We start from the raw sequence: 288,358 nt of genomic DNA, 5'->3' as shown, positions 1-288,358 counted from the left end.
TATGGGTAAGCTGACTTTATAGGACTCCTCGTATATATGCCTTACAGACATCCCAGATTATTCCTATAGGGGCTGAGTGTTCTTTTTCTCAAGAGGATAGACACATCTAAGTTTAACACAATGGATCTTTTCAAAGTCCATCTCACATTATGGCTTGCTCTCACCCCGATTAATGTTACACAGACCGGACTGTGATCCGAAATGTGGTCAGGCAATATATTGACCTCTTTTAATCTCCTAGCCCAAATGCTATCCTCTAATAAGTAATCAAGCCTGGAGAAATGATTATATTTTTTGCTATGAAAGGTATATCCCCGTGTTTGCCCTCTTATATATCTCCATGTATCAATCAAGCCCATCTCATATAGCATATGTTTCAAAACCTGCCTTGTCCTTGGTGCTTGAACCTGGCCTCCCCTCCTACTGGTAGATCTATCTAAGGTAGGATCTACTAAAGTATTGAAATCACCCCCAATAACTATGGGGGTAGTTACTCCAGCAAGTGTCAGTTGTGAATCTACAATTCTATACCTGAACATCCAAGAGTTGCTAAGACCCACCTCCCAGAACTGTCTGTTTTAGAGGTGAATAACTCAACTCCCGAACCCCTCCTGATTAATACCGCCACCCCTTTACAATATTCTACTTGGTCAGAGGCAGCGTAACTCTCTATCCACCTTACGTTTGTATAGAGATCTCTGATTTCGCCTGCAGCAAGTGGGTTTCTTGCAGGATGGCTACCTGTGCTTTAGATTCATCTAAGTATTTCATCATCATCAACCTCTGCCTAGTTTTTGATCTAAGAACATTTGCATTCCAGGTCAACACCGAGAATACGTTATGAGTTCCTCCCAACTATCCAGGATTTATTTTCCATACTGGCCCAAGGCAGAGTTAGTAAAACTGATCCTGAGGACTTATTTCTTTTATTTTTTCCCATTGCTCCTCACCCTGTGCCCTACCCCTAACTCAGTCCACCCTCTCCTACTCTTGGGAACCCTCCCTTGATTTCCAGGCACATATATGCCTATTTGGATCACCAGAGAGGAGGAGTTGTATCTATTAATAAATAAAAGTACTTCACCCCCATACTTATTCAAACATCTCTGTGTTTGTGTATTTTCTTAGCTTATGATATATATTTATTCTTAAATCAGAGGATTATACCCTTCAGGATATTCCCCTTTTCTTTATAGTATCAATTACATTGCCTCTTCCACTGCCCGAAGGTTCCGCATCTGGTTGTCCCACATGACATGAAGTATCGCCAGGAATTTCAGTTGGGCTTTGGCTCCAAGTTTGTTTAGCTCATATAGCTCAACCGACCCCTGTCCCCACCACATCTTCAACAAAGCAGACTCCATCGTCGCACCCCACCTCCGTGATGTCATCAACTGCTCGTTCAACTCTGCCACCTTCCCAGACAGCTGGAAACACGCCAAACTCAGCGCCCTCTTGAAGAAACCCACAGCAGACCCCTCCGAACTTAAAAACTACCGACCCATATCCCTCCTCCCCTTCCCCGCCAAAGTCATCAGTCCGGATTTCGAGCCAAACACAGCACCGTAACCGCCCTCATTGCAGCAACAGATGACATTCGAACACTTCTGGATAACGGAGAAAGAGTGGCCCTCATTCTTCTCGACCTCTCGGCCGCTTTCGACACAGTCTGCCACAGCACCCTTATACAACGCCTCAGCAACGTCGGCATACACCTTGGACTGGATCATCTCATTCCTCGCCGGGAGAACTCAAAGAGTCTGACTTCCCCCATTCATCTCAGAGGCCACTGAAGTCATCTGTGGAGTACCACAAGGATCATCACTCAGTCCCACCCTCTTCAACGTTTACATGAGTCCACTCGCCTCCATAGCGCGTCAACACAACCTCAACATCATCTCTTACGCCGACGACACCCAATTAATCCTTTCCCTCACCGAAGACCCTAACACCGTCAAAACCAATCTTCACGAAGGCATGAAAGAAGTAGCCGAATGGATGAAACATAGCCGCCTAAAACTCAACTCAGACAAAACTGAAGTGCTCATCCTAGGATCCTCCCCCTCTGCCGGGAAGACTCTTGGTGGCCTTCCGCTCTGGGCACAGCACCCACATCCACAGACCACGCACGCAACCTGGGCTTCATCCTAGATTCCTCTCTCTCGATGTCCGGACAAGTCAACGCAGTCTCATCCTCCTGCTTCAACGTACTTCGTATTCTCAAAAAGATCTTCCGCTGGATCCCTCTCGAAACAAGAAAGACTGTCACCCACGCACTGGTCACGAGTCGACTGGATTATGGTAACACACTATACGCAGGAATCACTGCAAAACTACAGAAAAAACTCCAACGCATCCGAAACGCATCAGCGAGACTCATATTGGACATCCCTCGCCAAGATCACATCACCGGACACCTAAAAGACCTCCACTGGCTTCCCGTCAACAAGAGAATTACATTCCGTCTTCTCACCCACGCACACAAGACCCTCTACAAACTAGGACCCGAATGCCTCAACACTCGACTGTCCCTCTACACACCCACCCGCCAACTTATATCGTCCAACCAAGCCCTCGCAGCAGTCCTGCGCATTCGAAAATCCACCATGGGTGGCAGATCCTTCTCCTTCCTGGCGGCCAAGACCTGGAACTCACTCCCTACTCACCTCCGCCTTACTCAAAACCACATCTCCTTCAGAAAAGAACTCAAAACCTGGCTATGCGACAAAAACTGATCCCCCCTTCCCCAACCGCCTTGAGACCCTCTGGGTGAGTAGTGCGCTATACAAATCCCTGAACTTGAACTTGAACTATCATTTTACCTAACTCCCATTGTTTCTGTCTGTAGCTCTGCACATATCGGATCTGATAGAGAAAGTATAATTCTGGAATGTATATGGTCTATTTCTCAAGGCAGCTGTTAAGATTGTTTTCTTTTACTGTATATGAAAGAAAGTTTACAAGAATTTTCCTTGACTTCTGTCTCCGCATATTCCATCTGAAAGGGTCTCATGGAACACGTTGTATCTCACTATCCATATTGATATCTGGCCTATCTTTCAACAAAGTCTCTCTTAACAACTTAATTACAAAGGTCTTAATGTTGGTCCCTTTCTCAGCCTCTGGGATGTTCAGGACTCTCAAATTATTTCTCCTAGAGTGGTTCTCAAATCTTTCCAGATCTTCACTGAGTCCGATATTCTCCTTGTCCAATGCTCCCAGCCCATCAGTATTTTTTGTGATGTTTTTCCTCATCAGCCTTTCCTCCTCCTCCTATGTGTTTGTCCATGCTGCCACACCCTCTAGTTTCTGTGCCAAAGCAGTGCCGGAGGCTTGTATATCTGCTTGGTTGGCTTCTAATGTTTTAAACCTACTTCTGATCTCCTCTTTTAAGCCAAGGAGTATGGAGGCCAAAGGGGTTTTAAAATGTAGATGTGAACCCTCTGTCTCTGTCACAGGGTAGTCCACCTGTGCCGGCCCTCCCTCGCCATTGACCTCATCTCTTACTTCCAAGGCACTGAACCTGTTTAGTGTTGAGAAGTCTCCCAAGTTGATACTCCACAACCACTAGTCACCTCAATGCCACCCGCAGCTACCCAGGCTATGTTAGCCTCTGCTGGGACCTCTCCCTTCTCTGGCTCCTTTTGGGACATAGTTGCTGGTTTCTCACTATCAGCCCCTAATGCTGTTGTATGGGACACAACCTTATAAAAGGTTTTAAGGGAGAGGGGGGCCCTAACCTGGGGGGCCAAGATTATTATTATTATTATTATTATTATTATTATTTAGTATTTTGTAGAGCTCGCAGCTACCTCCGACGGAGGTGTCCCGGCGCTGAATACATTATCTCAGGAGGGTCAGGGGAGTGTGAAGGGAGGAGAAGGAGTTAGATCTGAAAAAAAACCAGGTCTTTCGTTTTTCCCGGAACAGGGGTTCTGACGTCAGAAATCTTAACTCTGTGGGCAGCTGATTCCAGAGTTTCGAAGTAGCAACTGCAAGGGCCCTACCTCCCATGCGTATGAGACGAAAACGGGGGCAAATCATGAGGCGGAGATGCTTAGATCGGAGGTTTCGTGGTGCTAAAGAGAACCTCATTCTGCGACGTAGGTATATGGGGCCTCGGTCATTGAGAGCTCTAAAAGCCAGAGTTAAGGCTTTAAATTGGATGCGCAGTCTTATTGGGAGCCAGTGAAGTTTGATCAAGTGGGGTGAAATGGGGTGACGGTATGGGATATTGCAAATCAACCTGGCCGCCGCGTTCTGGACTCTCTGTAGTTGGTTAATGAGGTAGGTAGGAGCACCTGCATACAAGCTGTTAGCGTAGTTCAGGTGGGAGGTGATGAGGGCGTGGACTACTGTTTTTCAAGAGATTAGCGGTAGATAGGGATGATTTTTTTTAGCATTCGTAGCTTCCCGAAACAGGCTGAGGTGACTTTGTTGATTTGGGTTTTACAAGAAAGGGAGGTGTCAAATTGAAAGCCTAGGTTTCGGGTGGCTTGGACTGGTTCCGGAGGAGGGCTGAGTTCAGCAGGCCACCAAAGATTGGAAGGTAAGGGTGATTTCTGGTTAAAAAATAAGACTTAAGTCTTATCTGTATTGAGCTTTAGGTTGTTCGTAGACATCCAGGAGGCGATGTTCAGCATGCAATGGCGAAAGTTGTCGAATGATTTTTCAGAGTGGTCTTTGAAGGAGAACACCAGTTGGGTGTCGTCGGCGTAAAAGGTTACTTTAACGCCACAGGATTCGGCCACTTTTGCCAGTGGTTTGAGGTACACATTGAAAAGGAGCTGGCTGAGGGAGGAACCCTGTGGGACTCCCCAGATCAGTGATTTTTTGGAGGAAAGAAAGGATCCCAGCATCACTTGTTGGGTTCTGTTCGTGAGAAAAGATTTTACCCATGAGAGGGGAGGTCCGCTGATACCTATCTCTTGCAGGCGAGCCAGTAGTTTGTCATGAGAGATGGTGTCAAATGCCGCGGATAGGTCGAGGAGGACCAACATGGCCTCTTCTCCCCTATCCGTGCATTCTCGGATTGACTCGGATACCTCGAGTACCGCTGACTCAGTACTATAGTCCAGTCTGAAGCCTGATTGAGTGTCGTGGAACAGAGAGTTAGATTCTAGGTAGCACGATAGTTGTTTCTGAACAGCTTTCTCAAGAACTTTTGCGGGTTTGGGCAAAAGTGAGATCGGTCGATAGTTGCTTAGACAGTAGGGATCAATGCCTGCTTTTTTTTGAATTGGGATTAGCAATGCGTGTTTCCAGGCAGAGGGGACGACACCAGTGTTTAAGGAGGAATTCCAGATTTCAAGTAGGGGATTAATGATTAGGGGGCAATTTCGTTCATGATTAAGGCCGGTGCTGGATCCAGGGGAGAGCCTGATTTACATTCCAAAAATAATTTCATGGCATTTTCCTTAGTAAGTGGTTGGAATGCTGTGAAGGTGTGTTTGCAGTTAGTGGCAAGGTCGTCGGTAGTATTAGTACCGCTCTGGAGGATAGTGGCCGCAATGTTGGCTATTTTTTCTTCAAAGAAGTTTGATAGGTTTTCACTCAGTGCTTGGGACATAGGTACTGGGCTGGACAATGCACTGGGGTGGGTGAAGTCTTTCACTATATTAAAAAGGGCCTTGGTCAAGTTTTTTGCTTTGGAAATAGAATCTGAAAAATAGATGCTCATGGAGTGGCGTTTGAGTTGGCGAAACTCTTTAAGGCCTTGTCGGTAAAGTGCCTTATTGGCTAAGTGATTATTTTCCCCTTCCCTGTGGACTCTTTCCTGATTGCCTTACTAACTTCCCTGCCCTTTATTAATTTTGTATGGCCAGCCGTGTCAATAGCGAACTTGCTTGGGGCCTCTGAAACTGAAGGCAATTGTAAATCAGAACTTACCCCTGATTTTCCAACAGCGCGGTTACGCAGGGTGTACCTAGATATCTTGTCTGGCAGGGTACCTGATTTTGCCAATGACAATGTACTTTTCTCCATATGATCACTCCACTGTACTTGGGAATCTCCTTGTCCTCTATTTCACCCCATACAATTTTTGTTTGTAGGCTGAGAGGCTACTGCACTACTTGTGTCCAGAACTACTTTTGTGCTACACTCTCCATCCTTTGCACCTCTTCCTTCCAGACAGCCTGTGCTGCCTCTGCTGCTACGCTAAAGGGCTTGCTCCGCCCATGAGCGCCGCAGCTCTCCCCCACGTCAGGGCTACGCTCCTGGCTCGAAGCGGCCACAACGATCCTTGCTGCTCCCGGATCAGCACAGAATAGATCCCGCAAAATACCGGCACAACTTAACAAAAGCGAGGCGGTTGATTTTGCCGTTTCCGGGGAGGAAGCAGTATGCGTACACACCCATCCTCCTCATCTCGTCTCTCCGGCGGTCCGCAGCCATTTACCTTGCGGCAGCCATGTTCCCTTTCAGTAAATCTTCTTTCATAGAAGAGGCAATGACATCTTCCTACACATAAACAATCCTTCTCAGCGCTCAGACACCCTTGCTCAATGGTGCAAGGTTGCCTGCGCTGGCGCCAGGTTGCTAAACTTAGTGATATCGCGGGGGGAAATGCAAGGCTGCATCACATTCTTGTAAATATGGTGCAGCCTTGCATTTCAGAGTGGTGGAGAGAGGTGTTAAGCCAGGAAGCCTAACACCTCTCTTCACCACTTCCTTGTAAATATCCCCCCCCCCCCTGGTGTGCAAGGTCGGAAACCGCAGGGGGAGCCTCAGTCGTAGCAAATTGTCCATGGTATACAATATTGAAATTTTCAAACCGTGTGATGTCCTTTGTAGTGACCTCCCTTATTTACTAACTATTAGACCTTGTAATGTTCTGCAGACATCTTTCACATTACCTGGTAGGAATGAAATGAGCATGTGCTCCACAATAGCATCATGATACATGACAGTCCCTCATCCCATTAGACTGGGTATTGTGGGCCACACTGACCTAGCGGGTGTCTACATGGGGGTAGGGAAGCACCCACTATGTAGGCTTAAGCAAGGCTTAAGCAAGGTTGCTTGGGTGAGATTATTTGTTTTACAGCCCTTCGTAACTAAATCTGTGGCTGGATTGTCATTCGAAGTCAGAAGGAGACACTTATAACAGTGGAAGAATCCAGGCTATAAAGAGACTTAACAGTGACAACAGGAAGAGACTTTAATACAATAGAAAATAAAAATTAAGTGAGGTGCAAAGGCAGTACAATAGCAGGATGGAAGAAAAGTTGAAAGCAAATGAATACAGAAGGAAAGCTAAAAGGAAGCAGGATGGAACAAGAGTAAAAACAAAGAAAGAGTATGAAAAGGGAAGGGAGAGGGAAGTAAAGAATGAAGCTTGGAAGGAAGGATAGGAAAAAGAAAGATTGAAAAATGAAGATGGAAGAAGAAAAAGCATAAAAAGTAAAATGAAAGTATAACTGAATGATGGATTGTAGGGCAAAAAAGGAAATAGAAAAAGAGAATTAACAAATTGAAGGAATACAAAAGATAACTACAGATGGAAAGAAGGGGCAACGGAAGGACTTGGAGGTTGTTTAAAAGAAAGGACAGAACAGGAAGAGAAGAATGGTAGGATGGAAACCAGCAAAGAAAATTAAACTAGGAATTTTGGAGGCCATAAAGCTAGCAAATGCGTTGACATGAAATGAGAAAAGAATGGACAGAAGGAACGGAAGATGAAATGAATTAATGAGCACAATGGAAATGGAGGAAATAAATAGGAGGTAGGAAAGAAGGATAGTGAGTAAAAAGGTAAGGATGAACGTAATAATAAGGTATTTCTGGTAAATGTGCTATTTTGGCAAATTCTTATTAGATAATGCTGGAAAATGCATCATTTTAAAACATTGTACTAAGGGGAACACATTAAACATTCACTTTAATAGTAAGTGTTGCGATCAATGCCTTTGGAAGGAAATTTTGATCTTTGAGGGTCAAAGAGAATGATAAATCTTTGACTGGCTACTCCTTTGGTGCAACTTATTAAGTATATGTTGTGCTTTTGCATTATATATTTGGAGTTAAACGTTGTATCAAGAAGACCCCTCTTCTTAGAGAGAAGTGGTACAAGGGGGACAGGGAGCTTGATTAAGGGGTCTAAAAAGCCTGGGCTCCTATAATGAATCAAATCGTCCTGAGGTAAAGGGAGGAAGGGTCTCTCAAGTGGTGGAGAGTGCCTGGACCAAAGGTATGGATGGGGACAGTCCGCTGGACTGTTTAGGTAATGTAATGTAATGATGTCTTGTAAAGCGCCTGAATCACCCCACATGGGGTATCTACGCGCTGTAGACCATGGGGAACCCGTCCTGGCTTTCTCTGTGAGATGGTCCCTACTGGGTATCTCCAAGGTGAAACCAGGCATCCCCAGCGTATGTGGGGGGCCGTTGTGGAGATGAGGCAAGCTAATGCCCAGAGTTGCCGAGTGTGATCCCTGGTTAGAGTAGGCACCGAGGCGAGAATTATCGAGTCCGCTGACCCTGGTCCACGATCCTGCCGCGTCGGGATTTGAACCCTGGTCCCGGGCCGTCCTCTGCTTCCGGGTCTGCCGCCTCTAACCAGTGAGCCACACCACTCCACTTATATTGCCCTCAAACATCCCCTAGAGGATGTCATGCTTCATCATAGTGCAGTGCTCCTTGTTGGACAATGGAACCCCTCCTGAGCATGTAATGAGTTATAATCTCCTCTCGCCTGATATAAATGGCAGATCCGCTCCCTTCTCAGCCACTGCCTCTGTGGTTTTGATGTTGGTGATCTTAGATGCAATAGAAGAAGCTCCATCGCTTAGTTGAACTTGCGGAGGATGATTTGGGTGTGTTCTACTTTTATACAAGTGTGTTAGCATAATTTTTAAGACCAGGTAATTCCTAGGTGAAATAACAGCCACTCATGGGACTTAGCAGCAGTTTTTCTTATTTAGTGACGTACAAGGAAATCCTTGTATATCTTCTGATGTGTATTTTGAGAGAGTTTTTTTTACCACAGGAACGTCTATCTTGCATCAAATTTTTGCTAAGTCATGCTAACCGAACTGCCACTGTGGAAATTTGTCGTTAACTGTGTAAAAATATTGCTAAATGGGCTTTCCAACACTTTGTAAATATGTAAATGATGCTATGGTGGCATCAACTCCTTGTAAATATGCCCTTTTGAGTGCTATGAAGACTCATACAATGCTGTAAAATACACCATTGTGTCTTTCCAGTCTAACTTCAAATGTTTTATTTATTTATTTGTTTTATTTGAAAAGTTGTTTATAGCGCTGGTTAGACCCGGTGGTACTAGAGCACTTTACTTGAGTACGAGCATTGTTTCAGAGCATAATTACAAGTAAAATAGTTACAAGTTACACAGTTTCAGAGCATAGTTACAAGTTGCTGGAGCATAGTTACATGTGTTAAAACATATACATAAGGGAAAAAGCAGGTAAGTGGAGAGATTCAGGGGAAAGTGGATAGGAGCAGGGGAGGTAGACAAAGAATGAAAGAGGGAAAGAGGTGGGGGATGGTGAAGGAAACACAACCATGAGACGGGGAAAAACTGTCTCCAACGTCCGGTGTGCTATGATCCCAGTGGAAATGGTGTACTTCCCTACCTCCGCTGTGTGCGGCTTCCTTTACTCTGTAGATTCTCTCAGAGGGGTCTCTGAGACTCCAGGGCATACATACTGGATCCCTTCCCAATACGGGGAGAGGGAGTGATTTGGCAAGGGGTGCCATTCCCACACCTCTACTGTGTGTGGCTCCCTTGATGCTGTAGACTCTCTCAGAGGGGTCTCTGGGATTCCAGGGTATACATTCTGGATCCCTTCCCAACAAGGGAGAAGGAGTGCTTCGGTAACAGGCACATGGTTACAGTAGTTAGAGTTGCAAAAGTTAAATGCAGAAGAAACAAGTCCCCAGGAGAGGAAAGAGGGAAGGGGGGGCCGGGTGGCCGGGGGCTGGGAAGAACCAGTTGCATTACATAAGGACTTTGGATTACTTGAGTTACATACATGATACAAGCAGAACAAAATCACTGTGAAGTAGTGTGCCTCACTGGTTAGAGGCGGCAGACCCGAGAGCAGAGGCCGGCCCGGGACCAGGGTTCGATTCCCGGCGCGGCAGGTTTCTGGACCAAGGTCAGCGGACTCGATAATTCTCTCGCCTCGGTGCCCACTCTGATCAGCGATCACACTCGGCAACTCTAGGCATTAGCTTGCCTCATCTTCACTAACGGCCCCACCAGACTGCCAGGGATGCCTGGTCTCACCCTGGATATACCCATTAAGGGACCATCTCTCAGGGAAGCCAGGAAGGGTTTCGCAGCGGTCGAAGCGCCTTGGGACCCCACGGGTAAGTAGTGCGCTATATAAATGCCTATACATTTACATTTACATTTATATTTACATTTACAAATGTACAAGTTGTAAAGTCACTTAAGGAGGAGATATAAACAAAAAAAATTGCAAATGTACAAGTTGTAGAGTCACTCAAGAAAGAGCTACAAACGGAAAACTCTAAAATCACATAGGAATGGTAGTAAGTACAAAGGTCTACTACATATACTAGTGGTTAGAGTTCTATATCTACAAATAGTAAGTTAGCTCAGGATTACATTTTAACAGCGATTAGGCTTGGACAATGTTGAGAGAAGAGATTGAACAGGAAGAAACAAATTCAACTGAGATAGCAAGGTGATGTCCTCATAGCAGCCAAAGTTCACTACTTGCAAGTCAAGATCCTCTTGGAGAACTAATAATTCAAAATGAAGCTGCTATAGCTATGAATGAGATGGAGAATACAATGCAGAAAGCAAGACAGGAAATTATGGATTTAGAACAAATAATACAACAACTGAATACAGATAAAAAATAATTCTTTTATGAAGTAAAACATAAAGTAGAACATGGATTCCTTAAGGAAAACAAAGTGTGTTAAGGTAGTACATATAAACCAGCTCTATTATATATAACTGGTCAAGCTGGAACTGGGAAGAGCTTCTTGATTAAAGCAGACACATCTTACCTACAGAAAACCATGGATTCTAATTTGTCATGTTTAGTTACTGCACCAACAGTATTATCTGCACATAATGTTAAAGGAGTTACCCTTCATCCATTATTAATGCTACCTATTGAAAATGACAACAAATTGGAATACAACAAATTGTCTGGGGATGCTTGTCATGAGGAAGCAAGAGTTTTAAAGAAATCCAAGCTTTTAATTATTTATGAAGTCAGCATGGTTTCAAACTGAATGCTTGCTTTTATACATTTGAGAATGCAGCAGATATTAAAAACTGAGTATGACATACTATTTGGTGGAAAACACTTAGGGGCTAATTATGATGTTGGGTGGAGTTAAGTCCGCCCAACACCGTCTTGGTCCTGGGACCGACCGACTTCTGGTCGGCAGTTCCAACCACCTAATTAGGATCTGAACAAACACTGTTTGGTCGCATTCCTACATTTCCATATGGGAGCATGCATTATTGCCATAAACGAGCCATAATACATGCTCCCATAGGGAAATGGGCGGTGCAGCTCATCCCTGCACCTTGTGGTAGTCACCTCAATGTATCTGTCACAGGGTACATGGATCAACAGGGGGGTACCATAGGTGCCCCTAACTGTAGGCTGCACACTCAAGGGGGCTCTGCTGGGGGCCCCCAAACACACATTCACGCCATCATCCACAGGAACACCATCCGCATCACGACCAACACCGACGACACCCTCGCACCCGCCGAACACCTGCACTTCCAGATCCACATCAACCCCAAGACCACCCTCAGAGGCACCCTCATCTACAGACCCCCGGGACCACGCACACAATTCAGCGAAGATATTGCCGACTTCATCAGCCCGCACGCCCTCCTCTCCGCTGACTACATCCTCCTCGGGGACCTCAACCTCCACCTGGAGACTAACAACGACTGCAACACCACCATCCTGCTGGACAACCTCGCCAACCTCGGTCTCAAGCAGCTGGTGACCACCCCCACCCACTACGCCGGACACACACTCAACCCCGTGTTCTCATCCAGCAAGGACATCACCTTCAGCCACGCCACCGGACTCCACTGGACGGACCACAGCTGTGTCCACTTCAGCTTCAGAAGGACCACGATCCACCACCACCAGCAACAGGTTGCACCAAGATGCTGGAACAAGATCACAGCCGACCAGCTGGCGACTTCCCTGAACATGAACCCTCCCACCAGCGCAACGAACCCAAGCCAGGTGGCCACCAACCTCACGAAGTGGATCAGCAACTGCGCAGACGACCTCGCCCCTCTGAAGACCCCGCCTAGCAGACCCGGCAGCAAGAAAGCCCCATGGTTCACCGACGAACTCAAGAGCTCCAAGAAGAACTGCCGAGCACTCGAGAAAGCCTGGCGCAGAGACCCAACACCGAACAACATGACTGCCCTCAAGCTCGCCACCCAAAAACACCACCAACTGATCCACGCCACCAAGAAAACTGCATTCAAGGAACGACTGGACAACAACGCACACAACAGCAAGGAACTCTTCAACATCGTTAAAGAGCTCTCCAACCCCAACGCCGGAAACAACAACATCACCCCTTCGCAAGACCTCTGCAACTCCCTCGCCTCCTACTTCCACAACAAGATCGCGGACATTTACAACAGCTTCAGCACTCAACCGACGCACGCCACGACTGAATCACCGCCCCCCACCACCACCCTCCGCACCTGGACCCCGATCAGCACCGAAGACACCATCCGCACGATGAACTCCATCCACTCCGGATCTCCGACCAACCCCTGCCCTCACCACGTCTTCAACAAGGCCGACGCTGTCATCGCACCCCACCTGCGGGACATCATCAACACCTCCTTCGACACCGCTACCTTCCCGGAGAGCTAGAAGCATGCCGAACTCAGCGCTCTACTAAAGAAGCCATCAGCCGACCCACCGACCTCAAGAACTACCGCCCCATCTCGCTGCTCCCGTTTCCTGCAAAAGTCATCGAGAAGACCGTCAACAAGCAGCTGGCCGCCTTCCTCGAGATGAACGGATCCCTCGACCTCTCGCAGTCTGGGCCAACCACAGCACCGAGACCGGCCTGATCGCAGCCAACGATGACATCCGAGCCCTGCTCGACAACGGAGAAACAGCGGCCCTCATCCTCCTAGACCTCTCCGCGGCCTTCAACACTGTCTGCCACCGTACCCTAGTGCAGCGCCTCAGAAACATCGGAATCCAGGAGAAGGCACTGGAATGGATCACCTCATTCCTCGCCGGAAGGACACAGAGAGTCCGCCTCCCCCGTTCAGATCAGAAGCCACCGAAGTCATCTGCGGCGTTCCTCAAGGCTCCTCGCTCAGCCCAACCCTCTTCAACGTCTACATGAGCCCCCTCGCAGCTATCGCATGCCAACACAACCTCAACATCATCTCCTATGCCGACGACACCCAGCTGATCCTCTCCCTCACCAACGACCCCGCCACCGCCAGAACCAACCTACACAAAGGGATTACAGACGTAACCAAGTGGATGATGAACAGCCCCCTGAAACTGAACTCGGACAAGACAGAAGTCCTCATCCTGGGATCTTCACCCTCCGCCTGGGACGACTCCTGGTCGCCCCCCGCCCTGGGCAGCGCACCCAAACCAACAGACCACGCACGCAACCTGGGCTTCATCCTGGACTCCTCCCTCTCCATGACCAGACAAGTCAACGCCGTCTCCTCGTTGTGCTTCAACATCCTGCGCATGCTACGTAAGATCTTCCGGTGGATCCCCACCGAGACCAGGAAGACGGTCACCCAGGCCCTCTTCACCACCGTCTGGACTACGGCAACTCCCTCTACGCTGGAACCACCGCCAAACTCCAGAAGAGACTCCAGCGGATTCAGAACGCCTCAGCACGACTCATCCTGGACATCCCCCGTCGCAGCCACATCTCCGGACACTTGAGAGATCTGCACTGGCTCCCGGTCAACAAAAGAATCACCTTCCGTCTCCTCACCCACGCACACAAAGCCCTACACAACCAAGGCCCAGGATACCTCAACAGCCGCCTCAACTTCTACGCTCCCACACGCCAGCTTCGATCGACCGGCCACGCCCTCGCCGCCGTCCCCCGCATCCGAAGCGCCACCACAGGAGGAAGGTCCTTCTCCTACCTGGCCGCCAAGACTTTGAACTCCCTCCCGACCCACCTCCGCCTGACCCAGGACCACCTTGCCTTCAGGAAGCAGCTCAAGACCTGGCTGTTCGAGCAGTAGCGGACCCCCCTCCCCTAGCGCCTTGAGACCCTCCGGGTGAGTAGTGCGCTATATAAATGCTTTGATTGATTGATTGATTAACATTCCAACATGGTTTCCATATGGGACAGGCCGGCATGGAAACCATGCCAGAAACCATGGATCGTAATCCTAAAGGAGGGAAGGCCCATCCAAGGGGCCAATTACTATGTGGCCCTAAAGGCTCAAACTGTCAGTCAGAGCCTTTATGGGCTGCATTGTAATTTGCCCCTCCAATGTTGTTTGGAGCATAGTTCCCGCTAACAAGCGCGGGTGCATGCATGTGCACCAGGCTTACCTCTAGCATGCACAGACACTTGACAAGCGTGCACAAAACCAAAAGTCTGTTCCTCAACAACATATGTAAACTGACATGGGAAAAATGCGATGAGCAGTGACAGTGCATTTGCGAGGTCAGAAGGAAGAACAGCTATTCTGCCATGGACACGCTGCAGATTAGAAAGCTCACAGCTTCTGCACTTCCTGCTTGCTCTGTTAAAGTTAGGAGCCAATAGAGGCTTGCAGAGGCAGTGTGGTGCAATGGGGATCACTGACATAATATCGAGGGACAGAATATCGACTATCAAAAATATCGTTGAAAAAATATCGACAGTCAGAATATCGAGTTTGTATCTACAAACAGGTAAGTACAAAAATATTGAGTAAAATATATCGTTTACTAAAATATAGTTTATAAAAATATCGACTTTATTAAAAACAATGTTAAATTAAATTATTATTAAAAATTCATTACTAAAATATACTTAAAAATACTTAAATTAACTTATAATATTTAAATAATTAAAGAAAGTTATAAAAAAAATGTTTACATCATATTTGTTAAAACATATATATATAGTAACATAATATAATTAAATAATATCCAATATTATTAACGTACAATAGCGGAAGTGTATAAATTACTATTCCCACTCCAAAGAGTGCAATCGTAGGGAAAGCGTTGGATAGCGTAGGGATTAACATTACTATTCCCACTCCAGTGGGTGCAACAGTAGGGAAAGCGTTGGATAGCGTAGGGGTAAAAATTACTATTTCCACTCCAGTGGGTGCAACAGTAGGGAAAGCGTTGGATAGCGTAGGGGTAAAAATTACTATTCCAACTCCAAGGAGTGCAACAGTAGGGAAAGCGTTGGATGGCGTAGGGGTAATAATTACTATTCCCACTCCAGTGGGTGCAACAGTAGGGAAAGCGTTGGATAGCGTAGGGGTAATAATTACTATTCCCACTCCAGTGAGTGCAACAGTAGGGAAAGCGTTGGATAGCGTAGGGGTAAAAATTACTATTCCCACTCCAGTGGGTGCAACAGTAGGGAAAGCGTTAGATAGCGTAAGGGTAAAAATTACTATTCCCACGCCAAGGAGTGCAACAGTAGGGAAAGCGTTGGATAGCGTAGGGGTTAAAAATACTATTCCCATTCCAGTGGGTGCAACAGTAGGGAAAGCGTTGGATAGCGTAGAGGTAAAATTTACTATTCCCACTCCAGTGGGTGCAACAGTAGGGAAAGCGTTGGATAGCGTAGAGGTAAAATTTACTATTCCCCCTCCAGTGGGTGCAACAGTAGGAAAAGCGTTGGATAGTGTAGGGGTCAAAATTACTATTCCCACTCCAAAGAGTGCAACAGTAGGGAAAGCATTGGATAGCGTAAGGGTTAAAATTACTATTCCCACTCCAGAGAATGCAACATTAAGTAAAGTAAATACATCATATATTATTTAATAAATTATAAATTAATATCTATAAAAAATTATTTAAAAGTAATTACCAATTTAATATAATATAATAATGAATCTATTAAAATTACTAATTAACATTCATTATTACAATTAGTTACCTATTAATACAAATTAATTACAAATTAACAATTCATTATTTAATAATTAAAAATTAATTAACAATTAATTCGAATTAAATACAATTAAAAAACATTTAATTATTTCATAATTATACATAAATTACTTCCCTCCCTATTCCCCTATAAACCCACAACCCGCTACAGAAAATAAATTAGTAAAATTAACATAATTAGCAAATAATCAATTAAATTAAATTAATTAGCAATTAAAATTTTATTAATTGCCCATAAAAACCTAATTAACAATTAATTCTAAATAAATACCAATAAATGATTTTACATATTTAATTAATTATAATTAAATTACTTCCCACCCAATTCCCCTATAAACCCACAACCCGCTGCAGAAAATAAATTTGTAAAATTAACATAATTAGCAATTAATCAATTAATTAAAATTAATTACCAATTAAAATGTAATTAATTAACAATTAATTAAAAATTAATACCAATAAATACATTTACATATTTAATTTATTATGATTAAATAACTTCCCACCCTATTCCCCTATAAACCCACAACCCACTACAGAATTAAATTACGCAAAAATTATGAATACAAAATTCATTAATTAAAATTAATTATAACATAAATACACACTTTTCACACATATAATAACATAAAAAACCCTATAATAAATTTGATATTATTAAAAAATCGATAATTTTAATACCTTATCTTATATACTTCGATATTTTAACTTTCTATATTTTTAACATTTGATATTACATTACTTACCTTAAAAACGATATTTTTGATGTCTATATTCTGTCCTTTCGATATTTTGCCCATTCTATATTTAAAACTCGATATTATGTCCATTCGATATTTTGGACTCGATATTTTGACTGTTCACCACCCAATGGTAACGCTGCTGACTTGGAAGCGCAGGCAATGGCTTTGAATCCAGGAACAGTAAATCATTTTTTTTGTTCGGCCCTGTGAAAAGCTTCTGAAATGGCATCATAATGTACACTGAGTTCCATCCAGGAAGTCTGTCTTTAACCTAATGGCGCTGGCTGAGAGACTGCAATCACAATCTAATTTATGGGCATTCCAAAAAGTTTACCCAGGGGCAGCTCTATTGAAAGACTTGAATTATAATATACCTAACCCAAACTGAGCTCAGAATGGTACAACTTTCCCTGCTCTCTCATTGAGACTTAGGGAGGAGAGACGTAGTGTTAACTCCCAAGGGAAAATGTCTCCAAGCTCTGCATTTTCAACATACTGCAAGGCCATAACTGCTGACCCCCCACCCCTGGGATACCTAGGAGAGATAAGTGGTCGCAAATCCCAATTGGAGTTGTCCCCCTGCGCACCGCATGTTGGTTACATAGTGGTATAATAAAGTTTGTTGACACAAGGTTAAGTTCATTAAAGTTTTTACCTCATGGCGGTTTTCTTTTTATCAAATTGTATTTTCCATTCGTACAAAAGAGATGAATTCCAAAATAAATCAATGAATATATCCAAAATGCTTCATCATCATTCCCTATGCATTTCGGGCCATATTAGCCCTTTGTCAGGGGACATCTCTCTAAACAAAATAAATAATCGGAATGATTATCAGGGACATCTCTGAATATCCTAAATCATGATAATTCAAAACAGACAATACTAGATCTACTGGTTGAATTCACTGGTCATACAAAAAATATTACAGTGTACGTGATCAAAAACTGTAACCATTCAGACACGACGTTCATGTGTTCCCATCAATTTCTACATCGTGTAATGTGCTGAGATCTGTAACAATACGGGGTGTTCCAAAAGTTGGTGTTCAGGTTATCGAGTAAAACATTATGTGTCAGTGCATTCATGTGACTGAGTGTGTAACCAAATTTGGTGATGGCGTTCAGGAAAAAAGTGCGCGGGTGTGCATCGGTAATTAAAGCAACGGGTTTAGTGCAGTATAACCCAACACATAATAAAACGCCAGTGCACACGCTGTTGTGTCAGGTTGAAAAAACGGAGTCAATACTTACTCAAAGCTTGCTCAAGATGGACTTGTTAACTGTTTGCACGGCGTATGTGCCGAAGGGAAGTTTAAATAGAACGCGATATGCGCGCTTCCCTATTGTTTGATAATGATAAAAGGCGGACTATCGTACTGGTGTTTACGGTGGCCATCTTGTAACAGTGTCAAAGTAAATGCATATCAAATGCGAGTGTTAACTATGAAAAGATTAATAAGGTTTCACGGGGTGTTGAGACAAAAAATAAAAGAAGGACAATCGTGTAAGTGTATTATTATCAAACAATAGGGAAGCGCGCATATCCCGTCCTATCCGTCGGGCTGAGGGAGGATCATTGGGGTACGCCGCAGATGTTCGGCTTTGGATCAGAATGGGGGGAGGCGGACGCTCTGGGTTCTGCCAGAGAGGAAGGAGGTGGTCCAATCCAGGGCCTTGTCTCGGATCCCTGCGGTGTGGAGGTGTGTGCATGGTGTGCGGTCGCAGACGGTGTCGAAGGTGGCAGAGAGGTCTAGGAGGATGAGTGCTGCGGTCTCGCCATTGTCCAGCAGGGTCTTGATGTCGTCGGTGGCGGCGATGAGGGCAGTCTCGGTGCTGTGGTTGCTGTGGAAGCCTAACTGGAAAGGGTCCAGGATTCTGTTTTCTTCAAGGTATCAGGTTAGCTGTCTGTTGACGGTTTTCTCGATGACCTTGGCCGGGAAGGGGAGCATAGAGATGTTCCGGAAGATCTTGAGGTCTCTTGGGTCTGCCTTAGGTTTTTGAGTAGGGTGTTAATCTCAGTGTGTTTCCAGATCTCTGTGAAGGTCGCGGTCTTGAGGAAGAGATTAATGATGTTGCGCAGGTGGGCTGCGATGGAGCTGCTTGCTCTGTTGAAGACATGGTGCGGGAATGGGTCTGACGGAGAGCCAAAGTGGATTGTGCGCATGGTCTTGATGGTGTCATCGATGCTTACGCTGGCCCAGGCTAGCAGGGAGTTGTGGTCAATGGTGTGCGGAGGGTCTGTTGTGTTGCTATCTGTTGGGGCTGTCTGGGTGTTGAAGTTGTCGTGGATGTCTGCTATCTTGGGGTGGAAGAAGGTGGCGAGGGAGTCGCACCGGGCTTGCGATGGTGGGATGTCGTTGGTGTTGGAGCTGGGGTTGGAGAGTTCCTTCATGATGTTGAAGAGCTCCTTGCTATTGTGTGCATTGTTGTTGAGGCAGTCTTTGAACGAGGTCCTCTTGGCCGCCCTGATGAGTTGGTGGTGGTTGCGGATGGCGTCCTTGTGTGCTGCATGTGTGTTCACTGTGCCATTTCTTCTCTAGTTTCCGGCAGGCCTGCTTGGAGGCTAGGAGTTCTGGGGTGAACCAGCGGGCCCTCTTGCTGGTGTCTCTGTGGGGGCTTTTTTCAGCAGGGCGAGGGTTTTGGCGCAGTCCTTGATCCAGCGTCTGAGGCTGTGGGCAGTGTCGTCTGTGTTGGAGGGTTCGGCGGGTGGGCTGAGAGCGAGGTTTGCGTGTAGTTGGTCTTCGGTGATTTTGCTCCAGCAGCGGCGGGGGATCTGTTGGGTGCGGTGGTGTGTGGTGGGTTTCTGGAAGGTGAAGTGGATGCAGTGGCGGTCTGTTCAGAGGAGTTCGGTGGTGTGGCTGTCGGAGACGTGCAAGCTTGAGGAGAAGATGGGGTCGAGCGGGTGGCCGGCAAAGTGGGTGGGCATTGTGACCAGTTGTTTCAGTCCGAGGTTGGCAAGGTTATCGATCAGGGTTGTGAAGTTGTTGTAGTTGTTGTTCTCAAGGTGAAAGTTCAGGTCTCCGAGGAGGATGTAGTCGGTGGGGGTCAGGGCGTGCATACTGATCAAGCCGGCGATGGACTTGGTGTACTAGGGATGGGGTCCGGGGGGGTCGGTAGACGAGGGTGCCTCTGAAGGTGGAATGAACTTCCTTATGACACAGAGAGCAGTCAGAATTTTTCTAGGAATGGTGGAATACTGTTGTCAGTGAATTCCCAACTTTTTCATAGTGTCAAAACCTCTACATAGACATACACACAAGGCTGTGTCTGAACTGCTACTCTAATACAACAAATGCATGCATAAACACATTTCCAGAGCTTAGAGAAAGTATCTCTTCCTCCCAGGCTCTAGGAATGCCTTATTACAAAAATTACTTTATGCTCTAGTGTTAGGAACATGAAGAGTCTGCGTTGTTTGTGTTGATACAGATCCATGGTAAAGCCAAACAACTATTTGCCTACTTTTCTACAATGCTTGATCCAGTAGGAGCAGCTTTACCTTGATGCTTTAAGGCAGGGGCTTCATTTGGTGTCAGAATTCAGCAGTGTAATGGTATAGTGATGAGAAAATCACTTATTCTGAATTAAAGTCGATTTTTGATTTACAACAATTACCAATTGAAGATAACAATCTTAATCCGATTATACTTAGTAATAATAAGAGGACGGTTAAGTGGTCGAATTTACAACGAGGTCCTCTAGTCATGTATGAATTTTAAAAATATGTAGATGTGGGACATCAAATAATTAGATCATTAAAACATTTATGCAGGAAAATCAAAAAAATAATTTTTAAGGAGATTAAAGGTAAGGCAGTTAGTACCATTAAAACTGAATGGTATGATGACAATTGTAAGGCTTGTAGAGCAGAACTAATGTCCTCTGTTAAAATTAGAAAGAGTCACCTTGTAACAGAACAAAGGATAAAACATCCCAAATAAGGGCTAAAAGAAAGTGGGAGGAAGTTATGGCAAGAATTCCTTTATGCAGCAACAGTAACTGATTGTAAACAGGTTTGCCATATGGTAGCCAAGGGTTCCAAGATTAGTATTGTGGAGGAAATCATTTACATTCAACCGCACCTCTGAGTTAATCATTTTAGCGCTCTATATTTAAATTTGTCATACACCCCTTTAGTTAAAGATGATAAAGAATGTCTAGAGAGCTTTGGGGAATCATGCCCTGTTGATTTAGATCTTTTTAGCATATATGAGACACAGATTGCCCTTTCCACCCAACAGAGGGATAAGACTTGTATAAAATCCTGGGTGACCTTATTATAGGGGGCATAGGAACCCGACTCTTGGTTAGGTGCTGATGCGGTGCTGTTTTTTAAAAAAGATGATGGGGCGGGGGCAATCAAAGTACAGGCCAAAAAGCCTCATTGATATATCACAGAAGCTGTTTTCCAGGCATTTGTTTGAAAGATTGAAAGTCAGGATTTTAGAAGGGAATACATTGTCACCTCTGCAAGTGGGATTCAGAGCAAATACAAGGACCAGAGATCGAATTTTTACATTTTTTAAAAATTCTTTGGAAGTATGTGACAATTGAGAAACAACATATTCATGTAGTTTTTGTTGACTTACATGCAGCTTTTGACCTCATCCCTTGAGAAAAATTGTGTAGTACTTTAAAATGTATTGAGTTTTAGACCAGTAGCACTGGAACAAGGCACACACATTACATCATTGCAACTGATAAATAGACTGTAGAGGGCAAGACATCCAGAAATTGAAAGACAAAACATGCCTGCACAACCCACCAGCACAGGGGTACAGCCAATTAAGCAAGTTTTCCAAGCCATTTCCCCCACACCTGTGCATGTTTCTGGGTGCAGCCACCGACTTCAAAGACCCAATCAACATATCTTCTTCACTTGGATAGAGCGGATGTTCTGGAGGCCATTCATTGTGAGGCAATAATGTAGTTGGTTTGAATGATACGCAGCTTAGCAGTGGCGGTGAGTTCCCCGGCCACCATCAGTGCATCTTGCTTGTCCTCCACATAGCCTATCCAACCCTCCTGCTGGGTACTAAGGTGGTCTAGCGATCCGGGTCAATTGATAATAAGTCTGCGGTGAATCTGAGAAATTCCACCCCGGCCCATGTGCCCCATCAACAGCTAAACCTCCAAGAGATGGAAATCTGGGAGAGTATCCATTGGGTAGGAGTGGGCTTGAAAGAAGTGGACTCCTTTTACCTGAACCAGGGCAGTGGGATTGGTATAAAGAACCTGGACCATGCCCTGAAATTTGGGCCCGAGTCCTGCCCGAGCCAGCACCGACTGTAGATAGCCCCAGTTGAAGGCCTTCTTGAAATCGATAAGGAGTAGAGCTGAGCCCAGGGGTAGTCAGTGACAGTGAGCCAGGGCCAAATGCCGCCTTTGTATACAGTGTCTTCTGCTCTGGTATGGCATGAAGCCACATTGGTGTGGGTGCACCAGCTGAGATTTGCCGAACCGGGTTCTTCAACATCACCTCAAAATGTTTACTTCACAGTTAAGGAGCGATATCGGATGATAATCCACACATGAAGTTGAGGGGGACTGCGATCCTAGGTATCACCCCTCAGCCGGAGAGGACACAACTTGAACAGCCTTTGGTAGAGCTACAAAAGATAGGGAGTGAGAGCTTCCCAGAATGTATTATAGTACCCCATGGGGACGCCATCGAGCTCAAGGTTTTGCCTGGTGCCATGCCAGACAGTGCCTCTCCAATTTCTTCTGATCATCCATGGAACGGGCCTCAGAGGGGGATAAGCAGGTAAGAGTGGGTGAGTCGAAGAAAGCCATAGATACCATCACGTTCCCAGCTACAGGTGTAGTGTATAATTTTTGTTAGTAATGTGTGACGATCTGAGCTATCTCTGGGAGGGAGTGCCCAGATTGTCCCTACGCATTGTGGACCTCAGGAATGATCCTGTTGCCCTGTTGATGTAAGATCAACCAGTAAAGTAGTTTCCTGTCTATGTCCCCTCAGCTTAAATCCTGGTCATTGTGACCCTCCAAATGTGCTTTTACGCCTGTAGGGAGTGTAACCAAAATTCTCCCAGATGAGGCTCAACTGGCGAGCGATGCCCCTCAGATAATTGACAGGGCCTGCGATTCCAGCCGAGCAATGAGAGTTGAACGGTCCCATTCCCAGTCCCTAACATAGCTCTTAGCGAGACCTCGCATTGTAGCTTTACTCACAGACCCTAATGTTCCCACCCTGGCCACGGAGCTTGCATTGGTCTCAAAGTAGGACTGGAGCTCAGACCTAAGTGGGCGAATTAACTCTTTGTCCTGGAAGTATCAGGGTTTTATGCACCACATTGGTCGCTGGCCCATCAAAGGGTGGCCCAGGTGCAGGAGTAAAGGATAGTGGTCCAAAAAAGCACGGGCCAGAATCTGAATCTGGGTCCACATTTAGCAATCAGGAGTTATTAAATAGGCCAAGTCTATATGGGAGTGGGTGTGGTGAACCACCAAGGTCCATGAATTGCCAACACTGGGGGTGGCAGAATCTCCAATCGTTTCAAAGCGCCAAGGCCGCAGCCAAGTTGGTGAGACGACTGGCACCAATCTCATGGGAAGCAGTGGGGGTGACAGAGCTATCCATGTCAGGGTCAGGCACTGCATTAAAATCACCTCCTAGCACTCCGAGCCCTTGAGGAATGCGGGTCAGGAGACGGGAGAGGTCCTGAAGTCCAAGGGACAGAGATGCAGGTGGTACATAGATGCACACCAGTAAAATTTCCTGGCCCTCTAAGGTGCCCTCCAAGGTGATATAGCCCCCTTCCCTTCCAAGCGGAAAGAAACAGTGCAGCAGGATGGTAACCCCCCTTGCCCCCTGGGAGTAGCTTGCATAGGAGACTCTGTTGTAGCACTTCCGGGTTATGAATGGACATAGGTGCCCCTTGCAGCCGTAGGACTTCAGGGTGATGTCAGTGAGCAAAAGCAAATACCGCCACACATTTCACTCAGTTCAACAGGCCATTGACATTCCATGACATAACTCAGAAGGTCATATGGGTGTGAGTTTACGTTTATTATGAAGGGGCCTGTGAAAGCCTAAAAAGTGTGCTAGTCGTGTGTGGTAAAGGGCTGTTACCCCTGGACTGTGTAGAAGTACTACATGTGAGTGTGCATAGTCCTAAGAAGGAAAAAGGTAGGTTAATCGAAAGAACAAATAACATTTAGTAAAAATAGCCCCAACACCCACCCCTCCCCATACTTCTACCCCAGAATAATCTGTTGCCCTGTAAAAAAGGTAAAAAAAGAAACTAATGTGCATGACAGCATTCTGTATGCCTTGACGGGGGGAGAGAACCCCCATCCTAACATAGAAAGTTTGACAAAAGTTGCTGTCAAACAGACAGGTGGAAGCGGCTTAGCCATCTGGCAGACCTAAGGGGCCCAGAGGCGTTAGCTTAGCCACATTATGAGTAGGCCGGTGAGGCAGCATAAAGATTAGGAGCAGGCATTGTCATTAGGTTCAGGTTCTTGCTATGCCTGGGTGGTGAACTCTACTCAGGGAGTATGCAGATTTTTCCTCACTACATGTTATGTGGAGCTTGCTGAGTTTTTTTCCTCACTCACATTCTTCAACGTAAAGTTGGTGAGCAAGTAAACTCCATCTCCTGGCAAGATTTTTCAATGGGTTTTTTCGCATTGGGAAACCATCCAATCGTGCTGAGAAAGCTGCTGCTCGAGTAAAAATTCTACTGGAGCACCAGAAAGGAAGCAGCGCCCACTTGCACTGTGCATGATGCTGTTTGCAATGATTGCACAGTGCGGATAAACACCCAGCGCTAAAAATCAAAGCGAGCAGCATTTATCTAACTCACTCCGCGGCTTGTGAAACTCCGTGTAGTGCAGCAGAGATTTTTTTGCACTTCATTGTGCTCCTCGTAGCTCAACTCAGCAAACTCCACCCAGGCCTAGTTTTTGCCCATGGCTAGTATGCAAGGGCACCTGGAGCAGCAGCCGGGTCAAGCGACGTATGATGAGGAAGGAGGCTGTCCCTTACCCGGGTACCATGGTGTCTGTGCCCGCTGTCTATACTCTTCTCCAAACAAGTTGGGCACTCATGGGGGGATATACACAGTTCCTATACATCCTCTGAATTGCTGTGCCAGTACAAAAAGGGGAAAGCAGGGTCTCCTTTAGATCAGGGAGTAGCTAGTCAGCTGGCTATCAAATGATATGGCTGCAGGACAGGTCGGGGTCAGAGTGGGAACAGCCAAGTCCCGAAGTGAGGCTAACTATTCTTTGGCTGCTACTATCTTTTCTCTCCTCCAGAGGTAGGAATCAAGGTTAGCTGAGAAGATGTTGGGGGGCCTCCCAGGGGATCCCACAGGTGATAAGGATCACTCCTTCCTGCTCCCTTTCAGTGACGGTTGTCTATGTGGTCTGCATTCCCAAGGCGCCCAGTCCCTCCCAGTGTTGGGAGGGGGAGGCAGCAGGGCCATGCAGTAGACGCCCCTACTTGAGCCACTGCCAGGCTGCTTCAGGTGTATCAAAGAAGTGTGATTTGTTCAGGTGGAGAACCCAGAGGAGCGCCGGGAAGAGCAGGTGATATTGGTGCCCAATCGCTCTCAGCTTCTGCTTAACCTCTGTGTAGGAACGCTGGCATTGCTGGACCTCCTGGACCTGTTGTAGGGTTTGTCAAAGAATGTCATCCCTGTCCTGAAAGCTGAGGATTTGGGCAATGATGGGGTGAGGTGTAGGCCCCCGGTGGAGGCCTGAGGGGTCTAGCCTCGATGTTCCCTCTCAATGGCAAATCATAAAGAGAGGTGATCAGGTAGCATCCAAGATTCTATCCAACTCTCCACACGGTCCACCACCATTTCGGGACTCCAATCAAGTGGATATTATTGCATCTAGAGTGATTTTCGGCATTCTCCCTTCTTGTGCGTAGAGTGGAAACTTGTTTTTTTGAGCGTGGAGATGTCATCTTCAGTGGAGTAGATCTGGTATTCGGCCTCCATGAGCCATGCTGCAGCATTGCAGAGATGCTGGTGCAGTGGGGCTGCGTCCATTCAAACCTCCCCTATCTTGTTCTCCACCACTGATTGTGAGGTCTGATTCACCTGTAGTATCATGGTAAGGTCTGGAGTTGAGGGGCAATGCCTGTCACCATCTGGCTGACCCTAGGACCCAGTGGAATTGCTGGCTGTGAACTGATGAATTTTTGTCGGTGTCTGTGTAGGTGCTGAATAGGCAGGCCTGTAGTTGGCCATCTTTCTGAGGTGGAACTTGACAAGGCCGCTAGCTCAGCGATGGGGTGGATCACGTCTGGGCCACTAACAAATATGCTGGAGAGGAGCAAGAGGGAGGAGGATGTCCAGGCCCAGGTGCACAATCCACCAGCCCAGTCTCAAGGAGTGGAGCCAAAGGCACTGAAGCAAGCCCCTCCCAGGTCCGGTGATGTGTCCCAAGGGCCTGGTCAGGTACAGCGGCACTCGAACCATGGAGGGGGGGCTAAAGGGGGCAGTTCTACAGGAAGCTGATGGGCGCAGGCATTGTTAGGCCTGGGACCCCCTATGCAAGGCTACAGGAAGCAAGAGGGGGTTTAGAGCCATGGGCCCCATCAATGAATACAAGCAGGGGCCATGTCAGTTCACATGCCCACCCAGGAGTCGATGGTATGGGCTCAGGTGCAAGGCAGTAGTCTGGGCTGGAAAATTGGAGCCCTTTACCAATCCCAGGGCCTCAGAATCCCCAGGGACAGGCTTCAGGCCAGTACACGCTATTTATCATATGCATGGCAGATGAGAAGTAAAAATAGTTTATCTGTTTTCGGGCCATAAGTGGGTATTGGGATACATATTTAAAAACATTGATTGTCCATTTGTAGATAATAAAATATAATTTTTAGAGCCTGTTCCAGATATAGGGTTGTAACATTTATGCACTTCCACTTTACAGGAAAAGATCCCCATTGCAGCAGGGTAACTGGTTGATAAGTCCCAGAAGTATATATATATTTGTATTGCATGAAAAGTTATGAATACCATACAAGTGCTGGTAAGGAGGCCCTTGAGTTGGTGTTCCAGATCCGTTTTCAAAGTCAAAAGGGAAGGCGAGCCGTACATGGCCCACACTACTTTAAACATCTCTTGGACTCGAGGGAGTTCATGAGGCCCGAATAAATGATTAATTGGCCTTCATTGCTGGATTTTATCCTTAAACATGTAGTTCCTGATTATGCATAGTTCAACCAAGATCCATGCAGAGGACGTAACTCACTCAAGTGAATAAGGAAGGTTTTACTCCTCAACGGTGGCCTTTTTTGATGACGCTGTACTCCCTTCTAAAATCTATAGAGATATACTAGTCTTGCCCAGATAAAGCCCTGTTTAGAGTGAAACGCGTTAGCTGCACATGTGTTTAATTTAAAATATTAAAGAAGAATACATACACAATATTGAAGACTCAAGAACCTCATTCTTATCTATGTTCAATTACTATTGTTGCCTCCCTGTTTTTGTTATGAAGTGCTGATGCAAAAAGATTTGTGAACTGGTATTACCTTTTATTTTAGAGTTTTTATCTCCTCTTGTTGATGTTATTGATCTGTATGATTTTATTTTAATGTACCTTTATGGTGTATAAACAAAACTGAAAAAAGATTATTAAAAATTATATTATATTATACTCACTCACTGTGGTTCCTCACTCATTCACGTTTTTTTAAAACTCATATTCTACCACAACACATGACAAATAGCAGACTCACCAGATACAAGTGCGGGGAATGAGATTTTTATACCCTTTTTGATCGCTTAGATATTAATCTCACTCATCAATTTGGATCGGTTGTTTTCTGTCATTGAGTAAAAGACAAACCCCGCATAGGTTACATAAACCCCATAAACTGACGCAACTCTGAAGAACCACTTACGACTGATGAAGTTTTAAGAGTTTTATATAAAAATCAGAATTAAGTGCATATACAATCCTCTCAGGATAAGTTTCAATTCGTATACAAAAGAATACAATCAAAAATCAATTCTAGATCTCCAGATTAAAGCATAGATACAATGTGGTCCTGTTGCGTCATCTACAAAAAGAATAGACGAGTTAGTTCTGTCCCTACTCTGTACTAAGTGACATCCCTATTTCGCAAGTTCCTTACCTAAAAAGGTGTCAGCAGTTTGACTTCCAAAGAAGTTCAAACTCTCTTAACCCCTAATGGTAATTTCTATCGAGAAGCAGTACCCTCTCTGCCTACCCATCCGTTCTCTAAGGGTCCTCGGCCTACTGCTCCCTTGCGCTCTGCTCTTTCTCTCTGACTTCTGAGGACATCTGCTCAAGTCATCTGCGCTATCTTCATCCCGGGGTACTGTCCCTAAAATACACAATCACAGTATGGGTGGAATGCCCCTTCGACGCCCACCACGTACTTTCTTAATGATGTCATTCTTCGCTCATTACATGGCTTCATCTCTTCGCGTCGTCCGTTAAGTTGACCTTTCTTCGTAGACGCCATCTTCGTTTTCTTGCTGGTGACTTCATTTGACATTACATTTGACACTTTCGGAGCAAAGTCTATCACCTCAACAGACCTTTAGTTCTTTACGGCTGTATTCGTAACCTTAGTTGGTCCTGTGAACGGTTGTTTCTAAACAAAGCTCAAATTCCAAGCGTCTCTTATCACGTTTAGGCAATAAACTCCGTCCGGCATTGTCACCTTAAATCTAAGAAGAACTAGACTTCTTGGCTCGCACGTTCACATCAAGGCTATTCACGACTCCTGTGAGCCCACTAAATTACATACAGCGGACTACACTCCTGCGAACCCTTGGTCAGTTAGGTTAAAATTACATATGACCTAAACCTTTTCTAACATTCCTACAAGAAGCCTTTTACACAGTATAACCATTAACACATATTTATATATAATCGCATTTAGCAAATCGTTTGCTTATAAGTGAACACATTCTACATAGAATATAAATTACATAGAATATAACTTTATACTTTCATTCGTTACACCGTTAAGTATGCTCTCTACACATTTCTCCATGTTACATTTCTCGCCGTTTCTCCATTTAAAATTACACACGTACATGAATTCTACCTTGCACGTTCTTCAGTTCATAAGCATTTCTACACATTTCTACATTAGCCCACTACGTATACGGGCCTTCTAAATCTAATGCATGTTCAAGAGTAAATACAGTTACATTTCCTATATTACTTTGATTACATCGGTTAATTATATGCTATAGGTGTTAACTTCAGGTTACAGTATACATTTCATTCCTACGTTATACGATATGCTTGTAAATATGGCTCGGATACACGTTTTATTCAAATTGCGCTCTCTCAGTTCCCCCCTTTGATGACTTCTAGGAGTCATCACTAAATGCAATTTGAATAGCACCCTTACACAGAACTAGTTACAACATTCCCTCTTTTTATAGTTTCGAGAGCTCTTAAGCTTTTGTACTGTTGATCCTGTAAAGCAGCTAATCTCCTTTCTTGCTCTCTCCTGGACCTTTGTAACTGGTTCGACCTATACCATTTATACAATTTAACTAACCCTAATAATGTGATTATGCAAATCAATATTATTAAAACAGGTTTCAATATATACCACACAATGCTTTTACCAAGGTTGGCAAACCAACTTCCAACCTTTCCTACTCTATGTCCTACTTTTTCCCAAACATTTGTTTTTGATAAATCTTCGATTTCTTTATGTATCTGTGTAATATTTTGTATGACTTTCTCAAGTGGTTTTGAATTGTCAGGAATGTAAGTACAACATTCTTGGACCTTCAAAGCCTTGCAAACTCCGCCCTCTTTTGCTAGCAGTACATCTAAAGCAAGTCGGTTCTGAAGAAACATTGCTCTAATCGACTGCATCTCTCCTTCTACTAACATTAATGACCTTGCAGTACTTGCAGATAATCTATCTACAACTGTAGCTAGTCTCCTGATCTTGACATCGTTAAGGATCAAACCTAACATAGGAAACATCGCTCCAAATATGTCTCCAACTACTTCTGCATCTCCTACTTCCCTTTTCGTTCTTGTCAAAGCCTTTCCTTCTATTATCGCTAAATCCTTTGCATGATATATTTTGGGGAAGACAATTGCAAGTAACACGAACCATACCAATTGTCAGGCAGTTTTACATAGGCATTTCTTCCACATACAAAATATACATTAGGAATCGCTTGCATCCCCTTCATAAAATCTTTCGTATAGTACTCCAATCTAAAAGCATGTTCGCAATTTACTTCACCTACAAATACACTCTCATAATACGTCTTGCTTCGAGTTAAACATAACTTTCCTTTCTGCGTTCTATCCAGAGCTATTGGACCATTGCTACCCTTCTTCTTGTGTGCTTTCTCTTCTTCGGTCCAATCTGTTTTCCACTGTCCTGACATTTTCAGAATCTTCTGCCTTCTGTATCTGTCGTCTACTTGTCCTATGAACTTTTTCTCTACCTCTGACACTTTGCAAGTCAGATTATTTCTGCGTGCGTATGACGTATCTAGTGTATCCCAAGGAAGAAAGAACTTGGCTAATCGATCTTCCTTTTTATAATAGTCCCATTTATTCATTTGTTTATAATTCGGGACTTCAGGCAGTACCGAATCATAATTTGAAAAGTAGTACTCGAACCCTTCTCTACCATAAAATATACTGAGCAGTAAACTACATGTTATCCCATAAGTCAGTGGGAGATGATGATATCGGATGCCTTTGTCTACGGAAGCCGGCAATTGCATACAAACGTAGCATTCTTTGGCCTCCATGGCATCAATATACTCATACAATAGCTTGGCATATGCATTTGACCTAAAATTTCCCTGTGACTCGTCTACGTGTAACCTACGAGCTTCCTCTGCCAGTAACGCCTTTTCACGAATGGCCTTGCTCTCCTCCTCCTTTCCAACAAGAGCAGGTTTCAAAGTCGTTACAGGCTTTACATCTGCTGTTTCTTTATCAGTTTCATGTCCTACCATGTACGATGTGGTAACTACTATAATTATGAGAAAAATTACTACCGCTATAAGTGTACCTATTATGCATTTAGCTTTTCGGTTTGGGTTGCCGTTCTCCATGTTATCAAAACAGCATAGCTCCTTCTTTTACGAAGAAAAGTTTCTTTGCAAGTCTTTGGTTTGCTTTATTTGCTTTCTCAATCTGTAAAGTGCTCTTTATAAACAAAAGTCTCTTTTCGCAACAATGTCTTTTTATCTTCGGCAATAGGCAACCCTAACCCTTCTCCGTCCTCTAAATGTAATCCCTAATTTTATTCTTCTTTCCACTTGGCGCCAGGTTATCTTCTTCTTTATAGCTTATATACAAAAGTCTTTATGCATCAACAATTATTCTCGTACCTGCAGCTTTAATAACAAGTTCCAATAGTTCAAAACGAACAACTTTTTCTTCTTCTTCTGGAATTTGATGACCAAAAGTCTGAAACTGTAATCGATTTAGCACTAGATCTTTGATCCGACTTAGGTATGGGGGTATGGGAAGTGTGAAAGTCAGTAACCCCTCAGTCTCGAGTCCAGGCGTCAACATCCATATCTCCACTGCCACAAATGGATCGAGATCGATTACCTTCACTTCTTTCACTCTCCCAGATTTCTGTCCCCAAGACATCTGCTAGATAAGTCCACTTTGGGGTGGCGTACCTTCTGCAGGGCACACAAACCCTTCTTGATCTTCTCGGACTCTCAGATCCTGAATCTGTAGTGTCTTCTTCTTGATCCGACTCTTCAGAAATCGGGACAAGGGTTCTTCCTTGATCTGCTTTTAAGCTTGGCCTTCTCCTTCTCTCCGGCCAACTAGCTTCGTCACTCCTTGTCCTCCTGCTCCTTGTTCTTGGACTTGTCTCTTGATCGCTCACAGCTTGTTCGTTATCTGATTCGAACTCCCATGTACTCTCTTCTTCTGAGACAATTTCGGTCCCACTGGTGTCCTGACCATCGTCGGCCTGTTCCGATACCGTCTCAGCCTCTTCGGTCACCTCTACAGCTTGGCTTTCCCCCTCTGTGGCTTCTCCGCTTTCCACTGGATTCTCATCTGAGAGAGGAGCTGTTTCTTCCAGAGGTGTTGGCACTCTTCGGGTGTGTGAGGCGTGTATCCAGTTGGGCAAACCTCCACACTTTACTGCAGTGTTCGTAACTAGTATGACTTGAAACGGTCCTCTCCAGCGCACGTCTAGACAGTTCTTCCTGACATGCTTCTTCACCAGGACCCAGTCTCCCGGACACAGGTCATGGCACAAGTCTTGTGCTGATGGAACCTCTGCAGCCTGGACCTGGAGGGACACAGAATTAATGGCATCAGATAGTCCCTTACAGTAGTCCAAGATCAGATCGTCTGTGATGTTCAACAACGCTGCAGTCGGAACCGATGGCAATCTCATAGCTCTTCCCATTAGCACCTCGTGTGGAGACAGACCTGTTTTCCTATCTGGTGTGCTACGTATGCTCATAAGAACCAATGGAAGTGCATCCGGCCAATTCAGAGATGTCGATGAACAGACTTTGGCAAGTCTGGACTTGATTGTACTGTTGATTTGTTCTACGATCCCTGAAGCTTCTGGTCGATAGCTGCAGTGTAACTTCTGATCAATACTCAAAGCTGAACATAGCATCTTCACTACTTCGCTATTGAAATGAGTTCCTCTGTCCGATTCCAAAGAGGATGGCACCCCAAACCTCGGTATCAACTCTCTAAGCAACAATTTCGCTACTGTAAGTGTATCGCACCTACGTGTAGGGTAAGCTTCAACCCATCTAGAAAATATACAGACAATCACCAAAACGTATCTGAGTCTATTGCATTGAGGCATTTCAATAAAATCCAACTGCATTCTATTGAAAGGCCCCCCAGACCTCCCTATGTGACTCAGTGTGACTGGTGTTCTCTTTCCTACGTTTAGTTGCTGACAGATCGCACAACGCTGACATACTGCTTTTGCCGCTACTCTAAATTTCGGATTAAACCATGTTTGTCTGAATACTCTCACCATTGCATCTCTACCTATGTGTGCTGATCCATGCAATTTCCTTGCCATTGGACTAACAAGTTCATTTGGTAAAACTGCTCTCCCATCTGCAGAGATCCAAAAATTCATTTCACTTTTTGTACATCCAGCTGTCTCCCAGCCCTTTTTCTCATCATCTGGTGCATTCTCCTGAACACATTTTAGCTCATCCCATGTATCTACAGTATCTAACAACATTGTCAATTCAGTTCTTTCCTGTATTCCCCCCACTTCTACATTGGTGTGAGAATAACCTTGTTCTGCGCAATAACGCGCTACCTCATCAGCATAACGGTTGCCTTGCGACACAAAGTCTACGTTCTTCGTGTGCGCGGCACATTTGACGACCGCTATGGCTGACGGACCTTGCAATGCTTCTAACAATAATCTCACGAATTCTCCATTCCTAATTGGAGAACCCGAGGAGGTCATGTAACCTCTTTGAGACCATAACTGCCCATAGTCGTGAACTACCCCGAAACCATACTGGCTATCGGTGTATATGGTGACTCGAATTTTGTTACCTGCTAAACAGGCACGCGTCAAAGCAATAATTTCAGCTACCTGAGCGGAATGTACTCCTTCCAGGCAACCGGCTTCCACAACTCTGGTAATCGTACAAACTGCATATGCTGCTCTCAGCTGACCGATATCGTCTCTTACGCATGAACAATCAACGAAGAATATTTCATCGGGGTCAGTCAATGGCTCATCTACGATATCTGGTCTCGGTTTGGTGCATAGTTCAGTCACATCAAGGCAGTCATGATCTGTACAAATTTCATCATCAATCTCATTTGGAAGTGGCATCAAAGTTGCAGGATTCAAGACGGAGCATCTTTTTAGGGTCACATTCTCGGCAGCCAATATGACTTGCTCGTAGCGTGTGAGCCTGCTATTCGTCAGATGCTGAGTCTTAGTCCTGGTCATTAACAATTCCACAGAATGCGGTACGTACACCACTAACTGATGTCCCATTACCACACTTTCACAACGCTCAATGCTGACACCCGTTGCAGCTACGGATTTGAGACATCCGGGCAACGCTGCGGCTACTGGATCTAATGTAGCCGAAAAATACGCAACTGGCCTACGCGCATCTCCGTGTATCTGGGCCAAAACTGCTAACGCGCATCCCTCTCTTTCGCAGCAGTAAAGCAAAAATGGTTTTGTGTAATCAGGCATTCCTAAAGCCGGGGCACGACATAAGTCCTCCCTCAGCTGCAAAAACGCCATCAAACAATCTTTGTCCCATGGTACCGGATCACTTACTCCTTTGTGCGTCAGTTGTAATAATGGTTTTGCCTTTAGTGAAAAATTGGCTATCCACTGCCGACAATAACCGACCATGCCTAGAAACATCCTGACTTCTCTTTGTGTTGTAGGCGCGTTCATTTTCATGATCGTCTCTATTCTGTCTGGAGACACCTTCCGTTTTCCCTTTTCAATCCTGTGGCCCAAGTATTGCACTTCGGTCAGACAATACTGCAATTTACTTGGAGACACCTTGTGTCCGTTCTCGGCCAAGTGATTTAACAAGGTGATGGTGTCTATTTTGCAAGCTTCCTCAGTTTCTGACGCAACTAGGAGGTCGTCTATGTACTGGACTAGAACCGAGTTCTTGGGCAGTACTAGACTTTCAAGAATTTTCTTCAGCAGCTGGTTAAAAATCGATGGGCTTTCTGTATACCCCTGAGGGATACGACACCATGTTAAAACGCGATTTTCCAGCTTAAAAGCGAAAAGGTACTGGCTCTCTTCATCTAAAGGAATCGAAAAGAAAGCCTGGCATAAGTCTATCACGGTAAACCATTCAGCTTGGAACGGTATCTGAAATAATATCACTGATGGATTCGGTACCACTGGACAACATGAAACAACGATATTATTAATCTTTCGTAGGTCCTGCACAATTCTGTATTTTCCACTAGGCTTCTGTAAACCCATAATCGGGGAGTTACATGGACTTCCCACGATCTCCTTCAGTATTCCTTGTTTAATCATGGATTCGATTACAGGCTTTATTCCTGCAATCGTCTCCGGTGTCAACTTATATTGTGGTATTCTCGGATACTCGGCATTTGGTCTTACCATGATCTTTACTGGCTCAACCCCTTTAATCAATCCTATTTCTTCTCCAGTAAAATCCCACACCTCAGCTGACACTTTCTCCCTCAAATCCTGTGGAAGCTCCTCCACTGTCAAGGTAGGATATAGTTCCACGCATTCCTGCGAATTTACAACTTTAAAATCGGCATCCTCATCGTTCGTCTGCACTTCTACTTCAGGTGTGCAATGTATCGTGCAATTTAGTTTACACAACAGATCTCTTCCTAACAGACACACAGGGCTAGAATCACAGATTACAAACTGATGTTCGTCACTGTAATTCCCTATCTTCACTGACACTGGTTCTGTTAGAGGATTTGTCATTCTCCTGTTTGCGACTCCTACCACCTGAATCGTCTCTCCCGACATTGGCAAACCTGGGACTACCGCTGATCTCAACGTGGATCGAGTGGCACCTGTGTCTACCAAAAAGGTCGTAGGACATCCAGCTACTTCAGCTTCTACGTATGGTCCTCTCTGGTCTACCTCCAGGGCTGCTCCTAGAGTACAGTCTTCTTCTCTATTCACTCGTTGCCCTGTAAGAGGATCAACGTAGTAGCATTCTTCTCCTCCTACGAACAATGGCATTTGTCTATAGGTTTTCCCTCCATTTGTAATGCGAGGCGGTTGAGGGAACGGCGCTCGAGGAGTCTGATTCCCCCCTTTGATAAACTTTCCCTTCGGGACTGCTGTTCCCTTTACCATGCTGGGTTGAACCTCATCCTCCTCCTGTTCTAACTCCCCCGTCTCGACATTATAGGGACACTCGCGTCTCCAATGTCCCACCTCGTTACACTGATGGCATCTCGTTGTCTTTTTCAGTGTCGCGATATCCATTCTCGGTCTCGGTCTTTCTTCCTCATCTCTGCTCTGATTATTCTGTTTCTTTACTGGTGTTCCTGTTCCCTGTTGCCTCTGTCCACCCTTTCCAGCTGACTGCATCTGCACCAACATCAGCTTTTCTTTAAGTTTCTTTGCCTTTGAGTCTATTTCGTCGCTACAGTACCTTGCATACCTCAGAATCTCATCTAATGGTTTGTTCTGCCAACAAATCAAATGCTGTTGAATCATTAGGCTTATGTCTGGTCTCAATCCTAGAACAAACTTCGACACAAACTGTCCTATGTCCTTAGGATCCATGACATCCAACCCGCTATACTGTTTGAATGCTTTCAGCAATCTCTCGTAGAACTCGTGAACGGTCTCTTTAGGCTCCTGAGTTGTTCGATCTATCTTAACCCAGTCTATGTCTTGCACTGGTACTTTCTCTTTTAACCATGCAATTACTCTCTCGTACTTTTCCATTACTCTCTCTGATGGACCGTTTGTCTGAGTATCTCTCGGAGGCTCACAAGCGGGCCATTCAATACTAAGCTTGCATGCTGTCCACAAATCTCCGGGTACTACGATATCGAACAAGGTGTTCAAATCGATCCACAGTACCTTAGAGATCTTCACAAACCTCTCTACCTGCTTGTACCACTCCACGGGGTTCTCTCTAAGCCTGGGGAAAGAATTAGTAAATGCCGCTAAATCCCCCCTACTCCAGGGCACATGAACGTAGTTTCCGTTCGCGATTTCTCGCAAAGGGAAAGCTTCCATTCGCATTAGGTCTTCATCCTGGGACTTCACAAGTGCACTCCTTCTGACAGATCCCCTCTTGGACCATTTTTCCTCCCATCTATCCAGATCTCTCCATATCCTGATACACATGATCAATTCCCTTATGTGTACTCTTAGCCCAATCGTTCTACGCTCATCTAGATCTCGATCTGTGCAATTCAGCCTATGGTTGGCCTGTAAGGCTTTAGTTCGTGACATGTCTATCATATACTTGTCTGCCAATTCAGATAATTTTTCATGAGCTGCCCTTGCTTTCCGAGTAACATCTTTAGATAAAAACAGTATTTCATCCGGTTCGTACAGCTCTAACCTTTCTATTGCCACTGTGCCGTCAATTATCTCATCCAAGTTTGATTTTAAACTCATTACATCAATCCGTCTTGCTTTAATTTCAGCTCTCAGTACGTCAGTCCTAGGTTGTTCTCTTACATCCCTCTCACCTCCACTGTGCGCCCCACGCCTAAGCACAGGTGAGTTATGAGGAGTTTTTCTTCCATCTCTTTGTTCCCACCTCTCTAAATCCCAAGCTTTACCATCTTCCCTTGGGGTATGGTGGAACATTGCTCCATTCCCCATCACTGCATTCCGTCTTTTCGGCTCGGTTTCCTCCGATACGATATAGGATCCTCCGTGCTGTTCTAAACCATTATAACTCGCTTGCTGTCTGGTGTCGCTCAGCAACTGATAAGGTCCTTCATGGCCCTCCATGCTCCCGCGATCTCGTTCGTGATCCCCGGATGCATGGCGAGACGTTTCACGACTCCCTATATTCTCATGACTTCGTTCGTGATCGCCGGATGCATGGCGAGACCCTTCGCGGCTCTCCATGTTTCCGTGATTTCGTTTATGATCACCGGAGGCATGTCGAGACGTTTCACGACTCTCCATGTTCCCGTGATTCCAATGTCGCGCATTTTCATCTGGGGCATGGTGAGTGCATCTGAAACTATTTCGGTACTCCTGCGTCCTTCGTTCTCCCTCACTAAAGGTGACGTGAGGCACCTCCCCACACCCTGCACTTCTGTCGTTGCACATTTGCCTATTGCCGCTGGTAATATGGCAAGTATCTCCTCTACTTCCTTGACTCCCTCCCTCCCACTCAGGGCTGCTTTCGCCAGCACCGCAATGGGAGAGGATCCTGTTATCCTGGTCTCTCCATTCTGCTCCTGTTTCTAATTTCTTATTCTCCGTTTCTTCGGCAGCATCCCATTCTCTCAGATATTCCCTTAATTCCTTATAGGATTTCGGTTTCGGTCCCCTCAGATCCATCTGTCCTCTTTGACCCCCTTGTTCTATCCAGTGAATCTAATGGGGTACTCCGACTCATTGGTCCTAGCAACTGCCTTTGGGAATTGGTCGTGTTATTCCTTCCCTCTATCTCTGCCCTTTCTCTGTCCCATCGTGCCTGTTCCTCCTGCTGGACCCCTTCTGGGTTGTAGATTGACACTATAGGCCCTATGGTAACAGGTACTTGTAGAGCATCTGGCATTTGATACGACCTTGCATACTGCGTTTCTGGCACCTTCTGGACCACGAATCTTCCTACTACTCTCTGTTCGGAACTAGATTGAGGTACTTCCTCACCTTTCTTGACATCCCACTCTGTTACTGGGAGCGATTTATATTCCCCCCATCTAGCTCCGTCCCCTTGCTGTAATACAGGACTTTCGGCTTCTGTGTTGTACGGAGGTGGTCTATCTGTTAATAGTCTCTCTATCAGATCCTCATCTGGCTCGCTATCCTCATCTTCTTCTAGAGGTTTCTTTTCTCCCGTAGCTTCTAGCATTGTGAACAGTTTGTCTGCTTCTATCTTTTGCACCCTCCACTTTTTAGCTTCATTGTCCCATTTAGCATCCTGCACCGCTTTTACCGATCGTCTCACTCTTTCTTGGCGCCTCTTTAAGCTCTTTTCGTGTGCTGCTCTAAACCATGCACTAAGGGCTTCGAACTGTGTTGGCCTCGGTAGAGGTCTTGTTGCAAGCATTACCGCTTTCAGTTGGTTCAATACTTCCAACTTAAACGTTCCGTATCTCGGAAACGTCAGTTCCTTATTCCCTTCTGTTAACTTATTCCACTCAGAGATCCATAGTATCGAGTGTAAGCCTACATTCACTGCCATATGATAAGCTGGTGTGCCTTCTGGTGGAGCTTCTTCTCCGGCATACAAGTTTCTTCTATCTCTCCTAAAGATTGCCCTTAAATTCTTAAAACACTTCATTTTCGATAATCTACTATTTTCCTCTTTCTCTTCCTTGTTTACGTCCCGATGACAAACCAACCAATCCCTACGCGGCTCTCGCTAATCGGCCTATCCCAGCGCGACTCTACGCTGACCGACCAATCTCAGCGCGGCTCTACACTGACGTATGACAAACTAACCAATCTCAGCGCGGCTCTATGCTGACGTCACTCGTTCCCTCTGCAGCAGTTCTCCTTCTTTCCCGAGTCGTCTCACGATCTTACATGCGTTTTCATTCATACGCTGAAAAATGACTACTTCCGTCCAAGCGATCACTTTTCTCTGACTGTACGGCCACAGTCTAACTGTAATTGTCACCTCAACTGACGAAACGTCTTTCCTCACACGGTCAGACGATCGCCTTAACTGATAGGTTACTTACACACAGTAAATGTACGACCAGCGCCCGTTACTCATACACTCACTCTTACGCTCCCCCTATCATCGGTCTATCGGGCGATCAATGGTACCTCATGACCCCCTTTCAATGGTGAACAAATTACTCTGGGTGTTCGATACACCCGAACCACTTAAGCTCTCCTTGAACTTAAGATTTTATCCGGTTGCGCGCGCTCACAACCTTCCCTCAATCACACTACAGGCATTCAACTCCGCTTGACATTACAACACAAGTACAACATAAAATACCGCAATCTTACAACGCATGACCCTTATACTCACTCTCGACCGACTCTGCTGCTTTTCTCTCGACACACCGTCAGCACCGTCTTCGGCAGGGATTCTTCTTCTGGTCGTCGATGACTAGGGACCTTGGGGTAATCTAGACCTGACCTAGGTTGTCTTCCTCAAGAAGAAAACCATCTTTCTCTGCTACCAACTGCGGGGAATGAGATTTTTATACCCTTTTTGATCGCTTAGATATTAATCTCACTCATCAATTTGGATCGGTTGTTTTCTGTCATTGAGTAAAAGACAAACCCCGCATAGGTTAGATAAACCCCATAAACTGACGCAACTCTGAAGAACCACTTACGACTGATGACGTTTTAAGAGTTTTATATAAAAATCAGAATTAAGTGCATATACAATCCTCTCAGGATAAGTTTCAATTCGTATACAAAAGAATACAATCAAAAATCAATTCTAGATCTCCAGATTAAAGCATAGATACACTGTGGTCCTGTTGCGTCATCTACAAAAAGAATAGACAAGTTAGTTCTGTCCCTACTCTGTACTAAGTGACATCCCTATTTCGCAAGTTCCTTACCTAAAAAGGTGTCAGCAGTTTGACTTCCAAAGAAGTTCAAACTCTCTTAACCCCTAATGGTAATTTCTATCGAGAAGCAGTACCCTCTCTGCCTACCCATCCGCTCTCTAAGGGTCCTCGGCCTACTGCTCCCTTGCGCTCTGCTCTTTCTCTCTGACTTCTGAGGACATCTGCTCAAGTCATCTGCGCTATCTTCTTCCCGGGGTACTGTCCCTAAAATACACAATCACAGTATGGGTGGAATGCCCCTTCGACGCCCACCACGTACTTTCTTAATGATGTCATTCTTCGCTCATTACATGGCTTCATCTCTTCGCGTCGTCCGTTAAGTTGACCTTTCTTCGTAGACGCCATCTTCGTCTTCTTGCTGGTGACTTCATTTGACATTACATTTGACACTTTCCGAGCAAAGTCTATCACCTCAACAGACCTTTAGTTCTTTACGGCTGTATTCGTAACCTTAGTTGGTCCTGTGAACGGTTGTTTCTAAACAAAGCTCAAATTCCAAGCGTCTCTTATCACGTTTAGGCAATAAACTCCGTCCGGCATTGTCACCTTAAATCTAAGAAGAACTAGACTTCTTGGCTTGCACGTTCACATCAAGGCTATTCACGACTCCTGTGAGCCCACTAAATTACATACAGCGGACTACACTCCTGCGAACCCTTGGTCAGTTAGGTTAAAATCACATATGACCTAAACCTTTTCTAACATTCCTACAAGAAGCCTTTTACACAGTATAACCTTTAACACATATTTATATATAATCGCATTTAGCAAATCGTTTGCTTATAAGTGAATACATTCTACATAGAATATAAATTACATAGAATATAACTTTATACTTTCATTCGTTACACCGTTAAGTATGCTCTCTACACATTTCTCCATGTTACATTTCTCGCCGTTTCTCCATTTAAAATTACACACGTACATGAATTCTACCTTGCACGTTCTTCAGTTCATAAGCATTTCTACACATTTCTACATTAGCCCACTACGTATACGGGCCTTCTAAATCTAATGCATGTTCAAGAGTAAATACAGTTACATTTCCTATATTACTTTGATTACATCGGTTAATTATATGCTATAGGTGTTAACTTCAGGTTACAGTATACATTTCATTCCTACGTTATACGATATGCTTGTAAATATGGCTCGGATATACGTTTTATTCAAATTGCGCTCTCTCACAAGTAAAGGATTCTAGCGACTGAAAATGTCACTCTAAAGTGATGCCACACCTTGGTATACTTTTGTGTTTTCCTATACCTGATGAAGATGATGATGGGGTTGACCATGACTGTCTGATTGTGATGGAATAGTGTACCATGCCAAGACGTCATTCAATTTGAGCTTGTTTGTGGATACCTCTGGTTTAAAAACTGGGCAAGAATTTCTGAGACTAGCCCTGGCTGAACATTTCACTCTTACTAGAGCATGATGTGCCTGTTATAATTTTTAAGTTGCCATCCATATTGGCAGTAAGTACATGTTTGGTGTGGTGTATGTTTTCGGACAATTGTGGTCCCAGAGAGGTGTCATGACTTTGTCTGGCTCCTCAAATAGTAAGGGAAATTATGTTATGTCCTTGTTGTATTCATTGCTGTTGATCAAGGAGATAGCTGTCATGAAATGTGCAGAACATGAAAGTGGAAATGATTTTATCACTGCATACTTAATATGGATTATTCTGTTATAAACATGCTTTTGAATGTTGCTGCAAGAAATTAAGAGTATTCAGGAACGAGCCCCAGAGCAAAAACAGGAGATCTGCATCAGGTCTTGGTGTGTGAAGAATCAGGCAGAGATCTGAGTTTAAAAAATGGGAGACCAGTCCTATAGATGCCACATTGTATCCCAAGGCAAGGCATTTTCAAGACCGTGCTCACATAGGGAGGAATGCTATGGTTCCTCTCTTCAAGTCTTTTGGATTCAATCCCATTTCCGTGTCATTTTTCAGAATATGTGTCACAGATATGTTATTTACCAGTAGTTAGGTGCCGGCAGAATGACAATCATGAATATGAGTTACATAGGAAGATCAGGTGGTGCCTTTAATAGAATTGACTTTGTGGAAATGTACATTTGCAATGGATACCACTATATCTTGCATGTAGTCTGTCTCTTTTCTTATTAAGTGGAAGTTTACCTGACATGGAAGTCCCACAGTGACCAAACTATTATTTTAGGAGTTGATTCCTCTGTTTGGCCTACCAGTTTCTTACGGTTGGGACTCCTGGACCCAGTTCAAGAATGATTTTTATGAGGATGCTGTGTGTGGCACTTCAAGTAATGCAAAGATTCCATTGTAGTTACAGGACAGAGGTGTCTGAGATTGTTCAGCAAATAAAAGGGACACTGAAGTCTCGATTTGTCAGAGTATGCTTGTCTATTTCCCTAAAATGGACTGAAACCCCTCACCTGGTTCTGACAGGTCTCTGAAGCAGCTCTGGTCGGAGGAATGGCCTCTCCCCCCACAAGCTTCTGATGGAGAGGACCATGAGACTTCCTGTGGTGCCTGCAGCTGTGCCTGTGAATACAACAGATTAAGGGCTACATGCATCAAAATTGTTAATTGCGAAAACCTAATTGTGAATTCCTGAGAATCTCAATTAGGTCATCGCAATTTACAATGTATGAAGCACAAAGAGTTTCAGATAGCAGTTCCTAGGGGTTTACAAATTGCTCTACCTTATTAATATTAATGAGGTTTATCGTAATATGCGACCCCCTAGGAATCACAAAAATCACAGGGATGGTGGCCTGCTGAGGTCAGCAGACCACCATGTCTGTGATTGCTTTTACATAAAGCAATCTTTTTTTTTTGTAAAGCAGCCCGTTTTTCTTCAAGGAAAATTAGATGCTTTACAAAAAGTGAAATGAAAGTTTTCTTTTCATTTTTAAAGAGTAGGCAGTGGTCTTTGAAATGGAGTTATGAATAATAATGCATCTATGTCTACTCCTATGGATAAAAGTAATTTAGAAGAAGCAATCCTAGTGCAAGAGCACATTTAGTGAGCGTGAGAGCCAGCTTTTGCTGCTGTTTATGTTCTGTTGCATTTAGTGCTTTTTTTTAGCTCAAAATACATTCACATTCACACGTCCACTTTGGATACAACGGTACATTTTTCACTATGAAACTAACGCTAAAAGCCAGAAGTAAGCTGTAGGAAAATCCTACGCGAAGTGCACTTTCAGCAGGCGTGAGCCGCTGTTTAGTTGCACTTAGGGTTATTTATCCATTTTGGATGACAGGGGACAATATTGCACTAAGAAAATAGAGCTAAATGCAGAATTACTCTTCTTGCATAATTCCACTGAATCCTGTGGAATTTGTCGACAATTCTGCGTGGTTATACTTCACAGAATTACACGAGTTACGTCCATCTACTGTAGTAACAATATTGGCAATCGTTTCAGTCTCTTGGTGATTGGTCTATTAGTGAGTCTGAATTCTTCTGTTGAGCATGCTTCCGTCGATTAAGCCTATTTAATAGATTAAAATAGATGAAGATATTACATAGAGATAGTTCCAAGGGAAATATTGCTGAGAATATGTTTTCTCGGTTATTGCATGTAAATCTGAATGTTATAAATGCAAAGGGGTGCTATATTTGCAGTTTTTGATCCGCCTCAACAGCAGTTGGTGAAGCCATCATTTGTCATTAATCTACGCCTTGAAGTATTTATGAATTTTTTCTTTCATCCTGCATATTTCGAGAATTATTTCTCAAACTTTAACTTATTTCTTTAGATAATTTACATATAATTAGGCTTATGAAATTTCAGAAAGGAGCTACCCTGTTCTTTGAATATTGCCTTTAATAGGACCACTCACATAAATACAGCCTAATAACTCATCCAATTCTAATGCCTCATGTAAATTGTGCAGGGATGAGAAACATTTTATAGAAGAATTAAAAGAGAGGAGATAGAAGTTTGAAGAAGAAGAAAGGAGTGGCTAAACAAAAAGTTTGTGAAAGGGAACAACCAATGAAGGATTTAGAGGGTACATCCAAAACTGAGATTAGACTGAGGATGAAGAAGAGAACCTTTTATAGTGAAGGGAGAACGATGAAGTTCAAGATCCTGAATTTTTGGCATCGAGTGAATGTGAATGGGCATATAAGCCTATGAGAGTTGTTGAAGGAAAAAGAACCTGTTATTAGCGAAGTGTATTACGTATGCAGACGAAATGCCTATTTCCAACTTCCAGTATATTGGATTGGTAATTGTTTCTTAGCTATAGTGTTCCCTACAGTGTACCACGTAGGTGAAATAGGTGATAAGGGAGTAGTAACTCAAGCAAGTGCCAAGTGTAGTACTTTATAGGAGACCAACATGTAGTACATCTTTAGCACAATGATTCTTTCTGTAGGGGTAGTTTTAAATGATTTATTGATTCGTAAATTGTCTACTTTGGTAGACCACCTCACTTCTAACACTGCTGGTTTTTAAACAGCTATTAATTCTGAGTTTGTGGCAAGAATGGCAATGGTTTTACAAACAGGCTTTACTTTAGATATCTTGCTCGCAAAAGGGTGCGGAGCCTGCTGCATATTACTCATTCAACAAGGCTGAAAGTATGTGTGTTCCACCAGTGAAACAAAAATTAATAAGTTTGTTACTAACATTTCTGACTCTCTAGAGATGTGAAAAAGTGAAGGGGAGTGAAATGCCCGGGAAGCAATTAGAGGGAAGGATTTTCTGCAGATTGTAGATGGCGTAGTAGTATTTAAAGTGCCTTTCTGGGAAACATGCTAAGTTCTATATGAATATTTACATTTGTGTCATTTAATCAGTCATTCAGGATTTATGAATCACAGCTAATTACCGGATAAGGTGTCATGTATCATTTTAGGACCCTATTGTAAGTTTCCCGATTCTTGTCCTTATATAGGTATAAATCACCATATCCTTATATGGGCATAGAAATCATACCCATATTAGGCATAGCTCATGCAGTCCAAATACGGCAGGGCTACTTCCACTAGTTCCGAAAATCCACAACAATTTCTTGGAAAAACCGCCTACAGCAGTCAGGGACTTCCCCTTGCTTGAGTATTGATTTATCCAAGAACTCATGGAGTTTTCAAAGAACTGAGACTCTTTGATGACGTTATTATGTCCAAGTGCACGTCAAAGTCGGCACCTTCAAGGTATAAATATTCCCATACTCGCCCAAGTAAACAAACAATGGTTTGGAGCAGTTCGACTATCTATTTGCCTGACGCACCCTGCTACAGCACGTGCCGAAGGAAGCCGACCCTCCAGCAGATGCACCGAGAGAGACGCTGTCTTTTCTTCTGCTGAGAAATCCAGCTCCAATGTTTCCAAGCTACCCTTGCGGGTTGTTGGGAAATCGAGTCCCAAGACCAGCCTTCTCCATTCTAAACTAAGGTACGGAGCTGATTAGACCCTTAGAGAATACTAACTTTATGTTACACTTCACTTACTTCCACCCTCGTACTAAGCTTAGGTTAGGTACACCCTGGTAGGCGTACTTTAGAAGCACCAGTTGAGTACTTTTTAGCCTCTGTTATTTATGTATGAATTTATATATGGTTTAGGAACCATACAATGCTCTTACAGTATTATTTTATTCTACTGTTTATACTGTATGCATTATATTTTACAAACAGTGTTATGATTGTAGCAGTTCATTTCTTATGCTTCAGAAAGAAGACTGTTCAATAAATCCTTTTATTGAAAACGGCCTTCTATCTATTTCTCTGCACCTCTGGTAAAACGAAGCATGCACGATTGACTGAGTAAAATATCTATCTATTGTTTCTATGACTCTGAAGATACGTTTTATCTTGGGGAAACAAAGTTGTCATGATTATGCGGTTGTCAGAGACTAAACCCTTGTGAATTCGAGAAAGTTTCTAGTGATCTCTGAGCTACCTGGTACACACAATTAAGTCTAGTATATTCAATAGAGACCTAGGCGACCTCAGTCCTACGTCTAATCTATAGGATATACTATTCTAATGCGCAGATCCTATTGGGAATAAAGGAACTACACTACAAAGGTATCCATGTGCTTTCAGACCTTGGAGGTTTTGTTCGAACACCCAGGTCTTGTAGGCCATTTGGCATTTTTGTGAAATGTCTATTTCTTTTTTTAAGTGGGATAAAGTTGATCACCACAAAGGGTGGGCACAAATCTAATGGTAGTAAACAACTGATGAAATTGAATGAGAGATAAGGAAATCATGCCGAGGTGGAACTTAAAGAGTTGCAGAGCCATATATCCAATGAATTACATGATTTTGGGATGTCCTGGCACAATCTTCAAATTTGACGATTGCTAAGTGATGTGAGTTGTTGAAGGGAATTATGTATGAAATGTGTGGCGACTTCTAGAGTCATCAGACAGAGGGATTGGGAGAGGTTTTTTCATATTTTAATACAAATACACAAATTAACAAGCAATCTGCAAATGTTTTTTCTCTGCATTTTCCACATGTAACCACCTGTATTTAATATAGGCAACATATTTAAATGGCCAAAGTTAGGCTACCATATTTGCTCTTGTAGTGTTTATTCTTTTTTCTGATTTCTGGAGAAAAGATGGGTTAGCAACTTTGAACGATTTATCATTTATTTTATTCCTCCACGTGAAAGTTTATTTTATGACATTATTGTGGTATGCGAGTTAAATGTAAATGTAAATTGATACTTGTATAGAGCACTACTCACCCGCAAGGGTCTCAAGGCGCTTGTACGAATACCGCTGTGGAACTCATCCTGGCTTTCCCTGTGAGGCGTCCACTCCTGGGCACCCCCAAGGTGGAGGCCAGGCATCCTTAGCGTGGTGGGGCCGTTGTGGAGATTAAGCAAGCTATTGCCCAGAGTTGCAGAGTGGGACTCTATGATTGGAATAGGCACTGAGGCGAGAATTATCAGGTCCGTGAAATTTTGAGCCCAAGACCAGCCGAAGCGGGGAATTGAATCCTGGTCCCGGGCAAGACCTCTGCATCAGGGTCTGCCGCTCCAATCATTGAGCCACACTTCTCCAGTTGGAGCTGGACATCTCTGTACAGTCATCCCAAATGTTTTGTCTTCACTCTTCCTGCTTTGCTGAATTTATTATAGTCGACTTTAAAACTCTATGCGCTTTACCAGTGCTAAAATGCTTGTGCTGTCAGCCTAAAACATGGGAAAGTGGGCCTACATCTAATTGACACATTTAATAATGTATAAATCACTAGTATATGGTACTGCATATACCCAAGGCCTTAAATTTAAATGGTACTAGTGGACAGCAGCACCCATTGAGCCAACCACTAAAGTTGCACTTTAAAACGTGTCTTGGGATTACCACTGCAACCTGAAGTGCAATTGTAAACTGACACATTGCCCTGTCAAAATAAATATTTTGCCAGACCTATACTTTCCATTTTACTTTCTATAATTTACCCCTAAGGTAGACCATAACCTCTTATAATGCAGGGTGCACAGTATTGAAAAATGGGGCATGTGTTTAAGTTTTATATGTCCTGGTAGTGAAAAACCCATTAAGTAATTTTTCACTTCTTTATGGCGTATCTCTCCCATAGGCTAATACTGATTTATCATGTTCGAAATAATAAGTATTGACTATGGAGTGGAAGCAGGTGGATATATGATGTTTACATTCGTCGTAATGTAAAAACATCTTTGATGGTAAAGGGGGATTTTAGATTAGATTTGAAAATGCCACTTTTAGAAAGTTGGCATTTTTCTGTCCACATGTTTCTGAGGCATTGCAGGAGTTTCCATAAGCCTGGGCCTGTTAATAGGCCCCCCATTAGTAATCCATATTGGGCCAGAACAGTGAACAATATGACCTTGATATAGCTGGGAGACAGGATGATTGGGACAGAGCTGTACCCTGACCAATTACATTTTAAAGACCCTATTCTCCAGCATACACAAAGAAACCTGGCATCAGTCCTGCCCTGCCTCTTTTCACCCCTGACATCTTGGAGCCTTGACAAGTTGAAAAACTTTCTAGTTCCAGTCCTCCCACAAAATAATCGGTAACATGTATAAAAATGCGACAATTAAGACCCTTCTTCAATACACTCTTGGGCCTGTGGAAGATTCAAAAGAAGGATTGCCTTCTCCCGTCTGCCAGAAGAACGACTCTGATCTAGACAGACAGCCATGATGCTTTCTGAGGAAGAAGGACTGGACCTGCTCCTATGAGCCTAGTACCAACAGAGTGACCCCAAGGGGTTGTTGACTAGCCTGCTGTGTGAGCTACAGGGACACTTTAATCTTCTAGAGGCCTCGCTGCACCTGACCAGATGACCAGTATCAAGTAGACATGCTTTGAAAACTCCTGTTGGCCTCTGCTGGAATTAGTGCTAACCCTCCAAGTGATGCCCACTAGTGTTGGACACTTTGAAGTGGTGTAAATGGTAGCTGACAGCAGTGGAGGTGCCTGGGTGACGCTGTGACTTACAAGTGACTTATCATGGTCATCAATTGGAATTAAGAATTATTGAACTCACCTCCACGAAGCATGGCTTTAATTTAATTAAGTCTTTCCTTTCTTATTCTGAACTGTTGACTTGGACATCAATTCATACATTCCAAGATTCCACACCAGTAATCCGTACCTCAAAGATTGTGTTCTCAGAATATATCTCCTTAAGCCTTAAAAAAGTCTCCAAAGAGACGAAACACGTGTCGGCAGGACAAGCTGGAAATTACTTTTAAATGATTATGAAATAAAAAGATTTGAAGTCTAACACCTGGCTTTGGATCCGTGTTTTCGAAGTCTTTCTGCTACTAATGAACTTTTTTCGATTAACTAATGATTATTACTTGAATTGTTACATATTCTGTGAGGGTGCTTGATCAATGCCTGTTTTCTTTCTGATACTTAAGTGGTTGGACACTTTGAAGTGGTGTAAGGCGTACTCCTCTTTCATAAACCTAAATGCTGAACCTTAGAAACCTTTGCACCTAAATATACCTGGAGAAATAACAGAAGATTGTGATCTATCTGCCAATGTGCATCGCTAGTCAGCTACCATCACATGTTTCTCCGCAGAGTTGAATTCTTTTTCTTGGGAATTTTTGGTGAAGGTATCGGGCCTCCCTGAGCCCTCTTTGGCTACAGCATGCAGTTTTACCATGTTGAAGCAAATATACTTTGGAAAAATCTTAAGGTAGAAATCTTCAACAGAACCTTATACAGCAGCTGCCTGATGATGCCAGCTTCCACTTGGATATTGCCTGCTGGCTTGTCTGCTTCAAGTCTCTACTTCCTCAAGAAATCGTCAAGAAAATGTATAAGTCTGAAGGTAACTCTGGTACCTGTAGCTGACCAGCCCTCCATGGTTGGCGGCCTAATTTATGACTTTGACACAGTCTCACACAACCAGATTTTCGTGGTTGGCAGTTTGTTCTTTTTAGCACTATTTTTCGCTAAAACATTTCCAAATTTATAACTCTAGTTCTACTTTTCTAAATTGGCTTGACATTTTTATTGTGTTGTTCTTTCACTTTATTATTGTTTGTGCACTGCCTAAATACTTTGTACATTGCCTCTAAGTTATAACTGATTGTTTTTGTGCCAAGTTACCAGAGTGTTAAGCACAAGTTACTTTAGTGACTATTGTGGTACACCCTGACCAGGACTCTGTTTGTTGTCTGAGTGAGATCTCCACTCATCTCAACCTAGAACCCCAATTCTTACATTGTGTTAATAAGCATCTATAAAGTACACTTTGCACCCGATGTATTTCGTTATTGCAGTAGAAAACCGGAGCCTGAAGGACATTTAGAAAGCTGGAATTCTGCTTCTTCTTGTGAAATTGATGACAATATGTTATCCCTCTGTTACTTTAAACTGATTAGTTCCTCTTCTGAGTATCATATGTAAGTGTAGTCAAATGTTAGAGATGAATAATTCACAACGAATGCAATGTATAGATAGATGCCCTTTCCTTCTTGTTAAAAGAAGCTTTATCTTACTCTTGGAGAGAATACCCTTTCCATGTGCATCTGAGCAGATGCTCTCCACTGCCTTTCAGTGGTTTCCTTGCTGACAGTACCCCTTCAGACCACTTCCCAATTTCTCCTGACCCTTTCCTAGGTTAACTGTGTAGAATCCTCTCTTCATGGGTAACATAATTTGTTTTGCTTTATTTGAGACAACTTTAGAACTGCTTGCTGTTGTATTAGGAATTTGGAAATGCTTTGAAATAGATATACTAATTTATAAATGAAATGGAATGGAATGAGGATTTGTAGAGCGCGTTGGCTACCCAGGGGCGTCCCAGCGCTGTAGGGAACTTGAGCTAATCCGGAGGGGTAGGAAGAGGGAGGCTAGGTTTTGGTTTTAAACAGAGGTTTTGCTGAATAACCAGGTTTTGAGAGTTTTTCGGAAGGTGAGGAGGTTGGGTTCGGATCTGAGATTGAGAGGGAGGGAGTTCCAGATCTTGGCCAGGTTGTAGGAGAGCGAACGACCATCACATCTGGCCTTCCTGATGCGTGGTACTGAGGCGAGGTAGGAGGTCGCAGATCTGAGAGAACGAGTGGGCTGGTAGGTTTTCACAAGGGGAGAGTTAATGGGGGGGCCTGTTCCCCAGTAAGAGCGGTGTGCAATGCACATGCTCTTAAACTCGATTCTAGATCTCACCGGGAGCCAGTGAAGATCTCTCAGTCTGGCTCTTACTGACGTTCGGCAGGGATAGCCAGAAGAATTCTTGCTGCGCAATTTTGAATAACATGGAGTCTGTTGATTGTGGATTGGGGTGCTCCAAGATATAAGGCATTTCCACAGTCGAGGCGGGAGAGGATCAGTCCTTGAACCACGATTCGTCTCGAGTGGAATGGAAGCAAAGGGAGAATTTTGCGGAGCAGTCTCATCAGGCCAAAATAGGTCGCAGCTAGCTTAGTGGCCTGATGGTTGAAGGACAGAGTACTGGCAATTTAATTTCAACTAATTTGATGATCTGAATTCGTAACTTTGCTAATTGTTTATTAAACCTTCATGGTTTGTACATCTAATATGCTCTGTTAACTTTGTGAGGCATTGATGGTAATGTCAGCCTCAGACAGAAGTAAAGATTCGTCAAAAGACGCTGAGTTTAAACCCAAGTTTCCACCAAAATTAGCATGGTGAAAGCGCTGCATCACATCTACATAACAAGATATCTCCCAACGCATAATTTAAAGTTCCACTTACACGCAAATAAACACACGGAAGACACAAATGCATTTTCAAATCTATAATTATGAATCCATTTGCAGACCTTGGGGCGTGATCAAAAGGACTTCACAGCATTACTTAGACTCTAATATGAATTTAATGATGCATATAAAGCAGAACAGTTTTTCAAAAAAACATGCATCATCGACAGATCATTCGGCAAACAAGAAGGTAATTCCAGAGAAGAGCCACTGAGAATTAAAACAATTCCTTTTCCGAAAAGATAACTTCTGGAATAAGCACAGGCATTATTTTCATCAAATGTTTTCTTCCTATTCCTTTTTGGGGCACTCACTGATGGGCACACAAGTGCGATCATTAAAAGAGCGGTACACAAAACCATCATTGCAGACACACCAAGGGGAGCAGTGTCTCCCCTCAATAGGTTTTACATCCGGATTTTCACAGGTTGCAGGATCGGATTTGGAGCAAGGTTCATAATGCATGTTCTCAGGGCAATTTACTTGACAGGCTGAATACTCTACACACTCCTGCGATGTACCAGACTTGAATATGAAACCATCTTTACATTCACACCCCCAAAAGCATGGCATGATACACATAGGAGGCCTGATCTCATTTAGCTTGTCGCAGTTTTCTCGACAGGTTCTCTTGCATCCATATTGGGCATTGGGTTGGCACACTTCGGCGTCACCTAATGGGAAACACAAATGTGTTAGTCATTTTTTGTGTTTGTTTTAATTTCAGCTTTATTTTTAAAAACATTACACACTGCAACCAGTTTACACTTACAGAAGCAAATTAAAATACAATTATTAAAGAATTCAGAAATCAAAAACAGTCAAGCTAAATCATTTCTTTAAATGATACGTAAATGCATTGTGTAAGAAGAACAGCAGTTCTTCTTCAATTGAAGTGTTCTAACCACATTGCATGGATAAGCCCAATTAGCTCTTATTTAAGTGCCTTCTTGAAATCCTGTGGCTGGGATACATCATCAGGATTGCATTTATGCCCGTGCAGAGTGTCTGCTAATATCTTTGCAGTTGTGCACCCTGAGATCTTGCACTGTTAAGTCTGCAAGTGTAGCAAACACGTCTCCAGGCTATCCTGATACTTTCACAGTCAGCTAATGTGTTACTCTTTATGGCCATCTGCTTATTTCTGTAAGAAAACTCCTCCCTTTGGCAGAATCATCTGCGTATTTTTCTGGACTGATGCTGCTGTTTTTTTTCACTCTACTTGGATTCTACAAAACATGTGCAATGCACATGCTCTGACCCGTAAAACATATACAACATGGATTCACTTTTAACTTACTTCTAAGTCTCTAATATATGGTACACAAGTGTACTAGGGCCTGCACGCTAAATGCCACTACTAGACTGCCGCACATATTTCGCACCCACTAAAGTTACAGTGCAAAAACCGTCTCCCAGCCTGCCACTGCAGCCAGAGTGAGCAGTTTCAAAACAACAATTTTGGCCTGGCAAGGAAAACCTTGTACAAGGTCTAAACCTTCCTTTTTAATGCTTATACGTCACCCCTAAGGTAGAGCCTAAATGCCCCTAGGACAATGTGCATGGTATTCAAAAAGTAGGACTTACATATTTTCTGTTTTACATGTCCTCACAGTGAAAACCTCCAAAGTCATTTTTCACTGTCGGAAGCATGGCTCTTCCATGGGAATGCTCTGGGCTAAAAAATAACACTGTATAATGCTTAACTTTTGTTGTGAGTAGCTTTAAAACTGATGCAGAGACTCGTTTTATTAGTAATTTAGAATCCACTTTAGTTGTCAAATCAGACTTTATGTTACTGTTTTGAAAATAACAATTTTAGAAAGTTGTCATTCATTTTCCTGCCTAAACCAAATGTGCCTTTATGACAGTTTTCAGTGTTACTTTTCACGGCGACCCGGTGGTAACATATGAATTGCTGTTAGACAGTGGACAAAGGGTGTATGAAGATGTTTTTCCTACCTAAGCAGGATGTCCTCTGGGATGTGCCAAGCCCTTTCCTGAGCTTAAAAATATGCCCACTCGCTCATTGGTGGATGTAGCTCACACCTTGGCATGCCTCCCTTTTGTGGTCATAGCCAGTTCGCCTCCAAATCCCATGAAAGAGCAAACTACATCAGAACAGGTTTGAAGTGACCACAAAGGACGGTTTGTCCATTACCATAGTCTCACAACTGGATGGGAACTGGAAGCTCTGCACAGGGGAAGATAGGTTCTGCCATGTTGGTTTTAAGTGGAGAGGTGCACTGTGGGATAATTTACAGTATAGGAAGTGCTGGGGACTTTTAGCCCATTGGTTAGGGAATGGCTATATGAATATGAATATTCATATGTAAATCTCAAATGAATATTCACTACAATAGGATGCCATCACGGAGATTGTGGCCATTTCAGTGTTTGCCTTTCATTCAGTGTTTGCCTTTCAATAATAATGGTAGTGCATTTTGAAAGAAAGTTTTTTATCTTTTGTGTGTTTAAGAGTTTGCAGTGATCCTGTGGACTGAATCTTTTTTTTTTATTTCTTACTTGCACAATGGGTAAGGGGTACCTAGGGCATCCCTTTTATCTTAGCAAATGCATTACCATCTTGTTTGACTTGTCAGTAAGAGAAGACATTTTGAACTGTAAAGCATAATTTTGCAAAGTTTTGGGGGTATTTTGCATAATTCCCACAAAGGAAATAGCAACATATTTACCTAGGCACACTCAATTTCTATTCAGATATCTTTGCTCTGGATAGGAACATAAAGCAATAAGAAGCACTTAGGTGAAATGGAGTGTACTAAGCATAAACATCAAACACCTTCACCATCACATAGGCTGGCTAACAAACTTTTAGCTGCAACCCCTGATACCTGTTTCACCATAATTACACCTCTTAATAGAGGTTTAGCTTTATCTATATACAAGGGCTCACCCAGTAAAATTTAAAAAAGTCCCCTTTCAGGCTTGGAGTGCCAGATACGTTTTGCAAAAATGGAGCAGAGAACTCTGGGTAGTTCCCAAGTGTAGGTGGAAAGCAGTTCCAATATACAGTATTCTACAATACCAGCATCACTCTGCATCGTTTCACCTAAAATGTCGGTTTTTCTAGCAAAGTTATTAAGCATAGGACAGCAATGCCGAGCAAGAAAGAGCACAGGGACATATTATCAAGACAGGCGATAACATTATCGCCGCTTTAGCGGCAGAGAACTGCGCTAAAACGGCAATAATGGGCTTGATAATATGCTCTATGGAATTCCAATTGAAGCCCATGTAAGATGTCCTTCACATTTTTGAGTTTTGAGAAGGAAGAGAGAATGCAAAAGTCGAGTCGTATATGACCTTCGTAATATGCTGTAGGGCTGCCATGCTTCAGAAAAGAATAATATGATGAGCAGCAGTGGAAGCTGATAGGCTTTCTCACAAAATGGCAGGGGCAAACAATGACAGCGTAGTGACTTGTAACATGAAAATGCGCCGCAGGAAATGTGTTCTATGATTGTGTTCATAATTACTTCCTGAGAAGAATCTGTTGCAATGCTGAAAGTTTAAGACAAAAGGATATTGATAAAATAGTCATGATGAGAGTGGTGTGACAGAACACCCCCATCCTTAGCCAATGAGAGATGGAGTTTGCTCTCATATTGAAACAAATGTGGGTTGGACATTTAGGTTATAATTGAAAGTCCCTGGGGGGTGTGGTTAGGGTCAGCTGGTGTTTAGCTAACAGGAGATCATCGCTTTGCTGTTTCCAGATAGAGGCCTACCTATTTCTTGATTCCTGACTCAGTCTTCACAGTTCGACTATTTTCAAAGGGCCTTCCTGACCTTTTGGCCAAAGGGTAGTTTCCCCTGAACCTAATTTGGGTTATTATAAAATATTCTGAATTTGCATAATCATTTGCAAATGTATTTTGTCTCTAAAACCTTTTCTCTCTTGCCTATCCACTCCTTCAATGCATTGTTTATTTGATATGAGTTTGTTTCTATTCATTGCTTATACATGTTCTCTGTGAAGGTCTATGTTTTGCATTGTATGACAGTACTAAATGAGCATTTGTTTCACATTATTTTTTGAGAAACATTACAAAAACACATATACTGAGTCTGTTATTATTTAAATGTTATTTATAAGTGCATATTATTGCTATAAACTTCTAAAAAGGTCAGTCGACCCTAAATAAGCATATTGTAAGGAGAAATTCAGGTTATATTGTGTATTTGGTAAGTTAGGAATAAACTTGCAGCTCACTGAACCCCAGCGTGAAAATGGGCCTTTGTGAAAATATATCGATCCCTGTTTGCTGGATCATTTGTTATACACTCAAGTAGTCCATCTATATAAAAGCTTGTTTCTCTTTGTTGCCCATGCCTTTCTGGCAGCTCCACCAGTGGCTGCCCCTCCTGTGCAGACTCCACAAGTTGGGGGGCTTGTTATTAGCCCTGTTATTATCAACTCTGTTATTGGCACACGTTCTCTTAACCGTGAATGCGTTTTTTTAATTTTGAACTGCTCAAAAAATGTACCAGCTTGATGCTGTTTATCCCCTAGCAGGTTCTCTGGTAAATCATATAATCCATTCTTTAATATTTGCCTAGTGGTGTGGTCACCCTCCTTGGCCGACAGTAACACCAGGGGATGGTGTTTGCTACAGTATATACACGTTGTTATGGAACCTTCTCAATAAGCGTCAATCTGAACGTTCTCAAGCATGTACAGAACGCACATGAGGCAGGTCCTGCCAAAGATTGAGGAAGAACCTACTAGGTAATTTTCTGGTAGTCTCAGAAATTATTCTTTCTAATGGTAAAGGGGAGGCAGCTTCCTTGATTATACGCCAGCTCGTATCCAAAGTGGCTATTGTTGACCTCGTACATGAGTTGGCAGTTAACATCTCTGATGTTTATAACTCCTTGGTTCTTCATAGTTGGGGGAGCAGATCATTAGTGCAATCCCTGGGCAAACCTCCTCCTGGGAAGAATAGTTGTCTGTTTTTTCCTAAGAAATCTTGAGATAAATCTAAGCAACCACAACAGAAGCCCAGATCTCGGAGTGGGTCATCGCCGGGAGACACTTCTGAATGATGCTATCATTTGTCTGATTGCACTAAAGTCAAGACTTTGGAGCATTCCCAGTTGCTGATCCTCTTCTCCTCGTTTCTTTCAGAAATTGTCCAATCAACAGAGGTGGGTGTCAAGATCACAGACAAGGTGGGTCTGTGCAGACAAAGAGAAACACACAACGCTCTTTTGACGCAAAAGTCAAGACTGAGGAACTTCCCCTGCATAGAGCCCCCTTCCAAAAGAAGAAGGTTGCTACTTTAACTCCTAAACATGTCCCAGATGGTGAAAGCCCTTCTCCTGGACAGAAGTTGGGCAGTGACTCTCCTCAACAGCGCGGCAGAAGTCACCGTAGTGTGCCAGACACTCTGTCAGTTTCTGGATGAGAGAGCAACTGACACCTTTGTTACAGTTGAGACTGCGGACACCTACGTTGCACCCTCTGATCACCTTTATCATTTAGACTTGCAGATTAAGGGGGATATTAAAAGCACCATTAATGCTATTTTCTTGAATAATTTGACTTCTTCAATAACATTTTATGGGCTGAGGTCGATTTCCTCCCTCGCATTTGTTCTTGCTTGTCCTCATGGTGAAAACGTAATACTCCCTTCTTTTTCGCATCTCATCCCTGATATGACGAATCATGATTATGCATCTGATTGGGCCCTGGCTTTGCCCCCTGCCTTATAGTGCCACCAAGTTGATTAGGATAAGGATTCTCCAATAAATGTTATTCCAGTGCATTCCACCCCTCAGAATCAGCCTCAATATCTAATTAAACGTGATGCTAAAGCGACTGTTAAGGAAATCCTTACACATCTGAAGTATCAGGGTGTAATTGAACCCTGTGTCTCTCTGTTGAATAATCCTCTTTTTCTGGATTTGAGACCTGACAGTTCTTATCACATCATCTTAGATTACAGACATATAAATAGTCAGACACACACTTTTGTGGTGCTGAACAGGCACAGTATTGCTCTGATTAATAAATCATCCAAAACAAATGTAAAACTACACTTGATATTTCTAATGTTTCTTTCTGTCACAATCAGGTTCCTGAGAGCGGTGATTGGTCAGGCTGTACTGCCCTCGGTTCCGAGAGTAAATACGCCTTTTTACCCATGTGGTGTAAGAATAGTCCCAGGGTTTTTACAGCATGCAGTAAGTCCCTTTTACATGACATTGATACTGATTCTTTGTTGTTTGTCAATGACAAATACCTTACCAACGATGAACTAAATTGTATTCGACCTGTGCTTGATCGTAGTTGGCCTCAAGCCCTCAAACCTTGTCTTGTGCTGGTCTAGCATGATGAGTTACCTTGGTTGGAGCTTTGTGTGTTCTGGAGCAAAATTGTATTCAAACTTTAAAAATGTATATCTCGGAGGAGCTACGTTGGCAAACAAGATGGCTGCTTAGGCTCCCTGCTCCGCCGACCTCCGTATCCCGCCACAAGATCCTGTACATTATCCTGATTTTACGCCTAGCCTCTGTGTGAATGAACTGTTCCGCCTTCCGATGGTGAAATCTGGAAACTTTTATCGGCTGGTTTGACGAGGTTGCATAGAGTTGAAGATTGTGGCCTACTCCAGCGGGGAAGCCGGGGCCTCATAAATAAAATAAATCGTAAATCATACGTTCTTATATAGCGCCCCTTCACCGTAAGGTCTCAAGGCGCTTGCTTTAGGAACCCGTCCTGGCTTTTCCCTGCGAGATAACCCCTACTGGGCATACCCAAGGTGAAAGCCAGGCATCCCATCGCGGTGGGGCCGTAGTGGAGATTAAGCAAGCTATTGCCCAGAGTTGCAGAGTGTGAACCCATGATTCGAGTTGGCACCGAGGCGAGAATTATCGAGTCCGTGGACATTTTGAGCTCAAGACCCTGCCGCGTCGGGGATTGAACCCTGGTCCTGGGTCTGACCCCTGCGTCTGGGTCTGCCTCCTCTAACCGGTGAGCCACACTTCTCCACTCGAGTACTTGCACACCCGGGCTGCAGTGCAACAACATCGGCCGGGAGACCCAGGCAGGGTCCGGTCAATCGGAGTGGAGGCTTCTTTTATGCCCGAATTTGGCGGCGATCGTTTCTATTGCTCAGCATTGATGGAGGAATGACTTTGCTTGCTGTCGACTGTGGGTGGGGGTCTCAGTCCCGCGGACCCGGTGTTGGGCCCCGCTGGGGTTCAGTGGGTCAGGGTCTCTGGCCTGTGGCGTTAACCGGGTTGACCGTGGCTGCAGATAAAGACTGGCCACCCTCCGCATCTGCCCATTTGTGATCCCTTTTGTCCCCCCCGAGGATGCCAGATTCACCGGGGGAGGTGATTGTGATTGGTGTTGGGCGTGAGTCTATGGATCGAACGGTGCTTGAGCCATCTCTGAGGTCAATATTGGCAGAGATTTGGGCGTTTCATTCACATGTGGATGTCTTATTGAACAAATTGGATACTCGCCTATCTTAGATGCTCCTTGTGGAAGCGGACCCTGCCTCGCTGTTGGAACAGCAATCTGCAGCCATTCAAGCAGCGGCCATTTTGACTCCGTGCGAGGACCCCGTGAGGAAGCAAATACTGAAACCATCGGTTGGTGCCCTGGAGGACGATGTTCCCGAGGTCATCAGTGTACCGCTGAACCTTCCATCACTATCAACTTTGGAGATATCGAAAGGCGTTCCCCTCCTGGAGACTTTTGTTGTTGACTTTTCTTTCACTTTGCGGTCGTCTTCTCCTTTCTTGGTGACTTTACGACTCCGGGGTAAGATGCATTGGGACTGTACATCTAGGAGAGAGATTTTTTCTGCGTCTGAAGTTCTTGTGAACTCACTGTCTACGAGTTGCCACGGATTGATTCTTGATGACTTCCTTCTCCTCTATGACTCATTTGTGTGCCTTTGGGTCTCGATGGGGGTGGGGGGTTCGTGTGCTGGTTTGGAAGGGTCAAGGTTAAGATCAATTAAATCGGGACGGTTTGGAGTGGCTTTTACGGGTGTTCGACCTGCAACTGCTTGATCTACGAGGCTGGGCGGTGTATCATGGTGCCCCCTAATTTCTCCTTTAAGGGTTGTCATATGTTGGTCTTTTTGCGATAGGGGGTGTCTGTTTCTGGCGGGGGGGCTAAAGAGGCTGGGAGCCCATAAGGATAAGCCCTCCTCCATTCTTTTTTCCTACTTTTAAGTTTTTAGTTATTTGGGGCGACAGACACGCTGCTAGTGGGGTTAGGCTGTAGCCATTTGCAGGGGTGCAGGGTGGGGGGTAAGAGGTATTTTTTTATTTTGCCTTTTTTTATTTCTATGGCCTTTTTCTTCCTTCCCTTTTTCTTCCTTACAGGATCAGTATAGCTTGCGAATCATTCGGATTTTTATTGTGTACTTGTATTTAGTGCTCATGCTTTTTACGTTACCCTGATTCCTGGGTGGGCAGGCCCTGAGTACTGGCGCTCAACATAGAATGTATATTGTATTGTCATTTACACCGATTCATATGTTTTGGCGCCAATGTTCCATTATAGGTGTTATTACGTGCATATCCTGTCTCTCGACCTGTCCCCCGTATTCCTCTGTTTGATTGTATGGCACCTGATCCTTTCTTTAGATAATATAAAATGAAACCTCTGTCTCATCCTGTGACTTAGTTGTGCGTTCTAATACAAGTTCTATCCTGAATCGTTGCCGGACCTCAGGGTTGTCGGCTAATGAGCTGTGTCGTATCGTGATATAGTGGGTATTAATTTTGTTTAGCGGCCGGCCCCTGCGGTTGTAGGCCCATGCTTGTATTTTTTATTGAATGCTACAATAAAGGTTTTTAAAAAAAAAATAAAAAAAAAAAAATGTATATCTCATGTTCACCTTATTGTATGTTTGTCTTTCTGGCCTCTTTTTGTTAATTAAATTATTCATTTTATTTTATAAATTTGAGCATGGGATTTTAATAGTGGTGTGTTTTTATAACTTTTTTCAAACTCATCCTGTCTGTGTTATAGCTAACCGGATGGATCTCAGTTTCAAATTGCTGAAACTTGTACTGGACCTAAAAGAGTATAGTAACATTATTACATGTGATGAACTACCATCCACCTTAATAATTGACTTTCTCATAACTTATTTTAAACCTTAGAGCCAGATGTCTGGATTTGCTAATTGTCACATAGCCCTTTAAAGATCTTTAGCCTTTTTCAGACACATAGAAGCACCCAGTAAAAGTCAAAACAATGCCATTTTAGTCTTAGAGTGCTGCGCAATGTATTAAAAAAGGAAGCAGAGAACTCTGGATAGTTTCCAAGTTTCGGGGGAGAGCAACCCCTATATATAGTCCCTATAACACCAGCGACAATCTGAATCTGCTTTCCTCAAATATCTGTACATATTGCACACCTAGATTGTTATAGTTAGGATGGCTGTTCCATATGAAAAGTGTTTTTTGTGTTTCTAATACTTTCAGCTCAGTTCAACAGATCTCCGTTCCGGTGCAGGAACGCATCCTAAAAGTGGATGAGTTAAATCTACAAGATTACACTCAGTCACTTTTACGGCTATGCTGCGTCAAAACCCTGTGCCTGCTTGAAGCAGGCATAAGGATTGACACAGCATGTTAGGCATAGGGGGACCCTGAGCCTTGCTGGAGCAGCGTTGCGCTTGCAATGAAACCCCAGCAATGCGTCACCTTTACGGCAGCAGATGCGTCACGCATCTGTCTATTCTTGCCCCATGGTGCGCAGCATTGTAAATGCGGCCCATCCATGGTGGCACAAGAGGTGTCTGCCGTGATGCAAAATAGCTGGCGGATCTCTGCTGATATGCAGGGATGCACCAGTTATTGTAAATCTGCCCCTTAGACTCTATATGGCTGAGATACCCGCCACCCCCTCTCGACACAATCCCCAAGGATGGGAAACCGGAAACAGTTCTGAACTTTTGGAAGGCGGGAGGGAGTGACCCTCCCGGCCGTATTTATTAAAATATGAAACAAAATCAAAACATTAAAATAACAGTTTCATATTATGTACAATTTCATTTCCACATTACGATGTTTGGCTAACCTTAACATATTTCTAATACAAAGGTTCTCCTAGTTGAAACTAACATCCTACAAAACATTTGAACTTGAAATTGTACATCCTAACGTTAAGGGCCAACGGCAAGGTCGTAACCGGTGTCAGATCCCTAAACCAGAATTACCCCCCCCACTTGCGAGGGGCGACCGCACAGAGGCTGTACCTCAGGTGCATCTACCAATTTCCCTTGACTTGACGGGGGCCCCAATGAACTCAACGCCATTTAATGGTCGTCCGAGGACTCGTGTGAGGTGTCTAGAAGGTAGCGTAAACCCCCCTCCCCACCCCACACAACTTACCACACCTGCCGTCGCAGGTGTCCTGGCCCCGGGAAATTCCCAGGAGGGGCCCGTAGCCCCTCCTATCCAGGAAGGGGCCTTGACCGCCTTCCCTTTCCTTTCGGCGGCCCATCCTTAGAAGGGACCGCCTCCCCGTTGAGGGGCCAATGGCCACCTCCCCCGGGCGCTCCCATCCGTAATGGGTGACGCCCCCCCCATAGGGATCTTCCAATTACTGCTCACCGATCATGACCTTACCGCCCGACCAAAATAAATACGACAATTAACTAAAATCACTAAATTAAAACAACCATAACTGCTTCGCGTATGATTACTGATCAACACTTGTGCAAAATACTTTATTCGAAAAAACATACTGTAAAGAATCGTTCACTTTATTGCATACTCAAATAACACTTTAATCATAACAACCTGTAAGAAATAGAGTTACCACATCAAAACTTTATTTCAAAACCACTTGCTGTCCTCAGGGGCTGGTGGGTGGGTCAAAATTGGCTCTTCGTTCCGTCTCGAGCTCACGTGCAGCGGGGAGGTGCAGCTTCAGAGCACAGGAACAAGAGGATGCTTCCTTGGCTTGTTGCTCCTTTTATCCGTCTTCGGGCGGGCGTAAACCCGCCTCCGCCCGCCTCCGGGGGCGTGGCTGGCGGCTTCAGTGTCTAGGACAACCCACTCCAGGGCGGGAAAAAGCGCGCCCCGGCTACGCCGCTTCGGGCATACCAGCTGAGACTCGCCTCCCGCCCAAGATGGCCTCCCGGGGGGATCGGGGTACTCCACCATACGTTCGGGGGGACCGAGTGGTCGCCCCTTTCCATATGGCTGAGATACCCGCCACCCCCTCTCGACACAATCCCCAAGGATGGGAAACCGGAAACAGTTCTGAACTTTTGGAAGGCGGGAGGGAGTGACCCTCCCGACCGTATTTATTAAAATATGAAACAAAATCAAAACATTAAAATAACAGTTTCATATTATGTACAATTTCATTTCCACATTACGATGTTTGGCTAACCTTAACATATTTCTAATACAAAGGTTCTCCTAGTTGAAACTAACATCCTACAAAACATTTGAACTTGAAATTGTACATCCTAACATTAAGGGCCAACGGCAAGGTCGTAACCGGTGTCAGATCCCTAAACCAGAATTACCCCCCCCACTTGCGAGGGGCGACCGCACAGAGGCTGTACCTCAGATGCATCTACCAATTTCCCTTGACTTGACGGGGGCCCCAATGAACTCGACGCCATTTAATGGTCGTCCGAGGACTCGTGTGAGGTGTCTAGAAGGTAGCGTAAACCCCCCTCCCCACCCCACACAACTTACCACACCTGCCGTCGCAGGTGTCCTGGCCCCGGGAAATTCCCAGGAGGGGCCCGTAGCCCCTCCTATCCAGGAAGGGGCCTTGACCGCCTTCCCTTTCCTTTCGGCGGCCCATCCTTAGAAGGGACCGCCTCCCCGTTGAGGGGCCAATGGCCACCTCCCCCGGGCGCTCCCATCCGTAATGGGTGACGCCCCCCCCATAGGGATCTTCCAATTACTGCTCACCGATCATGACCTTACCGCCACAGGCCGGATAGTTGACCGGCTATCCGGACCCCCCACAAAAACTCCTGCCTAAAGGTCATGTTTTAAACTCCTTAGCCAGGCTACGAGGTCTCCTATGAGTAACTCATTCCCTACCCGGGACAAATGGACCCCATCCCCCAAATACATACAGTCCCCCTTGATACAACCATGAGGAATAGAATGCAGTGCACTTGAACGAAACAATCTACCCAATTTGTTAATTACTTTCTTCACCGAATGATTTATAGCAGAAACCGAATTCGCCCCCCGCCACACCTTACGTGGAATCATATGGGACCATGCAATTGTGCACCCTGGAACCCTTCTCGCCAACCAACTTACTGTAGAAAGTATCGCCTCGAGAAGAAGTCGTCTACCAGTGGTCACCAAATCGTTGCCCCCAAGATGGACTATGATTATAGATGGCGGTGACCTTGTCCGCCCTAACAAACCCTCGAAAAAGGATTGAAACTGGTCAATACAGAGCCCGCCCCTTCCGTAGAAGGTCACCCTGTACCCGTATTCCCCAGCCATGTGAAACATGTCACCTGCTTTGAATACGTCCGCGGCGCGCCTCACGTATGAGTGGCCCACGACCCACACCTCTTTTTCCGCAGCCGGTGATGTGTGACCGCTGGTTCCCAGGTGTCGGGTCGACTGCACAGTCCGCCCCGCCTCGTAAGCTTGCGAAACTGTAAACCAAACAAAAACAAGAAGCGTGAGTACATGATTACAGCTTCACAACATGTGCAACCGCACATACCTTTTGTAACAATTCGAGGACCAACGCCCCAAACGTTTCACTTTTTCTACACTCAGACCCCTGGCTGTAGCCTCAGTAGCAGCCCCTATCCGAAAGGAATGGGTCCCAAACTCGCCGGGGTTCAAGCCCGCGGCCGAAATTGCCATTGTAAACACCCGCTGGAACTGAAACCTCGTCAGTGGGGTGGCATCAGCGTGCCTCAGCAAGGTCCCCCCCCATGATGCCGCCCTCTGCGCTAAATATTCCTCTACGCAAACCACAGGGCACATGGGAGATCCGGGAATCCGATGTATGACTACGCAATCCCCAATCGCACCCTGATCGGCCTTGGACCTGACAAACGAGACAGTCATCGTCTCCCCCTTAACCTGGATGTGCTCTCGGCACAGTCCCCCCACCGTATCCCACTTGTTCTTGGCCACCAGTTCGCTTACTCGCATCGCCCCATGGAATGCTAACGCAAAAGCGGCCCGGAACAACATTGTTTCATACTGGGATGAACATGTCGCAGGGAGTACGGATAATAACAGGGCCAACCTATCCAGACCTATCGGGTGCCTTTCATCTACTCTGCGACCCTCAAGGCGTTGCCACCCACGTAGCGCTTTCTGCACCACGAAAGACGCTGTCGGGTCCTGGATCCCATGAGCCCTTGCCATAAAGGAAATGGCGGCCCGATGCCTCTGGGCCGTAGCTACTGATTTGCCTGCCTGATGTAACGACAGCAAAAATTTTACGACAAGCTCTTCCTGTCCCCAAAGCTCCCCCCTAGCAGAACCCAAAAAGGACCAATAGGAACGGAACGCCCCTTCATATGCCTTCCTTGTCCTGAGTGCTAAACTCTCTCCCACGAGGTTTTGTAGTTCGGGGCACCGAGAGACCAGAGAGCTTCGGGAAAGGGTGCCACCACCGGGTCCGCTGTGGGCAGAAAACCCCAGAAGGCCTGCATACGGAAACGAGAAAGCGCATCAGCCGCTTGGTTCAGTACCCCCGGGACATGTCTTGCCCTAAAGAGCACATTCAACTGCATACACAATAACACAATTTCTTTGAGCAGTCTCAAAATCCATTTGCAACGTGCTGCCTGACTATTGATCCACTCAACCACGGTCATGTTATCAGACCAGAACACCACAGAGTGATCCCGAAACCCCTCAGGCCATGTTTTCAGGGCCACCAAAATAGGGAAGAGTTCGAGAAAAGCAATGTTACTCGTCAGCCCGCACTCGTGCCACCATGACGGCCATTTTTGAGTCGACCATTGCGTACCGAATATGGCGCCAAAACCTATACTCCCCGCCGAGTCTGTCCACAACCCCAGCTCCTCGGAGGACACCGCCGGCTTGTTCCAGACAATTCGACCATTGAAATCCGCCAGGAATGCCAACCAAATGCGCATGTCCTGGCGAATCTCTGCCGAGAGCCTCGTGCGGTGATGTCCCTCCTTCAGGCCGACCATGGCTTGTGCAATCGAGCGGGAAAAGGGGCGGGCCATTGGGATTACTCTAAGGGCAAAATTCAACTGGCCCACCGTTTGTTGCAATTGATGCAGGTTTACCTTAGTCTCTCGAATACATGTTTCAAGGGATGCCCTGAATTTCAACACCTTCTCTTTGGGCAACCGAAAACAACCATCCTCCGAGTCGAGCTCGATCCCCAGAAACTCGAGTGAAGTCGAGGGACCCACAGTCTTACCTGGTGCCAATGGCACGCCAAAGTGATTCATTACGACACAAAACTCTTTTAAAGCCTGTCCACATTCTGGATCCCCGGCTGCCCCCAGGAACAGAAAGTCATCGAGATAATGCATCACATGCTGAAAACCCGTCTTTCTTGTGAATACCCATTGCAAAAAACAACGGAACTTTTCAAAATAAGCACAAGATATGGAGCAACCCATTGGCATACATTTATCCATGTAATAGCGACCCTGAAACATGAAACCAAGGAGACGCTGATCGTCTGGGTGTACCGGGAGCAACCGGAACGCTGACTCGATGTCTGATTTGGCCATCAGCGCTCCGGGCCCCAGGCGATTCAACATGGCGACGGCCTCATCGAAAGATGCGTACCGCACCGAACACACTTCCGGGTCTATCGCATCATTCACTGAAAGACCTCGTGGGGCTGACAAATTATGTATTAGCCTAAACTCACCCGGGTCCTTCTTGGGGACCACCCCTAAGGGGGAACAAACAAAGTTAGCAACCGGTGGAAAATCGAAAGGACCGGCAACCCGCCCTCGAGTCACCTCTTTCCCAATCTTTACCTGTACCACCGCCGTATGCTGCAGGACCGACAGTTGGTTCTTACAACTTGTTTTACACTGAAAATCCCCCACTGGAATGCGGAAACCATACGAAAACCCGTCTCGCAACACCCCAGCGGAGACATGATCCGGGTATTCATTGAGCCAAGGAATCATTGCCATGGTATCAACCGGGGTAGGTAAAGGCGCCCCTCGGACTATTTCAGACCTGTTTGGCGCTTCCCCTACCACCGTTATCACCCGTTTTGGCTCTGCACATGGTCTTGGGATGAGAGGACTGTCCGCACCCCCCACATTCGTGTCTAAACTTGCATGACCCCTGAGGCCTTGTACATTTTCCCCTGTTAAAATTCCAACAAATCCCCTTTTTACCTGCGTTGCCACTCGACTTCGAGTGATGCTCGTTACCTGCACCCGTCCGAAAGGGTGTCCCAGAGGTTTGGCGGGAAGACTCACCCTCGATACCCCCCGACAATGGTACCTTTAACATGCCTGAATTCTCCATTTTTTGCCAAGAAATGGAGTCATAACAATCCCAAGTTAAAGCTGGGTCGCGCTCCTTAGCCTTCCTAAAAATATTGTCATAACAAAACCACTGATTGCCCTCGTATGCTAGAGAATACTCCATGATACGTGTCTGATAAATAGGCAATTCCGTCAACAACTCAGGCCTTCGCTCACCCATAATGGAGGTGAAAATGCCAAACGCTCTGCCCCAAGTACCTATGTTCTCGTCGACCTTAAAGGCGGCCATTTTTGCGCGCCAAACACTCGGATGCATAAGCTCTTTTTGGCCCTTCACATGCTCGATCTCATAATGGTCAGTAAGCAAAGAAAACATGTTCACATACTTATCAGCCCAAATCTTTTCCTTAATTTCGAGTGGAACATGCTGGGCCACTTTCTCCCTTCGTGAGGGTACAGACCCCTCCCCCGCAATCGGCAGTAGCCGCTTACCTGAACTAGGTGCTGTACTTGCTGCCGAACTCGCGCCTGCTACGGTCTCAGCCACCGGAACCTGTGGGGGAACAGAAGATGGTGCCTTCGCAGCCTCTCTAGATTATCGCAATTGCCTCATTACTGTCCTGGCGTCGTCCGCCGTGGTGCCCTCACTATCTTTTCCCAACCACGCTGCCAGTTGTGCAGCCAACTCGGGAGGCATATCTTCCCCGTTCACGGGGGTGACTACCACGGGGATCGGATGCCCCTCCTTCGGAACCGGGATTGGCTCCTCTATCGGTGTATCGGGAACCGGGGCCTCCCCCCGGGAGTTGCCCCCTCTTGGACCTCTTGCCTCTCCCGCTAGGGACTACTCCCGGCAATGCTGGTCCGACGATTCGCTTCGGGCCTCCCGCCCTGTTCATTACCGCCATCTGTTTTTTCAACTCGGCTATGTCCTTTACGAGCATGCGGAGCATCTGATCGGTACCGACCCGCTTTCCGACCTTCTTGCCCGGCATTCTCCAACGAAGATATCTGCAAAAACAAGAACAAAATTACAACGCACAAAATTGGCTCTTCGTTCCGTCTCGAGCTCACGTGCAGCGGGGAGGTGCAGCTTCAGAGCACAGGAACAAGAGGATGCTTCCTTGGCTTGTTGCTCCTTTTATCCGTCTTCGGGCGGGCGTAAACCTGCCTCCGCCCGCCTCCGGGGGCGTGGCTGGCGGCTTCAGTGTCTAGGACAACCCACTCCAGGGCGGGAAAAAGCGCGCCCCGGCTACGCCGCTTCGGGCATACCAGCCGAGACTCACCTCCCGCCCAAGATGGCCTCCCGGGGGGATCGGGGTACTCCACCATACGTTCGGGGGGACCGAGTGGTCGCCCCTTTCCATTAGTAAGGTTCTATGGTCCCAAATGTAGTACTGTGTCCTCACAGAATCCCTGCAAAATAACGCTGCCAATGTTTGGTCTGGTACTTATGTGCAGGACCCCTGAGTGGCACTATGTTTGTCTTTCTGGCCTCTTTTTGTTAATTAAATTATTCATTTTATTTTATAAATTTGAGCATGGGATTTTAATAGTGGTGTGTTTTTATAACTTTTTTCAAACTCATCCTGTCTGTGTTATAGCTAACCGGATGGATCTCAGTTTCAAATTGCTGAAACTTGTACTGGACCTAAAAGAGTATAGTAACATTATTACATGTGATGAACTACCATCCACCTTAATAATTGACTTTCTCATAACTTATTTTAAACCTTAGAGCCAGATGTCTGGATTTGCTAATTGTCACATAGCCCTTTAAAGATCTTTAGCCTTTTTCAGACACATAGAAGCACCCAGTAAAAGTCAAAACAATGCCATTTTAGTCTTAGAGTGCTGCGCAATGTATTAAAAAAGGAAGCAGAGACCTCTGGATAGTTTCCAAGTTTCGGGGGAGAGCAACCCCTATATATAGTCCCTATAACACCAGCGACAATCTGAATCTGCTTTCCTCAAATATCTGTACATATTGCACACCTAGATTGTTATAGTTAGGATGGCTGTTCCATATGAAAAGTGTTTTTTGTGCTTCTAATACTTTCAGCTGAGTTCAACAGATCTCCGTTCCGGTGCAGGAACGCATCCTAAAAGTGGATGAGTTAAATCTACAAGATTACACTCAGTCACTTTTACGGCTATGCTGCGTCAAAACCCTGTGCCTGCTTGAAGCAGGCATAAGGATTGACACAGCATGTTAGGCATAGGGGGACCCTGAGCCTTGCTGGAGCAGCGTTGCGCTTGCGATGAAACCCCAGCAATGCGTCACCTTTACGGCAGCAGATGCGTCACGCATCTGTCTATTCTTGCCCCATGGTGCGCAGCATTGTAAATGCGGCCCATCCATGGTGGCACAAGAGGTGTCTGCCGTGATGCAAAATAGCTGGCGGATCTCTGCTGATATGCAGGGATGCACCAGTTATTGTAAATCTGCCCCTTAGACTCTATTAGTAAGGTTCTATGGTCCCAAATGTAGTACTGTGTCCTCACAGAATCCCTGCAAAATAACGCTGCCAATGTTTGGTCCGGTACTTATTTGCAGGACCCCTGAGTGGCACTTGTGCTTGTCCTCAATACCGTGGGGTTTCGGGAGACAAGGGTACCCTGATATGTGAACCTAGGGTTGGAAGGAATATTTTAAGTACAATCGTTCTAGTGTGGCCAAGGGGTCCAAAAGCAAAAGGGGTGACCCAGAGAGAGGTACTTTTTTTTTATAAATTAAATTAATTTAAAAGGAAGCAAAAGACAGAGTCTGTCAAGGGTCATGTAGGTCAAGAGATGACAGAGGTTTTTATTTGAGAAAAACAAATTAAAGTGCTCACATAATAAGTAAAAGAAAGCTTGGTGTGCAATAGTGATAGTGGATTTTTTTAAAAGACATTGCGTTGACAACAATACAATAAAACTCCATAGATGATTTATACATATTATGTGGAGTTGACAGTGTGGGGTGGTCGATGGCGTTTCAAACCCAATTATTGGGGTTCATCTTCAGGACAATAGTGAGCTAGTGAGTTATTTGTGAAACAATCACATGTAATGCTGGGTAGATGGGCAGTGCTTAGATCCACCTGGGCAGTTACAATTTCTTAGAGGAGGCTGGTAAATGCATCAACCAGCCAGCTCCAGCAGCAGCAGGACGCCTCTGACTGCTCGGCTTCAGGCACCCATTTCATGCCCTGTCAACTCCTCTAAGAAATAGCAACTTCCCAAGCGGATCTAAGCACTGCCCAGCTGCCTAGCGCAACATATGATTGTTTCACAAATAACTCACTAGCTCATTATTGACCTGAAGTCCAACTCCAATAATTTGGTTCAAAATGCCATTGACCGCCCCACAATGTGAACTCCATATAATATGTATAAATTATCTATGGAGTTCTATTGTATTGTTGTCAATGCAATGTCTATTAAAAAAAATCCACTATCACTATCACTACCACCAAAGAACTTTTTGGTATCTACAGAGAACTCACGACCCCATCCAGGCTTGAGGCTCAAGACGTTTACTCTAATGAATTATGCGATCTTGTAGCCGATTATTTTGTGGACAAAGTAGACAAAATTCATGATACCTTCACAGCAAGTAACAATCTGCCAACCAGTTTTGGGACTAATGTAGATATCCCCACACAAAAACCGCGGCTATCATGCTTTACAACGCCAGAAAGAAACGAACTTCTAGGTATTGTTAAAAGCATACAATCCGGATCTCCATCTGACTCATGCCCTGTGGCGCGGTGTAAAGGTGTTATGGAAAGCATGCTAATCGATCATATTAGCCACATGATCACTCCATCTTTTCAAGAGTGTCATGTACTGGAAGCATGGAAGACGGCCCAGGTCATCCCCCTTAAGAAAAAACCTAACATCCCCATTTCACAACTGCAAAACCTTCGCCCCATCTCCCTTCTTCCCTTCTGTGCAAAGATTGTGGAGAAAATTGCTAATAGACAGCTCATGAAACATCTAGAAGAAGAAACCCATCTCCACTCATCTCAATCTGGTTTTAGAACCGGCTACTCGACGGAGTCAGCCGTCCTATACTCCACTGAGCGCATTAGGCAGATAGTGGATGAAGGCGAGACAGCAGCATTAGTTTTATTAGATCTGAGTGCAGCGTTTGATACCGTGCTGCACTCCACGCTGCTGTCTCGCCTGATGGAGATGGGGGTGACGGGGTCAGCGCTAGAATGGCTGAAGTCATATCTAGCTGATAGAAGCTTTCAGCTACATTGTCCTCCCTTCAGATCATCCCCGCGCAAGGTAAGCCATGGGGTTCCTCAGGGCTCAAGTTTGAGCCCCACCTTGTTTAACATCTACATGGAACCCCTGGCTCGCGTGGTGGAGGCGTTTGGGGTGGACATTGTTAGCTACGCCGATGACACCCAGTTGGTGTTTAAACTCACACCCGACTGTAGTCAAGATGCCATCAACTTCTCGAACTGTATGTCAGCAGTGGCAGTATGGATGAACGACAACTGCCTGCGCCTTAATGGAGAAAAGACAGAGCTGCTGGTGGTCGGGAGAGCAACATCTTCATGGTCAAGGCTTTGGTGGCCCAGTGAACTTGGGGACCCCCCCATTCCGAGGGAGTCGGTACGTAACCTTGGTGTTATGTTAGACACCGACCTCTCGTATAAGACCCATGTTAATAAAGTTACAGGGAGATGTTTTGGTTTACTCAAGGTTCTGCGTAAGGTCTTAGACCTCCTACCTGCAGTAGCCAGAAAAACCATTGTTCACGCCTTAGTGACTCCTCACCTTGATTACGGCAACGCCATGCTGTTAGGGCTAAGCCAAAAAGCACTTCATCAACTTCAATGCGTGCAAAATGCCGCTGCACGCTTAGTGCTTGGTCTCCCGCGCAGAGCATCAGGAAAGTCTGCATTGGCCAAACTCCACTGGCTCCCCATCAGGGAGCGTATTAAATTTAAAGCCCTTTGCTATGCATACCGCATAGCCCAGAACAAAGGTCCGGACTATCTCAATAACCTCCTGACCATACATCGCCCCACTCGTAATTTAAGATCCTCTGGTGCGATGTTGTTTAAAACTCCTCGTATTCGTAGGGCCAGAATGGGCGGACGCTCATTTAGAAGCTTGGCCCCCAAATACTGGAATGCTCTACCACTGAATTTGAGGATGGAGCCATCTGAAACAGGATTCCGGAGGAAATTAAAAACATTCCTCTTCCCCACTTCATAATCCCGTTCTCTCAGGTCCTTTGTTGAATTTTATCAGTGATTAGCGCGGGGACACACTGTTCTATGTGTAGCCAGGCGCTCTATAAATGTTTTTATTATTATTATTATTATTATTGCACACCACACTTTTTTTACTTATCATGTGAGCACCTCAATTTGTTTTTCTTAAATAAAACTCTGTCATCTCTTGACCTACATGACCCTTGACAGACTCTATCTCTTGCTCCCTTTTGAATTAATTTCATTTATAAAAAAACAATGCCCCTCTCTGGGTCACCCCTTTTGCTTTAGGACCCTTTAGGCCACACTAAAACCATTGTTCTTTAAATATGTCCTCATTACCATTGTACCATTTCCAGGAGACAACTGTGGCGAGGGGGCTTTGCCTTTTCAGTTCGTAGGAACTTTATATTGCGGTAGGTTTTTCAAGCTTCACTTTAAAAATGTATTGATCCTCTTTTGTGCTATCAATTCAATTCCTTCCTTTTCCATATGGCTCAACCAGTTGCAATTCCGGCACGTTGCCATGCAGCATTTACTCAACGCTTGTTATAGCATGGGCATAAATTGTGTCCCTTTTATATAACATTGATCCTTATTCTTTGTCATTTGTCGATGACATATACCTTACCAATGGTGCACTAAATCCTCATTTGACGAGAGTGAGTTGCATTTTTACTCAATTTGCTGAACTTGGTTACAAGTTCAATTTTGCAAAGTCCCACATTACGTTTCTTGCTAAGCATTTTCTTAATTAACCAATAAGGGTAAAGGTTTGGCTCTTCATTTTTTAGAGAAATGTTCACAATTACAACCCACTTCTGCCCTCAAGAAATTGCAGTCTCTGCTTGTTTTTTAAAATGTTGGTAGGACTTACATTCCTGATTTGGCTCAACGAATGAAACCTGTTTTTGCTTTAATTCACCCGAAAGTTTACGCTTCTTCTTGGCTTCAGGACGTTACTGTGGGTTTACATGATTTACAGTTTGATCTACTTGCGACGCAGTTCTTACAGACCAGGCTTAATACCATCAATTTGGACATCCGGATAGTACAGGGTGCAATTGGTTTTACTTATTTCACGCTAAATGAGATAGACACTGTTCCCATTGCTTATAAATTGCATCTGTACACTCCTGCTGGAATGCATTTTTCTTCTACTGAATTCTTTTTAACTCTTGTGCAGATGGCCATACTGAAAGAATGGCATGTCACTCAAAGTAAACACATCTTTGTCATTTCACCTGTGCCTTCCGTAGAGGCAGTCACAAAGGCCAGTGTTCATAATTCTAAAGCCCTTCACCCACATTGGATTCAATGGGCTACATCTTTAATGTCTGTGGATGTTTGACCCGTCCTTGCAAATGCAAGAATTTCTTCAATATGAACATGTTCATCTTTTTTCGTCTTCAATCCTTCCTCTTTATCAGGATACATATATCATTTACACTGATGGTTCAGCCTAAGTGGCTATTGCTTCTAAGCAGACTTACTATGCAGCGTGCACTATTGTTGTAGGCGCTATGATTGATGGAGTTTTCCAATCCAGTTTAATTCATACTCAGTTTCTTTGCAACTTTACGGCACAGTTGGCCGAGTTGAAAGCTTTGCTTTTGGCTCTTGAGCATTCTGATCCTGAGTTACCCACCCGTGTGGTGTGTGATTCTTTTTATTGTATACAGTCTTTTAATGACAATTTTCATTTTTGGAAACAAAATTACTTTTAGGATTCAACAGGTAGCACAATAAAGCATAAAACACTTTGTGTTTGGGCCTACCACTTACACATGTTGTACATACATTGGGCCATCAACGAGCAGGTCTGCATGCTCTTGGAAACGCAGTGGCTGATGAAGCAGCCAAAGATGCAGCAGTAGAAACTAAAGTAGCCGCAGTTAATCGTTCAATCATGAAAATTGATGATGACATCCTTTCTGCCATCGCTCCATCTCAGGATGGTACTGCTTTCCCTTAAGGATTTGCTTCTAAGTTTTCTTCACAGTTGATTTCTGACGAAGTTCCCTTTGTGACCATTTCAGGTGTGGGTGATCTTCTGATACACAACCCCGACCGCAGACATTCTTCAATAGTGCCTGCTCATCAAGGTATAGCTTATGCACATGTAGTATTTGCTGCCACCATTTCCCTCTTACAGCAATGTTATTGGTGACGAGGCTTATACCAGCAAGCTTGTTGATATGTCCTATGTTGTGATGTTTGTAAACTAATTAAGTGTTCTACTGTGCTTCGTTCACTACAAAAACATCTATATATTTCCAATCAGCCTATGGCTATATTTACCTTCATCATTGAGGTCCTGTTATTTCTGATGATGCCATCAAATTTATTTTCGTTGCAGTGGATTCTTGTTCTAGGTTCCTCTGGGTCTGACCACAGCGCTTGGATGCAATTTGAATCGTTATTAAGGATTTGCAGGTCTTTCTCAGAACTTATGCTGGTGGCGCTTTCCATTCAGACCGGGGTCCAGCTTTTGCCTATAAGGCATACCAAGATTCAATGACATCCATGGGAGTGCAGGTGCAACACTTGTCTCCATATAGAACAAATGGCAATTCTGTTGTGGAGCGGATGAACCGTGCCTCAAAATGGTATCAACTGCAAGGGTATTAGGTCCAGGAAGTGGCTGGTTAACTCATTGTTATGGGGTTCAATGAACCCTTAAAAGCCTGCATGAAATATCTGTGGGTGGGCAGACCCCGTTTGAAATGCTCTTTGGTTGCAAGGTGTATGTTCCAGACCTTGATGGTCTAGACGTTGTGGCAGCAGCCGAAACCGTTGATGTAGATAACCACTGTGCTGTGTTGCAGGATCTACAAAAAATGTCATGATGTTATGGTTAATAGTCATTTGTCTCAACTCTCCAATTGATTTCAAAGATTTGGATTTCTGTTTCTGTCTCGCTTACTAAGGTTGGTGATCTGGTTCTCAAAAGGTGGCTATCAAGGAAGAATTCAGACTCTCCTACTGTTCTCGTGTTGCAGTGCTTAGTCTTCAAGGTACCTGCACTGTGATTTTGCCTCCAGTTCCAGGATACAAAGAAAACTGTTATGTTTCCATTGAACATGCCAAGTTATACCATAGTGCCAATCCTAAATAGTATTCCTAGAGGTATTCCAATGCAGAATGTTGCTTTACAGCCAGGGAAGACAATCCTTGATGATTGTCCCTGGCTGCATGAGGGGCATACCGAGTCTTGAGTTGACCTAGATCCTGTTACAGCTTCTTCACACTTCATAATGGACATTGTTTACTCTGACCCGCCAGTTGAGGCCACTTCTGCAGTGCATACCTCAAGTGTCCATCCATAATTACAGCCTACTTTATTCCAGCTGAGTCCCTCAGACAGTACTTCATTGTCTTTTATTTTGCCTCCACCACCAGCCCAGATTTGTGTTTTAATCTCCTGGTTAAAACACACTTATCTGGTTCCACCATAGATATAAATCTGGATTGCGTTTTAAATGGTATTTTTGTTCATGAGGATTGGATTTGTCACAGTTTTTTTCTTTTGATCAATAGCCATTACCTGTGAGAATGTTCTTCTGCAGAACTGGTTGATGGAGTGCTGGCCCCACATCTTCCTCACATAAAATAAAAAGAAACCAGTTAACATTTCAGTAGTCCTAGTCACAGATGGAATTGTGTGTGGTAATATTGCCATTCAATGTATTCTGTCCTGTGGAGACCATGCAGATACCATTTGCGTTCCGAGTTTCCATGGCTGATGTTATAGTGCCTGGTTTGCACTAGGATGATTTAGATGTTGACAATGTGAATTCCATGTTTTCTGCGTTGCAATATTACACTGTCTCTGAGGAATTTCTGCAAACTATGCAAAATTGTTCTTTTACCAACATTAAGGACATCAATTCTTTGCATAGAACCAGGTACAGCATCCTCAATATAATTATACTCAATGGGAGCATTGCCCAGTTCCACCTCAGGGTAGCTCAATAACACAAAAGATGACGTTTACAGATTTCAGCAGTTATAATGCTTCAGACTTGAAATCATACTATTTTAAAATGGTTCCCACTATCTTCAAAGAAAATATTAGCTTACTCAAATCAAGCTAATCTATACAGCATGCTTTATTGAGGACCTAGCCTTGATAGGCCAGGATTATTGGAAAGACAACAGAGACTTGAAATTGATTTGGGGCACTAAGTCTTGGCAAGTCCCAGGTACAGAACCTCTATTTTGTGCATGTATCATACCTACACAAATTATTTTTCTAAATTACACATTTCAACAGACTACTTGTGTTGGATTGGCAGAAATTAGTATGATACAAAATGGTATCTTTAATTCTTTAGTTATTGCTACAGGTGGGTAGTTGGTATGGCAAGTAGACACTAATGTTTGTCATGCGCATATTTTAAACTCCACATCTGGGATCAAATCAAATAGACCTGATCCCCAATATTTACAATCCACGCACCATAACACTGTTACTACTTACTCCGTGGGTAAACTATGCCAACAATGGTAAGAACATTCCACATCTGCAGTGAAACAACATCTTTCACTCCTGTCAGAAACCACAAATCTGTCAGACTTTCTACTGCATCCAAAATCCCCCTTTCTAAACAATTTATTTATGCTTCTTACAATGAAATTTGGAACGTATCTCATATAGAAGCTGCAGTATGTTTACATTAAATTGATTAAGATCATTTTGATGAAGTGGTTGCTGTAGTAGACAACAATATTAATACTTCGTCTTCTCATATGTATAGATTAGATAATATTGTATCATCTGTCATTTGATATTGGGCAAAATTATGTATCTATGTAGTATCATGGTCAGACTCAACTCATCAATTATGCACTTTGGCTGGTCACTACAAACACTTAAGAATAGGTGTGTTGTTTGGCATTATATCTATACTACTGCTTTGTTATTACCCTTTAATTTAACAAATAAACAACAATCAATGGCAATGAAATATGTTAATTACACCATGTTACACATAGAGAAACTTGAACAACTTCCTTTCACTATAGCGGAAACACTTGCAGCAGTCTGGTTAATACACTGGGTTATGTTGTTGCCTCCCTAGACCTTTCAGTTCACTGCCTTTATGAAACATCGCCCAATAGGTAGATATGAACCCCTTGTGACCAGTTCTATACATGAGTTGTGGTCCCTGTCATTTACATATTATTGTCAATCGGCTGAAAGAGAAGTTGTTCTTATAGGGGAGGAATGTGAATCCACTGCCGGTCATTACCTTGTTTGCCAACAGGTAATCTAATTTGTCTGCCCCTAATTTGCCTTGTTATTTAAAGGGAACTCATGTTCCCACTATTAATCTCACTCTCACATTACTTTCGAATTGAGGCTATCTTGTCCTTAATAATCAGGACTGCTGCAGTCTGCAGGCAGGAATCCCAAATGTGTTGTCCACCACTTGCTACAGCAATGTCCTGTTTCGCCCTTTGCACAGGAGAGTAGATAGTTCATTAGGGCCTTTCATTCCAACTTTTAAAACTGATTTCAAAAAGCTAAGCAGACTCAAAGCATTGTTGTTTCCACAGGAAGTGGCTCTCACTTCAGCTCGCAAAACCTTCAAAGTGCAGGTGGCGAGAACTTCCTGTGAAGTACAGTCATAGTCAAACCCAAATTTCCCTCACAATTTCAGTGAATGGATACATCAAATGTTTTATGCTTCTGACACCACTGATCTGGCACACTTTCTAAACTTGTGGGCTGCGGCCTCGTGATGTCTTTTGGAGCAATGCCAGCTTTTATACATTCCATTTCATCCAGCGTGTTCCGCGGGTTTCCGATGCTGCTTGTCTTCATTTTGGGCATTATCCTGCTGTTCCTTCTCTTCTGCAATTGATGCTCCCTCTGTGGTCCTTCCAGGCTAGGCATTGCTGCAGCTGTACTGTGAACACATGCTATGATTTATTTAACCTTCCACTATGCTTACTTCACCTGTGTGCAACCTGTGTTTCATTGCATCCGAAGCCCATTTTAATGGGCTCTGGATGTCCGTCTGTTTACGCCATTACAAGCTGCCCTTGAGTTCGAACTGTTGATGAGTCCCTTAGTGACTGCTCTTTGGGCTTGCGTCTTGTTCATAACCCAGTGTTATGGCCATTGCCCCGGAAATGGTCCCAGCTTGACGGCATAGCGTCTTCTGGATCTCAGTTTCATCAAAACACTTGTTGCTCCATGATGGTCTTATCAACAACCGCCACTGAAGAACATGTATGTTCCTTTGACCTGCTCAATTAGATGGCTGATATAGTTACCTTGAAAGGTTCAGATTTGTTATTGGAATCATTGGCTTTTTACTTGACATTCCACATTTTGCCTCTCAGCGGCACGCTTTATTTTTTTACAATGACACAAACATATTTCTTTCCCTATTCTACATTTTTATTGCTATTCCCTTTGTCTATGATACAATAACTGAACTGATCTTCAAAAGATTTGCTTTTGCTTATCTCTTGATTACTGGCATCACTTTGGTGCTTCCATTGTGACCAAGGGGATGGTGTCATATGTCCAGTGCAGGCTCATTTTCATTTTCCCTATGTTAGCATGAGCATGTTTCAGGCAGCTCTCTACTTTGCCAGTTACCATGCAAACTTATTTTGCTTCTTGCCATGCTGTACATTTATGCAGAACCTGCTTTTGTGTTTGAGTTCTGTTCTTTCCTGGGATTTAGTCTGAACACCGTAGACAAGGTCAAACAGCAATGCCCCTTGTTATTCTGTTTTGGTCAGGCTCTAGCACCTAGACTAAACACAAAAATGCAGCTGGTGTTTGGGAACACGTACTCTTTATCACATAGGTATGCACAGACATACAAATACACACTTTGAGAGAGATTCTACACAGAAGAGATCGGAACTACACCTGAGATGTAGAACTTTCATCTGTGCATGCTAAAGTACTGGGTCCACTGCAAATACCCAGAGATCTTCTGATGTATAATCACTTTGTTTCTGTAGAAGGGGAGGGGGTTAGTTTACCCTGTCTAATACCATGACAGCTCCTTTATGATTTATGGATTAATTACTGGATTTGTGTTGGGCATCTTCTTACTTATTGTGACACGTATATTGCATACTTTTTTGTGTCCAGTTTGGGGGCTAAATTTTTGGCTGTCTGCCCACCTGGGGGGCAGATCTCGCCATTTTTTTTAAATAGGGTCCACTAGACCACCAGGGATATATTTGAGGATAGTGACCCCTTGGGAAAGGTTTGCTCCTCTTTGGGGGCAATGCTTGTGGCTGTGCCTGCACCCTGGGGGGCAGATCTTGCCATTTTTTTAAAGAATCGGGCCGACCAGACCACCGGGGATTTATTTGTGGGGTGTGGCCCCTAAGGCAAGTGTCACTCCCCTTTGGATCAATGTTTTTGGCTGTGTCTGCCACCAAGGGGGGTGAATCTTGCCATTTATGTTAAAACCGGCCCACTAGACCACCAGGGATTTATTTGAGGGGAGTGGCTCCCCTTTGGGGCAAATGTTTTTGGCTGTGTCTGCCCCCCTGGGGGGCAGATCTTGCCATTTAAAAAAATAATCGGATCCACTAGACAACTAGGGATTTGTTTGTGGAAAGTTGCCCCTTGGGCAAGGGTCGCTCCCCTTTGGGGAGCAATACTTTGTTTTTTCTGCCCCCCTGAGGGCAGATTGGCTGTTTTTTGTTTTGTAGGGCCACTAGGCTACCACAGATTTTTTCTTATGTTGGGAAGTGGCCACTTGGACAAGGGTTTCTCCCCTTTATGGGAGGATGATTGTTGCAATTTCTACCCTCTTTGGGTGGCAGATAAGCAGTATGTTTAAGGCCCATCTGTCTCCAAGGGGGGCAGGAGCCACCAGACACCAGGGTTTCTTACATTTTGGCATTAGGGAGTGACCTCTTGGGCAAGGGTTGCTCCCCTATTATGGGGGTGAATACTTTATTTATACTCTTAGGTCCACCTGCCCCTTAGCTTGGCTGGTGGATTGTGTGTGGACTGATGCATTATTTGCATATCAATAAATCAATCATATAATTTGTAAAGCGCACTACTTACCCATGAGGATCTAAAGGCGCTGGGGGTAGGGGAAGGCTGGTACTGCTCGAAAAGTCAGGTCTTAAGGAGTCTTCTGGAGGTCAGCAGGTCTTGGGTCTGCCATAGGTGGGTGGTGAGGGTGTTTCAGGTCTTGGCCGCGAGGTGGGAGAACGATCTGCTACCAGAGGTCTCTCTTTAGATGCGGGGGACTGTGGTGAGGGCGAGGCCGGAAGACCGGAGCTGGAAGGTGGGGGTGTAGATGCTGAGTCGTGTGTTGAGGTACGCTGGTCGGGTGTTGTGGAGTGCCTTGTGTGCGTGCGTGAGGACTTTGAAGTTTATTCTCTTGTTGACGGGGAGCCAGAGCAGGTCTCCCAGGTGGGGTGTGGTGTGGCTGCGGTGAGGGATGTCCAGGATCAGGCGTGCAGAGGTGTTATGGATGAGTTGCAGCCATCTCAGGAGTTTGGCCGAGGCTCCTGTGTAGAGGGCTTTTCCGTAGTCCAACTTGCTGCTGACGAGGGCCTGGGTGACCATTCTTCTCATTTCAGTGGAGATCTACTTGTAGATCCTAAGGAGCATGTGGAGGGTGTTGAAGCAGGAGGAAGTGATGGCGTTGACCTGCTTCGTCATGGAGAGAGTGGAGTTGAGGAGGACCCCTAGGTTGCGTGCGTGGTCGGTGGGTGTTGGGGCTGTCCCCAGTGTTGTCGGCCACCAGGAGTCATCCCAGGCTGAAGGGGTTGATCCGAGGATAAGGACCTTCATCTTGTCCGAGTTCAGCTTCAGTTGGCTGTTCCTCATCCATTTGGCGATGGGCTTCATTCCTTCGTGGAGGTTAGTTTTGGTGGTGTGGGGGTCTTTGGTGAGGGAGCGGATCAGCTGGATGTCGTCAGCATAGGAGATGATGTTGAGGTCGTGAAGTCGGGCAACGTGGGTGAGTGGTGCCATGTAGATATAAAACAGCGTTGGGCTGAGGGATAAGCCTTGGCGTTCGCCGCAGATGATCTCGGTGGCTTTGAAACGGAAGGGGGGAAGGTGGATGGATGCTCTGTGTTCTGCTGGAGAGGAAGGAGGTGGTCCAGTCCAGGACCTTCTCTTGGATCCCGGCGTCGTGGAGGCGTGTTCTTAGTGTGCAGTGGCAGACCGTGGTAAAGGCGGAGGACAGGTCCAGGAGGATGAGGGCCCCTGGTACTCCGTTGTCTAGCAGGGTCCTGATGTCATCGGTGGAGGAGATGAGGGCAGCTTCGGTGCTGTGGTTGCTGCGGAACCCGGACTGGGAGGGTCCAGGATGCTGTTCTTCTTGAGGTACATTGATGATATATTGGTCATCTGGACAGGTACCAAAAACCAACTCGAAGAGTGTATCAACACATTGAATGGAGTAAATCCCAGAATAAAATTCACACATGAAATAGATTAGGAGAAAATCCATTTTTTGGACATTGAGATAAAGAGACCAGCAATGGTCTTGAAACATCAGTATACAGAAAACCTACAGATGTTAACAATGCCCTTTTTTTCACGAGTGCTCATCCGTACAGCCTGAAAAAACACCTCCCCATATCACAGATGATGCGCATCAAGAGGATTACATCAGATGTGGAACAATGTACAAAAGATATCCAGAGACAAACACAAGAATATAAGGAGCGTGGTTATCCGGATGTGATACTTGATGAAGCAGTCCAAACCTTATCACAAAAAACATGTGATGAACTTTTAACACCCAGGACCAAGATCAATATGAAACGGGAAGTATTTGTAATAAAAAATTCAGTGCAAACTTCTCAAATTAAATCCATAATCAGGAATCGCTGGGAACTCATCGAAAATGAACCAGACTTTTCTACAGTATTTCAAGGCTCTCCACTTTTTGCGCACACCAGGACCAAGAACCTGAGGGAATTATTGAAACCTTCGAACAGAAGTGGTAGACTAAAAACAAAAGGCATGATGAAATGCTACAACTGCGACCAATGTGGTAACGTCATCACGGGTGATCACTTTATGCACCCACATACTGGACAAGGTATCAAACTGAGATACAATGCAGACTGTTCCACGGAAGGAGTGATATACGCAATTAAATGCCCCTGCGGGTTGTTTTATGTAGGACGAACTATCAGAAAAATCAAAACCAGAATAGTGGAACACAAAAGTCGTATCAGAAACCAAAACACTACTTCTCCACTAGCTAAACATTGGGTCGAAGCAAAACACACAATTCCCCAATTGAGATTCACAGTCTTAGAGAAAGTTGAACATATTCAAGGTTTAGAATTCAATACTCTCCTGGCTAGGAGAGAAACCTATTGGATAAAACTGTTGGGAACTGTTTATCCTGCAGGTCTTAATGATCATTATGAATTGTTATGTTTTCTTTAAATACCAAACTGTTTTCGCATAGATTGTAAGGGAGCACACTGGGACTCCTCCCACACAGTTTCACTCACATAAATTCGTTTTGCATGCCTTTGCATGTTTCCACTCGCGTTTATCTTTGCTCCTATCTATGCTGTCATTCTGTCACCCTTTCCATTAGCCGCTTAGTCTATAGCAGTGTTTTATTTTTATTTATTTATTTTTCTATCTACATTTTCCATTTCTCCTTTAGACACTTTCACACATTTTAAAACGTTGTGCCTTTCTACACAAAATCACTTCATTTTTTCTTTACATACCTCCTTGAGGCAGTATTGTTATTCCTATGCTGTGCGAGCATAAATTAGACTAATAGACTTTTCAAGTCTTCTCCCCTTTATCACACGCAAACAAATACGTTCAGCTTTCTAGTTCCGCTGTTACCATGGTACCATCCGGCATTTGCCTCACTACGGCCGGTCCACTTTCTATTTCCTTGTTTGCTCCAGCATAATACCAGCGACTTCCGCACCACGTTACCAGATGGGCGGACTCGCGTTCTCTGATCACCCGGGGTGTTCGGCGTCAAAAACTGCAGGTCAGTGTACGAACATTATGTCCGACTGGAAAAGCTTCCTTATAACTCTTAATTAGGCGTCACGAGTTTTCCGTAACACTCGCGTTATATTATTGCAGGAGGCTGCAGCAGATACGGATAGATTTGGTTTGAGCTCAGGGATTACTAAGGCGGTAAGCAAGCTTAACCACTTGGTGCACACCGTGACTTCCCCAGCAAACTGTCTGCTCCTGATATTAATTTAGATATGTTTCATCTTTAGGCACCCCTTCCTGAGTGGAGTCTTTGTTTAGCAGGCATATCCTGGACGTAACACCTAGAGTCATGTACGCTCGCATACTTTTAGAGTATCTTTTCTTCGTTAAAATGGTGACACCTATAACTCAGCAAGACCTACACAGGTTTCATGGCAGTACCTGTTGCCTTTCACTGAAACACTTTTTACTTGAGCACATTATCCTTCCTATCACACTGGGTTTCACTTCATTCTTATTTACAAACCGTCTCATCTATTTCTCTATCTAAATAAGGGAACTTTGGTCATCTGTCCCTGGCACTTTTGTTCTTATTCCTTTTGGGATTTCCTCCCAGCGGCACTCCCTAGCCTTGTAAATGATGATACTGCATCATTGTTGTAAAAATTGGAAACAGTTGCTTTCTTTGTTGTTGTTTTGTAGATCTCGACTAACTTGAACCAAAGGACGCAGACACTTGCATAAGTTCTGTATCTCCATTTACATCTTATTAATCTCCTGAGGAAGGGTTGGACACCGCAACCCGAAATGCATTGGGACTTTGACAATTAATTTTATGTTTTCATGTATATGAGAGTTACACAGTTTACAGTGTTAAGAATTTGTGACTTGGAAATTTGAGCAGTGAATATTTTCAGATAATGTCATGTGTGTAACATACGGTTGTGACATAACACATATATATATTTTTTGCTTCATGGTATTGAATTGAATACTTAAGCATACATATTACAAATAAATGTGACTGACAAACATAACAGGATTACAGATTTATTATATATGATAAAGATTTTCAAGGCTTCCGGCCCAGTAGCTGTGCCTTTAGCAGTCCAGGGTTTTCCTTGGGCTCAAAATTGTTCTTCTTGAGGTAGCAGGTCAGTTGTTTGTTGACCGTCTTCTCTATGACCTTCACTGGGAACGGGAGCAGGGAGAAGGGCCGGAAGATCTTGAGGTCCTTGGGGTCTGCCTTCGGTTTCTTGAGTAAGGCGTTGATCTCGGCGTGCTTCCAGCTCTCTGGGAAGGTCGCTGTCTTGAAGGAGATGTTGATGACTTTTCGGAGATGGGGTGCGATGGCTGTGCTGGCTTTGTTGAAGATGTGGTGTGGGCATGGGTCTGATGTAGATCCGGAGTGGATAGTGTTCATGATCTTGATGGTGTCGCCGAGGTTGATGTTGGTCGTGAAGAGCAGGTGGTTGGTGCGGATGGTGGTCGTGGAGGCGGAGGTCTTACTGGTTGTCAGGGCAGTCGTGGCATTGAAGCTGTCGTGGATGTCTGCGATCTTGTGGCTGAAGAAGGTGGCGAGCGAGTCACACAGGTCTTGCGAAGGTGGGATGGCGTTGGTGTTGGAGAGTTCCTTCACGATGTTGAAGAGCTCTTTGCTGTTGTGTGTTTTGTTGTCTAGGCGGTCTTTGTAGGAGACCCTTTTGGCAGATCTGATGAGGTGATAGTGAGTGTCTGCGGGTGGTGTTCTTGTGGGCTGCGTAGCTGTCCGGTGTTCGTTCACTGAGCCAGTTCTTCAGTTTTCGGCAGGTTTGCCTTTAGGCCTGGAGGTCTTCAGTGAACCAGCAGGGTTACTTGAGTGGGGCTAGGGTGTTGGAGCAGTAATCAATCCACTGTCTGAGGTAATGTCAGCGCCGGACGGGTCGGCGGTGGGCTCTGGGCGAGGCTGGTGGTTAGCTGGTCTTCGGTGACTTTGCTCCAGCAGCGGCGAGGCATCTGTTGGGTGGGTGGTGCGTGTTGGGGGCCTTGAAGGTGAAGTGGATGGAGCGAGGGTTGGTCCAGTGGAGTTTGGTGGTGTGGTTGAAGGAGACATGGGGGCTTGCGGAGAAGATGGGGTCAAACATGTGGCCAGCAGTTTGGCTAGGTTGTCGATTAGGGTGGTAGAGTTGATGTTGTTGTTGTTCTCGAGGTGGAAGTTCAGGTCCCCGAGAAGGATGTAGCCCATGGAGGCGAGGGCATGTGCACTGATGAAGTCGACGATGGAGTCGCTGAACTGTGGTCGAGGTCTGGGGGGTCTGTAGACGAGGGTTCCTCTGAAGGTGGTGTTGGGGTTGGTGGGGATCTGAAAGTGCAGTTGTTCTGCAGTGTTGAACGTGTTGTTGGTGTTGGTAGAGACTCTGAGAGTGATCCTGTGGATGATGGTGATTCCTCCTCCCACTCTGTTGGTGCAGTCCCTGCGGGTGATCTTGTAGCCTTCCTGGACAGCTATGGTGATGTCGGGTGCCGCGAAGGGGTTCAGCCACGTCTCCGTCAGGAAGGCGACGTCTGGGGAGGTTGAGTCGAGTAGGTCCCAGAGTTCAACGGGCGGGCGGCGCGGGTGCTGAGGAGGAGACATCTGAGGTCGTTGGTTTCCTTCCTGGTCGGCGGCTTGGCGGGGCAGATGCTGGTGAAGCTGCATTTACGGCAGTTGAAAGGTCCGTGGCTGTGCTTTGGGGCGGCCAAGAAGCAGGTGTGTGAGCGACTTTCATATGGATTGTGTTTTATTTATCATGGCCAGCAACACACATCTGTGAATTCCATCTAAGAATCATGTCATGCCTTTTGAATGTACATACATAGGACAAACAGAATTTCTGTAATAGGTTTCTGTCTCAGATGTTGTTTATTTGTGAATATGTTTCAACAGTATGAGAGTTAGTATGCTTGAGAGGACTGCACGGTGAGATAGGTTGAATGAGAGAATGTGTCTGATTTCACTTGTGTTTCTTTTTCTGAGGGGGTTATTGAAATAATATTCTTTCAATGAAGAAGTAACAAAATATGATGTCTCTTTCTTGTCTTCAAATGTCACTGTAAAGATTTACTTGTCATGTATTTTTTGATAAACAAAATTATTTTATACTGAGGAAATATAAATTTTTGGTCATGTTATGTTCCCTAGCGCGTACCCCACCGACTCCATGTACCAGCTTAAAGTGTATGTAACTTCCCTCCTGTACCAGCTATGAAGACGCAAATACATTTGCGTCCAACGTTAACTTGTCCTCTTTCAGATCCATCCTGAATGGATTATATAGTCCGTTCTTAAATATGCTATGCCACCGTCTTTTTGTAGTGTACTTTACATGTTTTCCCTGCTCTAACAGAGTAGGCCCTGAATTTCTGCCATCGAACCTCTTTTTGGCTCCTGACTCTGACAGCCTTTGCCCAGGCTACCTCTGTACCCGTGAACTCTGACTTACTTTCAGCGCGGCCCCTCGCGCTCGGCTCAGCCTGCTTTCTGCCAAGACTGACTATAACCTTCGAGTTATCTGTTCCGCTCCTCGAGAATGCATTCCTGCCTACGAGCTCCAGTAAACATCCTCTCCAGCTGCAGAGCCAAAGGGCCGACCTGTCTCAGTGCAAGTAATTCATAGCCTCTGTTACCATGCTTCCATGGAAGGCCTCGTGCCCCCACGCTTCTCATACAGACACTTAGGCGCTTATACACGCATCCACAGTTAGCATAGAATAGCTTCTGCCCTAGAGACCTTTCCGCCCAGATAGTATGGTTCCTAAACATCAGATATCAGATACGATAAAAGTACAAGTTGATCTGACATGCCAGACTTCTGTCTCTTTCCGTCAGTATGAATGTCAAGTCCCCTGCACCCCGTCAATCACACGTCATGCAGCTGCGCACGCATCCAAGCTTCCGATTTCTGCTGACATTGCAACAATTCTGTTAGCACCACCCCTTGGTGCCACCCACTTGCGTCACCTATCAGTGACGTTTCTAGCACACACCTCCAGTTCACGCCTAGTTCACGCCTCTTGATTACGTACTAGTAACACGTGCATACTGTTATCTTGTCTTCTCTCAGCTGTTACGCCTCTTACACTACTTCCTATGGTATAAATCAAGTATATAAGCTATGTAATGTCAATAAAGTTTGCTCTATCCCTTCTGACACCCCTGTGGTGGTCAGAACATGATATCCTGGTCTTGACCATTCCTTTATGTGGAATAAAACCCTTAGAAACTCTAACACCACGGACTCTGTCTTTTTTCATCCGATCTGAGTTATTATTGATTAAGTACTTACCTGCATAGAAATTAAGAGAGTAAATTAATTATTTACGTCATTTTGGCGCCCGGACAGGGACCCCTCCCCCACCTCACGCGCCGGTTGGCGCATTGCAAGCTCTGTCCCCTGCCGTCAGTTAGACGGAACCTACGCGTACCGGCAGGATTTCCTGCATCTCCCTCTGACCCAAGGAGGTGACGAAGACTGCGATCAGTGCCCAGACGAGGCGGTGAGGAGTGCGGAGGATCCCGACCAGAGCCTAGCCGAAAGAAGCAAGGTCCGAGGTGTCAAGAGGCCCACCAGGTTTCCGAAGTTTTCCGAAGTACCGAGTCGAGTCCAGTCGAGTTTTCCGAGGCCTTCTGTTTCCGTGCTTCCCGGTGAGTACCATTGCTGGGTCGTATCTAGACGGGTTTGGGTACGCAAGTCCGGTCTGCACTGTTTTTAGGCAGTGTATCTGTACTGTTTAGCAGTATATCTAGTATTCCGAATTTCTGCACTGTTACACCAGTGTATCTGTACTGTTGAGCAGTACATCCAGTAGAGGGGGGTAGTCATCTATGTCTCAAATGTTTTCATGTGATTAATGGCGTGGTATGAATGTGACCGTTTAATGTGCATTATTGTGTTTCTTGTATCAACTAAGCTGTAACCAGTATTAAGTAGTAAGGATCGAGCATTCAGAAATAAGTAAGCAAAATGCCGTTTTTCAACAAGTTAAAACAGATAGGAACTAGGAAAGGGATACTGGAGGAAGAAATTCCTATTCCCCCTAGGGACACTCCAGGTAACTTTATGTACCACAAGCATGGCTTAGATGCCATATTGTATCTAGATTTATGGGCCGATTACACCAAGCACCTAGACGAAAGACACAGATGGCCTGTTACCGGAACATGGGATGCCGAGTGCATCATGAAGGTAGAAGAAGCATTATGGAAAAAGAAAGCTAGACAATCACAGAAAGACGCCATAGAATTTTGGCGTAAGGAATCACATAAGCGTGCTGAGAAAGCACTCCGTAGAGAAGACAGACTTAAAGAATCAGACAAGGCTCAAGAAAACGAATTAGTTACTGAAGGAATTCGAGTAAAATCAGAACAAATAGACCGTGCCCGAAACAATCTTGTAAACGGAATGTATCTTGCGGCCGAAGGTACACCTGAGGCCCTATCAGAAATACCGAAAAATCTGCCGCCACCATTAGTTCCAACTAAAGTAATGCATAAGACTACTAAAGACATATTCCTAAATTCTTATCTAGAGGATGTAGCACCAGCTTACGCCAACCTGCCTGTTCGTGCCCTGCCTACTGACAGGGACAGGGGTGGCACTACGCCCCCAGATCATGTTCCGCCAGTGCCGCGACAGACCTCCCCTGTTCCGCCAGCTCCGCCACTTCCCCTACCCAAGATTGACCTACCGAAACAAGTCCTACCTGATCCTACTAAAGGACAAATTCATGTTCAGATCCAGACTCCGCAGGGAGATAATGCCCAAGCATCCGCCTCAGGAGGTGCGACTGCGGGTCTTCGGACCCCGCCATTAACACGCAGATTCAATTTCAGGGACACGCAGAGTCCTCTCGCGTTCCAGTCACCCCGACTTGACGCATTAAAGGAAAACATGTCAGTTTGCAGATATGATCCAGTACCCGGAAGAAACGATCTAATGATATTGGCATCACTACGGTTAAGATCTGCCACTGATAGCTTGCTATGTTATGTAGGAATGAAGGAACGGCTAGATAGAATATATGAGTTTGTTCAAACAGGGAAAGACCCTGACAGTATCAAGGATGCCATGGATAAACAGAAAGTTGACATTCAAGCACAGATATTACGATTTTTCATAAATTGTCTAATAAGAGAACGAGACAGGCCTGAGACAGATCAAAGTGAATTAGATGCACTAACAAAGTGGGGTCAAAATATAGCCGAAGGAAAACATGACAGGGGGGCTTGCATAGCCAGTATGTACCAGAAAATCAGAAAAGCAGTGATAACCGCACACCAGAAGGAAAAAGCTTCCTCCGAGGAGGCAGAAGAACTTGCAGAACCAGGAAGGTCTACAGATACTATAGCGTATGTAGGTAAGGGAAACTACCCTAGGAAAGGCATCTGTCTAGAACACAAGAGAGTTTTTCTCTCTGCTTTAACAAATCCGAATTCTTCTGAACATCAGTTCCAGGAAACTGATAAAAGGCTTCGAGACCGAATGGGGTACCATGTACTCAATTCTATGGATGAACAGGAACTAGCCCGGTCAGCCGTGTTATGGGCCGAAAATCCAGACATATATAATGATGATACGTTAGCGCAGACATTCTTGAACCTTTCCCCAGACGAGCAGAAATTAGCAGGTGTATACATGATTCAGCACCTCCTCATCAAGTATAGAAACAAACATTCTGATCCAGGTCCCTTACACGAAACGTTAGAAGCACTACTTATGGATAGATGGAGAGGTTTTAGTACCAAGTTAATACAGATAATTCTAGAACAACGACATAAATACAACACCTTCATAAGTTCTGAATATGTTCCCGCTCCGCCCCCAGAAAGGAAAACGTATCACATGCAATGCGGTAGTGGCATTGAAAGTCAGAACCCCTTACGAGAAGTACACCCAGTTATGGGTGCGGATCACATCTTGAAACGTGTGTATGTTCACACACCATTGACTAAGTTAGAACTGTTAGAAATGAAGAAACTAGTTCCATGCCATGATAAAGACCCTGCAGGTTTTCACAGAGAGCTTAAAGACATGTTGTTAATGGGGGATTACACGTATGATGATATTATGAAAATGTTAAAAGTACTGTTGCCCACGGGCATTTACGAGAAATTAAAGGAAAAGGATTGGGAGGTGGGAGAGACAAAGATAGCATGGGCAGAAATAGAAGACGAAGAAAGCAAACGAATCCCAGGGTTAGGCCTTGGGGACAAGACTAAAGCATTGCCCGGATTAATAGTACAGGTTTTGCCAAGATTATTGACAACTAGAAAGGAAGATTGGGACGCCATCTCGTCCTGTAAACAGAAACATGATGAAGATACTAGTGACTTCTACTCAAGATTCGAGAAATGTTTCATTATAAATAGTGGCCTACAACCAAGTAGCGAGTCATATCCACACCTTTTTGTATCAAAACTAGTCGAGAACTCCCTACCATTAGTTAAAAATAGAGTGTACAAGGTTGAAAGTACTTGGCAGGCAAATACGCCATCCCAGATGTTACAAATGTTACAATATCATCAGAACAGAATTAGGGAAGAACAAGATCAGGAACAAAAGCGTATGAAAGATACGAAAATGAAAATGTTAGTAGCTCAGACGGTTCCAGCCGACGGTCAGAGAAAAGGTGGGACCCAGACAAGTCACACTACAGTTTCCGTTAAAGGGACATGTAATTACTGTAAACAGCCAGGTCACTATGTACATGAATGCCCAGTCCTGAAACATAACATTTTAACAGGTAAAACTAAAGAAAGACCGCATCCGTCTAGACAAGATCAGGTCCAGCAACAGACTTCACAAAATGTACAGCCAATACAGAATACGCAGTCTATGCATGCTCCATCCCATACAGCACAGACAGTAGCAGTACCACAGCCACAGCCGATTGCCGCGACTCAGCAAGTTTCGCAACAGATGTACCAATATGCCCAATCTGCATATCCAGATTACCCCCGATATACATGAAACAGCCTAGAGAGGGAAGGTGGTTTGCCTCTTATTGAAATTCCTGTAGATCAAGAAGGTCCTTATGTACATAGTCACGTATTGGGAAAAGACAGAAAGTTTTTAATTGACACAGGGGCAAGCCGCACCACTATCAGTCATAATGAAGTTCCAGGGGCACCCCTCTCAGGCTCACAGAATGTTTCCCTTGGTTTTTCAGGACAGCCTATTGTAAATGAAGTATCGGAACCAGTACCGTTGGCTGTGGGTCCATTATCACGAGTTACAGATTTATTACTTACGAACTCATGCCCAGAAAATCTGTTAGGAATTAAAACACTGAAGGCTCTAGGAGCTATAATTTGCTGTTCCCCGGAGGGAGTTAGACTCTTTCTACGGGATTTCAAGGGTCATTATGTTTTACGAGATTTTGATGGCAGATTGAAAAATGTACCAGATCACCTATGGGCAAAAGGCCCAGCTGATGTAGGTTGTATGCATATCACTCCATATCGTGTTACACTCAAGACAGGAGTTGTTCTACCCAGAATCAGACAATACAAGTTACCACCCGATGCTGTAGTGGCTTTACTGAAAATCATTGAAGAGCTTATTGCCCAGGGAGTGGTCGTAGAGACCGACTCTAATATCTGTAATTCACCCATCATTCCAATTCTTAAACGTACAGACCGCAATGCACCGCCAGTATATCGGCTGGTGATTGATCTTCGAGAATTAAATAAATGCATTCTACCACAGTACCCTGTGGTCCCCGATATCTCTTCCCTATTGACTGCTATTGATTCAGAAGCAACGTTCTTTACTGTAATTGATCTCAAGAACGCTTTCTTTAGTGTACCTATTGATCCGGAGAGCCAATATCTCTTCGGATTCAGTTTAAATGGACGAAGTTTCAAATTTTCCCGCGCACCTCAAGGATTCACAGAAAGCCCCAGCATCTATAGTCAAGCACTGAAAAAACAACTAGATTGTATTCAAATGCCAGTTAACACCGCTTTACTGCAATACGTCGATGATCTACTGATCACCGCACGAAGTGAGTCCGAATGTGAACAAGCATCACTGACAGTTTTACATTTTCTGGCCGACAAGGGACACAAGGTGTCTCCTTCGAAGCTACAATTCTGTGTTCAGCAAGTTGTATACTTGGGTCACTTGCTGTCCAAAGTGGGGAGACAGCTCACTCCCAAAAGGAAGTGCGGGCCTTTATAGGCCTCACCTCGTACTGCAGACAATGGATTCCTCAATATGCATTTCTAGCTAAACCACTCATCCAGTTAACGACGCAGGAGGCAGCAACTTCGCCTGCCCTCCTTTGGACTCAGGAACATACACAAGCCTTTGAGGAATTAAAGAAAGCATTATGCCAAGCACCAGTTTTAGCGACACCATGTTACAATAAACCGTTTACTCTTTTTGTTACAGAACGTGATGGTACAGCATTGTCTGTCCTCACTCAAGACCAAGCAGGTTCACATAAGCCTTGCGCTTATTTTTCAAGTACATTGGACTCAGTAGCCCAGGCGCTACCTGCGTGCTTAAAGTCAGTGGCAGCAACAGCGTTAGCAATAAGACAAAGCGATTCAATTGTTCTAGGTCATCAGTTAACAGTACAAGTTCCACATTCTGTAGAGGTTCTTTTAAACAGAACCCAAACTCAACACTTGACTATAGCACGACTGACAGGTTACGAATTGACACTATTCCAGCCACACATAGAAATCAGACGCTGCAGTATCCTGAACCCAGCAACACTGTTACCTACAGCTATGACAGATCCAACCCCGCATGATTGTATAGAGATCATTAATACAGTAACAAAGCCCCGACGAGACTTAACAGATGTTCCATTGACAAATCCTGACCTGACACTTTATGTGGATGGTTCATGTATGAGAACAAGTACAGGAGAATTAGTGGCCGCGTATGCCGTGACCACTGAAACTGAAGTTAAAGAAACACATCGTATTGATACACTGTCTGCTCAAGCGGCAGAGCTCATCGCTCTGACCCGAGCCTGTATTCTAGCCAAGAATAGAAATGTCAACATATACACTGATTCCCGTTATGCGTTCGGAGTCGTGCACGACTTCGGCATGTTATGGCAAGAACGAGGTTTCTTGACCTTTCATGGTGCCAAGATTCAACATGGTCCCCTCATTCAAGCATTGTTAGAAGCAATACATCTGCCTTCAGGAATATCCGTTATGAAGTGTAAAGCACATACTAAAGTCACAGATTCTGTTTCCCAGGGTAACGACCTGGCAGACCAGACAGCAAAACATACAGCACTGACTCACACTCCGACAACTGACATGACAAAGACAATAGGACCGACAAATTGCATGACAGTCAGGGATCCTGCACTAGATGTTATCGATATTCAGACACATGCTACTCCAGAAGAAATAAAGAAATGGATTGAACTAGGAGGGATCCAGACAGATCAAGGTTGGATGACGAAGGGAAAATCTACATGGTTTCTCCCTGATTCTATGGTTCAAGTCATGATAAATACAGCACATAGTCCTGCACATCTAGGAGAGAAAGCGATGTTAGACAGTTTACAAAATCTTTGGAACAATAAGCACTTACGAGCAGCCGCAAAACAGAAAGTGCGTACTTGCATGATCTGTTGTCAGTTCAATCCAGGAAAAAGCGTCCCTGTAGAGCAAGGTGGATTTCATCCTCCCGATCACCCTTTTGAAGTCCTCCAGATGGATTATATCCAGATGGACCGTTGTCGAGGATTTAAATATGTTCTCGTAGTTGTCTGTGCTCTGTCCCGCTGGACCGAAGCATACCCAGTTCCAGATTACACTGCTCCGACCACTGCCAAGCAGCTGGTTCGTGAATTCTTCCCACGATACGGTTTGCCTCGTGTCGTGTACTCAGATAACGGTCAGCCATTCTCGTCTGCATTAATGAAAGAAGTTTCTTTATTACTGGGATACCAGTGGAAGTTCCATTGTGTCCGACATCCCGAAGCAGCAGGCCTTGTAGAAAGGCATAACCAGACACTAAAGATCCGCCTTGCCAAAATATGTCAGGAGAAAGGGGTCGACTGGATAGTCGCCCTGCCAGTGGCACTATTCTATATGAGAATGGTTGCCCATTCGAGATCAGGGCTATCCCCGTACGAGGTGGTCTTTGGCAGACCACCGAATATGTGGGGGACGCCCATTCCGAAAAAGATTACTGATGTTGATTGTAATATGTTGACAGATTACCTTGCCTCCTTGATGTCTGCACTCCAATCATGTCGTTCACAGGTTGCCGCAGCCTTTCCTGACAACACTGATGTAAAGCCACACGACGTCCGTCCTGGCGACGTTGTACTAATTCGCAACTTCGACAGAAAGAGTCCGCTGGAGCCCCGCTGGAAGTCCCCGAAGACCGTTCTTCTCACCACAAGGACGGCCGTGAAAATCGAAGGAAGAAAGGGGTGGGTTCACACGAGTCATGTGAAGAGATTTGCTGGACTGAAACCTGATCGAGACTCGTCCACCCCCACCAAAGACTGTGTCGAGTTAAAAGACTTTACCGAATCTGAACGAGAAAAAACTCCTCAAGAAAATTATCGCATGAAACTCCGATCTAGCAAGTCAGACAGTTTAATTGTTTAAGTCCTCCCCTAGGTGAATCGGTTAAATAGTTTCTGACATGTATCCCCTAGATCGAGATAGAGAGAGAGAGAGAGAAGCCAAGAAACGTACATATTGTAAATCACTTCGTAGTCACTGTATAGTGACACTATTAATCATGTTTATTCTCAGTATTCTAATCATTGTTGCTAGCATCCTGTTACCTATCTATTACCCTATTTTCAAGCGTGAACAATCTGTTTATAATGTATCTGCTGAACACACTTTCAGTAAGTTACCTCCACACGAACTTTCCTACAGACTTGCGCTGCGCAACAATACATTCATTAGTATGCTACATCATTCTCATCAAACTAACAATGCTACAGACTGCTGGATATGTGGCCGACTCCCTCCCTTCCAGAATTTCAAGGGAGCTCTGCCCCTCTTTCCGTACCCATTCACTCACAATGGCTCCTGCGGAGCATGGTTTAAAATAATTAATTCCTTAGATCCTGATATTGCTGTTTTCGATGGGGGCTGGGTTTGGGGAAACCTGAACTTGGTCCTGCTCGACGTCTGTTACCCAGATAAGGAGGGACTCCCCACTAGAATAGGAACTGATCTAGAAAATGAAGTGTATGGATTAGGTAATTATACAATTAGCCTTATGATTCTTACTGTTGAATCCGAAGACACACCTGTTATACCCACTATGTCAGTATTGCCAGTCACTGGTGAATTATGTATCAAGAAGAAAGGTTCAGTACGCTTAGGTCATAGTAAATGCACTACTGTGGTCGAATTCAGTGATCATGGAAAATCGTCCTTTAAAGCTATTAGTCATTCTTACTTTGTTTGTGGTCACACCGCATACATACGTCTACCTCCAGATTGGGATGGTACCTGTTACATTGCGTTCCTTCTGCCACCTGTTTTCCTAGCTCCCCCTGATTACCATAGAAATACCAATCTAGTAAAGAATAGACCCAGAAGAGATATCCCACTTGTCGACTACACAGAAACGGCATGGGAACAGTACACCGATTTTAATAAAGGATTCTTTTTCTTTTTAGGACCTGTTCAGAATAGTAAATTAATACGCAGATTAACTAGAACACTTGAAGCAGTAGTGAATGAAACTGCCTCCGCCTTAGGTAACTTAACAGAAGAGCAGTCCGCCATGCGGGTTGTTGTCCTTCAGAATCGTCTTGTTATTGACGTCATCTTGGCAGATAGAGGTGGAGCCTGTAAGGTCATCGGGTCAAGTTGCTGTGTTTTCATACCACAAAACGCACCATCTGTATATCAAGCTATTACACGTCTCCATAAAATTGCTAATCAGATACATCAGAATCCAGGCACCTGGACTTGGTCCGGTTGGTTCTGGACAACGTTAACTGCTTGGGGATGGAAGATCCTATCCTTCCTAGGCATTGGCCTAGTCCTAGTATTCAGTTGCTGCCTGTGCCTGCAGTGTGGGCCAGCGATTTGTGGACTGTGTGCCACGTCATGTATTGAACATTCCAGTTTTCTCTCAAAACGTAAAAGAAAGAAAGAAGAACAAATGATGTTACAAGAACAAACTGATCGATTCATGAGGATCGATATATCATGAAGGGTCCGTAGGGAACAAGGAGGGAATGAGGAAATATAAATTTTTGGTCATGTTATGTTCCCTAGCGCGTACCCCACCGACTCCATGTACCAGCTTAAAGTGTATGTAACTTCCCTCCTGTACCAGCTATGAAGACGCAAATACATTTGCGTCCAACGTTAACTTGTCCTCTTTCAGATCCATCCTGAATGGATTATATAGTCCGTTCTTAAATATGCTATGCCACCGTCTTTTTGTAGTGTACTTTACATGTTTTCCCTGCTCTAACAGAGTAGGCCCTGAATTTCTGCCATCGAACCTCTTTTTGGCTCCTGACTCTGACAGCCTTTGCCCAGGCTACCTCTGTACCCGTGAACTCTGACTTACTTTCAGCGCGGCCCCTCGCGCTCGGCTCAGCCTGCTTTCTGCCAAGACTGACTATAACCTTCGAGTTATCTGTTCCGCTCCTCGAGAATGCATTCCTGCCTACGAGCTCCAGTAAACATCCTCTCCAGCTGCAGAGCCAAAGGGCCGACCTGTCTCAGTGCAAGTAATTCATAGCCTCTGTTACCATGCTTCCATGGAAGGCCTCGTGCCCCCACGCTTCTCATACAGACACTTAGGCGCTTATACACGCATCCACAGTTAGCATAGAATAGCTTCTGCCCTAGAGACCTTTCCGCCCAGATAGTATGGTTCCTAAACATCAGATATCAGATACGATAAAAGTACAAGTTGATCTGACATGCCAGACTTCTGTCTCTTTCCGTCAGTATGAATGTCAAGTCCCCTGCACCCTGTCAATCACACGTCATGCAGCTGCGCACGCATCCAAGCTTCCGATTTCTGCTGACATTGCAACAATTCTGTTAGCACCACCCCTTGGTGCCACCCACTTGCGTCACCTATCAGTGACGTTTCTAGCACACACCTCCAGTTCACGCCTAGTTCACGCCTCTTGATTACGTACTAGTAACACGTGCATACTGTTATCTTGTCTTCTCTCAGCTGTTACGCCTCTTACACTACTTCCTATGGTATAAATCAAGTATATAAGCTATGTAATGTCAATAAAGTTTGCTCTATCCCTTCTGACACCCCTGTGGTGGTCAGAACATGATATCCTGGTCTTGACCATTCCTTTATGAGGAATAAAACCCTTAGAAACTCTAACACCACGGACTCTGTCTTTTTTCATCCGATCTGAGTTATTATTGATTAAGTACTTACCTGCATAGAAATTAAGAGAGTAAATTAATTATTTACGTCAATACAAGAAAGCAAAAAATATATATATGTATACAAAAAAAAAAAGAGAAATAATGTTTATTGATTAAAAAAACACAATCCAAATGAAAGTCAATTTTCTTCCTTTCTCTGTGGTGTTGTATCTGTGCTGTATATCAGATATTGTCAGCAGAGCTATAGCCAATTTTCAAATTAGATAGGTCTGACAAAAGGTTTTCTATTTTTTTATCTACTCATTCCCCCTCCTCTAGGGTCTCTACGAAATAGGGCGTACCTTAGCTTTATAGCAGGTGCATGATCGTCCGATGTTGAGTGCATGGAGGGTGCTGGCATCGTAGCGGTGTCGAGTGTTGTGGCATCCGCGGGGGCCAGGGGGTCTGGTGCTGGGCGCGGTCCAGGGGGGGACGGGCGCAGACGGGCTTGCCTTAGGCACTCCTTTGGCGCGGCCGCTGTGCGGCCTCCATATGAGGGTATGGATGAGCAGATGGGAGGCGGGAGCGAGGCGGAAGGGGAGGGGTCCGGGGATAGTGGCGAAAAACAGAGGGAAAACGGAGGAGGTGGAGAAACAAAAGCGAGGGGGAGCAGAAGAAAAAGAACACAATAAACGAAGTCAGGCACAAATAAAAGACAGTACAATGAAGGAAACAGTATCAGGCAAAATCAGGAAACAGGGTGGCTCGAACCCTGCAACGGGGGCAGGATGGACCAGAGGCGGCACTGAGCACCGCTGAGCTGTGTTCGGAGTGATGTCCTATAACCAAGGTCTGAGGACATATGTGATTGCAATTTTTTTTTCTCCTTTATATTCTAGTGCAAAGCTTTTGATTCTTGTTTGCGGATCTGGCAGTGGTACTTCTGCAGTTTTGCGTAGCTGCATTTATTTGCTAAGTGTTAGATTTAACATCTTTTGGTGTGTTTCCCCTGAGTTTTTGCTTTCTGGCCTCCCGGTTTTGACTCAGTTTTTGCTGGCTTAGTGTTTCTGCGCACTTTTCTCACTGCTGTTCAGTGGTAAAGTGCAAGTGCTCCTATGGTAAAATGTATTAAGGATTAGTATTTCTATGATTGGCCTATTTGATTTATGTGTCAGTCTCTAGTAAAATGCACTGAGTATTCCAGGGCCTGTAAATCAAATGCTGTTAGTGGGCTGCAGCATTGGATTATTCCACCCACACAAACAGCCTGTAAATTTAACTCTGGCATGCCATTGCAGAGCCTGTGTGCAGTCTGGGACTGCCATGTCGACTTGGCAAGTGTACCCACTTGCCAGGCCCTAACCTTCCTTTTCTTACATGCCAGTCACCCCTAACGTAGGTCCAAGGTACCCCTCTGGGTAGGGTGCAGTGTATGTGAAAGGTAGGCCATGCCCAGGTGTGTGTGGCATGTCCTGATAGTGAATTACTGCCAATTTCATTTTTCACTGCTGCAAGGCTACCTGTTCCTCATAGGACAGAATGGGGAGTTTGTTTATAACATTTATAAACATAACTGGCCCTGGGAACTGGATAGGAAAATAAAGTTTAGTAAGCCTCAACTCAGAATTTAAAGGTGCATCTTTTAGTGAAGGTCAGTTTTACATTCTGTGTTTGAAAATATCACTTTTAGAAAGTTGTCATTTTTTGCTCAGCCATCCAGCAGGCCTCTGCTGGGTTTGTGGATTGATTGTCCGGGTTTGGATAATAGAGGCTGGGGAGCAGCAGAGGCTCCAGATAGTCTAGGTGGGTCCGGAAAGGGCTGAGAAGATCTGGGCTGCTTTTAGAGTAGGGGGTGGAGATTTCCTTGCACCTAAATGGGCCTGGTTTTGCCTCTTGCAATGCCGTCTCCACCTCCTGCCAGGAAGCCACACCAGGGAGGGCAGAACTGGTTCTGGCTGGGCACAGACACTCTCTGCCTGGGAGGGCAAAGGATTGTGTGCTATAAATATTAGGGCCCAAACCCCTGAAGTTTAGAACTCTTTTTGACCAAGAAGGCTAGAGAAGCTCTGAGGAGGAACTACCATGTTGCTGTGTGCTTTGCTGTGTTGGACTGCAGTGGCTGCTTCTGTCCTGGGCAGTGAAAGGACTGGACTGAACTTTCTGCAATCTACTTTTGTGAGTTTCTCCAAGGGTTTGAGGTAGAGCTTCCCCTCTGTTCAAGAAGTCCCAAAAACAGAAAAGACTTCAAGCTCTTCTGCCCTCAGCACTGGGAACTGTGTGTTTTTTCCTGCAACAGAAGAAAAGCAACCCAACACCATCTACGACACCGCTGCTGACTCGTGTCCTGAAGGTACCTCAGAGGGCACTGCCGCAAGGTTGCAACGGGACCCGGGTCTCACCCGATAACGCCTGCTGAGGCTGCCAACGAGCCGCTGTTAGCACCGCGACCTGTGGGCTCCACACTCTGCAACTCCTCGCTTCATTACGGCACCTTGGTATCCCCGATGACCCGCTCCGTGACAAATTCGATGCTGCTGCTTGCACAGTGGTTTGAGGGCACCACTCGTAGAGTTACACGAGGCACTGCCCTCATCCTGCACCGTAGCCTTGCCTACGATGCCAGAGCCATCAATTCCAGTTAGCCAGCTGACGACAGCACTTCAGCAATGACGATATAGATCCTTGCATCGTGACTTGCCAGCACTGGGACATGCACCACATTCACTTCACACCTTGACCTGAGGGCACCACACGCCGCACAGCTGCACTTTGCACCACAGCACCCGACGCCAGCGCAACTGAATACAATTGCGAGGAGTTCGATCAGCAATGGTTCTGACTTCAAGGGCCCAATGACTCCTGCACTGACCTTGAGAACCAACGCCTGCGGACGCTGTGCTTTTGGAACCTCAACACGAGGGCGCCGATGCCCTGCATTTTTAGAGGTACTGTTTTGCGGGTCTTCCCAACACCGTAGCTGGCCTGCCATGCCATGGTCAACCAGAACTGTTTGCATTTGTTTGTTCACGATGCAATGATACCCCCAGAGGGAGCTATTGACTTCATGGAACTGTTTTTCAAGTGCTATATTGTGTAATTTTATCATATTGGATATTTTTCTGAACTGCTAAAGTGTCCTTTTGTAGTTCTTACACTGTAATAGTGTTGGTTATGAGCAAATGCTTCACATGCGTCTTCAAAGATAAACCTGACTGCTCGTGCCAAGCTACCAAGCGGGTGAGCAGGGGTTATTTTAGGCATGTAACTCTCTTATCCTGACTAGGAAGTAGGGTTCCTACTTGGACAAAGGTACCTACCTCTGCCAACTAGAACCCCCCATTTCTAACAGTAAGAAAAACATTGTTGTTTTGTTTACTCCAAATCAGTATTATTGTCATGCATGAATAATTTTTTTTGTGAATGGTGTCATAATGGCAGCATATTTAGTTCGTGTTTTGAGCATGACATTCTTTGCAATGTGTTTTGCATTGTCTTATGTGTAATTTTCTTTTCTTTTTTCTTTTTCTTTTTTAGTGAGATGTTATTGATTCTTACTGTGTCTGTGCAGTAGGTGGTGGCGTGTCTAGCTGCTTCTGGCAAGTGAGTGGTAACATTTTGGAGTATATAGGTCTTCATGATAAAGACACTTTTTGTTTATTACTTATTTTACAAAGTGTTTGTTGTCGTTGACTTGTTTGACAAGTTACCTTTATTAGTAAGGATTATGGCTAGCTGTTGAATTACGGCTCAGAAGGTGGTTGGTATGCTTCCTCTGAGCAGTGCGTCTAATGGAAAAGAGGGAGTGCAAGATTCTGGCAGTGAGTTTTCTGCCCACGAGGTATCATCTGATGATGAAGCTACTCTCATTGAAGATGAATTAAATAACGAATGGGGTAAACCCAGTATCCCTATGAACCTGGGCAGTTAAACAATGTTATCAACAAATGGTTCATTGGGGAGCACAACATTTCTTTTACTTTCTCATAAATTATGTAGAATTTCGAACAAAAATCAGAATCCAGAAACCATCTAAGTATTTATGTACTATTTTATAAATTATAGTCATTCATAAATACTGGTATCATATATGAATTGCAAAATAGGCTGTACAAAAGGTGACTAGTGCAGATAGTGACTTATAGTGCTCAGTGCTTGCGGCGCAAAGGTGACCAAACAACTGTACAATTATTATATACAAGGGGGGATACAAAAATTATTTAGTGTGGCCTATGCATATTATAAATTATCAGACTGTACACTGCATTTGTCAGTACTTTGCGCTGTAAGCACTGAGCACTATAAGTCACTATCTGCACTATTCACCTTTTGTACAGCCTATTTTGCAATTCATATATGATACCAGTATTTATGAATGACTATAATTTATAAAATAGTACATAAATACTTAGATGGTTTCTGGATTCTGATTTTTGTTTGAAATTCTACATAATTTATGAGAAAGTAAAAGAAATGTTGTGCTCCCCAAAGAACCAATTGTTGATAACCTCATTGAAGATGAAGCAGCTATCAGTGCGGATGGAGTGCCTGTTTTAGAGAAGAAAACTGATGTGTCGTTGGTGCAGCAGGAGACAATGGGATTGCAGCCTGAGGCTGCAAGGTTTCCTACGGGAAGTGCTGCACTCTGGGTTGGTCCAAGCATGGTACAGCTGGTGCTGCCTGCCTTTAGTGGTAATGCAGGGTGTAAAGTGGATTGTGAAATATTTTGGCCCATACAGTTTCTTCAGTTGTTTATGGATTATGGATTTTTCACGGAGATTGTTGAGCAGACTGATTTGTATGCTGGACAATTTTTGAGGGAGAACAGTTCCAGACTTAGGCCCCGCTCTAGAGTTACCCAATAGACTCCCACAAATCTGGATGAGATTTAGACGTTTTTGGGTCTGTTTTTTGGATGGGATCGATAAGGAAGCCATCCCTGGCTTCATATTGGTCAACCAGTCCCTTGAGGGCCACGGCCATATTTCCTGCAATTATGAGTTGTGATTGGTATTTACATTTGCTTCGGATACTGCATTTTGTTGATAATGCTTTGATCACCCTGACTGTGACCATCGTTTTAAGATTCGGCCTGTTCTTGATCATTTTGTAGATATATTTTCAGAGATCTATACTCCAGGGAAAGAAATAGCTGTTGTTGAGTCTTTGGTCTTGTTGAAGGGCCGTTTGGTTATTAGGCAGTACATTCCTAGCAGGAGGGCACGTTACAGAATTAAGAGGATTATGTTGCCTGAGAGTATATGTCTAACATGTCCGGGTGTCCACTGGTAGGGATTCCACAATTGACCCCCCTAGTTGTCCATCCACTTTTAGAATTTCAGAGAAAATTGTGTGGGATCTTGATAGAGGACTGTTTAACAGAGGTCGCCATTTGTACCTTGATAACTTCTACACTGCTGTGAAATTATTTAACAAATTGTTCAAAGTGGACACTTTTGCTTGTGGCACTATCCGCTCTTACCGTAATGGTTAACCAAAAGAACTTGTTTGGAAAAAGCTTCAGAGGGGACAGCGCAGTGCCTTGCGTAGTGAGAACCTGTTAGCTGTGAAATTTGTAGAGAGGAGGGATGTGTACATGCTAACTACCATCCATGATGAGAGTACTTCACCTGTAACTGTTTGGGGTCAGGTTGCTGAACTGTCCAAACCTGTGTGCATTGTAGACTACAATAAGCACATGGGTGAAGTTGATAAAGTAGATCAGAGGTTGGAACCTTACACTGCTATTCGGAAGGCTTACATTTGGTAAGTTGGCCATCCATATCGTCAATTTAGCAACTTTTAATGTTTTTTTGTGTTCAACGAGTATTCTCTTGCATCAAAGATGACTTTTGTTCAGTTTCAAGAGTCTGTGACAGGCAGCCTTGTTGTAGTGGAACAGGCAAGTGTTCCTATAGTTGGAGGGGTGAAGGATGTGGATAGATTTAAAGATTGCCACTTTCCTGATTTAATTCCTCCAACGCCCAACAAAAACAATCCCTGTAAGAGATGTAGAGTCTGCTTGCGAGGAGGTATGCGGAAGGAGAATCGTATGCACTGTGCTGATTGCCCTTCTAATCCTGGGCTGTGTGTGCCCACATGTGTCAGATTGTATCACACTCAAAAGAGTTTTTGGCAGCAACCTTGAGTATAATAGTGTACTGCCTGGTCTGTATGGTTTTATATAGTTGTTGTTGCGTTTCACGTTTGGATTAGAAGGATGTCTTTAGTTACTGCTGTTGTTTTTGTAGTTATAGTTTTGTATCTAGTTGCAATTGGTTTGTGTTTTCTTTGTTGTTAAAAAGTATTTAATGGCGGTGCGTGGACTGGTGCTTGGCTGGCGGTGTTCGTGGACTTGCGCTTAGCTGGCAGTGTGTTAGTAGTGACTTGCTGCTGGACATTACACACTCTGCTAGTCAAACGCCACTGCAGACAATATGTCAATCACCAGCCGGTGTGATTGCTGTGTCAGTCATGTGGGTGTATGAAAGTGATGGACCCTTGAATGGCGCTGTCTGTTGATGTGAATGTTGTAATGTGCTGGGCCCGCGGCTGGCGGTGGGAATGGTCTTGTATGTCAAGTATGAAAGGTGTTTGAAGGGCCTGTAAAGAGGTTGGTGCCACGCCGTGGCTTTACAGGTCACAAGCTGTGAGTCATTGGTTCAGGTTTTTAACCTTTTAAATAGTAACAGTGAATTTCCTTTTTGTGAAATCTCTTGTTAATAGAATGTTATGCTGTGAATCTTCACTCACCCTCATGCCAAATCCAACCAGTATGTGTGAGTACTTAAGGAATTGTTCATTTTGAAGTAATATTTGTCTTTTCTGTCTGTAGGGTGTACATTGTCTCCACATTGTCTGTGGATGTGAGCGTTGTAATGTACTGGGGCCGCAGCTGGTGGTGTGAAAGTGTATATTAACTATAAAAGGTGTGTGAATGGCCTGTAAAGAGGTTGGTGCCATCTTCAAACAGTATATGTGTGTACTTGAGGAACAGATTAATAGGCAGTCATATTTGTCTCACCTGTCTTTCTGTGCCAGTCAGAATCTATGGAAAATTTACCAACTTTAGATATTTCTATTCAGTAAAAAAAGAAGAGGGGAGTGCTAGGTTGTGTGCCTCTCATTGATCCCAACAAGTTTTTTTTACTCACAATGCCATCCAAACCTCAAAATATGACCATAGTCACACATTTTCCTTGCATTACTGTGTCATAATATTCTGGAGTCAGAAAAACCTACATTTTTCTACCACCCAGAATTCCCCGCAGGTCTCCCGATAAAAATGCTACCTCACTTGTGTGGGTGGGTCAAGTACTCAAGACAGGCAAGGGCCGAAAACGTATTGAGGCATCATCAAAACTGCCTATCACAAAACAACCTGGCTTTGCAAGGGGGTCCCATGAATATTTGGCCCCGGGCTCGACGGCCATTTCGGGAAACATGCCCAACCCATACATTTCTAAAAACTAGACACCTGGGGAGTCCAGCGAGGGATGGCTTGCATGAGCCCCCTATCTTTTGCTTACCCAGAATCCCCTGCAAACCCCAATTTAAGCTGAAAAAAATCAAATTTTTCTCAAAATTCTGTGGGGGAAAGTTCTGGATCTGCATTTATCCACAAATTCTCCTGGTCTCCTGATAAATTGGTTACTCACTCTTGTGGGTTGGTCAAGTACCTGCGACAGGCAAGGGCCAAAAACCTATTGAGACGCCATCAAAATTACCTATCACAAAACAACCTGGTTTTGCAAGGGGGGTCACTCCTCTCTCCTGCCTCGAGTGGTCGCTCCCCTGCCTCAGCGCTGCAAAGCGGTAACGTGGTTTCGCATTTGAAAAGTGATCTGGGACAAAGTTTTGCTTTTATAGCGCCAGGATTACAATTGCGCTTACATTGCTTGGCTTGCTCTGTTTTAGACCTGCGCATTGTTGTTGTGTTCTCCCCCAGCGTCCTGCTCTGCCCTCCCCTCCATTTTGACTCTGTTGTTGTTGTGCTCCGTTCCCTTTAACCCGCCCCGCCTCCCAGCTGAGACGCCCTCCCACTACCATTATAGAGCGCCCCCTGACCTCGCAGCGACGTGATCCACTCCTCGCTCCTGCCTCGAGTGGTCGCTCCCCTGCCTCAGCGCTGCAAAGCGGTAACGTGGTTTCGCATTTGAAAAGTGATCTGGGACAAAGTTTTGCTTTTATAGCGCCAGGATTACAATTGCGCTTACATTGCTTGGCTTGCTCTGTTTTAGACCTGCGCATTGTTGTTGTGTTCTCCCCCAGCGTCCTGCTCTGCCCTCCCCTCCATTTTGACTCTGTTGTTGTTGTGCTCCGTTCCCTTTAACCCGCCCCGCCTCCCAGCTGAGACGCCCTCCCACTACCATTATAGAGCGCCCCCTGACCTCGCAGCGACGTGATCCACTCCTCGCTCCTGCCTCGAGTGGTCACTCCCCTGCCTCAGCGCTGCAAAGCGGTAACGTGGTTTCACATTTGAAAAGTGATCTGGGACAAAGTTTTGCTTTTATAGCGCCAGGATTACAATTGCGCTTACATTGCTTGGCTTGCTCTGTTTTAGACCTGCGCATTGTTGTTGTGTTCTCCCCCAGCGTCCTGCTCTGCCCTCCCCTCCATTTTGACTCTGTTGTTGTTGTGCTCCGTTCCCTTTAACCCGCCCCGCCTCCCAGCTGAGACGCCCTCCCACTACCATTATAGAGCGCCCCCTGACCTCGCAGCGACGTGATCCACTCCTCGCTCCTGCCTCGAGTGGTCGCTCCCCTGCCTCAGCGCTGCAAAGCGGTAACGTGGTTTCGCATTTGAAAAGTGATCTGGGACAAAGTTTTGCTTTTATAGCGCCAGGATTACAATTGCGCTTACATTGCTTGGCTTGCTCTGTTTTAGACCTGCGCATTGTTGTTGTGTTCTCCCCCAGCGTCCTGCTCTGCCCTCCCCTCCATTTTGACTCTGTTGTTGTTGTGCTCCGTTCCCTTTAACCCGCCCCGCCTCCCAGCTGAGATGCCCTCGCCCCTCCCCCTCCACTATCCATATATGACAGCTCCTCCCGCGCGCAGCGTTCACGCGCAGCGACCGTGCCCAACCCGCGCCGAAGGTGCGCCAAAGGTAAGCCCGTCTACGCCCGTCCGCGCCTGGACCGCGCCCAGCGCCAGACCCCCTGCCCCTCGCGCTGCCCAGCCCTCCAGCATTACCTACGATGCCGCCACCCTCCTAGCCCTCAACCCCGGCCGTTCCCCCAACTGCGTCCAAGCCGCTCCTGGACATACCCATGGACTTTTCTCATGCTACTTCTGCAAATTCATCAGCACCGTCAACAACTCCGCTACGATCACACCTCAGATTCCCGACACCAACCATCTACAATGCATCCTTCTCAACACCCGATCGGTCCACAGGCACGCCATTGACCTATGGAATCTACTAGACACCATCTCTCCGGACGTCGCCTTCCTAACAGAAACATGGATGAACGCCTCTTCCGCCCCAGACATCACCATTGCCATCCCTGAAGATTATAAGATCACACGCAAGGACCGTACCGGCCACACAGGAGGAGGAATCGCTATCGTCCATAAAAAATCAATCCACATCTCAACCAGCTCTGACGTCAACCTCGCCAACTCTGAACACCTTCACTTCCATATCCACATCGACCCCAAGACCACACTCAGAGGCACCCTCCTCTACAGACCACCTGGACCCCGTGCAAAATTCAGTGAAGACATCACGGACTTCATCACTCCACACGCACTCCCCTCCAAAGATTACATCCTTCTGGGAGACCTCAACTTTCACCTTGAAAAGAACAAAGACCGCAACACCACCTCCCTCTAGGACAACCGAGCCAACCTCGGACTTAAACAACTGGTCACTTCCCCCACCCACATCGCAGGTCACACTCTCGACCCTATCTTCACCTCCAGCAATCATGTCTCCTTCAGCCACACTACGGATCTCCTCTGGACTGACCACAGCTGCGTTCACTTCACCTACAACAAGCCGAAACCCATCAACCACCCCCAACCAACTCTGCAAAGAAACTGGAACAAAATCACCATCGACCAGATCTCCTCATCGCTCCTTCTAAACACCCCAGCCCACTCTTCTAACCCAGACCAAGCCGCCGCCAACTTCACCCTATGGTTATCCAACACCGCCAACATCCTAGCACCACTGAAAAAACGTCAAAGCAAACCTGGCAGCAAGAAGGCCTCCTGGTTCAACGATGATCTTAAGAAGTCCAAGAAACTCTGCCGCTCCCTTGAGAAGGCCTGGAAAAAAGATCCAACCACCAGCACCAAGGACGCCTTCAAAAACACCACCCGCACACACCACCAACTAATCCGAAAGGCCAAGAAAACAGCATTCAAGGATCGACTAGACAACAACGCCCACAACAGCAAGGAACTTTTCAACATCGTCAAGGAATTTACCAACCCCTCAGCCAACTCCAACGACATCACCCCCTCTCAAACCCTCTGCACCTCCCTGGCTTTATTCTTCCACAACAAAATTGCTGACATCCACAACAGCTTCGACAACCAACCCGGAGACCAACCCACCCAACCATATGCTGAACATCCTCCCCCCTTGAACACCCTTAACGACTGGAACTCAATCTCCACTGAGGACACCATTCGCCTGATGAACTCCATCCACTCAGGATCCCCCACAGACCCATGTCCTCACCACATCTTCAACAAAGCAGACTCCGTCATAGCACCGCACCTCCGAGACGTCATCAACTGCTCCTTCAACTCCGCCACCTTCCCGGAAAGCTGGAAACACGCTGAACTCACCGCCCTTCTGAAAAAACCCACAGCGGACCCCACCGAACTCAAAAATTACCGCCCCATATCGCTCCTTCCTTTCCCGGCCAAAGTCATTGAGAAAGCTGTCAACAACCAACTCGCCGCTTTCCTCGAAGCCAACAAATCCCTCGACTCCTCACAATCTGGCTTCCGAGCAAAACACAGCACTGAGACCGCCCTCATCGCAGCAACAGACGACATCCGATCTCTACTGGACAATGGAGACACAGTCGCCCTCATCCTCCTCGATCTCTCTGCAGCCTTCGACACAGTCTGCCACAGCACCCTTTTACAACGCCTCAAAAACATCGGAATACAAGGAAAAGCACTTGAATGGATCACCTCGTTCCTCACCGGAAGAACCCAGAGAGTCCGCCTTCCACCATTCAAGTCTGAGGCCACTGAAGTCATCTGTGGCGTACCCCAAGGATCCTCACTCAGTCCCACCCTCTTCAACGTATACATGAGCCCCCTTGCGGCCATCGCTCGCCAACACAATCTCAACATCATCTCCTACGCGGATGACACTCAACTGATCCTTTCTCTCACCAATGACCCCAACACCGCCAAAACCAACCTACACGAAGGAATGAAAGAAGTTGCCGAATGGATGAAACACAGCCGTCTGAAACTGAACTCAGATAAAACAGAAGTCCTCATCTTAGGTACATCCCCCTCTGCATGGGACGACTCTTGGTGGCCGGAAGCCCTTGGAAAAGCACCCATCCCGACAGACCACGCACGGAACCTAGGCGTTATCCTGGACTCTTCACTCTCAATGAACAGACAAGTCAGCGCCGTATCCTCATCCTGCTTCAACATTCTTCGCATGCTCAAAAAAACATTTCGCTGGATCCCCACCGAAACCAGAAAAACAGTCACCCATGCTCTGGTCACGAGCCGACTGGACTACGGAAACACCCTCTACGCAGGTACTATCGCTAAAATCCAGAAGAAACTCCAACGAATCCAAAACGCCTCAGCCAGGATCATTTTAGACATCCCGCGTAACGAACACATCTCTGGCCACCTGAAAGACCTCCACTGGCTACCCGTCAATAAGAGGATCACTTTCCGACTGCTAACCCACGCACACAAATCACTCTACGACATCGGACCAGAATGCCTCAACTCACGACTGTCCTTCTACACCCCCTCCCGCCAACTACGTTCTTCCAGACAAGCCATCGCCATTGTACCCCGCATCAACAAGACCACCATGGGAGGCAGATCCTTCTCATATCTGGCAGCTAAAACATGGAACTCACTCCCCACTTACCTTCGCCTTACCCAGAACCACCTAGCTTTCAGAAAGCAACTTAAAACGTGGATATTTGACAAGTAATCCTCCTCCCCCCTCTAAGCGCCTTGAAACCCTCTGGGTATGTAGTGCGCTATATACATTCTTTGACTTGACTTGACTTGACCTGGTTTTTGGCCCCAGGCTGGGTGGCCATTTTAGAAAACTACCAAACTCACACATTTCTGAAATCTAGACACCCGGGGGAGTCAAGAGAGGTATTGTTTACATGGACTTCCCAATGTTTTTCTACCCAGAATCCCGAGCAAACCTCAAATCTAGCTGAAAAAAAATCACTTTTTTCTCAAATTTCTGTGTGGGAAAGTTCTGGAATCTGCAAAGATCCACAAATTTCCTACCACGCAGCGTTCTCCTAGGTATTCTGATAAAAATGAACCTCATTCGCGTGGGTTGGTCAAGTACCTGCGACAGGCAAGAGCCCAAAATGAATTGAGGAGCCATACCTCGTTGGACTCCCCCGGGTGTCTATTACTTCAAAATGTATAGGTTTGCTAGCTTTATGTAGGTACCAGCAGAGCTAGGGTACAGAATCCACAGCTAGGCACTTTGCAAAAAAAAATGGGTCAGTTTTCAGTGTGTCCACGTTGCAAATTGGACCGTTTCCCGTCATGGGCACTAGGCCTACCCACTCAAGTGAGGTACCATTTTTCTTGGAAAACGTTGGGGAATGGGTGGGTGGAAATATGTGGATCCATGCAGATTCCAGAACTTTCCACCACAGATATGTGAGGAAAATGTGTTTTTTTTTTACAAAGTTTGAAGTTTGCAATGGATTCTGGGTAACGGAACCTGGTGAGAGCCTGTCAAGTCACCCCATCCTGGATGTCCCTAGCTGTCTATTTGTTTTTAAAATGTATAGGTTTGCTAGGTTTCCCTAGGTGCCGGCAGAGCTAGGGTACATAATCTACAGTTAGTCAGTTAGCAAAAAAAGGGTCAGTTTCATTGTGAAAATGTGGTATGTTCACGTTGCGTTTTCAGCTGTTTCCTCTCGCAGCCTCTACGCCTACCCACACAAGTGAGGTACCATTTTTCTCTGAAGACTTTGGGGAAAGTGGGGTGGGTGGAATTTTGTGGATCCAAGCGAATTCCAGAACTTTCCACCACAGAAATGTGATGAAAATATTTTTTATTTTTTTACAAGGTTTGAGGTTTTCAACGGATTCTGGTGAGAGCCAGTCAAGTCACTCCATCCCGGATTTCCCTAGTGTCTAGTTTTTCAAAAATGTATAGGTTTGCTAGGTTTCCCTTGGTGCCGGCAGAGCTAGGGTTCAAACTCTACAGCTAGGCACTTTGCAAAACAAGGGTCAGTTTTCTCTGTAAAAATAAAGTGTGTCCATGTTGGGTTTAGGGCCGTTTCCTGTCACAGGAACTAGGCCACCCACATAACTGAGGCACCATTTTTATTGGGAGACTTAGGGTTACACAGAACTGTAGAGCAACTGTTATTACCTGTTGCCTTTCGATGCATTTCTGGCTTCCAAATGAAAGACAGACTGGCACATGCATCAACCTTTTCTGTGAGCCGTTTGCTCCCACAAAAAGGGCCTCTGCGATGCATGAAACTGAAAGGCTCTCGCAATTTAAGAAATTGCAATTTCCTAAATTGCGATTGCATTTAAGGAATCGCAATTTGCCATTCCTTAAATGCAATGCATGATGAAATCACAAATAGCGATTTTGCTGATAGGGGCCAAAAAGCTTTGAAAAATGCACTAAAATGCATTTTTCAAAGTTGTACTTTACACACACATGCCCTTGGGGCATGTGTGTGCACAACATGTGTGCACAGTTCAATTTCAGGGGTGTAACAGCGTGTCCTTTTGACACCCTTGCACCCTTGAAATTGCATGCGTAATTTGCGAGTACCTATAGAAATGAATGGGAAGGCATTCCTTAATTGTGATTTGCAATTTGCGAGTCGCAATTAAGGAATGTTTGGGAATCGCCAATTTTATAGTGATTTCTACATGCAAAAGCTTTTGCAATTCCTTAATTGCAATTCCTTAATAATCGCAATTAAGGAATCGCAAAAGCCTACATTGATTCATGTGCCCCAATGTGTAAAAAAGAAGTCACTTTGAAAAATGTCCTATAATTCTCATGCTAGTATGGGATCTCACAATTTCGAAAATTGAAAATAGCTACTGTTTCTAAACTCTATCTTTTGTTCCAATTTCAGAAATTTCTAAGTGTCCTTCATCCCGATTTTTCACTGTATATGTTCCCAAATGAATTGCTATATAACCGGTAGATAATAAAAAAACGCTGCTCAGTTATTGACTCTGGGTTCGTCGGGTTCTTGGTGAACCTACAAGTCCTGTATATCCCCAAAATCAGAAAGGCCCAGCAGATGTAAGGGTATATTGCTGTCAAACACCTGTCATAATTAGAAGAATTTGAAGGTGAAAATGTTCGCACAAATGGCTGTTTACATTTTTACTATTTTCAACTGTAAGTTTCTTTAAAGTAACCTTGAAGAATCGGCACGCATAACCCCCAGCTGAATTCAGAATTGTGTCTACTTTCCTAAAATGTATAGCATTCCAGAATCCTTTATTGCTTTAATAAACATTTCTACTATTAACTGGAAGAAGGTTGAAAGCACAGAAAAATAGAAAAAATAGGTTATGTTCCAGTAAAATGCCAAAACTGTGTAAAAATGTTGGTTTTCTGACATAAGTCTATCAGTATCTGAAATCTGGGAAAATGATGATTTCAGCCCCCACAAACCCTTTGTTGATACCATTTGCAAGGAAAAAAAACTGACGGTTTTCCCATTTTTACCCCCAAAAACACATTTTAGCTGTATTGTGGCTAAGTTCTGGGTCCCCTCCCAAGGGAATACACAAACCCTTGGTAACTTGAGAATTCCTATGATGTTGGAAGAAAAGGACGCAAATGTAGCATGGATACCTTACGTGGTTGAAAAGTTACAGGGGCCTAAGCGCAAACTACTCCAAATAGCCAAAAAAAGGCTTAGTGGAGGGGTGAGGGGGCGGGGGGGGGAGGGGGATGGCCTAGCAGCAAAGGAGCTGGTAAGTCAGCTCTTTGTAAGCCTTGTAGTTCAGAAGGTATGGTGTGTGGTATTTAACCCAGTGACACTTCGAACTATATGTTAGCATATTTCCATAGTGAAAAGGCCCCCAAAAAAATATATGCACTGACAAAAAATAACAGAGTGCCCTGCCTTCTGGACCGATTAACAGCCTTAGGTTTTCAAGGATCGGCATACCGTGGCTATAATCTTTCCTAACAGGGCGATCACAGAGAATTCTGTTGGGAGAACGGGTAACGAACAGGGGCACCCTCACCTGCGGCACCCCCCAGGGCTCTGCACTATCCCGCTCCTCTTTAACATCTACCTACAGCCTCTGGTATCAGCCCTGGCCCATATGGACTGCCGCGACTTCAAATATGTAGATGACACCCAGCTCATTTTCCGGATTGATAACTCCACCCATGCACACAATATTTTCAGATTTACTGTAAATTAGATGACCTCAAACTCATTAAAAATTAACCCTGAGAAAACTGAAGTTCTTGTGACCCCTGCAAAGGGTAACCCTTGGAGCGATCGTTTTTGGCCCCAGGAGCTGGGCGCTACTCCCACTCCAGTGTTCGCTGTGAAAAAGCCTAGGCATTAAACTGGACCAAGAGCTCTCAATGGCTAACCAAATCACTGCTGTGGTAGGCACTTGCATAGGGCTGTTAAGACAGCTATGGAAACTTATCCTCCTTCTTTGAACTACTTCCCTGCAAATAATTGTGCAAGCCACAATTGTTTCCAGACTGGACTACGGAAAATCGTTTGATATAGGCCTTCCTCAAACGCTCATCAATAAACTTGAAGTAGTACTTAACGATGCAGCTAGGTTAATTTTTAGGCTGCCCAGAAGGGCCCAAGCCTCCCCTTTGCTGTGCACTCTCCACTGGCTTCCCATCAAGCAGAGAGTGAAGTTTAAAGGCCTCTGTATTGCTCATAAAGCAATCTATGGCAAGTCACTGGTCTATATTAAGGAACGCCTGAAGAACAATGTTCAGGGTCGCACACTGCGGTCCTCTTAAGCCTGCCACCCCTAGATGCAACACCACATATAAAGGGGGTAGAGCCTTTCCCGTTTTGCTCCCACAACTGTGGAATCAGCTGCCCGACCACCTGGATAAAAAACCAGCTCCCATTCAGGAAACAACTCAAAACGCACCTGTTTAGGGAAGCACTGGTCACTGTCTAACCTTACAACACTGATGGGCTTTTTGATCTGCCCATGACCCCTGGCTACTCCTCCGAAAGTGCTTAGAGACCTGCCGGTGATTAGCGCTATATAAAATACAATTATAATTACAATGCACTGTGGCAGACCTGGCTGTACTGTGTAAAGTACAGCTTACATGCTAATACTGCCACCTCTGAAATGGAACAAACCAGAAAAATAATTAAGCAAGTATTTTCTAACAGTTATTAAAAGTCCAATCCAATAGTGAAGTCTGATTTTTAATAAATATAAGGAAAAGTAACTTTCTTTAAAGTTACCTTTTACGTGTCTGACGTGTCAGATGGCTAATTAGCATAAGCCACTGCTAGCTCCCAGTCTATGCTCAAGCAAGAGAATAAATGTGAAAGAGGTGTGAAATTGCTCTCAGGAGCAAGCAATAGGCTAACATGAAAGGGCAGAGATGACCTCCACAGAATATTCTGAGTAGGGGCTGTGGGCATCCTTTAGATAGCACTCAAATCCTGTTTGACAGGTCTGTTACACCACATGCAACACCTGGGGCACATTTAAAAGGGGAACAACAGGATACCAAGAACATTCTTGCTTATTGCCTGTTAAGCAGCTTTTGTCCTACTAACCTTCTGTCTCTGGGTTTGTTATTGATAGAGTGTCTGCTTTATATTTGATTTTAGTTTGAGGACACTGGTGATTTTCCTATGATACTCTCAAACCCACCCCTCAGAGTGCAGGTTCTGTGTGTTTGAAGGCATTTGCCATAGTAAAAATGCCTTAGCACATGCTATTTTTGGCATGTTTGGAGTAAAGCAAACTAGTAATACTAAAAATATGGGTATGGTACCCTCCTGAGAACTTTTACGCCTTTGGATAGGAATTGATCAGAATTCAATCCCACCCACGCTGGTGTCAAGCAAAAATGTGACACCCACAGATTGTGTTCTGCCTCACATCACACATATGTCTCAGTCTTACAGGAACATTAACCCTGATTCGGGCTTTGCACTTGTCACTATTTACTCTTAAATCTTTAAAAATATCTCCTATTTGGCGTACTGTATTTTTGTTGTTTTTGGTGTAGTTTTGTTGATGATATTTTACTCTCTGGTTATAGATTGGATTTGGATATTTACTGCGTTGTATTTTTTAACTATTTTGGTATTCGTAAATGATTTCAACATTTTTATTAAGTCAAGCCTTCCATATTTGGGCCATAGCTACCATGCCGTTTTTCCTTCTCTTACCCACAGAATTGACAGGCCCCTCCACCCGTGCAGACCATGGGGCATAACATTGCTTTATAAAAAGTATGTTGATTCAACAAAAGTTTTGTTGCATGTCATATGAAAGTTCTGTTGCATGTCATGTGTGTGTTTTTAAATGTGTCCAGCATTTACAAGTGTTTTTAACAGTATACCTATGCATTATAGTTTACCGCACAGGTTCATCCACAACAGCCACAGGACAATGATGAATGGTGGTTAAAGGGTGTAATTCTACTTATGTTTGTATCCTAGGAGCACGGACTGCACGCACTACTGTTTCATTTTAGGCACGGATAATCACAATTACACCGCATACTGCCAGGACCTACCCATCAGGCCAGGCCAGTGTATTAACATAATTTGTGGCTTTTCTCCATCAATACAGAAAACTACAGGTACATCATTTAACCGTATGTATATGTGTATATATATTGAAAAACACACACATTAGGTGTGTTCATTTGTAAACTTACCTGAATACAGGTTTAACCACAGGAGTGGTACACATGAGGCTGGTCCTCATTTGTCCTGAAGAAAAGGACACCTTGAAACATGTTGACTTGATGGAAGGGATCTTGACTACATAACAGTTACTTTTCCTATATCTACTCCCTTTTTAGTTTACCAACTAGGAGAGTAATAAAGTTGTTTAGGCCACTAGTTACTTACTTTTAAGTTTTCACATAGCACCACTCCACTACACTTTGCACAACACATAGTTCCACAAAACCAGTGCTCCTATGTCTCTCGCAAGTCGCAGCACGCCCCAAGCAGTAGATGCTTGGGATGGCCCCTATGATGAAGCATGTCACCTAGGGGCAACCCTGGGTGAGTGAGGGGACTAAATAAAAGCAATTTTCTTTTCTTTTTCAACACAGGCGCACCCAAAATTTTAGATAAGCCTATTTACCTTTCACTTTGGCTAGGTTCCCATGATCTGTCATATACAGATTTCTGTACGGTAAATTTAATTAAGGAGGCTGAACCTAGCTACCTCCTCCTTCTCCCTCATTTCTGATAACATGTTCACAGCATGTCATGCATGTATGGTACCACCCTTTTCGGTGGAGAGAACTAATATGACAACTCTCACGTAGTACTAGGCATCATATTTTAAATTGATAATCTCACTTATAATATGTTATGCTATGCTAGGTTTTATTATGCTATGGTATGCTATGTGAATATATAAAGTCACTTAGCAAAATGGTAGGCCTCTTTGAGGATATTTGGAAAGCCAGGTCTTTAGCTTCTTGTGGAATTCAAGAAGCGAGGAGGACACTCTGATGTGCTGTGGGAGGTTGTCCCATGCTTTGAGGGATATGTAAGAAACGGTACAGCTGCCTGCTTTCCTACTGTGAATGAAAGTAAATGTGCAAGTAAGAGAATGTCCTAGTGGAGGCGTCTGGAGTGCTGGTGGAGATGTGTTCAGCTGTTGAGGTATGTGGGGTCCATGTTGTGAAGTGCTTTGCAAGTTTGTGTGAGAAGTTAAAAATGGGTACATTTGTGTAAGGGACACCAGTGAAGTTCTCTGAGGTGATGAGATCTGAGGTTTGTGTAGTAAGTTGAGGACAAGTCTTGCTTCTGCGTTCTGGATTGTTTACTGTTTGTTCAGGTGCTATTTCGTCATTACAGCATAAAGTTTGTTTTCGTAGTCAAGTCTTCTGATTGTGAGTGCATGTGTGACTGTTTTCCTGTTTTTTAATGGTAGACACTTGAAGATTTTTCACAGCATCCTCAGGATATGGAAGCAGGTGTAGGTTAATGAGTTGACCTAGGCAGTCATGTAGATTTGTTGGTATTAGTTGTGTGACATCTGAGCAGGAGAGAATATTAAAGTCAGGTGATTAGGATGTTGGTTAGTGGAGTCATGTATATGTTGAGTAGTCGGGCTGAGAGATGATCTTTGGGGAACTCCAGAGATAAAGTTTCTGTCTTTGAGAGGGTAGGTTGGCATGATGTTCTTCCTGTGTGGAAGGAGCAGATCCATTTGAGGGTGGGCTCTTAGATGCCTGTCTTTTGAAGTCTTCTAATCAGGATAGAGAGGGTGACTGTGTCAAAGATCTAGCGAGATGATTGTTCCTGTTTCTCCACAAATGAGGATCATCCTGATGTTGTCTGTTGCTGTGATTTTGGTTTAAAACATTACTGAGTGGTATCCAGGAATTTGTGTAGGTCCATGTGGTCTTAAGTCGATTTCAATAGCTTTTTCCATGACCATTTCTGGGTATGGTATTTGGAAGATCAGGCAGTAGTTTGTTGGGTAGGACCTGCCAATGTTTTCCTTAGTAGTGCATTGACTTCTGCATGCTTCCAAGCTTCTGGGATGGTGACAGTTAAGATGGAGGTGTTTAGGATGCAAGTTAGTCCTTCATAGATCGGGGAAGTTGTGGAGTTGTGGAAGTGGTAGGGACAATGATGCTCTGGAGTAGATGCTTCTCATGCCAATTCTGCCACACCTTCCACCTTGGAAGAGGATGTCTGCTGATAATACCTGCCGTCTAGGCAATCAAGTATTTTGAGCCAGAGTACAATTAGTTACCCTGCTAGTCCCAATTCTTATTTGTGACACATTATTTTCTACTCTTATAACTTGTCTGCGTTTCAAGTGACGTTAAAAACAGGACAGTCAAGTCACAACAAACTAATACTTATGAAGTTATCAAATATACACAATGTACACATTTTTTACACACAAATTTACATCACACTCATATATATGATACATTACATATCTACAATATGTACAACATATACAACATAATACATTAACAGGTATCAGAAACCAATAGATCAATAATTAGTTCTTCTACTGAGAATAAAACAAACAATGTGCACTCCTAATTCAGAGCAATACACTATACGGTAGTCCCTATAGCACCTGAGGAGTAACACCTCAAAAACCATTAAAGTGGCTCTTTACTTCATTGTCACAACTCTAAATGGTGGGACTCCTTTGTAAATGTCCACGCTGGCGCGGTCGCGTTTCAGACAGAGATTCCTTTTGGCTTCATCAGGACAGGGGATTCAATATTTCTACAATAATGATTATAAATAATATATTCTGTATTTCGGCAGATTTTACCAATTATAAAAACTCAAATTCCCCTTCAGTGACTGTGCAGTGCCAGAAAGGGTTATAAGCAGTGCTCTGTGATGCACTAGAATAAACAATACATGAAAATGCCCCAGACTCTTGACAAAAGGAAGCCAGAAGAGAGCATCAACAAATAGGTCACCTAATCAGGTATGCTCACAAGATGTCAATAAAAGAAAAAGAAAAAGAAAAAGAAAAAAGACAAGCCATCGCCACAAGTTATAAGAGTAGAAATTAAGTTGTCACAAATAAGAATTGGGACTAGCAGGGTAACTAATTGTACTCTGGCTAAAAATACTTGATTTCCTAGACGGCAGGTATTATCACCAGGCAGGTGAGGAAGAGGAGGTCCGGAAGATTGATGTGCTATTTTCAACTGAGACTAAGCTACCTGAGTCTACCGGACTTGACTTTGCACTCAATATTCTGGATAGTTTTATCATTCTCGGAAGAGACACAGTCTCACTTATAGGTGGAGTGTTTGCAGTTATTTAAAAAAAAGAAGTTCTTTCCATGTTTTTATTATCAATACATTAAAAAATGCTGAGGTACTTGGATTTAAAATGATGCTATCATTCTCCTGCACCCACAGTAGAATTCAAGTCTATAGTGCTCTGGAAGAAATACCAATTTTACTTTGTAATTGATTGCATTTTTTAAGGTTGTATTATGACATTTTGAGCATTTGAACATTTGTGGACATACTCTAGAACATTCTGTTTAACAGAAGCTAACAGATGTTTGTTCTCCCTTTGGACTGACTCAATTTGTTTATGGCCCAGTGCAGGGTAAGGTTCTAAGAGTACATTTTATCTTTACTTCTCTATCTAATATTCCAGAGTTGGGTGCCTGTTCTCTTCCTTAGTCTGATTATTATTTGATTAACTTTAATTGACTACTAAATTAGAATTCTAAAACTAGATCTCCGAATGAGACCATATTTATCTCCCCCATTCCTCATGCTAAACAAATCTAGGTTTTTAATTCAATTTTGTAGGCAAGGCTAACTAAATTTCTTTACAGCATTGCACACATAAAAACAATCCACCCTAGATATTTTCATCCTTCGGCAACCTGTTTTTTTGCAATACTCACACCCACTAAATGTGAATGCAAAACATTCTAGGACCAACATATTGATATAAAAGCAGGTATTTAGTGGCCTTCAAAGCTGTAATGTAATATTAGAACTATCATAGTTGCTTACAATCAATTTTCTTTATCCTCTAATTCTACTAAGAAGAGCTTTAAGGTAGTTGTCTTTTTTCTCCATTCTTCATGTGGCCGTCACACTGACCTGACCAAACAGTTTGGCTATCTATATTTTTTGTCTTATTCTGCTACTTTAGGAGACACTTGCTTGATTATCGTTCCTTGTCAAAAGCAGGTTGACCTTAGCACTATTTAACAACACTTGGTGCTTGACATAAGCAATAGAGCACCTGTGATTCACCTATATCTCTCTGTCTCCTTTGAAGCTATAGGATTTTACTGTTGCAGCTCTATGCTAATGGGATTAGCAGTTTTGCGATTGACTGGATTACCTCTTTCCTTTAAGGTTGCATCCAACTTATTTGGTGGAGTGGAGTGGTGAGGCTCACTGGTTAGAGGCGGCAGACTCAGAAGCAGAGAATGGCCCGGGACCAGGGTTCAATTCCCGACGCGGCAGGGTCGTGGACCATGGTCAGCGGACTCGATAATTCTCGCCTCGGTGCCTACTCTAACCAGGGATCACACTCGGCAACCCTGGGCATTAGCTTGCCTCATCTCTACGACGGCCCCCCACATTTGCCGGGGATGCCTGGTTTCACCTTGGAGATACCCAGTAGGGACCATCTCACAGGGATACCCAGGACGGGTTCCCCAGCGGTCTACAGCACCACGACGCCTCAGGGCAGCAGTGCGCTTTACAAGACCACATACATTACATTACATTTAGGTTTCTTCTTAATTTGCTACAACTAAATTAGTGTCCCGTAGAGTTCCACAGGACCCTCCTTTATCCTGACTTTGTTCAATAGGTTTGTCATCCCTCTAGCCCAACTCATTGGTTCATTTGGCTTTACGTTTATGACCTTCGTAGATCACACACAATTGGCCATTTGCTTAAGCCCCGGAACTTTTGAAGTTCTTTCTGAAAAAATCTACCCCAAGGTTGAGCTTCGAAATGGATACACTTTACTGTCATCAGTTATCGCAGTCCAAGCTGGCCTTAGCTAGTGTGGAGTATGAAGAGCGCCCAAAATATTTCAGACGTTGCATTGTGATGTTAAGGCTGAAAATACTACTGTTAGAAGATGTCACAAAAAATTGGGGCAGCAACTTTAATAAAACAGGCCAATGTGATTTATGTAGTAGAGGAATCCAAGACTTGGCACATGTTTTATTTGTCTGTCCAAATAGAAGTCTAGTTGGGGCTCGTCACCATTTTTAAAACCTATCTGTATAAAACATAAAATTCTTAAAAATACGGTTCTGATTGAGATCATAAGATCCCCTCCTGATGAATATGTATGCTATTAAGTTTTACATTTTTTTAAAGTGTTATTTCCGCTATTTTAGAGATATACCAGCTAAGAAAAATAATCAATTTTTCTTATAAAGATTTTTATGATATATTGTAATACAATGGGACTGCTAATTTGTATATGGTATTTTACTATATTGTGGATCTCATATGAGGTCTAAATCAATAAAAAATTCTAATCAAAAAAAGGATGAATAGACGGCTTGACCAATTCATAGTTCATTGCAGTTTTATAATGTGAAATTACTTGAAAAATATAAATATCCAGGCCAAAATATGAAATGTGGGATGAAAACAATTATTATATGTAACAATCTTATTTTACCCGGAAGTTGAAATGATAGAAAATGGTTTCTATTGAGGTATGCCTCCTTAAGAGAAAACATTAGACTTTAATGACAGTTTTGATGTATTCTGTTTTTTATGAGGCTAGGCACATGACAACTAAATTCACTTAGGAAGTTGTGGATATTTGGTATGGCCATCTGGTCTGAATGAGTGTTCATATTAAAATAGTAAGTTAAGTGAGGGGAGAGGAGTTGTTCTAACGGCTAGGGTGGTCAACCTCGAATCTAGGGAACTGGGTTTGAGTCTCGGAAAATGACGCTGAACATACTGTGAATGGGGCACTCGGAAGGGCCATGGGCAGTATTTAGGCTTGTGGGGGTTCAACTGTGCGGTCTGTACTAGACTATGTGTAGCATCTTACAATACCGTCCATGCCTGTTTATCTTTATTCATCTTATGCCCTGCCTCTAGAATCTTACAGTTTGATGATGTGATATAGAATGTTGATTGTCTCTACTGAAAAGGGACAGTTATGATGGGGCTGAGAAGCATGCTGGCTGCTCCTGGAGGGGCTCTTCTACTGGACATATGACTCCTTCAATAAATACTTCTAAAATACCTCTACCAGCCTGGAGTCATTTACTACACTATGATAGCCCGCTACTCCATTTCTCATCATCAGATACCCACTGCTGCTGAAAGAAATTCAGGCATTTGGCAGGCAGCGGACACGGTACCTCCTCATACCCTGAACATTCATTCAATCGCTAACTTTAATGTTTCCCCAGGTTTTGATTTTTCTGGTTGCAGGATTCTGTGTGTTTCACTGCCAGAGTTACAGGGCATGTGCTATTTCTCCAAAATATTAAGTGTAAATTATCTATACTAATATAATAAAGAGAGAGCCCAAACATTTGAGGCGGTAATCTCAGGAACCACAACACCAATCACAACTCCCGATACAGCGTCGGAAAGGGCAGTTGCAGCAGAAGGACATAGGCTATGCAGACGCCCACCAAATACATTTAAAAGGTAAAAGAACCGTGCCAGCAAAGTAGTCCCTTGTGGGCAGTCTGAGTTGTGCTGTGGGCATGTGCTGGGGGGGTGACAGACGCTGGGGGCGTGTGGTACATTCTGCCCTTCTTGCCATGTCTCATATCGTGTGCTGTGGGCATGTGATGGGGGTGTGGGCGTGTGCGGGGCATGGGATTACGAAAAAAAAGCGAGCGTTGTGCCCAATATTTCATTGTTTTTTCTTCCCAGGTTCTGTACATTCTAGCTCCGGGTGTGCTTGCCCTGCGCTCCCAGTGACGTGCACCTGCTTTAATGTATGGAGGTCAGGCATGGTGCTATTCCCAAGGGCCGGAAGGAGCGGAAACAGGGGCCATATTGCTGGAAATGTAATCTCGCCTTAACGTCCGGGGACGCCTCAAGCGCACACTGGAGATTTTCCACAGGCCTCATGCCACGCACTTCGTGACACAAGGTCCGTCTCCACGGTAATAGCAAGAAAGGGACTATCCCTCCCCCAAGAATATGTGATGATATTCCGCAAACCAACATCCCGCATACCATCAATCCGCAATTTTTATAACACCGGACTATTACTCCGCAAAGACATCATTTCTAAAACTTTTACAACGCATATGACTTTATCACGGATGTCATTATATTTCAAATGCATGTGTGGTAAAGGCATATACATTGTAAAAGTACATTATTAAAACATCAAATATATGTTTGCATATATGTGTATATATATATATATATTTTTTTTTTTTACACTGACGAAGCCTGCAAAGGCGAAACGCGTCTGTAAGGGGTGAAGGGGGTTTGGTGTAATAAAATTTGTGAACCGGATACCAGTGTGCCAGCCAATCTTTTTCTGATACCATCATTGGGCTACAGAAACGTGCAGCTATATATATATATATATATATATATATATATATATATATATATATATATATATATATACATCAAGTTTTACGTGCGACCTCCTGCAACGCAAAAACCCGCCATACCAACATGTTTCACGCGTCTTTATTTCCAGGCAAGGCAGTATTTCAACAAGCAGGATGGCATAACGCGTTTCGAGGTTAGTTACCTCTTAATCATATGCACAGTTGCTGAGGTGGGATCGTTAGGCATTTAAAACGTAACTGTGACATTAAAAAAGGACTACAGTCCATCCATTTAAAGAGGCAGTCTTTTTTTACACTTTTATCTGAGGTTTCTTTTAAAGTTAAGGAAAAAGTACCGATTTTCATTCTTTTATCATGTCCATACAAATAGTCACTGTAAATGTCTTTTTGGTTTACCTTAACTTCATTATTTTCAAATTGCGTTCTTTTATCGGACTGCAAGGTACACAATGCCTCTTGTGGTCAACTCAACTTTATGGTAGTTTCCAATGTCGATTTTGGCAAACCTTTGACTCTGTCACTTGTAGCCATGTGCAGCACGCTTTAAATCGGTCGAATTTCTTCTTTTCTTTATCCGATGACCCAAGCGACAGAGGAAGATTCCACAACCACCCCGAGACACAACTTTTCCTTGCTTGCCATCACGGAATAAAATGTGTGTACATCTTGTGATTAGGGAAAATCCTTTCATCAGACTCTAGCTGTCTCCAAAGTTCACGTCTGTGGTGAGGCGGGCCTCTCAACGTGGCCCTTCCATTCAGCCCCTTCAATGAGCAGTCTTTTCAGCCGGCGAGCACTTCTTCCTATGTTTCTCACAACAGTCCCAAAAGTCTGACAAATGAAGCGCCTCTGCCTTGTGAGTCGGAGCCGGTTCCGGAATGTGTCAGACATTCCAAAACATCCAACAAGTTTTACGTGCGACCTCCTGCAACGCAAAAACCGGCCACACCAACATGTTTCACGCGTCTTTATTTCCAGGCAAGGCAGTATTTCAACAAGCAGGATGGCATAACGCATTTCGAGGTTAGTTACCTCTTAATCATATGCACAGTTGCTGAGGTGGGATCGTTGGGCATTTCAAACGTAACTGTGACATTGAAAAAGGACTACATATACATTTTTTAATTGAATTACAACATTTATTCTTTTAAATTGCATTATTTATATAATTTTTATTTATTATTTTATTTTATTACCAATAACACCCTAAAAACGAATCCCACCCTGCTCCGTTTAAATACCCCTGCACCCCATATTCATAACCCAACCTTACTCCTTAAAATACCCCAACACCCTTAAACACTAACCCATCTTAACCCTATAAATATACCCTGTACCCCAAAACCCAAACCTATGCCTAAACCCTAAAAATACCCCCTTTACCCCAAAACCCAAACCTAGCCCTGAACCCTAAAAATACCCCGGTACCCCAAAACCCAAACCTACCCCATAACCCTAAAAGACCCCTGTACCCCAAAACCCCAACCTAGCCCTGAACCCTAAATATACCCCTGTACCCCAAAACCCAAACCTACCGCTGAACCCTAAAAATACCCCTGTACCCCAAAACCCATACCTATCCCTAAATCCTAAAACTACCCCTGTACCCCATAACCCAAAACTATATCTGAACCCTAAAAATACCCAAACACCCCAAAACATATACCTCAGTACCCCAAAACATATACCCCTATACCCATACTTACCTTATCCAAACATTAAAAAAACATGCTTTTACCATTCATGCATTTACAACGAATTTCGTTGTAAATGTATGCATGGTAAAAGCATATAAAATGTAATGCCATGCGTTATAACGGCATTGCGGAGTCATGGTACTTTCGTAAGGAAAGTATGCTGAGTGATGGTATGCTAAAAGAAAGTTGCGGAATAATGGGTGTTTACCCTCCCCCGGTAAGTACATTGGTGGCACGGCGGCCCACATCTCCAGTAACATACTCATATTTTTTCACCACCCATTTGAAAAATGCACAGGCCTCTCTCATTGATGGCCAGCACCGACATACACTTTTAGACACACCTCCCGCCACAAGTTCTAGAATTGCGAACTTTAGAGCTGGGGAGCCTCGTTCAGCTCAACATCCTGTGATTCCAGGCAAATGGCTTTGTCTCCGCGTGCCTACCACAAAAGAATGTGTTCTTCTGTAATGTAAATTGTGCTCATGCCATGTTGTCGAGTTTGCGCTATATAATATTGCAAGGAAAAATAAAGTAGGGAAACTCGAGTTCACACACTACTGAACGCGCACTCTTAAGTGCATCAGCAGTGCACTGTGAATCGGAGCCTTTCACAGGCCTGTCACAGATAAGAAATGATATCAAAACGAAATCCTACAAAACAATATACTACTGGCCGGCAGCAAATCATACCCGGACAATGTCGGGACGGGCTGCTAGTTTTCACATAATTGGCTTATTTAAATCTCCAGAAAATCGATGATAAGGTGGCACAAGAATTGCAACAGTGATGTAGAAATGAAATCTCGTTATAGCCCTGCAGTTTGACCTACCTCTGACCAGAGAGCACTTTCTTGCTCTAGATAGACTATAGCCTTATAGCCAGGTAGTGGACTCTACCGGCCATTAAAGGGCCGCTCACGAAAAACCTGCATAGACTTGAGAAAACACCATCCCTAGCTCAAATTTTTTATTTTTTTATTTTTTTTATTAGCAGCACGAAAAAGGAAAAAACAGAACAAACCAAGATGGACCAAATAAAACAAGGAGGAAAGATACAATTTGACAACAACAGTGGAACAGAATGAAAGAATTAACAGTTACTGCATAAACACAATATTTAACATTTTACATTTAATGTAAGCTTTAGATAGTTTTAGATGAGATTACCCGAGATTTCTTCGAATTTACAAAGAGACTCTGAGCCTAGCCAAGGCCGCCTCCATGCCTTGAATTTCATTAACAAGAGACCACCATTCATAATATGTGGCGGCTGTGGGGAAATCCAGGCACGAGCAATGGTTAATTTAGCGCAAGATAATAAAATGGTAATTAAAGCCTGTTGAGGAAGTGTAACATCATGTATATCTAGAAGTATAGTTGAAGCCAAAAAAGAAGGTAGCCTCACCAATTTTATTTTCATAACCTTATCCAAGGCAGACCAAAACGTCTTTAACATCGAGCAAGAAAATAACATATGCTCTAGGTTAGCACCAACAAGATCACATTTAGGGCATTTGGTACGATCACTGAATGAAGCATTTGCTGACCACTTAAGAATCACTTCAGGAGTATGGTATACAATACACATGGATTTAAATTGTTGCAAGCTTAAGCTCAATGATTGCACCAGATTATTAATATTTGAAAGAGAATGAGCAATCTGGTCCGAGCTAATCGTCACTCCTAACTTGGAGCTCCATTTCTCGGCTAATTTAGAACAATCACTTGTCTTATAAGAGATAAGACATCTATACCCTTTGCTAATTAAAGATTTTGTCTTAGGTGAATAAAAACAGTTCCAAATATCAGATTCTGAGATTTTCAAAAAATGTCATTTTACAAATCAAAAAGTTGTGAATTTGAATATACTTAAACCTCATTTACTCGGTCAAATTCTATACATTTTTAAGTGCAACAAAATCTAAAAAACCATTAGAACCATAAAGGTCCCTATTGTAACAATTCCATGGGTAGACCATATATTTGCCCATCTGTCATTAAAAATCCCGGGAAGACCTGGGTTTCCCCAGAGCCTTAATTTAGAATGGAAAAAAGACGTTTTGCAAAAAGACAAAATATTAAACCAAATCTTGGCTGTATCTCTGGCGATCTTGAATTTAACCCTTTTGTAATAGTTTGGGTCATTCAGTCTTAACAAAAACATTCTAGAGTCTGAGTTTAGCATAATGGTATGAAAAAAAGTTGTGTATCTGAGTTAAGCAGGGAACGGAGATGACCAATAAAAGTAGCCCAAAAGTATAATTTAAAATCTGGAAAATTGAGTCCCCCCTTTTCTAAAGAGGCCTTAAGTAATGACAGAGATCTACGCACCTTCATATATCCCCAAATAAAACTACTAAAGATTCCATCAAGTTTTTAAAAAAAAGAAATACTAAGTGCCAATGGAATAGAATGAAATAGATAGAGGAATTTCGGTAGTATCTTAGTTTTAATGAGATTAATTCTGCTAATGATGTTTAAAGGGAGTTTATGCCATTTTTTTAATAACAAAGATGCTTATTTTAATAATGCATCAAAGTTCATTATGGTAATATCACAGATTTTAGATGAGATTTTAACCCCTAAGTAATTGTAATTCCAGAAACAAAAACCCATGGTTTATTATTAACCACTATTTGTGTTTTATTTATGTTTAGCTTGTAACCAGAGACGGTTCCAAATCTATTAGCCTCAGCCATTATACCCTCTAATGCCTCTACAATATTGATGGAATATATCGAAATGTCGTTGGCATATGCGGTAATTTTCAGACAATATGAACCGGACCGGGATAGAGCTATTCGAGGCTGCGACTGAAGAGCAGAAAGAAATGGTTCCATTGACAGGGCAAACAGCAGGGGCGACAACGGGCACCCCTACCGCGTGCCCCGAGAGATAGCAAAAATGGATGACGACAAACCGGCATAACTGATACCAGCTGAGAAATTGGCCCCTAAATCCTATTAAGGACATCACAGACCAGAGATAGTACCACCCCACTCGGTCGAAGGCTTTCTCAGCGTCTAATAAAATCATACCGAGTGGGGTGGACTCTGTCTCGGCCATGTCAAAAGCAGTAATAGCTGTGTTAATGTGGGTCGTTGTGTCCCTGCCGAATACAAATCCATGTTGTTGCGCATTTACGATTTTAGGAATAAACGGAGCCAATTGGTTTGCTAAAATTTTAGCAAAAACCTTAGCGTCAGTATTGATCAATGAGATGGGTCTATATGATCCACACTCATCTGCCGGTTTGCCTTTTTTCAAGAAAAAAATAATTTTCGCAATGTTCCAGGAATTTGGGGCTTTCCCAGTTTCCCCTATAGAGTGGATTACCAAAGAAAAGAGCGGGATTAATTCCTCAATACAAATTTTGTAGAGTTCAACCGGGATAGTATCTACCCCTGCTGCTTTCCCGCTGGTCGCGATAAATTGTTTGTCTGATCTCTAACAAAGTGATCTCCGATAATTGCTCTAACCCTGATGTGTTATATTTATCCTTAATATTATTATCCAAATAATCTGAAATATCTGATGCACAAGGTTGGTTTTCCGGAATATATAAAATGCTATAAAACTCAGCAAATTAGGCCAATATCTCTGCTGGTTGATTAAATGTAACATTATCAGGGCCTCTAATACTTTTTATAAGATTCTGTGCTCTATAGTCCGTGTTTTTGAAGGCCAATATATTATCAATTTTATCTCCCGCTTCACAGTGAGAGATTTTTAATTTGTGTAACTTGGCACTACTCTTTTCAAAAAAGATTTTCTTTAAATTGAGATCCGAATGTTAATCCCAATTCTACCACATTGGGGGAACCAATTTGTAAAGCATCGGCAAGGAGTACTTCTTGAGCCAAAATGCTAGACATCATCTTTGTATTGATATTCCGACTCTCTGAGTTCTGCTTAAAAACGTATTGTTGTTTAAACCCCCCAATACTGGCCTTACAAGTATCACAAATAATGATATGAGATGCGGAGTGAAGATTAATTTTGATAAATTCACAAAGGTGTAATTTTAGCTGAGAGATATAAACTGCATCGGAGAGTAAATAACGAGGATAGGAAAACATTCTTGGGTCCAATTGAGGATGTGAATTATTAAATGTTAGCAAAATTGGATTATGGTTCGAAGAGATCCATGGACAAATCTCCATGGAACTGGTTTGTAATATTTTATCAGTTGCCTAAGCCATGTCGATGCGGGAACATAATTTATGAGGAGCCGAGTAGAACATATAACCAGGTGTATTAGGGTGGAGGGAGCGCCATATATCTTTAACATTATGTATCCGACTAATATCTAAAATTGCAGCACGGACTTTACGCATGCGCTGAAATGCGCCCTGTCTAGTAGTATCCTGCTGATAGTCCATGATACAAAGATCCCCCATAATAATAAGTTCCCCTTCCCATCCCAAAAGCTCCATATTCAATTGCTCAAAAACAAAACCGTCATCAGTGTTTGATCCATATATCACACATAGTACATATTTACAGTTACCTAAGGATATTTGCGCTATGACCCACCGACCGTTTTTTTCTGACGCAGTTCTAATCGTTTCTGTTCTACATCGTTTGTCTTTAAGAATGGCAACTTCTCTAAGTGATACCTGTTGTCTAGAACAGATTATAACATCATAGCCCAGCTGACTAAATAACTTCCTATCTTTGTAGGCAATATGTGTCTCGGATAAAAAAAACTAGCTGTGGTTCATAAAGTCTGAGCTCTTCAGAGACAAGTCGTCTTTTATTCCTGCTATTAAGACCGGAAACATTCCATGCGAAACACTTTAATTTATGCATTTCGAAACATTCATTACACCAATTCTGCCATTCTGTTCACTGAAACACCCCAAAAAAAGGAAGTTCCTTCCCATCGTGTTGAAAAATTTTCCACATCGTGCTGATATTTTTTATATTTTTGCCCCCTCACCCTCGGAGAACCTGGGCCCACCGCCCACCCCCCTATCCCTCACCCCAGGACAAGAGGGAGACCCGTCAATAGCCCTAGCTCAAATTCCAAGGCTGAGTTTTCTGAACAAAGACTAGTGACAGAAACATCAATCAATAAATTTTCAAATGCAGCATGCGACTTGGTTTGTTCGGAAATTGTCCCAATTAGTTATTGGTGTTATGGGATGCCCCCGCAGGCAAAAAGCAAGGCTTACCATCTTTAAAATATGGCTGTAAAATTGCACGTTGAAAAACAACAAAGACCTTACCCGCGTCCCTAGGGAGTCATTGTCACTGACACAAAAATGGTATAAAATATATGCTAATAAGGTTCCAAAGAACTATCACAAGGCTCGTAACCTTCCCAAACTGTTCGATTTTGTAAAATACCTTTGTGAAAACTAGAATTGTCAATATATTTTAGCAACAAATTCCATTGGCCATTAACCATAATGAGTTTAGGAGGATATTTATGATGTCTGGTAAAGCTTTTGGACAAAAAGGTTTAAGACAAGATCGCAGAACTCTGGCTGTAGTTTCCATGGAGATGGAAGTTCAAGTTGGTCTGCAATTGGATTGACATTCCTCTTAACAATGAATGGTCTATAGAACCTTAACCAAAGTGTAAAAATGTGTCCAGATGAAGAATTAAAGATGAGAGCCAAGCCTGATGACTCCATTTATGGAAATGAGCATTTCTTCTGTGTCTTTTGTCCTGTGTGCCTATTAATTTGTTTCTTCTCTCTAGAAAACGATAATGTAGAATGTTACGGGATTATGTGTAGAGTCAAATAGGTTTTTAACTGCTAGGACAGTTAAAGTGAAAGTGAAAATGATAATATTCTAGGACGTGATCCTGATGTTCCAAACTTCAGACTACATCTGGAAGCAGGTAAGCAAAGTTTTCCAATTGAATTGAGATGTATTGCATAACACAACACAAAGAACTAAAATGTTGTTGGATATTTTGATTCAGTCTTTCCTTTTGGACAAAGACTTCTGAATTTCTTGGTCCTTGGAATTGGTGTGTTTTAAAATGATTGTCTGGTAGGCAGATCATGTTCAAGAGCAGCTAATAGCTGTATGGTACAAGTTCAAAATTAAACAACAAACAAAACATCCCTTCATTGGTCAATGGTGGAACTTCTGTGAAGAAATAAAGGCCGATATTGGTAGTGTGGAACTTTGGGGCATATTATCAAGAATGGCACTAAAAATTATCGCCGCTTTAGCGCCAGAAACCTGCAGCTAAAGCGGCAATAATGGGCTTGATAACATTCCCTAGTGAATTCCAATAGCAGTCCATGTTCTGGTGGAAACATGGGCTGTATGTTATTCGGGCAATTTGGACTGTTGTTGTTTTTCTGGAGCCTCAAGTTTACTATATCATCTATCTGATTTGATGATACATGTGCCGCATTAGTCTACCTCATTAGCCTTGAAAAAGTCCTCGTACTAATTCGTAATACAGACGAAACACGTGTCGGCTGTCGTTTTATCCATTGGGAAATCACTTTTAAGAATCAATAAAGAAAAAGATGACACAAAATATGAACTTTATTCATCTATTTGTCCTGTACCATATGAGAAGTTGCTGACTCTATTTGGATTCTTTGCTGTTTTGACTATATACTGCATTAGTCTTGTACATATTCACATTTTAGGATTGCGCTCTCCTGACCAATTTTGCCTATATGTATATTTGTCAATCGTTTGGCTTGACGAGTTTTGTTCCCTCCTGGTAGTGGGGGATATTGGTCCATGTAGCACTACGTCTTTGATATTTAGAAAGATCCTATTGACTGTCCAGTACTGTTTATCATTTCACTAATATTAGTGTATGTGCGGTTTTTTCCAATTCTTTGGAAACACCACTATCGAACCTTGTATGCAGCATGCGAGAAGTGGCACTAAGGCACGGTTAGACCTGGCATCCTTGGCATGGTTTCCACAGTCTTTTTGCCTCTGCATCTTGTATTTTTGCTGTGTGCTGGATTTCGTTTTTGTTGGTCTAAAAACTTTGAGAACTTTGCCACTGCTGATCAGTTCCAAATTACAAGTGCTCCCTGTATAAATTATGATGATTGACTGGTTATCTATGATTGCCATATTTTATTTAGTGTAAAATCCCTAGTACAGTGCACTGTGAGTGCCCAGGAAATGTAAATCAAAAGCTACTAGTGGATCTGCAGCACTGGCTGTGTCATTTACATACAAAGCCCTGTAATTGTATCTCAGACCTGCCACTGCAGTGTTTGTGCACAGTTTTAAACTGCCATGTCGACCTGGCAAGTGCACCCACTTGCCAGGCCGTAATCGTCTTTTTTCTGATATGTAAGGTACCTCTCAGGTAGACCCAAGGTAACTCTTCTTTGCAAGGTGCTGTATATGTGAAAGGCAGAACATACACTGGTGTGTGTGATATGTCCAGGTAGTGATATACGGTGTATTCCATTTTTTACTATTGAAAACCCATCTGTCCCATCTTACAAGTATAACTTTCCATTAGGACAAAATAAAGTAATGGAGTTTAAGCTCTCTGAACTCAGAATTCAATAACACATCTTTTAGTAGAGATGGTTTTTAAATTGTGTGTTTGAAAATGTCACTTTTTGAAAGTTTTGTGTAAAGGGGGTAGGCACAAACACCATTAGCTAGAGAGAGCATAAATAAGTAACACAACAGGGACCCTCTCTACCAATTTATGTGCTGTACATTAACAGACAAAGGGCCTATATGTGATTTCATGGTTCTGTTTATTTATTCAACCATTACTTCATCATATCATTTTTTCCTTTTTTCGTTTCATAAATGTCTGAAACATGGAATACACAATTTGTTTTAAACAAGTTTAAAACATTAAATTAAGACATGAAAGGCAATAGTAATACACCAGTCGGTTATTTCAGTGTTTCAAAGATTTCAGTTTTCAAACAAATAGTAATCCAATGTGTGTAGTTTATACAATCCTTAAAGGGATGCTATCCAATGGGAACAAATGTAGGAACATCTAGGGTTAAATCAGTGCTACATATCCCTCAACACTCTTCGTATTCATGAGTTTTCGATTCCTCAATGGAAGTAGAAATGCCTGATGCGTTTTGAGACCCACTGGCACTCGTAGGACTCTCTTCAGGGCTTTGACTTGGTGTAATTTAAAAAATAATAATGGACATAGTGGCTATTATATATATATATGCTCTTTCCCTTACTTCATGTCTACTTAGTAAGGATCCAATGCTTGTCTGCCTGGCAATGACATGGAGAGTTCAATTTGGGAGAAAGTGGAATGCAGGTCTCATCTTAGTTTGTCTGAGTGGATGTGTGTGTGGTCACTCAATCAATGGCAACCGGAAAAGGTGATCAAGAGAACCTGAAGCCTGAAAGAGTGGCATGGGAAACTGGCCCAAATTCCCACAGTCCAGGAGGAGGAAGGCCTTGTGGGGGATGTCCTGGAACCTTCATAGGAGCATGTGGCCAAATTGGAGGACCTGCCTAAGTTGACGCATTGGCAGCAGGAAGGGGCTCCCACCAAGGGGGAATTCTGCAACGAGCAGCAGGAATGCACTTCTCTTGTTGGTTTGCAGTGGCAGGCTGCAAACCAAGCAACTGGTGATCAGTCTTGATTACATTGAATTTACTGGAAGATGGTCTTATTTATAGTGGGCCCAAGGTTGCGGAACCTAGGCTCATGATGTGCCTTTGGCAGGACATTTGGGGTAGGATAAGACCTTTGAAAATCTTGTCACCTTCTTCTTTTGGCCAAATGTACAAGCACTCTGATACTCACTGTAGGTCTTAGCAGACTTGCCAGGCAAGTGGAAAGAGTAGGAGGAAGTGTAAGGCGCCTCTGCAACCTTTTTCTGTATTCAGCACCCCCTTTAAGAGGGCCAGTATTGACATTGTGGGCCACTGGACCCCAAGATGACCATGGGCAACTGGTTCATCCTGGTCTTGGTGGACCTTGCCACCCATATCTGAGGCTATGACTTTCATCCCCACGATTTCCCCTGTGGTGAGCTGGGAGTTGATGGGGATCTTTTCTCGTGTAGGGGTCCCCAGAGAGGTGGTATCTAATCAGGCTACAAACTTCATATCTAAGTATATGATGTCCTTGTGGCAGGAGTGAGGTGTTACCTACAAGTTCACCATTCTTTACCAGCCCCAATGTAATTGCTTGGTTGAGAGATACAACCAGACCTCTAGGGCATGGTTAAGGGTCTTGCGGAAATCATGAGGAATAAGTAGGACATCCTCTTACCATGCCTACTGTTTGCTTACATATAAGTACCACAGAAGTCCTTAGGGTTCAGTCCCTTTGAACTCCTGTATGGGCATCCTATAGGAGGACCTCTGAGTTTGGTCAAAGAAAGCTAGGAGAATGCACCAAGTAAGCCAAGTAGTACCCTCATCTCCAGACCACCCAGTCTGTGTCCCTCGTTCACCAACACCTTTGCCAACCTCATCACACCCCAGGCCCTCGCATCCACCCACTGCATCGTACTCGAAGGCCTCAACTTCCATCTGGACAACCAAAATGATCCCATCACCTCCTCCCTCTTTGAGAACATTGCCAACATAGGACTTAAACAGCTAGTCATCTCTCCCAAGAACACAGCAGGACACACACTCGGCCCTGTCTTCGCCGCAGGAAACAGCATCTCCTACAGCAACACCACAGAACTCCTTTGAACCAACCACCACTGCATCCACTTCTCTTTCAACAAACCTACCACATACCAGCATGCCTAGTGTTTACCCCACAGAAGCTGGAACAGAGTCACAGAAGATCAGTTCACTACCTTCCTCAATGGCACATCACCATCAACATCCTCAGATGTCAACACCAGAGCATGCAACCTTGACCACTGGATCTCAAACTGTGCCAACACACTTGTCCCCTCAAGGAAATCACTATCAAACAACACGACAAGAAATCAAGCTAGTTCACACCTGTGCTTCAAGAGTCCAGACCCACCTGTAGATGGCTCGAGAAGACATAGAGGAATAACAAAACCCCAAAAGCCCAAACCACAAAGCAGCCACCACCACACACCACCAGCTCACCAGAACCACATGGAAGAAGGCCCTCCAAGACATAATCACCAACAATGAACACAATATCAAGGAACTTTTCAGCATCATCAAAGAGTTAGCCAAACCCAACAGGGAGTCTACAGATGTCCCTACCTCCCAAGACCTCCCAAGATCCCTGCAAAAGACACAGCACATTCTTCTACCACAAGATGACGACTATCAATTTGACACTCAGACCCACCCACCCATGCAAACAACTACGACAACCAACCTCCTCAACCAACTCTGGACAGCTAGCCCCCACTCAGACAGATGACATCATAAAGATCATTAAGAGCATCCTGTTCAGGGCACCTGACCACACCGCATCTTCCATAGATCTGCCTCCACCATTGCACTGGGCTATGCCAAACCATCAACTGCTCCCTCGAGACGCCACCTTTCCCGATGACTGGAAACACGCAGAGATCAACCCCCTCCTGAAGAAACCCTCCATGGACCTAACAGACCCAAGCCCTTCAGGACCATCTCCCTACTCCCATTTCCAGGCAAAGTCATCAAAAAAGGTATCAACACCCAGCTCGCCAACTTTATCAAAACTAACCACATCATGGACATCCTCCAAATCTGGATTCCGAAGCTATCATATCACAAGACCACCCTACTCACCGCCACCTACAACATCCGCTCCCTCCTCGACCAGTGTTAAACATTGGCCCTCATCGTACTCAATCTCTCAGTAGCTTTGACACTGTCTCCCACTGCAGCCTAGCCACAAGACGCCACAATGCTGGTATTCAAGCCAAGGCCCTCACCTGGATCCTCTAATAATGGACCACCAGATAAACTTTGTCTCCTTGGCCTGCTTCAGGACACTCCGCCTGTTTTGAAAGATCTTCATATGGATCCCCACAGGCACCTGTGCCCTCATCAGTAGCAGACTCGACCAAGGCAACACAATCTATGCTGGCATCACCTGGAAACTCCTCAAAGACTCCAGAAGGTCAATAACACAGCAGCAAGACTAATCCTCCATTTCCTCCATCACAGCCACATCACTCAACACCTCCAGGACCTCCACTGGCTCCCAGTTGACAGGAGAATAACCTTCAAACTCCTCACCCCCGCATACAAGGCCCTTCACAATGCTGGATCTGCATACCTGAATTGCCGCCTCAAACATTCCACGTACCCAACAGATACCTCCCCTCTACCCAGCTTTCCCTGGCTACCATCTCACAAATTGGCAAGACGACAGCCGGAGGAATGTTCTTCTCCTACCTCGCCTCCAAGACATGGAACACCCTTCCCATTCACCTCAGGAAAAGGAAATCACCCTTGCTGACACAATTCAGGAAGGACCTCATAACCTTGCTGCTTGGATCATCTCTGCACTTGGTCTGATCAGCTGCCCCAACATATCCTCCCCATCATGGAGCCTTGAGACCCTTATGGGTGAGTAGCCAAGCTTTACAAACCCTTATTGATTGATTGATTGAGTAAACAACCTCCTAGGGATGTATTTAGTTACATAATGGCCTTCAGGAAGCAGACAAAGCGCTTCAGACAACTCACACAGTTGAATCTAGAAGCCAGCCAGGAGTAGATGAAACACTGGTACAATCCAAATATACTCTGAGTTTCACCTGGCCAGAAAGTGTGGGTCATGGCCCCAGTAGAGACTTGTGCTCTCCAGGACAAGTGAGCAGTCTCTTTCGAGGTGGTGGAGCACAGGAGTGACATCACATATCTGGTGGACTTGCCGTCACCAAGGAACCCTTTGCGGGTCCTACACGTAAACCATCTCAAGCCTCACTTTGAGAGGTCTGAAGTGACCATGCTTGTAGCAACAAATGATGCAATGGAAGAGGAGGCTGAGCTTCTCCCGTCCTCCTGTCTGCTAAGGAACATGATGTGCCAGTGGAAAGTGTGAACCTCTTACCCGCCCTGACTCCTAAACAGCAGAGTGACTGTAGCCAACTGTTGGGGCAGTTTGCCACTCTGTTAATCTGACTCCAAGTGCTGGAGCTGCTTGTATCGGGGAAAAGAGGTGGAAAGGGGAGGAACGATGTACGATAGAAACAAAATTCAAAACAAATAAAATGCTGCCCACCAGCATCACGTTGTGCTGTCTGTTCTGCTCCTCTTCACTGCAGGCAGGCACAGGCAGCCAGCATGCCAAGCAGACAATCCTGATGCTGCTGTTATGCGAGAGCAGCTTCAGGATTGTTCTGATTTGATCTGTGCTCCAGGACAGAGTGGGAGCCTATGCCTACTCTCTTTCCAATCCAGCAATGCATCTCAGTAGGAAAGAGCTTCATTGCACATGTGAGTTTAGGCGGCCTGAGATGGCCGGCCAAACCTACATGTACAGTGTAGGCAGTGCAAAATACTCCGCCTCCAGCCTGCTCCACCCCACCCCTAGGCCTCGGCACAAGCTAAATAAATTGATTATAAAAGAAATTTTCAACCTGTTTTGTTAACATATTATTTTCCACATTTCTAAAAGTACTAGGCAGGGAGGGGGTGACGCTCCTCCACAATAGCAGAGGAGTTGTCGCTGTCCAGGTGTCATCCAGTGGTGTTTCCATGATGTGGACCCTGGGGACAGTCCTCCTGTTAAACACAAATTGTACAGGTTGACATCCAGGTTAAGAGCCAGCAACAAGGAAGTAGTTTCCAAGATGTTGGCACTAGAGGTGATTGAGCCCAGTGGTCTTAGTCCTAAAGGTTGCCTTACCGGGTGCTTCCCCTAGACTCTGGTTCTGTGTGGACTTATGAGGGTTCAATTTAGTCACCAGGACTGATGCCCACCCCATGATAGAGCTGATGAGCTCATAGATCGGTTGGGAGCTGCCAAGTTCCTCAGCACGTTTGACTTAACATCTGGGTACTGGCAGATTGCCTTGACTAATGGGGAAAAGGAGAGATCTGAATTTTCAACAACAGAGGGCACTACAGGTTCTGGGTGAAGCCCTTTGTGTTGAAGAATGCCCCTGTCACCTTTCAGAGGTTGGTTAACAAGGTGTTGACTGAAATGGAGTATTTTAGCGCCACCTACCTGGATGAAATTGCAGTGTTCAGTTCCACTCGGGAAGAACATCAGCAACACTTCTGTGAAGTGTTAAAAGCACTGCAGAGGGTATGGCTCACGATCAAGCCATTAAGTGCTACTATTCAACACACTGAGCAATCTTTCCAGCATTTCCACATGTAATGAAACTGCCCGTCTGATGCCTGTCAACACTATTTTCCAGTTAGCTTTGACTGTGGAATTTTTTTGATAACCTTATTATTTTCTAGTATTCTGTCAGAAATCACATAGGTGCGGTTACTTTAAAAGGATGTATGTCGTTACAACGCATACTTTTACAAAGCATACCTTTACAACGCATTTTTACACCGCAACATCCATTACAATGCATTCCATTACAACGCATGCCATTACAACAAATTCTTTGAAACTACCTTTACAACGCATTCCACTACAACGCATACTACATTTACAATGCATACCATTACAACGCATACCATTACATTGCCTGTATGGTAAGTATTGGATAGTGTGGGGGTAAAAATTACTATTCTAACTCCAGGGGGTGCAGCAGTAGGGTAAGTGTTGGATAGTGTAGGGGTAAAAATTACTATTCTAACTCCAGGGGGTGCAACAGTAGGGTAAGTATTGGATAGTGTAGGGGTAAAAATTACTATTCTAACTCCAGGGGTGCAACAGTAGGGTAAGTGTTGGATGGTGTAGGTATGCGTTGTAATGGTATGGCTTGTAAAGACTGCGTTGTAATGACATGCGTTGTAGTGGTATGCGCTGTAGTGACATGCGTTGTAATGGTTGCATTGTAATGGTATGCATTGTAATGGATGTTGCGTTGTAAAAGTTTCGTTGTAAAGGTAGTGTGTTGTAAAAGTTGCGTTGTAAGTGTTGTTTCCCCTTTAAAAGCATGATATAAACAAATAACGCTTTATTTGAACAAGCTTCAGGTGTACACCATTTCTGTCATGAAACATAATGATGAAAACATTTTGAAAGCACCAGTGTTAGCAAACAGTGTTACAGTGTTGATATACTTCGAGGATACAGTTTCATTAAATGTGGAAATGCTGGCAAAACAGAACTATGCTAAACAACATGGAGTTCCTCACTTAACATCCCCCTATAACCAGCTGAGAAAAACATTCTTATTCATCTCTCTGAAAAAGAAGACTTTACATTTTTTTAGCAGCAGTATTTTATTCCATTAACAAGTATTATGTATATCGTTTATCAGAAACTGATTTGAAGGCCATTCACTTATACCCTCAAAAAGACAGCTCTCACCCTTTAAATTACCACAAAAAGTAAACTAACTAACTCATTGCATCACTTGCTGCAGTTGAAAACCTCTGTTGGGTCCACCAAGACTTGCAGTGAGTTGAAGCACTGGGCAGCTGAGCCTGAACTCAGTGCCCGATTCACAGAACTAACTTAAGACAAAATACTAAACTTACTACCATTTTGGTATCCACAGAAGGCACTTACTCATTTTGGTATTCACAGAAGGCACTTACTCATTTCGGTATTCACAGAAGTTGGGAGTCCTAACTTTAGGACTCCTAAATGCCTTCTGTGAATACCAAAAGTCTTACAGTTAGGATTTTTCTCAGTTTAGGAGTAGTAAAGTTAGGAGTCCTAACTTTAGGACTCCTAAATGCCTTCTGTGAATACTGAAAGTCTTAAAGTTAGGATTTTTCTCAGTTTAGGAGTCCTAAAGTTAGGAGTCCTAAGTTTACTAATCCTAAACTGAGAAAAATCCTGTGTCATATTCCAATTGCAAAATTGTCTTGTATCCGTAAGCAGCTCCGGCTCTTCTCTGCAGTTCAGGGAGGCACTGCTCCACTCGGTGTGTAAAGTGCATTTACAGGGCACACACTTGATTATAATACTGGGCTTGGGGCTTATACTACATATGCTAGACAGGTGCAGCTAAAGCCCTGGAGAATGGAGAAACTGTCATACATTTGAAATGTTACAGCAGACGGCTATTGGTGAAAATAGACTGCTGCTACAATGCGTGCATTAAATACCTTGTGAATGAGGAAGCCTGAAACAGGCCTGCATGCCATGCCAAGTATTTACTGGATCTGAAAGTGGGCAGCCAGTCCTGTTGTTAAGCAACAGGAAGCCTGTCATTTTTGGAGGGCCATACTGAAATAAAGAGGGGCCAGGCACTCGTCGGCCCTCCCGTTGCTAGAGCCCTGACATGCACTGGTGTGTGTGACATGTCCTGGTGGTGAAATACTAAGTATTTTGTTTTTCACAATTAAAAGGCTCTCTGTCCCCTAGACTAACATGGAAGTTTAATTGGAACAACTTACAATTATAACTTTCCACTGGGACAAGATAAAGGGAATGGAGTTTAGGCTCTCTGAACTCAGAATTTAACTGCACACCATTTAGTAAAGATGGTTTTTAAATTGTGTGTTTGAAATTGCCACTTTTAGAAAGTTGGTATTTTCTTGCTTAGTCTTTCTTATGTGCCTCTGTGTAGTAACTTGATCCAGACAGATTGTAGTGTTTCGGGAGTGTTTATTGTGGTAATTACAAATCCGGTAGTTCAGCCCCACCAGGAGCAGCTCTGGCAGAGCATGAACACATTAAAACCAGGATACAACACTCTGCAGGGTTGCATATTGACTGTCTGGTTTTGAAGGAATTGGGGCTAGAGATGTACATTCACTGTGGACATCCACTCGGGGTTGAGGCGTGTTCTGCCTTTCCTGGGTGACTTAGAGCTGAGCTGAATTGACCAGGGCTGAATTTAGAGTAGATAGAGTAGTTTTACTTGCACCTGAACAGGCTCTGCTTCCTTAACACAATGCGGTCTCCAACTCCTGCCAAGAAGCTGGACCAGAGAGGACAGAATTGGTTTGGACTGAGATGTGAGAATTTTTTCCCCAGGCGAACTAAGGAAAATGTGGTATACAAATTGTAACCTAGACACCAGGACTTTTGAAATCTTCAGGACTCAATAAGAAACTCTGGCAAGGAGAATAGCTAGAGAAACTGTAGGAGCAGTACTGCCTGATTGGGGTGTGGATTATTTCCTGTGTTGGCCTGCAGTGACTGCTTCAGCCAAGGGGAGGACAAAGACTGAACTGTGCTGTGTATCCTGATTGAAGATCTCCAAGGGCATGGTGTTGAGTTTGCCTCCTGGGACTCAAAGGCTTCACTTCCTCTGTCCTCCTGCACCCGGAGCTGCAGTTTCAGCTTCCACATGGGGAAAAAGCAACACTGACACCGGCAAGCAATGCCACGGCCTGCAGCAAATCTGTGGTCACTGCTCGTGAAGTACCACACCGACTTGCACCACATCACCGTCACTGCACAGTATCGACTCTGATGCTGTCACTGAGGCCGCTGCCTGCACTGAAACCGAAGGCACCGCTTGTGACTCACATGATGCACCATCCCGATTCTCACTGCAGCCCCGACCTCACTGGCACTGGTACCTCATAATCGCAGAGCCAATACCTGACTTGAGTAACCTCCCACATCCATCCGCCATCCACTGTCATAAGGAACCGAAGCATCGCCACTAAAGATGCGACTCCTTCCGACCCTGTCTTTGTTTTCATGGTTTTCCAAGGTACTGTTTTTGTTGGTCTGTGCAACTCAGTGCCCAGCCTGGGCACTTCATAGTCAATGCTATACTTTGGGATTTTTATATGTCACAATGTCCTAATAGCCCCAGGTGGAACTTTGTTGCTAAAAGCTTTATTTTTGTGAATAACCTATTTTGGCTAATATCTTAACATATGGATGATTTTAATTTGGTCTTTTTTTGGTTTAGATAAAGATTTCATATTTTTCTAAACTTGTGTGGTGTCCATTTGTCGTGTTTTTACTGTGTTACTGTATGTGTGCACAAATGCTTCATACATTGCTCAGAGATAAGCTGAATGCTCTCCCCAAGCCATAAAGAGAATGAGCAGGGGTTGTCTAAGGGCGTAACTCCCTTACCCTGTCTAGGCGCAAGGGTGCCTACTTGGGCAAAGGTGAAAACCATTGTCAAAAAGAGACCCTAATTTCTAGCAGTTGTATTTCAGTCTCTAATGTCACAAATAGGTGAGCTCATCCTCAGAACCATGAATACTAATGAATAGTTATGATGACCCAAAATATAAAGATGTAGCCAGTGCTCATTAGTCTCTACTTATTGTTCATAGAGAGCAGCACGTAAATCAGCTAAGGGCCAATTAATAATAAATCAGGCTTGAAATTGGGAAGTAACTAGAGTTGGCACTGCTAGACTATTTAGCAGTAGCATTCTGCTGTTGCCTCACGCATCACACAGAAAGCATGACTTTATAGTAATTTGCCTTTACCTGATTTACACAAGGATACTACTAGGCCATACAAGGAGTTATTCTAGTCTTTAATGAAAGACCTGTGCATGACTTTTATAAGTGGAGATTTACATTTTCTTCAAAAACCCAAGGTTGGAATTCTCATCAGGTTGTAAAAGGCAGCAGAAGCCCAAGATAGTGAAAACCATGCAAAACTATTGAAAGGTAATTTCTTTGGTTGATCCTTGAGGGAAGAATTTCCCAGAAAGGAGATAATTCATATGCTTTTCAGGCAGATTTAGAAATGCCTTTCCCATTGTTTTCTTTCTGGCCCCAGGGGCCTGATTCACAGAATTAACTTAAGACAAAACCCTAAACTTACTACTTTTGGTATTCACAGAAGTTAGGATTTTGTCTTAAGTTTGTCTTAAGACAGACTTAAGACAGACTTAAGACAAAACCCTAACTTAAGTCTGTATTTAGTCTGTCTTAAGTCTGTCTTAAGTCTGTCTTAAGACAAACGTAAGACAAAATCCTAACTTCTGTGAATACCAAAAGTAGTAAGTTTAGGATTTTGTCTTAAGTTAGTTCTGTGAATCGGGCCGAAGGAACTTATATTTTAAATATCTTCAGACACTTCCCAATTTAGTTTCGGATCACTCAATTCTTGAGATGGATATTTGTGGTGGGAGGGAAAAGTCCCAAAGTAAGAAGTGGGTTTCAGTAAATAATATCTCCAAAAGGGGGGTTGATTTAAAGTGTGTAAGGATGAAATTCAAGAATTTTTGGCAAGTAACCAGGAGTCAGCAATGCGATTGACGGATTGTTGGAGCTCCCGTCCTGCTCAGTGACTGAAGCGGAGGCAAGCTCGGCAGCTGGTGGAAGTTAGTACACAGCTGCAGCTGGTGGTCTCTGCTGTGAAGGACGGATGCAGAGTTTATGCCAATATAAAGGGCATTCGGTTCAGCCGGAGCAGGCAGGGCATGGGGGAAGGCATAGTGCAGTGGTGGTGGAGGCATGGTCTGACTGTGTTAAAAGGGGAAGCTTGAGCCATCTGCAGGCAGACACAGACAGGTCCCACACAGTAAAGAGCAGCTCTGAGGCCTGGCAAGTTTGAAAACATCCATTTTCAGCTCAAAGATATCCTTTCTTGAGTATCTTACTGAATGAAGTTATTTTTCCACTAGCTACTTCAATCTTCTACCACCCACGCTAGGTGGCTTGCTTCAACTCTTTTAGGTCTCCCCTCCGAATGTAGGGGGAGAGAAAAAAAGGAGAAAAAATAGGGTGATAGAGGACCTTTTATTTTGAACAAAATACGCCATGAAGATCAAGGAAAGGCTCTCTCTCGACAATACGGCTAAAGCTGGGTTATTAGCAAATCCTACATGGGTTACAAAGAATCGTTGTCAGAATCCACTGAAAAAGAAATGGAATTCAGGTTATTTAGTGGTGAACCAAGGAATGACCCCCTAAATGGGCCTGGGGCAACGGTACCCAAAAAATGTGGGTGGGCAACATGGGGAGGAGGGCCTAGCTCTAGTTAAGTGTGCCAGTAACACCATGTTATCGACCTTACATGCAGTAAGCCACACCCCTGCCCCATTAATGGAAGTAAGCCTGCCAGCATCAAACAAAGTAATGAAGGTCACTTATCCACTGTTCTTCGGTCTCAATGCAAGAACCCAACATAAATTGACCAGTCAGAATACACCTTAGTCCACTTCAAGCCTAGACAACCACGATGAGTGCTCTCCTGGAGAGTCCTCAGCAAGTTTGATCGTTGACACTTCCCTATTCACCGCACCCGAAACCCCAGCCACGACTGCATCTTTAAGCCAATCAGTTTCACAAACTGCCTGTATGCCTGGAAATTCAAAGAATATGGCTGGGCCAGAGGACACCTCACATCCTCCTACATTAAATATTGGTAGAGCTAAAAAGAATTAAACTGTTTCAGGAAGAAGCTCGAAGGAAAACTGAATCCCAGCTGAGTTCAATTCATTCTTTTATCCAGCAACTTTCATCTTGCATCACCTATTCAGACCAGCACATCTCAGACCTCAAATACAAGGAAACTTTGGCAAACACATCAAGTCACCAAACTACAATCTGAGCTTATCAATCTGCAAATCAAGGAGGATGATGCAGAAAATCGGCCACTGAGATTTAACATACTGGGTTCCTGAAGGCAGCGAAAATGGTCGATTAGTGATAGAAGATGTCTCTGACCTTATTTCCAAGCATGTGTGCCCTGAAGTCGCAGCTCTGAAGAGAGACATTACCATCACAAAGGCCCATTGTGTACCTGCAGTCCAGTATCCCAATTCCAAATATCTGAGAACTATTATTCCAAAGTTTGGCAATTTTAGAATCAAGGATAAGATTTTGGCATGTGCCAGTCGTGACAAAGCATATCAGACTCCTGATAATTTTTAAAATACAGTATTTTCAGACATTTCAGCTTTTTCTGCACAGTGCAGGAAGGAGGTTAAAGGCATGATAAACTCCTTTCAGCAACTTGAGGCCCCGGCGTGCCCAGTAGTTTTTTTAGTCCCTACAGTAATCTAGGGGAGAAAATAAGGGATGGCTTTAGGTAGAATGATGGTGGATAGATGTGTCGGAAATGTTCTTCTCCTATTTTCCTTTGGTTTTTCATATTTTTTTCAACTTCTCTGCCAGCCGCCTGCCCACCGCCTTGGGTGCCATGTTACAGTACCTCTATTCAGGGAAGGGTAGATGGGGGACGGAGTAGGGGGGTGCTGTGCCACAGCACCCCAATGCAGGAGAGTGCTGAGGGCACAGACTGGGATGGAAGGAGGGGGATAGGGACTAGGGGGCAGAGGGGGGCCCACCCAGGGACAGGGCGGCTCCTCCATTAGGGCGGAGGAGCATTGTTTTACTGCTTTCTCTTAGTGCGAGTATCAGAAACATAAAATGGAATTTTAAATACCATTTTAAGTTTCTGCTTCACGTGCTGCGAGAAAGCAGAACTGTATGCCTGGTTAGGGCGGGCGGGTGGGTGGGTCAGGGAGGAGTGGCTTCCCCAATGCTCTGGGCCTTGACTGTTTGGTCAGCTCTCTGGGGCCTACCAAACAAGTCAAGACACTTTCCATTTTCTCTATGTAGGATGCTGACTTAAATCCACTTTTTTAGCTTGCCATGCCTTTCCAGTTAAGATCCAGCCACCTGCAAATCAGTCTTGACCCTGCTCCCCATTGAGGCATTACAGCATGAACTGCCAAGCCAGGTCCACACTGGACCAGAAACAAGCATCCCTGGACCAGTTTTGGGGTCTCACCCCTCATGAATCAGGGCTAGTTTGCATTCATAGCAAGCACGGGACCCACGTCTGGGCATACCCTTCCCACTTAGCATGACAACAGAGAATGGATGGAATGCTGAACAAATCAAACATTTAGCCCAAGTCACAGATCTGGGTTAAATCCATAGTTTTTTCGCTCACCTTGCCATTCTAGATTAGACCCAGCCATATGCAAATCAGGTTTGGCCTAATTCCCCCCATGGGAATTGTCCAGCCTAAACTGCCAAGCCAGGTCCTCCCTAGACCAGAAACAAGCATCCCGGGACTATTTCCGGGGTATCACCCCATATAAATCAGGCTAAGTTGAAACCAGTGTCATAGCAAGCACGGAATTCACATCTGGGTATATGTTTCCTACTTAAAATGAGTAATGCAAAAGAACAGATGATGGATAGAATGCTGAACACATTTTAGACAATGGATAACCCCTTGCTCATCATATCAGGTCTTCTACTCTATAGCAAAGGAGAGAGATTTACTTCTATATATATTCCTATGTCCTTGGGGATACATACACTTAGATGTCCCTTAGTCCAACTTCATCTTCCTCATTTCATTATTCTGGATTATCTCTAAGGAAAGGACCATTTCTGATTGAATATCTTGATTGGAATTTGCATTGTACTCCCGCTGAAGTATATTGCTTTACCTATATTTGGAAGGAGAGCTGAGCGACAACATTAATCTAATTGGAAATTGGCATCCCTAAAGGTCTGGCTCTCTTGCTTGGATTATTCCAACCACTACCCATGTACTGATGAAGGTGGCATGAAAAATCCATATTGTGCCTCATTGAAACACGCTTTGGTGCATTTCTTTTAGTGTTAAGTTAACCATTCATAATATTGAAGTATTCGGATGACATGTGTTGCAAGATATGAATTTAGACAAATTATGTATCTATTGTGTGGAATACCCTTCAATTCTTGGATAATATGTAGGCTGTCCAGTTTTAGGTTTAAACCTATAATAACTGCTAAAGCCCCACAGAAAGGGAAATAGCCCTCACCAGTGTAAACATATAAACACTGAAAAAACACCTTCACAGCCACAAATAAATGCCAGTCAAAGAAAGAAAAAGAGAAGTGAAAATCGTGCTTACTGAAGAGGCCAATACAATGTAACTTGGTTTTCTCTTCCAGGGGATACTCATCAATAATCATAAGCACTGAATAGTCCCGCCCTCGTGCGGGACCCCGGTGCAATACCCAATAATATGTGTATATATATATATATATATATATATATGAACGTAAATTCGTCAAACTGGAACAGCCGCCCCAGTACACAGCTATACAATGACGAAGGAACAGACCCAGATTCAGTGCTCAATTGAAGTCTTTATTCTCCAGCAAGCCTGCCGCCGCCATTACGCGTTTCGCCTCTTGCAAAGCTTGGTATATATATATTACCTACTGGCGGTCGCCAGTAGGTATATATAGTTAGGATTTTTTCCCTATGGGATTTTTGAAAATTCTATGTCTAATAACTTTGGCGTTTGTGGACGGAATCGGCTGAAATTTTCAGGAAAATGGCACATTTTGTTTCTGAGCAGCCCCTGAAAATTTGGTGGGGTTTCGTCAAGGGGGGGCCGAGAAAAAAGGGGGGTCCCAAAACGCGTTTTTCCCATTCATTTTTCCATAGGGCGGTTGGACTCACTTTTAGCTCGAACGGCTGAATGGATTTGCACGAAACTTGGCAAAATTGTAGGGACTGTTAGCCCGATGTGCCTTTGCTAGGTCTCAATATATGTGCTCCAGTAGTTTTTGAGAAATTAACGTTCAAAACAAGATATATATCTGTAACAGCGCTCCGGGCAGCGATCCGGTCCGCTTACTTTTCGCGAAACGGAACTTTGCGCGCAGAAAGCTGATTGGCTCTCCAGTGTCTGTCAACATTCTAAACAGTCTGGAGCGGCCGCCATCTTATCTCTCGGTAGGATCGAGAGAGAAGAAGAGGTGAAAAACGAAGGGGGAATTTAATGAAAGGGGGCAAGGTATACCCCTCTTGACCCCCTAGGATTGTTGTTGGGGTTATTAAAGGGTCCCGTGGGGAAAATAAAAAAAAAATGATTTTTCACGGTAGAAGCGCTTCACGGGCCGCGAACTGGGCCGCAAACTGGTAGCGAAACGGGAATTCGCCATTTTGTGCTTCGTTTTAATTGTTTAGAGACAAAAATTATCGTCGCACATTGGCCACAATGCATGAATATCGCTGAAAAGTCAGCGATATTCATGCATTATCCAGCAAATGCTCTTAGCCATGTTATCCACCTTCCATTGGATAACATGGCTAAAAACTGCTCTGTGCGTGAGCTTTTTTTTTTTTTTTTGCTGCGTGACGTTTGTTAACGTTCGATTCGATGGAAATCAGGAAGTGTTGACCACCATTTTGTCACTGCGAGTAAATATTTTGTTATAAATGAATCCTTATTGATAAACATTGTCTGCGCCATCTTGCGTTTTTACCAATGCCACAATTTTGTCGTGCACGGCAGCCATTTTAGATGCCTTGACCAGGGCCACTCTCTGCACGCCGCCGATCCTCAGCATGGCTCCCCACCCTCGCAAGCATCTCCCCCACGCACTGGTCACCCCCGCTGTTTCTCTCATGCATGGGCCATATACTTCCCCCCATCTGCGCTGCTCTTCTCTGAGATTCACACCCTGTGCCCGCCCGACACCTCCCTTTCACCCTATTCACTACCGCACCCTCTGACACTCCTCTTCCTCTGTGTCCGATTGTCCAGGCCGGACCTAGGCTATCACCTAGCCCTGCGGATGTAGTTTATGGCCCCAGCTGTAGAGTATCCAGACATGCCAACCCTCCCGATTCAGGCGTGAGACTACTGATTTCAGTGCTAGTCTCCCGCCTCCCGATTCCTGTAAGCCAAAACCCGGGGGCATATTACCAACAACTAGCGATAATTTTTGTCTCTAACTTGTTTAGAGACAAAAATTATCGCCGCACATCGGCGAATTTTATCGCACATAAACCTCGCTATTAGCAAGGTTTATCGCAAATGCGATAAAAAACGGCCGCAATGCATGAATATCGTTGAAAAGTCCGCGATATTCATGCATTATCCAGCAAATGCTCTTAGCCATGTTATCCACTTCCCATTGGATAACATGGCTAAAACTGCTCAGGGCAGGTGTTAGGTTTTGGAGATATTCGCGCTTAGCGCGAATAACTCCAAAAGTTGGTAATAGGAGATAGCGATGGTTAGGGACTGTTTCCAGTCGCTAAAATCTTGGCACGCCCACTTTGCATGTCATTAGTGATAAATATCACTGATATGCAAAGCGGGGCCCAAGATGGTCGCTATCTCCTTTTAGCTGTCACTAACTGGTGTTAGCGACAGCTTGGTAATAGGGAGATAATTTTATCTCTTTTTTTTTTGGCTTTTAAAGCCAAAAAAGCGGAAATAACCCCCCTTGATAATATGCCCCATGATTTCTCGGGGGTTTCAGCTGACAGGGCTTGGTATTGTGTTACGTGCTAATTCTTCCAGGAAACGTCAGAGGGTCGATGCAGGGGTTCTAGAAGGGGTGATAAACCATTTAAGCCTCATGAACAAGCGCATGGTCTTTTAAAGATTTATGAAGTACTCGGGGCGGCGGTGTGTGTGTGCCCTCTTTCAGGAGCGGGCGGGGGGGGCACTGCCACCAACTTGCCAGGCCAGGCAGTGTTCAACACGTGCATCACCCTTTCTCTGCCTGCTATTGCGCTCCATGCTTCGGGAAGGTAAGAAAAAGAACGTGCATTTGAGTTTGAAATGTCCGATCTTGTAGCAGTACACTTGCAAAGCCCACACATGACAATAATCCGATTCAAGGCCCCATTCACCCGATTTTTTAAACATATATAGCACTCCAACAAAGTTAGATTTTAAAACTTTATTAACATTTAACTATAATGAACGGAACAAAAACTGTAAAAACATTTAAACATTTTTCACCCAAAAAAGCAACAATGGTCAGAAGCTGTCTTTTGTGCGAATAGTCCCAAGGCAGCACAACGTGCAGAGTTCTGGACGGCACCCAGGTGATGTCGCCTGGGTGCCGCACTGGTTTTGGTATCCTACAATGCTGCTCCGAAAATTGGCGTGGGGCGTCCCGGGTGGGGCGGGGGGAGGCCTCGTCAGTAGCGGTCTGTTGTGCGAATAGTCCCAAGGCAGCAGAACGCGCTGAGATGTTGATGGCACCCAGGTGATGTCCAGTAAACTGCCGCACTGGTTTTGGTATCCTACAATGCTGCTCCGAAAATTTGCGTGCGGCGGCCTGGGGGGGGGGGGGGGCGTGGGGGAGGCGGCGTGAACAGGCCTTCCCAGGTGGTGGCCATCCAGCTGAGTTGCGCTCGCTCTTGCGGCTACAGCGTCTCGCTCACCATGTTGTTGAGTTGCTCCCACTCTTGCAGTGCAGCAATAGGCGCCTGCCACATGACTCTTAAAATGGCGGACGGCTCTTCGGTTTTGGGCCTGGTCCACTGAAATGGCCCTGGGACACCTTGGAACTCGGACGCTTGCCTGCTAGGGCTTGGGCTCCATTCTCGAAAAGCGTCCCCTCAGCCGTGAAGATTCTACAAAAGTCTTGGGGGCCCCCGACTCCCGCAGGCTTCCGGTGGGGAGCGGCTGCCATGATTGCTCGCGGAATGACCACGACGGAGCCACGAGATGGTGGTGCTCTCATGCTGACGCCAGCTTCAGTCTGAATGATCCAGAAACAAGGTGGGGCTTTCATCGTTTGGGAAAAAAAAATGTTCTAAACCAATGAAAAGTGTTATTTTTAGGTCATATGACCAAGCCTTCCATCTTTAGGAAACCAAAAGTAAAATGATCCAATGAAAAGTTTTATAAACAAGTCACATGACCTGTTATGCGGCATAGGGCTACAAAAAGCGTAGAAAATCCGTTGGCACGTGAGGCGGCGTCAGTAGCGGACCGATGTGCGAATAGGCCGAAGGCAGCACAACGCGCTGAGATCCGGATGGCACCGAGGTGGTGTCAAGCAAATTGCCGCACTGGTGTGGCCATCCTACAATGCTGCGCCGAAAGACGGCGTGTCCAGCTGAGTTCCGGTCACTCTTGCGGTACAGTGAGTCGAACGTGCCGAGATCCGGATGGCACCGAGGTTGTATCCAGCAAGTTGCCGCACTGGTGTGGCCATCCTACAATGCTGTGCCGAAAGTCGGCGTGGGGTGCCCCGTTGGCTTATGAGGTGATGTCAGTAGTGGACCGATGTGTGAATAGGTCGGAACCAGCACAAGGCGCCAAGATTCGAATGGCAAGTCCTGGATATTGAGTGCCATAGTTGAGAGTTCTGAGCAGTGCTTGTAAGACTATCTGAAGCTTATTTGCACCTGCTGCAGCTTCACTGTTGCCCAAGGTGTCCAGCAAATTGCTGCAGTGGTGTGGCCATCCTACAATGCTGCGCCGAAAGACGGCGTGTCCAGCTGAGTTCCGGTCACTCTTGCGGTACAGTGAGTCGAACGCGCCGAGATCCGGATGGCACCGAGGTTGTGTCCAGCAAGTTGCCGCACTGGTGTGGCCATCCTACAATGCTGCGCCGAAAGACGGCGTGACCAGCTGAGTTCCGGTCACTCTTGCGGTACAGTGACTCGAACGCTCCGAGATCCGGATGGCACCGAGGTGGTGTCCAGCAAGTTGCCGCACTGGTGTGGCCATCCTACAATGCTGCGCCGAAAGTCAGTGTGGGGTGCCCCGTTGGCTTATGAGGTGATGTCAGTAGTGGACCGATGTGTGAATAGGTCGGAAGCAGCACAAGGCGCCCTGCACTGTTGAGCTTTTTTCAATGCCTGTTTTTTGTTGTTTCCCCTCCATCAAAAACAAAAAAAATATATAAAACTGTGCAAAAATACAAAAAAATGTTTAGAAAAGCAGTGCTTGTAAGACTGTCTGAAGCTCTTTTGCACCTGCTGCAGCTTCACTATTGCCCTGGTGTGGACAAAGATCGCCCATGACTTAGGCTGATTGAGAGTTTGTAGAAAAATGGCTTGAGATTTTCCACATATTACTCTTCAACATTCTTCCTAAATGTAACAATGTGAGACTCACTAGGAGAACGGCTGTTTATCTTTCCTTTCAAAATGCTGCCAACAATATTTTCTGAATGGAAGACACCATCTTGTAGCATAAAGGGCCGAAAGGGGTTCTGGTCTGGCCGATTGTTGGTGGAGACATTTTGACTATATCTTGGACCTGCCCGGCCTCGCCCAAAATGGCGCCGGTATAAATGGGACTCGTAACTCCTTGCCCGCAAATGTATATCTAGAAAATTTTATTGTAAGTGGCCCTGTCTTATTTTAATTACAAAATGTACGTCCACCGATTCCGCAACTGTTAGACACCTTAGTTCTTGCAACCTAATGGCCCGCTCGTTACGTTCCTCTACAGTGTAAATGTCTCCTCATCATATACGATTTCAGTTTGCTCCGTGGCCGGCCCAGGTGGTTATAGGCCCGTATTTGTATACTGACATTTTCACAATAAAGGTTTTTAAATCAAACACGGTAGTAGTATTTACATTGGTAAAGTTTTTACTTTTAGTCACTGTTTTCGAATCAGTAAAAGGCAAGTGAAATAAAGCAGTCCAATTACATGACGGATAAAAGGTATAATATGTAGGAACGTAGTAAAGATAAATGGTCAAGGGCAGTTGTGTTTTCCACTCCTGCAACATAAAGTGATCGATAAGAATCTGATAATCAGGCGTATCGGCGACTAAGACAGCAGGCCCAGTCTCTTTTACTCAACGGCTCCATCATGGAACGAAGAAACGCCCTTTTTCTCGAAAAAGGAATATATTTTACTTGCAGGACAGTTGTAAATTTTCCGGGAAAGTATATTAGCCTGGAATATTATAACATATATGTTTTAAAAAAAATAATGTTCGAAAAAAATAAAAAGCATAATTTTTAGGTCATATGACCAAGCTTTTCATCATTAAAATAACAAAAGTAAAATGAACCAATGAAAAGTTTTATTAACAAGTCACATGACCTGTTATGCTTACGTTACGCGCTGCGCGCCGCGCGCCGCGCCCCGGATCACTTCCGGGTGCGCTAACGCGGCGTGTCATATAACGCATTACGCGACAACATAGGTCAAGAATATAGTCAAAATGTCTCCACCAACCAGCGTTCGGAACACAACCCCTTTCAGCAGTCCAAAAATTTCTGTTAAATGACAACAGAGGGGACAGGCAACAAGAACCATCAGTCAAAGAGGGGAGGGCAAGTTCTTCTCTTCCGGGTCATGTTGGGGCGCTACCGGAACTGATCGAATTGGTAGTCTACAGTGTTTCTGGATGTTTCAGACTAAAGCTGGCGTCAGCATGAGAGCACTACCATCTCGTAGCTCCGTCGTGGCCATTCCACGAGCAATCATGGCAGCCGCTCCCCACCAGAAGCCTGCGGGAGTCGGGGGCCCCCAAGACTTTTGTAGAATCTTCACGGCTGAGGGGACGCTTTCGAGAATGGGACCCAAGCCCTATCAGGGAAGCGTCCGAGTTCCAAGGTGTCCCAGGGCCATTTTAGTGGACCAGGCCCAAAACCGAAGAGCCGGCCGCCATTTTGAGAGTCCTGTGGCAGCCGCCTATCGCTGCACCGCAAGAGCGGGAGCAACTTAACTACATGGTGAGCGAGATGCTGTAGTCGCAAGAGCGGGCGGTAAACAGCTGAATGGCGGAAGAGGCACAGTGTAGCAAAAGCGGGCGGAATGGCAACTAAAACGGTAAAGGGGCGCCCCACTACAGCGTGTCTTCAGGTCAAACGGATTGTGGGACAAAGTCCAGAATAGAAGAGTCATCAAAAGGCAAAAAGTTCCGCCGGACCCCGGGAGCCGGCCGCCTATGTCGGGGGCGATCTCAGGCTACACCAGTGCTATAAGACTTGGGGAGGGGTCGGAGCCAAGGGTCTTCTCCGAGTCCGTGCCATCACACCGCCCCTCGGGGGCCTCCGTCAAGCGGTTTAGGGAGGTACCATATAACATTGTTTTCAAATGCAGTCAGGTCCACAAACGACCCTCACTTACTTTGAGAATAGTGAAGCTGCAGTAGGTGGAAATAAGCTTCAGACAGTCTTACAAGCACTGCTTTTGTAAACATTTTTTGTTTTTTTTTGTATTTTTGCACAGTTTTATATATTTTTTTTGTTTTTGATGGAGGGGAAACAACAAAGCACAGGCATTGAAAAAGGCTCAAACTCAGAACTCTGAACTATGGCACCCAATATCCAGGACTTTCCATCCGGATCTTGGCGCCTTGTGCTGCTTCCGACCTATTCACACATCGGTCCACTACTGACATCATCTTATAAACCAACGTTATGTAAATAGTTATTTAATAAAATGTTTTACCCTGTTTCTTTGCTGGTGTGTTGTCTATATTTTTAATATTTGCATAGGGTTTGTCGTTATTTTGGGCGGGGTGGGTGACGGAGCCGAGCTGTCTTGCAGCCCTCACGGTGTGGAGCTCAGTTCATCTCACTATTTTCGTATTTCTCATGAAGGGTTGTTTATAATATTTCTATTTTAGCGAGGTCAAAAAGAGATCCAATTAGTGGCCTACTGATTTTGCTCGATTACTTTTATTTTTTTACACGATTTTTCACGATCTGCAAAGACTAAACAGAGTATTGCGACTTTGTGCTTGTTTGTAAATAGAGAATGAACCAAAGAGAATCAATTGAAAAACAGTAAATGCTTGGATAATAATCAATCAAATGGAGAGACAAGCAGGCAGGACGGATTACAACGGGGGTAAAGGCCTGCGTTAACTACTCTTCACTATCTGCAAAGAGAGAGTACTACTAAGAGAAAAGAGGGGAGGGGGGCAGCGTTCAAAGCACATCAGCGTGCATAAATACGAAAATGTTTTTATCTATCACGTACTTGACATTTTAAAGCTTTTCATATTTGCTATTAAAAAACCAATGAAATTCACAGAAAAAACCATAGGTTATAGTGGATATATAGTTAGGAATTTGCATTTACAAAACCTTGAAATTCAATGAAAAAACCATTGGTTTTAGGCCATATATAGTTAGGGATTTGCATTTACAAAACCTTATTTTACTCGCATAAAACCATTGAAATTCCATATATAGTTATAAGCGCTAACTATATATCGCGCACCCGCAATCCACTGCTGATGATGTCACATATTACATCATTCATGACATGGTTAGTGACATCACTGATGACATCACTGATGACATCTCAAATGACATCACTGATGACATCACTGAAAACATCTCATTTGACATGACTGATAACATCACTGATGATATCATTCATGTGATAATACCATGAACCTCTTCAGACTCTAATATAACCTTAGATACAATCAGTGTAAACAGACAGTCACAGACTGTCACTCATCCATGGAGTTACTCACACACCTAGTCAGTTATGCCAAAAATCAATCACACCTCCATTTTCTCAACTATACAGTTATACACACCTTACTTATTCAAACATATACTAACACATATTTACTTTACTCTCTTATACAATCTCTGATACATGTTCACAATGATCCATACAGCCACTCACACATTCACTGGCTCTTATGCACAGTTATTTATAGATGTCAACTCTCACATGTACTGTGTTTTACATATGTACTTAATTTGACATGTAGCACTGAGATATCCATTCACTCACTAATACACTCATGCACAGTCAACCGCCCATACAGCTGTTTGCACATGCACTTTTGAATCTATACATATAGTGAATCAACTACTCACACATCTATGTACAGAGTCACACACCTTCCAGCCACCCATACACACACACTCAGTTTCCCATACAAATACTTGGACAACCAATCAATAACCCATACAGTTACTCATATAGCTACTGATCAACATATGCAGCAGTTTGTAGAACAACAGATATAATGATGCACAAATTAAAACAGTTTAGTCACTAACCCATGCACTCAGTGAGACACATTTAATCACTCACTCAATCAGTCAGTCAGTCATGCACCTAGTAAATCCTTCATCCAGACACTTATATATCCACTCATTCTTCAATATGTAAAACATATTTTAACTTTACAGAAACATACAGTCACTGGATGTTGTAATCAGTGATGTCATCAGTGATGTCATTTGAGATGTCATCAGTGATGTCACTAACCATGTCATGAATGATGTAATATGTGACATCATCGGCAGTGGATTGCGGGTGCGCGATATATAGTTAGCGCTTATAACTATATATGGAATTTCAATGGTTTTATGCGAGTAAAATAAGGTTTTGTAAATGCAAATCCCTAACTATATATGGCCTAAAACCAATGGTTTTTTCATTGAATATATATATATATATATATATATATATATATATATATATATATATATATATATATATATATATATATATATACATTTCACAGTCCTGCTCCGCTGCCTCAAACAAGGACCAAGATCCAATCTGCAACAACGAAATCACCAGGTACAGACCACTCCACAGCGCAATGGTGAGATTAAAGTGGTTTATTCACACGAACTCGCCAGCATGACGCGTTTCGGTCACTACACGGTGACCTTGATCAATACACATAAAATAACTATATATATATAGATAATATGAATATACATATACATATGAAGCCCAAAATAACCATACTAGGCTCAAAAGATTGCCCCCAAATGCCTGAAAAGTCTTTACATTTGTTAAATAAAGACATATAAATTACATTATATGATAATGCAAAGAAGAAAGCACTGCCTTTGTTGATTTTGAAACACACAACCATTATTTTCAAAGGTAAAACAGGCAGGAGCATAGAGGCAGCTTTAGCCTAGATAGGCTGAATTGTAACAATAGGAAAAAAACTGGCGCCGTGCCTTTAAGACCTCTATGAGCCACCAGGCTCCCATCATGCACCACAGGTGACCATTAGGTCAGTTCTTTTTTCCGGCTCCTTCTGTGAGGATCCTGGAGCATTGAACTCGCCAGTTGGTGATAATATTTCACTTTCTTCTGGTAGTTCTTTAAATTTTTTGTCTTTACTCGACGTCTTTAGTCATTATCTGACTAAATCAACAATTTTTTGTGGTTTTTTGGCCTTTTTTCCAGACACAATGCCGGCCTTATTTATTAAGTGTCCGGCCTGTGGTAAAAAAATGTCCAAGACAGACCCACATTCGGTCTGTGTGGCTTGTCTTCCATCTACACACAAGCCAGAACTTTGCTACCATTGCAGCAAGTTGTCGAACAGAACTTTAAGAGAGAGAGAGACAAGCAGGCTTCAGTCCCTGCATGACAGAGGAGAAACCGTGAGTGGAAGAGAAGACTTTCACTCCAGGAAACCTTCTCAGCAAAAAGAACGTAAGGAAAGAGGGGAGAAGAGAAAACATCGTTCCCCTTCAACGTCGAGGGACAGATCTTCTTCTAAAGTTCCGGTATGTTCAAAATCGTTGAAATCAGCGTCACGTCTTCCGTCTTCCGTCGAAGTCGCCGTCGAAGAAGAATTCGCCGTCGATGAGAGGTGAGAAATGCCATGAGCGTAGGCGATCCAAGTCTGGCTCCCCTACGGCTACGAGAGGACGGGACTCGACGTCGACGTTCACCATCGAGAGGCTTGAAAGATCAGTCAAGGTCGCCGTTGAGAGGCGCTATGACATCGACGTCGAACCGGGCATTGGAGGTTTTGACGACGAAGAGCCCAGGTCAGATGGCGTCGAGGCACATGACGCTGAGAAAAGCGCCGTCGTCGAGGCACATGACGCCATCACCTAAGAGACACTCGACGTCGAGGAGGTCGCCGTTGAGAAAGTCAACGCCGAGGGTGTCTCAGTTGAGGAAATCGTTGACGAGGAGGTCGTCACCGAGGAGGTCGCCGCCGAGGAGGTCGCCGTCGAGAAGGACACCTTCGAGAAGATCGCCTTTGGAAAGATCAACGTCGAGGAGACCGTGGTTCAGGTCTCCTGCAGCTAAGAGGCCTAGAACGGTTTCTAAAGAACGATCTCAGATTTCTGTGGCTTCTTCTGGGAGTTCTTCTTCCTCCCCTGGGCTGAAGATTGTACAAATCTCCCCAGAGCCCTCAAGAGCGCCTTCACCCACAGGGGCTAATATCTCTCCACGATGGTTGGGAGAACTAAGAGACTGGAAGATAAGGAGAATCAACCTTCCAAGGTCTAGGTCCAGGTCACCGGTGTCGGAAAGGCCCGCGTCAAGATCAAGGTCACCTCTTTTACGAGTGATCCAGTCTCCTGTGAGGCATGAGCATACTCCGCAGAGGAAATCTCCATCAGCGAGAAGGCGGACTTCACCTTCTCCGAGGTCTTCACATCACCGTTCATCCAAGAGACGTGATACGAGATCTTCGACAAAGTCTACGGATTCGAAGAAAAATTACTCACCGTCGTTGTCGTCGACTCCTCCAAGTAGGATATCGCCTAATGAATAATGATGACATAATCACATTTATTGAGGTTCTTTGCCGTGGAGCAGCGAAACTTAATATAGAAATGCCTGTCTCTACTGCGAAGACTATGGTTATCTTCGAGACATTGCATCAAAGATTATCGTCGAGACCTTTACTTCCTCTGGTTCCAGGTCTATTGGAGCCTGCTGAGCATAGGTTCTTGACTCCTGCTTCCTTGGGAGCGGTTCCTTCATGAATCGCAAAGAAGTATAGGGCTCCAGACAATGACTCATTATTTCTAAGATCTGAGCCACAACCTGATTCGGTCATCGTCTCAGTGGCATGTAAAAATCAGAACGGGTCGACGTCCTCATCTGTTCCCCCAGACAAGGACAGCAAAACTATGGATTCGGTAGGGAAGAAAATGTGTGTCACTTCTGCTTCCTACATGAAGGTCGCCAGCGACTCCGCTTTGTTGGGTCGCTATGACCACACACTTTGGATTCCTTATCCCGGTTCGCTGAAAAACTTCCCAAAGAAGACAAGAATGACTTCCTGGAAATCCTTCTTGAAGGTGGGCTAGTGTCTAATCAGGTGATTCCGATCTGTCTACGCATGGCTATGCTCATGGTCTTTGCGCAAGGCGCTCAGCTTGGCTAAGACTTACGGGCCTTAAGCCTGAATCCCAACACCGCATTTTAAACCTGCCGTTTAATGGGAAATCGCTCTTTGGATCACATGCTGACGATGAGATGTCAAAAATGAAGACAGAGCTGGATACTGTGAGAGCTGTAAGTCTCGAAAAGAGAAAGGACAATTTTAAGAGAAAATACCGTCCTTATGATCCGAGACAGGGCCAGCAGAGGGTTCAAACCCCTCAATGGTCTTCGCAGCAAAATCAAGGAAGATCTCAGTTCTCCCAGCGTCGTCCTGGTAGAGGAAGAGGCGGCATATCCAGACAGTCTGCTCCTGGAAACAAGCAACAACAGCAAAAGCAGTGAGTGTTTGCTTCCCCTGAGCCCATTGACCACTCGGGTGGGGGGAAGTGTACATTTTTACCTGGAGGAGTGGAAAAACATCACAAACGACAAATGGGTGCTGAATATTGTGCAAAATGGATATGCAATCAGATTCAAGTCTCCTCCCCCTTCCATTCTTCCTCAAAAGATTGAATTCCATCGACTTCACCTTTTGAAGCAGGAGGTGTCTGTGTTACTCCTAAAGAAGGCCATCGAGGAGGTCCCAAGGACACAACGTCGACACGGAATTTACTCCTGTTACTTTCTATTTCATAAGAAAGGTCCAAACAAGGAGTTCAGGCCCATACTAGATCTCAGGCGCCTCAATCAGTTCATTTGGTGAGAAAAATTCAGAATGCTGACGTTAAATTAAATAATTCAACTTCTGCATCAAAAGGACTGGATGTGCTCCATAGATCTTCAAGATGCGTATTTTCACATCCCCATTGCCCCAAAGCATCGGAAGTTTCTAAGGTTCTGCATACAAACCAGTCATTACCAGTTCGCAGTCTTGCCCTTCGGGCTAAAGTCAGCTCCTCACACCTTTTCAAAGTGCATGGCAGTCGTAGCGGCTTTCCTAAGGAAGAGACATATTTTCGTCTATCCCTATCTAGACGATTGGCTGCTAAAGAGTGCCTCACCAGTTCTACTTCAGCAGCATCTCACGTTCTGTATTCATCAGCTGCGAAGACTAGGTCTGCACGTGAACTTCAAAAAGTCTATTCTCAATCCCACGCAGAGGATTCACTATCTGGGCGCACTTCTGGACTCAAAGGACGCAAAAGCGTATCCTTCGGAAGAGAGACTATCCTCCATTCTCCTCAAGTGTCAAACAATGTTAAAGACTCTTCGACCAACGGCCAGGCAGATTTCGTCGCCGCTAGGGTCCATGGCGTCTTGCATTTTCCTCGTTCCAAATGCCAGGTCGTTGGAGGATCAATGGTCCCAGTTTTCAAACCGTTGGGAAGGCAAACTGTCACTACCTCTGTCGGTGCGGACCTCCATTCAATGGTGGATGCAGCAGAATCATCTGGTTGTGGGAGTACCTTTTCAGGAGGACATGCCCAAATGATCCCTGGTGACAGATGCGTCCCTGCAGGGTTGGGGTGCCCATCTGGAGTCACTTCAAGTTCAAGGAGTGTGGTCGGAGAAAGAAAAGTTGTATCACATCAACATGTTGGAGCTCAGAGCTGTCCATCCAGCTCTCAAGGCTTTCTTCCCTATGCTCAAGACAACCTCTCTGCTTGTTCAGACGGACAATACAACAACGATGTACTATCTGAACAAGCAGGGCGGAACGAGATCCAGACCCCTGTCGCTGGAAGCACAAGCAATCTGGAAGTGGCTTCTGGCTCGGGGTATGAAGATTTCAGCTGTCCATCTGCCCAGTGTTCTCAACATCCAAGCAGACGAACTAAGCAGACACTTCGCAGAAGCACACAACTGGGTCTTAAAAGACGAAGTAATAAGAGATGTCTTCCAAACTTGGGGGTTACCAGAAATCGATCTCTTTGCGGACGCCGAAAACGCAAAATGCTGCGTCTTCGCATCCAGGTACCCACAACGAGGATCCAAGGGGAATGCTCTGTGGATAGACTGGTCAGAGACATTACTCTACGCTTTTCCACCGATTCCACTCATTCCCTTGGTGATCAAGAAACTGTACAAGTCCAAGACAGACATGATTCTGGTAGCTCCGGATTGGCCTCGCCAATGCTGGTACCCGGATCATCTACATCTCTCCAAAGTGCCGCACAAGAGGCTTCCTTGCTGTCCGGATCTGCTGACGAGAGACAAACGGCAGGGTGTTCCATCCCAACCTGCCGTCCCTGAAGCTAGCAGTATGGTACCTGAGTTTGTCCAGTATGGTCATCTTGGTCTCTCTCAGGACTGTACATTCATTTTAAAAGAGGCAAGGAGAGCTTCTACAAGAAAGACATATGCTTTCAAGTGGAAGCGATTTTTCACGTCGTGTGCTGCTGAAGGTCACGACCCGGTTCGAGGTCAGGAACAGGTACTGTTACCATACTTACTTTCTTTGGCCCAAGCAGGTTTGCAGTATTCATCTATTAAGGTCCATCTGGCAGCAATAACAGCATATCGAAAGTCCCCTACTCAGGTTTCTTTCTTTCAAATGCCAGTTGTGAAGGATTTTCTAGAGGGTCTCAGGAAGGTGTATCCTCCCGTGAGGGCCCCCTCTCCTCCTTTGGAGCTTAATGTGGTTTAGTCTAGGTTGATGGGTCCCCCATTCGAACCTATACATAAAGCTTCTCTTCAACATCTGACATGGAAGGTGTCCTTCCTTGTGGCTATCACTTCTGCGCGCAGGGTGAGCGAGATTCAGGCTTTTTGTGCAACAGAACCCTATCTCGTTTTCCATGCGAATAGAGTGGTGCTTCGGACTCATCCGAGATTTCTACCTAAGGTAATCTCAGATTTTCACATAAACCAATCAGTAACTCTACCTACGTTTTTTGCTATTCCAAGCAGAAAAAGCTCTGCACTCTTTGGATTTTAAAAGGGTTTTGAAGTTTTACCTCGATAAAACTAAAAGTATCAGAAAGTCTGATCATCTGTTTGTGAACTACGGTCCTCTGAATACGGGCTTGACTGCTTCTAAGAGGTCCATTTCTAGATGGATTGTGTCATGCATTTTGTTATGTTATCAGTTGGCACGAAAGCAGCTCCCGGGTAGACCGAGAGTGCACTCCGCTAGAGGGAAGGCTGCTACTATAGCAATGCTTAAAAATGTTCCTGTGCATGAAATTTGTAAGGCAGCTAAGTGGCGGTCGGTTCACACGTTTGCCCGCCATTACTGCCTTGATTCTGATACTCAGGCGGATGCCCAAGTTGGTCAGGCATCCCTCAATCAATCAATCAGTGACACTTATAAAGCGCGCTACATACCCGTGGGGTCTCAAGGCGCTGGGGGGGGGGGAGCCGCTACTGCTCGAACAGCCAGGTCTTCAGCTTCTTCCTGAAGGAGAGGTGGTCTTGGGTCAGGCGCAGGTCGGTCGGGAGGGAGTTCCAGGTCTTGGCGGCCAGGTGGGAGAAGGACCTTCCTCCTGTAGTCGCTCTTCGGATGCGGGGGACGGCGGCGAGGGCGTGGTTGGCTGATCGGAGGTGGCGTTTGGGAGCGTAGAAGTTGACTCGGCTGTTGAGGTAGCTCGGGCCTTGGTCGTGTAGGGCTTTGTGTGCGTGGGTGAGGAGGCGGAAGGTGATTCTTTTGTTGACGGGGAGCCAGTGAAGGTCTCGTAGATGTCCGGAGATGTGGCTGGTTCGTGGGATGTCGAGGATGAGTCTGGCTGAGGCGTTCTGGATCCGCTGGAGTCTCTTCTGGAGCTTGGCGGTGGTCCCGGCGTAGAGGGCGTTGCCGTAGTCCAGTCGGCTGGTGACGAGGGCCTGGGTGACGGTCTTCCTGGTCTCGGTGGGGATCCACCAGAAGATCTTCCGTAGCATGCGTAGGATGTTGAAGCATGCCGAGGAGACGTTGTTGACTTGCCTGGTCATGGAGAGGGAGGAGTCCAGGATGAAGCCCAGGTTGCGTGCATGGTCTGTCGGTTTGGGTGCGGTGCCCAGGGCGGGAGGCCACCAGGAGTCGTCCCAGGCGGAGGGAGAGGAGCCCAGGATGAGGACCTCCGTCTTGTCCGAGTTCAGTTTCAGGCGGCTGGTCGTCATCCACTCGGCTACCTCTTTCATCCCTTCGTGCAGGTTGGCTCTGGCGGCGGCGGGGTCGTTGGTCAGGGAGAGGATCAGCTGGGTGTCGTCGGCGTAGGAGATTATGCTGAGGTTGTGTTTGCGTACGATGGCCGCGAGGGGGCTCATGTAGACGTTGAAGAGGGTGGGGCTCAGAGATGATCCTTGGGGGACGCCGCAGATGACTTCGGTGGCCTCTGACTTGTACGGTGGTAGGCGGACTCTCTGTGTTCTCCCGTCGAGGAAGGAGGTGATCCACTCCAGCGCCTTGTCCTGGATTCCGACGTTGCTGAGGCGCCGTACTAGGGTGCGGTGGCAGACCGTGTCGAATGCCGCGGAGAGGTCTAGGAGGATGAGGGCCGCTGTTTCTCCATTGTCCATCAGGGCTCGGATGTCGTCGGTGGCGGCGATGAGGGCGGTCTCGGTGCTGTGGTTGGCTCGGAAGCCGGACTGTGAGGGGTCGAGGGATCCGTTCGTCTCGAGGAAAGCGGCCATCTGCTTGTTGACGGTCTTCTCGATGACTTTGGCTGGAAACGGGAGGAGCGAGATGGGGCGGTAATTCTTGAGGTCGGTGGGGTCCGCTGTTGGTTTCTTGAGTAGGGCGCTGAGTTCGGCGTGTTTCCAGCTCTCGGGGAAGATGGTGGTGTCGAGGGATGTGTTGATGATGTCTCGCAGGTGGGGTGCGATGACAGCGTCGGCTTTGTTGAAGACGTGGTGAGGGCAGGGGTCGGTCGGTGATCCGGAGTGGATGGAGTTCATCGTGCGGATGGTGTCTTCGGTGCTGATCGGGGTCCAGGCGCGGAGGGTGGTGGTGGGGGGTGGTTGTTCGGTCATGGTGTGTGTTGGTTGGTTGTTGAAGCTGTTGTGTATGTCCGCGATCTTGTTGTGGAAGTATGAAGCCAGGGAGTTGCAGAGGTCTTGCGATGGGGTGATGTCGTTGTTTCCTGCGCTGGGGTTGGAAAGCTCTTTGACGATGTTGAAGAGTTCCTTGCAGTTGTGTGCGTTGTTGTCCAACCGGTCCTTGAATGCTGTTTTCTTGGCGGCGCGGATCAGCTGGTGGTGTTTCCGGGTGGCAAGTTTGAAGGAGGTCCTGTTGTCCGGTGTCGGTTCCCTTCTCCAGACTTTCTCGAGGGCTCGGCAGTTCTTCTTGGAGCTCTTGAGTTCGTCGGTGAACCATGGGGCTTTCTTGCTGCCGGGTCTGCTGGGCGGGGTCCTCAGTGGGGCGAGTTCGTCCGCGCAGTTGCTGATCCACTTCGTGAGGTTGTCGGCGGCCTGGCTGGGGTTCGCTGAGCTGGCAGGAGGGTGCTGGCTCAGGGAGGTGGCGAGCTGGTCTGCTGTGATCTTGTTCCAGCTTCTGCGGGCGGTCTGTTGCTGGTGGTGGTGGGTCGTTGTTTTCTTGAAGGTGAAGTGGACGCAGCTGTGGTCCGTCCATTGAAGCTCTGTGGTGTGGCTGAAGTTGATGTCCTTGCTGGATGAGAAGACAGCGTCGAGTGTGTGTCCGGCGAGGTGGGTGGGGGTGGACACCAGTTGCTTGAGTCCCAGGTTGGTGAGGTTGTCGAGCAGGGTGCTGGTGTTGCGGTCGTTGTTGTTCTCCAGATGGAAGTTGAGGTCTCCCAGGAGGATGTAGTCAGCGGAGGGGAGGGCATGTGGGCTGACGAAGTCGGCGATGTCCTCGCTGAATTGTGTGCGTGGTCCAGGGGGTCGGTAGATCAGGGTGCCTCTGAGGGTGGTGTTCGGGTTGGTGTGGATCTGGAAATGCAGGTGTTCGGCGGTGGTCAGGGAGTTGTCGGTGCTGGTCGAGAGACGGATGGTGCTCCTGTGGATGATGGCGATGCCTCCTCCCATCTGGTTGGCGTTTCGGTCCCTCCGGACGATCTTGTAGCCCTCTGGGATGGCGATGGCGATGTCGGGAGCTGAAGAGGCGTTCATCCAGGTCTCCGTGAGGAAGGCAACGTCTGGAGCTGTGGTGTCGAGGAGGTTCCAGAGTTCGATGGCATGTCTGTGGATGGAGCGGGTGTTGAGCAGGATGCACTTGAGGTGGGTACTGCTGGTGTTCGGCTTGGTGGGTGCTGGTGCGAGGCAGGTCCGGATGCAGGTGAACTTGCAGGCGTGGCAGCTGAAGGGTCCGTGGGTACGTCGTGGAGAGGCTTGATGGCATTCTGGGAGTCGGCCGGTGTTGAGAGCGGTGAGGGTGGCGGCGGAGTACGTCAGGCGGGTCGGTCGGGGTCTTCGTGGGCCAGGGGTCCTGGCGCTGGTCGCGATCCGGTCGCGGACGGGCGTAGACGGGCTTACCTTTGGCGCGCCTTCGGCGCACAATCGGCGCGCCCGCTGCGCGTGACCGCTGCGCGTCCGCACGGTCGCCATTTAAGGCGAAGTGCGCGGGTGGGCGGAGCAGCTGGGAGGCGGGAGCGGGGAGGGAACAGAAGAGAAAAAGGGGCGGGGCCAATGTCGGTGGCGGGAAGCGAGAGCGGAGGGCGGCGAGGTAGGCGGCCAATCAGGAAGGAAACTGGACACGGCACAGGGGATACAAAGAAATTAACAGGCACAAATTTAGGGCAAAACAAATAAAAACGGCAAAATACGCGAGCAGACGGCAGAAACAGACAAGCACAAATTACGGGCAAAACGAGGAAAAACAGCAAAATACGCGAGCAGACGGCAGAAACAGACAAGCACAAATTTAGGGCAAAACAAGGAAAAACGGCAAAATACGCGAGCAGACGGCAGAAACAGACAAGCACAAATCCCTGAGGAATTTGTTTGGGTAATACATATAGTAGTGTGATGTTTAGAAGATCTGGTATTCGTTCGCATGGTATGGGATGGGCTTGCTACTCTATTCAGTGCTTATGACTATTGATGAGTATCCCCTGGAAGAGAAGGATTATTTACTTACCTGTAATCCTAGTTCTCTTCCAGGGGTATACTCATCAAAGTCAGAGGCACACCCACCCTCCTCCCCGGACGAATACCAGAACCGGCTATTTTACATGTTACCCATGCTGTGATTACACTGTTATACGCCGTCCAAAAGAACTGACCTAACTGTCACCTGTGGTGCATGATGGGAGCCTGTAGGCTCATAGAGGTATTAACGACGCGGCACCCATTTTTTTCCTATTGTTACAATGCAGCCTATCTAGGCTAAAGCTGCCTCTATGATCCTGCCTGTTTTACCTTTGAAAATAAAGGTTCAAAGTCAACAGAGGCAGTGCTTTCTTCTTTGCATTTTCACATAATGTAATTTATATGTCTTTATTTAACAAATGTAAAGATTTTTCAGGCATTTGGGGGCAGTCTTTGGAGCCTAGTATGGTTATTTTGGGCTGCATATGTATATGTATATGCATATTATCTATATATATAAAGTTATTTTATGTGTATTTATATGTATAAAAGATCCAGTCATTGGCGGGGATCTAATTAAGAACAATCATACTCCACAAATGACCTTTCGAAAAGCAAGATCCATGGGCAACTGTTTGGTCAAATGTAACCCAGAAATCAGGCCACCCTCCAATTGGCTGTCAAAACAAAAAGGTTTCTTCAAATGCTTTACTTGTAAAGCATGTAAACACGCAAAAAACGTTAAGGACTACACCACCCCATTCTTGCCCCAACCAGCTAAAATTAAACGACGTAGAACATGTAAAACAGAATACGTGGTTTATGTTTTGGAGTTCCCTTGTGCACCCCGCTACACCGGCAGTACTAAATTTGATTGGAGAGATATTGCTTGTATTTTCAGTGTTCAGCTACGTATATGAAACGTTGTGTGATGACCTGTCAAAATCGATACCTAAGCTGAAGTGCTCCCCTGTAAGAGATCCCTGCCACTTTTTAGATGGTATACTGATAGTCTTTACAGTCTTCAGAGTTAATGAAGAATGCTATTGGCTTTTCAGTGCATTCTGGTACACAGTTTTGTTATGCGCGGGAACTAAAATGCAAATATTTCTCATTTTGTGCTTTGTGTGGCATCAAACAAAAAGTCATCCCAACTGTGTCACTTAGCAGATGGCTCTTGGTCCAAGGAGCTGTGAATGCTAAATTATCCATGTGGGAATCGTTTACAGATGTCTTGCTGAGTGATGATGCCGAAGGCAAGATATGGGAGGATCGTTGGTCGCACATTGATAGTGATGTCACAAAAGTACACTTTACTGCATTCTTATATTTTTACAGGAAAACATAACTGCTGTTGTGGACATAATCAAATAACTAGAGTCTGAAAACAGCCTTGTCTGCCAAGTGTTCAGCATAATTTGTTTAGATGTGAAACATCTTCTTGAGAGTCGGCTGGGCTACACCTTTAGTGACTTTGGCACTGCAACATGCTGCATGTTAGAGTGCTTGCCACGTGTTAAGCAAAGCAATGTTGAAGAGCAATTCTGGAACTTTAATTTTACAATGTATGAGAATTAGCTTGCAATAATGCATAGAAATGTCCCTTCACCAACCATGGAATTTGAAGTCAATGATACCTCTTTGTGGTACTCTGTACAAGTTCTAGATCCCTTCTGTAAAGAGGGATTCATGCCATAGTTTCAAAAGTGCTGCTTCATTTTTTACCACTTCAACAACTCTGAGGGCACACACGCCCAGTTCAAAGCAAATGTTGCTGAACCTACCCATAGTATCACAATTTTCACGTGCACCAGTAGTGTGATGGGAAGCTATGTCAGTGGCCAGAGTTATCAAATTGTGTTTTGGTGTTGCCCGTCTCAAGTGCCGATATTGAGAGGGCCTTTTCACAGAAAAAAGTTTACATGGGGAGGGAAGAGTGAGGGCACATGGCCAAAGACTCATTGAAGAAGTATTGTATGGTGTACTACTATAAGTTTGATTTGCAAAAATGTATTTCTGACCTCAAATACACTGTACGTGTACTCTCTATACACGTTGCAATATCAGGCAGCAAGCAATAATAAAAACAAAATGTTCCATAAACACTAGAAAAACACTACTTCTGTTGATTTTAATGGCGCGAAAATGTGTAACCATTGATAACCACTGTTTTTAAGGTATTTAAATCACTTGAGATCACTGAAAAAATGGCACCAGAATTGACCAAAAATTGAAACTGAAAACAGGCAAGCCTAATTATATGTAATTGATTAAGGAATCAGTAATGTAAATATGGGATTCTAAGCATTGCTTTTTAGTGATTAAGGGTCAGAAGTAGGTCAATTCAATTTTGCGCGTCCTTAATAGCGTTTTTTAACGAATTGCTTTTAAGGACTCGCAAAATTAAATGTAGGTAGGAATCGCAAAATATTTACGACTACTTAATATTCCTTGATTGCGAATCGCAAATTGAGATTCGCAATCAAGGAATACCATCCCATTCATTCCTATGGGAATGAATAAAATGGTATTCCTTGATTACGAATTTCAATTTGCGATTCACAATCAAGGTATATTAAGGAATTCATTCATTAAGTAATTCATTCCATCCTATGGGCCAAAAGGCCCATAGGAATGAATAGGATTTGCACCCGCAATTTGCGAGTAACCATGAGGCATTCGTAAATTGCGGGCGCAATTTCAAGGGTGCAAAGGTTCCAAAAGAACACCCTGTTGCACCCCTGAAATGTGCATGTGTGCACATGTGATGCACATACATGACCTAAGGGCATGTATGTGTGCCATATGGCACTTTTTACAAAACAAAAAATTGCTTTTTTAAAGGATATCGCTAGTTACCACCACATTTCTTAAAACTAAAGTGCACTTCTTTTGTGCTACTTACATTGCGTTTAAGGAAAAGCAATTTGCGATTCCGTAAATGCAATCTAAAAAAATGGAATTGTAATTTTTGCGATTCCTTATTTTGCAAGTAGGTTTAATCTTACCTACGTTGCTCAAAGTCAAATTGCGATCACAAAGGCTGAAATTCTGTGAATTATGGTGTTTGCGGTCGCAATTTGGCTTCCTACATCTGGCCCTAAGTTGGATGTGTGCTTCTCTGAATAAATGTATCTGGATGCTTTGATGTATGAGTATGATTTTCAGATATGTGTAGCAGGGTAGGAAGCCCATGATAAATGAAAATGTAAGTTTATGTACAATATATAACTGACAATAAAATGACATCCTGTATTAAAATATTTTTTGAATATGTCTGATTCATGGTACTGATTATCTATTGAGTTATACCTATCTGAAAGTAGGTGGAGGAGTACTGTTTTTTCTTGTACCCTGATTGTTAGCTTGAACGTAGTGGCATAGCAAGGACAAAACTCATAGCTGGGTATTCAATCATTTCCCACTTATGGTGACAATTGCAAAAAGAATAAATGATGGACAGAATGCTAAACCTCTTTTAGAAAGTTGTCCTTTTCCTGCCAAAGCCATTTGGTGGCTTCAGCCTTTCTCTGGGTCACGTAACTGGTTGTAGTTGACAGTCAGGCATTATGTATTCTTCCATAGTCAGTTACCCACAATAAGGGGCTTAAGTGTGTCAGGATGGGCCATCAGTGGCAGAATGGAATGGAGGAGCTAGGCACAGCCTCACTTAGAATGCATAGGCATTGTCTTGCCTTCACACAAAGGAATATGTACCCCTTGTAGTTAGTTTGGAGCCACAGTAAGGAGATCAGGGCACCTGTGCACTTCAAAACCATGCTGTATAAAAGAAGGACCTCAGACACCAACTCGTCCATACACTGTGTATACTTTGACAGAAGGAGGTCTGCTGTGCTGCTATAAGGTTTGCCACTTTGTTGGACTTCTCCTCTGAAGGAACTGCTGCCCAACTGCTGCCCTAATATTCTGATCTGTTTCCTGCTGCCGACTTGCCTGATTGAGAAGAAATGGACTTGCATCCCATGAACCCAGAACTCAGGGTGACTCCAAGTACTAGTTTGATGGGCTCCTGATCTGAATCCTTGGGGACATACAGCCTTTCAACAACCTTGCATCTGCACTCGGACTCTGCTATCGGTGTGTCTACTCTGACAAGAGGTGCCACCCCACTCCTGTACCCTTGCAAGTGGACTTAATGTGCACTATCATCATCTCTAATGTATCTCCTCTCCTACATGGCACAAACCCAGGCAGAACTAACACATTGATATTGTTGCATTGATTCGACATGTCATGAATACCCACATCACATCACAGCTCTTTGGAAGTGCTGCATCACAACAACGGTTCAATGCATCCTCAGTGCAGGCCCTCTCAACCCTTGTCCACGACCACCTTGAGGATGGCGCTGGGCTCTGCAATGCAGCTTTACTGCTCTTCAAAAGTGACACATTGCCCCAACTGTGTGCTGCATCCTCGACCACAGACTTTGCATTGCAAGCCCCATCATTGAGATTCTCAGTGACAATGTAGGTCCTTGCATTGCAGTCACTTTGCATCTGAAAATGTTGCATCGCTTTGTCCGCATGACGCATCTTTGATGCAGGCCCATACAACGATCTATTGACCAGAATTAAAGGAACATTGTTCAGCAGTTCCCGGCCCAGACTCCATCACAGTCAGTCGGAACTTGTGACTTTTACTAGTCTGGCACAACCAGAAATCCACATTTAGTGCTTTGTTCTTTTTGGCACTACTTTTACCTAAATCTGTAAAATTGAGTATCTTTGGTTCTATTGATTAGATTGGTCTTAGGTCTAACTGAGACCCAACTGGGAGTCGAAAGTTAGACTTTTGCCTTAGTTTACCTTTGTGAATCGGGCCAACTGTCTCTAAGTCAAGCCTGACTGCTCTGTGCCAAACCATCTGCGGGTTGAGCAGAGGTTAATTTCAGCTTTGCTTGTGCATTAACCTGACAAGGATTGATGCAGCTGCTTGACCGGGGCTCACAGCCCAGTCAAACAACAACCCAATTTCTCACTCAGCCCAACATCGGGAGATTGTTGACATCATCCAAATATACATCTATAACACATTTGATTATCTATAGTCTGTAGATTTAGAATCTCCAGGTATTATTTTACTGATCTATATAAATAATATGTACCTCTTTTTTAAGATTGTTTTTGAATGGTGTTTTTAGAAAACATAGGTTTTTTCAGCATTGAACACACCTTTACTGGAGATAAAAGGTTATATATTTATTGTAGCCTCACCTTTGGTTAATCCATTCTCAAACATGAAGGAGGAAACTGTGAAGAGAGAACACAACAATTATATTGGTCAATCTGTGGGCAGTCCTAAGGTCTGTACAATAATTGCATGAGCAAAATCCTGAGTTAAATCATATGGGGCATTGTATAGGGAAATACAGACAATTTATATCAGTTCACAATTTGACTTTAATTAATTAAACCATATTTTGCCACGTCATACCTTGATTTTCAGATGACACCGTTCCAATTTCAGGGCTTTGCTTTACACATTGGATGGACATATAAACAAGCACTCAGGTCTCTGCTGAGCCAGCACAGACCAATGTGATATGGCCACAGAATGTCATGTACAAAATATTGTAGGCATATGAATGTATAGATAAATATATAAATATCAAAAACCTAACACATATATATATATATATATATATATATATATATATATATATATATATATATATATATATATATATATATATATATATATATATATATATATATATATATATATATATATATATATATATATATATATATATATATATATATATATATATATATATATATATATATATATATATATATATATATATATATATATATATATATATATAGGACAGGGACAGGGAGATCACGCCAGAGACGCCTCAAGCTCCAGCAGAGGAGAAGAAAACAACAAAAAGCCAGTGGGAACCAAAAGAGGTGGGTACAGAAAAAGGAGATAATCATGGATGACATAATAGTAAATAAAACTATAATTAACTTATCATCCAGATCATTAACTTTAAAAGAAAAATGAACTCTATGTTTGGGACTAACTTTCTGTCCAACCGAACTATTTGACTATGCCGGGACAAGAGTTGACATTTTTAAATTTGTCCGGAAGATGAAATTAAAAAAATGGCACTCCTTAAGGCCAGACAGAATAGGACCAGAACTCGCGTTAGAAGAAGGTCTCCCAGAATTAACTGTTGCTGATGTAGATACACTCCAAGATGTGTATTCCTTAAATGATATGTTAGGGGATAGCCAACAAGACAACTCAATAATAGGAGTGAGAGAGACAAGAACAGACAGGGCTGCATGTTCTTCCTTTAAACCCAAGTCTATATTCCTTCCCATACTGCCTCATGATGCAATAGATACTTTCCATGAAGTAGTGACCAAGGAACTCATTAAACTTAACCACAAACAGTCTAGAGTAGGAGTGAGAAATTATAATCTCTCTAAAGAGCAAATGGCTTTTATTTTCTCACTAGCTGATGACAAAAATATCATCTTGAGGCCCTCAGACAAAGGGGGCAACATTGTCTTGTGGGGCAGAGACCTATATATCACAGAGGCTCTCAAACAACTAGAAGGGAGCGCCTTTTATTGTAAGTCCAACTCTGAAGAATACAATGCAAGTATTACTGAAACTTGGGACAAACTTCTTGAATGGAGGAATGAGGGACTCCTTTCTTGGCAGGAATTTTGTTTCCTCAAAAGGGATTACCCTAAGATGCCCATTTTCTACCTTCTTCCGAAGGTCCATAAAGATTTAAGAGAACCACCTGGAAGGCCCATTATCTCCTACTCCTAGGAAGTATCAATGAGAATCTATCAACATACATTGATCATTTCCTACGAGAATTTGTATGCCTTCTTCCATCCTATACTAGGGATACTACAGATTTCCTTAATAAGATTGAGAACATTTTATGGATGGAGGGAGCATTTCTCATCGCAATGGATGTAAATGCTCTTTACACCATAATTGACCATGTCCAGGGTATGGAGGCCTGTTACCAGTTTCTTAAACAAAGAGAAATAGGTTATAGAGACCACCCAGGCATGCTTGTTAACATGATGAAATTGTGTCTTAGAAATAACATCTTTATGTTTGACGGGTCCCTCTACAAACAAGTAAGAGGCGCAGCCATGGGGTCAGCATTTTCTCCCAATTTTGCCAATCTAACTCTAGGAAAATGGGAGGAGGAAATAAGGAGAGACATAAATCTTGTGGCAGATTTCACTAAAGTTCAAACCTGGATCAGATATATTGATGATCTGTTTATTATCTGGCAGGGAACAGAAGAGGAAGCTGTTAAGATCATTGAGAAATTGAACTCAAACAGCTATAATATAACCCTGGCATATAATATCAGCAACAACCGTGTTGAATTTCTTGATACTATCATAGAAGTTATCGATGGTCATCTCATTTCCAAACTTCATAGGAAAGATACTTCAGGAAATAGCTTACTCCATGCCCTCAGCGCCCACCCTGATCCATTGAAATGGAGTATACCTTATGGGGAGCTTCTGAGGGCAAGGAGAAATTGCAGTAGCTCAGAAGGTTTCCTCATGGAACAAGAAACCATGCTGACCAGATTCAGGGAACGGGGATATCCTGAATGGGTCCTTGCTAAAGCTGTCAAAAAAGTTCAAGATATAGAGACATCTAGTACTCTGATACCTAAATCTAGGGAAGACACTGCCCCGGCCAACACAAGAATCATCACCACTTTTCATGAACAATCCAGTAAAGTTCAGAAAATCATCACTGAAAACTGGAAAATATTACAAGCAGACAATATCATAGGCCCTCAAGTTACAGAAAGACCGCAGATCACATACATTAAAGGGAAACAGATTAAATACTAAGGTGGCGGAAAAAAAAGGAGCTAACCTCCCCTGTTGGGGAAAAATTTTGGAACACCCTGACCTCGACAAATGGACCAAAGACAGCAAACCCATTTTATCAGGGGATACGCTAAAAGACAATCAAACATTCGAGGAATGGATGGCCAACATTGGCAATAAGATTAGGAACCCAGGGTCTAAAGGCACTCTGAACAAAAAAAGACAGTCTGCCCCGTGGTTTTCCGATAAACTCAAAGAGCATCTAGTCGGCGTTAGACACCTGGAACGAAAATGGCGCCGGACGTATGCGAACGAAGCAAAAGAGGACTATAAAAATGCCAGGAGACTCTATCATTCTATGATTAAAAACGCAAAGAAAACCTACTTTACCTCCTGCATTGAAGCATCCAAAAACAAACATAAGGACATCTCTAAAATAGTCAACAGCTTCAACAAACCTAAAGCTCTATCACGAGAAATTCCACCTTCCCAGACCCTGTGCAACGACATCGCAAACTACTTTGCCCAAAAAATCGACACCCTGACGAAAGACTTCCCACAAACCAGTCCTAAAAAACTTTGAGGCAAATCCTGGCACCAATCCAGCCCATCCTTGGTGGACAAAGTTCAGCCATATTACGCTGGAAGAATCCCACCAAAGGATATTGGCCACCAAATCGGGTTCCCCGTTTGACCCCTGTCCCCCAACACTTCTGAGAACTATAATACACGAGGTCAACCCTTGTATTAATTCTATTATTAATGCTTCCCTGCAAACAGGGGATATTCCTTCACAATGGAAACTGGCCGCAGTCAGACCACTACAGAAAAAAGTAATACCTGACCCCACGACACTGTCTAACCTGCGCCCCATTTCCCTCCTCCCCGCAGTATGCAAAATCACCGAATCCCTTGTCAACAAACAACTGATGGCCCACATAGAAAACAACAATATACTACATCCGTGCCAAGCCGGTTTCAGGGCTCACCACTCCACTGAGTCAGCGCTACTATCCTCAGCTGAAACCATTCGAGCAGCCTTAGATCAGGGAAAAATGGCTGTCCTGATCCTATTAGACCTCTCTGCGGCTTGCGACACGGTGTCACATGCTACCCTGCTACACCGCCTGACCAAAGCTGGCATAGCAGGAACCGTGTTCGAATGGCTTAAGAACTATCTGGAGCAGAGACGGCAGGTTGTCATGCTAGGCAACTTTCTTTCTGAGGAGAAGCTCCTGACATCTGGGGTGCCGCAGGGCTCAAGCCTGAGCCCAACCCTTTTTAACCTTTATATGGTACCCCTACTGGAACTTATCTCCACCTTTAACATCAGTACTATTGCCTACGCCGATGACACCCAACTCGTGTTGACCCTTGACAAAAATCAAACTGACGCTGAACAAACTCTGAAAGAGTGCTTATCAGCAACCTTTGAGTGGATGACCCAAAATCATCTAAAATGTAACTCAGCCAAAACTGAGATTGTCCCTTTTGGCCTCAATAATTGTTTCTCTCCAAAGGACTGGTGGCCGGAAATGGTGGAAGCCCCCCCCAAGACAACTAATTCTGTTCGAAACCTGGGCATCAAGTTCGACAATACCCTCTCTTTCAGTCTACAAGCCAAAGAAGTAGCTGGGACTTGTTTCAGAACCATCAAAAGCCTTAGGAAATTTTTTGATTTCCTTCCCCTAAGTGCCAGGCGGACAGTGGCTGTAGCGCTCATAACGTCCAGACTGGACTATTGCAACAGTCTGTATGCAGGGCTGAATAAATCGGCCCTACACAGACTGCAAATGGTCCAACACGCAGCAGCCAGGCTTGTACTGAAACTACCCAGAAGGTCCTCAGCATCGGCAGCACTGGATGCATTGCACTGGCTCCCAGTGCAGAAACGCATCCTCTTCAAAGTACTCACCATCACCTACAGAGCCTACCACAACCTAGGCCCGCTGTACTTGAGGAAGTACTTTCAAGCATATCAGCCGAAACGAACCCTCAGGTCATCTACCACTAACCAACTTCAAGTCCCTAGATTCAGGTTAACGACCAAGGGAGGAAAATCTCTTGCAGTCATCGGAGCAAAGGCCTGGAACAACCTCCCCTTGTCTCTACGCCAAAATACAACGGAACTCAGTTTCAGGAAAAACCTAAAAACCTGGATCTACTCCCTGTCAGAATCAGACTATAAAGCATTACTATGATCCTCTCCCTGCACGCTCACCAAAACATCATTACCTCTCATCTCTATTTAACATCTTGGAGTCGTAGCGCCAAGATACTCCTTGGAGTGGTAGCGCGCTATATAAGAACCCAATCACATCACAATCACATCACATACAGGAGAGGTAGGAACCTAAGGGATATCCTGGTGAAGGGGGAAATCACTGAGACCAAAAAACAACACATTCAGGGACTCAAAGGCTTCTATCCCTGTGGACATTGCCGGGCATGTAGGGCCAGTGTAATGGTCAAAGATATTGCAAAATCAGGTACCCAAGAACGCAGAAAAATCAAGCAATTCTTAACATGCAACACTAACTTTGTGGTGTATATCTTAGAATGCCCCTGTAAAATCTAGTATGTTGGAAGCACTAGCTGCATGGCTAAAAAGCGTGTACAAGAACACCTTAGAGCAATTACCAACAAAGATGCCAAACATCCCATTGCCAGACACTTTCAAGACTTTCATAAATCCAACAACTCCTTGTTGAGATATTATGCAGTAGAACAAGTGAATGTAGGAAGACGGGGTGGCAATAGAGAACTGGCTCTTAGAAAGAGGGAATCTAGATGGATCATGGAGCTCGAGACTAGATTCCCGGGAGGGCATAATATGGATGAAGAACTGGCAACTCATCTCCATATTGAATAATGCTGCATGAGAATTTTGTTCTCGTTTGATTCCCTTCAACCTGTGGCAAATCTGTAGTATGAATTTTTGTTTCCATCCACTGTGTACGGTTGTTTTGAAAATCTTGCAAAGTATCATTATGTACAAGATATACTTGAGTATATGTTTTAAATCATTTTAATCATGTCGTTGTTATATATCTCTTTCAGGAGATAAGGATGGGGAACAGCACACTCTCTGAACACTTCACCACGGCCCCTCCTTTCTCCATTTTGGATGGCAGAATTCACTTCACCTTGTTAAGATAAGACTTTCACTTTAGGCACCTTTCTCCCTTTTTGCAATATATTTCAGTTGTTTACATAGATGCTTTTTGGCCATTTGGTGCCTATTTCATTTTTATGACTCTGCGGCACTAGACCTCATACACTAACCAGCCATGAATTATATTATCATATGTCAATCAGTTAACCATTAGCAGGGCACTAGACCGCTAATATATTTTTCATTACGTGCACTAAGCTCTCTCATAGTGGGAGGGGAGCTTAGATAAACTGGGGTGGTTGTATAAATTGAATGGACTCGGTATGTATATACCACACCCCATTATCAAGAATGTATTGGTAAAAACGTTACTTTTAATTTGCAATGTTCTTGATTTTTGTTACTTAGAATTCACTGTCTAAGATTTTCAAATGTTTACACAGTAATAGGATATTTACTGGTTAAATCACTAGAAATATGTTTGATTTACAGATATCATATGTGCATAAACAATTGCAAGGTCATGTGTTTCATATGCAGGCATTAGAAAAACACTATTCCAATTTGGCCGACAAGTTTTACCTTGGTTCAGTCGACCTATGCAAACCTCATCTATGTTTATTGTTTGTAAACTCGCTGTGTATTTAACATGCTGAGAAATGGGGAGAGGTTATCGTGTGATCAAGACACCTTGGTGTGTCGAAACGCGTAGCGGTATCCGGTAATAAATACTTTCCTGATTGAATCTCCTTGAGTGCGCGACTTTGCTTATGGGCAAACTTGTGGATTTTCATTGAAACTATTCGGCTTTGGGTTGCCGAACTTCCGCGCCACCTGACTACGGGAGGAGGTACCCGGAAGGACCCAGTGTGCTTTGTATATATATATATATATATATATATATATATATATATATATATATATATATATATATATATATATATATATTCACTGAAAAAACCATAGGTTTGACACCAGTTATAGTTAGCTGGAAATTGTACTGACATAGAACCATTGAAATTCCCACGTTATAGTTAGTTGGACTCACTATAACTTGCGCGCCTGCAATGCACTGCTGATGACGTCACATATTACATCACTCATGACATGGTCAGTGACATCACTCATGACATCACTGATGACACCATCCAGTGAATGTGTGTCTTTCTGAAAAATAAATATGTTTTATATATGCATATGTAAAGGTCGATGGAAGAATAAATGCTTAAATAAGTGTCTAAAAGGATGTTTTTAAAAAAAAAAATTGATTGGTTAAGTGGCTTATTAAGTGTATCTTAGTGAATACATATATTAGCGAGTAATGTCTAAATATTTAAATATATGTATCAGTGTTTCACTTTGTGTATAAGCGGCTGCATGGGTTGGTGAGTAGCTACATGTGTGTGTATATGGGTTATTAGATTTCTTTTAGTATCAGTATGAGTGTCTGTATGGTTTGGTGGGGGTATTACTTAGCACATAGATGCATCAATGACTGACTCACTGTTTGTATGTCTCTTACGCCGACGACACCCAGCTGATCCTCTCCCTCACCAACGACCCTGCCACCGCCAGAGCCAACCTACACAAGGGGATGAAAGACGTAGCCGAATGGATGAAGAACAGCCGCATGAAACTGAACTCAGACAAGACGGAAGTCCTCATCCTAGGATCTTCGCCCTCTGCCTGGGACGACTCCTGGTGGCCCCCTGCCCTGGGCAGCGCAACCAAATCAACAGACCACACACGCAACCTGGGCTTCATCCTGGACTCCTCCCTCTCCATGACCAGACAAGTCAACGCCGTCTCCTCGTCATGCTTCAACATCCTGCGCATGCTTCGTAAGATCTTCCGGTGGATCCCCACCGAGACCAGGAAGACGGTCACCCAGGCCCTCGTCACCAGCCGACTGGACTACGGCAACTCCCTCTATGCCGGAACCACTGTCAAACTCCAGAAGAGACTCCAGCGAATCCAGAACGCCTCAGCAAGACTCATCCTGAACATCCCCCGACACGGCCACATCTCCGGACACCTGAGAGACCTGCACTGGCTCCCGGTCAACAAGAGAATCACGTTCCGACTCCTCACCCACGCACACAAAGCCCTACACAACCAAGGCCCAAGATACCTCAACAACTGCCTCAACTTCTACACTCCCACACGCCAGCTTCGATCAACCAACCACGCCCTCGCCACCGCCCCCCGCATCCGAAGATCCACCACAGGAGGAAGGTCCTTCTCCTACCTCGCCGCCAAGACGTGGAACTCCCGCCTGACCCAAGACCACCTCGCCTTCAGGAAGCAGCTCAAGACCTGGCTGTTCGAGCAGTAGTGGACCCCCCTCCCCAAGCGCCTTGAGACCCTCCGGGTGAGTAGCGCGCTATATAAATGCTGTGATTGATTGATTGATTGATTGATTGATTTTGAAGACAGCATATGTGCAGGACTGTATGGGTGGATGAGTGTGTATATGTGTGTGTTAGTGAGTGAATGACTGTCTCACTAGTGTCTTTATCAGTAACGACATATGTTTTAATCTAGTATATGTGAGTATTGATGTATATTAGTGAGTATATGTGAGAGTGAGTGATTGTAAGAGTTCCTGTTTAAATAAGTATGTGTTTCTATAAGTGATTGTTTAAGAGAGTAAGTATGTGTAAGTTTCCTTAGAAGTAAGGTGGTAGTGTGTGTATAGTTGTATATGCAAATAAATGGATGTTCAATAGTTTATTTGCATGTGTGAGTATGTGTGTGAGTAACTTTTGGATGACTGTTGGTGGTTAATAGGATGTATAGGTGTATCACTACATATGATGAGTGAGTATATGTATGAGTGGCTATATAGAACTGTTGGTGAATGAGTAGATGTGTATATAGATGGTGAAATTACTGAATTGGTTGTTGTAACTGGTATGGGTATCTCCATTTTTTTGAAAATGTTAGTTTCTATTTTTGAATATGTGTTTCAAGGGTTACACTACACTGAAAGGAGGTCTGTCACTCTGTCACAAGAATGGTGTCATCAGTGATGTCATGAGTGATGTCACTGACCATGTCATGAGTGATGTAATATGTGACGTCATCAGCAGTGCATTGCAGGCGCGCAAGTTATAGTGAGTCCAACCAACTATAACGTGGGAATTTCAATGGTTTTAGGTCAGTAAAATTTCCAGCTAACTATAACTGGTGTCAAACCTATGTTTTTTTCAGTGAATTTCAAAGGTTTTTTAAATGCTAATTCCTAACTATAACTGGTGTGAAACCTATGTTTTTTTCAGTGAATTTCATAGGTTTTTTAAATGCTAATTCCTAACTATATATGGGGCCTCAAACCTATGTTTTTTTCAGTGAATTTCAAAGGTTTTTTAATAGCAAATTTCTATAGCTATGAAATGTAATATTTTTTTATAATGAATCCTATATTGTATATTTATGTAATACTATTTTTTTTATGTATATTGTTCATGTTTTTTTTTCTTTCTTTTTTGCCCTGGAGCGCTCCCGGTTCGCGTGCCGGTGAGCGCACCGGTAAGCGCAGTCATGCGGCGCGCCCCGGTGCGCATACCGGTGAGCCCCGTTAGCGCTATTGCCACGAACGAAAACATCATTGTGACGTGCCGCGTCCGCGTGATATGCACGGCGTAAGCGCACCCGGAAGCACTCGAGCGCATACGATCGCGCTATGTAAGCGCCCCCGGGCGCCGGGGCGCATAGCGTAAGCGCGTCGGGTCATGTTACCTGAGAATAACACTTTTCATTGGTTCAGGACAGTTTTGGTCTCCAAATGATAAAGCCAGTGTCATGTGACCTGAAAATAACACTTTTCATTGGTTCAGGACAGTTTTGTTTTCCAAAAGATGAAAGCCCCCACCTTTTTTCCTCATTCTCACTTTTTACTTTGACTGAGGAAGACCTGTTTGCAGACCTATTTGTACCTATTTGTACTGAGAAATGGCTACAGTAGCAGCAGCAGCAGGAGCATCTCAACCATCACCACCACCACCACCACCACAAGGACCACCACAACACCACAGTGGTGGAGAAGAAGAAGAGGAGGAGGAGGAGTAGGAGGGGGAGAGGCGGTACCTGCCTGAAGATACTACCACCTATAAGCCAAAGGAGCACATTGTCTGGGAGTTTTTTAAAATCCCAAGGGGCCTCAAGAAAGTTAATGCGCCAAAGGTTACTTGTCTGATCTGTGGCACTGTACTTTCCAGGGGGAACCCTGCCAAAAAGTATTCTTTGGGCAACAACACCATGATTCGCCACATGCAACGCCGGCACCCAAACAACTATGCTGCGGCAGAGGTCAGAGAACTGACCAGAATCCCTCCCCAATCTTCACCCAGCACCTCCCAAAGTAAGAAACCCACTCTATCGGGTCCAGAGACAAGTGAGATGGTCCCAAACATCCAAACCCAGTTTGGAGATTTCAAAATTGTTTGCAAATTTTGTGGAAGGACAATTTGCTATGGAGAGCAAAGTATTAAACTGATTAACCACGCCCCTTTTTACACCTCTCTGCAACGCAGCCCCGTGCATGTTTGAAGAGGGGGAACTAATTCCCCTTGCATACTGGGGGCCCCTGGGGGCCAACTAGCCCACCAGGAGGCTCCAGTATGCGCCAGGGGGCTGCATTGCAGAGAGGTGTAATGAGGCCACACCCTTTTTTACACCTCTCTGCAACGCAGCCCCCGTGCATGTTTGAAGAGGGGGAACTAATTCCCCTTGCATACTAGGGGTCCCTGGGGGCCAACTAGCCCACCTGGAACCTCCAGTATGCGCCAGGGGCTGCATTGCACAAAGGTGTAATGAGGCTATGCCCCTTTTTACACCTCTCTGCAACGCAGGCCACTGGCGCGTTTGCAGAGCGGGGTCTAATTCCCCTTGCATACTGGGGGTCCCTGGGTCATATCTGCCCAAACACCGATATTCTGAACGAATGAAAATGACTTTTCTTGAGAAACATTCGGATTTGGATTATCAAATCCTATACTTTGAAATTTTTGAAAGACTGTCTTTGAGGATGCTATAAATTACTCAAGTCTGCCCGAATTGTGTGGGTAAAATTGATACCTAGTCACTTTGAATAAGAATGTACTTACGTCTCGTTTAACATTTGGAAGAAATATCTAGTTATATGACAACAGGATACCTACATAACTTGAAGGAAATAAGAACGCCCTGAAGAAGTTCTGTTGTACAGAACGAAATGTTTCGGCTGGCTTTGGTACATAGACTTAAGGAAAATAAAAGCATTTGAATATACACCAAGATTCAGCGCTTCAATAAGGACTCTAAGTGATATGATTTGATTGGACTTATTGTGCAAGTGGTGCTGTGCAAAACTTTGGAATATTCTCCACTACTCTCTACTACTTACTCTCTCCTACTCCACTACTCTCAAATACTCACTCTCTACTACTCATTCTCTACTACTCTACTACTCTCTACTACTCTCTCTCTACTACTCACTCCCTACTACTCACTATCTACTACTCTCTACTACTCACTCTCTACTACTCTCTCTCTACTAGTCTCTACTACTCACTCTACTACTCACTCTCTACTGCTCTCTACTATTCTCTCTCTCTGCTACTCACTCTCTACTACTCTCTACTACTCACTCTCTACTACTCACTCTCTACTACTCACTCTCTACTACTCACTCTTTACTACTCTCTACTACTCACTCTCTACTGCTCTCTACTACTCACTCTTCTACTTACTCTCTACTACTCTCTACTACTCAATCTCTACTACTCACTCGCTACTACTCTCTACTACTCACTCTACTACTCTCTACTACTCACTCTCTGCTACTCTCTCTACTGCTCTCTACTACTCTCTACTACTCACTCTCTACTCTCTATTACTCACTCTCTACTCTCTACCTCTCTACCTCTCTCTACTTCTCTCTCTACTAGTCTCTACCTCTCTACCGCTACCTCTCTACCTCTACTCCTCTACCTCTCTACCTCTCTCTACACGCACACATATACACATATATATATGCATATATATGCATATGCATTTATATATATGTATGTGTATGTATATATATATATATATATACATATATATATATATATATACATACATATATAAACATATATAATCTGTATATCTATATAAATGCAAATATAAATGCATGCATACATATACATATATGCATACATATGCATGGTATTTACATGAAAGTTTAAAAAACACTAATAAAAGCAAAGCTAAAAAGCCACCTCATTACAAACAGAATGGCTTTAACTTAAACGAGGGCGAGATCTATTGCATTTTCAATGCTTATTTACTTTGGTTCCATCAAGAAGGCATTCAGATGTGTCACACATTTGCCATACATTCTGAATGTTAGCACTCTAGTTGCTCATTGATCACTGTAGTAAAGCTACTGCTCACCAGGGAAGTCTGCTTCTGGTATTCAAAGTGCATGTTTCAGTCTGCATGCCAGAATTTTTTTAATGAAATAGAAGAGGATTTGAGAAGTCACTCAAAATGATCCCTAATTTTTCTTTCTGAAGCACTAATCATACTTTCTATGGCAAAATGAACCCCCTCATTTTGTTCCTTTTTAAATTAAATGTTGACTTACCACTTCATTCCAATCAAGATAGCTTCTGGTGTGCCATACTTTTGTCATAAGTAAGACTGTTAGCGCTCTAGTTGTTCTTTAGAACACTCAGGGACATTCTGTCATTGGGCTATACTTGGGCTACATCTGGGTGATATTTGGGCTACATTTAGGCTCTTTTGTCTCTGGTGGCCATCTTGGGAGACTGCATGTCAGAATTTTTTAATGAAATTGAAGAGGATTTGAGAAGTCACTCAAAATGTGCCCTAATTTTTCTTTCTGCAGCACTAATCATACTTTCTATGGCAACATATACCCCCTCATTTTGTTCCTTTTTAAATTAAATGTTTTAAGAGTTACCACTTTATTCCAATCAAGATGGCTTCAGGTGTGCCATACCTTTGTAATAAGTAGGACTGTTAGCGCTCTAGTTGTTCTTTAGAACACTCTGGGGCATTCTGTCATTGGGCTATACTTGGGCTACATCTGGGTGATATTTGGGTTACATTTGGGCTCTTTTGGCTCTGGTGGCCATCTTGGGAGACTGCATGTCAGAATCTTTTAATGAAATAGAAGAGGATTTGAGAAGTCACTCAAAATGTGCCCTAATTTTTCTTTCTGCAGCACTAATAATACTTTCTATGGCATAATATACCCCTCATTTTGTTCCTTTTTAAATTAAATGTTTTAAGAGTTACCACTTTATTCCCATCACGATGGCTTCAGGTGTGCTATACCTTTGTAATAAGTAGGACTGTTAGCGCTCTAGTTGTTCTTTAGAACACTCTAGGAGGCTGCAGTAGAACACAAAGGAATTCTATGTCAGGACGGAGGCGAGGATTATGCAGTCCTTTCTTCTCTTTATTATAATCAGCACTTTAAAGAAAAACCAATCAAAACGTTTTTATTGAACCACAACTCCCATGAGCACATGAGAAACAGTGTCCATAGTAACCAACAGCCAATGATGGATCCGTCCGCCGTATAACTAGCCATGACGTCCTCTCCTTATCCTCTTTCTTCTCTGCTCGTCAGATAAGTCAAACCTTTTTATCTTTCTGACGTTTGGTTGTCTTGTGTGGATTAATTGTGTTTGCTTGTGCAATAGCGCTTGCTTAGCGGTGCGCTTGATCTTTTTCTCAGATCCTCGGCAGTTCGACGTGCGTCAGGCGCTGCTTGCGCTGTCTCTGCCGTTCCTCTCATCGCGGGCTCTGTGGAGAGCGTCTTCGCTTCCCCTTAGCTCCGTAAGGCGCCCCCGTTTGGGTTAAGGCTGCGACTGCGGTGCTTGCCCCTCGGGTCGGTGCGCTGAGACAGGTTTATCACCTGACTCACCAACCCTCGCCTGACACCGGGCCGGTGTAGTAGCGCGCCCTTCGTGCGCGACGCCATCTAGTGGCGGTTGTCAGTCACCGCACCCCATACTTGACAGCGGTACTGTCGGAGCACCGGCGAGGGGGCTACCTTCTGTAAGTGGTAAAAGGTGTTTAGTGCTCTCACCCTCGCACAATGCAGACTGCTGAACAGTCGACTCCCCTCACTCAGGGGACGGAAGAACCTGGCTGCTCCCAACCACTGCCGCCGGCGGTTGGCCGCGCGTTGTCGCAGGCGCTGGATTTGGTGCTGGCTCCTTTGCGGGAGAGTGTGGAGGCCCTCACTCAAAGTATCCCCGGGGTGTTCAGTGGCGCAGTTCCTGTGAACCGCGGAACCAAAGGCGCGCAGGAGGGGGGAAAAAGTCGGCGAAGCGTCACGCGGGGCACTTGGAGGAGTTCGATCACCTGAGGGACTCCTTCCGGAAAAGTGCGCGAACGCTTAAAAATTTACCCTGCCGGGAGGGCTTCTTCCCCGGAGATGATGGTGACGAGGCCGCCCCAAATTCTGACCTGGACGATGGTTTCCCCTTGGAGGGAGAGGGTGTTACCGAGGACGATACCTCCTCGGACGATGAGGATGAGGGCTCAGGACGCCCCTGGCGCCCTGCGTTGCATTCCTCTGAGTCGCTTGAAGGGGATGATAAAGTCCCGGATATGTTTGATCCGTCGAGGATCTACCATCCGCGTTCGTCGGAATGGACCCCTGACCCCAAAGTAGCGGCGTACGTGGCTGGTAAGGTACGCCAACCTCTGGAGAAGGAGGTTCGGACCCGCATGCGGGGTGAATGCCCTCGACCTAAGCTGGAGGGCAGAGTGGCGGCCACTCCTGATATTGACGAGAAGCTCTATGCGTTCTTCGCAAAATTTATGAAGGACCCCAGGAAGGGTATTGATCGCTCCTGGCGCAGCTGCCAGGATAAGCTCCTGGACGCCGTAGGCCCCGTCACCCAGATCCTCCAGTTGGCCGAGAGGGCCAAGGATTCGGGGACTCCGATGTCCACGGAGGTCGTGGCAGGTTGGGCACTGCGGGCCCTATGCTTCCTGGGGAACGCAAATTGTGCGTTGGCGGCAGAGCGGAGGAGATCCCTCCTCATCAAGATAGACCCGAAACTCGGAGATCTAGCCACGTCGGAGGTGGGCCCTATTGCACAAGGCAGGCTCTTTGGGGAGCCTTTTATTAGAGAACTGAACAAGTTTGTGACAACTTTCTCTGCACTCGACAGAGCTCAAACGTCCATTAAGAAAATCTTTCCCGGACGGGTTTTTGCAGGGGCCGGACGAGGACGGGGTCGCTCCTCCGGCCGCCAGCCTCAACAAGGCCCTAACAACAAGGCCCGGCAGCGCCGGAACAATAGCTGGAATGACGGTCGCCAGGGGAACTTCTACCCTAGTCGAGGCGCCGGCCGAGGGCGCGGCAGAGGTTACCACGGCAGTGCAAAAGCACCGGGAGGCCCATCCGGTGAGTGTTACCCTTTTTTCCCCATCCGTTCTGGGAGGGAGGCTTCGGGATCACTTCCACAACTGGAGCAAGATCTCCTCAGACCCGTGGGTCCTCCAGACGGTCAGAGGTTTCAGGATAGAATTCTATGGCACTCCCCACCAGAGGGTTCACCCTCCTCTCTTGGTTTTTTCCTCAGAGGACAAGCTTCTTGTCGACAAAGAAATCGCAGATCTCCTCAGGAAAGGCGCGATTCGCAGAACGCGCCTGCACCCTGCGGGTTTCCTGAGCAACATCTTTCTGGTACAGAAAAAGGACAAGGGGTTCCGCCCGGTCATCAATTTACGGGAGTTCAACGAGTGGCTGGTTTACCGCCACTTCAAGATGGAGGGAATCCATCTACTCCGGGACATTCTCCTACAAGGGGATTGGATGGTCCGTCTGGACCTGAAGGACGTGTATCTCACGGTACCGAGTATCTCACGGTACCGATCTTTCCCCCTCACAGGCACTTCCTGCAGTTCTTGTGGAACGAGGAAGTTTACGAATTCCAAGCCCTTCCGTTCGGCCTCTCGTCGGCCCCATGGTGCTTTACGAAGCTCCTTCGGCCGGTGGTGGAAACACTACGCAAGAGAGGGGTTCGGATGATCATCTACCTCGACGACATCCTGATCATGGATCAGTCGCCGGATCGTCTACAGTCACACTTGACCATGACTATTGCCCTACTCCAGGACCTGGGGTTTGTGGTGAATGCCCCGAAATCGGATCTCCTTCCAAAGAAACAAGTCTCTTTTCTGGGCTTCCTCATAGATTCCGACTCGGCCAGCCTCAGCCTCCCACAGCAGAAGGTGAACAAGATCCGCAGGGAACTTTCTCAGACTCTGAGGAAAGACAGGATCTCCCATCGGCACCTGGCTCGTATAGTGGGCCTTCTATCCTCCTCGATCCAAGCGATCTTTCCGGGCCCGCTACACTACAGGGCACTTCAACGCCTGAAGGCACAACATCTCCGAAAAGGGCTTACTTACTCCGAGCTCATGTCCCTTACGGAGGAAACGAGAATGGAGTTGCGATGGTGGATAGAACACATGAGTGCATGGAACGGGAGAGCGATATTCGGATCCAGCCCGGACCTGATCATAGAATCGGACGCCAGTAGAGCGGGCTGGGGAGCCCGTTGCGGCGAGGTCACGATAGGGGGCCGATGGTCGGAAAACGAACTTCGACTCCACATCAACTGCCTGGAGCTTCTGGCGGGCTCCTTTGCGATCAAGTCCCTGACTCAGAACAAAGTGTTGTGCTGTATCCTGCTGCGCATGGACAACATGTCAGCGGTACAGTATATCAATCGCCTGGGCGGACCTCGGTCCAAGGCCCTGGCAAACCTGGCGAAGGATTTCTGGCACTATTGCCTGGAGAAACAGATTTCTGTCTCGGCGGAATATCTCCCAGGCACGCAGAACTCGATCGCGGACTGGCATTCCAGAAACTTCCTGGACTTCAGCGATTGGAGACTGCACACGGCGGTCTTTCAGGCCTTGCAGGAGACGCGGGGTCCGTTCACCCTGGACCTGTTTGCTTCCCGGCTCAACCGTCAACTTCCGAGGTTCGTGAGCTGGAGACCGGACCCGGAGGCGGTCGCAGTCGATGCCTTCTTGCAGGACTGGTCGACGGAACAGGCGTACGCCTTCCCCCCTTTCCTCATGATTCCTCGAGTAGCGGCTCAAGTTCGCCGTCAGCAGGCCTCACTGGTCCTAGTGACCCCCTTTTGGCGGGCTCAGGCCTGGTTTCCCTCACTGCTGGAGCTGTCTTGGGACTGTCCAATTCGACTGCCCTCGTTTCCGTCGCTACTTTCGGGGCCTCTGGGAGAGGGGCACCCGCTGGTACTTCAGGAAACCCTGGTCCTCATGGCATGGAGGATTTCCGGGGACGTTGGCAAGACGGACGCCTTTCGGTGGGCGCTGCGGAACTCATCAGCAGGGCCTGGGCCCCTGGTACAGTCAAGAGGTACCGATCGGCTTGGCAACGGTGGCGTCGTTGGTGTCTGGGAAGACACGCCGATCCGGTGGGGGCTGACATTACCCTCATTCTGAATTTCCTGGCCGAACTGTCCGACTCGGGGTTGGGGTATCGGTCCATTAATTCTTTCAGGTCCGCCATTTCGGCGGGGCATGTTCACGTCGACGGACGACCGGTGGGGGAACACCCTTGGGTTTGCAAGCTCATGAAGGGCGCCAGGCTTTCCACTCCTCCTGAGCTCAGGTATTCCAACCTCTGGGATGTCAACATCATCCTCAGGTTCCTTACCTCCTGGCGTGATAAGAGCTATTTGTCTAAGAAGGAGCTGTCAGCTAAACTGGCTATGTTGCTGTGTCTGATTTCGTGTAAACGAGTCTCCGACGTGCGTGCGTTAGACATCTCAGCACGCATATTCACTCCGGAAGGGGTGACGTTCACAGTGGCTAGGCGCACGAAAACTAGCATAAGGTCAGTATCGTACCCGTCCTTTTCGGACCATCCAAAACTGTGCATAGTGCGTTGCCTCAAGGCGTATGTGGATATGACCAAGGATTGTCGCCCTCCTGGGGAGCGACAACTCCTCATTGCACTGAAGAAACCTTTTAAAGCGGTTTCGGCTCCGTCTATTGCTCGGTGGGTCCGTTGGCTTATGACTGAGGCGGGCATTGATGTGACCACTTTTGGAGCTCACTCTGTTAGAAGTGCCATGGCTTCTAAGGCCATTCAGGTAGGTGGTAGGTTAGAGGACATCATGGCAGCGGCAGACTGGTCCTCGGAGTCTACCTTCAAAAAGTTTTACTTCAAGCCTATCTATGGCGCAGCAGAGCTTGTTGTGGATAAGCTTTGAAACTGCATAATCCTCGCCTCCGTCCTGACATAGAATGTAAAATTTCCTAGCTAACGTAACGGAAAGTTTCAATTCTATTAAGGACAAGGAGGCGAGGATTATCCCTCCCAAGCCGGGGCGGTCTCGTCCCACCCGTGCACCTTCGTATTTCAGTAAGTACTACCTTTTGATGTGTTTCAATTGTGTATTTATGCAATGCATTGTGGTGAATCACTGTTTTTTCTCAGTTTACTGTTGCAATCTGGTACTGTTTTAGAAAATCGTCATGCTTCATAGTCTCTCTTCATACTGTGTATTGCCTTTGCCTTAGTTCTGGTCAGAAGGACTGGATAACGGTCTCCTTTTTACTTTAGGACACGACCAGAAGGAATGAAGTGTCTTTCAGAGAATTCTGCCTCACAGAGAAGACGAGGATAAGGAGAGGACGTCATGGCTAGTTATACGGCGGACGGATCCATCATTGGCTGTTGGTTACTATGGACACTGTTTCCCATGTGCTCATAGGAGTTGTGGTTCAATAAAAACGTTTTGATTGGTTTTTCTTTAAAGTGCTGATTATAATAAAGAGAAGATAGGACTGCATAATCCTCGCCTCCTTGTCCTTAATAGAATTGAAACTTTCCGTTACGTTAGCTAGGAAATTTTACATCAACTGACAGTCTCTGTTCTTGTTGGATGTACATGTTTTACTGAGAATGTCAGACTTTATTCTCACATGACTGAGAAAGATAATGTGAATTTACAGAAAATATGCTTTCAGTTTAGCTTATAGATCCCCTTCCAAACCACTGTGGGGAATTCATGAGATATTAGTTTTCTTTCAAACATGATTTATGATATCACAGCAGAAGGCTTTTTCACATGGTAAAATCACCTTAGAACACACCACAATTCCTAAAATGAGTATGGTACCATCAACAAATGATTTATAATGTAACTAAAGTCCTAAAACCCTCTATTACCTACAATGCTTTTTAATGAGGTGCTATCGTGTATATTGGTCCCAAGATGGCTGCCAACACTTCTTGGATGAAGTGCTGACAGCCAATCAGATATGTGTGTGGTTAGGCTCCGCCCAGATATATATATTTTTTTGAACCTAAATTACTCAAAATCCACTGGAGCACATATCTTGAGACATAGCAAAGGCACATCGGGCTACCAGTCCCTACAATTTTGCCAAGTTTTGTGGAAATCCATTCAGCCGTTTGGGCTAAAAGTGAGTCCAACCGCCCTATGGAAATTAACATGGGGAAAACACATTTTGGGACCCCCCTTTTATCTCGGCTCCCGCTTGACGCATCACATGGCTTTCCAATGCAGTCCTCAAACAGCCCCCACTGACTGACGCGACCTCACAGGCCAACGGGGCGCCCTACGCCGACTTTCGGCGCAGCATTGTAGGATGGCCACACCAGTGCGGCAACTTGCTGGACACCACCTCGGTGCCATCCGGATCTTGGCGCGTTGTGCTGCCTTCGGCCTATTCGCACATCGGTCCGCTACTGACGCCGCCTCACGTGCCAACGGATTTTTTACGCTTTTTATAGCCCTATGCCGCATAACAGGTCATGTGACTTGTTTATAAAACTTTTCATTGGTTCATTTTACTTTTGGTTTCCTAATGATAGAAGGCTTGATCATATGACCTAAAAATACCACATTTCATTGGATTAAAACATTTTTTTTTCCCAAACGATGAAAGCCCCACCTTGTTTCTGGATGTTTCAGACTGAAGCTGGCGTCAGCATGAGAGCACCACCATCTCGTAGCTCAGTCGTGGCCATTCCACGAGCAATCATGGCAGCCGCTCCCCACCAGAAGCCTGCGGGAGTCGGGGGCCCCCAAGACTTTTGTAGAATCTTCAAGGCTGAGGGGACGCTTTCGAGAATGGGGCCCAAGCCCTAGCAGACAAGCGTCCGAGTTCCAAGGTGTCCCAGGGCCATTTTAGTGGACCACGCCCAAATCTGAAGAGCCGGCCGCCATTTTGAGAGTCCTGTGGCAGCCGCCTATCGCTGCATCGCAAGAGCAACTCAACTACATGGTGAGCGAGACGCTGTAGTCGCAAGAGCGGGCGGTAAACAGCTGAATGGCGGAAGAGGCACAGTGTAGCAAAAGCGGGCGGAATGGCAACTGAAACGGTAAAGGGGCGCCCCACTACAGCGTGTCTTCAGGTCAAACGGATTGTGGGACAAGGTCCAGAATGGAAGAGTCATCAAAAGGCAAAAAGTTCCGCCGGACCCCGGGAGCCGGCCGCCTATGTCGGGGGCGATCTTAGGCCACACCAGGGCAACACGACTTGGGGAGGGGGCAGGAGCCAAGCGCCCCCTCCCAGTCCTCGCCACCACACCGTATGTTGAAAATCTGAAGCCATCGTTCTACAAACTCTCAACCAGCCTTGGATGGAAAAATCTTGAAGAATGTACAAACTGAAAACCAGTTTTTGTCTGCATAGCATCAGCAGCAACGCTTGCAATCAGAGTGCATGAGTTTCATGCTCGATCGATTGAGCTAGCCGGATCAGGCAACAAAAAGTATAAAATAGTTATGTAAATAGTTATTTAATAAAATGTTTTACCCTGTTACTTTGCTGGTGTATTGTATATATTTATAATATTTGCATAGAGTTTATCGTTATTTTGGGCGGGGTGGGTGGCGGAGCCGAGCTGTCTTGCAGCCATCATGGTGTGGAGCTCAGTTCTTCTCACTAGTTTCGTATTTCTCATGAAGGGTTGTTCCTAATGTTTCTATTTTAGCGAGGTCAAAAAGAGATCCCATTAGTGGCCTACTGATTTTGCTCGATTACTTTTGTTTTTTTACACGATTTTTCACTATCTGCAAAGACTAAACAGAGTATTGCGACTCTGTGCTTGTTTGTAAATAGAGAATGAACCAAAGAGAATCAATTCTAAAACAGTAAATGCTTGGATAACAATCAATCAAATGGAGAGACAAGCAGGCACGACGGATTACAACGGGGGCAAAGGCCTGCGTTAACTACCCTTCACTATCTGCAAAGAGAGAGTACTACTAAGAGAAAAGAGGGGGGGGGGCAGCGTTCAAAGCACATCAGCGTGCATAAACACGAAAATGTTTTTACCTATCACGTACTTGACATTTGACAGCTTTTGATATTTGCTATTAAAAAACCATTGAAATTCACTGAAAAAACCATAGGTTATAGACCATATATAGTTAGGAATTAGCATTTACAAAACCTTGAAAATTCAATGAAAAAACCATAGGTTATAGACCATATATAGTTAGGAATTAGCATTTACAAAACCTTATTTTACTCGCACAAAACCATAGAAATTCGCATATATAGTTAGTTACAATAACTATATATCGCGCACCCGCAATCCACTGCTGATGATGTCACATATTACATCATTCATGACATGGTCAGTGACATCACTGATGACATCACTGATGACATCTCAAATGACATCACTGATGACATCACTGATGACATCTCAAATGACATCACTGATGACATCACTGATGATATCTCAAATGACTTACTGATGACATCACTGATGACATCTCAATTGACATCACTGATCACATCACTGATGACATCTCATTTGACATCAATAATCACGTCACTGATGATATAATTGATGTGATAATACAATGCACCTCCTCTCACTCTAAAATAACCTCTGTTACACCCAGTGTTAAATACAGAGTTTCATTTTAAGAACCATTGACACACCAATACCAGTTACTACATACGCACTCACTGATTCCTACGTCTACACACACATTCACTCATTCACCCATACAATCACTCATACATACAGTCACTCATTATTACAACACTATCATATGCACTCATACACCTATGCAGACACTCAAACACTGCCACTCATCCATAGAGTTACTCACACACCTAGTCAGTCCTGTAAATAATCAATCACACTTCGATTTCCTCATCTATACAGTTAAACACAGAACACCTTATTTATTCAAACATATACTAACACATACTTACTTTCCTATACAATTACTGATACAAGTACACATTGATGTGCACAGAGTCACACACCTCCCAGCCAGCCACACACACACTCAGTCTTCCATACAAATACTTGGGCAACCAATCAATAACCCATATAGCCACTCATATAGCTACTGATCAAACCATGCAGCAGTTTGCACAACAACAGACATATTGATGCACACTTTCAGACAGTTTAGTCACTAATCCATGCATTCAGTAAGACACATTTATTCACTCACTCACTCAGTCACGCACCTACTAAATCCTTCATCCAGACACTTATACATCCACTCATTCTTCAATATGTAAGACATATTTTAATTTTACAGAAACATACAGTCCCTGGATGTTGTCATCAGTGATGTCATCAGTGATGTCATTTGAGATGTCATCAGTGATGTCATCAGTGTCACTGACCATGTCATGAATGATGTAATATGTGACATCATCAGCAGTGGATTGCGGGTGCGCGATATATAGTTATTGCAACTAACTATATATGCGAATTTCTATGGTTTTGTGCGAGTAAAATAAGGTTTTGTAAATGCTAATTCCTAACTATATATGGTCTATAACCTATGGTTTTTTCATTGAATTTTCAAGGTTTTGTAAATGCTAATTCCTAACTATATATGGTCTATTACCTATGGTTTTTTCAGTGAATATATATATATATATATATATATATATATATATATATATATATATATATATATATATATATATATATATATATATATATATATGTATATATGTATATATGTATATATATATATGCACAGGAAAACTAAACATGAACTTCCCTTACAAAGAAGTACAACGTTCGCATGTCTGCAGCCTTTCTTATTTTTCACCTTATTCATCTTCTGCTCAATCAACACATCATCCACACATACACACACCTACTTGCTCCCTTTCTTGACAGGGGTTATTCTTCTTTAATTCAAATTCAAAGTACAGGCCCTTTATCAACGCTTTTTATTATAACAACTACCCCGGCCGAAGGCACTATGAAAAGTGCACACTTGCTCCCTTTCTTGGCTGCACTTATCAATTATTCTTCAATTTCATATTTTGATTCAAACTAAAGGACCTTTATCGAGCCACTTTGTTATAACTACTGTTGCAGTGATTCTGCTCCTACACACAACTGTGCATAAAGATTTACGACCTCAGTGAATTACGGTGTTCCAACCCCCACCTTAGTACCCAAACACCCTAACAGACTAGCTATCAGTGACTCAATGGTTCTTCCTCCTATAGCAAAAACACCAATTATTAGTCAACCCACAACATGCAAATTAGGTTACCTCAGATAAGGTAGATAACAAGAGCACTCTATCGTTACATTCTTACACCAGTCCAAAACAAGCACTTAATAAACACACCTGCAACTTTGAAACTTTGCAACTTTGAAATGTTTATTTTTTAACACCGTAATCTCATGCCCAGTACCTTACATAATACAAGCAAACATATTATCAGAAACAAAGTTGTCAGCATTGTTACTATTCCATAAAATACAAAGGGAGAAAGCATCCTATAATGCAAAAGGGAAACAGATTTAAAATATACCTAAATTTCACCCTCCCTACTTAGCAGGTTAGTTTATAACTACAGAAGATCTCATACGACTACATAGGCAGACCAATACCTCTGTTACTCAGCAGTAGTGGATCACATTGAGTTCTACACAAACTGTCAAGATACAAATGTTCTCAAACTGTGTGTAATAATGCCTGCACACTTCATTACTAAATGCGCAAGTATAAAAGATGCCAGAGCGGCATATCTCTTATGGCTCGAACGTGCGAACATCATTCCGAATAACACACACAGTATCCAACATAACCTTGATGTTTCATGCTCTCACTATACATACTAAAGTAGCGAGACAGTCTACAAATGTAGTATATCAAATTATTCTCATATGAAGCAAAATACTCACCCTTCTCTAAACAATATTGCAAGTGCGTGTTGTGTGCAAAGCAGAGCAGGAAAACAAAAATGGCGTTTAAGCTTCTAGTAAACCCATGCAACTTAACACGGTGTGAGTGCAAGGCTCAGCCCACAACACATTTCCTTGACCAAAGCACATAATATAAACGTGGGCAAATTACGAACGCAGAGTCCAAGCCTAAAAAGCAGAGTCAAGTTCAATTTTGCAAAAAAAAATATTCGATCTTTGATAAAAAGCAGTAACTAAATAATAAAGAAAAGGTAGAAAAAGCAAACAGTCTTATTCCACCAGCGTATAAGCACAGTGTGTAGCTACTGCCTCCAACAGGAAGTCATTGTTCTCATCTGAAAACATTTCAGCCATCCAATTCAATAGTGAGAATGAACATACATGTTCCTCAACGACCGGAGCCTCTATCACCATCGGAGGAAAACTCGGGTCGTCTTCAATGTAACTGCGTGCCAAGAAGTCATGCGCCGCTGCAAAAACATTCCAACGTCCCATAATTCCATGTGTCGCTGCTAAGGCCATAATCCCGCCACCACAACAGAGCAAGTCATGAACCATTAAGGGGCTCATCAGCTGGTCATAATCCGCGTTGGGAGACACTACTGTAGAGACACAAATCAAGGGCCCTGTCGAAATCACAGCCCAGGCAATGGAACACAGGTTGAACGCATGTGAAAAAGGAGAATCAAAACAATAATCCATAAGCTGCACTCAACGTTGCAAGAGGCAGCGCTCCATAGTAACTAAGCATTCGGTTGCGGACCAGCAACAACCGAGAAATATTGTCGTCGGCTGCAAGATGTGCATCCATATTTAAGTAAACAAATTAATACAAGCACACCAGCAACTAATGTGAGCATTAAGGACATTTCACCAAAGATGCTGGAAATAATCGAAAGACAAAACACAGACAAGACACCAAATATAGTTTCTACAGAAGTCCCAAGGCCAATTCTTATAACTTTAAAAAAGTAAGCTAACCCCCTACTCGAGGACGCATTAAAGATAGTCTAAATGAACTCCCTAAAATTTCAGGGCACGTCTGTATTTATTAAAGCATACACTTCTGTGCCGGTGTTTGCTACATGAAGGACAAATGTTTCTCTAGCAGATGTAAGAGCGACCTCTTTTTGAGACTTATACGGCTCATTTGGTTGACTCTTCTTTCAAGGTCGGAATGGACGGCCAGATGGAAACATCCAGCTTCCCATACAGAGGAGTAAACACAACTTTTTTTATAGAAAAAAACAAACGCTCAGTTACCCTAATCATGTAAGCGATGCCTACTAACATCGCACAATAAGCCACACAGCTGAATCGGATCTCCAATAAGTGACCACTTCTAACTATTCTCATAGCGCGCCCTGTGCTCTGATTTGACAGTGAGAGAGTGATCGCACCATAGTTTCTACTGCTAATCATTGTCAGCATACGCTACGAATATGATAAAAAGGCGATAATTATAATACCGGTCCTTGATAATATGCCCCGAATTTCGTAGCGCGCCCTGCTTCGCAAAATGCGATGCAGGGCACGGAACGAAGGGGCATATTATCAACAACATAAGGCGATACATTATTGCCGCTTTTATTGGCAGGAAACTGCTGATAAAGCAACAATAATGGGCTTAATAATAGGCCCTTGTAAATTCCCATAGCAGCCCAGGTTCTGGTGTTAACCTGGGTTGCTATGGGAATTCACAAAGGCCATTATCGCTGCTTTATCGGCAGTTTCCTGCTGATAAAACCGGCGATAATGTATTGCCTTATGTTGTTGATAATATGGCCCGAAATTTGTTTTATTAATTTAATTGTTTAGTTACCTACATTCATCCAGATTCCGTTGTTTATCACCCCCCACCCTGCCCCTCCCCACCCGGCTGTCCCACTGCATCTCCCTCCAAGGGCCGCGTCTGGGCTTGATAATACGCCCTTGTTAATTCCCATAGAATCCCATGTTAACACCAGAACATGGGCTTCTATGGGAATTAACAAGGGCGTGTTATCAAGACCATTTTCGCTGTTTTATCTGCAGTTTCCTGCCCATAAAACGTCGATAATTTTAACACTGGTCCTTGATAATATGCCCGCCAGTGCCATATTATCGAGAAAGGGCGATACATTATCGCCGCTTTTATCGGCAAGTAACTGCCGCTAAAGCGGCGATAATGGGCTTGATAGTAGGCCTTTGTAAATTCTCATAGCAGCCCAGGTTCTAGTGTTAACCTGTGCTTCTATGGCAATTCACAAGGATATATTATCAAGACCATTATCACCGCTTTACCGGCTGTTTCCTGCCGATAAAAGAGGCAATAATGTATCGCCATTTATTAATATTATGGCCCATAATCCCTTAATGTACAGAAATGCAGAAACTGATATTAAACAAAAAAACATAAAAGCATGCATTATAGCAACACACATTTACTACTATAAAACGTTTAACAACGGACAAATATAGGGGCATATTATCAAGACAGGCGATAACATTATCACCGCTTTTTCGGCAGGTTTTCTACCCATAGAGCGGCAATAATATTATCAACTGTCTTGATATACCCCATAATTCCTTAATGTACAAAGATGCACTCCACACACTCCCATACAACATATCAACTCACCTTTCAAATTGATTTGTAGATTAAGAAGAATACCACTCACACAGTGGATATTCTTGTACAGAATCTCTCTAGTTCCGTGTTTGCAGCAGAACCGTCAAATGGAACATTTTCACTCTCATTTTGCACATACATACATATAAATAACCAATTAAAATCCTGCACACATTAATTCAAAACAAAACACACATTTATATTGATTTAACATTCCAAACCTTTCCAACTGACATAACTTTCCACCCTACCCCCAACAGATCATGCAAAAGTCAACTGTCAACAGAGGTCAAAAGTTCAGCACTGTATAAGACCCTGCTCCTCAACAAATTTTGACTATGCATAAGCACTTACTTATAAGTACCAATAAAGCAAAAACGTCTCAATACACGCAACAAAGATATAAACACATAAACTTGATAAGTATCTGTAAAAGATTTATTTTTAATTCATTTTTCTTGCTTAGGTACGCTTATGGAACAACTTTCAAAATTCGCACTGTACGCGCATAATAAATATACCGTAAAAAAAAAAATAGCATACATCCCTCATTTTTTGCAATCACCGGACACCCCATCCACCAAGCCTCGAATATAACGTTCAAGACAGTAGGTAGAGCCCCAAATCCACCACGGTACCAGCCGGCTCCCTGCATCATTTGGGAGCCGGAATTGCTTTTGGTCAGAGAAACTACCTTACATACTGCTCTCTCAGACGGAAAACAATCTGCTTTCCTACTTCAAAGAGAACTTTCGTCCAACCATAGCAAACAGCAGACTCCCACGAATAGGCTCCCTATAACAATACAAGAGCCAACCCTAGGAGACGGTGCTCCCCAGGGCCATCAAAGGGTCAACAAAGGCCATCAAAGACAAAACTTACTACAATCTGCCAGTTACCATAGAAACACTTCAGGGAACACCTAACTCAGCACACAAGTGAAAAGTTCATCATACATTGTTGCAAATTAAAACATGCTTCACTTGACAATATACCAGCTTATTTTATGTAACTTTCTTTGCTAACACTTATTCTTAACTAATAAAAATCAGCCTTTTATAACACAGAAACATTTATCGTAGCTTAGTGCAGAATGTTCTCGAACAACTAATCAATCCTTTTCTTTTTTCAAAACTGCATGTTGTCCACCATATTAGAAAAAATCTCACTTTTCAAACTGCCACTTCATTTACAGAGACCTTCAGAGTGCATTCAGACCTCTCTTCAAGATGCTTACAGTGTGGATTGTGGGACACAGCTATATTTTCTGGAGTCAAAGGTACGTAGAACGAAAGACCTATGTTTACCAAATGTAGACATTAAATGGATTGGACAGAGAGGGTTAAAGTGGCACCAATTGATTCCATTGGTGAAATCCTTTTTGCATCTCCAACACCCTGACCTCATAATTGTGCACTGTGGTGGCAATGACCTAGGCACTTTGACAGGGGTAGGTCTGGAAATGCTTATGAAGGACACCTTTGCACAATTATTTTATTTTTTTATCATTTTATTTTGAAAATTTTAGAAAGGAAACATACAGTGATCAAGAGTGCAATTACCAAATCCCCCCTCCCATCCCTCTAACTGTCATTTCATCCCTATTGAATCAATCATGTGACTTCTTCCACTCAGGAAAATACACAACCATTTAGCCAACAACTCAAAAAATAGGACAGGCAGCGCTTATAGTCCATAACACGGCTAACATAAGTAAGCCAAACATTTTCAGCCAACGACAATACTGATACCCATGGCGCTAGTCCACTAGCCTAAAAGTTTACTCAGTGTTCCAATTATGCTGTCCTTGGCACTCGACAGTCTCAAACTCCCTATGACTTCGTGTCATTGGTGTTGTCCCCTTTGCCCGCCAGGTAAGTCTGGTATAGCCCCCAGAAGTTTTAGGGTCTACCGGTGGGGGGCAGGAGCTCACTATAGTTCTCCGACTGCATACAGCAATACATCATCTCATGTGCCCACCTTTTAGGTGTGGGCGCAGGGCCTCTCATCCAGCAGCATGCTACAATTCTGCGCGCTATTAATAACCCCATGTCTACCAGTCTACGCGCAGCTCTAGGCAGTTTTTTGGTATATCCTTGCAAGGTCATTATAGGGTCTAGTGTGAGGTCACTTTCTGCAACCATGCTAATTTCGGCAAAAATCTTATCCCAGAAGTCCCATATTCTAGGGCATTGCCATGCCAGGTGTAGGAAGTGCGCATCAGGAGCATGACTCCTCTCACACTCCGCTGTGGTTCTAAGACCATACCTGCAGAGCCTAGCTTGTTGCGTGTTTATCTAGGTTCCTGATCGATACTGTGACCTTATGCCCCTATTCGGCTATAAATCCATTTATTCCCTATATTGGCATAACCGTTCAAGTGCGATATTCAGAAAGTCATCTCTGGCCTCACACAAACAGAGCCACATTCCAGAATAGTTCTCTGCCACTTCCTTTGCAACCAATTAGTGCAATGATAGAGCAGAAGTCACTATCTGATATTCCTAGATTAACACTCCGAGTTCTTCAACAAGATAAAAACTCAGCAAACCTGGAAATCCCCGCTTGCTGTGTTTTGATTAGTAATGGAACTCTAATGAGCAACTGATGGCTATCACTTCCTAGTGACATCTTTAATTGACGTCTTATGTCCAGCAAACTTGCGTCAAACCAGGCACCTGTCAGGTATAAATACTACCAACGTTGCCTTAAGCAATTGCTGGTGTCCCATTGCTGTTGTATGCTGTATGCAGTACGCTGATGCTGCTGCTGCCCGGCTGCTGTTGGTGAAGCTACTGATACCATTATCGCTGCTAAAGCGCGAACGATGGTGTGGTGAGCTTAGGAGCTGAACAGCCGTCCCTCTGCGAAGAGCCCAGCAGATGCCAAGCTGCCCGCGGACGCTGTCCCCCCTCCTCCTCCTCGACGCGCTGAACAGAGAAATCCAGCTCCAGCGCTTCTAGTCTGCCCTCGCGGGTGACTGGGATACCGAGTGCCTCCTGAAAGAGATACCAGACCTCCATCATTCTATTCAGAGGTATGGTGTTGACTAAACCCTTAGATGAGAGTATTGAAGCATACCTTGGCAAAACCAACTTAACTTAAAGCTACTTACTTACTCCCCTTCCACGTGTTAGGCTTAGGTCAGGCACACCGGGGTAGGCTTAGTTAGAAGCACCAGTTGAGTATTTTAGCCTAATGTATATATGACTGTATATATGTTTTATTACTTTTAAACCATTGTATGGCTAAGAAACCATATCAATGCTTTTACAGCATTATTTCGCAATACTTATCTTACTGTACGTACTTTTTATAATAACAAGTCTTACAATTGTGGCAATACATTTCTCTTGTACGAGAAGAAAGACTGTTCAATAAATGTTAACCCTTTATTGACAAACGCCCGTCTCTCTATTCTCTACATATCGTGAAAGTAAACTGCACTAACCTGACTGAGTGAAATACATGTCTATTGTTTCGCACGACCCTAGAGATTGACTCTTAATCTGAGGAGCAAAGTTGTCATGTTGCACGGTTGTTGGAAAGCTGAATCCCTTCTTGTCTGTGCCAGGGAAGCTGATCACTTCCCATGCAGAGAAGAAAGTTTCCAGTGACCTCTGAGCTAGTTGGTAACAATCCCAATTAAGTTTAGCATAGTCAGTGGAGGCCTGGAAGATCCGCACTTCTACGTCGATACTACTGTTTATGTTATTCCAATGCGCAGGGCCTAGTGGGAAACTAGGAACTACACTACATGGCGCCCAAACGTTTGGTAAGGCGATAAACTAACGCAAGACATTAGAGTAACTCAGTCGTGCATATTTCACACAGACCCCTTTCTCCCGTAAATACTCCAATAGACGTCTGGAGTGGGTGAAAGGTTAAAATCCGCCCGACCTTAGTAGGAAGAGATTCCTATGTAAAGCTCTGGTTTATTCAACGTTGAAGGATACAGTGTTCCAAAATATTGTGCACCTAATCTTTGTCTCCTTGGAGACCAACTCTGCAAACCTTGCATTTTAACAATGCCAGGAGAAAACGGAACCACTGGGGGTGCAGTAAATGCAACTCAGCAGGATCCCGACGATACGGTACCGGGTGCAATTATCATCCCGGTCCACTTAAGAAAATCTATAACTTTAAAACTTATAGAAAACGGACTGACACCTCAAGGTGGTACAGTAATTTTCGTGATAGAGGCTCACGAATATCGGCAGACAGAGGTATTCTATTCATGGATAAACTTTCCAGCGGCAAACGCTACAACAAAAGAGTTTCACTATTACAGAATAGAGGAACCTCCGGAAGAGTACGCTCCTTTCGAGGAGATTGAAATTCCACTTAAATTCCAAGAGCACCTGCTCTGGTTTAATGGCGCCCTAAAACATAATGATCACATTACCAGGCTCGGTCCACTAGGTAGACCAGGAGCAACGTGGCCGGTTCTAGCCAGCTACACACCACATCCTGACATTGCAAAAATGTCAAAAGAAGAACTCTTAGTTAACATAGGAGAGTTAACAAAAGCATATAGAGAGTTAGTAAAATTATTTATTAAAAATAATTTAAACACTCCTAAAAAGAGCTGGGATGGAAATAAACAATCCACTCCCAAGGAAAAAGTTTTCCAGTCCAGAGGAAGGTCTCCTCGACGGATGAGAAAGAACTCCGACTCGAGAACGCCAGGCTCCCCAGAGGGAGCCCTCTGAGAAAAGATATAACCTTAGAAATAGGGATAATCTGAAAAAACCTGATAGATATCAAAGTATTGATACACGTCCCTCTCGATCTTTTCCACAGAATTCGGAAAGAAGAGGACGGTCAGACCCAGGAGAGCACACCAAGTCCAAAGACAAGGAACCTGCTCAGAGTAAAAAATCTCAATTTCAGAAAAAGAAGGTAGCCAGTATTAGAGTAACCAACCATGCCGAGAATACTGAGGACACAGTTGATAAACGGGGAGTGGGCATTGACAATGTTGGACAGTGCAGCAGAAATCAGTATAGCGCGCAAGATCTTGATGAGTCATCTGGAGACAGTGGACACGAATGAATACATTCAGGTTGAAACTGCCGACACCAGACTTAGCGAGCCCCATAAAATATACGAAATAACATTGCGTATAGAGGGTGATAAGACTACGAAAATAAGAGGTCTATTTTGGGATAAGCTCTCAAAAGGCTATGATATTCTGTTAGCTGAAAAAGATTGGCCCCCGGAGTTTGTCAGGGAGTGCCCTCGTGGCGAAGAAGTGATTATGCCTGCCTTCTCGAATCACATTCCGATTCACGAAAAATATACATATGCAAGGAAATGGGCAGTGGCCCAGGCACCTGCATTATATAAAAATCATGTAGGATGGGATGAGGACTCAACTAGTAGTGTGGCTCACTGGTTAGAGGCGGCAGACCCGAGAGCAGAGGACGGCCCGGGACCAGGGTTCGATTCCCGGCGCGGCAGGTTTCTGGACCAGGGTCAGCGGACTCGATAATTCTCTCGCCTCGGTGCCCACTCTGATCAGCGATCACACTCGGCAACTCTGGGCATTAGCTTGCCTCATCTTCACTAACGGCCCCACCAGACCGCCGGGGATGCCTGGTCTCACCCTGGAGATACCCATTAAGGGACCATCTCTCAGGGAAGCCAGGAAGGGTTTCGCAGCGGTCGAAGCGCCTTGGGACCCTCCGGGTAAGTAGTGCGCTATATAAATGCCTATACATACAACTCCTCACAAAATCCAATTAAAAAGTGAACCAACTGCCCAACGGCAGTATCCCATTAAGCAAGAAGCTAAAAAACAAGTCAGGGAGATCTTAGATCAACTTGAGTACCAGGGGGTGATTGAAACATGCACCTCTCAAATGAACAATCCTTTGTTTCCTGTCTCCAAGCCAGACAATTCATATTGTCTAGTTTTGGACTACAGACACCTTAATACATGTTGCAAAACATTTGCAGTACAAAACTCACATAGTGCAGCCCTAATGAATAACATAGTTAGGAAAAAATATAAAACGACATTAGACATATCTAATGGTTTCTTTTGTCAAAACATTGCACCGGAAAGCAGATATTTGACCGCTTTCTCAGCATTTGGGTCGCAGGAAAAATTCTGTCGACTCCCACAGGGGTTCAAGAACAGCCCAGGACTATTCTCAGCTAGGGTAACAGAGTTACTACAAATATATGATGATGAGGCATTATCTTACGTAGATGATATTTATCTCACAGACGACGACTTGGATACTCACTTGAAAAGAGTGAACACCATTATACTTGGGTTCGCAGCAGAGGGTTACAAATTCAACTTTAAAAAGTCTCGAATTGCCCATCTGACAGTACTATTTTTAGGGTACGAATTATCAAGTGAAGGGAAAAGCCTAGCGGACAACTTCTTAGAGAAGTGCGCTGTACTCCAAGCTCCAAAAACGCTGAAGAATTTACAATCCATACTAGGTTTTCTGAATTTCGGAAGAACATACATTCTAAATTACGCAGAGAGGGTTAAACCTCTCTACGAACTAATTAAACCTGATTTTAAACAAATCAATTGGACTCAAAAATACACAGAAATTTTGAGATCACTGCAAACAGACATGTTAGCAAAAACAAAATTAGATACACGTGACAACACACGTGATCTTGTAATCCGAGTCATCCCAGGAAGATGCGGGTTCACATACCTGACCTCTAATGAGGGAGAAAAGGTTCCAATAGCTTACAAATCACATTTGTACACAAAGGCTGAAATAAAATTCAGTTCAACGGAGAAAATTCTAACTGCGGTTCAGACTGCTGTAGCAAAAGAAAGGCCCCTAGCACAAGGTAAACGAATAATAATCGTAACACCTATACCGGCTTTAGAAGCGGTAACTAAAGCAAGCATTCCTAATGCTAAAGCTTTGCATCCAAGATGGATTCAGTGGGTTAATTCTCTTGCTGCTACAGACGTAGTTTACGAATTTGATCCTAACTTAAAAACACAGGAATTTTTACAATATGAATATGAATGTCCTCTGCCAATTGAAATCCTGCCTCTCGAAGAATACGGAAGTATTATATATACTGACGGATCAGCACAACCCGTAGTTGGGGGTAAGCAAGCTTACAGTGCTGCGTGCGCGATTGTTAAAGGTCGCTGGCACAAAGGTAAATTCAGACCAATGGTCACCAAAACACAATCTTTAGGAGATTACTCGGCTCAACGAGCTGAATTAGTAGCATTTAAGATGGCGCTAGAAAATACCGATTGCGAATTCCCCACACTAATAGTGTGCGATTCTTTTTATTGCGTACAATCTTATAATGAATACTTGCAGAATTGGGTGGAAAACGGTTTCAAAGATGCAAAAGGTGGCACAATAAAGCATAAAATGCTTTGGGAACAGGTAGTTCTTTTGCAAAAAGAACTACAAAAGACTCACGTGATACACACTCTGAGTCATCAACGTGATGGCGTTCACGTTGCAGGGAATTCATTGGCTAATTCAGCCATAGCTGAAGCAACTAAACCGGCTTCCGTAGCCATAAAAAAGCGTACAGATAAATACATAGACGGGGAAACCATGCTGGCAGTAAAAACGACCGTAAAAGGCGACTGTGCAGCACTACCAGTAAACTATCCACTCAATTATGCATACGTAATAGATGCAAACTCCGTTCCTTTTGCTCGAATCCCTGGAGTGGGGGACAGAGTAATTCCAAACAGGAGCAGGAGGGGCTTCCTCTTACTGGAAGCACACATGGGGTTGGGTCTGAGACACCAAACAATTAAGGTTTCTCTGAAAGAATTACAATCAGAGTACTGGTGGCCAGGAATGAGTATAGATATTCAATGTTTTGCTCAAAATTGTGAAAACTGCAACAGAGATCGCAGTAATGAACAGGCCAGTGTAGTTTCAGGATCCCTGCTAGACAGCATAAGGCGGTCTATCTGTGCAATCAAAGAAGAGAAGCGCTTCCCATTGTACACAGTTAAGGCTAAACACACTTAAATAATGTAGCCTCCTGCGCTCGGCTGACGCTAGAACTGTTATAAGAGAGATCTGCGAGTCCATATCGGCACATACGCAATTACCACGTTCCATTCTGACCAGGGTCCTGCTTTTAGCTCTCGAGCTTATAAGGAGGCCATGGCCAACATGGTAAATTGGGTTGCGGTATTCTTGTCCGTCGCACCCCGAAGGGAATAGTGTGGTTGAAAGAAAAAAACGGGACATAAAGCGATCTATAACAGAGAAGGTATTAAGTTCAGGCGCTGGGTGGGTCAAACATCTAATAAGTGTCCAGATTAGTCTTAATAACTTGCCAAGAAATTCTCTAAAAGGTTTCAGCCCATACGAACTATTGTTCGGAATTAGAATGAACATTCAGGACCTCGATAGTCAGATGTCAGTGGTACAAGAAAAAACAACAGACTTTGACATCAAAGATCGTTTGGCTGTTTTACAGGAACTGAATAAAACAAGAAAATCCTTAAGCAACATAAAGTTAAAGCAACAGCCAAATACCACTGACGAGGCACCACAAGCAACAGCCCCAGCAAGGCCTGTCTGGATTCCAAAGATTGGGGATCTAGTCAGAGAAAAGATCGCGGTGAAGAAGGAATTTGGGCCTTCTTACAGAAAAGCAGTACCTGTCTTAGCAGTCACCGGAACAAGATCAGTAGTACTACCGCCCCTTGCTGTTAAAAAGGAGAACAGAGTCGTGTCCATCGACCTGGTAAAACCACAAGCATGTGGCCTATAATCAACAGTAGGCCCAGTGGACTCCCAAGAAACAACAGAATACCCAAACTTGCAACAATCCAAGAGGTTCAAACTGAAAGACTAATCACATTCGATCAGCCTGCAGTGCACAATGAAGGACTATGCAATAATGCCATGGAACTCGTGCCTCTTGAGACACAGATTGAAAAAATTCATCAAGAAACACCAGTCTACACTAATGTGGCATCAGAAAGTGCTACCGAGAGACAGATTGAAAGAACAATCCCATCAATTGACAGAACTGCCTCTGGTTATTTCATCGACTTCGACAACTTCTCTGAAGATCAAAACGACCCCGAAGTGATGCCAGAAACAAAAAAGTATTCTAAAGAAAATACAACAGGACTCCTTCAACAAATCAAAGAATTATATCTGGATTCACCGTTGATTGAGCATTGGATTATTTCTGGGGTATTCATACTCCTACTATGCCTAATTTTAGTTTTAATTTTAGGAAAGTTTATTACAATTGAATGGACACAGCAAGTCAGAACATCAACCTAGTCCTCAAACCACACAGATCATCCCATGTGAAGAAAAGAGAACTGTCAACAGTATATGTCACAGCAATTCCAATACCTGGTGGGGTAGTATGGGAGAAAACTGACTATGAAATATATGGTCCGGTCGAAATCCTGAAGTATCCTCATCAACTGAAGGTTTCCTTAAGTGACTTTGTAACACCTAGTACATTCTCTGATGATTGGGACTTTAACAGTATTAATGACATGATGTCTGATTTAGTAATGTCTCCTAGATTCACAGATCATGATTATTTACAAGGTTCATCTAGTTATGAGCAGTTATTCTGTTACACACATTATGGTGATCACTATTTGCTTAAATCTGCACAGCCTAGAAATGTATAATCAATGGGAACATTGTGCTACACCACCTAAAAGCAGTTCTAAAGCATTTTTTGAGAAATTCAAAGACTTCTCAGGGTTTAACACCAGTAATGCAGAAACGTTTTATTACAAACTGTTAGATAAAACAGGAATGAAAACAATGCTGACAAATTCTAAATTGATATATTCAGAAGCATTTTATGACAAAATGATGACATTTGGTTTTGATTATTGGAAAAATAACATTGAAACGAAAACAATTTGGGGTACAAAAGATTGGCAGGTACAAGGCCTTGAAGCACTATTCAGAACCTGCATGATACCAGAACAAATGATGTTTTTAAATGACACAATTCACCAAACATCCTGTCTTGGCCTAGCTAAGATCAAAGACCTAAACAAACTGTCTATTCCAAAGCCAATACCTGAAAATACAACTACAGATATTGAGTTAGAGGTCTCACAAATTTTACATATTAACAGAACACATCCTGATTGGAAAAAGTGGTTAATCTGGCCTACTGACACAAACAACTGTCAAGATAGATTCCTGAATAAAACACAGGGGTTAAAAATGACCAGACTAGACCAGAGATACTCCCAGAGACAACATCCAGGGATAATAACAACATACAGTGTAGGGAAACTCTGCCTTGAATGGCTAACATCATCCACACTGGCTGAAATTAAGCAACACTTGTCTTTACTAAAAGATGGTGCTGATTTGCGCGATTTCATTCTTGGACCACGCAAACAGCGTCAAAAGCGTTTCATAGCGACCAGTATCTATGCTGCGTACAACGAGGCTTGGAAAGTCAAACAAATTGAAACAGCTGAAAAAATACGAGAAATTGATCGTATTAATTTGGAGAAATGACTTTCTGTAGTAGACAATGGGTTAATGACTCTGTCTTCCAGAATATATTTGTTGGACAATTCTGTATCCTCTGCCTTTGATGTGATAGACAGAGACTTGCTAATGTTACAACATGGCCAATCTCAATTACGTTCTATTATACAATTGGGCTGGACGCTGCAAAATCTTCATTCAGGCTATGTGCCTTGGCGTTTAATCAACACAACGTCATTATTTTCCATTTTTAACCTTACTGATAAACAGATCAGTTTGGCACAGAAAGGAGCAGACTATACAATCCTGAGCATCGAAAAACTTGAGAGATTACCATTGACAATGTCAGAGAGTCCTGTCATTGAATGGATAATACACGGAATTATCACTATTCCGATAACAACTTTCCGATTTAAAAAGTGCCTTGAATACATACCTACTGGCCAGTATGAACAATTGGGTAAAGGATATGTAAAATCGGAATGGAAATTACCATACACACATTCTTGCTATAGTGACAGCGACAAAAATGTATTTCTTAGTGGTGAAAATTGTAAACATTCACTAAGCGGTATACTTTTGTGTCAGGGTATTAATTTACACGGAGCATGTGATGGAAATTCTAACAACCTTTCATGCCACCAGCTAGTCACACCTGCAACTCAGATAGAGCCCTTCTTTATGCAACTTGCAAACGGGAGTTACATTCTTAGAACGGATCACAGATGTTGTGGCCTTGTGCCAGGGAAAAGTTATCTAGTAAGCGTAACATCCATGGTCAAATGCTGTATGCAGGCATTGTTCCCGAGTGGGCCTGCAGACACAGTGACTCCCATCTGGCCTCGTCTGAATCTCTATTCTATACGAATTGATACTTTAAGCAAAATGAAGTCTGTGCTTTTACAGACAACAGTGCCTATAACGTCATCAAAAGAGACGTATGATCTTCTAGTTGCAAGGACAGCTACTGAAGTTCATGAACTTTTATCAACAAATTGCCCCGTGCATTTCGTAGAAATGCTCAGCCAACTCCTTAACATGTCTAGTGCCACAAGCATCCCAGGCATATTTAAGACGATTTTTACGGGACCGCTAACACCTTTTCAAGCAATTTTGGGAATCGTTCCTAATTTTGTACACTCTGTTTTTGGCGGCATACCATTATTTTTGGGACTTGTAGCAGGGATTTTATTTTTGGCCGTCCTGCTTCGTTATGGAAAGCCGAAACTCAGACATAGCTCCCATAGGAATGGAAGAGACAATCCTAGCAATGCGCTACTGGGACAGGATAACTAACGTCCTTGGATTGGCCAGGCTGAGAGATCTAAACATGACCTGGTTCCTTTCATTCAGACCTATATGGCAGAACTGTATCTTACCGGTACTTCGATGTATGCTATGCGGAGATGAATGCGTGTTGGACATCTGTCTTTCACTTCCATCAGCAGTTCCAATGGACGTCGATACTTTGCTCAGTCCAATAACGGCTCACGCATTGTGTTGTCCCCAGCGGCTACCAATCCTGATGACGGCATTCGTTGAGACTCCTGTACTACGACTAGGTTGTAACAGTGGAGCGAGTGACAAAAGCAACATCACCCAGGTACGACCTTCTGTGAGCATTGCTGCTCCCGACTATGATGACAGCAATCATTCTCACACCTGTCAAGTTACAGCACTATCGAATTTGGTTGAACTGTCACCTGATTTTGTAGACCAATTCTTTGAGAGCCTGTCTGATACGATGTTCTCACCCGTACAGAAACAATAACTTTGGAGAAGCTTTCCGACACACAGCGTTCCCATGAACTCTGAATTCGGCCTTCAGTTTTGATCAACAAAAACTGCTAAAAGCGTTGGAGCTCTATTTCCCCGTTCAAGCATTAATTCTTTTGAATTGGACATTTTTTAATATTGACCTTTTTTGGCACGAACAATTCTTTGCTTAAGGTAAAAACTATTCTTAGAGAACAGAAGCTTCACACTTCTATTTCTAAAAACATCTAGAGACATAACAAACTTACATCAGCCTCTAGCACATTTATTGCAATGCATTTATATGTGATGATTTATCTTGCTCTTCTTCTGTTTCAGAGATATTTCATGTGTAATTCTTTTTGCATAATCGTTCATTGATTTCATATGCAATAATTTTTGAATGATTTCTATGCTTCAAAAACGTACAGTACCTAAATTTCACGTATTACAATATACGCCTATTTGGAATGCATTTATGTATTTTGGGGTGGGCAATGTTACACATGCATCTAATTGCTCTGGTTTTAGTAATTTGATGGACATGAAAACGTGGAGTGGGTGTTGCGTGTTTATCTAGGTTCCTGATCGATACTGTGACCTTATGCCCCTATTCGGCTATAAATCCATTTATTCCCTATATTGGCATAACCGTTCAAGTGCGATATTCAGAAAGTCATCTCTGGCCTCACACGAACAGAGCCACATTCCAGAATAGTTCTCTGCCACTTCCTTTGCAACCAATTAGTGCAATGACAGAGCAGAAGTCACTATCTGATATTCCTAGATTAACACTCCGAGTTCTTCAACAAGATAAAAACTCCGCAAACCTGGAAATCCCCGCTTGCTGTGTTTTGATTAGTAATGGAACTCTAATGAGCAACTGATAGCTATCACTTCCTACTGACATCTTTAATTGACGTCTTATGTCCAGCAAACTTGCGTCAAACCAGGCACCTGTCAGGTATAAATACTACCAACGTTGCCTTAAGCAATTGCTGGTGTCCCATTGCTGTTGTATGCTGTATGCAGTACGCTGATGCTGCTGCTGCCCCGCTGCTGTTGGTGAAGCTACTGATACCATTATCGCTGCTAAAGCGCGAACGATGGTGTGGTGAGCTTAGGAGCTGAACAGCCGTCCCTCTGCGAAGAGCCCAGCAGATGCCAAGCTGCCCGCGGACGCTGTCCCCCCTCCTCCTCCTCGACGCGCTGAACAGAGAAATCCAGCTCCAGCGCTTCTAGTCTGCCCTCGCGGGTGACTGGGATACCGAGTGCCTCCTGAAGGAGATACCAGACCTCCATCATTCTATTCAGAGGTATGGTGTTGACTAAACCCTTAGATGAGAATTCTTGAAGCAAACCTTGGCAAAACCAACTTAACTTAAAGCTACTTACTTACTCCCCTTCCACGTGTTAGGCTTAGGGCAGGCACACCGGGGTAGGCTTAGTTAGAAGCACCAGTTGAGTATTTTAGCCTAATGTATATATGACTGTATATATGTTTTATTACTTTTAAACCATTGTATGGCTAAGAAACCATATCAATGCTTTTACAGTATTATTTCGCAATACTTATCTTACTGTACGTACTTTTTATAATAACAAGTCTTGCAATTGTGGCAACACATTTCTCTTGTACGAGAAGAAAGACTGTTCAATAAATGTTAACCCTTTATTGACAAACGCCCGTCTCTCTATTCTCTACATATCGTGAAAGTAAACTGCACTAACCTGCCTGAGTGAAATACATGTCTATTGTTTCACACGACCCTAGAGATTGACTCTTAATCTGAGGAGCAAAGTTGTCATGTTGCACGGTTGTTGGAAAGCTGAATCCCTTCTTGTCTGTGCCAGGGAAGCTGATCACTTCCCATGCAGAGAAGAAAGTTTCCAGTGACCTCTGAGCTAGTTGGTCAAACCCAATTAAGTTTAGCATAGTCAGTGGAGGCCTGGAAGATCCGCACTTATACGTCGATACTACTGTTTATTCCAATGTGCAGGGCCTAGTGGGAAACTAGGAACTACACTACAAGCTGGTGTATAATATATTCTATTTAGGAATTTAAAGTGAACCAGCCTATGCCGGCCATTTAATGAAAGCTTCCTAGTGTTGGTGCAGCAGTATTGCCATATTTCATCATCCAAGAAGATTTGTAAATCTGACTGCAATGCCAGTCGTGCTTTGGTGTACGTATTTTCTCTATGTGTTCGCGACAGTGCGTATAAGTGAGACAGTAGTTTTTGGGGAGAAGTGGCCTTGATAATGTGCGTGAGCTCACTCACCTCTAGGGGCTCCGCCATGTCCCCTCCCAAAGTTCATAAAGCGCGTGGCGAACTCTGTAAAACTGGAACCTCGTCAGGAGTGATGGCGACTCCAAGTCACCTGTCGCCTGTTCCCAAGTCTTGACAACTCCATCATTGAACAAGTCTCCCGCAACCTTAATGTTCAGTTTCTGCATTTCAGTAACTACCCCCTTCTCCTGAAGAGGAGGCAGCCACCGGGCCCAATCAATAGGCATAATAGGGGAGTACAGCAGTGCGCCATTTTGTACCTGCAGAAGACTATACCACGCGTGATTTGTGGTCGAGATTGAATCTAGTATTCCAGTCCTATGATCTGTCGGTTCGAAAATCGTGTGAGGGAGTGATAGAGGCCGGGCACACAGGGTCTCCATTTTCACATGTGGTATGTCTCGGCTCCCGTGTATCCAGGTGTGTAAGTGAGTGGCCTGTGCTACTCTGTAATATAATTCGAAGGTCAGGCGCACTAAGCCCTCCCATGGAGTAAGGTAGTGTGAGGAGTGTCCATTTCGCACGGGGCTGACCGCCTGCCCAGGCAAATTTTGTCATCAATTGTTGTAACCGCTGGAAGAATGACTTGGGGAGGACCATCGAAATGGTCATAAATAGGAATAAGAATCTGGGGAGCACAGCCATTTTCATTATAGCAATGCGCCCCAGTAGGCAGAGAGGGAGCTTACACCAGGTCGCCACATCGTCCTCCAACTTGCTGAAGGCCGTTCCATAGTTAGCTCTAAATAGGGTTTCAGGATCTGTGTGCAGGTGCACCCCCAGATATCTGATCGTGTTTGTTATCCAGTGAAGCGGGTAATCCATGGTAGTGGGTTGCGTGATAGGGGTCAGGGGGAATGCCAGTGATTTCGACCAGTTAACCTTCAGTCCAGAGAGTGCACCTAAATGAACCACTTCCCTGAGGATCGAGGATAGGTTGTTATCAGGATCCCGGACATATAGCAAGGTGTCATCAGCATACATTGACACTACAATTTTATAGTTTGGGACGCCTATGCCTTCGTTTCCATGGTACTCCCGTAGGGTGCAGGCCAGGGGTTCAGCCACCAGGGCATATAGCAAAGGCGAGAGTGGGCAACCCTGCCTGGTGCCCCTCGTGATTGGAAAAGAGTCTGTGACCAAGTCATTCAATCTGAGTCTAGCACGCGGCCGGCAGTACAGTGCTCCCACCATTTGGAGGAAAGGTAGTCCCAAGCCCATGCGTAGTAAAACCTTCCTCATGAACGTCCATTCCACGGAATCGAAGGCCTTTTCCATGTTGAGGAAAACCGCCAATGCTTTCCTATCCAGTCGGACATGCTGTATTGTGCCTAGTACTGTCCGAATATTATATGTCAGGTTTCTGCTTGGGATAAAACCCACCTGTTCTGTGGCCACCAGATTAGGTGCCAGGAGTGCTTTGGCAAATAGCTGTGCGTCTACATTGAGCAGGTAGAGAGGTCTGTATGAACTACATTCCTCCCTAGGCTTGCCCGGCTTTAGTATTGTCACCAGAAGAGCCTCTCTCATCGACTCAGGCATACTGCCCTCCACGCATATATCGTCAAAAAGAGTCGACAGGTGTGGGATCAGTTGGTCCTTGAAAGCTTTGTAAAAGCCCGCCGTGAGGCCGTCTGCACCAGGAGCACTACCTGACTTCATGCCTGTCAGAGCCTCTAATATTTCTTCTTTCTCAATAGGGAGCATGAGGAATTCCCTATGTGTGTTTGTTAATGTGGGAATGTCAATATGGCTACGGTATTCATCGATGTTATTTTCAAGGTACCCACTCTGCGATGTGTACAGTTCTGTGTAGTAGGCCTTAAAAGCATTAGCTATGTCAAAAGGATCAGTAAGGGCCTCCCTGTTAGGAGACTTTATCTCTGTGATGTGCTGTTGTTTTCTCGTCCCTCCAATGATCCTGGCTAGCACCGCACTAGGTCTGTCGCGCTCTCCGTATACCCTAGCCGTGGCGTACTTCCTCATATGTCTAATTTCCCTGTCGGCCTCCTTGTGATATTCAGCCAGTAATGTCTTGATTTCATCTCCCACCTCACTGTCCGCCCGCTTTCTCTGTCTCTCCTCCAGGGCTTCTAGCTGTTTCTCTAGGTCTGCCAGTTTCTTCCTAATAGATTTGAGTATTTCGGAGTGCTTAGAGGTTGCCAGGAAGTCAGTTAGTAACTTGGGAAAGTTCTGGCTTGTGTACCACAAGTGCCACCGCCATATGTTCGTATCTCGGCTAACCCTGGGGGGAGGACTCCGCTACGCCCACAGAGTGGGCGTAGTGCTTCCTACTCCGCCCTTTACGAAGTAGGCGTAGCCGGTAGCACTACGCCCACTCCGTGGGCGTCGCAGAGTTGGCCGCCACCCGCCTCCCTCTCGCCTTCCCCATCTACTTTATTTGTGTCACCAGAGCATTAATAAAGTAAATAAAACGCACTTACCTTGTCCGCAGGTCCGGGGCTCCTTCTTCTAATCGCACGCCGCATCTTGGATCTCAATGTGCATTGAGATCCAAGACGGCGGCGCGCGATTAGATGAGGGAGCCCCGGACCCGCGGACAAGGTAAGTGCGTTTTATTTATGTTATGTTAATTTATTTCTTCTATAGCGCTCGGCTACTCCTAGGAGCATCCCGGCGCTTTACTTTATTAATGCTCTGGTGACAAAAATAAAGTAGTAGGAGAAGGCGGGAGGGAGGCACGTAGTGGGGCTAAGCGGAGTGCGGAGGTGAGCGTAGTTTCTCGCCCACTTCGCGAAGCTCCGCGAAGCCACACTACGCCGGCTACGCCCAGGCTTAATCTCGGCATAAACCATCAAAGCACAGTTCAACAGGTACAATGTCTCTCAGCCTCAGTACGCAGCTTCCAAGATGTATACCAGAACAGTTCCTTTCCCCACCCAAAACAGACTTTTTCATAAATTTAATGGCTACTGCACTCGCATGCTTGGTGCCTAAAAATATATGGATTGGAATAATCTCACCCACAACCCAGTCCGCCTGCTCTCTTGTTTGAGCACTGGATTTCTGTGCATGCTTCTCATCCAGGATCAAGGTCGATGTTCATTGTAATTCCGGACTCAGAGTCCGGGCAGAGTAATCCTTCCAAATGCGTAGTCGCCTCGAGGAGCTTGACCACCATACTGCTTGGCGCCTTCAGTTCTGTTCCTCCAGTTGGCTGCAGTTTCTCTCTCCGTCCGTCTGGCTGCTGGGGTCTCTCCGACGTTCTTTAGTCCGTACCTTCAAGGCTTTTTGTAGATCCTTCGGGTCTGTGAAGATATGGGAATGGCCCTGCCGGTTGATTCTTAGCTTTGCAGGGTATAGCATGGCATAATCAAGCCCGAGGTCACGAAGCTGCTTCTTGTATTGGGCAAAATGTCTGCGTTGTTCTTACACCTTTGCAGTAAAGTCCGGATATAAGGAGATTTCAGAGCCTTCAAATTGTAGGGTCTTCTTTTCTCGGGCGATCCGCAGGGCCGCATCCCTATCCCTGTAATTTAAGAGTTTGGCGATGATAGGCCTCGGGGGGCCCTGGGCACGGGCGAGGGCCCAGTGATCGGTGTGCCCTCTCTACGATGAACATTGGGGAGAAGGCGTCTTCACCCAGCAGTGTAGTTAGGAGTTTTTCGACAAAGAATTAAATTTTTCCGGTTTGTATCATCTCCGAAACTCCAGTAATTCGTATGTTAGATCATCTCGAGCGGGCCTCCAAATCTTCCGACTTGTCTTGTATTACTTGCAGAAGCTTGCCGATTTGTTTACGGTCCTTGTCCAGTTCCGTTTGGGCTTCCTCTACTTCTGTTAGGCGCTGATCAGACATGTCGAGGCACTCCGCATGTTTGTCCACACGTTCTGACATTCGGTTTATTCAGTAAGTTAGGGCATCAATCTTAGTGCCTATGGACGCCATACTGTCTTGAAGGCCCTTCTCCATCGATACCAGTAAAGCCTTAATGTCCGTGTAGAACGTGCCTTCTGCGCCTCGAGTCGGGGGTGCAGGTCCCGGCTCCTGGGCCTCGGGGGTCTTAGTGCCGCGGTTGTCAAAGAGGAGTTTACTTTGGGTCTTATCTCCTTTACCCATTTTGAAGTCTGGCCCCGCAAAGCTGTTAGAGCAATCAACTCGAGGCTACAAAGGCCACACGCACCGGGCAATTGGAGGATCACCACTCTCACTGCTCGTCACCAGCAGTATTCGGCTAAGTCTCGGGGCAGGTGGACTGCTGCTGGCCTCCCGAGATCAGAGAGCGGCCCAACCTCCCCCAGGCGTCGGGCTCTTGAGTAGGTGTCTCCTCCGAACCCTCAGAGCAACGCAGAGATTAGAGCTTACACCGGGCCACAAGAAGACCCAGCCGTGGTGAGGCTTCACTCCCTGCAGGCACATGGGCCTGATAGATTGCCTTGCCTCCACTGGTGAGGATACCTCCGTTCGGGCGTGCAGGGCCGCTCCCGCTCCCGAGGCGCCCAGAGTCCTCAATGCAGAAGGGCGCAGATTGACCAGCAGTGCGAGGGTAGCCCCAAGGATCGCCCCAGTCTGTTTCCTAGCACTCAGGGGGGCCAGCGGCCATTATGGTGCTCCGCAAGCGTGCGCCACAGAGACCCCCCACTCACCTCGGTGAAGACCCCCTTAGAGCGCTTGTGTCGAGCCCCCTGATGAGGTTGAGCTGCAAGGGCGTCAGAAACGTTTCTCAGCTTCCCTCGTTGCAGTTCTTCTGGCCTATATCCCGGGTTGCAATGGGGGTCTAGCGTCCACCAGGCAGGTGCCTCACTGCACGGCTGCACGTTAGATCACGTCCGCCGGCGTGCTCCCAAATCAACGCCGCGGATCTGCGGCCCAGTGCACCGCTAGCCTCGTCCCTGTTGCCGACGGCTCTGTGCAGTCCCTATGTCCTCAATTTCGCCTGCACTGACCGCCGGAGTTGTGCGGGTGTTGAGCAGTGCGGTTCTGGTCCTGAAGGCTCCGCCGAGGAAGGATTAGTGAAGGCTATTTCTGGTGATGGCGCGGAGCTTAGGAATCAAGCGTCCGCCATCTGCGCTGGCAAGCTCCGCCCCCGACACCTTTGCACAATTGATGACACTGTTTCCCAAAACTGCCTTTGTATATTCTAATATATGCCAAAGGCAGAAATGGAACTGGTCCAACCACTATTGTCAATGGATTGAAAAAGCTAGAAAACATGTGAATAAATCTGTTTCTGCCTTTCTCCGAGACTATCGAATGGGTTCCATTTACAACAACAATCTGCGTTACAATATGCATGACATCAATAGGAGAGACGGTGTACCTTTTACAGATGAGTGGAACAGAGTCTTCCCCATTAACTTAAGACTCTGCATCGGTACTTACTTGTAGGTACTAAAATCTCCCAATAAACATAACAGCTCTTTTTAGAGCCACACAACACATAAACAAATACATTTCATAAATATCTAAAATTATTTTTACTTTTCTTGCTTAGGTACTCTTACAGGACAACTTCCAATATTCCAGCTGTACGTCATCCATACGTGCTTGGTACGCATACGATAAATCTACCATGAAGAAAAATAGCCTTTATCACTAATTTTCTATAATTCCCGAGGACCCCATCGCCCGGGGCTCAAATCTAACGTTGCGGACTGTGGGAACAGCCGCAATGCCTCCACGATCCCAGCCGGCTCCCCACTTCCTGCAGAATCCGGCATTGCTATTCCTCACAGAGAGCAGCTTACATGCTTCCATTCTAATTTCAAACATGATTTCAACAGTTTGTAATACATTTTATAAAGTAATATAGTACTGCACGCTAAAGCAGAAAAGTCAGCACAATTATGATAGAATACAAAATAGAAAAAATATATATACTTCTACACTCAACAAACTCGTAACCAGAGTACACAGTTTAATTTAAAAAACACCCTACCACAACTAGTTTTTCAAACGCATTGTACAATAAAATGTGTCACAAAATAGGTTACATACATGGTGACTCTATAATGCCACATAGAAAAAAGAAGGCCACTCTTATGCTACCAGGAAAAACACAACAAAAGTACGAGGACCAAACTTCCATTGTAGTGATTTCTTAGTTGCAGGTCTAGTTGTCAGATCGACACACACACTCCTTCATGGCTGGTATACACCCACTGAAAAAAACATATATAACAACGGGTCAAGAAACAGAGTAAAGCTATCTGAAAAACTATGTGCTGTTGATAGGATACAATCTGTGAATCCAAAGTATTCATGGTGAAAAATGTGTTCCCATCAGATACCCGTCCTGTACCGCCCTACATCATTTGGGATCCTTCACCCGAAGGAAGTGGAACCAATTCCACTGTGGATTAGGTAGATTGTAGCCTAATCGTATTAAAGGATACAGTGATGTATTAATGAAAACTATATGTTGGTATCAGGGGGTAAAAATAACTAGCAGTGTAAAAAATGCTATGTGTAGCATGTGAATAGGTGAATTAATATTGGGTTGTAGGAGTGGAAAAAATGAATTTTAATAGGATCCTACCCACACCCAAGGTTAAAAAACAGTGCAAAGTAGTGTTTACAAATAGCTACTTAGGTGTAATCCAGGTAGACATGTTTCTGCAGAGTAATAGGCTCACAAGATACCTGTCTGCTTCATCAGGACCTTAACAAAAATGTGCTACTGCTGATAAATGTGTTTTAAGTGATTAAACTCATATCACCTGAGATCGCCAGTCGAGATGATCCAGATGGTCACCAAAAGATGGACGAACAAACATACACAAAGAGATGCACCGAGTTAATGACGATAGCTTCAAACACAAGGAAAATCTCTCGTGATGGTACATGTTTGCCAATCAATGTTGGTCACTGATTGCTTACTAGTCAACCTGAAAATAAGGCGGAAATGACCTTGTAAAGAAAAGGTTAAAGAAAATCCTTGTATTCACTCACCCACGATCTGGGGAATGAACTCTCCACCTCACCCGGCTACAGCTCAGGTACAAATGGAGCACCGCTCTATTAAATGCAAAGGAGAAAAACACTAATGAAAGAGGAAGAGCTCTCTGGAGCTTTTATACTAGACACGCGCTTTCCCCAACCTGTTTAAGTTGCAGCAGTCTTGCGCTACAGCACTGTATAGGGAAGGTCAATGATGTTGGAGTTCTATTTTATGCATTTTAGTGATGCTGCTAAGTTTAGAACTTTGATGAAGATATATGCGCTAGATCAAGTTCTAGTGCAAAAGGAGTAGAGCATCGTCCAAAGTACCCGTGTGTGTTTATCGGGTGTCTGAACTACAAACAGAGAACAAGAGCGCTCTAGAAAACACATGGATCTCATTCCTTAACTTGCAACCCATATGCGATAAAAGATCGCTTAAGCCCGCTTCGTTGGTCCTTCGTTCCCCAAACGCTTACCTGTCCGTCGGTACTCCTCGCCTCCGTCTAGGCTGTCAGTGGGAGGTACCTGGACGGACAGGAAGCGATTATTTGAACTCTTTTTCGTGGACCGACGGGACAGTCACGTGACAGACTATGTCGAATGCGCCAGAACGACCCGGCTGCTGGGAAATGTAGTTCGCCTGCTGGAGTCATGACGCACTCGATCGCATGCGCCAGATCTGTTGGGTCTGATGGGCAATATAGTACGCTAGAGGGTTATTATGGCCTCAAAAATAGATATAAAAGAGACACTTTCAGTCAAAAGTTCCTAGTTGTCTTTGAAAAAATATTTATCGATAATTTAGCGGTTAATTTTGAAATGGTACCCAACAAGCCGAATGGTATGTAATGAATCTTACCGCTAGCGAATGAAAGTGTTATTTTATTATCGGTATATTATACTAGCCTCCAGGTTAGACTCAGTCAATATTTGAGAAATGGTAAAGCTTTATCTCAGTACATCAAATCAATGGATCTCATGAAACGACACTCAAAAATAGCTTTTAGCGAGCACAGTTCTTTTTATGTGTATATGTTATTTGTATTATTTGTAAACTACCATTAACATTAAATTATTGAATGCGCAACAGTGATCACAGCAGTTGATGGAATATGTAAGATGCATACTGATCGTTTACAGCATTTCAACACAAGAATCCCGGATATACACCATCATGTATAATGAACAATTTACCAGGAACCTACAGCGACATCCATGGGATGTCCTCATTCAGACCTGTTCTGTCAGTTTGTAATTTGAACACCCATCTTTGTTCCCTGTTGTGTAAGAAGGTGCTTATGTCTGCGATATGTTTGGGAATTACTGGTTGTTCTAGCACTGTCCAGTGCAGATCGGTCGGAGCATGTTGGGCCTCTAAGAAATGTTTAGTCATTCGCGTCGCCTGCTTATTGCAACGTATAGAGCTCTTGTGCTCTGAGATCCTGGTGGTCATGCCCACATATTTCTTATCACAAGGACAACTGATTAAATAGATGAGGTTGGAACTATTACAGTTCGTAAACCTGCGTTGTTCCCATGGATGTTCTGTACCAATGTTGATCTTGGTGGATTTACAGGTTTGGGGGCATGCTGCACACTGTCCACAAGGATGGTGTCCGGTTACAGCGGGCATCTCCCACAGAGTACCTCTCATTTTTGGAATTTCCATCCTTGGTCTTGTATGGACCAATTTGTCCTTTAAGTTTTGTCCCCTTTTGAAGGCAAAAAGGGGGACGGGCAGTTTTTCTTTTCCCGTGTTAAGAATGCCCCAGTGTTTTTTAATGATGCTAGTGATTTGGTTTGATAGTGTACCAAATGTCGTAACACAAGTCATTCGCTCTGTCTTTTCTTTGGGAGGCGTTATTTCTAGTAGGCTGGCTCTGTTATTGTTCGCTGCTCGTTTTTTGGATCGGTATACCAGTTGTTTTGGATAATCTTTATCCAAGAGATCTCGTGTTAAGTTCTTTGCATGTGTCTCAAAGGAAACTTTGTTTGTACAGTTCCTCTGTATACGCAAAAATTGCCCGTAGGGCAGATTATCCCGAAGGGACTTGGGGTGGCAACTATGGTAATTTAGCAAAGAGTTTCGGGCCATGGGTTTCTGATAGAGCTCTGACATAAGGCCATCGGGTGTACCAATGATCATTAGATCTAAGAAAGCCAATCGGCATGTGTTATATTCCATGGTGAATTTTAGATAGCGGTTCTTCTGATTTAGCCACTCATGGAATTCCTTGAGTTGGATTTCATCCCCACGCCACACCACGAAGATGTCATCGATGTAGCGTTTCCACGCTCGCAGACACCCAAGATGGGGGTTGGTGTCTGCGAGCACGTGCTGCTGTTCAAATTGGTGCACGTACAGATTAGCGAGACTAGGGGCAAAAACGCTGCCCATACTAGTCCCGCTAATCTGTAAATAAAGGGAGTCTTCATAGGCAAAGAAATTCTCTGTCATAGCCAGTGTTGCCAATGTCATAATGAGTCTAACAGGGGTTATGGAGTTCAAATCTCGTGATAGTATTAACTCTTCTATCACTTGTAGTGTCTCCGTTTGGGGTATAGATGTATATCGGCTCTCGACATCGAACGACACCAACAGATCAGTGTTGATGTCGTATTCAATGTCGGGTAGCAGTCTTAGGACATCTTTGGTGTCCTTCAAATAGGAGGGCATTTCTTGCACCATTGGTTGGAGAAACACATCAACAAAGGTCGACAAAGGTTCCAAAAGCGAACCTATCCCAGATATTATGGGGCGGCCCGGTGGAGGGCGTTGGACCTTGTGTATTTTTGGTAATTGGTAAAAATACGGGGTGACAGGGTTGGATACTTGGAGATATTGACCCTCTTTGGGAGTAAGCCAGCCTTCCGCTAGTGCTTCTTCAACGATATGAGCTATGATATTGGTTAATCTAGCTGTCGGGTCTTCTTTAAGTTTTCTATACGACCGATCATCGTTTAGTTGGCGTAAGCAATCATTGCGGTACGTTTCCACATCGAGGATGACCACCCCTCCCCCCTTGTCTGCTGATTTTATCACAATGAGGGGATTCTCAGTTAGATCCTTAATGGCATTTTGTTCATCTCTGGTCAAATTAGAAAACGTCCTCTGCCTGACAGTGAAGAGTTCCCGTATGTCATGGTTGACAGCTTCTTCAAAGGTAAGTACCTTTGGAGGTTGGCCTAGTGTGGTTGGGTTAAAAGTCGAAGGTTTCTTCAATCCAGTGTTGTCTTGGGCGCTACATTGCGCCATTTCAGTGGTTTTATTCGCAAACAAAAAATGAAGCCTGATCTTCCGGTAGAGTTTGCTTAATTCAATTTGGGCCTGGAATGGATCCGTGCGATTCGTTGAGACGAACCCAAGGCCTTTATTCAATACTTGCTCCTGGGTCTCTGTTAATTGTTGCGAGCTCAAGTTGATGACTAAACTGGTCCTGCTGCGGTTGATGGTTGATCCTGTGGAATCTTCTTCCCACTCCTCAGATCCATGGTCTGAGGTGGTATGTTCCAGCAGACCTGTCCTTGTCTGGGAGTTCTTTGGCGGCCCCGGCTTCTCCTGCCCCCCCCCTAAAAAAGACTGTTGGTTGTAGTCTCCATAGAATGGGGGCGGACCATATGGGTTCATCATTGGCGGAAAGGGGGGTTGTCCCCACGGTGAGGGTTGCCACCAAGGTAGAAATTGTGGTTGGGGGAAGGCTTGATTGCACCCTCTCCACCCTCTCCTGTTCCCACCTCTACCTTGCTGTTTAAAGGATGACTGGCTGGTATTTGATCCGTCAGAATCACTAGAGACTCCATCGGAGCTAGAGCTCCCATAGTTGGACCCGCCTTTGTATCCAGCTTTTTGGTTGGTGGGACAAAAAGTATCGCTGGTGTACGGATACACCTTCTCCATCGCAAATTTGGCAAGATCTTTTTTAAACTTTTCTAATTTAGTGAAGAGTATCGAATCTCTGAACTCCTTACTAGACTTGTTGCCATCATCTTGATGTTTAGTGAATATTTTGCTAGATGAGATCGTTGCCTTGATCTGACCCTCTAAGACCTGAATCTCTACCATTATCTTGTCTGCTGTCCTTTTCGCTGTTTTTAAAATAAGACATAACCAATCGCGTGTGCACTTCCACGCTATAAGCGACCAGTCATGTAGGAAAACCTTGTCGTCTAAAAATAGACGAGGGACGTTCCCCACAATGAGGCCGCTTGGTGCACAGTTATTTCTCAAGTAGTCGGCCATGACAATTCCATGCACGCTCACTCTCGCATGGTTCTTTTTGAGAATGAGTACTTTGGCCCAACCATCTTCAGAACTAGTAGAAGTGGCTGGTAATGGAGTAAACATTTCGAGCATGCTAGGATTATCCGAAAGAAGTGTCTGAATTTCATCTTCATCAAAGGCTAGGCCTAGGTTTGTGGCCATGGTTCTTACAGTGTGTGTCTAGAACTATACTCCTCAAGCTCCTCTACTCAAACAATATTTATCTCCCAAAACACACTTGAGTCGGAAAAATAATTAAACGCCCGCAGTCAGCTGACTACACTAGAACATTGATACAATAAGGAGGGCGTATGGGGGAAATATTTATTGACCTTGCATTGTTATGATCCCTACACGCAATGAAAAAACCATATATAACAATGGGTCAAGAAACAGAGTAAAGCTATCTGAAAAACTATGTGCTGTTGATAGGATACAATCTGTGAATCCAAAGTATTCATGGTGAAAAATGTGTTCCCATCAGATACCCGTCCTGTACCGCCCTACATCATTTGGGATCCTTCACCCGAAGGAAGTGGAACCAATTCCACTGTGGATTAGGTAGATTGTAGCCTAATCATATTAAAGGATACAGTGATGTATTAATGAAAACTATATGTTGGTATCAGGGGGTAAAAATAAAAAGCAGTGTAAAAAGTGCTATGTGTAGCATGTGAATAGGTGAATTAATATTGGGTTGTAGGAGTGGAAAAAATGAATTTTAATAGGATCCTACCCACACCCAAGGTTAAAAAACAGTGCAAAGTAGTGTTTACAAATAACTACTTAGGTGTAATCCAGGTCGACATGTTTCTGCAGAGTAATAGGCTCACAAGATACCTGTCTGCTTCATCAGGACCTTAACAAAAATGTGCTACTGCTGATAAATGTGTTTTAAGTGATTAAACTCATATCACCTGAGATCGCCAGTCGAGATGATCCAGATGGTCACCAAAAGATGGACGAACAAACATACACAAAGAGATGCACAGAGTTAATGAGGATAGCTTCAAACACAAGGAAAATCTCTCGTGATGGTACATGTTTGCCAATCAATGTTGGTCACTGATTGCTTACTAGTCAACCTGAAAATAAGGCGGAAATGACCTTGTAAAGAAAAGGTTAAAGAAAATCCTTGTATTCACTCACCCACGATCTGGAGAATGAACTCTCCACCTCACCCGGCTACAGCTCAGGTACAAATGGAGCACCGCTCTATTAAATGCAAAGGAGAAAAACACTAATGAAAGAGGAAGAGCTCTCTGGAGCTTTTATACTAGACACGCCCTTTCCTCAACCTGTTTAAGTTGCAGCAGTCTTGCGCTACAGCACGGTATAGGGAAGGTCAATGATGTTGGAGTTCTATTTTATGCATTTTAGTGATGCTGCTAAGTTTAGAACTTTGATGAAGATATATGCGCTACATCAAGTTCTAGTGCAAAAGGAGTAGAGCATCGTCCAAAGTACCCGTGTGTGTTTATCGGGTGTCTGAACTACAAACAGAGAACAAGAGCGCTCTAGAAAACACATGGATCTCATTCCTTAACTTGCAACCCATATGCGATAAAAGATCGCTTAAGCCCGCTTCGTTGGTCCTTCGTTCCCCAAACGCTTACCTGTCCGTCGGTACTCCTCGCCTCCGTCTAGGCTGTCAGTGGGAGGTACCTGGACGGACAGGAAGCGATTATTTGAACTCTTTTTCGTGGACCGACGGGACAGTCACGTGACAGACTCTGTCGCATGCGCCAGAACTACCCGGCTGCTGGGAAATGTAGTTCGCCTGCTGGAGTCATGACGCACTCGATCGCATGCGCCAGATCTGTTGGGTCTGATGGGCAATGTAGTACGCTAGAGGGGTATTATGGCCTCAAAAATAGATATAAAAGAGACACTTTCAGTCAAAAGTTCCTAGTTGTCTTTGAAAAAATATTTATCGATAATTTAGCGGTTAATTTTGAAATGGTACCCAACAAGCCGAATGGTATGCAATGAATCTTACCGCTTGCGAATGAAAGTGTTATTTTATTCTCGGTATATTATACTAGCCTCCAGGTTAGACTCAGTCAATATTTGAGAAATGGTAAAGCTTTACCTCAGTACATCAAATCAATGGATCTCATGAAACGACACTCAAAAATAGCTTTTAGCGAGCACAGTTCTTTTTATGTGTATATGTTATTTGTATTATTTGTAAACTACCATTAACATTAAATTATTGAATGCGCAACAGTGATCACAGCAGTTGATGGAATATGTAAGATGCATACTGATCGTTTACAGCATTTCAACACAAGAATCCCGGATATACACCATCATGTATAATGAACAATTTACCAGGAACCTACAGCGACATCCATGGGATGTCCTCATTCAGACCTGTTCTGTCAGTTTGTAATTTGAACACCCATCTTTGTTCCATTTTGTTTAAGAAGGTGCTTATGTCTGCGATATGTTTGGGAATTACTGGTTGTTCTAGCACTGTCCAGTGCAGATCGGTCGGAGCATGTTGGGCCTCTAAGAAATGTTTAGTCATTCGCGTCACCTGCTTATTGCAACGTATAGAGCTCTTGCGCTCTGAGATCCTGGTCTTTATTTTCCTGGTGGTCATGCCCACATATTTCTTATCACAAGGACAACTGATTAAATAGATGAGGTTGGAACTATTACAGTTCGTAAACCTGCGTTGTTCCCATGGATGTTCTGTACCAATGTTGATCTTGGTGGATTTACAGGTTTGGGGGCATGCTGCACACTGTCCACAAGGATGGTGTCCGGTTACAGCGGGCATCTCCCACAGAGTACCTCTCATTCTTACTGTGTGTGTCTATAACTATACTCCTCAAGCTCCTCTACTCAAACAAGATTTATCTCCCAAAACACACTTGAGTCGGAAAAATAATTAAACGCCCGCAGTCAGCTGTCTACACTAGAACATTGATACAATAAGGAGGGCGTATGGGGGAAATATTTATTGACCTTGCATTGTTATGATACCTACACGCAATGAAAAAACCATATATAACAACGGGTCAAGAAACAGAGTAAAGCTATCTGAAAAACTATGTGCTGTTGATAGGATACAATCTGTGAATCCAAAGTATTCATGGTGAAAAATGTGTTCACACATTTTTCACCATGAATACTTTGGATTCATTTTTCACCATGAATACTTTGGATTCACAGATTGTATCCTATCAACAGCACATAGTTTTTCAGATAGCTTTACTCTGTTTCTTGACCCGTTGTTATATATGTTTTTTTCATTGCGTGTAGGGATCATAACAATGCAAGGTCAATAAATATTTCCCCCATATGCCCTCCTTATTGTATCAATGGTATACACCCACACCACACCCATTCAGCGCATCCGTCACTACACACTTGAACCTATCTATAAAAAGATGGAGCGCACGTGTTGTACGCCATTTTAGAGTTGTTCTCAAAGCACCGAACAAAATGCCCACTACCATGAGTGGCCTCTTTGGTCACCGAGTTAGTGGTGCCCGAAGAACTGAGTGGGTGAAGAACCTGCGATGATGATGGTGATGGAGGCACGTCAGGTTCTTGTGTTAACCTGGGCTGCTATAGGAATTCACAAGGGCATACTACCAAGCCCATTATCGCTGCTTTATTGGCAGCTTCCTGCCGATAAAAGTGGCGATAACAGCCGCAGCCTGTAGAGGGAGTACCGGCCAGGCGGTGATGTGGGGAGGGGGAGGGGCTGGGTGGGGGGTAGTAATCTATTAAATACGGAATTTAAGAGGTAAGTAAACATAAAAATAAATAAAACGAATTTCGTTGCTTGCACTGCATCGCATTTGGTGATGCGGTGCGCGCAACAAAATTTGTTTTATTTATTATTATGCTTACTTACCTGTTAAAGTCCGTATTCGATACATTACAACCCCCCACCCTGACCCTCCCCCTCCCCACGTCACCGCCCGGCCGGTACTCCCACTACCTGCCGCGGCTGGAGCTGCAACAGTCTAACTAAGGAATATTAATAACCCACATTAAAATTCACTTTTGACAGTAGTTACGCAACTCAGTTTACGATGACTAATCAAAATGTACTTTTGTTTCCTTTACCAAACATCCTTCAGAAGCAACCACGGCCTATCGAGCAACAGCAATGTAATTGTCTGCAACGTATTGAATATACTTTGACGTACAGAAGCAGAGTTCAAGTCGAGTGGTGAACTCCGGTGGTCGCACTGTTTATACAAGGTAAGCACAGCAGCCTACATATACAATGCCTTCATAGCAATGCATTAGAAATAAATCTGGCATAACGGCATATTTACAATGCCGCTATGCCACTTTTGCGTCAGTAATGCAGTAGGCACTTCCATATAGACACCACTTGAACACGGCACTATAACAAGTGAAATGTTACAGGTACACTGCACTAATAAAACTATAGTGTTACCTTATTTGCGACAAAATTATCGCCACTTTATCGGCAGGAAAGTGCCGCTAAAGTGACAATAATGGGTTTGATCATATGCTCTATGGAATTCCAATCGAAGCTCATGTTATATGTGAAGGACATCTAACATGAGCTACGATTGGAATTCCATAGAGCATATTATCAATCCCATTATCGCCACTTTAGCGGCACTTTCCTGCCGATAAAGTGGCGATAATTTTATCGCCCAGGGTTTATAACATGGCCAGAGTGCGTAGTGTACAGCAGCTTCTCTGTGAAATCTATATTTACCTCTGAGCAGTGACAACAGATAGGTTATAACAGTCTGACAAACAGATTCACATCCTTACTATGCCACTTTTAAATCACTTTTAACATGGGTAAAGTGATGCAAGGAGCTTGTAAATCTGCATCTGACTTTTCAAGAAAAAATCTCAACTCCAGACTCTGTGACACAGTTTTTATGTTGTTTTCTCTCTTTTTCTCTCTCTCACTCTCTGTGACATCATTTCTCTTTCTCCCTTAAACTTATAGACACTGCTGTCTGCTTGGACGTGTAGAAGAATTGTTCAAAAGAAGTTGAGAATTCAACTGGCCGAAGTGTTTGGCCGCAGTGTTTATACAACGGTAAGCACAGAGGCCTAGATCTACGAAGCCTTCATAGCAATGCATTAGAAATAAGTCGGCATAACGGGCGTCAGTAATGCAGTAGGCACTTCCATATAGACACCACTTAAACACGGCACTATAACAAGTGAAATGTACCAGGTACACTGCACTCGTAAAACTTTAGTGTTACCTTTATTCATGAAAGGAGAGAGGGCCATATTATCAAGGCTGAAAAAGGGGGTGGTGATGGACAGAGTATCTGAATTAAGCAGAACACTCCTACCCAGTTAACAGATCAGGGCTTGATCCATCACCGTTTTTTAGCTCACTGCACCATCCCAGCTCAGAACCTGGCTACATGCAAATTAGTCTGTCCCTGGCCCAGTGCATCATGGGAACAGGGCAGACCAAACTACCAAGCCAATTCTTTTACTGGAAAGGAAACAAGCTTCCGGGGACCGGTTTCTGGCATTACAGCCGTCTTCGGCCTGGCTTGCTTGAATCCTGATGGTGCAGTGAGCAAGGGACTCACATCTGAGCATACCCTTCCACGCTTATGGTGGACAAAATGATTCAGAAAAAGAGGTGGTGATGGATAGAGTATCTGAATTAAGCAGAACACTCCTACCCAGTCAACAGATCAGGGCTTGATCCATCACCGTTTTTTAGCTCACTGCACCATCCCAGCTCAGAACCTGGCTACATGCAAATTAGTCTGTCCCTGGCCCAGTGCATCATGGGAACAGGGCGGACCAAACTACCAAGCCAATTCTTTTACTGGAAAGGAAACAAGCTTCCGGGGACCGGTTTCTGGCATTACAGCCGTCTTCGGCCCGGCTTGCTTGAATCCTGATGGTGCAGTGAGCAAGGGACTCACATCTGAGCATACCCTTCCACGCTTATGGTGGACAAAACCCCGATCTTTGGACTGGGTAAGAGTGGTCTGCTTAATTCAGACACTCTGTTAATCACCACCCCCTTTTCTGACTTGTTTTTGGCCACTATAGGTGCGGCAGGGTATACTCAGACATGAGTCCCTTGCTCACTGCACCATCAGGATTCAAGCAAGCCGGGCCGACGACGGCTGAAATGCCAGAAACCGGTCCCCGGAAGCTTGTCTCCTTTCCAGTGAAGTATTGGCTTGGTAGTCTGGTCTGCCCTGTTCCCATGATGCACTGGGCCAGAGACAGACTAATTTGCATGTAGCCAGGTTCTGAGCTGGGATGGGGCAGTGAGCTAAAAAACGGTGATGGATCAAGCCCTGATCTTTGGACTGGGTAAGAGTGGTCTGCTTAATTCAGACACTCTGTTCATCACCACCCCCCTTTCTGAATTGTTTTTGGCCACTATAGGTGTGGCAGGGTATACTCAGACAAGAGTCCCTTGCTCACTGCACCATCAGGATTCAAGCAAGCCGGGCCGACGACGGCTGAAATGCCAGAAACCGGTCCCCGGAAGCTTGTCTCCTTTCCAGTGAAGAATTGGCTTGGTAGTCTGGTCTGCCCTGTTCCCATGATGCACTGGACCAGGGACAGACTAATTTGCATGTAGCCAGGTTCTGAGCTGGGATGGTGCAGTGAGCTAAAAAACGGTGATGGATCAAGCCATGATCTTTGGACTGGGTAAGAGTGGTCTGCTTAATTCATACACTCTGTTCATCACCACCACCTTTTCCGAATTGTTTTTGGCCGCTATAGGTGTGGCAGGGTATACTCAGACATGAGTCCCTTGCTCACTGCACCATCAGGATTCAAGCAAGCCGGGCCAACGACGGCTGAAATGCCAGAAACCGGTCCCCGGAAGCTTGTCTCCTTTCCAGTGAAGAATTGGCTTGGTAGTCTGGTCTGCCCTGTTCCCATGATGCACTGGGCCAGGGACAGACTAATTTGCATGTAGCCAGGTTCTGAGCTGGGATGGTGCAGTGAGCTAAAAAACGGTGATGGATCAAGCCCTGATCATTGGACTGGGTAAGAGTGGTCTGCTTAATTCAGACACTCTGTTCATCACCACTCCCTTTTCTGAATTGTTTTTGGCCACTATAGGTGTGGCAGGGTATACTCAGACATGAGTCCCTTGCTCACTGCACCATCAGGATTCAAGCAAGCCGGGCCGACGACGGCTGAAATGCCAGAAACCGGTCCCCGGAAGCTTGTCTCCTTTCCAGTGAAGAATTGGCTTGGTAGTCTGGTCTGCCCTGTTCCCAAGATGCACTGGGCCAGGGACAGACTAATTTGCATGTAGCCAGGTTCTGAGCTGGGATGGTGCAGTGAGCTAAAAAACAGTGATGAATCAAGCCCTGATCTTTGGACTGGGTAAGAGTGGTCTGCTTAAGTCAGACACTCTGTTCATCACCACCCCCTTTTCTGAATTGTTATATTATCAAGCCTGGGTGACAAAATTATTGCCACTTTATCAGCAGGACAGTGCAGCTAAAGTTGCGATAATGGGTTTCATAATATGCTCTATGGAACTCCAATCGAAGATCATGTTAGTTGAGAAGGACATCTAACATGAGCTTCGATTGGAATTCCATAGGCGATAATTTTTTTGCCCAGGCTTGATAATATGCCCCAGAGTGGGTAGTGTACAGCAGCTTCTCTGTAAAATCAGATACGTTACAACAGTCTGACAAACAGATTCACAACCTTACTATGCCACTTTTGAGTCACTTTTAACATGGGTAAAGTGATGCAAGGAGCTTGTAAATCTGCGTCTGACTTTTCAAGAAAAAATCTCAACTCCAAACTCTGTGACACAGTTTTTATGTTGTTTTCTCTCTTTTCTCTCTCTCACTCTCTGTGACATCATTTCACTTTCTCCCTTAAACTTATAGGCACTGCTGTCTGCTTGGACGTCTAGAAGAATTGTTCAAAAGAAGTTGTGAATTCAACTGGCCTAAGTGTTTGGCCGCAGTGTTTATACAACGGTAAGCACAGAGGCCTAGATCTACGAAGCCTTCATAGCAATGCATTAGAAATAAGTCGGCATAACGGGCGTCAGTAATGCAGTAGGCACTTCCATATAGACACCACTTAAACACGGCACTATAACAAGTGAAATGTACCAGGTACACTGCACTCGTAAAACTTTAGTGTTACCTTCATTCATGAAAGGAGAGAGGGCCATATTATCAAGCCTGAAAAAGGGGGTGGTGATGGACAGAGTATCTGAATTAAGCAGAACACTCCTACCCAGTCAACAGATCAGGGCTTGATCCATCACCGTTTTTTAGCTCACTGCACCATCCCAGCTCAGAACCTGGCTACATGCAAATTAGTCTGTCCCTGGCCCAGTGCATCATGGGAACAGGGCAGACCAAACTACCAAGCCAATTCTTTTACTGGAAAGGAAACAAGCTTCCGGGGACCGGTTTCTGGCATTACAGCCGTCTTCGGCCCGGCTTGCTTGAATCCTGATGGTGCAGTGAGCAAGGGACTCACATCTGAGCATACCCTTCCACGCTTATGGTGGACAAAATAATTCAGAAAAAGGGGGTGGTGATGGACAGAGTATCTGAATTAGGCAGAACACTCCTACCCAGTCACCGTTTTTTAGCTCACTGCACCATCCCAGCTCAGAACCTGGCTACATGCAAATTAGTCTGTCCCTGGCCCAGTGCATCATGGGAACAGGGCGGACCAAACTACGAAGCCGATTCTTTTACTGGAAAGGAAACAAGCTTCCGGGGACCGGTTTCTGGCATTACAGCCGTCTTCGGCCTGGCTTGCTTGAATCCTGATGGTGCAGTGAGCAAGGGACTCACATCTGAGCATACCCTTCCACGCTTATGGTGGACAAAATAATTCAGAAAAAGGGGGTGGTGATGGACAGAGTATCTGAATTAAGCAGAACACTCCTACCCAGTCACCGTTTTTTAGCTCACTGCACCATCCCAGCTCAGAACCTGGCTACATGCAAATTAGTCTGTCCCTGGCCCAGTGCATCATGGGAACAGGGCGGACCAAACTACCAAGCCAATTCTTTTACTGGAAAGGAAACAAGCTTCCGGGGACCGGTTTCTGGCATTACAGCCGTCTTCGGCCTGGCTTGCTTGAATCCTGATGGTGCAGTGAGCAAGGGACTCACATCTGAGCATACCCTTCCACGCTTATGGTGGACAAAACCCTGATCTTTGGACTGGGTAAGAGTGGTCTGCTTAATTCAGACACTCTGTTCATCACCACCCCCTTTTCTGACTTGTTTTTGGCCACTATAGGTGCGGCAGGGTATACTCAGACATGAGTCCCTTGCTCACTGCACCATCAGGATTCAGGCAAGCCGGGGCGACGACGGCTGAAATGCCAGAAACCGGTCCCCGGAAGCTTGTCTGTCTTTCCAGTGAAGAATTGGCTTGGTAGTCTGGTCTGCCCTGTTCCCATGATGCACTGGGCCAGGGACAGACTAATTTGCATGTAGCCAGGTTCTGAGCTGGGAGGGTGCAGTGAGCTAAAAAACGGTGATGGATCAAGCCCTCATCTTTGGACTGGGTAAGAGTGGTCTGCTTAATACAGACACTCTGTTCATCACTGCTCCCTTTTCTGAATTGTTTTTGGCCACTATAGGTGTGGCAGGGTATACTCAGACATGAGTCCCTTGCTCACTGCACCATCAGGATTCAAGCAAGCCGGGCTGACGACGGCTGAAATGCCAGAATCCGGTCCCCGGATGCTTGTCTCCTTTCCAGTGAAGAATTGGCTTGGTAGTCTGGTCTGCCCTGTTCCCAAGATGCACTGGGCCAGGGGCAGACTAATTTGCATGTAGCCAGGTTCTGAGCTGGGATGGTGCAGTGAGCTAAAAAACGGTGATGAATCAAGCCCTGATCTTTGGACTGGGTAAGAGTGGTCTGCTTAATTCAGACACTCTATACATCACCACCCCCTTTTCGGAATTGTTATATTATCAAGCCTGGGCGACAAAATTATTGCCACTTTATCAGCAGGAAAGTGCCGCTAAAGTTGCGATAATGGGTTTCATAATATGCTCTATGGAACTCCAATCGAAGATCATGTTAGATGAGAAGGACATCTAACATGAGCTTCGATTGGAATTCCATAGGCGATAATTTTGTTGCCCAGGCTTGATAATATGCCCCAGAGTGGGTAGTGTACAGCAGCTTCTCTGTAAAATCAGATACGTTACAACAGTCTGACAAACAGATTCACAACCTTACTATGCCACTTTTGAGTCACTTTTAACATGGGTAAAGTGATGCAAGGAGCTTGTAAATCTGCGTCTGACTTTTCAAGAAAAAATCTCAACTCCAGACTCTGCGACACAGTTTTTATGTTGTTTTCCATCTTTTTCTCTCTCTCACTCTCTGTGACATCATTTCTCTTTCCCCCTTAAACTTATAGACACTGCTGTCTGCTTGGACGTGTAGAAGAATTGTTCAAAAGAAGTTGTGAATTCAACTGGCCTAAGTGTTTGGCCGCAGTGTTTATACAACGGTAAGCACAGAGCCTAGATCTACGAAGCCTTCATAGCAATGCATTAGAAATAAGTCGGCATAACGGGCGTCAGTAATGCAGTAGGCACTTCCATATAGACACCACTTAAACACAGCACTATAACAAGTGAAATGTACCAGGTACACTGCACTCGTAAAACTTTATTGTTACCTTTATTCATGAAAGGAGAGAGGGCCATATTATCAAGCCTGAAAAAGGGGGTGGTGATGGACAGAGTATCTGAATTAAGCAGAACACTCCTACCCAGTCAACAGATCAGGGCTTGATCCATCACCGTTTTTTAGCTCACTGCACCATCCCAGCTCAGAACCTGGCTACATGCAAATTAGTCTGTCCCTGGCCCAGTGCATCATGGGAACAGGGCAGACCAAACTACCAAGCCAATTCTTTTACTGGAAAGGAAACAAGCTTCCGGGGACCGGTTTCTGGCATTACAGCCGTCTTCGGCCCGGCTTGCTTGAATCCTGATGGTGCAGTGAGCAAGGGACTCACATCTGAGCATACCCTTCCACACTTATGGTGGACAAAATGATTCAGAAAAAGGGGGTGGTGATGGACAGAGTATCTGAATTAAGCTGAACACTCCTACCCAGTCAACAGATCAGGGCTTGATCCATCACCGTTTTTTAGCTCACTGCACCATCCCAGCTCAGAACCTGGCTACATGCAAATTAGTCTGTCCCTGGCCCAGTGCATCATGGGAACAGGGCGGACCAAACTACCCTTCAGCGCGATTGCATAGTAACACACACATGGTCGCTGGAACTAGTTGAAGCTCAAATTCAGTGACGCATTCTTCAGCCCAAAAACAATCGTGAGGGTTGTCGAGGCTGGACAGGTGTGCTTTCTTCCCAAATCTACAGACGAAAATCAGCTGTGATGCTGGATAGAGGCCTTTGCATCCTTGACTTTCACGAGCGTAATCCCTTTGCTGTTCCTGTGACCAGGAGGGTCTGTCTCTTCATCTACTGCTCTGATTGGTCTCAGACCTTTTATACACACAAGAGGCATGTGAACTCACATGGAAGACCCCCCCCACTTAAAAAAATCGCAAATTTGCGAATTTGCAGATACGCGAATTCGCAAAATCTGCAAATTTGCTAATCGCGAATTCGAAAAATTCGCCCATACCTACTTTGAGGCTCATAGTTTATGGAACCTCTCTTTTGCTCTGGCATTCCTGTGCAGCAGAACTCTCTCCTCCCAGGATGGCTCCTCACCCCAGGTGCCACTTATCAAAGCAGCCTGGCTAATCCACTTCACTGGTAGGCTGAATTTTGGCTTACAAACAAGAACGTTGTTTAACTTCTTGCTGGTACATTTTAGGATAAATTCAACTATAGAATATTTTAGGATTTATCAGTACCATTCTCCTAAATCCTTGAATGATATTTCTGTATTTCCTAGCAGAAGTTAATAATTAATAACTTCTTGCCATGTTATCCTATGTGGCTGGGAATCTACAATGGAAAAACTGTCCTGGGTAATTTCCCCAAAACCAGGGCTTATAAAACTGCATTTATAAGGGCCCTGCCTATAGTTCTGTATACCCCACCCACTGGAACACCTAGGGGAGACTTTAGAGGTGCTGGGTATGAATACATATTGCATTTAATCACTCCACAGTGCTCCTAGCATAAAAGGTAATTTTGGGAAGAACTTTACTGGTACGAGGGATGTGAAATGTTCAATTTCTGTATCTCCAGGGCATATACAACATCTTTTATAATGGTACCTCTTATAAATACGTGAACTTCCCCATCACTGGGGCACCCGGGCAGATCCTGGGAATACCTAATATGCCAACATACTGTAGGTTATCAGTTTTTAAGTGCTCCAAACACTAAAGTTTTGGCACAATTTACTATTTAAAAGCAGTCCTGCAGCACAGGGTTGCTTTTAAAGAGGCAATAATCTTGAGCAAATACCAGCATGTTAGCAGGGGACACTCGGTTTAGTGTGCCCCTTTAAGGGTTATGTCTAAAGTGTGTAAGAGGTTCAGTAAAATTATCACAAATTCACACATTGCAAAAGGAGTAATTTCCACACATTTCTATATTGAAATCTCCAAATCACAACAATAATAACTACTTCCGGTGGTTATTTAGGGTTTGATTCAAAGCGTCCTCTATCCCGTCCACGAAATTTGTTTCTGCAGAATCATAATAATAAGGAGTAAACCTGTTAGAGTGAAGGATGAGGAGGTTCAACTGGTGGCTTACTGTTGTATCGTTTGCTATACCCGACCGAGTGACCTTACTATTACTGTAGAGTAATAAACCCAGAGATCATGAAGGGAAAAAAAAGGCCAATGGTAGTGCTCGAATGATGGAATTTCACTAAGTGAATGTAGCAGAGACCTGACTAAGCATGGTCTGTCAAAATTGATGATTATACAGTTTCCCTGTGAGCTCTTAGGTTGTGGTCCAACACAACTAAGCTTCCACTGTGTTTGATTCTCAAAATGGAAATAGATCGTGCCTAGGCAGTAGTACTGCTTCTGGTGGCAAGGGCTGTACTGATTGGAACTGAATAATCATAACATGGTGGCTGTTTTTTGTTTTCAAACTAATGTTAGCACTTAAACTCGCATTGGTACAAGACACATTTAACTACCAAAATGGAGGTTAGTGTTAAAGAAAATTCCAGGGAACTGGCGTTGAAGGACCGCTCAAGCATCTACTGCCTCTTTGATGTCACTAAAGTTTCTCATGAGCAGAGAATGCAGACTGGACACATGTTGTGTCAATGGTGCACTTGTACTTGGTGCAATATGGCCATCTGTGTTCGTTTACATCCCCTCCACTTTTCCATGGTGTCAACAGTCAGATGCCAATTATTGCCTCGAAGCATTTGTACAAATGATAGTGTAATTATGAGCAGGGTTTTGTCTGTTCTCTCCTTCTCTGATGTCCTCATCTTTTTGATTAACATACACTTATTATAAAAGGCAGGCTGCTTACAATAAGAGCTCATTATATGTTTAGAGTTCATGTGCACTCACCCATAACCAGGAGGAGAAAAAAAGACTTTATTTTCATCATGATGAAATTCTATTGCTTTGGTGGCTTGCAGAATCTAAAGGAAACAAAACCATTCATTGTTCAACTATTTCAATACTGAGCGAGACTGGTCTAGTCTAGACAATCTAAGTACAAAAATGACATGCCAATCGCGTTTACAAACTGGTAACTCATTTATATTATTTTTTCACTTCCGGAAACTTACTCAGGAAAGCACAACCTTAATCATTGAAGTTAAGTAATTCCTGAATTCTGCTTTCATTTGTTAGATTGATATAGGAAACTTATCAAAGGATCTCTGCTTCCAGCTATGGATATTGAGCGTTTCTTTTTTTTTTTACACCGTCCAGCTCTGTAAAGTGCACATCTTTATGGTGGCACCTTGAATGAAGTTCATTTCTACCACACAGAGAATGCAAATATTAACATTCTTCAAATAATGTAAAAATTACTTTTCTCAATGTGTATTTTGATGATAAGCAATATTCCTGCTTTACCTTCTGCCCTAAGTAGCAACATGTCCAGCCATGTTGTTACTCTTTTATGCAGGACTGATTGGCGTTCATGTCATTTGTTTGCAGCTTGTGAGTAGTGCATGCAAGACAGCCAGGTACTGTCAACATATACCCCAAACTGATCTAATCTACTGCCCAGATAATGAGACCGTATGCCCCGGATAGGCTTATCTGGCCTAGTTTCGCAGTCATGTGGTCAGGATGTATGATGCACGGTAGACAGTCTGCACCCTTAAGCTGCAAACCTTGTGAAGTGTATGTGAGAATACTGAGATACAGGCGCTTTATACCAGCGAGAGTATATGGCGTAGAACCACGAATTTGTGGTAATTTGCAGTTTTCCTATACCAAGGAATGTCTATCACGTGTTAAGGTTTTCTTTTCAATAATGTAACCAGTCTAGGTTTAGTCATAATTCGGCTAGGTACATTTATTTTGCTTACTAACACACACCTTCACTCACTCACACATCCAGTCGCTCACTCATTCACTTACTCACTCAATGCTTTCTTCACTTTCTTTAGCCAACCCTTCAGTAGGTTCCATCTGTTTCCAGTAGTGTTAGGATGGCCATAATGCCACTTTCAAACCATGGGTGAGCAATAATACATTAATTTTGGAATGAATGTGGGAATTTCATCAATTCGAAATTCCACAAGTTCAAAATATTCCTCAATTTTACCTCTGTAAACATTTTATGGGTGTCTTTCCTGAAAATTCAAAAGGTTCTGCTGGATCGGAGGATAAGAGAACCTCCCTCACAGGTTGTCCTGAATCCCTAAGATGCAAACTACCTCCTGGTGCACTGTTATACACTTACACAGAAAGAGAGGAATTATTGTTGCAGAGTGCAATGAAGTACACATTATGTGTTCATACACTGTAATACAATTAAATATGTGTTATTATTTATTTTGTTGGCCTTAATGACAATTGGCACAGTTGCTCAAGAATAAAAACCTCTGAGTAGTAGTGAGTAAATCTACTCTGTTAAGCAGTTTTATCAAATTAAAATAATGAATCAGTGGATACAACTTACCTCAGCTGTCTTTGTTTTTTCCAGGAGTATTACTGCCTGCCACCTGTTTCTGTCAAATTTATATATCCAATGACAATGTTTTTTTTTAATCGATTTTCATATTGAAGATCACTTGACATGCTTATGTCAGGACTGGCATTGCCAAAAATCACATTCTGCTGTGGAACGCAGAAGAATGAGCAAATATTGTGACTTATGATAAGCAAACACAAATACGAAGGTACATACAAGGATGCACACATTGTGTAACTTATTATTAGCAAGGACGCTCACATGTTGTGTTTCATGATTAGCAAAATGCAAGACCGGTTTTGTAGCCAGAGAAGGTGGCTTGATTCCTGTCCTATATATATTTTGATAAAGTTAGTTTAATACAACTATTTGCCTCATTGTCAATTCAAATGTTGCATGACTGAGGTGTCCTTTGCATCGTTTTTGTACTGATTTAGAAGAGGTAGTCTAGTAGGCAAACCTTTAACTGTGGAATTGGGAGACCAAAGTTACCGTATGCTCTACATCCAATTTTCTTTTTCTCCCATTACAGGAGCCTCTTTTGATACACTTACAAAAATTAGCAAAAACCTACAAAAAGACTGAGGGCTTTATTTATGACATCATGCGTGAGTTTTGCGCTACTGTTGCGTCACTTTTTGTGACGCAACGGTAGCGTAAAACATGCCCTCTGTTGCATTCTATTTACAAAGTGATGCATCTAAGCAGATGCGTCATTTTGTAAACCCCTGCTTTACAATATACCTTTGTCAGGTATAATATATGCAGGGGGGCGTTCCCACGCAAGTAAGCCTCGTATGAGATCTATGAGATTTCCCTGCGTCACTTCTAGGACGCCATTGCATCAATATCTTACGCCTGCCTCACAGCAGGCGTGAGACTGAAGCAGACCCTTTCACATGGGGCATGCCCCATGTGAAAGGGCACATTGCTGGGGTTGTGTCACTTTTGTGACACACTCCAGCAATGCGTCATTTTTGCGCCTACAGATACATCAGAAATACTAACGTATCTGTAACTCCTTGCGACATGATGCGTCATACTGTAAATATGACTCATCCAGCATGTCACAAGAAGGATGCAATTAAAAGTGACGCCTCGCTGTTTTCACACAGTGATGTGTCACTTTTAATAAATGAGACCCTGAAAGTATCATGTTTAATTGTGTTGGTTGACTGGGGTGCACTCCTTAGCCAAACAGCAACTACAATTATAGTCAGGATAAGTGGCAGGTGGGGCATATGTTAATCTGTGCTCACCCTCTGATAGCTAGGCACAGATCAGTCAGGCTTAACTTCGAGGCAAATTGTAAAGTAATTGCGCTAAACTTCAAACAACAAAACTGTGAATACACCGCACAACAAGATTCCACTCAGAGTTATCAAAATATAACAATGTAATAACAAAAACATGACCAAAATGACAAAGATCCAATAAGTAGAACTTGAGATATACATTTGTAAAGAATAATCTGTAAAATAGCACTTAGAAGCAATAAGTGCTTACTCAGGATATCTGGTTGTGCCGTCCCGGGACAAACAAAAGAGAAGTGCACGTGCTGCTACCTAGTTAATTATCCTAGTTTTTTCAAAACATCTGAAATCAAACCAATGTTTTTGGATTGAGAAGTATCGTATTTTTATTTTTACTTTAGTCAAATATTCTATATTCAGCTTTTTTTGAAACAATTAGATTTTTTGCGTAATTTATATTTTGAAGACCTTATGTACAACATACAAGAAAAACAATGTTTAGTGATTTTATATCTAGTGTTCAAATCCACATGTATTGTTTATTGAAGCCTTCCGGGTCCGCAAAGGATCAAGGGGCGTGATCCTTTGCGGACCCGGAAGCGGCTTCAATCCAGACGCGGTTCCTGTAAACAAACTTTGGAGGAGAATACGGCCTTGTTTGACGAAGATTTGCAGGCGAAGGCTCGGAACCCACAGCCCACACAGCCTGAACCTCCATTGAAGAAACGGGAATTCCAGGCTTCAATAAACAATACATGTGGATTTGAACACTCGATATAAAATGTATGCTGGTGGCGGGGATAACTTCATGTACTCTGGTTTCTCTGAGTGACAGACTATGGTCCTGATGAGAACTCAAGATTGATTGAGTTTGAAACGCGTAGACTGTTAAAGCCGGAAATAAGTAAAAGATTCTTCTAAAAAACACAAACAATGTTTTGTTGAATATAAAAAATCTATGGCTTTGTTGTGAATATTGGTTCTTCCAACTAGAAAATAATTCATATGTTTTTTCGCATTGTCTGTTGTATGTACATTTTTGTGTAGTATGAAAGTGGTGTGACTGAATGTGGGATGAGATACTTTGAAATGTATATAGAATGCTGTTTGTAAATATAAAGATTACTAAAAATTGTTTTTCTTGTATGTTTTACATAAGGTCTTAAAAATATAAATTTCGCAAAAAATCTAATTGTTTCAAAAAAAGCTGAATATAGAATATTTGACTAAAGTAAAAATAAAAATACGATACTTCTCGATCCAAAAACATTGGTTTGATTTCAGATTTTTTGAAAAAACTAGGATAATTAACTAGGTAGCAGCACGTGCACTTCTCTTTTGTTTATTATTAGCTTGTGGCAAGCTGTGCTGTTGGGAGCCCAGACCCAGTGGTGGGTTTTCAGTCCCGGGACAAAGTCAAAAGTTCAGACTGACTGTGATATAGCGTGGGCCAAAAACAGGGATCAGTGAGGCCGCTGAACAAAAGTTCCTTAACTTGTTGGATGTGACGGATGGCCCCCGGCCCTCTGACTTCACGGTTTGCATGTGCGGAGGATGGCCGGGGGCCATGCAAATCACGCCCACTCTTTATTTCACCGACACCATGGCAGAATTTCCGCCATGGTGAAAGTGTTTATCCTGGTTGCATCGATGAAGATGGAGGTTGTAGCTGAAAGATGCAAAGGTGTTGATCCTGAAGAAGAAAGGATAGTCGATTTTCTCAATTAAGTAGGGATGATGCGTCAATATTATCCATGCAACAGTGGGGATGAATTTTGAAGGCAAAGCACCGGATCAGACATGAGGCAATTCTGAAGGCGATGCACTTGGTTTCTCTATGCAGTAGAGGTGATATATTGATTTTCTTGCCGCAACAGCAATGCACCAGTTCTGTTCCTGGAACAGCGGCAATGTGTTGATTCTGCTCTTGCAGCAAAGAAAGCATTGGTTCACTGGAGCAAACACCATAGACCTTCTTTCAAAGGTCCAGGACTGGGGTGCCACCACTTGACAGGACAGACTGACAGATTGCAGAGTCTAGGCAGTGGAGTAACACAAGCCCTCAAAGTCCCCGCAATGCGGGGGGCGCCCCGAGCTGCAGGGAGCCTCCTTGATTTTCGTTACACTACTGAGTCTAGGTGTAGGAGCAAAATGGTGGGAAGGGTTTTAGGTCCCTAAGACTTCAGAACATGCCAGCCGGCTTGTCATTATTGTCATTCTGGGTTCAAGTAATGCATGTCTAGTCCTTCTCATTCAGGCAAGAGAGAGCAGCAGGCAGTGAGGCAGCCCAGCTAGGGAGGAGTAGAGTAAACTGCAGTCCAGCAAAGTGGCAGTACTTTCAGTAGCACAGCAGCTCTTCTTCCTGGAAGAGTTTTCACAGGTCCAAAAGTGTACAGAAGTGGTAGTGTCAGTGGTCCAGAATGTATACCCAGTTGTGCCTTTGAAGTAGAAAAGACTTAAAAGATATGCTGCTGAAGTCCACAGAGTCCCTGCCCTACTTACCCTGACTCCAGATTCACTACAGGGGGGTATGCAGCCCTTTGTGTGGGGACAGGACACAGCCTATTCAGGTGTAAGTGAGGCTTGGTCTAGCTCCTCCCTCCTATCCTCCTAGGATGGCCCATCAAGCCACAACTAAGCTTCCACTGTGTTTGCCTGTCTGGGGAATACACAAAGCACAGCTGTCACCTTCCCCAGAAATCCGATGAGAGAAAGGCAGCAGATGCCAAAGGGCAAAAGTAAGAAATGTCAACTTTATAAAATTGGCACTTTCAGAACTTCAATTTAAAATCGGACTTCACCATATTCTGTGATTTTAAATTGTGATTCCAGAGACACCAGACTCAGGTGTTTTCATTTCTTCCCAATTGGGAGCTACACTTATAAAAAGTAGGAAGGTAATCCCAATGTTATCCTATGGAAGAGACACACCATGCTATTGTGAAAAATGACTTTGATAGTTTTTCACTACCAAAGCAAGTAAAACTTAAACGTATATGTCCTGCTTTTAAATACATTGCACCCTGTCCTCTGGCTTGTCCAGGGATTAGCTTAGGTGTGACTTACATGCATAAAAAAGGAAGTTTTGGGCCTGGCAATAGGTTTATTTTGCCAGGTTGGCATGGCAGATTAAACTGCACACACAGGCTCTACAATGGCAGGCCTAAGACATGGTTAGAGGGCTACTTAAGTGGGTGGCGCAAGCTATGGTGAAGGAGCACTACTAGCATGTAAATCATAGGTCCTGGGCACATGTAGTGCACTTTATAAGTGAATTAAATATGCCAATTGGGTATGAGTCAATATTACCATGTTTAGAGGTTTAGAGGTGAGATCACAAGTACTTGTTGCAGCAGTAAAATGCTCAGAGTCCTAAAGCCAACAAATAGAAGGTCAGAAAAAGTGAAGGATGAAGGTAATAAACTTGGGGGTGACCCTGCAGAGAGGGCCATTTTCTAACATGTTGGTGCAGTCCATCACTGGTCTGTTCTGTCAGGGAGTGAGACTGAAGACAAAATACCCCAATGGATGCAGAAAGTCTACTAGACACCAAGGAAACAATTAAAAAGAAACACAAAGGGATGGGCTGAGCCATCATGGCAGGGTCTTATCTGCATCACAGCATTTTTGTATGCCCTGAGGACAGATCTGGGGATGCCCCCCAATCTGCCCATATTGATAACTAGGAAGCCCACTGTACTCCTGGGTTTAGTAACAAAAAAGCACAGAGGAGTTGGAGAGGGCCACTAAGTGAAGGGACATGCCAAATCCATATGATACAGCACAGCAGTTTTTTTGTCTCTGGGGGCATATTGAAGCGGTTTGCCTCTAATCCGCCTCCAAGAGAAGGTGAGGACCCACTAAACACCATGTTATCAAAATGGCACCAAAACAAGCAATTGGATGGGGGCCAACCTATGTTGGCATGAAACCATAGCCCCCAACCTCAGTAGGAGCAATAGAGACTTTCGGCTCTCTAGAGGCCAGATAGGAGGGTTTGCCCGATTGTGGAGTTTGCCTCAAATCTTCCCACAGCATGGTAGAAAGCCCATTAAACATCAGGGATTTTGTATTTAGAGAAAAATGTAGGGGGGTTTGCCCCCAAGCAGGCCACTCAGGGAAGCGGAGAGCCCACTAGATACCAGGTTTTGTAATGGAACAAAAACAAGCAACAGGATGGGGGTAACCTTTCCTGGCATCGAGCCTTACCCCCCACCCAGTAGCGGCAAGAGTCTTTCCACCCCCACTGCCTGGAGCAGAAACAAGGTTTGCCTCAATTGCAATAGGGGCGGCTTCTCTGTTTGAGCAGAGAAATGTTGGCTCACTGAACTTCCCCCAGAGAGAAGAATAAAAGGGCTATGAAGTTAATTGATTACCATTTGATTTTGCTTCACCCTGTCCAAACGGAGCGTCAGGACAGGGGAGGGGTGGGGTGATCTGCTGCACATGTCTTTTTGGCCAACGAGTTTGGCCCGCCTGCTCTGCACCATGCTACCCCATTTCTAACACTGTTAGTTTTTTCTACTAATTGATCTCTCAACATTTCGTGATGAAAAGTTGTATGCTCGCAAGTAGACGCTAAAGCTCTTAAATTACTTTAAAAAACCTCCACTGACTCATTAGGCAATTCTTTCCTCAAATAAAATTTGTGTCGTTCCATAATATTACATTTCTTTTCAAACCTAGTTTCTAACATTTTTTTAGCAGATGCATAATGATCAACAGTATCACTAACATCACCGTTGGCCATAATTTGCATAGGAGGTAAATGTTTTAAATTCTGTCCCAACAGAATGTCGTAATAAGGCATACTTTGTTTGTGTAAAAACTTCCGCTTCAATGGGTTCTAAATAAGCCTCAAAACCTTTTAACCATAAGTCCCATTCTAAAGGAGGATCTCCAGAAGTGGGTAGAAAAGGAGAAGGTGGTAGAACCGATTTCTGCATGCTGATACAAAATGTGTATGAAAAAAAAAAAAACATTCATATATACCATACGCAATATAGAAACTTTCACTGTAAGAAAGGTGAAATTATATAAATACAAATATAATTTTACATATACACCATGAAATGCAGTATTGGCAAAGTTACAAACAAAACTGGTTAAAAGCTGTGCATATCAGCGATTAATATGCAAATGATGTGCTAATTACTTGAAAAAAATTAAAGTTACAGCTGTGTTCATCAGCGTTCCATGTGGTGATGCACTATTAATTTGCTGAGTTGAACATGACAGCTGTGTGTATCAGTGTGGATATGATGATACACCACGGTCACAATAAATGAAGACTGGGTTCACTTGCACTCGCAGAAAACAGGATTAATGTTAATCCAGAAACAGTCCAAACTTCAGTTACTGTTTAGTAGTTGCGTGTTCTCATATAAATTGTCAGGCAAATGTGAAATGTTGCTTAATGGAGTTTGTTAGAGGCTGACAAGGCAATAACGACAGTGTTTATAATTGTTATTGCTGTCACGAATCGGCACGTGCGGTAATCTAGACACTGTTTATTAACCCCTTCCATGCTGATGACGAACCCCAGCCGTCATGCACTACGGTGCTCGTGTGCTGATGACGGCTGGGGTTCGTCACGGCCCGCCCCTGTTCGTGTTGTTTACAGCATACCAGGGGAATCGCGGCCGCATGGAAGGGGATAAAGGCTGCCAAGGCAACAACAAAGTTGTTTATGCTTGTAAATGCTGTCACGAGTCGGAGCGTGCAGAAATCCAGAGAGCCAATGACAACGCGCATTGTCAAGGTAACCACGCAGCAACACTCGTGCGTCGACGCGTGCAGAAATCCAGTAAGTCGATGACAGAGCACGCAGAAGAGCACACGCACACACTGAAGAGGTAAGGCAAAGAAGTTAAAGAAGCACACAAATCCTCAACATTTCAAAGCAGACCGCAGACGTCAGCATAAACAGTGAATTCGACTCAGTATACAACAGCAACACAGAAAATAGAAGTCAAAAGAGACTCACAACGAAGTTCATGCCAAATGGAAAAGTTCACGCATAAAGAAACACCAGCCAGATGCTCTCTTCACAGGTCCAGGATCCAAATCCCATCCTCGTCGCCAATGAAAGGAAGATAATTCCAGAAAGGTAAGTTTAACTTATCTTTATTTCAAAAAGAATCTGCATACACCACCGGCTAGAGCAAGAGCGAAGTACAACTGTCGATCTAACCTTCTACAATCCACATTCTACCTGGAACCCCTGTCATGATAAACACACATAAAAGGTACACATTAAACGCTCCGAACGGATTGACCGTGAAGAACTTCCCAAGGATATTCTGGGAAGACGGTCAATTCAAGGTTGAGTGGTCCCAGATATCTTGGAAGTGTACACACGATTTATTGATACTGATTGTCAATACATCCAAACGCCTGGCTGATGCTTTGTTGGAAAAGATACAGGCTTTAGAAGCGACACTGAAGAACACGGTCACTAACCCAGGCTTTAAAACAAAATTGGCTGAAATTAATAAAGAGATCAGTGAACATAAAGATTATCTGATGAAACAGATAGTCAATAAACTACAAAAAGACATTGATCGTTTTGACAAGGAGAAAGTGTATCCATATCTCAAAAAGGATTACACCCCGTCAAACACAGGGTACCTATCCGACTCTAGTAACAACTCGTCGAGAAGAGGGTCCGCAAGTGAAAGCAATTCTAGTGGGGATGAATGGCAACCCCGCCCACGACGTGGCGGAAGAGGGGGAAGACGGGGGCAATATCAATACCCCGCACCACAGGTACCTTTTTCGGGGCACCGAATGTGGCAATACCCACCATACCCCCACTCTGTACCACAATTCAGACCACAGTACCCACCTCAATTTGCCCCCCAAGGTAGCCGGCCTTTTTTTAGACAGAGGTTGGGGCAGAGGGCGAGGGCGAAAGAGAGGGAACGCAACGGACAAACGGGTACCAATGGGAGGATACAATACCCCAAGGGATGGATACCCGGAGCAAAACGAACAAGAAATAAGTCTGGTGGTCAACCTTTCTTCCCATCAACTAACTAATGAAGAAGAGATGGTCTTACAAAGAGGCCTTGGTTTTGTCCCTATCCCCAGAACCGATAGTTTCCTTCAAACTGTCGAACTACAGAAATTGTTCAGGAAGGTCAGACTGCATGCCTTCTTCGGTGGTAAACCACATGAACCCAATGATGACTCTGGCTTACATAATGCCTCCTCCTTCACCCCCCATAGCGGTGTGACACCAAGTGAGGTACTTGCCTTTGAACAAGCTGTGCTAAGAGATACCAACAATTTACCTAACCACCCGACATTTAACAACATGTCTAAGGAAGAGAAACACATCATTGACACTCTTGCCAACAACCCCTCCTTAACCATCAAACAAGCTGACAAAGGGGGTGCCACTGTAATAATGAATACAGTGGATTACGAGACAGAGTGCCTGAGACAATTGGATAACACAAGATACTACAAGGCTATCACACAGAATCCAACAGAACGCCTCGCACTGTCCATCAGGAGTATGGTAGAGTTAGCAGAATGTCAAGGCTGGCTAAGTAAAAAGGAGGCAGACTTCCTAGTAAACAAAAATCCTAGGGTACCATATTTGTATACGCTACCCAAAATACACAAAGGAACAACTCCAGTCCCAGGTCGACCCATTGTCTCCGGTATAGACTCTGTACTAGAACCCCTGTCCAAATTTTGCGATCATTTTCAAATTTGAGAGAAAGAGGGTACCCAACCAGAGATATAAAAAGAAGTATGAAGAGGGCACAAAATAACAATAGGGAGAGCCTAATAGAACTAAGAGAAAGAAATCCCACAGCCTCCCAACCAATGACATGTGTTACCACCTTCACTCCAAAATCCAATCAAATTAGAAAAATAGTGAAACGCCATTGGCCCATACTTAATACAGGTACCTTAAACATGGACCAACCTAGGTTTGCCTTCAAAAGATCTAAAAACATAAAGGACATCTTAATCCACACTAGACCCAAGACCAGAAATGAACCGAATAGACAAAATACTCTATGGAATCTACCACCTGTAACTGGCCATTATCCTTGCGGTAATTGCGTAGCATGCCCATTCACCAAAAAGTACAAATGCATCACCTTATCCAAATCATTTAAATGGGAAATGAGAAACCACACAAATTGTAATAGTACTAACTGCATTTATCTGATCATATGCCCATGCAACTTGTACTATATTGGCATGACGACACGCAATGTTAAAACCAGAATCTCTGAACACCGCAGCAACCTTAGATGTAAAAAGGACAACACAAAAATGTGCAAGCACTTCCTAGAAAGGAATCACACTCCAGACTCAATCCAATGGCTCGTTCTGGAAGCTTGCCCATATACCTCCAAAGAGGGACTATTCCACAAAGAACAGCGGTGGATCCATAGGTTATCAAGTGACAGTAACGGTCTGAACGAAGACATACCGTGGACCACCCTTTAGTTACTTTCTTAGACGTATCCTATTTTTCAACCCAACAAGAGTCTGAAACTGAAAATAAGAGAACACAAAGATATATTACTGATGTCATCAAACAATGACATTCAACCAGTACTCTTCATTTGTAGAACTTTTCTTAAACTAATTTCACCATGCCAATATGGCCGACACGTTCGCATCACTTCCACCAGACTATGTTAATGCTATAACACTACCAAAGTTTATGCTGGCAAATACTACCCTACTGATATGGGAATAACAACATGAATGTACTCGAAGGGGGGCGTGGCTAAGGCGCCGATGTAGATGGAAGCGGGACTCCGGAGCTCCTCCGCGCCCGCCTCGCACCACCACATATCCTGCGTCCCGACTCGGACCCCGAGCCCACAAAAGTATCCAGGAGGGCATCAGGAGCGCGTGGGGGGAACCTGAAGGTCTGGGGGCCCCTGTACCTGCCCTCACAGAACTTTTGGCGGAGAGCGAGGCACCCGGAGAAACGAGCGCCCAAAATGGCGGCCGCCGTCCCGGCCTGAAACGCCTGGCGGAGGAGCCCTGACAGTGACGAGTAGCCCTTGGACCCTGTGGCGGCTAGCCGTTTGTCAGCTGAGACCCCCTTGCACCCATCGGAGGTGAGGAGCACTGGCTGGAACCACAGCATAAGCGGGACCGGAGGGCTAGGGACGGCCGGTTTGCCTGACCCTAAGATGGCGCCGCCCGAGTGCCTGTGACTGCCTTGGCGGCCGATTGCAGAGCCCCTGGGACCTCGTGGGGTACTGAGCCCACCCTCCTGATGGTGGGTTAGCCACGGAGCCCACATCACCAGCAAGCCAGTGGCGCTTGGACAGTGACGGCGAGGAGAGTGGGAGAGGGGGCACCGGCTGCCCGCTCCTGAGAGGCACCTGGTCTGAAGGCGGGAAGAGGCGGGTACCTGGCCAGAGACGCCCGCGTACCGAGAGCCGCATCGGGACTGGTACTTGCAGGCGCGAAGTCAGCCTGGGACTCCCAGACGAGGGAGACCTCGCCAAGCGACCAAACACAGAGCACTGGTGCCCCACAGTCCTGGTGGAGCGGGTCCTGATCCTTGGACTGCTTATGGACCTAAACCCTGCGTGACACGGGCCCAGAGACACGCGTGAGCGGAGTGCCTGTGACGGAGCTGGTGTGAAGAGCGGGAGCGCCGGCGGCCACCGCAAGGGCACACGAAGCTAGCTGCCCGCCAGCATGGTGCGGGGAGGCAGAAAGAAGGGCTTCGAAGCCCTGAAGCTGGATGACCCGGGCCACCTCGTGGAAGACAATACACCGGGGCCTGGAGCGGGGAGCTCGGCCCACCCACGGGATCCTTCCCTGGGGGACATCATGCAGGCGATCGTGGCGTCGCGGGAAGCTCTCGAAAAGCGCATGGATACCATCGGATCGGACCTGACCTTACTGAAGGACGACCATAGGAAGCTGAAGGAGCGGGTGGCGACCTCGGAGGTTACCCTGAAAAGTCTGCCTGGGGACGTAGCTGCACTAAAGACATCATTGGCAGAGATGGTGCAGAAGGTACGAGTGCTGGAGCTCAGAGCTGAGGACAGCGAAGGGCGCTCTCGGCGCAATAACCTCCGCCTCGTGGGGGTCCCCGAAAAAGTGGAGGGACAGGATGCGGTCTCCTACCTGGAGGGCTGGCTGCGGACTGAGGTGGCCCCAGAAGGACTTTCCCCGTTACTTGCCATGGAGCGGGCACACAGAGTCCCTGCGCACCCCCCCAAGCCGGGGGGGGCGCCGCGTCCGATAGTACTGCGTCTCCTGCACTTCAGAGACAGGGACCACATCCTGCGGAGGGTGAGAGACCTCCCGGACCTGAGAATCGACAATAGCAGGGTCATGGTCTTCCCAGACTTCACTAGAGACGTGCAAAAACAATGGGCCTCCTTCCTGGCGGTCAAGCGGAAACTGAGGTCGCTGCAGCTTCCGGATGCTATGCAGTGAGGTGCGGATACCCCCCCCGGGACTTCTCACTGAGATCTTGGGGGAGGGAAGAGTCAGGAGGCCTCTCCTGAGTGTATTCGGGGGGGGGGCGGGGGCGGGGGGCTTCGGGCCTGCCTGGGGTCGGCGTCGCGGCCGCTCTAGCCCTATTCTGCAGTAATACCCTTTTGCTACTTGAGTTTGGATGGGGTTTCCATGTTGGTTGTCTGTCCTGGGGTGTGGGAGTTGGGGTAGTTTGGTTGCACAGGTTGGGGGGGACGGGGGTGGGACCTGGGCATGCTGGGGGGGTCACTGAGAGGGTAGATAGGACACGGTGGACTCTGCAATGGGATCCGACTTAGGCTACAAATGTCTCACATGGAATGTAAGGGGGATGCATTCGATGCATAGGCGACACAAGATCCACTCCTATTTAGTTAGGCGGGGCATTCACATCGCCTTCCTTCAGGAAACGCATCTGCTAGCTAAGGAAGGGAAGGCGCTGCAGCGACGTTGGAGGGGGCAAGTCTACCACACTGGCTACTCTGCTTATGCTAGGGGGGTGGCCATTTGGATTTGGGCGGGGGTACCTTTCCAGTGCACACAACAGGTGATTGACCCGGAGGGGAGATACATAATGGTGCGAGGCAAACTAGATGGGAGGGACCTTAATTTCGGTTGTTTGTACGCCCCGAATGTGGACCAGCCTGCATTTCTCTCCCTACTATCCAACAAACTGGCCCCGTTCTTAGTAGAACCCTTGCTCCTGGGCGGCGACTTTAATAGTGTGACTGACACTGCCCTGGACAGATCGCACCACCCCCCTACCGAATGCACCAGCTGGCAAACTGGCACTTGCGCGCTCCGCCTGGCAACGCCAGTGGGGACTGGTCGACTCGTGGAGGGCTAACCACCCGTCGGACAGGGACTACTCGTTCTTCTCCACTCTCCGTGAGTTGTACGTCCGCATAGATGCCTTTCTGTGTTCCCAGGACGTGCACGCAGAGGTGTGCCACAGTGAGTATCTCACGCGCTCGATCTCTGACCATAACCCGCTTCTCGTGCGGATGCGCTGGTCGCAATTCCGCCCGAGGATCCCAGCCTGGAAACTCCGCCCGAGGCATTGGAAGACCAGCTCTTCCGAACCACAATAGCCTCGGGCATCGAAGCGTACTTCCAGGTAAACGCGGGCACGGCGGGCTCAGTCGCGACGGAATGGGACGCCTTCAAATCTATGATGCGGGGTCAATGCATTGCGACGTCATCGGGGGTGCGGAGAACGTTACTGGAGGACATCGCGAGGGAGGACGAGAAATTACGGGGGCTGGAGAGGGTAAGGCCTGAACGTCCGGACACTCACAGGGCCCTGCTGGAGGCGCGAGAGGCGGTGGCGGCGACGGTGGAGCGCCTCCGGTGCTTTGACTACAAGGCCCACCTTACGCGTGCGCACTCGGAACTCGACAAGTCAGGAGCTCTTCTGGCCTGGCTGGCCAATCCGGCTCGCCGGAGCTCGGTCATCCTTGAGCTCAGGGACCACACGGGGGCGGCGCGATTTGATCAACAGGGGATCAATGAGTTATTCTATCATTACTACACAGAGCTTTACCGCAGCAGGGTCCTCCCATCGCTGGAGGAATTCCAGGCCTTTATGGAGGATCTTGAGCTGCCGGAACTGGGAGAGGAGGACGCGAAGCGGCTCGGGGACAAGATCGAGGAGAGAGAGGTGCGAGTCGCCATCAAGAGCATGGCGAGGAACAAGACGCCGGGCACGTACGGATTCCCGGCGGAATTTTATCTCACCTATGCTGATCTCCTTGCGCCTCGGCTGACGTGGCTATACAACGAGTCGAAGCGGCTGGGTCGCCTACCTGTGACCACGGGGGAGGCGCTGATCGTCCCCCTGCTGAAACCGGGCAAGCAACCGTGGGACAGAACAGCGTACCGCCCACTGTTCATGCTCAACCTAGACTACAAGATTTTAAGTAAGATCTTGGCGACGCGTTTGCTCCCCCACATGCCCTTGCTGGTTCACGAGGACCAGTCGGGCTTCATCCCGACCCGCAATACGGCGCTTAATGCACGGCGACTCCTACATGTACTGGAGGCTGACACCTACGACGGCGACGAGGCAGTGGTGTTTGCTGTCAATATGGAGAAGGCCTTTGACAGCCTGGAATGGCCTTATCTCTTCCACGTTCTGCGCGCGCTGGGCCTCGGCGAGGGCTTCGTGCATTGGACGATGCTGCTCTACCAGAACGCGACGGCGAGAGTCAGAACTGGGAGGGTTATCTCTGAGATGTGCGTGGTGGGCAGGGGCACCCGCCAGGGATGCCCTCTCTCCCCCCTACTGTTCGCCCTGGCTGTCGAACCCCTTGCGGCACGAGCCCGGCTGGGCCGGGCGTATCAGGGACTGGACGTCTATGGACAGGTGCACCACATCGCATTGTACGCAGATGATCTGCTGATGTTCCTGGCGGACTCGGCTGACTCCCTGCGTGGAGCTAAGACCCTCCTACAATCGTTGAGCAGAGTATCGGGCCTCCGAGTGAACTGGGCGAAGTCCCACCTATTCCCAACCCGCCCACAGACCACGGAGGGTGTGACGTGGGAGGAGAGGAGCCTGCGATACCTTGGCACCTCGATCTTCCATGACAGAGCGGATATCCTTGAGGGAAATATCGGGTCGGCAATCAGGCACACTAAAGGGAACTTTGACTTTTGGAGCACGCTCCCATTGTCACTCATGGGGAGAGTGGCGCTACTCAAGATGGTGACCTTGCCGCGGCTGCTTTACTTCTTCGGGACCCTCCCGATCTGGATCCCGGCGAGCTACTTTTGGCGGCTGCGGACGATGGTTATTGGCTTTCTGTGGGGAGCGGGCAGGCGCAGGGTGGCGCATGGCACACTTCTCCGCCCTCGGGCAGACGGTGAATTGGCAGTGCCAGACTATGAGCTCTACTACCTATTGGCGCAACTGCAATGGCTAACGCAATGGGTGGCAAGAGCCAGAAGAGGGGAGGACGGGTCAGGGGAACCGGCGGGCCCGTTCCAGGTGTTGTCCCGGATTGTCCTGGGACTCCCGATGGGAGATTTCCACCTCACTCAGGAATTTGCAACAGCCCGAAAATGCTGGAACAGATATCGCCGAAGGGGCGGCATTACGGTTATGTACGCACCCGAGATCCCACTTAAACTCTGCGGGGCACTTCCGCACGGAGGCTCGTGGCGCGGGCTAGATGGTTGGGACCAGCAGCGGCTGTCATCCATGGGTGACCTTTACGAAAAAGGGGTGCTGTTGCCCTTCGACCTCCTGAAGGACCGCTTTGAGTTGGCGGGAGGGGACTTCCTCCTTCACGCGGCGCTAACGGCGGCGATCCGCAAACACTGGAGGACGGGCATGTCGGAGCCGCCGCTGTCTCTGGGCTGCCAGTACGTAGTGATGATGGCAGGGACGGTCAAGGCTGTCACATGCCTGTATCGGCGCATGGTCTCAGAGTCCGTCGCCCCTCTGCTGGCCTTGAAGGCGAAATGGGAGGCTGACTTGGCGACTGAAATCCCTGAGGAGGCATGGAATGGCATACTGGAAAGGGCCTGAAATGGGACGCGCAACGCAAGGTTCCAGCTGGTGCACTTTTATGTCCTACACAGGGCCTACCTGACCCCTGACAAGCTACATAAATACTTCCCAGCCCACCCGGCGTCCTGCCCACGTTGCCCGGCGGATCTCGCCGATTTCCAACACATGTTCTGGTCCTGTCCTGAGCTGGGTTCCTTTTGGAGAGAGGTAGTGGAGGTTCTGAGTGAGGTAACGGAGAGGGACCTGCAACTCACCATGGCACACTGCATCCTACACTGGTTCCCACACACATCAAAAAACAAGGTTACTAGCAAATTTCTGGACCTGGGGATCCTCCTGGCAAAGCCGGCCATTACGTCCCAATGGAAGGCGACCAGAGGCCCCACGGTGGAGCGATGGAAGGCTGAGCTACATAAATGGGCCCGGAGTGAGGGAGAGCTTCGTCTGCAGGCCGCACTCAGGGCAGGCAATGACGTGGCACTGGAGAGGGCCAGGGCGTGGGAGGGGCTGGTCCTGGACCTCACGCTCCTGGACATGGACGAGGAGGACACCCCAGCACATAGCCCGGCTCCGGCGGAGTGCCTGCCTGACGTGGGGATGACTTAGGCCCCCTCTGCTGCTCCCCTATTTCCATTCCATTGTGATGACTTACTGATGGTTGTTGATAAATCCTGGTGGTTTACTTCGGATCTGGTTTAGCCGGGAGGGTTGAGAACTCGGTTTAGTGGTACTCTAGCACGCCTGGGGGGGTGGGGGGTGCGGGCGGGGGCGGGGGGGCGGTTCTGGGCCAGGGAAGGGGGGTAGGCGGGGATGGGAGAGTTAGGGGGGACAGGAGGCTGGTTGTTCAGTAATGGTAAAGAGAGACTCTTGGTTCGATTGGACTTGGGGCACGGAAGAGGGAGCGTGAGGGCTAAAAAGCAGCACTGCCATTTCCCAAACACCTGGTAGTTATGGACCAACACAGTATTCTCCAGCGCAGCTCTTTCCCCATGATATTGCCGCTCAACCTCCGGGGTGTGAGCTGAATGGCTGTGTGACACGGGTGTGGGGAAGTTTCACATTAATTGAGCATCAACGGAAATGGCTTGAATATACTGTATGTGTCACTTACCTTGCTGCAATAAAAAGATATTTACAAAAAAAAAAAAAATGAATGTACTCGAAGCTTTTTTTCATCCATTAGTCCCGATGAAATATACATACTTGTGCTTTTTAATCACCATACCGTGGTTATATATATATATATATTGTTCTCGTAAATACGATAAAAGTATACAAGGATTATAGATCTTTGTCTCTGGTTTTAGTGTCTGAACCACTAAATATGCGGAGACAAACACCCAGATAGCCTCTAAAATATATTAATCACGAGCTCTGTGCCACTTTATATATGTTAAGATGGCCGCCATTTTAGAGACCCAACGAGAGGCATCCTGTCTTTAACATTTATACAGGAAGTCCGAGCTGATCACCCATCCACCCGGTTCCAGCGGCGATGGGTAGGTGCTAGACGTGCAGCTCAGGATATTACCAAGTAAGTGACTCAAACACGCCTATCCTTAGGAGCAGACCAAGTACCCGTTACCATGTAATAGAATTATGTAGAAAAAAGACAGCGCCCATTACGAGTCTATATTTGCACACACGCAATTAACATAGGGCTCTAGAGACACAGGTCTAAATTCAGCGCCCATTACGAGTCTATATTTGCACACATGCAATTAACGTATGGCTCTAGAGACACCGGTCTAAATTCAGCACCCGCGGCAGATATATGCACGCGCAGCTGCTCTGTTCCGATACCACGCTCGAATAACGGGCGCTTTTAGAGTCAGTACTTAAACGTCTTCGGCTATCACTTACACGCAGACTGTTCCGGAATTCCGCCACAGCGGTATACCGAGGACCCGCATTGTCGTCATAGAACAGTGATAGCGCTTCCATAAAAACGAGCACACAGGAGACACACTACTGGCACATGCACGCAGGGCAAATTGTTCCTGTATTCCGCCACTGCGTCATACCACGGACCCGCTTTGCCATCACAGACCAGCGATAACTTTACCAATTTAAAGGGCACACAATAGACGTACTGCATTGAGTACCCAACAAAGAAATATCAGCACAGAAGTGATAAGACCCTTCCTTCCGACTTGCAGGCTCTTGATACACGGGGAATGCACATGAACACCAACGATTTCCTCACACTTTTACCTATGAGACTAAATGAGAGTTGTACTACACAGCTGTTTAGGCCTCCCTCTACAGCAAAACATCAGTTATATGTTGCTAACACCGTGCCACTAATAATTACAAATAATTAAAGTCAAGGACCAATCAAACACAGAAACCCCCTTTCTTTTACCAGTAAACCCCCTTTCTTTTACCAGCACACCCCCCACTATTCAAAGTCTTAGTGAAGTGTAACTAGAAAACCTTGAGATTTAACTTGTTCATTTGAAGGATGAATGTGTATCTGTAAAAGTGTGATTCTCACCAATGAATTTGTAAAAAAACCAGCAGCTTTTAAGATGTTCCCCCTATACATACAGCCATATGGTGGAAGATCTCCCTGAAGCTTTACCCGCTGGACACTGTCGTTGTTTGATTGTTTTTAATGCTAGGTGAGTTTTGATTAGTTGTAGGATACCATATTGGTATTCCATAACCTTTTAGTTTGGTTTTATATTCACAAGTCACTCTCACAGAACTACCACTTTTGAGAGTGCTTGCTACACTTGTGCAATGGTGTTGTGACAGGAACAGACCATCGCTAGCATGTGAAATGCACAAATATGACAGTCGCTGATGTACTTCTCTATCAACAGCTCGTTGTGATATGTTTGTGCCTTTCTCCCAACAGTTTTGACAATCGCAACCTAAGAAGGGAAATATAATAGTGTTACCCTCCCTAAATACATATATTGTGGTAGCCATAGGAGCATACACACACCACACCCTATATTAATTAGTGTAGACAGTTCCCTTCACACTTAGATACCTGCTAACACAGTCAACCGTGGTCCTGAAGAATCGCTAGATACTCTCCTTATAGCGTGAAACATGTTGACCTGACTACAATAACCTAAGGATCAGAGTTGGAAACATTATTTTCCATTACTCTCCTCCAGGTTAATCTTTTTTAACCAAAGCAGTGGCCCTCTGAATAAAGTACTCTTGGTACTACTAGCTTTATTTTAATCCACAATACCCACGTCTACCACCTTCATCTGGCCCCATACCCACACTTCATCTATACGGCAGTTGGAAAAAGATCTCCGCCAAAGAGCCCCTCTTTGAGGTGTCGCCCGTTGGGTATTGCACCGCCGACCCAACGAGGAGCAAGCCCAAATGATGAAGCATGACACCTGAAAGGGTGTGTGAGGGCATTAAATCCAACAAAATGGATTCCCAGGGTGAACTTCTGACCACCCTCCTATAATCCATACACATCTCTGACTGTACCATTCCATTCTTCCTTTTAGTTAGGAACAGCACGACAATTCTTTGCATAGACGTATTTTCAGGGCATGTCGTGACTGGACCTTCTGTTCTCTATAGAACAGTAATTGCCCTCTACTCCTCATTTTTGATACCCTATTCTCTGCACGGCTAACACCCGTAGGAGTCTGTACACCGGCGGGTAAGATCTGTTCTGCCCCCCACCTCGAACACCACCACCTAGCCCAATAGCGGCCAGGTCCGGTTCTCAAAACTACATCGCCACACAACACTCTCCTGCTCAAAATGGAAGGGCAAGGACTGACCTTCAGTGAGGACGATGCAGCAGCTATCCTCAGAACTCCCTCGATTTTAAACATAGACAACGACACCGCAACGGGCAGTAGAACAGCTGACTGGAAGACACTTTCTGATCTCAAAAGAGAGTGGATTAGAATCAGCTTACATGGCGCCTTAATGGCAGAATATTTTAAGGCCAAAATTGCTCTGAACGGATTGACCGTGAAGAACTTCCCAAGGATATTCTGGGAAGATGGTCAATTCAAGGTTGAGTGGTCCCAGATATCTTGGAAGTGTACACACGATTTATTGATACTGATTGTCAATACATCCAAACGCCTGGCTGATGCTTTGTTGGAAAAGATACAGGCTTTAGAAGCGACACTGAAGAACACGGTCACTAACCCAGGCTTTAAAACAAAATTGGCTGAAATTAATAAAGAGATCAGTGAACATAAAGATTATCTGATGAAACAGAAAGTCAATAAACTACAAAAAGACATTCATCGTTTTGACAAGGAGAAAGTGTATCCATACCTCAAAAAGGATTACACCCCGTCAAACACAGGGTACCTATCCGACTCTAGTAACAACTTGTCGTGAAGAGGGTCCGCAAGTGAAAGCAATTCTAGTGGGGATGAATGGCAACTACGCCCACAACGTGGCGGAAGAGGGGGAAGACGGGGGCAATATCAATACCCCGCACCAAAGGTACCTTTTTCGGGGCACCCAATGTGGCAATACCCACCATACCCCCACCCCATACCACAATTCGGACCACAGTACCCACCTCAATTTGCCCCCCAAGGTAACCGTCCTTTTTTAGACAGAGGTTGGGGCAGAGGGTGAGGGCGAAAGAGAGGGAACGCAACGGACAAACGGGTACCAATGGGAGGATACAACACCCCAAGGGATGGATACCCGGAGCAAAACGAACAAGAAATAAGTCTGGTGGTCAACCTTTCTTCCCATCAACTAACTAATGAAGAAGAGATGGTCTTACAAAGAGGCTTTGGTTTTGTCCCTACCCCCAGAACCGATAGTTTCCTTCAAACTGTCGAACTACAGAAATTCTTCAGGAAGGTCAGACTGCATGCCTTCTTCGGTGGTAAACCACATGAACCCAATGATGACTCTGGCTTACATAATGCCTCCTCCTTCATCCCCCATAGCGGTGTGACACCAAGTGAGGTACTTGCCTTTGAACAAGCAGTGCTAAGAGATACCAACAATTTACCTAACCACCCGACATTTAACAACATGTCTAAGGAAGAGAAACACATCATTGACACTCTTGCCAACAACCCCTCCTTAACCATCAAACAAGCTGACAAAGGGGGTGCCACTGTAATAATGAATACAGTGGATTACGATACAGAGTGCCTGAGACAATTGGATAACACAAGATACTACAAGGCTATCACACAGAATCCAACAGAACGCCTCGCACTGTCCATCAGGAGTATGGTAGAGTCAGCAGAATGTCAAGGCTGGCTAAGTAAAAAGGAGGCAGACTTCCTAGTAAACAAAAATCCTAGGGTACCATATTTTTATACGCTACCCAAAATACACAAAGGAACAACTCCAGTCCCAGGTCGACCCATTGTCTCCGGTATAGACTCTGTACTAGAACCCCTGTCCAAATTTTGCGATCATTTCCTACAACCCCTGGTAAAACAAATACCATCTTATATCCAGGACACAACAGACCTATTGCGCCTGTTACAAGACTATAGTGAGACAGAGAACATTGACTTTCTCATAACCCTAGATGTTGAGGCCCTCTATACCAACATCCCACAGACGGCCTCCCTAGACGTTATGGAGGCGGCACTTGAGAAAACCGAATGGACGTCCGCAACACCAATTCCTTTTATCATGGAATGCGCTGAAAAAGTCTTCACTGAGAACTTCTTCGAATTCAAGGGTACCTACTACCATCAGATACAGGGCACTTGCATGGGGAGTACAGTAGCCCCCAGCATAGCATGCCTATACATGGCCAACTTCGAGGAAAACCACATCTCCTCACTAACAAACCCTTACCATGAAAATATCAAACTATGGAGACGTTACATAGACGATATCCTGATTTTTTGGTCAGGAAACAAAGACTCATATAACGAGTTCTTTAGGTGGATCAACAACCTGAATCCCTATCTAGCATTCACCATCACAGCCTCCGACAACCAGATAGCATTTCTTGACCTGAAAATATGTATCGAAGGGGGATCCCTTAGTACAACTCTATTCAAGAAAAGCACAGACCGCAACAGTCTCTTGCACTATACCAGCCATCACCCAAAGGCCCTACGATCCAACCTTCCATTTGGGCAATTCCTAAGAATACGACGCAATTGTAGCACTATGGCTAATTATAAAACGGAGTCTGCTATACTATCCAGAAATTTGAGAGAAAGAGGGTACCCAACCAGAGATATAAAAAGAAGTATGAAGAGGGCACAAAATAACAATAGGGAGAGCCTAATAGAACTAAGAGAAAGAAATCCCACAGCCTCCCAACCAATGACATGTGTTACCACCTTCACTCCAAAATCCAATCAAATAAGAAACATAGTGAAACGCCATTGGCCCATACTTAATACAGGTACCTTAAACATGGACCAACCTAGGTTTGCCTTCAAAAGGTCTAAAAACATAAAGGACATCTTGATCCACACTAGACCCAAGACCAGAAACGAACCGAATAGACAAAATACTCCATGGAATCTACCACCTGTAACTGGCCATTATCCTTGCGGTAATTGCGTAGCATGCCCATTCACCAAAAAGTACAAATGCATCACCTTATCCGAATCATTTAAATGGGAAATGAGAAACCACACAAATTGTAATAGTACTAACTGCATTTATCTGATCATATGCCCATGCAACTTGTACTATATTGGCATGACGACACGCAATGTTAAAACCAGAATCTCTGAACACCGCAGCAACCTTAGATGTAAAAAGGACAACACAAAAATGTGCAAGCACTTCCTAGAAAGGAATCACACTCCAGACTCAATCCAATGGCTCGTTCTGGAAGCTTGCCCATATACCTCTAAAGAGGGACTATTCCACAAAGAACAGCGGTGGATCCATAGGTTATCAAGTGACAGTAACGGTCTGAACGAAGACATACCTTGGACCACCCTTTAGTTACTTTCTTAGACGTATCCTATTTTTCAACCCAACAAGAGTCTGAAACTGAAAATAAGAGAACACAAAGATATATTACTGATGTCATCAAACAATGACATTCAACCAGTACTCTTCATTTGTAGAACTTTTCTTAAACTAATTTCACCATGCCAATATGGCCGACACGTTCGCATCACTTCCACCAGACTATGTTAATGCTATAACACTTCCAAAGTTTATGCTGGCAAATACTACCCTACTGATATGGGAATAACAACATGAATGTACTCGAAGGGGGGCGTGGCTAAGGCGCCGATGTAGATGGAAGCGGGACTCCGGAGCTCCTCTGCGCCCGCCTCGCACCACCACATATCCTGCGTCCTGACTCGGACCCGAGCCCACAAAAGTATCCAGGAGGGCATCAGGAGCGCGTGGGGGGAACCTGGAGGTCTGGGGGCCCCTGTACCTGCCCTCACAGAACTTTTGGCGGAGAGCGAGGCACCCGGAGAAACGAGCGCCCAAAATGGCGGCCGCCGTCCCGGCCTGAAACGCCTGGCGGAGGAGCCCTGACAGTGACAAGTAGCCCTGGGCCGCTGTGGCGGCTGGCCGTTTGTCGGCGGTGACCCCCTTGCACCCATCGGAGGTGAGGAGCACTGGCTGGCACCACAGCATAAGCGGGACCGGAGGGCGAGGGACGGCCAGTTTGCCTGACCCTAAGATGGCGCCGCCCGAGTGCCTGTGACTGCCTTGGCGGCCGATTGCAGAGCCCCTGGGACCTCGTGGGGTACTGAGCCCACCCTCCTGATGGCGGGTTAGCCACGGAGCCCACATCACCAGCAAGCCAGTGGCGCTTGGACAGTGACGGCGAGGAGAGTGGGAGAGGGGGCACTAGCTGCCCGCTCCTGAGAGGCACCTGGTCTGAAGGCGGGAAGAGGCGGCTACCTGGCCAGAGACGCCCGCGTACCGAGAGCCGCATTGGGACTGGTACTTGCAGGCACGAAGTCAGCCTGGGACTCCCAGACGAGGGAGACCTCGCCAAGCGACCAAACACAGAGCACTGGTGCCCCAAAGTCCTGGTGGAGCGGGTCCTGATCCTTGGACTGCTTATGGGCCTAAACCCTGCGTGACACGGGCCCAGAGACACGCGTGAGCGGAGTGCCTGTGACGGAGCTGGTGTGAAGAGCGGGAGCGCCGGCGGCCACCGCAGGGGCACACGAAGCTAGCTGCCCGCCAGCATGGTGCGGGGAGGCAGAAAGAAGGGCTTCGAAACCCTGAAGCTGGATGACCCGGGCCACCTCGTGGAAGACGATACACCGGGGCCTGGAGCGGGGAGCTCGGCCCACCCACGGGATCCTTCCCTGGGGGACCTCATGCAGGCGATCGTGGCATCGCGGGAAGCTCTCGAAAAGCGCATGGATACCATCGGATCGGACCTGACCTTACTGAAGGACGACCATAGGAAGCTGAAGGAGCGGGTGGCGACCTCGGAGGTTACCCTGAAAAGTCTGCCTGGGGACGTAGCTGCACTAAAGACATCATTTGCAGAGATGGCGCAGAAGGTACGAGTGCTGGAGCTCAGAGCTGAGGACAGCGAAGGGCGCTCTCGGCGCAATAACCTCCGCCTCGTGGGGGTCCCCAAAAAAGTGGAGGGACAGGATGCGGTCTCCTACCTGGAGGGCTGGCTGCGGACTGAGGTGGCCCCAGAAGGACTTTCCCCGTTCTTTGCCATTGAGCGGGCACACAGAGTCCCTGCGCGCCCCCCCAAGCCGGGGGGGCCGCCGCGTCCGATAGTACTGCGTCTCCTGCACTTCAGAGACAGGGACCACATCCTGCAAAGGGTGAGAGACCTCCCGGACCTGAGAATCGACAATAGCAGGGTCATGGTCTTCCCGGACTTCACTAGAGACGTGCAAAAACAACGGGCCTCCTTCCTGGCGGTCAAGCGGAAACTGAGGTCGCTGCAGCTGCCCTACGCTATGCTGTTCCCGGGGCGGCTGCGGGTGGTCACTGGGGAGCGCACCCACTTTTTCCTAACACCACAGGAGGCTTGGAGCTGGTTGGATGCCAGAGGGGAGTCGGGCACAGATCCCCCGCCGGAGACCTCACCCAGGAGACGTTCCACGGAAATGACGCCGACACGACGATCTGGCTCCCCGTCGGGATGGCAGCAGGAACGAGCCAAGGCGGTGCTGGCAGTGGCGGCCATCAGCCAGGGAGACGCCAGCCCCTCCAGTAGCGCATCGGAGCAGTCGAAGGCCAGTGCTCCCAGCCCTGGCTCCAGCAGTGGGCACGAGCTCTCAGAGACGGACCTGCCGGTGGTGACTCCCCAAACAGCAGATGGAATCCTTGGCTGATCTGGATCGCAGGACACTGGCCGAATATGTAAGGTACTGGGGTATGGATGGGGACCGCTTCCGGATGCTATGCAGTGAGGTGCGGATACCCCCGGGACTTCTCACTGAGATCTTGAGGGAGGGAAGAGTCGGGAGGCCTCTCCTGAGTGTATTCGGGGGGGGTGGGGCGGGGCCGGGGGCTTCGGGCCTGCCTGGGGTCGGCGTCGCAACCGCTCTAGCCCTTTTCTGCAGTAATACGCTTTTGCTACTTGAGTTTGGATGGGGTTTCCATGTTGGTTGTCTGTCCTGGGGTGTAGGAGTTGGGGTAGTTTGATTGCACAGGTTGGGGGGGGACGGGGTGGGACCTGGGCATGCTGGGGGGGTCACTGAGAGGGTAGATAGGACACGGTGGACTCTGCAATGGGATCCGACTTAGGCTACAAATGTCTCACATGGAATGTAAGGGGGATGCATTCGATGCATAGGCGACACAAGATCCACTCCTATTTAGTCAGGCGGGGCATTCACATCGCCTTCCTTCAGGAAACGCATCTGCTAGCTAAGGAATGGAAGGCGCTGCAGTGACGTTGGAGGGGGCAAGTCTACCACACTGGCTACTCTGCTTATGCTAGGGGGGTGGCCATTTGGATTCGGGCGGGGGTACCTTTCCAGTGCACACAACAGGTGATTGACCCGGAGGGGAGATACATAATGGTGCGAGGCAAACTAGATGGGAGGGACCTTAATTTCGGTTGTTTGTACGCCCCGAATGTGGACCAGCCTGCATTTCTCTCCCTACTATCCAACAAACTGGCCCCGTTCTTAGTAGAACCCTTGCTCCTGGGCGGTGACTTTAATAGTGTGACTGACACTGCCCTGGACAGATCGCACCCCCCCCTACCGAATGCACCAGCTGGCAAACTGGCACTTGCGCGCTCCGCCTGGCAACGCCAGTGGGGACTGGTCGACTCGTGGAGGGCTAACCACCCATCGGACAGGGACTACTCGTTCTTCTCCGCTCTCCATGAGTTGCACGTCCGCATAGATGCCTTTCTGTGTTCCCAGGACGTGCACGCAGAGGTGTGCCACAGTGAGTATCTCACGCGCTCGATCTCTGACCATAACCCGCTTCTCGTGCGGATGCGCTGGTCGCAATTCTGCCCGAGGATCCCAGCCTGGAAACTCCGCCCGAGGCATTGAAAGACCAGCTCTTCCGAACCACAATAGCATCGAAGCGTACATCCAGGTAAACGCGGGCACGGTGGGCTCAGTCGCGACGGAATGGGACGCCTTCAAATCTTTGATGCGGGGTCAATGCATTACGACGTCATCGGGGGTGGGGAGAACGTTACTGGAGGACATCGCGAGGGAGGACGAGAAATTACGGGGGCTGGAGAGGGCAAGGCCTGAACGTCCGGACAGTCACAGGGCCCTGCTGGAGGCGTGAGAGGCGGTGGCGGCGACGGTGGAGCGCCTCCGGTGCTTTGATTACAAGGCCTACCTTACGCGAGCGCACTCGGAACGCGACAAGTCAGGAGCTCTTCTGGCCTGGCTGGCCAATCCGGCTCGCCGGAGCTCGGTCATCCTTGAGCTCAGGGACCACACGGGGGTGGCGCGATTTGATCAACAGGGGATCAATGAGTTATTCTATGATTACTACACGGAGCTTTACCGCAGCAGGGTCCTCCCATCGCTGGAGGAATTCCAGGCCTTTATGGAGGATCTTGAGCTGCCAGAACTGGGAGAGGAGGACTTGAAGCAGCTCGGGGACAAGATCGAGGAGAGAGAGGTGCCAGTCGCCATCAAGAGCATGGCGAGGAACAAGACGCCGGGCACCGACGGATTCCCGGCGGAATTTTATCTCACCTATGCTGATCTCCTTGCGCCCCGGCTGACGTGGCTATACAATGAGTCGAAGCGGCTGGGTCGCCTACCTGTGACCACGGGGGAGGCGCTGATCGTCCCCCTGCTGAAACCGGCAAGCAACCGTGGGACAGAACAGCGTACCGCCCACTGTTCATGCTCAACCTAGACTACAAGATTTTAAGTAAGATCTTGGCGACGCGTTTGCTCCCCCACATGCCCATGCTGGTTCACGCGGACCAGTCGGGCTTCATCCCGACCCGCAATACGGTGCTTAACGCGCCGCGACTCCTACATGTACTGGAGGCTGACACCTACGATGGCGACGAGGCAGTGGTGTTTGCTGTCGATATGGAGAAGGCCTTTGACAGCCTGGAATGGCCTTATCTCTTCCACGTTCTGTGCGCGCTGTGCCTCGGCGAGGGCTTCGTGCATTGGACGATGCTGCTCTACCAGAATGCGACGGCGAGGGTCAGAACTGGGAGGGTTATCTCTGGGCCGGGCGTATCAGGGACTGGACCTCTATGGACAGGTGCACCACATCGCATTGTACGCAGATGATCTGCTGATGTTCCTGGCAGACTCGGCTGACTCCCTGCGTGGAGCTAAGACCCTCCTACAATCGTTGAGCAGAGTAACGGGCCTCCGAGTGAACTGGGCGAAGTCCCACCTATTCCCAGCCCGGCCACGGAGAATATGCCCACAAACCACGGAGGGTGTGACGTGGGAGGAGAGGAGCCTGCGATACCTTGGCACCTCGATCTTCCATGACAGAGCGGATATCCTTGAGGGAAATATCGGGTCGGCAATCAGGCACACTAAAGGGAACTTTGACTTTTGGAGCACGCTCCCATTGTCACTCATGGGGAGAGTGGCGCTACTCAAGTTGGTGACCTTGCCGCGGCTGCTTTACTTCTTCGGGACCCTCCCGATCTGGATCCCGGCGAGCTACTTTTGGCGGCTGCGGACGATGGTTATTGGCTTTCTGTGGGGAGCGGGCAGGCGCAGGGTGGCGCATGGCACACTTCTCTGCCCTCGGGCAGACGGAGGATTGGCAGTGCCAGACTATGAGCTCTACTACCTATCGGCGCTACTGCAATGGCTAACGCAATGGGTGGCAAGAGCCAGAAGAGGGGAGGACGGGTCAGGGGAACCGGCGGGCCCGGTCCAGGTGTTGTCCTGGATTGTCCTGGGACTCCCGATGGGAGATTTCCACCTCACTCAGGAATTTGTAACAGCCCAAAAATGCTGGAACAGATATCGCCGAAGGGGCGGCATTACGGTTCCGTACGCACCCGAGATCCCACTTAAACTCTGCGGGGCACTTCCGCACGGAGGCTCGTGGCGCGGGCTAGATGGTTGGGACCAGCAGGGGCTGTCATCCATGGGTGACCTTTACGAAAACGGGGTGCTGTTGCCCTTCGACCTCCTGAAGGAACGCTTTGAGTTGGCGGGAGGGGACTTCCTCCTTCACGCGGCGCTAACGGCGGCGATCCGCAAACACTGGAGGACGGGCATGTCGGAGCCGCCGCTGTCTCTGGGCTGCCAGTACGTAGTGATGATGGCGGGGACGGTCAAGGCTGTCACATGCCTGTATCGGCGCATGGTCTCGGAGTCCGTCGCCCCTCTGCTGGCCTTGAAGGCGAAATGGGAGGCTGACTTGGCGACTGAAATCCCTGAGGAGGCATGGAATGGCATACTGGAAAGGGCCCGAAACGGGACGCCAACTCAAGGTTCCAGCTGGTGCATTTTTATGTCCTACACAGGGCCTACCTGACCCCTGACAAACTACATAAATACTTCCCAGCCCACCCGGCGTCCTGCCCACGTTGCCCGGCGGATCTCGCCGATTTCCAACACATGTTCTGGTCCTGTCCTGAGCTGGGTTCCTTTTGGAGAGAGGTAGTGGAGGTTCTGAGGGAGGTAACGGAGAGGGACCTGCAACTCACCATGGCACACTGCATCCTACACTGGTTCCCACACACATCAAAAAACAAGGTTACTAACAAATGTCTGGACCTGGGGATCCTCCTAGCGAAGCGGGCCATTAAGTCCCAATGGAAGGCGACCAGAGGCTCCACGGTGGAGCGATGGAAGGCTGAGCTACATAAATGGGCCCAGAGTGAGGGAGAGCTTCGTCTGCAGGCCGCACTCAGGGCAGGCAATGACGTGGCACTGGAGAGGGCCAGGGCGTGGGAGGAGCTGGTCCTGGACCTCACGCTCCTGGACATGGACGAGGCGGACACCCCAGCACATAGCCCGGCTCCGGCGGAGCGCCCGCCTGACGTGGAGATGACTTAGGCCCCCTCTGCTGCTCCCCTATTTCCATTCCATTGTGATGACTTACTGATGGTTGTTGATAAATCCTGGTGGTTTACTTCGGATCTGGTTTAGCCGGGAGGGTTGAGAACTCGGGTTAGTGGTACTCTAGCACGCCTGGGGGGGTGGGGGGTGCGGGCGGGGGCGGGGGGGCAGTTCTGGGCCAGGGAAGGGGGGTAGGCGGGGATGGGAGAGTTGGGGGGGACGGGAGGCTGGTTGTTCAGTAATGGTAAAGAGAGACTCTTGGTTCGATTGTACTTGGGGCACGGAAGAGGGAGCGTGAGGGCTGAAAAGCAGCACTGCCATTTCCCAAACACCTGGTAGTTATGGACCAACACAGTATTCTCCAGCGCAGCTCTTTCCCCATGATATTGCCGCTCAACCTCCGGGGTGTGAGCTGCATGGCTGTGTGACACGGGTGTGGGGAAGTTGCACATTAATTGAGCATCAACGGAAATGGCTTGAATATACTGTATGTGTCACTTACCTTGCTGCAATAAAAAGATATTTAAAAAAAAAAAAAAAATGAATGTACTCGAAGCTTTTTATCATCCATTAGTCCCAATGAAATATACATACTTGTGCTTTTTAATCACCATACCGTGGTTATATATATATATATATATTGTTCTCGTAAATACGATAAAAGTATACAAGGATTATAGATCTTTGTCTCTGGTTTTTGTGTCTGAACCACTAAATATGCGGAGACAAACACCCAGATAGCCTCTAAAATATATTAATCACGAGCTCTGTGCCACTTTATATATGTTAAGATGGCTGCCATTTTAGAGACCCAACGAGAGGCATCCTGTCTTTAACATTTATACAGGAAGTCCGAGCTGACCACCCATCCACCCGGTTCCAGCGGCGATGGGTAGGTGCTAGACGTGCAGCTCAGGATATTACCAAGTAAGTGACTCAAACACGCCTATCCTTAGGAGCAGACCAAGTACCCGTTACCATGTAATAGAATTATGTAGAAAAAAGACACCGCCCATTACGAGTCTATATTTGCACATACGCAATTAACGTAGGGCTCTAGAGAAACAGGTCTAAATTCAGTGCCCATTACAAGTCTATATTTGCACACACGCAATTAACGTAGGGCTCTAGAGACACATGTCTAAATTCAGCACCCGCAGCAGATATATGCACGCGCAGCTGCTCTGTTCCGATACCACGCTCGAATAACGGGCGCTTTTAGAGTCAGTACTTAAACGTCTTCGGCTATCACTTACACGCAGACTGTTCCGGAATTCCGCCACAGCGGTATACCGAGGACCCGCATTGTCGTCATAGAACAGTGATAGCGCTACCATAAAAACGAGCACACAGGAGACACACTACTGGCACATGCACGCAGGGCAAATTGTTCCTGTATTCCGCCACCGCGTCATACCACGGACCCGCTTTGCCATCACAGACAAGCGATAACTTTACCAATTTAAAGGGCACACAATAGATGTACTGCATTGAGTACCCAACAAAGAAATATCAGCACAGAAGTGATAAGACCCTTCCTTCCGACTTGCAGGCTCTTGATACACGGGGAATGCACATGAACACCAACGATTTCCTCACACATTTACCTATGAGACTAAATGAGAGTTGTACTACACAGCTGTTTAGGCCTCCCTCTACAGCAAAACATCAGTTATATGTTGCTAACACCGTGCCACTAATAATTACAAATAATTAAAGTCAAGGACCAATCAAACACAGAAACCCCGTTTCTTTTACCAGTAAACCCCCTTTCTTTTACCAGCACACCCCCCACTATTCATAGTCTTAGTGAAGTGTAACTAGAAAACCTTGAGATTTAACTTGTTAATTTGAAGGATGAATGTGTATCTGTAAAAGTGTGATTCTCACCAATGAATTTGTAAAAAAAAACCAGCAGCTTTTAAGATGTTCCCCCTATACATAAAGCCATATGGTGGAAGATCTCCCTGAAGCTTTACCTGCTGGACACTGTCGTTGTTTGATTGTTTTTAATGCTAGGTGAGTTTTGATTAGTTGTAGGATACCATATTGGTATTCCATAACCTTTTAGTTTGGTTTTATATTCACAAGTCACTCTCACAGAACTACAACTTTTGAGAGTGCTTGCTACACTTGTGCAATGGTGTTGTGACACGAACCGACCATCACTAGCATGTGAAATGCACAAATATGACAGTCACTGATGTACTTCTCTATCAACAGCTCGTTGTGATATGTTTGTGCCTTTCTCCCAACAGGTTTTGACAATCGCAACGCAAGAAGGGTAATATAATAGTGTTACCCTCCCTAAATACATATATTTTGGTAGCCATAGGAGCATACACACACCACACCCTATATTAATTAGTGTAGACAGTTCCCTTCACACTTAGATACCTGCTAACACAGTCAACCGTGGTCCTGAAGAATCGCTAGATACTCTCCTTATAGCGTGAAACATGTTGACCTGACTACAATAACCTAAGGATCAGAGTTGGAAACATTATTTTCCATTACTCTCCTCCAGGTTAATCTTTTTTAACCAAAGCAGTGGCCCTCTGAATAAAGTACTCTTGGTACCACTAGCTTTATTTTAATCCACAATACCAACGTCTACCACCTTCATCTGGCCCCATACCCACACTTCATCTATACGGCAGTTGGAAAAAGATCTCCGCCAAAGAGCCCCTCTTTGAGGTGTCGCCCGTTGGGTATTGCACCGCTGACCCAACGAGGAGCAAGCCCAAATGATGAAGCATGACACCTGAAAGGGTGTGTGAGGCATTAAATCCAACAAAATGGATTCCCAGGGTGAACTTCTGACCACCCTCCTATAATCCATACACATCTCTGACTGTACCATTCCATTCTTCCTTTTTGTTAGGAACAGCACGACAATTCTTTGCATAGACGTATTTTCAGGGCATGTCGTGACTGGACCTTCTGTTCTCTATAGAACAGTAATTGCCCTCTACTCCTCATTTTTGATACCCTATTCTCTGCACGGCTAACACCCGTAGGAGTCTGTACACTGGCGGGTAAGATCTGTTCTGTCCCCCACCTCGAACACCACCACCTAGCCCAATAGCGGCCAGGTCCGGTTCTCAAAACTACATCGCCACACAACACTCTCCTGCTCAAAATGGAAGGGCAAGGACTGACCTTCAATGAGGACGATGCAGCAGCTATCCTCAGAACTCCCTCGATTTTAAACATAGACAACGACACCGCAACGGGCAGTAGCACAGCTGACTGGAAGACACTTTCTGATCTCAAAAGAGAGTGGATTAGAATCAGCTTACATGGCGCCTTAATGGCAGAATATTTTAAGGCCAAAATTGCTCTGAACGGATTGATCGTGAAGAACTTCCCAAGGATATTCTGGGAAGACGGTCAATTCAAGGTTGAGTGGTCCCAGATATCTTGGAAGTGTACACAAGATTTATTGATACTTATTGTCAATACATCCAAACGCCTGGCTGATGCTTTGTTGGAAAAGATAAAGGATTTAGAAGCGACACTGAAGAACACGGTCACTAACCCAGGCTTTAAAACAAAATTGGCTGAAATTAATAAAGAGATCAGTGAACATAAAGATTATCTGATGAAACAGAAAGTCAATAAACTACAAAAAGACATTGATCGTTTTGACAAGGAGAAAGTGTATCCATATCTCAAAAAGGATTACACCCCGTCAAACACAGGGTACCTATCCGACTCTAGTAACAACTCGTCGAGAAGAGGGTCCGCAAGTGAAAGCAATTCTAGTGGGGATGAATGGCAACCCCGCCAACGACGTGGTGGAAGAGGGGGAAGACGGGGCAATATCAATACCCCGCACCACAGGTACCTTTTTCGGGGCACCCAATGTGGCAATACCCACCATACCCCCACCCCGTACCACAATTCGGACCACAGTACCCACCTCAATTTGTCCCCTAAGGTAAAAGGCCTTTTTTAGACAGAGGTTCGGGCAGAGGGCGAGGGCGAAAGAGAGGGAACGCAACGGACAAACGGGTACAATGGGAGGATACAACACCCCAAGGGATGGACACCCGGAGCAAAACGAACTAGAAATAAGTCTGGTGGTCAACCTTTCTTCCCATCAACTAACTAATGAAGAAGAGATGGTCTTACAAAGAGGCCTTGGTTTTGTCCCTACCCCCAGAACCGATAGTTTCCTTCGAACTGTCGAACTACAGAAATTCTCCAGGAAGGTCAGACTGCATGCCTTCTTCGGTGGTAAACCACATGAACCCAATGATGACTCTGGCTTACAAAATGCCTCCTCCTTCACCCCCCATGGCGGTGTGACACCAAGTGAGGTACTTGCCTTTAAACAAGCTGTGCTAAGAGATACCAACAATTTACCTAACCACCCGACATTTAACAACATGTCTAAGGAAGAGAAACACATCATTGACACTCTTGCCAACAACCCCTCCTTAACCATCAAACAAGCTGACAAAGGGGGTGCCACTGTAATAATGAATACAGTGGATTACGAGACAGAGTGCCTGAGACAATTGGATAACACAAGATACTACAAGGCTATCACACAGAATCCAACAGAACGCCTCGCACTGTCCATCAGGAGTATGGTAGAGTCAGCAGAATGTCAAGGCTGGCTAAGTAAAAAGGAGGCAGACTTCCTAGTAAACAAAAATCCTAGGGTACCATATTTTTATACGCTACCCAAAATACACAAAGGAACAACTCCAGTCCCAGGTCAACCCATTGTCTCCGGTATAGACTCTGTACTAGAACCCCTGTCCAAATTTTGCGATCATTTCCTACAACCCCTGGTAAAACAAATACCATCTTATATCCAGGGCACAACAGACCTATTGCGCCTGTTACAAGACTATAGTGAGACAGAGAACATTGACTTTCTCATAACCCTAGATGTTGAGGCCCTCTATACCAACATCCCACAGAGGGCCTCCCTAGACGTTATGGAGGCGGCACTTGAGAAAACCGAATGGACGTCCGCAACACCAATTCCTTTTATCTTGGAATGCGCTGAAAAAGTCCTCACTGAGAACTTCTTCGAGTTCAAGGGTACCTACTACCATCAGATACAGGGCACTTGCATGGGGAGTACAGTAGCCCCCAGCATAGCATGCCTATACATGGCCAACTTCGAGGAAAACCACATCTCCTCACTAACAAACCCTTGCCATGAAAATATCAAACTATGGAGACGTTACATAGTCAATATCCTGATTTTTTGGTCAGGAAACAAAGACTCATATAACGAGTTCTTTAGGTGGATCAACAACCTGAATCCCTATCTAGCATTCACCATCACAGCCTCCGACAACCAGATAGCATTTCTTGACCTGAAAATATGTATCGAAGGGGGATCCCTTCGTACCACTCTATTCAAGAAAAGCACAGACCGCAACAGTCTCTTGCACTATACCAGCCATCGCCCTACGATCCAACCTTCCATTTGGGCAATTCCTAAGAATACGACGCAATTGTAGCACTATGGCTAATTATAAAACGGAGTCTGCTATACTATCCAGAAATTTGAGAGAAAGAGGGTACCCAACCAGAGATATAAAAAGAAGTATGAAGAGGGCACAAAATAACAATAGGGAGAGCCTAATAGAACTAAGAGAAAGAAATCCCACAGCCTCCCAACCAATGACATGTGTTACCACCTTCACTCCAAAATCCAATCAAATAAGAAAAATAGTGAAACGCCAGTGGCCCATACTTAATACAGGTACCTTAAACATGGACCAACCTAGGTTTGCCTTCAAAAGGTCTAAAAACATAAAGAACATCTTGATCCACACTAGACCCAAGACCAGAAATGAACCGAATAGACAAAATACTCTATGGAATCTACCACCTGTAACTGGCCATTATCCTTGCGGTAATTGCGTAGCATGCCCATTCACCAAAAAGTACAAATGCATCACCTTATCCGAAACATTTAAATGGGAAATGAGAAACCACACAAATTGTAATAGTACTAACTGCATTTATCTGATCATATGCCCATGCAACTTGTACTATATTGGTATGACGACACGCAATGTTAAAACCAGAATCTCTGAACACCGCAGTAACCTTAAATGTAAAAAGGACAACACAAAAATGTGCAAGCACTTCCTAGAAAGGAATCACACTCCAGACTCAATCCAATGGCTCGTTCTGGAAGCTTGCCCATATACCTCTAAAGGGGGACTATTCCACAAAGAACAGCGGTGGATCCATAGGTTATCAAGTGACAGTAACGGTCTGAACGAAGACATACCTTGGACCACCCTTTAGTTACTTTCTTAGACGTATCCTATTTTTCAACCCAACAAGAGACTGAAACTGAAAATAAGAGAACACAAAGATATATTACTGATGTCATCAAACAATGACATTCAACCAGTACTCTTCATTTGTAGAACTTTTCTTAAACTAATTTCACCATGCCAATATGGCCGACACGTTCGCATCACTTCCACCAGACTATGTTAATGCTATACCACTACCAAAGTTTATGCTGGCAAATACTACCCTACTGATATGGGAATAACAACATGAATGTACTCGAAGCTTTTTATCATCCATTAGTCCCGATGAAATATACATACTTGTGCTTTTTAATCACCATACCGTGGTTATATATATATATATATATATTGTTCTCGTAAATACGATAAAAGTATACAAGGATTATAGATCTTTATCTCTGGTTTTTGTGTCTGAACCACTAAATATGCGGAGACAAACACCCAGATAGCCTCTGAAATATATTAATCATGAGCTCTGTGCCGCTTTATATATGTTAAGATGGCCGCCGTTTTAGAGACCCAACGAGAGGCATCCTGTCTTTAACATTTATACAGGAAGTCCGAGCTGACCACCCATCCACCCGGTTCCAGCGGCGATGGGTAGGTGCTAGACGTGCAGCTCAGGATATTACCAAGTAAGTGACTCAAACACGCCTATCCTTAGGAGCAGACCAAGTACCCGTTACCATGTAATAGAATTATGTAGAAAAAAGACAGCGCCCATTACGAGTCTATATTTGCACACACGCAATTAACGTAGGGCTCTAGAGACACAGGTCTAAATTCAGCGCCCATTACGAGTCTATATTTGCACACACGCAATTAACGTAGGGCTCTAGAGACACAGGTCTAAATTCAGCACCCGCGGCAGATATATGCACGCGCAGCTGCTCTGTTCCGATACCACGCTCGAATAACGGGCGCTTTAAGTCAGTACTTAAACGTCTTCGGCTATCACTTACACGCAGACTGTTCCGGAATTCCGCCACAGCGGTATACTGAGGACCCGGATTGTCGTCATAGAACAGTGATAGCGCTACCATAAAAATGAGCACACAGGAGACACACTACTGGCACATGCACGCAGGGCAAATTGTTCCTGTATTCCGCCACCGCGTCATACCACGGCGCCGCTTTGCCATCACAGACCAGCGATAACTTTACCAATTTAAAGGGCACACAATAGACGTACCGCATTGAGTACCCAACAAAGAAATATCAGCACAGAAGTGATAACACCCTTCCTTCCGACTTGCAGGCTCTTGTTACACGGGGAATGCACATGAACACCAACGATTTCCTCACACATTTACCTATGAGACTAAATGAGAGTTGTACTACACAGCTGTTTAGGCCTCCCTCTACAGCAAAACATCACTTATATGTTGCTAACACCGTGCCACTAATAATTACAAATAATTAAAGTCAAGGACCAATCAAACACAGAAACCCCCTTTCTTTTACCAGTAAACCCCCTTTCTTTTACCAGCACACCCCCCACTATTCATAGTCTTAGTGAAGTGTAACTAGAAAACCTTTAGATTTAACTTGTTCATTTGAATGATGAATGTGTATCTGTAAAAGTGTGATTCTCACCAATGAATTTGTAAAAAAAACAGCAGCTTTTAAGATGTTCCCCCTATACATACAGCCATATGGTGGAAGATCTCCCTGAAGCTTTACCCGCTGGACACTGTCATTGTTTGATTGTTTTTAATGGTAGGTGAGTTTTGATTAGTTGTAGGATACCATATTGGTATTCCATAACCTTTTAGTTTGGTTTTATATTCACAAGTCACTCTCACAGAACTACCACTTTTGAGTGTGCTTGCTACACTTGTGCAATGGTGTTGTGACACGAACCGACCATCACTAGCATGTGAAATGCACAAATATGACAGTCACTGATGTACGTCTCTATCAACAGCTCGTTGTGATATGTTTGTGCCTTTCTCCCAACAGGTTTTGACAATCGCAACGCAAGAAGGGTAATATAATAGTGTTACCCTCCCTAAATACATATATTGTGGTAGCCATAGGAGCATACACACTCCACACCCTATATTAATTAGTGTAGACAGTTCCCTTCACACTTAGATACCTGCTAGCACAGTCAACCGTGGTCCTAAAGAATCGCTAGATACTCTCCTTATAGCGTGAAACATGTTGACCTGACTACAATAACCTAAGGATCAGAGTTGGAAACATTATGTTCCATTACTCTCCTCCAGGTTAATCTTTTTTAACCAAAGCAGTGGCCCTCTGAATAAAGTACCCTTGGTACCACTAGCTTTATTTTAATCCATAATACCCACGTCTACCACCTTCATCTGGCCCCATACCCACACTTCATCTATACGGCAGTTGGAAAAAGATCTCCGCCAAAGAGCCCCTCTTTGAGGTGTCGCCCGTGGGGTATTGCACCGCCGACCCAACGAGGAGCAAGCCCAAATGATGAAGCGTGACACCTGAAAGGGTGTGTGAGGGCATTAAATCCAACAAAATGGATTCCCAGGGTGAACTTCTGACCACCCTCCTATAATCCATACACATCTCTGACCGTACCATTCCATTCTTCCTTTTTGTTAGGAACAGCACGACAATTCTTTGCATAGACGTATTTTCAGGGCATGTCGTGACTGGACCTTCTGTTCTCTATAGAACAGTAATTGCCCTCTACTCCTCATTTTTGATACCCTACACATTAAACGCCCACATTCATAGATAAACACACATTAAAGGTACACATAAATATTTACTACTGTACACTCTTATATTTACTACATAGAACCCAATAGTCCTCCTTCTCAGCAAGCAGGGCAGGCCTCTTTTGCAGTATCTACATGTCTAGATCGATAATGACGAACTGGGTTTAAGGGTCCATTGTTTATACCTGGTACCCACTTTGAAGAGGGAGAAGCTCCTAGAATGCTCCCTCTACAAAGGTGCTTGGAATTTCCTTCCTCCCTCACCTAGCCCCAGCTTGTCTGGGGGCACAAAAGACTAGTGTGAAACTCTTTGTTAGTGTGCTGAGGAAGGGTCCTTGTGATGTGCAATTAGTAGGAGACAGCTTCTCCCCCTCAACCTGACTAAGATGACCCATTTGAATAACAACTCTTCCTCCATTGTCTCACTGTCTGGGAGTAACACACAAAGACTAACTGTCAGCTACACCTAGTCATGTGACCTAGGATGCAGGCTACAGGCAACAAATGGTTAGGACAAGAAAATGTCAATTTACTAAAAGTAGCATTTTCAGAATTGTCCCTTAAAGCCAACTTTCGCATTAAAGAGGGGTTTAATTTACAATTCTTTAGGGGCCAATCTCGACTTTCCTACTTGTTCCCAATTTAAAGTCATCACTTGTTAAATGTAATAATGTAACCCATGCTATCCTAATGGAGAGAGATGCCTTGAAGCAGTGAAAGACGAAACATTTTAAATACATCGTACCTTGCCCTACAGGCTGTTTCGAGCCTACCCTAGGGGTGACATATGTATGTTACAAAGTAAGGTTTATGCATGGCAAAGGGTGTATTTTGCCAAGTTGAAATGACAGTTTAAATGTGCACACACAGGCATGCCTTAGACATGTTAAACTGCTACTTAAGTGGGTGACACAATCAGTGCCGCAGACCCACTAATAACATTTAATATCAAGCCCTGATAATGAGTAGTACCACTTTCCTAGGTAGTTTCAGGTAAATAAATGTGCCAGTTGGGTGTAAGCCATTTTAACCATGTTTAAGTGAGAGAGCAGAAGCTCATAGCACTGGTTAAAAGTGGTAAAGTACACAGAGTCCTAAATATTCATAATACAGAAGGGTAAAGTCAAAACGTTTGAGGATGACCCTGCAGAGAGGGTCAAGTCCAAGAGTTGTTTAAGTTGTATCACGCATGTTCAATGTAGATATGGGCTGTGCAATGCAGTGGCAGAAACGAGGATACTGTGCGGCTTATACAATTAGGAAACCTTGGCCTAGGAATTGTTTTATTGTAATAGTCCCTTGCATCCATTATTTTATTTTGGTTAATAACCTTTTCAAATCAATAGTATAGTTACTCTCTTTTCCATTTCACGCCATTATATTTTGCCATTTACTGGGTTTGATATGTAGGAGCACCACCATGAAGTTGAAAGAAGCTCTTTCAAATTGTAGGGAAGTAGCATCACTACATAGAAGCTGATAAAAACTGGGCAGCTATTTTAAGTAAAGCCTCAAGAAACGTATTGGTCAACCTCCCAATCCCAAAAACGTTGCCCATTTACAAGGCCCATGGCTGTGGTGGGCCTAAACCTTCTCTTAACTCACACACTGTGACTAAGAACGAAGGTGTAAATTGTTAACGTTTTAAGATGCCTTTATTAGGAACAACATACAACTTTTAAGATGTCTAATTTTTGTGACTGACATCTTTTACCTGACTGAATAAAACATTTTTTTGCAGGGAAATACTGCACTGGAAGAAGCTATATTTTATTTTATGCAGAGACTGCATTTTTGTCTAATTTAAAAGCGTCGTGCTGGCAAGATGAGCGAAGCTATTCATTTGGTTTGATTTGGCACAGGAATATATTTAACTAAAGCTTTGTCAGCCATGGATTGAACAACGTGTCTCTAAATATTTTAAAATCTCATGACACATGTGAGAACAAAATAACGATGCAGTTGTCACGGCCTTTCTCGGTTATGGGAATGCTCATTAAGAGTGTACTGCAGTTCATTTTTAAAGCTGATTTGACTCCAGATCCTCAGCGGTAAAAGTCCGCTTAAGTCCTTTCGAATGTTCAATTTCATTTGGCCAATTTAGGCCTCTTTCCAACTTGTGTAATAGTTGCTACCTTTGCACTATGTTTAGTTTGCCTCTGTTAGAAATGGGGGTCTCTAGTTGGCAGAGGTAGGTACCACTGTCCGAATAGGGACCCTTGCTTCTAGTCAGCCCCTGCTTACCCTCTAGGTAGCTTGGCACGAGCAGTCAAGGCTAATCAGAATACAATGTGTAAAGTATTTGTACCAAAACTCACAGTAACGCAGTGAAAACACCACAAACTGACTCCACAACAGTTTAGAAAAATAAAGGTATTTAATCTAAACTACACAAGACCAAAACGACAAAATCCAACATACACAGTTCAAGAATACGGTTTCAAAATAGTTCTTAAGGTTGCGATAAAAATAATCCACAGTTGCGTGAAAAGTTCACAGTTGCGTTACGTTTCAGACAGAGTACCTTTAGTTGCGACAAAGTTCCAAAAGCAGAAGCTGGTGCAGTGGAAAACAAGCGATGCGTTGCTCCTGAGAACCCTGGGGAGGTGTTTGCGACAGCCCTGCTGCAGCAGCGGGCGTGTTGCGACGAATCCGGTTTGTATCAGGAGGAAGGCCACTTGTCTGGATTCTGGAGCATAGGTTCCGTAGGAAGTTTGTTCTTGCAAAGGCACGATCTTTGGAGTTGCGACGATCTCCGGGGAGTGATGCACGGACCAGCGGTGATTTCTCTCTCGCAGCTCCTCAATGCGATGGCTTCTGCGACGACACTTGCAGCGACATGATGCAGTCCGCAAGCAAGCGGTGCGACGATCTCAGCCAACGACGACAAGCTCTGCGATGACACTTGCAGCAATGGTAATCTTCCCGCACCGGTCTGGTGCATCCCGCAAACCAAGGATGCGATGGCTCTGGCAGCGGCACCAGGCGCTGTGACGATCTCGGCCTTCGTAGCGGTGGGTATTTCCTCGCACTGTTGGGGTTGCGCTCCGCAGCGAGCGATGCGATAACTTTTCTGTAGCAAAGTCTTTAAATCTTGGTTTCCAGCTTCCCAGCACAGGTACAACTTCCAGATGCACCACACATGGGCCACGCACTCAAGGAACAACAGAACTCTCTCAGTAGAGCTCAGGGGAAGCTGGGGGTGAAATCTTTTTATTCCTGGGACTTCAGAACAGGGAGCCAGCTCTTCTCAGGCCCTTGGAGATTCCTTTAAGCAAGGGGACACAGCACAAAGCAAAGTCCTTCCCCTCTCCTTGGCAGCAAAGCAACAGCGGGCAATCCAGCAGAGCAACAGCTGGACAATCCTCCTTCTTCAAATTCAGCTTTCTCCTTGGCAGAGGTTCCTTCTTGATTCCAGGATGATCTAATTTCTGTTGTCAGGGGTCCTGTACTAATACCCCTAACAGTCTTTGTTCCCTTTGTGCATGTGGGCCCTGAGCCCGGCCTGAACCAGTTCTGGTTGTTTCTTGAGCACTTTGTTTTCCTGGCTTCTCCTTTCCTTTCAGAATGAGGGGCAGGGTCGTCAGCCACCCAGCAGGAGGTGGAGCCAGCATTGTGGAAGGCCCAGGTGCTATATCCTCCCAACACTCAAATTGCAAATGCAGTCATTCAGCCTAGGGCTGAATCAGCCAGCCTCCTGGGGAATCCCCAGCCCCTGTCACTCTCAAACCAGACAGTCAATACACAAACAGGCCAAGGCACACAGGAAGGTCAGACAAGTGAACAGCAACTTTCTAAAAGTGCTGTTCTCAAACACAGGATTCAAAAACAATCTTTCCTAAAAGATGTTTTATTAAATTCTGAGTTTAGGGATAATAGACTCTTATGTCCTATCTTGTTCCTATGGGAAGGTATGCTGGTAGCCACTGTAGCCAGCATCCTCCATGTTAACCTAAGGAGCAAGATAGCCTTACAATAGTGAAAAACGAAAATGGCTGTAATTCCCTACCAGAGCATGTCGCCTGCACCAGTACCTACTCTACCTTTCAGATACACTGCACCCTGCCCAGGGGGTACCTTGGGCCTTCCATAGGGGTGACCAATGTGCAAAAAAGGGAAGGGTTAGGCCTGGTCAGTGGGGACACTGACCAGGAAGACATGGCAGTTCACAGACTGCACACAGGCACTGCAGTGGCAGGCCTGAGACACCATTTCTGGGCTACTCGTGTGGGTGGCACAATCAGTGCTGCAGGCCCACTAGTAGCATTTGTCATCACCAGCCCTGGCACACCCAGTGCACTTTACTAGGGACTTCTTGGTGATACAAATATGCCAATCATGTACATCCAATCACTATAACAATTTACACAGGGAGCACTTACACTCTGACACTGAGCAGCAGTGGCAGAGTGTCCAAAGCATCTAAACCAGCAAAAACGAAATCCAGCACAGCATCAAAAATACAGGAGGTAGAGGCCAAAAAGACAGGGGAAACCACACCAAAGATGCCAGGTCTAACAGCCTCAATGGCTTATGGGCCCTTCAAGGCAAGTATTGCCATTTGCACAGAGAGGAGGGATACGGGCTGCCCCGTCAGTCATTGGTTCTGCTGTCAGTCACATATTGATCAGGCCACATTCACCAGTCACTGATTAATTTAACTACTAAACATGATATATGGGGGCATATTTACAAGCCCCATTTGCCACCGGCCCCATATTTTATGCTTCGGTGGAGTCTCACCTTTTCCCATATTTAAAAGGTGGCGCCAAGCCACATTATGTGGCTTAATGTCACCTTGTGAATATGCCCCTTTTCGCCCCAATCATCTGCAGCAAAGGGACCTCCAATGGGTGTTGCTGTGGTCTTTCTATCACTACAACCATTGCTTTTTGATGCTGCCCCAGATTTACAAAGCTTAGGCAGCGCCCAAAACAGTGGCATTCTTTTTTTGTTTAAATATCTTTATTCAAGTTTTTTCACACATTTTATACACCTGCCCCCCCTGAAACCAAGGTATTGATTCATACTATACAGTAACCAATGCAGACCAGTAATAAATGAGAATACATGCAAAAAATACATTAAATAGATCCATAAATACAACATAATCTAGATGTCAACAAGCTACCAGCTCTACTAACTCCAGCGTGTTAAGCTCCATCTCTAGATGTGGTCCTGTCTCCACTGAAGTAGGGGGCCCCAAATCTGCATACCTCTTTTCTTTTTATTAATCCCTTTAGTTTTATATATGGCCACCTTAAGGCTACATATCGCTAATAATCTTGCCCTCCACTACGCGAAAGCAGGTGGGTTTTGGTCAAGCCAAGATGAGGCTATACAGAGTCGGAGAACCGCCATGGCCACAAAAATTAGTCCCTGCATATGAATAGGCAGCTGGATTTTGGCTACTCCTAACATTATTTCTTCAGTTGACATAGACAACCTTTAATGAAAAACCCCTGATAGAAAGTCAGATATTTCATTTATCAGATTAGATAGTGTGTTGCACGAGGCAAACATGTGGATAATATCGGCTGCATAGAGTGAACACCGCGGGCATGTTGTTCCCTTACCTGATCCCCATTTTGCAATCTTATGAGGTGCATAGTAAAGGGAAAAAACTGTTTTATAGATTTTTGCTTGCAATTTAATGGACATTAGACATGTTTTTGATCATTCAAACGCACTCTCGGGGGTTGACGTCTGAATTACTAGTCTGGTCTGCCAATCAGCTAGTTGTTTGCCCATGACATCTGGGAAAGTTTCACTTAGTATTTCATAAATTTCCCCGATTTTAGGGGTGTTTTGCCAGCATATGTTTTCTATTGTGGTACTATTTTGGAACTTTTCCCGTCCCCCGACTTTCTTTAACAAAAAATCCCTAATCTGCGAATATTTTAAAAAATCCCTATGGCTGATGTCATATTCAAAGTGCAATTCTGAAAAGCTTTTTAGTCCAATCGGTGTATAGAAACAGCCTAGCTGATTGATACCTGCCTCTATCCATCTAGTCATACAGTTATCTTGGAAGATCGCTGGTTAATCATTATTCCGGTTAACTGGTGTGGAGCATGAATATCGGCCCAACCCTAGCAATTTTCGTATATTACTCCAGACTTTATAAATGCCAGAGATGCTCTTAAGTTGCACCTTCTTAAAATAGTTATCATTAACATGTCGCCATAAACATCCCTCGCATCCCGCCCCCAGGATCATTTCTTGCGGTGTTGGAATAGGGTGATTATTGTGTTCTTTGGATATAAGCATCGTACAGTATCTAATTACCGTTGCCCAGTAGTATGATTTGAAGTTAGGCATACCTAGTCATCCTCTTTCCTTAGGCAGCATGATCCATTTTAGTGCATGACGAGGTCTCTTAAAGCCCCAAATGAACCTCGAAAACATAGTCTCAATGATTTTAAACTGCTGAGGAGTAAACTTGTGGAAGAAAAACAAAAATCTGGGCAGAAACAGCATTTTAATGACATGGCACCTTCCGCCGATTGTGAGATGCAGATTATCCAGTCGGGTTAATTCTTTTCTGGTGCGGGTAATCAATGGATCAAGGTTCATACTCACAATACTGTCTACCTTTGCACTTATATTAACTCCAAGATATACTGCATGAGTTTATCATTGATGACAATCTGGGTTTTCCCTGAGTTCAGCTTGTACCCTGATACCTTTCCGAATCTCTGGGCCTCCTCCTCAATCACTCCCATAGCTTTATTGGGATCGCAGGTGACCAACGCGATATCATCAGCATATGCTAAGACTTTTGTGTCATGATTGAATACAGTAATAGGAGTCACTGAGGGGTGATTTTCCAGTTTACGGATGAAAGCATCAATGTAAACTGCGAAGAGGAGAGGTGAACAGGGACAACCCTGTCTTGTTCCCATAGTAATTGTAAATTTATCAGACAGGGTCCCGTTAATCATGACGCTAGCTCTTGGGTCAACAAATAATCCTTGGGCGGCCTTAATGAAGCCTCTAATAATCCCGCATCTTAACATAGCAGCCCATAGAAACCTCGAGGAGACCCTATCGAACGCATTTCCGCGTCAAGCAGAATTAGTGCCATAGGATCCCCTGTGGTTTCCGTGAAATCAAACAGCAAGATCACTCTTTGTACATGATCCGTTGTTGATCTCCCTGGGATGAACCCATGTTGGCGAGCTGACATGACTTTATGAATAATTGGCGCTAATCGGGCAGCAAGGAGTTTTGAGTAAATTTTTGAGTCTCCATTTATCAGTGTAATGGGTCAGTAAGAGCCCATCTCAATGGGGTCCTTGTTTTTTTCAGAAAAAACATAATTTTCGCGGCTGACCAAGAAGGAGATGGATTCCCGCCCCGAAAAATAGAGCTAAATAGTTCCAGCATTATTATTCTAAGTTGGTCCGCGAATTTAACAAAAGATTCCATAGGTATCCCATCTACCACAGCTGCTTTGCCATTCGCCAATGAATTCAGAGAGAGCAGAATTTCGTCCCACCCAAGGGGATTATCTAGGTTAACCTGATCTTCCTCATCCAGACATCTGCCCTCGCATTGATCTAAATATTCCTCCGGGTTCTCCTGGTCGCTGTCTGGCTCTTTATATAGCTCTTGATAGAACCGCTGAAATGCTGTTCTGATTTCAGAAGCTTCGGTTCTCAACCCTCCATCTAGATCTTTAATGCCCTTTATGATATTAGCTGTCAATTCCTCTCTTGTACGCACTGCTGGCTGGTCCCAGACTTGTTCGCTAAGCTCATATGATTGTGACTTGTATATTGTAGCTTTAGTAATGGCTTTATCTATAAAGATCTCTGAAACCAGATTTCTAGCGACGACCACCCGTTCCAGCTCATCCGTAGCCTGTCCACTCTGTGTCGCATTGATTAGGTCCTCTTCTGCTCTGCTCAAGTTCTGTTGTAGCCTAGCTAATTGTGCCTTTCCTTCTCGGTTGTTCCTGACTGAGAATTCAAGTGTTTCTCCTCTGATGCCTGCCTTCATTGCTTCCCAAACCATCTCAATCGGGGCACCACCCAAATTTTTTGTTAGAAAAGAAGTAATCCACTCTCTCATATGATTACAGTAATTTTTATTTTTGAACCTCCACGTCCTCATAACATGGATGGTTTTATTACATACTATGTTTAGTTCTAATGGGTTGTGGTTCGATAATATCCTGGGTAGTTTAATCATAGTGCAAAGATCTTTTATAGAGTTGGAGATGAGCATATAATCAAGTCGCACATGGCATGAATGTGGATAGGAGAAGAAAGTAAATCCATGGTCTCCCGGGTGACTTAATTGCCAACTATCAATTAATCCATGCAGGACACATGGATCCTGGAATGCCCTGAAGACCCTAGGTTTCCTCCCTTTATATTTATATGTAGGGTCCGTTGACCAATCTCCTGGTAGTTGGTAGTTCAAATCCCCACAGACAATTAGAGGTAAAGGCCAGTGTGCCAATTCATTAGTAATACTAATCAAGGTGTCTGGGTCGTCTCCCACATTTCCATATACCGTACATATCGTCATCCTACTTTCCCCATTATTGTATAAACATTCCGTAATGGCCCATCTTCCAAATTTATCAGATATTGCTCTTACGAATTGAAGGCCACCTCCTTTGGCAAAGATAGCTACCCATTTAGTTCTAGTACCCTGAGTAGAGGCAGTTATGAGTTTATACCCTAGTGTTTTTAATAAATACTGTTGCCCTACCTCTATAGGCATTTCCTGTAAACAAACTATGTCAGCCTCCATTGCTTGCAACCCCATAGCTACCTTTTGTCTTTTTTTCATATCGTTCAGGCCACATATATTCACTGTTACAACTCTTAGCCTAGCCATACTACTGGTTGATCCTTCTTCGTACTATTCCTATAGACATATCCTTGACACCTGCTCATTTTTTTTACCTTCTCTTTTCTTTTGTGATTTATTTGATCTGTTTCCCCCTCGACTGTTGCCCACCTTATTCTGATATTCATCCTACCTTGGTCTCCCCTCCCTTCCCCCCAATCCCACCTCCCCACCCTCCACCACTTTTAAAGCCGCCAAGCACAATCCTGAGCTTGTGTGATCGCGTCTGGCCGACCTCACTCCACCCACCACACCCTTCCTTCATTCCAGTCCTTACGTGAAAAAACCATCATGCCCAGCATAAGTCCATGTGTAAAGTATACATTATATATGAAGAAAGTGAATCATACCAATATTAAGTTAAGCTAGTCTGTGATGAAAAGAAACAACAGAACTAGGGGGAAAAAAAATGTTACCAGCTGGGGGCTGTGATGAAAATTGTTAGTGCTTTGTGCTACCCCCGGATCCTTATGAGGCGATATCTTTCAGGCCCTGTTCGGCCTGTATTTCTGAGGAAAAAAACACTGTACGCCCCTGTGAAATTATCTTCAATTTGGCCTGATTTTGCAAATAGGCAAGAGCCCCTGCCTTCTGGAAGGGAGTGATCAACTGTCGCAGCCTCCATCGTCTTTCCACAGTGGAATGCGCAAAGTCTGGTTTTGCGAAAAAAGGAGAATCCCTCCCAGTTCTTTTTTTTTGTTTGGTCGGGCTAAATCAAAAATTGCTTGTCGCAACAAAAAATTACCAAAGAAAATCAAAATGACTCTAGGGAAAGCTTGCTCCTTCCGTGGCTGTCTGGGAGGCGAAAGCGGAAACCTGTGCACACGTTGCATCTCTGTGTCCCAGTCCCACTGTGTTAGTTCTGGAAAGGCATTTTTGAACAGCTTAATAATAAAAGTTTGGATATCACTGCCTTCACTATTTTCTGGGATCCCGAGAATACGGAGGTTATTCCGTCATTGATGATTTTCAGCCTCATCTAGTTTCCACATGATATCTGTGACCGTCTTTTCTTGTGTTGAAACCTGATCTTTCAAAGTGTCCACTGTAGTTTCCAGTATTTCAGTTTGGCTCTCAACCATAGACATTCTTTCGGCAATCTCCGTACATGTTTTGCCGATTTTGCGCATAGAGCCTTGTAGTTTCTTTGCTGCTACACGGGCAACCCGGTTCTCGGACTTGACTTCATTGTAAAATGTGCTCAAAGATTGCAAAATTGTAGCTAGCGTTGGCTCGGGTGCTAGCAGAGGCTCCTTCTGCTTTGGCTGCTTTTCTGCCCCTTCTAATGTGCTTACATCTTCATGCCCAGCTATTGGCATTAACTGCGCATCGGAGTAATCCCAGCGGAGATCGGTTTCATCCTCGTTATCAGTCTTTTGTGTAGTTTTCCTGCTATCTGAGGACCTTCTTTGTTTATTATGGTTTTTTTTGCCCCCATGTTGGCTGCTTGCTGAAGAATCAGCTTCCTCTGCATCGCTACTGCTCGGTAGCCCTGAGGATTCGGAGCCGAGCGATTCCTCATTTACAGAAAAGAAATGTTCTGTGTGGGTTGGCGACTGATATCCTAGTTCTGTAGCATCATGTAGTGCCAACTGTGCTTCTCTAAATTGCCACCCCATTAGATCTCCTGAGGCACATTTATCTTTATTCTGTGTTTCTGGCTCAATTGTGCCTGGAATGTCTTTGGCTTTAATGTGTTCCGCCTGTTCCTCAGTTTTTTCCGGGGTTATGCTGTCCAGATCGGTAGTACAGACTACTGTCTTATCACTACTCGCCCCCCACGACACACACACCTCCCGGCTTTCTGCTTTATCCTCATATAACAGTTTTTTTGCTTTCTGCTTATTTACATCAGGGAAGCATTTAAATCAGTACTTTCCATACCATCTGCTGAGTCAGATTTAGCCATGATTTCTGGTGCCCCACAATCTACATTCAGTTTTTTAGAGAAGATTTTAGTTATGACTGGTTGCTTTTTATCCGACATTGGTGTGCCCTTAACCTGCTGGGATTTAGCCGTTTCCCCCCATGGGTCTTTCGCAGTCTTACCGGGGTTACCGGGAATAGCTCCCGGTTTCAGCTTCTCCTATCCCGCCTTGACGCTGTCCCTCTTCTCAAGTCGGGTAGTCCCTGCTGGGCCAGGCACTGTGCTCCGATCTTTTGGCCGGGTCCCTCCGCTTGTGGCTGCCATTGTGCACGCTTCTCCCGGCACTTTCTCCTTGGCTTTGTGGTTGCTTAGCAACCGGGATCGGGCTCTGACACTGACAATCTTGCGCTTGCCGGCAAGCACGGTCAGCAGCAGTCTAGCGAGTCTGTCCCAGCGCGATCCTTCCTTCGGCCAGCAGCTAATCCTCAGGCCGCCTGCCTCGTCGATCCGGCTCCATGAATTGCAGTGACAGTGTTGCTTGATGTTACGGTCCTGATCCACGATCCATGGGCGCATATCTCGTATGATTAGGACTTCCGAGCTCCGGAGTGATGCAGAGGTGAGTGACTAAGGTCTCACTCAGCCGCCATCTTGGCTCTCACTCAGCTCCTAGAAATCAAATCCTACAGGAAGTTCCAAATCAGTGCCATTCTAGCGACATACATTAGCAGGAGTTAGAATGGCTATACAAGTACGTACTCATTTCTCCTCGTTTATTGCTCTTTTCATGTGTGCTGCCTCCGTGAATAACATAATTTCCATTTTGCTTGTATTAAGCTGTAGGAAATTCGGACTCATCCAAGCCATAATCTTGAGCATGCCTTCGGAGAAGATTTCCTGAATATTGGGCGCATCAACATCATAGGCCAGGAGCAGTTGAGTATCATCTGCGTAGGAGACCGGGATAAACAAGATCTTCCTAAGCAGAGAGGCCAGGGGGGCAATGTAAATATTAAAAAGGGTGGGGGTGAGACAAGAGCCCTGTGGGACTCCTTTGGTAACAGAGGTGGTCTTAGCTTTGAACGGGCCCAGATTAACTGTTTGGGTCTGATCCTTGAGGAAGTCTGTCAGCCATTCCAAGGCCATGTCCTGAAAACCTATGGTTCGCAATCTCTCTAATAGAATGAGATGTGAGATGGAATCAAAGGCGGCGGATAGGTCGAGCAGTATCAGTATTACTGCTCGACCCCCATCGCCTGCATTCTAATATCGCCCAAGACATTAACCAGGGCAGATTCCGTACTATGACGGGGTCGGATGCCCAACTGGGAGTGGTCTAAGCAGCTGGAGATCTCAACAAAAGATGAGAGATGTTTATTGATATGTTTTTCCAGCAGTTTGCTGTATGACGGAAGCAGGGATATAGGTCGATAGTTTGTAATCATATCTGGTGGAAGCTTGGAATTTTTCCTGATTCATCCAATCAGTAGAATCAGAGATATGCAATTTTAGAGATTAAAGTGAAAATAGTACTTAAAAGCACAAAACACCAAATGTGGTTCTCTGGTAGTGCTGGACCAGGAAAAAGTCACAAGTTCATGCAATCCGTGATAGAGAACGGACCGGGTACAGGGACCAAGTTAGGCCCTCTGAACAAAGTACCTTAATTTCTGGCTGCAGAGCATTAGGAGTTCCATATTTTAGGTGCGTCGCTCAGTGGTGGTTCCAAAGAGATGTGGACGGGGATGTGAGGTCCTGTTTAAAGGATGCATTGTGCAGCAGTGGTACCAATGGAGCCATTTACAAGAGTAGCACTGCAAGGTCCTGTGGCGACATTCACAATGTTGGTGGCGGAGGTTTGCATTGTGAAGTCTTGGGTCAAGATACATTGCAGCGTCAGTTCTATAGCAACACTACAAAGAGATGCAGTGTGCTTTGTCGGTTCTGCCCAAGAGCACACAGTTAGGCTGGCAGAACAACTCCAGGCCCCTTAGCAAGGTCCAGAAATGGGGTGGCACCACTAGGGGGGAAATACTCACATTAGGTAGAATTCTGGCGCTGGGTTAAAGGTGGTCTGGAGCCTTTTTTGTTCCTCAGGCTCTGGATCAGGAGGCCAGCGAACTAGCTCTTGAAATCTCTCTGGTGGTCCTGTGTTCAAGATGCAGATCCTGTCCATCTCACACGGGCAACAGGTCTGTAGGGCAACAGAGCTGCAGAAAAGCAGAGTAGCCGCCCTTCTTGCAGCAGAGCTGGACAGCAGTCCTTCCGAGTCTTCCACATGTCAATAGGTGTACTGAAGAGTTGGGTCTGAGTGTCTAACATTTATACCTGGTGCCAGCTTTAGAGTAGGAGA

At 45.0% G+C, this 288,358-nt stretch overlaps 1 protein-coding gene across 1 annotated transcript; it reads right to left on the bottom strand.

Annotated features, from left to right (window-relative positions):
- Window positions 1-51,304: 51,304 nt before the first annotated feature.
- Window positions 51,305-236,120, bottom strand: LOC147701386 (mucin-2-like). Its single transcript, XM_086928640.1, has 3 exons — window positions 236,045-236,120; window positions 170,262-170,297; window positions 51,305-51,955 (listed from the first exon to the last, which is right to left on the bottom strand). Exons 1-3 carry the CDS (start codon window positions 236,082-236,084, stop codon window positions 51,573-51,575), a joined length of 459 nt encoding a protein of 152 aa, XP_086784766.1. The 5' UTR covers window positions 236,085-236,120; the 3' UTR covers window positions 51,305-51,572.
- Between the last annotated feature and the right edge of the window lie 52,238 nt (window positions 236,121-288,358).

Source organism: Lissotriton vulgaris, chromosome 7 (assembly GCF_964263255.1).
Source record: "Lissotriton vulgaris chromosome 7, aLisVul1.2, whole genome shotgun sequence".
NCBI lineage: Eukaryota > Metazoa > Chordata > Amphibia > Caudata > Salamandridae > Lissotriton > Lissotriton vulgaris.
Note: the sequence above shows the minus strand (reverse complement) of the source record. Positions and strands in the feature narration are given on the sequence as shown.

Bases quoted from the DNA above. Each gene is read 5' to 3' on its own strand.
- LOC147701386 (XM_086928640.1), bottom strand. From the start codon at position 236,084: ATGATGAAAATAAAGTCTTTTTTTCTCCTCCTGGTTATGG. The intron at 170,298-236,044 runs GTGAGTGCACAT...CTCTCTTCACAG, and splicing joins TTTTCTCCTCCTGGTTATGG to TTTCCTCCTTCATGTTTGAG. The intron at 51,956-170,261 runs GTGAGGCTACAA...GTTTCCCATTAG, and splicing joins TGAGAATGGATTAACCAAAG to GTGACGCCGAAGTGTGCCAA.